The following is a 243,793-nucleotide window of genomic DNA, read 5'->3' as shown; positions in this document are numbered from 1 at the left end:
TTTTTATGGCTGAGTAATATTCCATTGTATATATGTGCCACATCTTCTTTATTCTTATGATTGTTGTCTTGGGAATAATAAACTCTGCTTTACTAGAAAAAAAAAAAAAGAACTGGAGCTGAGACTCCCAGCTCTGGCTCTTAGGAGCCTTTATCCCTCCACCTTTTTCACGGCCCATGTGTAATCTCATCCTCCCAATGGGTCACCTCTGTCCCGAGCACCCAGCATGGGGCCTGGCTGCAGTGAAAGTTTGAGGAACAAATGGGCCTGAGGCTTAAGCCTCACATGGCAGGCCTCAGGCATCTGCTCTGCCTCTCTTGGTGATGGTCGCTGAAGGCAGAGGTGTTGCTGGAGACAGAACATGCCTGAGCGTGTTCAGGGTGGCATTTCCACCCTCCCTACCGGAGGCCTGGCCCAAGACCTCCATCCTGCGTCGTGAGGGGGTGGCACATGCCCTGGTTACTGCAGATACTGGTGCCCCATATGGAGGGCAGAGGTGTCTCCTCTGTTCCAGGAGAGCCAGGGACAAGGTTCTGCAGCCTCAGGGATGAAAGCACAGCTCTGCCTCACCGGTTCCCCTAGGTTTGGAGCCCAACTTTCAGTTCCCAAATGCTGCTGCTTCGCTTTGAAGTTTGTGCCTCTCAGTCCTGAGCGTGGAGAGGAGAGGATGCTGGACCAGTTCTCCGCGCAGCATCTCTCTCTCTCTCTCTCCCTCAGGAATCACCTCCGTCACCATCCATTGCCAAAATGAATGGAGGCCGCTCAGCCGGCTTTATTAAATATGAATGAGTCGCAGCCCATGGCCCCACGCAGTCACTCGCCCACTCCATCTCTGGCAATTACTGCGTCGCACACACTGTGCCAACGGGTGCAGCGGTCCCTGCCTGCCCTTGCAGACTGACACCACCCAGCAGGGGCAGGGCTCGGGCTGCAGCTGCCCTGCCCCCTGATGGAAAGCCACCCCAGGCTCCCGTGCAGCCAAAGCGCTCAGCTCTGAAGGCGTAGGGACAGGGCACCTCCCACAGAAGGATCGTGGATTCTTGGGCTCTGTCTCCTGGCACGAGTGGCTTCCGAGCGCTGCTGCACGTTAGAGGTGTGGGAAGCGCCCAGACTGCTTAGGTTCCAGGCAACTTAAAGATTCACCCTAGATCAAGGTTAAGAGCATGTTTGCATGCACGCACCATTACTGAGCATATACTCGTGCGTGTTAACCTTCACGAGAACCCCCTAGAAAATAAGCTTCACGTTAGCAGGGTCCTTGTTTGCCAAGTTCTCTACTGTGTCCCTAGTGCTGGGGACAGAATAGATGCTCAGCCACTCTTTGTTGAATGAATGAATGAATGAGGTGGGTGTTACTGACGATTCTGGAGCTAATGAAATTGAGGTTACAGAACTTAGCCAAGGATCCCCAGCCAGTGAATCAGAGCCAGAAGTCAAATCCGGCGGGGGGCTTAACCATCACTCCCCACTGCCACGGCTGCTGGCAACTTGCCTAGAACCTCTCGAGGGTGGGGAATCTGCCTCTCCTGCCCCTGCCCAGGCCACAGTCCAAAGCCACAGCACACCATTCTAGCTGCACGGATTTGTTCTGACCCTGATTTTATCAGGAGAGCCAATAAAACTCCCCACAAGCCCAATGGGCTTTGTCAGAGTTGTCAAAGACCATCTCTGAAGTTGTAAAAACAAATGAGACCAAATTCTTTTTCTGAACTTAAAAAATTACTTTTATTTTAGGAACCAATAAAATTATGGCAAATATTTACAAATAATTATCTCACATAAAGGTTACATAAAATCAATTCTTCACAAGTAACAGTCACTCATGAAAAGTCACACAGATAGTGAAACTACGCCAATCTTATTGCAGGTTTCTCCAACTAACCTAAAATAAATGTGTTGCAGTCAACCATTTAACTTAGAATAAAACCACAAATTCCAGGTTTGACAAGAAAAAAAGTTAAAAATGAAACCAAAATCCCATCCCTCTTTTCTCCCAAGTCCCACCCCCAGCCCCTGCCCTCCTCCCAACAAAAGAAAAATATGTCCAACATCTTTGGCAAATTGGCACTGCTGTAATTACATTCAAATATTATTACACACAAAAGCAACACACATCACTAAGAAAAAAAAAAACCACCAATATTTCAAGTCAATTATTTTCTACTAGAAAAAAAGAATACAAAACATACACATTTTTTAAGAAGCATTTTTTTGTCAATCTGTTGGAGACAGATCATCTCCTACTTTGAAAGGCAATTCAATTGTGGGTTTTTTTTTTTGTACTTTTTTTTTTTTTTTTTTTTTTTACAAGTAAGCGTCTATGCAGGCATCACAAACTTTGGCGGTAACAGTAGATATGTATTTCTTTGATACTGGAAGGTCAGTCCCTAAGACAAAGTCAGCTGTTGCAAAGAATGAAAAGCAAAATCCACGTGTCTTCCTGGCAAAGAGTTCCATTTGCAATGTAATCAGCATTTCTACAAATACTCCATGTCCAAGGCCACTAGAGACTGAAAAACCAGGGCAGCATCTTCCAGCAAGAGTCAGGGCAAAAACCGAGTCAGATTTCCACTCTTGGCCCAAACTTGGAGGCCCGGAAGCTGGGGCCAAGAAGTGTGGCCTCACTGCCCGCTACCCCACACTGTGCTGGCGGCTTGGGACCAGGGCATGGGCCTGCCTCTTCCTGAGCCCCGGGATAGGCTACTGCCAGGTCTGCTCATCTCCTCTGACCAAAGGTGAGAAGAGCAGGCAAGAATTGGCATGAGGAGACTCAGTGCTTTCTCTGAGTTTCAAGTACGTCTGAGGTGTTGGGGTGCGCATGCCTGTGCATGCGTGTGTACACTCACCTGGGCACGTGTGGAAGGGGAGGCCAGATTCGGAGGCTCTGAGCTTTGCAGGGTGTTTAAAATAGACTCAGGACTTATTTATTTTCTTTTTAGCTTTATAGCAATTAATTGGCTATTGATTGGTTGGAATGTTCAACTCTCCATTTCCTCAAATACAATAAAATAGTTTCATTAAAATGTATTCATGCTTGAAAATAAGGGAGCCATTAAATGGTTTCCTTTCTGTTCCACTCCAAGGGAAATGCACCGTTTGTAAATCAAAAATCCATCATCCAAAATCACTTGTTCTTAATGGTGCTTTTGGAGATGAGGGATGTTGTCATGAGAGTGGCAATTGTGGGGATGAGGGGCCCCTCTGGCTGCAGGAGTGGGTGGGTCCAGGTTGGGATGGGTGAGGCTGCAGCTGGGCCTCCTCCAGCCAGGCCGCAGAGTCAGGGAGGGAGGCACATAACTCCCAAGGGGTCCCTCCGCCTGCTGTTCCACACACTTCTCTCTCCCTGCCAGGCTCAGAGCTGTCCGAAGCTGAAGGGCAGGATTCCTGCCCTCTCCCTCCTGCCCAGAGGCCAAATATACCACCTGAGACTGACCCCCTTTTACAATTCATCAAGATTCCCTCAATAAATAGATAAACTGCTGCATTTTCTCCTCATGTGGCTCAGGGGTCTAAGATGTGGGAAGAAGAATAGACTTACTGACTGGTAGTTATATGTACCCTTAACTTGGAGATGAGCTAAACAGGACCCCTGGGAACACGTGGATTGAAACTCTAGAATGGCAGGGACGTGACCCTGAGGTCCCCTTTGATCCGCGGGGTCCAGGAACGGGACCCCAGTGTTGAGAAATTACAGTGAATGAAAGATAGGCTGGTGCCTGCCTGCTGTCAGCAAGCAGCCCGTGTCAGAGAAGCTGCAGGTCCCTGGTCAGGAGAGCGGGCAGGCAAGGGGCTCGCTCCCAGTCGGCCCCCTGGGACCTGGCCGCCACTCTGGAGGCACAGCCGCGCTGACAGTGGGGAAGGTGGATGGACACCTCGGCTCTGCCATGAATATGCAAGAGGAAATCCTGAGGTATGGGGACAAGGGGCCAAAGGGGCTGCCAGGAGGTGGGGCAGAATGCAGGCTAGGAGTCATGGCCTGACTGTCCAACTTTCCAGTAATGTATTTTGTTACCTTTTAAGAAATGCACTTGCCTTGGACCTCTCCGAGGCCAAAAGAACTAAAGGAATGTATTCTCCAGGAGCACTGGTGTGCGTGCCTGGAAACCGTCAGAGGCGGCTCCTGGATGGGTGAGAGGCCAAGGCCGCAGAGCCGCCTCCTAGCGGGGCCGCTGGGGAGCTGGTCTAGCCCCCGGTGCTGTGGACCCACCAACTCTGGCCTGGGCCTGGCCTATCCAGGGGCCTGGATTTTTTCTCTACCCTTGTGGCAGTTGTGTCTCAGACACATCTTGTTTCCAGGTATTTGTCAGGAGTGCTTGGCTTGTTTTTAAGATTGCCTCTCCGTGGCTTGGAGCTAAATTCTAACTGAAATGTCATCCAGAAAGGGGTAGCTGGAGTCAGAGGCTGCCAAGGCAGGGCAGACGCTCTGGATGTGACTTCTCATAAAGGGATTTCATCCCTCAGTGCCCTGTGGCCACATCTGGGGCTCTTCCCTGGGCATGTGAAAGACACCGGCAGCACTGACCTCCCCTCGAAGCCAACAGTCCCCTATCCCTACCCACTCCGACGGTCTACCCATCCCGCCTGCAAAGCCCAAACAGCCTGCAAGAGCCCAGAGTGTGGGAGGGAGAGAGTTAGGTACTGGGGGTGCCTGTTCCTGACACTGACCTGCTGGACAACTTGAACCTCATCTCTTACCTCTCTGCGCTCCCATCTCCCCCGATGTCCTTCATCTGCAATGAAGGACAAGGAGGTGAAGAAGAAAGGAGGCACTGGACAAAGAATGGGGGTCACAAGCTGGTGACCCGTGGGTCAGATTTTACCCACAGACTTTTTTTTTTTTTTTTGGCTGACAGAGCATTTAAAAAGTTTTCACACTTGAATGCCACTGGGTAGGGCAAGCCCCCACTGCCCAGGCTGCCCGTGCCCTGCAGAAGCAGCAAGGTCACCCCACCTGCATGGCCTGGGAAGCAGCAGGTCCAGGGCCCTTGAGATAGTGATCTGTGCTTCCCAGGGCTCTGGGCACCCCGATGGCCCGAATCTGGGGACTGCTGCATATTGTCACAGCCAGATTTGAAGTCTGTTCCACAGCAAGAAGGACAAAGACAAGAGGAGTGTGGGGACAGCTCATGAGGCTGGAGCCCTGGACCCTGGGAGTCAGAGCTGGGCCCACGTCCAGGCCCTGTCAGGGCTTGTGCTGTGGCCTTGGATAAGCTCCAACTCCCTCTGAGTCTCAGGCACAGCAGGGAATGAGTCGGGATGAAACCTCAGAAGAGTTGGTGTGAATGTGGCAAAGACTCTGCAGTTTTCAGTGTTAATGGGAATCAAGTTGGACCAGCAAAGCCACCAACCCCCTGGCCCCTACGTCAGGCCAGCCTCTGAGTCTCTGTTTTTTCTTTCCTCATTGCAGGTCTGGGGGTTTCTAGGGGACTGAAGGGTGTTTCTAAGCCACACATGCCCATGACAGGAGCATGAATCTGGAAAGAATGAGTCCTGGAAATCTGAGAATTCTCTTTACCTCTATCTTGCCATGTGAGCCTTAAATCTCAGTTTTTCCATCTATAAAATGGGCATTGTGATCTTTGCCCCATGGGATGGTCAAGGATTGCAAAGCACCATACAAACATCAGTTATGAAAGGGCTAACCCTAACTAAGGCGCCTTGGGAAAGGGATGTTGGGTTTGATATGTCATCATATTTTTCTTGGTTTCAGATAGACTAATGGTATGAAAAATCGTCGTAAAATCTACAATGTCCTTTTCAAAAAGAGCTGGAACACAGGGCTGAAGGCCCATGGAGGAATGCCCCAGACCTCCTGCCACAATGCTGGTGAAAGCCCTGGCCTTGTGTTTTCCTTCAGAATTCTCTGGCATCTACTCAACGGCTTGTGTCCTTTGGAACCTTCCTCTCCAAGCTCCCAGGAAGCTCCTTGGGCAGCGTGGGGAACTCAGCTGGTGAGAGCAGGTACGTGTGTGGCAACATGCACGTGCGTCCGTGTGCGCTTGTGCTTCTGCCTGGAAGCCCAGGAATCAAGTGGTAGTAATCAATATAAATGCAATCTGAGGACCTGCAGAGCCTCAGGGGAGAGAGAAAAAGCATGGAGGGAGCTCATCACAGGTCAGGAGGAGGAACAGGATGGGGAGAGTGGTGCACTTGGGGCCAGGTGGGCTTTGCCGAGGAAGGACGGCGTGTGCCTTAGGTAGCCGGTTCAGGGAAGGCTGACCTCCTCCCAACAGCCTGAGACCATAGGAGCATCAGGATCCAAGGATCTGGGTGCCAGAGGCCAAGAGGCCGATGCTGCAGACCCCAGACTCCACCACTTTCTCTGGAAGGGAGGGAAGGTGGGAGGGTCCAGGTAACATATCTGCTCCTACCTTGCCCGGCAGGTGGAGGCTGGAGCTGGTTCATCTGGGCTCCTGGAGGCGAGCTCTGGCCCCAGCTGCCTCCTTTCTTGGCACAGCAGGTTCCAGGGCGGTGAGTGTGCCTGCGGTGAGCTCACTGGCTCCACTGCTGCCCTGAGTGACTGGGCTTCCTCGGCAGTTCTAGCAGCTCCAGGACACCTCATCTGAAGTGGTGGCCCAGAACCATCTCCTGCTGCCCTCACTGTTGACTTCCTGCCCCAGGGATGAGAGCATCGCTACATGCCAGGGGTCAGGGGGCCGAGTCCCAGCCTCACCTCCACCAGTCACTGCCTGGGGACTCCACCTTGCTAAGCCTCGGTTTCTTCTTCTGTCCCACCACCTTGTAAGGGCATTGTGGGGCCGGGGGATACTTGGTGGTGGCCAGAGGGGGTCCGCTCTGTCTCCCTGCACGGTCCTGGGCTTCCCCAAGCTGGGCCTCAGTTTCCCCTAAGGGGAGCTGACTTAGGTCTTCCTCAAAGCTGAGTTTCACCCCCCCTAGGTGCTCTTTGTTTTTCACTTGGCCCAAACATTAGCAGGACTCCAGTGCCCCACGATGCCTGCTCGGACGTGGAGGGCTTGCCCAGAGGCCCGTGTCACAGCCTCAGCGCCCCGGGAGAAGGGAAGGGAAGGAGAGAGCTGTCGGGTAGTTCTGCAGGGGACCCTGCTCTACCAAGGCAGCTGAGGCTCAGAGAGGTGAACGGTCTTGCCTGAGGACACACAGCAAGGCAGGCAGAGGTGCGGCCAGGACAAGACCTCTTAGACCTGATAACCTCAAGTGCGGGCTCCCTCTGCCCCAGCTCTCTGCCAGCTTAGTGACATGCAGACATCAGGCACACTGTCACAGGAGAGGGCAAAGTCCACTGTCATTGTGGTAATTCAGTCCATGTTTGGATGGGGCCTCTACCTGTCTCTTCTGAGTTGGCAAGAGATACTTTGCAAGGAGTTGAGGCCCCAGGCAAAGAGATGGTGGCCCTGGTACCTCCATTTCAAAACCATTCCCAGTTCACACACCAATTCCTCACTGCCTGTCCTGTTCCTCTCATCTGTCCCCCAGATCCTCCCAGGTGGCTTTTTCTGACCACTCCAGCCGACAGTGAATTATCCCAGCTCCCACTCCAGGCTCCCAAGGCCCTTGGCCATGGCCCTGACCATCACAGCCCCTTGCATCAACAGGTAGGTACCCACTATGCAAGTCATGCAGCCGCCCCCACAGAGCACCTCTGTTCCTAGACGCACACTAGGTGCCATGAGGCCGGGGAGGGGCTGGTCGGGAAGTTGTGGCTGACTGCTGTAGGTGTTTGTGGTCCTTGGTCCAGGCAAAGTCTTTTTTGTTAATCATTGTCTATGTGGCAGGGACAGGCTTGCCCAGAATCCACTCACTGGCATCCTGGAGGGTGGGAGAAGTGTCCGTGGTAGGTGTCCAATGTGATTTGAGCCTGGGCACACCTCAGGAAACACATCCCAGTTCAGTTCAGTGGTTCCAGGGGCTGGGGGTCTGGAGAGCCTCAGGCCTGCCTTGGACCATCATCTCCTGGGTCCCGTCCAGCCCTAACATTCCAAGTCCACAATGCAATCAGCACCTTGGACGACATCTTACTTTAAAACAGTAGCTGAGGAATCTCCTAGACAGTTCTTTTTGAGTCCTTTGATACGGAAAAGAGCTGCTCGCACTGCACTGGGCCCAGGGAAATGGGGGCAGGAAGCCAGGGAGGGGTCTTGGGGGGGGTTGCTTAGAGCAAAGCCAACCCAATGAGACTCTTAGTCCAGATATTAAAGAAGTAGCAATGAGCAGGGAGCTGGGGCCTGGGGGTGGGCATCCTTAGTCTCAAGGGCATCTCCAAACACACCTTCAGGGGGCACCCAGAGCAGAGGGGATGCTCTGTGCACAGGTCTAAGTCATCCTGTGACACGGTGGGAGTGCTGGATGCATAATGGCTGGGCAGTCTGCTCAGTTGGACCCTCGGGCCCACAAAAAAGCAGTAAGGTATTTACACGGGTGCTGTTGAAGCAACAAAAGCAAAAACTCTCCTTCCCAGGCCTGGGGCAGGAAGACGGGCAGGTGGTCAGACAGCTAGGGGGCTGGCAGGCTGGGCTGGGGCTGCAGTTGTCTGCAGATCAGTCTGTTGGTTTGTGGAGACCCAGTCACATCGGGAGAAGCTCATCAACTGACTCTTAGAAATGGACGGGTGTCTAGAAGTCCAACAGCGCTACCATAGAAGCCCAGAGTCCCTGGCAGGAAAAGGGGAAGGGAGTTTCAGGCGAGTGGGGGGTTGCTGGGGGTTCGGTCTCATTGGGCCCCTCTGGCTGTGTTCGGAGGGGGCTGGGAGGCTATGGCCTTCAGTGATATGTGTCATAAGTGCTTGGCGCCTGCCTGGCTCCTGGGGTCAGTGACGGTCGTAGGCCGTGGCAGCTGCGGGCGGGGCAGCTCCTCGGGCAGCAGCGCTGTAATAGTACGGGGAGCCTGGAAGAGACAGAAGAGGCCACGGAGGTTGGAGGGAGACCTTGTGCCCCCAGCTCCGTACCAGGGGTCCCCTTTCCACCAGTGTCCCCTGCCTCTGTCTCTTCCTCCCCCTCCCCCAGTCCAGGCCACTGTCCTCTCTCACTAAGATCTCAGTCCCTGATCAGGGCCGCTGCCTGGTCATAGGTTTCAGGCCCTCCTCACCAGCTACAGCTGGGGTGGGCAGACCGAGGCCAAATCCACCCGCCCCCTGCCCCCCCTCCTGCCCCCACGCTGCTGCCTGTTTCAGTAATTAACGCTTGACTGGGACCGAACCTTGCCCGTTCATTTCTGTATGGTCTGTGACTGCTTTCATGCTGCTACTGCAGAGCTGAGTACTACAATAGCGACCACATGGCCTGCAAAGCCTAAAATATGTACTATCAGACGCTTTACAGAAAAAGTTTGCCAGTTTCTGAGCAAGATGATGAAAAGTCATCACTTCGTAGTCTGGCCTGTGGAAGCTTTGTGACCTAGCCCTGCCGACCTCTGGATTTCCCTCTAGGACCACCACCCCTCCGGCTCACTCCCAGGCACCCCGCTCCTGCAAAATCACACTCTGCAGCCATCTCAAGTATACCAGAGGCCTAATGGCAGCTACCACAGGCTGAGCACCTCCTGCCCCTTTACACACGTTGTCTGATTGAATCCTACGGGGCAGGTAGAGCTAGCCCATTATATCCACTTGCACGCCTCCGCGCCTTTTCCACGCTCTGCCTCCTGCGTGGAGCACGTTGGCTGCACCTTCACCCCCTTTCCTGTCTGCTGAATAGTGCCACCTCCTTCAAGTCCGAGAGCCCCTGTCTCCTCCTCTGGGGTGCCCCCTGTCCTGAGCCCACACCGTGCTGCAGGCTGGACCACGCGCTCTGATCATCTCTTTCTGTGCTTCTTCCCCCTCGCCTGCACGGAGAGCCCCACACAGGCAGGGGCTGGGTTCTGCTCTGCTCGGTGTCTATCGCCAGCCCCCAGCCTGGAGCCTGGCACATGGCACGTGCCCGGCTAGGTTTGCTGAGAAAATGAGCAACAGCACTGAGTGAACCAACAATAGTAAAGACCCTGCCCATTCATTCATTTATTTTCCAACCCTATTGGGTGCAGCGCTGGGCAGTAATGAACAAATGCAGGCCAGTGTTCAGAGTCAAGAAGGGGGTCAGAGCTCTGAGAAAAGAGCTCTGGGAATGCAAGATTATTCTGGCAGGGTCAGGCTTCCTGGAGGAAGCGGGTTGGGTTGAACTTGGAGGACATGAAGATTTGGATATGTGAGTACGTGGGCAAAGGGCAGGGGGCAGCCCTGCTTCCTGTGACCTCCAGACAAAGCCAGCGTGGGGCATTTTTTACTGATGCTGGGTTCTTCCCACTGTCTCGGGGCTGCTCTCTTTAACTGCCTGCTTTGGATGAGGCCTGCAGGAGCCCTGCTCTGTGTTCAAACTCCTCTCCAGGGACAAAAGGGTCTGGGGGGCTCAAGGGGACGAGCAGATTCTCAGAACCACAGAAGTTAGAGACACTAGGCTGTCTCTTCCTTTTACAGGTGGGGCTGAGGGTAGTAGAACTGAGGCTCAACCACTCATGTGCCCAAAGCCACAGAGCCTCTCAGGGCCAGAGCCTGGTGTGGAATTCTGGTTGTCGGCCCCTAGTTCAGGACTCTTTCTTCCATGACACAGTTCACAGCCTGTACAGCTATGTCGGAGGGCCGTGTTTATCCAAGTGGATAGCAGCTGGGGTCCTGTCAGCCACTGTAGACCACGTGTCTGCTGGGGCAGGAATAGTAAGCGTCTTAATTCCCCAGGGGAGGTGCCTCATACTTATTCTGAAATCTCACCCAAATCCAAACCAATCCCGGCAGTTCTCCCAGATGCCGTAACTGGGCACCAAGGCCTGAAGATTGCCAGTCAGGCTCTGTCACTCCTGGCTGAGTGAACCTGGACAAGTGGCTTCACTCCCCTGAGCCTCAGTTTTCTCATCTCTAAAAGGGGGGTCACAGTGGGGCTATACGAGGGCACCACGAAGTAAGGATGTGAAGGTGCTCTGGAAATGGACACTTTTCTAAGCCCTTTATATGCTTTAACTCTTTTAATTTCCACAACAATTCTATCAGGTAGGCACTAGTATTGCCCCCATTTAGCAGATGAGGAAACTGATGCACAGAGAGAATAAGTAGCTTGCCCAGGGTCACGCTGCTAGGAGGTAATCAAGAGGGCAGGGTTAGCATGTGCCACCGCCCCTCCAATCCCAGCCCCATTTAGTGGGTAAAATTCTCCCTCCCCAGCCCCCAGGAAGGCAGTAATGGCTCAAGCAGCAGTGACGATGGGGGCGCAGGCAGTGCCTTGCTGTGCTGTTCCGGAAGGTATGGACACCAGTGCCGTGCTGAAGTATTCCCAGAGATGGATTTTTCTGCTGCCTTCTGTCACCTCCCTGGTTGGAGCCCTGACTCAGACACCTGGCAGCCTCCTCTGCTCTCTCTCCTGAGGGAGGGGACCAGTCACCCACAGAGTATCTGCGGTGCCAACCCAGCATCCCAGGTGAGAGGGGTGTGTGTGTGTGTGTGTGTGTGTGTGTGTGTGTGTGTGTGTGTGTGTGTGTGTGTGTGTGTGTGTGTGTGTGTGTGTGTGTGTGTGTGTGTGTGTGTGTGTGTGTGTGTGTGTGTGTGTGTGTGTGTGTGTGTGTGTGTGATGTGAGGGCCAGCCCCATGGGCCCGAGCATGGCACAGGAGCAGGAAAACCACAGGGGCTGCCCCCGCAAATGAGGGACAGGAAATCCTGGCTCAGGCCTCAGAGCTTCCCAGGGGCCAGCTCTCACCCTGGGCTCTGACTCGCTTCCCTCTCAAAGCCTAATCTCATGGCCAGGCTGTCCAGTGACCCCAGTGCGAGGGCTCCATGGCAAAAATCAAAAACGCTTGCATTTACCGTGAGAAATGAAAACATCACCTCACAAAGCGCTCTGTCTTCCTGGTGCCCATTAGACCTCCAACTAGAATAAACTTGTCCTTTCTTCTGTCATTTTTCCTCTTTAATTCACATTATCATCAATTTACTTCTTGACACAGTCATTCCGGGCTCCTACTCGTTCTCTAATCCCTTTACAGTGGCCACAGGCGCTCCGGTTCTAATCCTAATTGACCGCAGCGGCCTTTCTTCCTGCCGCCAGCCTGCCGCCCCGCCTGCCCGGGGCCCCAGTGGGATGCTGGATCCCGGCCACCCTGGCTGGGCTGGGCGTGGGCAGACCGCAGGCAGCTCCTGGGGAGGAGGCTTGGCGGGAAGGGAGGCTCTCCTGCAGCTTCGTTAGGTGGCATTGCTCATCCAGGTGTGGGCAGGGTGTGTGAGGGTCCCACCTGTTTCCACAGCTCCCACTGATCTAGCAGAGCACAGAGGCACCTCAGAGCAGGTTTCCCCACTGGCACCCTCCCCAAGTAGCAGAAATACTCTGCTTCTCCAGCCCAGTGGGATTCTTTCAGCTAAAGCCCTGAAGACATTGGGGAAAGGGCAGGCTGGTAGATGGGAGCGGGCCTGAAACTTATTTGCAAGACTGGCAGAGCAAGCCTGGCATCTCACTCATCTTCAGGAAAGTGGGATCACTGCATTCCGGGCCTCAAGAGAGCATCGTGTTCAGCTCCCGCTTGAATGAAGCTGCCAGTGGCCACTATCCTCATTTTACACCTGAGGCAACTGAGGCCCAGATTGGTTGATGACCTGACCGTGATTCCCCAGGTTACAGACTTGGGCAGAGCAGGGGCCATTGCTCATGTTTGTAACAGCCCAACATTGTTTAAACTTTTCTTGCGTTTGCAGAGTTTTCTGTGGTATGAGGCCTGCCTCTTTGAGTTAGAAGTCAGAACTCATTCTCCCAGTTGCCTTTGCTGCTAGAGCACAGGGGCGTCACCTGGGTCCTGCCAATTAGAATCTCTTGAGTTTGACCTCAGTTGGGAGGGGAGCAGCTTGAGGAAGTGGGCTGACAGACTCTACCTGCTGGAGGTGGGTACAGAGGCAGGGCAGAGCTCTCAAGCACCCCAGCTGAAGCAGTAGCACAGAGCGGGCTGCTTGCGGGTACCAACAGTGGAGGCATATACGCTAGAGCAGCCCTGGAGTTGTTCCTGGCTGTGTGTCCCATGCCTGTCTCTTTGGTCCTCCTGGAGATTCTGGGAGCCCCCAATATTCCTTAATAAATTAACTTTCTGCTTAAACCAGCCAGAGTGGAATCTGTTGTTTGCAACTGAAAGCCTGACAGATAAATACAATAACCTGGCTTTCAAAAATAGATCAGCGCTGTTCTCATGGCATACAAGGTCTGAGTATTTGGGATTCCCAGGCTTGTTACTATGGAGAAATGAGCCTCTTTTCCTGGCTGTAGTACTGTTCAGACTGAATTGGTCAGGAAGAGTAAGAGTACCACATCACACACTGATTATGAATACAGGCTCTAAAGTCAGGGTGATGGGAGTTTGAGTTCTCATTCTGCTGCCTGCATGCTGTGTGACCTCAAGTATGTTAATTAACCTTTCTGAGCCTCACTCTTCATCTGTAAAGATAATATTGATACCTTGTGCCCCCTAGAACTGTTAAAAGGATAAAATGAGGTAACCCACATGAGGGGTTTTTCCCAGTGCCTGTATAATTAGCAAGTGCTCATTTAGATGAACAGAGTTTTGATTCTTTCTCCTCTTCTCCACACTGGTTCTGGACCCCCTCAAGTCACTGAGCACATCCCAGCACAGATACACTTGCCTGAGGCTCTCTCACCCCCAGCCTGTGAGCTCCCTGGGACATTGTCCACAACTTTTCCACACCAGACACATAGTCCATGCATATAATTGGGGATATGAACTGGATTTCACTCCAGCCTGAGTGGCAAAGGCCTCGGATGTGGTCTAGTCCCACCTTCCCCTTGACATCCCCTTGGGGTCCTAGCTGCCCACACAATCAGGTGCAGACTTCTTAGTGTGGCATTCAAGGTCCCCCACCTGTGGCCCTACCTTCTACTCCATCCCTTTGCTATGCTTGCCTGAGCAGCTCCCTCCTCACTTCTCTGATTCTTGAACTCCCAGGCAAATCAGCCTATCAGATACCTCATAAAAATTAGAAAAAGCAGCCATACTTCTGTGCCAGGGCTTGGGGCTTTGTGCCATGCATGGGCTCGATTTCAGCCCCCACTTGTCCCCTTGGGCAGTACACGACCATATGTGGAGGTCCTAGGTCAACATGGCTTCCTTGGGGTCATATCCCCATCACAAGGAACCCCTCCTGCAGCCTGGCCCAGGCTTCCTTTGTGCCACATCCCCTGTGGGTCTCACAGCAGCGCTGGGACCAGGGCTCTCTATGAGGCTGATTTGCAGGGAGTGGCTCCCAGGCTCAGGCCTCCTGACCCATCCCTCCACCCCAACCCCTGCTGAAAGACTCGGTTCAGGGTCAGCGTTTGCCTCCTGAAACTGACAACTGGGCCAACTCAGAACCCAGGGCCTCTCAGGGGGGTTGTTTAAGGAAAAGCATTAAGTAAGCGGAGACCTTACCTCATACTTAGAAGTAATTTTTACCAAAACCAAAAAAGAAGTCTGAGCAATCAGTCCCCAGATTCAGCCCCTCCAGGAGTCCACAGATGGCAAGAACCCAGTCTGCTATAAAATGAAATATTCAGGCACAGGGCCTGGAGTGCTAGTTGGCATTGTTCCTTATTTCACCTGAAGTTCTGCAAGCTACACCAAAATGCTTTGGGCGGCCCAAGGCTCAAACTCATGGGAGGATTGCAGCCAGGAAGGGATGGTGTCTACGTCATTGTCTGTCCTAATCACCAAAGCAGGTTGGGGAAGGGGCCAAGGCTGTGACTTCATGGCCTCCTTCACAGACCCATGCCTAGCAACTTGAGTTTGAAGACACCAGGTTCTTGCTTTTTTGATAAAGTCTATGTTTCTCAGTCCTGAAATAATTCAGGATCCAGGGAAGTAACAGGTTCTTAATTAAGCAGGCCTTATTAAGCTGTACAGATAAACCTGGATGGTCTCAGAGGCCCTTCCATGCCTGACCTTAGTGGAAATTCCTCAGCTGACTGCTGGGGAGAGATCGGTGTTGCTGCCTACAGGCTGATTCACTGGCTCTGCCCCCAGGGTGTGTGACATCTGTGAGCACTGAGCCCCTGCTTCATGCTCCAGAATCTTCAGCTCCAGCTGGCACTCACCAGCTGGTCTCATGTAAGTTCACTGCAACAAAACAAAGGGCTCTCCTTGGCCTTTTGAGGGCTGAGTTAGCCCTGCTTGGTCTTTGGGGTGGCCCAAATATCTTTGATGATGTACACAGATAAGGCTGGCCGCAGCCATGGACTATCTGCAGTCTGAGGCCTGGGCAGAGTCTGGGCACCAGCTGAGCTCAGAACGGCATGACTTGGCAGGCCTTCAGCCACAGGGCAACCCATTTCTAATGGAGCTGGCTCTAGTGGTGTCCATGGCAGACATCACTAATCAATATCCATGCCTCAGAGTCCTTACCAAGACAGATAGCCACTACCAATCAATCCAAGTTGGTCTCCTGGCTGCTCTTGTTTAGAGATTTCTCACCAAAATATTCAATGATTCTTAAGAAATATGTTACTCTTGGGCAGGCACTTTTCCTACCTTTCTCCTTCTCCCTCAATGGCCTTTTTAAATCTGTTCCCCCTCTGTGCCATTTTCCCTTATCTGCTAAAACATCGGGGGGAGCACTGAGGGCATAAGCAGGGCTGGAGTGGTGTTTACTGTCCTGAAGCCCCATCACAACTCCCACGTTGCAAGCATCTGGGGAGAGCTACCCACCCCACCTCAGTGACCGGACCTGAGGATATTGAGGGACCCTCGCCCAATGAGGGAGCCCAATGGGGCAGTTGATGGCCCAGGGGCCCCGCAGGGCCTCTGCCAGTACTCACCGAGCAGGCCTGGGTTGGGGAACCTCCAGGAGTCGTTGTACGAGGGGTACTGAGGGTGGCTGTAGGGGCTCCCGGAAAACTCACTCCCTGCATGTGGTGGGTGGAGAGAGAAACAGGAACCAAATGTCAAGTCAGGTTCGGAAAATGCCAATGGTATTTGTCTCTTTCATAAACTGCGGGTACTTTGTGTAACCAAGAAAGGCAAGTCCGGTCCACCCCCTTATCAAGTGGACAGCTGTCATTGGCATGGTCTACATTTTCCCCTATAACCTTTTTCTTATTAGTGGGATTGAATACCAACCTCTCACATGTGTACCATTGGATTACCATGTGCCAGGTGTTCCCTGGGGTTATTGACCCATTTTACAGATGGGAAGACTGATGCCCAGGGTCTCTCACAAAACAGCCTGGATTCACTCAACCCAAGTCCAAAGGCCCAGACTGCTTGGTTCTCAGCAGTAGCCTAAAAAGCCACTCAACAGCCAGCTACCTATACAACTGCTGAGAACCAAGCAGTCTGGGGCTTGGGACTTGGTTCTCAGCGCTGACAGAGGCCACTCCAGGACCCCAGTGTGGGTGCAGTGCCACTTCCATGTGTTTCCTGAGTGGCTCTGGACTGGGAAGCCAAAGATGACCCCAACTCTAGTCTAGACCTCTGTGCCGTGAATCCAGAGAGGACTGCTCCCCAGGCCTCAGTCCAATGGGGAAGAGGAGACAAACTCAGGCCCCCGGCACTTTGCTGAGATGAAGGGACAAGCTGAAGGGCTGGGGGAGCACGGAAGAGCGACTGGGGGGGCCTCCTGGGCGTGGGGAAAGGACCGAGAGCTGCAAGCTGCGCCAGGTGGAGAGAGCAGTGGGTGTGGGCGGGCAGAGCCGTAACTGAGGATGGCTCACTCTTGCCCAGCTGTTCGTGGAGCCATGACGCTTGCGTCTGGCACTTCCTTGTGCCCTCACTTCCAGCCACAGGAGAGCCTCTTTACCACTAGCCAGTGTCAGGAGAGGAGCTCAAGATCCCTGCCCTCAAACCTTGCTGCCCTGGCTCTGTAGCAGGACAGGCCCCTCCTGTCTCCTCCCTGTGGCTGCAGCTCCTGGGGTGTGGCAGCCCCAGTGCCTGGCAGCAGTTGTATAGGTAGCTGGCTGTTGAGTGGCTTTTTAGGCTACTGGTTACAGAGCATGTGGGCCCCACCCTGGCAGTGGTGACAGGAGTCACACAGCCCCATGAGACCACCCTTGCACCATCCATGCTTCCATGGATTCTTGTTAGGGATGCCAAAGGGCCGAAGGGCAGGAGCCTCTAGAAGGACAGCCAGCCAGAAGTCAGGACCTGGAGCACTGCTTTCTCTCTGGGGGCCTCGGCCCAAGTGTAGGGGCCCCAGGGCTCCACCAGGTACAGCAAGAACAATAAAGCAGGCCCGAGGGCCCGCCGCTCCCACCCCCCGGGCCCAGCCAGCCTCCTCCCCACTTCCACAGGCAACTGCAGACAAGGCATGCGCGTGCACACGCGCGCGCACACACACGCACGCGCGCACACGCACACATGCATTCCTCCTCTGGCCTCTCTGGGGGCCACTCCCAGCCTGACAGGCTGAGCCTTCCAATTCTCTGTTTTTTATGCCTCAGTGGTCAGGGTGTCAGGTTCCAGCGTGCAAGGGAGAGCATGGTGACAGTGCTGGGCCACAGCAGCCCAGCCTCTGCATTTCCATCAGCGCCACGGCACCTCCTCCTCCTCCTGGGGGGTCGGGTGGGGGAGCAGAGCCACAAGCCGCCTGAAGAAGGGGGAAAGCCACCCTCTCCCCAGGGTTCTGGACACCCACAGAGCTGCCCCATCAGAGGCGCTTCCTGACAGCACTGCGCCTGGCCCGGAGCACTGGACTACACCAGCAAAGGCCGTCTCTGCATCTCCATCTAGCAGCATCGCGCCTGTCTGCCAGGCCCAGCTCCAAGGCCACCTCTTTCAGGAAGCCTTGATCTCCAGCCCCCAAAAGTGCAAGTCTCGGGCCTGTTCAGCTGGAGTTAATTAATTAATTGTATCCTTGTTGTCCATCCCACACCCTCCCCTCAACTCTGTCCCCAAATTGGCAAAGGGCCATAAACAGCTCCAACTCCTCGAGAGGATGTACCTGTCAGTGTTGCCCACCATCCTCGACCCTGTCCCCACCTGCCTGACTTTCTAGAATCCCACTCAGATACCTCTTCCTCTGGGAAGCCCCTCTCCTGCCCCTCCTGGGGCACACCCTGTCTCCCGCTGTGCCCCACAGCGCCAGATTTGCCCTGACCTGCACGGGACTCTCCTGTGACATGGAAGCGTCTGTCTGCAGGTCAGTGTCTGATTCCTCTCAGCACCCACATGCCACCCACCCCCAGTGTAACACCCCGTCCACAGCAGACAGTCGGTGCTCCATGAACCGCCGGTAGCTCGCTGCCTCTACCTGTAACACGACGCTCTTGTCCACATGGCTCTCTCCCTCACCTCCTTCCAGGCTTTGCTCCAATGTCACCTCTGAACCATTGCATTTCCAATGGAAACTCCTTCCACTTTCCCTGCTTAACTTTTCTCCATTGAACTGATCACAATCTAACATATCTAACTTATTGTGCTTATCTTTCTTGTTAATTCTGCTTCCTCCACTAGGATGTAAGCTCCATGGGGGCAGGAAGTTCATGCCTCTATCTCAATGTCTAGCAGGCCCTGAAAACTATTTGTTAAATGAATGAAAGAATGGGAACTCCTCCCATTCGTTCACAGATGACGGCTTTCACTGCTTCCATTATTAGTACTGATAGCCAGGGGTGTATTGTGCACCTGCTGTGTGCCAGGATTCAAACCAGTTTATCCGATCCATTGCCCAGGTTCCATCCACCACGCCATCCTGTTCCTGGTGGAAGAAATGAACCCCCAGGGACCCACCCTGCCTGCTGTGTTTAGAGCACTGGCATGGTGGTACCTTCGGCGGGGCCCCTGTCCTATGAAATGCCCTGTGAGAGTGTGCCCTCTGGGTAAGGGGAGCTTGACGGTCTCTGGGGCATGAGGCAGACCTCAGGGCTGGTCCAGCCACATGCTGGGGACTCCAGGATGGTGTCATTATCTGAAGTGCCACACAGGCAGCTGGCTGGGTTTAGGGAGTCCTCACCCATGAGCTGTGGGGAGACCAGGTCCTCAATTGCCAAGAAAGCTGCCTGTCTGTGGACCCGGACTAGCTCGGCCACAAAGATGGCTGGGAAGCAGCAGACCACCCAGATTCAAGCCCACATGCTGCCACTGAACCCTTCAGCCAGACTGCCTGGGTCCAAGTCCTGCGTCTGCCTCTTCCTAGCTCTGTGACCATCAGCAGGTTACTCAACCTCTCTGCGCCTGTTTCCTCCTCAGTAGAGTCAGGACAATTAATAGATCCCACTGCACGTGGTCACTGTAAAGACTGAATGAATGATACACAGTGTCTGGCACGCAGTGACTGCTCAGCAAATGTCAGTCACATGACAATGACCTGACATCGGTCACCAAGGCCTCCTTGGCATCTAGAATCTCATTTAACCCTCCTGACAGTCCTGTGAAGCTCACGAGATGGGTGCAACTGTCTGCATTTTACATGTGAGGAAATGGAGGCTCAGGAAGGTGTGGGGGGACTTGCCCAGGCCAGGAGGCAACTCCAAGTCCAGCCTCCTGTCTCCCAGCCCAGGGCCCTCTGCCCATGTGACACTGCCTTCCCACCCTGGGCCTCTGTCTTCCATTTGTAAATGGGCAGATCAGACCAAGTGATGTCTAAAGGCCATTCCTATCTGCTGAGCCTGAATTTCACTTCTCAGGGGCCACAGTGCTCCCAGCAGGGAGGGAGGCCTCTCCTTGAGGCTCTGTGGGCCCCACCTGATGATGAGTTTCTTTCGGTCTGTAGGCTCCAATCTCCTACTGCGTCTCCCCTGCTTGAATTCGCCATCATCACGACACCTGAGGCACATTCACCTTCTTTCCTTCAAATCTTAGGACCGCAGCTTAGAAAAGAGAGCCTGGTCCAGCCAAGACAAGGTCTGGGGAAAGCACTGGGGATGCCTTCTGGGTGGAGGGGAGCATGTGAGCCAGGATGGGTAGGAGTTTGATATGCAGAGGCAGACAGGGCATTCCGGGCACAAGCAAAAGTCTGGGGTGGGAGGGACAGTGTGACCCCCGCACAGCCAGGTCTTCATGAGGCCCCAGCAGAGGCAAGCTATGGAGCAGAGTGGGGAGGAGCAGAAACGTTATGCATTTCTCCCTTCAGGGCTGGGACCCGGGAAGCCTTCAGACTCAGGAGGACCAGGACCTGGAGGATGGGCTGCAGGAGGTGAGCCCGTGGTCAGGGAGACCAGCTGGGAGGCTGTGGTCACAATCCAAGCGAGAGGGAACGGGAGCCCGAGGGACAACACAGCTGCAACATCCACAGGCACGAAGCAATGCTCCTCCAGCACAGGAATGAGATTCTCAGGCATCATATGAAAGCCCCACTTCTGGATCATCATTGGGGCACCCAGAGGTGAGGCCAGAGGGCCCAAGACAGAGCTTGCACAATAGACGCTTCTCTTATGATTGCCCAGCACCAAGGACACCACGGGACACTTGCCTCATTCCACTAACTGATCCGTGCTTTGGGCATCTCTCAAAAATGCCAACCCTTTAAACTGGGAAACCTTTTCTTTATGCATTAAAAGAAAATCTTCCGTGAGGCCTGACTGCGGTGCCAGCTCATGCCCAGCAGCTCATGCCCAGTAGGCAGTGAGACCTCCATTTGGGAAGCACACAGCACATGGACCCTCCTCAGAGACCGTGTCTGGAGGTGCTCCGACAGAAGCCCCAAGAACTCTCAACAACGAAACATGGGTCATGATCTTCTCCATCTTCAGTCCCCCAGGAGCGAGCAGTCCTGAGGAGAAAGCAAGACTGGACCTTCTGAGACCAGGCCTGGAACTGGCACCATGAGCTAGGCCCCCGCACTGTGCTGGGCCACCAGAAAGTGGGGAGGGGGCAGGGAGGAGCCTGCCCACAGGGTGGGTGTGGGCTTCCCGTGGCAGTGCTGAGAGGGAGCCTGCCCCCATGGTCTGTAGTCAGCCTGCCACTTATTGGCTGCGTGGCCTTGGGAAAGTAATGGAACCTCTCTGGGCAGAGTCTTGTCATCTTGAATATGGGCCTAATAAAACACCTACATCATAGGATTGGTGACAGGTAAACAAGATAATATTATTGGAAGAACAAAACTACCTGCTCCTGTGCCAAGGAGACTGGGGAAGCTGGGGAGTGAGGGAAGACTGAATCAGTCCCTAAAAGGAATTTTAGAGCTTTATTTATTTTCATTGCTGAGTTCTTGGATATGCAAAAGGAGGCCCAGAGCTGGGTTCAGGGGTGGGGATGGTGACAGCTCACGTGTGGTGCGTGGAGGACTGAACGACCTGAACCGAGGGAGGTTCTGCTATCAAGAAGGAGAAAGCGGGAGACAAAAGGAGACGTCCGTGCCCCGTGGGGTGCGAGGAGCGAAGAACATTCAAGAAGTGGGCGTCTAATTCCCGTTTTAAGTCACCCACATTGGGACGTAAAGCCTGCTACACGCTCAAATGCCAATACGACTGGGCTGGTGCTTTCTCCCCGCGTGGAAACCGAAGGAAGCAGCTGCGTGCCACGTTTGGGCAGCCAGTGGGGTTGAGGTGAAAGACTGTGGTCCAAGAACAGTGTGGATCACAGGGCCCGAGAACTCCGTGATGTCAGGAAGCCTGAGCCACAGGCGTGAGCGCGCGGAAGTTAACCGTCCCCCCTCCAACGCCCCGTCTGAGTGCAGTTAGGAAGCATCTAGAGGGCGTGGCACTCCATCTCATGATAACCCCATCCAAGATTTTAGAGCAGAGAACTCAGGGGCTCGGGGCCGAGGGACTTGGCTTCTCACTAGGTATCCGAGGGACTAGCGATCACTCCCCTCATTCCTACCCAACTCCAAGCAACTCACTTCTTCCCAGAATTAATGGGAAGTAAGATATGCCCGTTCCCCCCACCACAAACTTATCTTAGATTAAACCTCACCAACCTCTGCTGAGACTCATAGTTCCAGATTATTTGAACTGGACAAACTTGAGAGATAAGTTCCTTCAACCTCCCCTCCCCCAAGCCACACACCAGGCAGGGCCAGGGCAGGACCAGGGCAGGACCAGAACACCGGCCTATTTCCAAGTCCCCGGGCTTCCACCATCCCAAGGAAGACATCACTGGGCTGGGCCAGCGGGGGAGAGAAAATACTCCCCTCACCACCCTCCCCACCTCTGGTATGTCTGAGAATTTTCAAACACACAGCAAAGTTGAAAGAATTTTACAGTGAACACTGTATACCCACTACCTAATTCCGCCATCAATATTTTCTTACACTTGCTTATCATCTATCTCTCCCTCCAGCCTTTCATTCATCTTATCTTTTATGTATTTCCAAGTAAACTGGAAACATCAATACATTTTCCCCTAAGTATTTCAGCCTGTGTATCATTAACTGAAATTCATTATTTGTTTAAAAGTGTTTTCTTTTGATGTAAAGTGTACACATAATGAAATGCACAGATCTTAAATGTACTATTGCTGTGTTTTGACAAATGTATACACCTGTGTAGCGGAAACCTCTATGAAGATATAGAACATTATCTTCACCCCAGAGAAGGAAAGTTCTCTTTTGCCGGAGAAGGGGGCCTTTTGACCATGAGAACCCAGTTATCTGGGGATCCGACCAAGTCATTCCCCATGAACACGGAGCTCTAAGATTAGCCCTGACATCTCTCCTTCTGTTAACTAGAAGAGGGCAGTGAGTACTTTCATCTGCATTGTCTGTTAGAGCAGGGAACAGTTAAGTCCTTTGTGCTTGGCTGACGTATCAAGCACATTAAGGAAGTTATCAAGCGTGATGACTTGGAGGGTATAACCCCGAACACTGAGGACTGGGTAACTGTGACTAAAACAAAACAAGGCGGGCTGACTAAATCTGTTGATGCCAGCTACACTGTCTTTTATCTCCTCACTAAGCAGCATCCGGAGGCTCACTGGGCATGGACTAACATTCCAGCCTTTTCTCCAGCCACCCTCCATACGGAGAGCCGCCCAGCTTTGATCGCTCAGTGGAAGAAAGATCTGCAGCCAGAGCCCTGTGGCCCTAGTAACAAGGTACCGGTTATTCTTTTTTTTTTTTTTTTTGCGGTACACGGTCCTCCCACTGCCGCGGCCTCTCCCGTTGCGGAGCACAGGCTCCAGACGTGCAGGCTCAGCGGCCATGGCTCACGGGCCCAGCCGCTCCGCGGCATGTGGGATCCTCCCGGACCGGGGCACGAACCCGTGTCCCCTGCATCGGCAGGCGGACTCTCAACCACTGCGCCACCAGGGAAGCCCGGTACCTGTTATTCTTAACAGGACCACTCACAAAGACAGCGAGGGTGTGGACTGGCTAGTCGAAAACGGAATAACTTCTGAGAGACAATGGCTGCTGGAAGACAAAGAATCCTTTCGCAGCAGCTTTCAACCGAGCTCAACAGAGCAGCACTGGAGAACGCGCGAGCCGAAATGCTCCTGACAAAGTCGGCCGAAGGCTACCTGCTAGGCAAGCTTCCAGTCGGGGACATCACAAGGAACAAGGTGTTTCAACTTTTCCAGGTGAATCGGTACGACCCCGTCTTGGCAGCGAACATCCTACTTCGCTGGGCCCGGCGGGAGTTCAACAAGTGCAACCGCCATCTGGTTCTACAGACCTGCGACCACCAGCAAGACAAGCATCGTGGAGGCTATTGCCCGTGCTGTGCCATTTTATGGCTGTGGAAACTGGACTAATGGGAACTTTCCTTTCAATGACTGGGTAGATAAGATGGTGATTTGGTGGGAGGAAGGAAAGATGACCAGTAAAATTGTAGAGTCTGCTAAAGCCATTTTGGGTGGGTCGGCCATGCGGGGTTGATCAAAAATGTAAAGGTTCTGTGCAAATTGAACCAACGCCTGTACTTATTACCAGTAATATATATAAGTGTACTGTGGTTGATGGGAACAGCACTACCCTGGAACATAAGGAACCTTTGGAGGAAAGAATGTTCCTTTTTAGGTTCACAGTAAAACTCAGGCATGATTTGGGGAAATAAGTAAATGGGAGATAAGAGAATTTTTCCAGTGGGGCCATGGCAATGCTATACCAGTTGAACCGGTGTTCGAGGTTCCTACAGGCGCTAACAAACCCCACTTACCTGAGAGTGCTATGAATAGACCAGTTGTAGTTTCGGTAGCGAGGGGATTTCCATGGCCTTGGTGAGCAGCTCAAAGTTCCCCATGTCAGCTGGAAAGTGCCGAAGTTCCCCCAGCTCCTCCCTCGTCCCCTGCCGCATCTGCTGAATCAGCAGCTGACACAGGGATATAGGGGCCCCCCCAGGAGGCAAGGGAAAACACACAAGAGGAGTCTCTTGACCTGTTCACAGTGCCTTGACACCACTGGTCTGGCTGAAATAAAGGTGAGGTGTCCAGAGCGCAAGTTTAGCCGTGACAGAGCTGTTGTCCTGTCGTGCGAGGAACGTAAGGGGTTGGCGAAGCTGGTGGTTTTGGATCAATCTAATAAGCATACGCGGGAATATCGCACGTGCGTGGCTCATCACAGTTTTGACTGTTATGAATGTTATCCGGGCAGCGGCTACTTGGTGCAACTCAAAACCTGGATGCGCTGTCCCTAAACCAAACCAACAGCAGCCGTGGCTTCCAGTGGCTTCCAGCTTTGTCTGGATCTGGAGGATGACCTAAACACTCTGCAATGAGTCTTGTCCTCCCTGGCTATAAGTACCTTGGCCCTATTAACGGCCTTGCTAAGGGCTGTCAGGTCAACAAGGTGGATGCAGCCATGCGAGTCCATGACCTACGACAAAATAATCGAGGAGGGAAAGAACTCTTATCTCACTTTTAATTCAGCAGACCAAGAGCTGATAGACTCTTTCCTAGGAGATACCTCCTTTGGTGGAAACCTTACTCGAGGTGTCTTCCAGGCCAAGAAGCACCTGCTGACACCTATGGGCCTCACAGACATGCCCCACCCCACCCCCGTAGCCGCTAAAGACACCAGCCCTGGAGAGCCCAGTCTCCCCGCGGGAGGACGAGGAGGAGAATGTACCCCTTTGGCCCCCCGCGGATCCTCTGGAGTGGCTACCGTGAGAAGCGCAGGAAGCAGTAATTTGGAGATGGCTACGCAAGACGCAGAAGTTTCAGATGCAGGCCGCGGCAACAGAGGCATTGGAGAGTCCTCAGGAAATTGGCATGTGATTCTCAATGGCAAGGGAATCTCGTCACCACTCGTTCCACGAGAACTTGGGTATTCCCCTTCTATGACAACAATCTCTACAAGCAGATTAAAGGCCATGCCTCTGACATGTCCGCCTACTTGGGTTACAGCGCCCCTCGGCCTACCTCGACTTCAACAGATTCCAGTGCCACTGGAGTCCCCAAGACTGTCACCGACTCATCAACAACTACTGGGGCATCCGACCAAAGGCTCGTAGAATCAAAATTTTCAACATACAAGTTAAGGAGGTCATGGAGGCAGCAGGCACAAAGACAATTGCCAATAACCTAACGTCAACCATCCAGATTTTTGCAGATGACACATACCAGCTGCCATACGTGGTTGGAAATGCCACCGAGGGGTGCTTGCCCGCTTTTCCCGGTGATGTTTTTATGTGGCCTCAGTACTGGTACTGCACTGTGCATATGAAGAGCAGAGGGAACACATCCCCTACTCCACGCTCAGCTTTTTATTGCCTAGAATACTTTTCCAGTCAGATGCTTCGCATTGGCAATAATTTCGGTTTTCAATATGCCTTTGAAGACCTCCCTTTTCACTCTTGCCTTGTGCATAATCAAAGAGTGACTCATCTCTCCAACCCCCTTGTCGACTGGTACCTATATGGGTTCTACCAAACTTCAGCAGATGGCACAATTCAAACCACAAAAATTAAGAAGAGTAACTATGGGCAAAAATACACTAACTATGAGCTGGGCCCGTGGCAATGCATACAGGGCTTCTCAACCAATAAAGAAAACAATCAACCTAACATGTCTGCAGAGGACCAAGCAGTGGAGAATTGGTTGGCAAATGCAAAGAGCTTTTTTTTTTTTTTTTTTTTTTTTTTTGCGGTACACGGGCCTCTCACTGTTGTGGCCTCTCCTGTTGCGGAGCACAGGCTCCGGATGCGCAGGCTCAGCGGCCATGGCTCACGGGCCCAGCCGCTCCGCGGCACGTGGGATCTTCCCGCACCAGGGCACGAACCCGTGTCCCCTGCATCGGCAGGCGGACTCTCAACCACTGCGCCACCAGGGAAGCCCGCAAAGAGCTTTTGAAGGCCCAGACCAAATGGCATAAGCAACTGGAACAATGCAGGGAAGGTGGTGTACATAACAGCTTGATAATGCAGACCACCGACAAAGCACCTACCCCACATTTCACCAAAGAAGATGAGACTGAAACAACAAATATCTATGCAGCTACTTCTGGCAGAAAAATTCCATCGAGTCAAAACACCCCCAGCAATAAACCACAAAAGTAAGTGCCCTTATATATGGGTGTACAGCCTGGTCGGGTATGTATGGATAAAGACATCTATCTCCAGGGCCCTATTTGGGCGAAAATTCCTGACACTGATGGCAATTTTCAGCCTCATCCTAACATGGGAGGCTCTGGGTGCAAACATCCACCTCCGATGATTCTGCAGAAAAATACTCCAGTCCCTGCAGAACCTCCTGCGGCCTTCACTGAAACGCCTATTAAGTCTTTTATTAGTCAGTATTCCACTGGTCAGGTAACAGTGGAAATTGATTGGGAGCAAAAATCAGAATCCAGCAAACGCTGGAATCCAGAGATCCGATTCACAAATAATTACACCCCAACTGATTGGGCAGAGTTTACTCCTAATGTTATTTTCCTCGCTTTATTGGGTCAAGATACCTTACTAAGAACCTGTAACCCTGATCCCTCTATAAACCGTGTAATTCCTGAACCAAATATAAGTGTGTGTGTATTATTTTCGTCTTTTGATGTTTCCCTCTTATCTGGTTCATTCATTCATGGTCACGGCGGTGGCGGGGGGGGGGGGGGGCGTGGAATGGTGGCTGGTGTAACCGGAAATCAAGATTGCATCAGACAGAAGTGAGGTAACTGGCAGCACATCACTGGACCGGAAACACGTCATCAGAAGGCAACAGGGCTGGGCTAGGATTAGGGTAAACCTTACCAATGGGATGTGCCAGGGCCGCCCGATTGCTGAAAGGCCCCTGAGTGGCAAATGGAAAGCCCTTCCAAAGCTACTAAACAGAATCAAGCTGAGGAATAGCTGTTCTCTCCTCAAAGGCCCAAAAAGAAAGCAGAGACTTAAGAAATTTAGGATAAATGGTGGATTTTCCCAAAACAGCACCATCTTTCAAACATAGAAGAGCTGGCTGTAAAATAACAATAACTATTGTAAAAACCAATAACTAGGTAACTAGAAAGGAGTGATTGAAATTAAAAGTTTAAAGGGGGCCACAAGAAAAGGCACTGGGGCTTCCCTGGTGGCGCAGTGGTTAAGAATCCGCCTGCCAATGCAGGTGAGACGGGTTCCAGCCCCGGTCCGGGAAGATCCCACATGCCGCGGAGCGGCTAGGCCTGTGCACCACAACTGCTGAGCCTGCGTGTCTGGAGCCTGTGCTCCACAACGGGAGAGGCCGTGACAGTGAGAGGCCCGCACACCGCGATGAAGAGTGGCCCCCGCTCGCCGCAACTGGAGAAAGCCCTCGCACAGAAACGAAGACCCAACACAGCCAAAAATAAATAAATATATATTAAAGAAAAAAAAGAAAAGGCACTGAATGCAGCTGTCCTGGAGATTCCAGGGCCAGGAAAGTCGGCAGAATCAGAGATATTTTCAGTTTCCCCTTTGCTAAAAGCTCAGAGATGGCAAGAAAGTCAAAAATTCTCACTCTCACTAAAATTCTCAGAAGTGACAGGTAAAGGGCTCAGTGTAGCTCTTAATTAACCCAAAACGACACCTGCCAGATGATGGGGATTTGCAGAGCGCGCTGGGGGCCGACCCCATCTGCAGATGGTGGGCTCCCACCTCTGCTCAAGACCTTGGCCAGCTGTAATTAACATACAGAAAGTCTTTCAAAGTGACTTCGCAGCCAAGTTCTATTTCTGAAGGATTCAAACTGGGCTTTGAGAGAAAATCTCTGCAGAGGAAGAGGAGGAAGAAGGAATGATTTGAAAAGGACCATGAGACTTCTACAGTCCTTCCCTGTGGTTTGGTAGAACTGCATGGTGCACCGTGGCTCAGGGGTCAGCGGGTACCTGGGCATATACAACACTGTCTATGGCCAGAGTGATCCTGACTAGAGCACCCAACACAGGCACAGCCAGCCTTTCAAATATATTACATATTATTTATATAATATACCACCTACGTTATTATAAAATACACACATATATACACTGGATAGATACATATACATATACGTGTGTACATACAATATATATAACACACGTATTCACAGATATCCATGTGCACATGCACACACATGCAGGATTCTGGGGCTCCGTCAAGCCTCTCTGAGTGACCTTGATCAAGTCTTTTCTTCTCACCAAGACTCAGTTTTCTCATCTGCAAAGGCGGTGTGTATGGGAGAGATTGAAATAACTGACCTCAAAGGGCTTTCATGGCTCAGATCCCCCCTTTCCTATCTTCCCTGCACTCACCCCCAATCTGGTCCCCTTGAAGGCCAAGGTTTCTCAACTGTCTTCTCTCCAGAGCAAGACCTTCCTGGGCTCCCAACGGAGAAAGGAAAACCCAAGCAAACTCGGTAAAGGTCAGCCCTGTCAGCCCGGACAGCCCAGCACACAGAGCATCGATCTGTTCCTGGGAAAAACCTCTTCTCCCACCAGCTAGGCCAGCCATGAAGCCCTTCAGAAAAACAGAGAGAGGAGAAAAACCAAGGGAGAGGGTGAGAGTGAGGGGGAGAATGCAGAATGTCTCATTTCTGCTTCTCTGGAGAGCCGTGGACTTTGCAGTTAGATGGTGGTGCTGGCAGGGGCACAGCGAGACGGAGCTGAAGACCGGGGTTGAGTCCCCGCTCTTCCACCATGAGGCAGTGGAGTGACCATTCTGAGCCTTGACTTGGTCCCCAGTAGAGAGGAGGCTGTTGTGCCTGCAGCCCACTTCCTGTTGTCTGCAACTACAAAGTCCCGAATGCAGGGACCCTTCAGGGAACTTAGGGGAAACAAGGCCACAGTCACATTACAGTGCCTCCAACACAGACCACAGGACGTGCACAGACCCCACCTGCTGGCCACCCATCAGAGGCAACACTGGGGCCCTCGAACCACGCGGGGCCAACAGAAACATATTGCTGGTCTGCTCAGTGTTGTTTGGTTTTTGTTTGTTTATTCGCCACACTGTGCATTTCTTCCCTGGCTGCCTAGTGTTTTAAAGGGGCAAATGTGTCATCAGCTACAGAACAAGCAATATACAATTGTCTTGTTCCCGATGCTGATTTCCCCTCTTTCTGTGACGTGCCTGGCCCCGTAGGTATTTCAGTGTGAGACCCATGGCTATGCTCTGACTCACATTGAGCACTTCTGGTTCAATTTTAATCTGTTCTCTTGGTGTGGTATTATTCCAAAATTCTGTCTCAATGCTCTCATTTAAGCAAACAATGCACAAGACAACGTAATGTCTCACTAGGGTGCAAGACAACACCTGATTTGTGAGTATGTGTGCAGAACTGGGGAGTTCCTGGTTTCTAGTGTGCCCTTACCTGGGAGTGCCCACAGGCAACACACGTGTGAGGACCAAGCCTGCAAGGTAATGCCCAGAAGGCTCACAGTGGCATTCAAGGCCCTGCAGGGTCTGTCCCAATGAGCTTCCCAGCCATACCTCCCACTGCCCCATTGCTCTTCATCTGAAATGCCACCTTCCTCTCCCTCCTCATGTCCGATCCCTCACCTTGTCAAAACCCAGCTCAAATACCACCTCCTCCAGGAGGCCTTTCTGGATTGATTGTCCTCACTTTCCTGTGAGCCCCCAACCCTGGGTGGATCCCTGGCTATGGCCCAGAGCACTTCCTGCGCAGACTCAGGGTGGTTGTGACCCTATCTTGCTTCCCCTGTTGGTGAGTCTGTGGCTCCTCCTTGAGGGCAGGAGCCAGGACTGATCATGTGTGACTGACAGATCCCAGTGGCCCCGGCTGGCCCCCAGCGCCTGGCTCCACCCATAGTACAAATGCTGGCTGAGTGAGCACTGCGTGTGTCCGACAGCTGTTCCTTGAGCCAGGTGCTTTCAACAGAAACAGATTGTGAAATTATGCTACAAAGCATTAGTGAAACACTGGTCCTTGCTCTTTGATAGAGGCATGAAGCATGAGACAGAAAGACAGACGAAGGCAACAAAACACACCGAAAAGAGAGGTGAGCTATGTCTGCTGCAGGGGCCAGGGTGCAGGTCCCACAGGTGGAAAGGGACACTGGATGAGTGCCATCCTGAAGGGCTAGGACCCCCATCAGGCCTCTGCCTCTCTTGGCCTCACTGCCACATAATGACAGCACCAAGGTTGGCTCACTCCAAAAGAACAAAGAAGTTTAAAAAAAACAAAAGAGCAAAAACCACTGATAGTTACAGCTCAGAAACCAGGACCAGACTGCATTCCAGGGGGCCGAAGCTGGGTTGGAAAACTGGGCAGGTTTTTTCCTGAGTACTCATTTGGCCATCAGAAGATGCTGGGTCTGGAAACCTGAAGACTTTCTTTGAGTGACCAAGAGGTGGCCAAAAGCCCCCATTCCAAGCCTAAACGTCCAGACTCCAGGTTCTACAGAATTCTGCGGGGAAGACACTAAATTGCATTCCAGAGAAAATCAGCTCACAAATTTGTGATGGATGTCTAATAGAGTCACAAGAATTCTGTTTATCCGTTCAATTCAGCATCCACAGTGGCTCTATTCAGAGCTCTCTGCTAGGCCCCCTTCCCCCCACTCGGGATGGTGCACAGGCCCCGTATTCAGGGCACACCCTGCATCTAAGAGGCTTCCTTAGATCCAGAACTAGGCATTTAGGCACCAGCAAATGGTGAGGAGGACTTAGAAGCAGAGCAGAAGTTATCATTTATTCTGGCTGGGGTATCCAGGAAGGCTTCTTGTAAGAAGTGACTGTGATCTGGGCTTTGAAGGACATTGAAGCAGCATCATTTAGTGGGTTACTGAAATCTGTTCGTATGCACCTCCCACCAGCCCCGGCTGCATTCTGAAGATCAAAGTGCACTGCCACTGTTCCCATGGAAGGGAGCCTGGGGGCGAGGAGGCAGTTCCGCAGGACACAATGTGTCCTGGTGTGGAATGGGCCACAGAGGCCTGACTCTTATCTCTTTCAGCTCCGTCAAGGCAACTGCCAATGAGGCACATTGACAGATAAACCCTGAAACCCTTGGACAGCTCTGAACCACATTATGACTTTTGTAAATTATGGTAAAAAGGTGGGCACTGATATTCTGCACAGGTAGTGAGAGCAGCCATGGCTGCCATTCTGTGTTGATAACTGAGGCTCAGGGGAAGACCATGGGCTTGGAGCCGGTCAGTCCCTGTCAAAACCCCTCGGCCACTCAGCTGAGTGGCCTTGGAGAAGTCACTTTACTTCTCTGAACCTGAGGTCATTTGCAGTGTGGCACTGCAGCATTCACAGGACTAAACTGTATCAACACATTTCAAAGTCTTCTGTGAATCAAAACGTGTTCTACAGACGTGAGGGGCTATTTGATGCTTAACCCAGGTCTTGGCACATAACACACGCTCTGTGTGACAGCTGAAAAAATGGATGCACTGGGACTTGTTTTTAATGAAAATTATATTTCCAGATGATTTTCTCATATTTCAACAAATGCTCCAAATTCTTGACTGTAGGGGAAGCCTTGAACTAGGAGTCAGGGTCCCAATCTTGTTCTGCCTCTACCACTGTGCGACCTTGGATATACGCCTTGGAGGTTCACTTAGCCTCAGTTTCCCCAAGTGAACCATGGCAGGTGGGAAGTAGACAAGATTGGTTTCCAATCTCTCTGCACTAAGGAACACTTTTTCTCCCAGACTCATGCTCAATCGCCCCTCTGCTTGCTGAAATGATGAGTCCAACCCCATGCCCTTTGAAAGGGTTCTTCGAGGTCTTTTTGTGGGCAAATAGACAGTTTCCACCAGGCCGCGTATAAAGCTGAACAAGTCCCCAGCCCCTGTTACCAGCTCCCAGACTCAAAAAATGGCCCCAGCCCCCTGCAACTCAGAGCCCCGCTCACCTCCCAGCACATTCCCGGAGCCTCCTGGTATGCCTTCTCTCAGCTCACATCAGCCCAAGGCTGAGTTACTTTCCTGTGGCCAAGACCTTGGCCTGTCCCTCAGAGCAGCCAGGGGTCCTCCTCTGAAGAATTGCCTCCCCCCAGGGCCGCGCCTGACTCGGCACGGAGGCCTGAGCGTCCTGCCGCTGACTAATGAGAGGGAGGTGACGGTGTCATACCTTGCTGGGAAGTCGCAGTGCCAGAGCTGACCCGCGCCGCCTGCCATCAAATTTTAATGTTGCTGCTGACAGATTTATGGAATGCCTCACCAAGTGTTTGCGAGGAGACCAGCCAAGATTTACCTCCACAATTACTACCACGACGTGCAGGCTTTGCTGTGTGCCGGGAACTTGCAGCAGAGCGGCTCAGAGCCACAGTGCACCCCAAGGATCGCACTCAGTTCTGCACACCCTTCCCGCCCCCAGAGCCAAGGGTCCGGGGCTGGAGGCAGAGATGACTCAGACACGGTCCCTGCCCACCAAGAGAGCTCGCGGTCCGCGGGAGGGGGCAGCATACACATCAATTACTCAGGTCCTGGGTGGCTGGGGGCCAGTGCACAGATACAGGGAGAGAGGCAGCCTGGGCTGAGGAGGGGAAGGGGGTTATTTCTCTATCAGAGTCAGGGTCAAGCACGGAGCCAAAGATGGGGCTCTGCGGGGCCATCCAGCTGCTTCAGCTCTCCTGGTCACTCCTCTGCCTGGAAGGGCTCCGGGGCTCTCCATCCCTCCCCACTGCTGGGCTCAGGGTGTCGGCGCCCCTGTCCATCAGCAGCTGTGCCCGCCATTCAATCCTTGGGGTCCCCTCTCCCGAGGCTGATGGAGTGGATGTAGCCTCCCAGCTCCTCACCCTTCCTCACCGGGTCAACGAATCCCTTGCTCTTTAAGTTGTAGGGCTCTCCCTGAGCAGAGATGCGCCAGAGGGCAGGAGTAACGTACAGTGATCCAGGCCCGGGTCCTCAAACCTTGCTACCTGTTAGAATCATCTGGGGAGCTTTAGGAAATCCAGACGGCCAGGCCACACCCCAAACTAGTTAAATCAGAATCTCTGGGGTGGGGCCAGGTGTCAGTATTGGTCTGAACTTCTGAGGTGATTCCACGCGCAGTGAGTTTGAGAAGTCGTGGACAGGCACTTGCTACTCAGAGTGTAGCAGCATCAGTGGGGAGTTTGTTAGAACTGCAGCGTCCTGGGCCCCAGTCTAGTTTCACTGAACCAAATCTGCTCTGGAAGATGATCCCTAGGTGGTTTGTGTGCAGTAAAGTTTGAGAAGCACTGACCCACGTTAAAGAGTTTCCCAGCATCCTCAGAGGCACACTGTGTCTAGTCCCCCAGCCCTCTGAATCCAGCCCCCTAAGAAGGCCGGCCTCTAAGAAGGTTATCCTCAAACAGCTGACCGCTAAGAGGGGCCGGCTGGTGTGGGTGGACTGGCAGGTGGTTGGGCACCTGCCACAGGTACTCAGCAAGTTTGATGAGGCACTTGTTCTGTGGAGGGAGCTGAATCAGGACACCCCTCAGGCTAATTCTCACAACTGTCAAGGTTGGACCGGAGGCAGGAGCCCCAGTGAGGTCTCGTCTCTACCACAAACTCACTGGAGCAAGGGTCTTCCCCAGTCCAGGCCTCAGTTTCCCCATGGGTGAGAAACTCAGCCCTGAAGTTTGCTGTGCCAGTGGAGTCCTCTTCTTTCTTAAGTTCAACTGACACTTTCATCGTGTTCTCTGTGCCCCGCCCACAGACCTGGCTGGGAGGAAGCTTTGTGGGGAGGGACCTGGGAGAGGGGAGGGGAGATGTCTTTGGGGGCCAAGGAAGGAAGAGTGAAGAAGCTTCCTAAGGGGATAAATGCAGGCGAGGTGGGGGAGCCCCCAGGTGTGCCGGGGAGACCTGGTGTGTGTCTACCTTGATGCCAGGCACACAGCAGACGGTCAATGCTTCATCCGCCTATTCATTCAGCAGATGTTGGCTGAGTGCCTACTGGATACCAGGCACTGCTCTGGACACTGAGAATACAGCCATGAACAAAACACATGTCCCTGTCTTCGGAGAGCTTATATTCTAGCAGTACAAACAGATAATAAATAGGAAAAAATAAAGCATAGAGTGTGTGTTAAGGAGAAAACATAAGGAGGTGATAGAGTGGCTGGGGATGGCTTCACCAAAAAGGTGACCTTCGAATAAAGAGGCAAAGGAAGTGAGAGCCACCATGTGAATATCTATGGGAAGAGCACTCTGAGAAGAAGGAACGGCAAGTGCAAAGGCCCTGAGGCAGAAGAGTGGGTGGTGTGTTGGAGGATCAGTGAGGAGATCTGTGAGGCTGGAGGGGAAAAGTGAGGGGGGGCAGGTAGAAGATGAGGTCAAGGAAGGAAGTGGGAAGGGGAAGATCAGGTAAGGTCTTTGGCCTCTGCTGTGAGTGAGCAAAAGAGGGACATGACCCAACTCAGATTGTAACAGGCTCACTCTGGCTGCTATGGTGAGAATGGACTCAAGGGGGCAAGGGTGGCACTGGGGAGACCAGTAAGGAGGATTCTGCGTATATTTACTGAAAGACTGACCTACCCACGGAGTGGGCACCTCCGGCCATTTGGAGCTTAATGCTATGGGGCTGGGAAGGGCCAGGCTGTGTGGCCATGCAAGCAGGTGGTCAGCTGGCCAAAGCCAAGGACACTCATAGTGTGAGGCCAGACAGGGACTGCTGGGTAGAGAGGAGCACCTTGGATTCCAGTCCTGGCTCGGCATGGCCCTGGGCCAGTCCCCTCCTCTCACTGAGCCTATAACAAAAGTGATAACCAAGGGCACCCACGGGTTTGTGGTGAGGATTCTGTGAGAGTGTGGATGTACCAACTGCGGGTAAACTGAGGAAGGGTGTGGTGGCGGGGCGGTCCTGCTTGTCCTGCCCACACCAGAAACGCCACACGCAGGAGGGCGATGTGTCCCGATTCTCCACTAGGGGGAGCCTGGGCAATTCCTCCTCCAGCAGAAATGAAGTTTTCAAGCATTCATCCTGTCTCATCCCGGGAATTGCGGAAGTGCCCAGGTCCCGGGATGAGAATAGCCTGGGATTCTGTGTCTGGGGGGCTAGTCCTTTCCAAGACATGTGCTGAACAGCCCAGCAGCAGCTACTGAGAGGTCGCTACCTGGAGACCTAAAGTTCCATCAGGCTCACACCATAGCCCCCAAATAACAAACCAAAGAGTAGGTGGAAAGGAAAAGCCACCCATGGCTGAAGGCATTTATTTGGTCTGAGGTAAGCAGGATGGATGGCTTTTAGTTCACCCCTGCACGTTTTTGTGTGTTCACTTCCTCTCTTGGTCCACACATTATTAAATGTGGCTTCTCAAACCCTCACTGAGCGTCTGCCCTGTGCCAGGCTCCGTGCTGGGTCGTGCTGTGATGCAGCAGACACTCAGGCTCATGAGCCTCCTTTGCCCCCCAGACAGCCAGCAGCTAGCTGGGGTTTTGAGTTTCTCAGGGTCTCTCTCACCTCTCCATTTATCTGAGGGCTAAAGAGTTCCAATAAGATTCCCTTAAAACAGACAAAGGGGCAGGACAGCCCTGTAGGGATGAGTAGGTTGTTCACTGCACAAGAGCAACCAGCTAATTGGGCATGCGGGGACTGAAATCCAGCCCCCTCTCCACTTGCCATACCCTGAATCTTGGAGTGGGGCCGCATCCACCCTCCGGGAGGAAGGAGCAAGGTCCTGAGAAACAGCCTGGGGGAAACTTCAAGATAAGCTCTGTGGCTTCGCCTCTCTCTCCTGCTGTAGCTTCTTCACTCTGCTGTCACAGATCAGGAGGAGAACACAAAGATGGATACAGTGGATCCCAAAGACTGTCAAACCTGGGCCACCTGGGTTCTCTTCATTCAGCCCACATTTATTTAGTACTAAGAATGTGCCAAGCACCGTTAAGAGGCACAGGTTGCCTGCAAGGCGGTGTCATCACACTTTCACTGTGGAGACAGAAGCATGATCTGGCTTTCAGGGTCCTGCCTTTTCTCTTGTTAAAAGGGCTCTGAGCAATCAAGACTGGACTCTATCCTGGCCCTGCCACTTGGGCAAGTTACTCTGTGTGAGCCGAGGCCTCGGCCTCCTCCTCTGGCAGGGAAATGGGGTACCATCAACACCAACCTGGTGAGGTTATTGTGAAGGGCAAGCAGGCTGGGAAACGACCAGCCACAGACGTTCTCCCTAGATGTCAGCCACTTCTAGAAAGCAGGGACTTCTCGTCTCTTTTATGCTCACGACAGCCCTTGGAGGAAGACCATTAACATGTCTCCACCATAAAGATGCCAAGTGGGGAAGGTGACTGGAGGCAGGACTGAGGCCACGGGTGCCAAGTCCTGGTCCAGGGCGTCCAAGACACCCCACACACCTTCTCAGCCTCCCCCAGATCTCCCTCCCAGCTGGAGGAATTCCACGCATAGATTTGGACGGAGATGTTCCAGGTACTCGAAGGCTGAGAGGGATGTGTTAAGTCAGGCCTGGGAGACAAAGATGGGAGAGCGAGGCAGGACTTGGACTTGCTCCTTACAGGTGTGCAGGTGGGAGAAAGTGCCCCAGGGTCCCCACGGGGCCACTCGCGGATCCCACACACTGAGAGGCTCCCTGGGCCCTGGGTCAGGGGGCCCCACTCCACCCTCGCGCTGCCCCGCGGCTCCATCCAGTCAAGGCTGGTGGAGCTGAGCACCGGCCGGCCTCCCCCAGCAGCCCGCCCGCTTCCTCGCTTCCTCTGGCTGGCCGGCATGGTGGCAGGCCCTGCCTGCTCCCCGGGGAGCCTGCCGCCAGGCCTGATGGCGCTGACGGAGGGAGGGAGGCCGTCAAGCTGTCAGTCTGGAGGTGCCCCTCGGAGCCCCTCCTGGCTGGAGTGAGGAGGGCGGCCTGCGCCGGAGCCGGGCTGTCAGGGCCTTCACGGAGACGAGGCCGGAGAGGCGCTGCCTGACAGCTCGCCCACCGAATTAGGACCATTTGCATGCTAATTTCCAGCACTCTAACGGGCTGGCAGGCTGGCTGGGGTGTGGAGAGTGTGCAGAGAGAGGCACCGCGGCCTCCCTGCCCGCGCTGGAACAATGCTTGACTGATCTAGCTGCGTTAACGAGCAAATTATGGTAATTTTGTTATTACAAATGCATAGAAATTTCCAAAGCGGGCAGCCATTCAGGGCAGCTCCCTGCTCCTCCCCGCTCTTAAATACTGAACCCCTGTTTGTACACATGGGCCTGGCACCCGCTTCAGGGATGGAGGTTCCGAGGGGCCAGGCTTCCATGGGAGCCTCTCAGGGAGTCCCAGGGTGAAACAGCCTTAGGCCAGGGGATCCCTTCCTGTCTGTAGTCCAGCCTTGCATCCCCCAAACCCCACCCTCCTGTCCCCCAGGAGTCCCTGCCTGGGCCCTGGGCCTAGCAGTCCCACAAACCTGCCACACTCAAGCTGGTTTCTTTCCATTCTGAGCAGGTAACATGGGTGATTCTCCTCACAGATGCTCTGAGGTCTTGAGAAATTCAATGATTTCTGTATCCACTCTGTGAACTGGGCTCAGCACCCATGAGGAGGAGCTCAGGGATTGTCTGATGAATGAATGACTGAATGGGAGAGTAAGTGAAGGAAGGAGGAAGGGAGGAAGGAAAGAGAGGCGGGGATAAGGGAAGGGGGGAAGGTGAGGGAGGGAGGTAGTGAAGGAAGGAAGGAAGGAAGGAACGGAGGAAGGCCAGAACTTATCCCATAAATAAGGACAATTAAGAAAGACCCCGGGGCTTCCCTGGTGGCGCAGTGGTTGAGAGTCCGCCTGCCGATGCAGGGGACGCGGGTTCATGCCCCGGTCCGGGAGGATCCCACATGCCGCGGAGCGGCTGGGCCCGTGAGCCATGCCCGCTGAGCCTGCGCGTCTGGAGCCTGTGCTCCGCAACAGGCCACAACAGTGAGAGGCCCGCGTACCGCAAAAAAAAAAAAAAAAAAGACCCCGGTCAGCTCATTGGTGATGTAATTAATCCAAGACCTCACCAGAGGATTTATTTGCCAACTGGCAACCCCTCCTGGCATTTATAATTGTCCACTGCTGGACAATCACAATTTGCCCCAGTTTTTCAGGTGATCTTCTTTTTGATTAAGAGTATGTTTTTGGAAGCATGCTCTGGAATGTATCCAGATAGAAGCCTTTTCCAAGAAAGTGAGCTCCCTGCTCCCAGCAGCTCGGAGTGGGTAGCTCCGGCTGCAGGGCGGGGCGGGCACAAAGCTGGATGGTGGGACCCTATTAAAAACCAGTGCACTTGTGGGCGGGGCCCACTGCTTCCCTCCGGGCCCTCTGCCTGTGACCTACTGGCAGTCCTCTGATTTCATGACGGGGATTTCAGGTTCGGGCTGATGTTACTGAAAGGTCACGAGGCTGCCTCAACTCCATTTTGGAAGTCACTGGGGAAAAAAATCATCAGTTACGGAGGAGCGCAGCACTGAGGAAGGTCTGCTCCAGGTGGCCGAGGAAGCCCGAGCCGGCCCTGCTCTCGGCTCTCCGAGGGGCGTATGGGAGGCAGGGACCTAAATGTGAGCCGAGACTTTAGAACCGCAGCTGGGGTCATGGCCAGATTTTTCTATTTGTCTGATTATCTAATTGGGTCACACCTTCCAGAGGGAAACTGAACCCAGGAAAGAAAACAATCATTTCTTTTCGTCCAGCCGCCTGACTGTGGGGAAAGCCGAGAGCAGGGGGAGTCGGGGCCTCAGCATGGCCCCAGGCTGAAGCTCTGACTGGCCTGGGGACGGGCACAGCCTGCATCCCAGGAGATGCTCTTGCAGCTGACCAGGTAGGGCCTGGGGAAGATCTGGGCTCAGGAAGAACGTGAGAACGTTGGGGTGGGTGGAGCGGGAGTCGTGCTTTGAGTTGTTCTAGAAGCCAGGTCACCCAGGGACCACCCCAGGAATGCCAGGCCTGCGTGAAGTCAGGAGACACAAAGCTTCCTTTTTGTTGCTTCGGTGAAGAACTAGAGGGTGTGGTATTTCCCACCAGCCCGGGGTGGGGGGTGGGGGGGGGTGGAGGACAAAAGGACAGACTGCTGCCACAGAAAGCAAGCCAGCCTGGCTCTTCCTCTGACTTGCTGTGTGACCTCGAACAAGTCCTTTCCTAGACCTCATCTGCACACTCCCCTGCTGATTTCTAAGGTCAGTCCAGCCCTGTCCATCCCTGGCAAAGGGAGAAGTAGCTATAGAGTGTACAAGGGCCATCTCCAGCCCTCTTCGAGGCATGTGTTAGAACAGATGCGCACCCAACACCCCACAGATGCACCCCAACCTAGACCTGTACTAGCTGCCTGCAGTGCTTTGCCCACGGGCAGATTCCCCCAACGCCATGGGCAGGGCCTCTGCTGAACCAGTACCTTTGTTGCTGCCCCCAGGTACCTGCTCTACGCTCCCCTCCTAGGGTCCTGGGTGGTGGTAGGTGATACACGGCTGCTGTCCAGATTCCAATTCTCCTGCAGCCATTTCTGCAAATGGCTCCGACTCCTTCCTGGGGAGTTCTCTTTCCAGGAACCCCCCACCAAAAGTACTCTCAGAAAGTCTGCATATTCACAAAGTTCTGGGGCTGTGGGGATCTGCTTCAATCCAACACTCCTCAGTGCAGACCCAGGACCTCCCCTTATCTCAGAGCTGCCCGTGCAGCACCCTTCTCTTGGGTCCCGCCAGAGAAAGCACCGTGTTTCTAAGAGTCAAACTCCAAATTGACAAAGTCCTTCCCTTATCATCTGGACCCGACCGCTCGCTAGCTGTGTGACCTTAGCCTCGGTTTTCATCTCTGTGAAATGGGGCTAAAAACCATGCCCTCCTGATGCTATGGTGGGGACCTGCTGAGATCACACAAGAAAAAGGCTTGTACTTTGTAAAGATCTGTCCAGATGGTGGTTCATGTTCTTCTCATTGCTGTGAACAAGACCTCAAAATGGCCACAACTGTCATGCATCCTGCTCTGGCAGGACAATGCCCAAGGCATGTGTGACCTGGGATTGCGCTTCACACACAAGGACATGATAACACAGTTGTCATCTTAAAATTTCCTTTCCCCCCTCTTTTATGTCTTGCTCTCATTCCCACTCCTTCCCTCTCTCTTTCTCTCTTTCTTTCAGCCCTGGATCTAAGTCTCCCTGATTCGGGTCCTTTATCTGTGCCGTTGCACATAGACTCCTTATAAAGAAAATTCATTTGTTCAGGGTCACCGCGTGGTTTTTCATTAAAAACAAATTACCCGCATTCAGGGAGGACATCTGGGCTTCTCGGGTCCCATTAATGACTATATTTCCAGCCTCCCCGGCCCGGTTGGGCTCCCCTTGCCTGTCACCCTGCGCTCCCGGCCCCGGGAGGACAATGAGAGTGACAGTCAAGTGAAAGGGAAAACATGAGGGATGAGGGCGAGAGGCGAGTCCCCCGAGAGGGGAAGGAGGCAAAAGTGAAAAAAATAAATAACTCAAACAGAGGGTAACAAGGGCCATTGTCTCAGCATCTTCCAGTGAGGAGCCAGAGCAAACATGGGAAGAGCGAGCCAGTGTGGAAGTCGAGCTGAAGCCCCTTTAATTATACAGTCGGGCCCCAAGCCCCCGACTCTGGACCAGACAAGGTCGGGAGGGCATGTGCCCGATTCAGATACATCCCGCCCATATCCATGGAGCGCCTGCTGTGTGCAGGGACTGGGCAGGTGGAGGATTCCTAGAGGAGCAACCAGGAGCTGGGAGAGCCCGGTCACTCCAGCTCTGAGCGAGGCAGGCCATGGACAGTGCCCTGGCGGTGCTCAGGGGAGAGATGAGCCCCAGGGTGGGGGGCGTAGGCCTCCTGTGAGAGACAGCACTTGACCGGGGCCTAGGAGGATGGCTGAGACGCGGACAGGTGAAGGTGGGCAGTAGAAGGGAATGTACTGGGACCTGAAGTGTGGTTCCCTGGTGTCCCAGCTGGGAAGGACTTCTCCCGAGCCATAAAAGATCTCTGGGTCAGGAAGGCCATCCACAGCCCTGAGGGAGCACCAAGGAAACCAAGGCCTTTTCCTGGGCCCACAGCCCATTCCCTCTCACTCTCTATGGGCACCAGGGGCTGGGTGAACTCGGAACCAGAGTTCCAGGCACCAGGCCTAGCTGCTCCCCTGACTGTCTGTGCACCGTGGCGAGGCACGGCACCTCTCTGAACTCAGCTCGCTTGCCTCTGAAATGGGGATAAACATTCCAACCTCAAAGGTGCTTTCAGGACTTCCCTGGTGGTGCAGTGGTTGAGAATCCGCCTGCCTGCCAGTGCAAGGGACACGGGTTCGAGCCCTGGTCTGGGAAGATCCCACATGCCACAGAGCAACTAAGCCCGTGCACCACAACTACTGGCTTGTGCTCTAGAGCCGGCGAGCCACAACTACTGAGCCTGTGTGCCACAACTACTGAAGCCCGTGTACCCTAGAGCCCGTGCTCCGCAACAAGAGAAGCCACTGCAATGAGAAGCCCCTTGCCGCAACTAGAGAAAGCCCGCGTGCAGCAACGAAGACCCAACACAGCCAAAAATAAATAAATAAATATTTTTTTTAAAAGTGCTTTCAAATTGCCACTGGGGGTGACAGGCATGCCTCCCTTATAGACTGTAAAGCACCATGTGGGTTGAGGCCAGGTTGTTGGTGGAATTAACTTATGGACGGAGGCAATTTGGCTTTATTCCAAAGCATTTTCCTTTTGGAGGGCAGGAGTCAAGCCCCACTGCTCTCTCTGCCCCCGAAAGCTCTGGGGGCTGCCAGAAGTTCTCAGGAGAGAAGTGTCCCAGGTGGAGTGACCCACAGGCTTAGTGGTGGTAGTCCATTCAGCTGAGGGCTGACAGCTGACGAAGTTTTAGAGACAAGGGCTGCAGATTCCAGTGGATCAAAGGTAGGAGAACAAAGATGACCCCCGTAGGTTCGATTTGGTTTCTGGAAGGACTCCAGTATGTACAGAAGCTAAGCATGCCTCAGAACCTTTATATTCACTATCCCTGCCCCAGATTGAAGCATTCATTTCCCCTCCTCACTCCACCTCCCACCAGCTAACATGCTGCTCCAACAGCATCAAGCCTGAGAACCGCCTCTTCCCAGATTCCTCCCCTGACCCAGGGCGGCACCACTGGGAGGCTTTAGCTCTGCCCCTGGTCTCCCCATTCTTTGATGTGGACAATGGTGTCTGCTTAATTTTAGCAAAACTCTATGCAAAAGCTGCTTCAGACATGCCCACTGCCCCCCAACAAACCCCTCTATGGGGAAATTCTGGAGCCTTCTATGCCTGACATCCCCATTCTAGGCTGGATCCCCCTTCTCTGTGCTCTGTGCTCCCAGAGTCCCTGGGGTCACCTGTTGCCACCCCTGTCCCCATAGGCCCTACTGACTCGCCTGTATGCACTATAGACTGAGAACTTTTCGTGTCCATGTCCCATGGACAAGGGCATGGCTCTCCCCCTCATATCCCTAGGCTATACCCGGCACATGTAGATGGTCAATAAATGTTGGAAGGAAGGAAGGGAGGGAGGGAAGAGGAAAGGAAGGATGTGGTGGGGGGTGGGTTAGATGGATGGATGGATGGATGGATGGATGGACGGATGGATGGATGGAGCAGACATGGGGAAACTAACAAGAGGGTGGGACCCAGAGTAGCCTAGAGGAGGTGAAGGTGTCCTCAGTGCCTGCTCCGAGCTCCCCCAGTTGTGGCCACTTCCTGGGCAGCCTGTCCTTGCCATGGGCCTGACGTGTGTGAGAAAAGGCTGAGGTGCCCTGCCTCCCACCTCCGTGCTCCCCAAAGGGACACTCTGCTGAGATGAGGGAACAAATCATGGTCATCTTTGCTGCCTCTCCTGCCCTGAGGTTCTAGACTCCAAAGTCTGTAAGAACCCATCCCATGTGGCATGCCCAGAAGGCCGTCCTCGCCTGTCACAGCAGTGTTAGGGGACACAGCTATGGGTGTATGGGATTAGCATATTCTGAGGCACCCTTCCTTCAGCTCCACTCCTTGGAAGTGATTACCCAATTACATATGATAGCCCAGGGCCATTGCGTTAGCAGGTCCCAGCCCCAGAGCTGAATGGAAACTGGAAGGGAAATTGCTGCTCACGTCAAACAGAGGTGGCGAGGCTCGGGAGCCTCCAGTTCAGCTGAGGGGTGACACCAGCAGGCAGGGACATCGCAGATTTAGAAGCCCTTGTGTGGCAAGACCAGAAAGCCCCCTACGGAGCATCTAATTCAATCTTCTCACCCCCTGCCTCCTGTTTTAAGAGAAAGCAAGAAGTCCCAAGACCACATCCCAAGGTCACACTGTGAGTGTCTGGCAGCTGGAATCAAAACACAAGCCTCCTAAGTTCCAGTAGGACCTTCATGCCCCAGCGTGCTTTCCATCTCTGAGCCTTTGCTCTTGCAATTCTTTTCTTCCCCAATGCGGCAAAGCACTCATAAAGCCCACGTGGAGTTTCTCCCCAGTCCCAGCGTCACTTCAATGCAGGGTTCACGTGGGGCTTTAGTCACGTGCACTGTCCATATGAGGCCACTCCAAACCCCTCGTTCTCCATTCTACGAAGGCACAGCAGCCTTGCCTCTGACTCACGTCCAGATCTTCCTGGGCCAAGCCTGCCATCTGTCAAGGCTGCTGTTTGCAGCACTTCGTGCCACAGAGTTTTCCAGGGGTTAAGGCTCTGGGTCTTCTTACACATAGTCCCTCACCCAGCAATGCCCCTCCAACTTCTCAGACTGACAAACTCACCCTTCAATGTGCAGCTCAAATGACCTTCTCAGGGAAGCCTTCCCTGATTTCCCCCACTCCGCCCCATTGTCCCTAGCAGTCTCTCTCCTTCATTTCCTCAGCACATTCCTAGATTTTAGCTCTAAACACAGCATGCAGGGATGATTTTTTTTATATCTGTCTCCCCAACTGGACTGTGAGCTCCCTGAGGGCAGGGGCTGTGTCTGTAACACCACACCTAGCCCAGAACGGGCACCCAGTGTCTCTCAGGAACTGTCTGAGAATGAATGAATGGACAAATGAATGGCCACCTGTCATTTCATCCTAGCTGTGCCTGTCATTCCTTGGGGTCTACGTTCCTGGTGTGGCAGAGTGACTGGAGGCCACTAGAGGGCAGCAAAGAGTCAGGAACGAGCAACAGGTGTGCACCCCGAGCCCAGGGCAGGCGTGGAAAGGTGTGGAGGGAGCTTGGAAAGTGCCCAGGCCACAGGACCAGCAGGAGCCCTGATCAGGGGGAAGTAAGACCTAAAAACAAAGGCCACTCATCCCCTAAGCTAACACTCTGATGCTGGGGCCGGGGGAGGCACTTGGGGACAAAGCACTGATCCAGTCTCCTACCTGACGCTCCAGCCCCTCCGCCAAGTCCTCACTGGCTTCTGCTGGCCCCTCCCAAGCCTGCCCATCCCCATACCTTCAGTTCTAATTTTGGAGAAGGGTCTCTATACAAAGGCTGAAGAAGGTGTCCCTCTGACTCCCATCCATGGGTCCCGGCCATGCCTATGGAACTGTGCAGAGTGTACTGTACCCCTGCCCTACAGGCTGAGCGAGGCCCAGAGAGTGGAAACGGCGTGTCAGACCACACGGTGAGGCCCTGGTTGAGCTCGGCCAACATCCAAGCTTCTGCCTCCCCGCCTGGTGCTGGTCCCCCGACGCCTCAAGCCTGCAGGCCTTTCACAGAGCGAGCAATGCTCCGTCAGGGAGGGGCTTGCTACAGACAAAAGAAGCCCTCCTCTCCTCCCCTCCAGACCTCAATACCCTTCCTACCTCACACAGCTGGTGCCTCAGTAACTGCAAACCTTCATTTCAAATGATCCTCAAAAACAGCAGGCAGGGCAGCTCAGAGAGGTCACAGAGCTCATGCAGAGCCCCACAGCTAATCAGTGCTGAAGCCACACTCCTTCCACAGGGCCCCTACTTCTCTTGGGACAATTCTGCGTCTCTCTCTGGGCAGACTTGCCCCTGTGCTCCTGATCTGCTTCGCCACCTGTCTGCAGAGCACCTCACCGGGATGTCTGCTTGGTCTCCAAAGTTGACGAGCTCAGACCCTAACCTTGTTGTCCCCCGGCCTCCTCCTCAACCATCTCCCCTTCCTGTCAACCCCACTTACCCAGCTGGGCTGGCTGGGCCATGCTCCCGCCCACGTGAACCCCCTCCCGTCGCCAGCGGGACCCACTCTCAGCCCCCTGCCCCACCCTCTTCTTCAGACGGCCAAGGATACTCCGGTTACAGCCCAGCTCATGGCCCTCTTTACCAGGACACCTTTCTCAACTGGACCAGCCCCAGGTGCCTCTCCGTTTTCTCCAGGCCTGGCACTCAGAGTCTGCCCTACTCCTGCTTGGCAATGCTCTTGTTTGTGACCGGACTCTCCTCTAACTGGATTTCCCATTGATCCATGGGCCCCATGGGCTGTGGGCGCTGCTGGAGCGCTCTTCACCTGACGCCGGATTTAGGCCTGCCTGCTAGGCTTCTCCCCTCACCACCGCACCCAGCTCAGACCCCTGAATAAATGACAGCAATCATGCATAATAATAATAATTAATGCTTACACTGCACTTAATATGTGCCAGGCAAAGTTCTAAGAGTTTTTACATTTATTACAGCCGTCCCTCAGTATCTGCCAGGGATTGGTTCCAGGACCCCCTCGGATACCAAAATCCACAGATGCTCAAGTTTGTTCTATAACATGATGTAATATATGCATATAACCTACACACATCCTCCTGTATACTTTAAATCACCTCTTGATTACTTGTAACACCTAATCCAATATAAGTGCTATGTAAGTAGTTGCTGACACTATTCAAGTTTTGCTTTGTGGAACTTTCTGGAATTTTTTTCCAAGTGTTTTCTATCCATGGTTGGTTGAACCCATGGATGCAGAACCCACAGATACAGAGAGCCAACTGTACATCATTTACATGTACATCTCACTCTTATTATCATCATCATTCCCATTTTATAGATGAGGAGGAAACTAGGGTCTAGAGAAGTTACGTAACTTGCCCCAAGTCACACAGCTAGTAAGAAGCAGGACGGTGGCTCAAAACCAGGCAGTCTGGCTCCAGAGCCCATGCTCTTAACCACTCGGTCTCCCCGCTTCACCACGTGGCTGCCAGTGTGGGCCCTCGGGCAGCCCAGCCTCCTTGGCTACAGTGTTCCAGCACTGGGCTGAGCTCTCCCCGGCAGCCCAGCTCTCATCACCACCACCACCCCTCTCCACCACCTTTTGTATCTCATCAACTGTTGCCTGAGTGCTACTATGGGCCAGGCACTCTGCCAGGAACCAGGGACACAGCGGCGAGCAAAACAGACAGAACTTTGTGTGCTGTATAACCCTTCTGTACTGTATAGACCTGAGAGGAAACTGCATGAGGAAGGAGTAAACCGCTAATTAAATCCCTTCCATTGTGCTTAGTATCACAAATGAAAAGAACAGGATGCTTTGAGAGGGGTGTGATGGGGTTCTGGTTCAGATGGTGTGGTGGGCAGAGTAACACCGCCATCCCCCAAAGAGGTCTACGTCCTAATCCCTGGAACCCAGGATCGTGTCAGGTTATATGGCAAAGGGGGAATTCAGGTTGCTAAGTAGCTGACCTGAAGATATGGAGATTAGCCTGGATTAAGCAGGTGAGTCCAATAAAACAACAAGGGTCTTTCTAACGGGAAGAGGGGGCTAGGAGAGAGCAAACCTGGAATATGGAGGCACGATCAAGACTCAGCCCAACGTGGGGCCCCAAAGCAAGGGATGCAGAGTATCTACAGGCTGGGAAAGGCAAGGACACAATTCTCTGCTGGGGCCTCCAGAAGGACACCCGGACTTCAGCCCAGGGAGACCCATTTTGGATTCCCGACCTCCAGAACCGTAAGATGAGAAATTATCATTGTTTTAAGTCACTAGTTTGTGGTAACTCATCACAGAAGCAAGAGGAAACTAACACATTTGGTGATGGGGAAGGCCCCTCAGAGGAGGTGAAACCGCAGGAGTGAGAGGGAGCCAGGCAGGCTGGGCCAGTCGGCAGCGGCAGCAGCAGAGGGGGCTGAGCGCGCTAAGCAGAGGAAACTGCCCGTGTGAGGGAAGCAGGCGCCGTCATTCCTCCCGCTGGAATCTGGGGCCCTGTGCCTGCCCAGACGGCCTCACTGGCCTCAGGGGTCTGCTCCACCCTCACCCTCACCTCCCACTTCTTCAAGAAAGCCATCAGTGGATTGAGCAATTTAACTGAATGGCATCTAGAAGTGATGTACACCAATCCATGGCAAGTAGGGCGCCCAGGGCAGAGGAGCCTGCCAGCCTCCTTCTAGGGCCTCCCATCAAACAGCTGCTTGTCTGCTGCAGCCCAGGGAAGGCAAACACGGCAGGATTTCCCAGCACTCTGGCCTGAAGCCCCCAAGAGGAGTCCAGTAAAGGATACACGGGGGCGCCCAGGTTCATCTCAAAGACAGTTGGTTCCTTTGCTTCTTAGACTCACTGAAGCCAAAGGGCAGTGAACGCCCCTTTCTTTCCCCCAGCCTAGAATTTTTAAGAGTTTCAAATGCCATGTCAATATCCGTTAGGTTGTGCAAATATCTTCAGGCGGGAATCAACTAGTTATACTGCTCAAGACACTATGGAATCTTTGGTGCAAAACTTTTGGCATTTGATGAAGATAAAACCTGAAAACTGTCTCCACTCTGAGCTGACGTGACGTGCCGCACTTGCTTTAATCGACGAAGCAAAGGGCTACGTGGGGTTGGCAGAGCCACAGGAACTGAATCTACCAACGCTAGAGAAAGCCAAGTAGCCCTGTTTTGCGGGTGTGAAAACACCCTGGAACCAGAAAGGGCAGACAACCCCTGATGGCGGAGTCAAATTCGAAATAAACAAGAGTTGAAGCCACCAAGCTGGCAGTACGGGAAAATGTACTATTTTTCCAGGCCCCAGAGTTCAACTGCCCAAGTGTTCCCTGGACATGATCCCTCCACAACTTGTCCTAAAAGCAGACCTTATCCATGGAAGCCTCCTTTATAAATGGAAGAGGGGGCAGCCAAATGTTTCCGAAAACCTAGGGTAGGAAAAACAGCTCAGAAGATTTCAGTTTCCCTCGGGATTCACTGCCAGGCCAGGAGGGAGGACTGTTCCATATAGCGAAACAGACCATCGCTGTGTAACAGCCTCAGCGATACAAAAACAGGATAAATGATTCACCTAAAACCTTGCTCAGCTTGTTTCTCCAAACGCTGCCAAAATGCCCTTGCGGGTCTAGAAATGGTATCGCCTGCGGTCACAATTGAATGAATACCTCCCAGATCCAGAAGCCCCAGGGGTTATGAATCAGAAGTCTGAACAACTACAAAGTTGAAACCCTGACACAGGTTGTGGTATATCCACATTCTAATCCCTAGAACCAGGGCTCATTACGTATATGACCAAAAAAAGTGGGGGGAAGGGTCCTTGTAGATGTGATTAAGTCAAGGATCTTGAAATGGGAAGATTACCCCACATTATCTGGGTGGGCCCTAAATACAGTCACATGTATCCTTACAAGAGAGAGCTTGAGGGAGACTTGATACACACACACACACACACACACACACACACACACACACAGAAGTGATGTGAAGATGGGGCAGAGAGTTGCAGATTGGAATGATGTGGCCACAAGCCAAGGAACGCCAGGAGCCCCAAGAAGGTAGCAGAGGAGAGGAACGGGTCTTTCCCTGGGGCCTCCAGAGCGAGGACAGCCCTGCCCACACCTTGATTTTGGCCCAGTGATACCGATTTCAGCCTTCTGGGCTCCAGGACTGTGAGAGAAATTTCTCTATTGTTTTAAGCCACCGCGTTTGTGCTGATTTGTTAAAGCCGCCACAGGAAACTCACATGCGGGTCAATGTGAATTTTCCCTCCCTTCCGCCCTCAGCCAACACTCACAAAAAAGTACCTATTCCGTGTTATGGGCTATGAGGGGTGCAGAGGACGACTAAAGCAGAGGCCTGGCCTCAGCGAGCTCACCTCCTGGTGGCAAAGCTAATTGGTCCACGTGGCATAACAAACAAATGTAAAGCATTGTCCCCAGAGCAGGGCCTCACCAGAGGCACAGGGGTGGTGATGTTTATGCTCAGCCCTGGAGGGTGAAGCTGGATCCCAACAGGCTGAGGCAGAAGGTGCTCTAAGCCAGAGACACAGAATAAGGAGGGACACTGACCGTCTGAGAGGCCTGCTGGGGACCAGCGAGCGGTCAGGGAGGGGGACGGGCTGGGAGAGTTGGCCAGAAAGGCAAGTTGAGGCCAGACTATGGTGATGCCTGAGTGACAGGCCCGGGACCTGCTCTGCTGAAAGGTGGGCCGTCTCTGCCTTGGGCCAACTCTGGGCAGTTCCAGCAAAGACCATGCATGCGGGCCAGCACTGCCCCACGAAGCCTTCCAAGAATGAGTTTGGAAATCATTTTGGAGACAGAGTCCCAGAGATGTGATGCTGGTTTGGACACTGAGGAACAGGAACTGAGGACCTGCATGCTGAGCGTGGAGTCCCAGCCCTGATGCCGGCTCTGGCACTGAAGGAGTGCTGAGCTGCACGAGAAGAGAAAGCAGAAAGAGAAGGAAAAAGGGGAGGAGGGAGACGTGGGGCTCCCCTGCCAAAATGCTTGTCTTCCTTCCTCCTCACTGTGCGCCCTCCCTCTCTGCAGAGTCCCAGGGGACCACACCACCCGGCTGGCCCTGTGGCTGCCCCTGTCCAGCTGCTGCCGGCAGGTTTGGTTAGACTGTACCCTTGTGCAGGCCTGTGATTCCTGCTGCCACTATTAATGGGCATCGGTTCCCGCTGGGGGCTCTGCCAGGCCCCCAGCCGTTTGTATCCTGAGCCTGGTAATTAGAGCTGGGAGAATCCCAGGGGCTGGAGGCCAGGCTCTGTCTGGATAATCTCGGGAAAGTTCAGCTGCTCCTCTGAACTCGGCCTCTTTGGGGTTGGCAGCAGGGAGCCAGCAGGGCCAGCCGGGTGGCGTCTGCTTCACCTGCCAATGTGCTCTCGGGACAGGGCCCGGGGCTGCCGCCTCCCCCTCTGCTATCACTGAAAGCGTGCATTGACAGACTGAATGTACACGATGGCAGAGGACAGGAGTGCTGAACTGGAGGGCAGAAGACCCAGATTCAAGATCTCCTACCACCAAGCTCTGCAGCCTTGGCCAGTTCCCTAACTTCTCTGAGTCTCAGTCTCCTTCTGAAACCTCGGGACCCTGCCCACCTCACAAGGTTGTAACACCAAAGAGCTCCTGGGCAAGCACTCTGCACTTGACAAAGGGCCCCACAGACGGGAGGGGCCGTTACTGGATAGGCAGGATCCTCCTAAGGCTGCCCTAACTCGCTGAGGGCTGAGAGATGAGTGGGGGTGGAGTGGGGGGCAGGAGGGCGTGTGTCCCACTGCCTCCGCTTGCCCGGAGCATGGTGTCTCCCTGTGCTCTGCCACGGCCCATCCTGGCGGCAGAAAAGGCAAAGGCTTTGCAGGCGCGAACCCGGCAGGCCTCCCCTGCGTTGGCAAGGCCCAGGGCAAGAGTACACACGGAGGCCATTTTCCATATGTCTCATATTTAAAAGTCATAAATCAAGCTAACAAGCCATTAAATGAAATATGCTCTGTCCTCCTACCTTGTTAAATACATCTTTGTAATAACCTGGAAGGCCAGGAGCGAGTTCAGAATTCTGGGACTCCTGGGCGCCTGCGCCGGGCTCTGGCTACGTGGGGAAAGCCCACCCAAGCTCTGGTCTGCCTAGCTTCCTTTCCCATGCCCAGCCCACTCATCCTCACCCCGGCCTCAAACACAGGTGTGGACGCCCAGCCTTCACGTCCAAGCTCTGTCCACACCGTCCACGAAGAGTCGGTCCTCAGGCCCTGGGGTGCACGCATCTGGGACGTGGGCTGGGAGGAGGCTGGAAGAGGCTTAGGGCTGTTTGGGCAGGACCCCTGGGTGGGCTAGAAGGAGGGGTATGGGCACCAGATGGGCACATCCCCTTGGCCTGCAGACTCCCCAGTCCATGGGTGGGGGGACACTGCCCCTGCAGTGTGGAGGAGGCTCCAGAGCAGGGGCCCTCCTGCCTGGTCTAAGGGTGGTTCACGCTGGGTCATGGCTTCTAGTCGTGGCTCTGCCTCCTACTTGATGGGTGACTTAGGCACGTCCCAGCCCCTCTCTGACCTTGGGCCAGATCCCGGCCCCCTCCGTGTTCAGGCTTCCTGTGTAGCCAGTGAGGGGTGTGTGAGCGACAGTCAAGGGCCCCCCTCTCTCTGATGTCCTCAGACGTGCTGCCGCTGGCTGGTCCAGCCCCACTGCCAACCCAGCTGCAGAGAAAGAGGCCGACAGTGCAGACCTCTGCCTCATTTATTCAGGTCCACTTCTCAGAAGCAGAGAGGTCATCTGTGCTGTTTGCGGGGATGCCCCCCGGAACCCCGAACGTCGCCTGCTACAGAGACGCAGACAGTGCAAACTCACCAGGCACCATCCCTGTCAGTGTCGGCGCTGAGTAGCTGCCCTGTCCGGCGGGGGGGACATGCGGAGGGTACCCGGGGAGGGTCGTGCTCGCCAAGTCGCGGCCTGAGGAATCAAAGCAACAAATCACAGGGTGAGCATCTCCACGGCCAGCTGCTCATGTCCACAGCTCCCTGGACATCTGCACATTTGTCACGTCTGGATGCTTAACACCAATGTGCCCCCAGTCCACGTGCATGTGCACGCGCGCGCGCGCGCGCGCGCGCACACACACACACACACACACACACACACTTACCCACCCCTCCAGCCGCCCAGGCTCCACTCAGCAGGAAGCAGGGATGGCTCTGCCACACCCCTGGGAAACTGGAGCTCTGACCAGCTCCCCTTGCCCTCTACTCCCCAAGCAGGGCTTGGACTTCTCCATCCCACACCTTTTCTTCTGCTGTGCCCTCTGCACACGGCCCAACACTACCCGCCTTCAAAGACCAGCTCAACTGCCTCCCTCCTCCTCTTCCTCGACAGTGGGTGGGGCTCTTCCTGCCTCAGACCTGTATCTGGTCCTCACTGAACTTTTCCTCTTTGGGCCTAGAGCTTGTCATTCATTCAGTGATGGTGCAGGACGCACCTCCTGACACCAGACACTGCTGTTCTGGACTGTGGGACATGGAGGTTACGGCCTCAGCCCTCGGGGGCAGACATCCAGTGGGCACATGTCCACCTCACTGCAGGCTGTCAGCTCCTGAGGGCAGGGGCGACACCTTGTTCAGCACCCAGAACACCTGCCTCCACCATGGGGCTTGGCACCTATAGTAGGTCTTCATGAAAAAATGTGTGAATGAATGCAGCAGCCAAGTGGTCTGCGTTCCAGGCCGTGTGGAAGAAAACCCCAAAGTGGTAGAACTGTGTAAGGGAAGTGCCACTGAGGTCTGCCGCTCAGGGAAAGAGCAGGGCTACAGCTCTTCAAACATTGCCAGTCACACGTATGTACCCAGGTGCTCACGCACAAGACCAACAATCCAGACCCTGGGAGATGGGACTGCGCAGTGATTACCTGCTGAGCTCTGAGGACGAGACCCTCCCCTGGTGGGCGGAATCGGCAGTTGCCCCTAAAAGAAAGGGATGCCCCTGCTGTCAGCCATCCTGGGAAATGGGTGGGAAATCAGGTGGCCTTGGGAGGGAGAGAAGGCGGCCTTGGGATGAGGGAGGGAGAGAAGGCAGAACCTTGCCCTCTTCTGGATGTGGACACTGAAGGCCAGAAGAGGTCCAGCGGTGTGGGGGACCAGCCCCTGACCCCGCAGAGCCAGGCTGGGGCCCAGGGGCCTCCCCTAGGGCCCAGTGGGGTGCTGCCAGCAGGACACAAGTACACGACTTTGAGCTCCAGCACCGCTAGCAGGTGGCCAAAGAGGAGGGACCATCTCTGACCAATGCCCCCCAGAGACTCCAAGGCAGCGACCATTTATGAGCCTATAAATGGTCCCCATATGAAAGAACAGCCCTTCTAGTGCCAGTCCCTCAAAGACTGTCCAGCCAGCGCCCAGAGGCTGCCTCATTTCACAGGTTCTGCTTGTCTTCCAGACCCTTACAGAGCACAAGGCAGCTGCTCGACAGCAGGCCCCCTGCCCCCGTCCTCTGCTCAGCACCTCCCTGGCTTTGGACTGGGCATCTGGCTTGTGACAAGCATGGCTCGTGTCTCTTCACATGCGGCATTGCTGCAGCACAGCAGGTGCCCCAAGGTTTACCTCCTGGAGTCCTGATTGCCCCCCGAACTGCACGTGACTCCCCATGAGAGCTGAGATCAGACAGAAAAGTGGGGTTGACAGAACTGACCACACTTACATGGTGATTTCAAGAGGCTTTCCCCCGCCCCGCCCCCCCGCATCCCCTCCCTCTTCTGACCCAGCAACCACAGCCCTCCACGGCAGCTCCTTTCCGCACAGAGTCTAAGCTCCAGGATCAAGTCTTTGCACCCCACAGCTGGAATGGCGGAGGCCTACAAACGTTTAAGTGGATGAAAGGCCCTGCTAGAGAAGCAGGAACTCTCTGGAGGCCATAATACTCCCCTCCATCTGGGGTCAAGGGCTCGCAGAGCTCTTCTTGACCAACCCCTGTGCCATTTTGCAGACGAAAACGCTGAGACCCACGGCAGGGAGAGGGGAGCAACTGGCCCATGTTTCCTAACATCAGCCCAGGAGCCACCTCTATCTTAAGCAGCATCCTGTTGGGGGTTGGGGGAGCACCCAGGCCCAACACAGTCTTCTCCACACTTGCTACAGAGATTTGGTGACCCAAGGGCCACTGAAAAGATGTCTCAGGAAGCAGAGTGAGCACAAGTGTCAGAATGCTCGGTGCAAGATCGTGGTGCCAGGGGCCAGACTGTGAAACGAGTAGAGAGAGCGCAGGCTGGGGCTGTTCTAATGCGTCGGCTTCCCTACCAACCCGTGCAGCAACCACTCGGCCCCGGCCCCAGACTCAAACCACAAACACTTACATAGAAATTGTAAACACCAGGCTCTGTTCTCAGCCTTTTAAATCATCAACTCATTTAACCCTCAACAACCCCATGAGGTAAGGTACCGATACTTTCCCCACTTTATAGGATAATGAGACGGAGAAAGGTCAAGTAATTTGTCCAAGGTTGCACAGTAAGGGCCAGGGTCTGAACCCAAGCAATCCAGTGGCAAAGACCATGTGTTTAGCCAGTCCACTCCACTGCCTTGCACAGGTACCTGGCTGTGCTTCTGTCCACCCGACTCTCAGCTGGGACAGCAGGCTGAGCCCTGCCTTCAGGCCACAGTGTCACCATGGCTTACTGGCTCCCTCGTGCAGAAGGAAATTCAACTACACGGTTTTTGTGATATATGTGTTGAGGTGGGAGCCAGGACCACACCAGCAGGAGGCCAGATCTGCCTCCTGAAAGATGCAGGCATTATCCTGATAGGAGGCTGCCTGGTGCAGGGGGGCTCCTGGGGCCAAGCCCCACGAGGTCCACATCCCACCTGTCTGCCTGAAATGGATAAGAGGCTCCTGAGAAGGGAAGGGACTTGCCCACGACACTCTACTGATTTGAGGCAAGGCTGGGACTGGAATCCAGCTCTCCTGTCTCCTGGGATTTGGTTCTTTCTTCAACAGGGGCTGTCCTTTTGGTCACATCTGAACCTCAACGGTTTCTGCCACTGTTATATATGCTTTAAAACCCTGATCCCAAAAGCAGAAATGCAGTGCCTCACCAAAGCACTCAACTCAGGAAGCTAGATAAAAAAGCAATAAAATGAACCTAAGGAAAGGAGGAGGAAGGAATCGATAAAGAAAAGCAGAAAATAATGAATTTGGAACCAGAAAAGCAGACACAATAATAAATATACACAATAATAAATAATAAATACAACCAAGAGTTGTTCTTTGAAAAGACCAATGAGACACAAACCTAGGGCAAGATTCAAAAAAGACACAAATATCAAGGTCAGGAATGAGGAGAAGATACAAGCAGAGATATGGAAGAGATGATATTTTAAAAACATAAGAAAACGCGTGGACGCTCTAGCTATTAAATGTGGAAATCTCGTCAAAAGGGACAACGGTCTAGGAAAACATGAATTAGCAAAACTAACTCAAGAAGAGGTAGAAAATATGAACAGCCCAATCGTCTTAGAAAAAACAGAAAAAGTTATTTAAAATTATTTTTTAAAATAAGGTGCCTCACCCATTTAGCTTCTTGGGCAAGTTTGTTTTTGTTTTTGGCAAGTTCTTTTAAACCTTCAAGGAACACATACTTCTATTATTAAGCTGATCCGGGATACATAAAACTAAGAAAATCTTCATTTTGCCAAGCTAGCAAAATGATCCTGATTTAAAGACTGAACAAAGGTGCACAGAAATGAAAATTAATGGCCAGTCTCACAATTTATTAATATGCATGCAAAAAAACCCTACTATCTCACTGATGAAGCAACATATAGAGAGAAGAGTACACATGACCAAATAAGGTTTATGCCAGGTATGCCAGGGCGCTTCAATATTAAAGCATTCATTGGGAATTCATATTAATATATCAAAAGAGGAAAACCATAAGATTATATCAAAGCTGTGGAAAAGGCATTGGCTAAAATTAAAGAACACTTACAGCTCGATAATAAAAAGACAAGCAACTCAGTGTAAAAATGGGCAAAGGATCTGAATACACATTCATCTAAAGAAGATATACAAAAATGGCCAATTCGCTATCAGGGAAATGCAAATCAAAACCACAATGAAACACCACTTTGTACCCATTAGAATGGCTATAATCAAAAAGACAGATTTTTGACAGCATTGGGAAAGATGTGGAAAATTGGAACCCTTATACACTGCTGGTGGGAATATAAAATGGTGCAGCCACTTCAGAAAAGTCTGGAAGTTCCGCAAAAAGTTAAACATAGAGTTACCATGTGACCCAGTAATTCACTCCAAGAGAAACAAAAACATATGTCCACACAAAACATGTACACGTATGCTTAAAGCAGCATTATTCATAGTAGCCAAAAAGTGGAAACTATTCGAATATCCATCAATTGATGAATGGATAAAGAAAATATGGTGTATCCATACAATGGAATATTTGGCAATAAAAAGGAATGAAGTACTGATACATGCTACAACATGGATGACCTTGAAATCATTATGCTAAGTGAAAGAAGCCAGCCACAAAAGACTACATATTGCATGATTCTATTAATATAAAATGTCCAGAATAGGCAAATCTATGGAGACAAAAAGTAGATTAGTGGTTGCCTTAGTCTGGGGGTGGGAAATAGGGGGAAGGGAGGAACTGCTAATGGATAGGAGGTCTTTTTTTTGGGGGGGGTGCAATGTTCTAAAATTGGTCATGGTGATGGTTGCATGACTTTGTGAGTGCACTAAAAATCATTGAGTTGTACACCTCATATGGGTGCATTGTGTGAAGTATATCTCAATAGCACTGTTATTTTTTATTCTTGCCATCTATCATCAGCATAATCTTTAAAAAGAAAAAGTCATTTGACACCAAAAATGTAGGAAGGACATAGTATTAAACTGTTTCTGAAACCAAATAAAATTATCTTTAAGGAAAAAATATTCAATAAAAGAAAAAATTGATAAATTGGATTACTTAATAAAACAGACCAAAAACCTCTTGCCTGGTAAAAACAAAATAAGCAAGGTCAAATGATAAATGACAGACTGGAAGAAACTATTTGCAGCATATACCGTAGATAAACGGCTACTATCCTGATATATCAAGAGCACATAAGAATCAAAGGGAAAAGAACAAAAGTCCCGTAGAAAAATGGCCAAAATTCGTGAACATAAAACTCACCAAAAATATTTATATATATATATATGTAAAATGACAAACAAATTGAAAAGACGTTCAGTTTACTCATAATACTAGAAATGCAAATTAAATGCAAAATTGTACAACCCCATGTGGAGGGGGATTTGGCAACACCTAACAAAACTGCACAAGCGTTTACCCTTCTAACAGGCAATCTCACTTCTAGGGATTTACCCTGAACATACATACGCCTTCAGCAATACGCAAATGCATACACACGGGTTAGTCACTGCAGCACTATTTCTAACTACAAATTACTGGAAACGATCTAAAGGCCCAAGCCTAGAGAACTGGGTGAATAAACTGTGGTGCGCACACACACTGGGGTGCCGTGCAGCTGTGCAGAAGATCGAGGAGCCGGAGGGCTGCACCTGGCACGGGTGATGGAAGCCAGGAACTGAACCCTGGTTGCCCCGCGCCTTTGCAGCAGGTTGCTGTCCTCCACACAATCCCAGGTCAGAACCCTTAGGGAACTTCAAGTTCAGGTTCCAAATGACTAACTTTGGAAAACCACAGAGGGATGATGGTAGGGAAGGGACAAAAGTAGACTCTTGGCCCTGGAGGTGTGTGAGTTTGGAATGCTCAAAATACAAACGAGTGAAGGGGAGAGGGCGCAGGGCTGGCTTAGCTGACACTGGTGGAGGAAGTGGCCTCTGGAGGCCAGACCCATCCCGAGGGAGGAGATGCTCAAGCCAGCGCAGAGGGTGTCAGGCTCCAGGGGGCAGGAAGCCACCTTCACCTGCTCAACTTTCCTACAGGCCCCCAGTTGCCTCCAGAGTCAAATCTGGACTCCTGGGACGGGCAGGGGGTGTGGAATTTGGAATCACACAGGTCTGGGTGCAAACTTAGCACCACCACTTCCCAGCTGTGTGACCTTTGGAAAGTAATACAATCATCTGAGCTTCAGTCTTCCTTTTGTAATCGGAAACAGAGCGTATTTATTGGAAGCAAAACAATGCGGTGCTTGCTGTGACAGTATTAAAACGTGTCTGCAAAACATGTCTTCTTTGCTAGCCTTCTCGTAGAGGGAAGGGGTCTATGTCCCCTTGCCTTGAATCTGGGCCACTTTGGTGACTAGTCAACCAACAGAGCAACAACTTCCTTAGAGGTTCCCATGAGCCAGGCCCTGGGCCAGTACTTCACATGCCTTATCTCAGTCAACACTCACAACAACCCCAGAATGTGGGTACTATTATTTTCCCCACTCTACAGATGAGGAAATGAAGGCCTCAAGCAGTTGATGTGCCCAAGGTCGTACAGCTGATAATCATGATCGTTAACTTTTTTGCAGCACTTACTATATGCCAGGCACTGTTCTAACACTAGGCAGCATTCCAAACACTGTTCACTGTGTTTTGTAGATTTAATTTAATCCTCAGAAACTCTGTTAGGTAAGTCCTACTATTATCCCCATTTTACAGATGTGGAACTAAAACACAAAGAGGTTAGGTACCTGCACAAGGTCTCACAGCTAGTAAGAAATGGAGCCATATCCAAACTTAGGCATTCTGGCACCAGAATGCCTCACACTCCCCCAGTGCACTGGGCACTTGTCCTTTTCCTGCCCGTAAACTGGAGGTCCCCAGACAGCAAGAGCTGCTCACATCCCTCCCTTCCCTGCACTGGCCGGGCACACAGTAGGTGCTCAGAAAACGTCTGCCAAGGTGAAATTAATCAAAAGACATTGGTTCTCCCGTCTGAAAGAAACTTCGGTTCCCACCTCATCAACATCTCAGAAAGCCCTTCATCATGGACTCCACAAGATAACTAGCCCTGATTTATCTGTTTTTTTGTTTGGATGCAACTTTTTCTTTTTCATACAGGCCATTTCTAGGTAGGCTCTCCCTATGTACACTAATGGGGGGAAATCTGAATCCAATTAACTTCAAATTTAGCTCATAATGAACTTATCTCATTTTGCTACCAGCTCCATTCTCATCGTGTGGCAGTAATTAACCACTGGGGGTTGTCACTCCCAGACACATGACATGGAGATCCTCCCATCCCCTCACTTCAAACCCTTACAGAATTCATTACCCTGACAGTGTGCAAACCCTTCATTTTGAATACCGCAGGGCACCAACCAAACTCCCCCTCTATCTGCCTGACTGTGTGTGTGAGCGAAAGAAGAAAGCAAGCCACTGAGAAGGCATGAATTATTGTGAACAAGATGGGAGCAGGATGCTGGTGATGGTTCAATGGTCAGAGAGGGTCTGCCAGCCTTGACATCCCTGGGTTGGAGGTTCTGCCCAGAGGAGGGGAGTCTCCACCCACAAAGCCCAAGCTCTAAGGGAATATGGCGGAGCTGGTTGGGGAAGGCAAAGTCCCTTCCAAACTGGCGATCATATCCACTGGGGACTCTTCATGCCCAGGAAGTCTGCACACCCCAGGCCGGGGCAATGGTGACTTGCTGTGTGACCTCAGGTAAGTTCTGCCACCTCTCTGGGCCTTAGTTTTCCCATCAGAACACTCAAGCAGTGGGAACAGATGGCCTCTGAGGGATTTTTCTGCTCCAACATCCTATAGGTCAGAGGCCTCATTTTACCCCTGTGTTGTTGGAAATGGAGGCCGGGCCAGCTGCTATAGAGATGGCAGTTCCTGCCCGCCTAGCCTCAGCACTCCTGCCTAAAGCATCAGGTACCCTGGGGCCCCTGGATTAAATCCTAGTGAAAGGAGGGTAAGCATCAGTCTTGTTTCTGTCTTCAGGAAAGGAACTTACGGCAGGAGATGGGGGCCGTCGACCTGCACTTTATTGCCACGGCCCCCTCACCAAATGTCCACAAGGGCGACCAGGCACCTGGCCCGGAAAGCAGCTCCTACTCGGCTGTGGCTAGTTTTCAGAAGAAGCTGGTTTCATTTCATTTGGGAATCGCCTGTCTACATGAATGTTGACTCAAATCCAGTTTCTAATATGTACACTGAGGGCCAAAGAAAACTTATCTGAAGCCCATGTTTAGCCCTCAGATGGCCAATCTCAGCCCTTTCTATCCTCAAAGCTCTCGAATCCTGTCTGAACCTCCCCACACCAACACCCCCACCAGCTTCACCAGCTGCCAGGCCTTTTAAGGACATGAGCCCTGCCTGGGTGTAGGTAACTACGAAAGAGTAACCACCGTGCTGGGCAGAACAGGCCAGGGGATGGAGGAAAAGCACTGCAGGAGGCGACTGCTGAGAAACTGGGGCACAACCACAGCCAGCTCCCTGGGGCCATCCTAACCTCCTGGCATCTTCCTTGTTTCTGGGGGCGGCGGGGACAGCCCCAGCCTCCCAGCCATGCCAGCTTCCAAGACACCCGTTCTCCCTCAAGCCCAGTCAGTCCCCAAGCCCCTCCTGACTCTCCATTGCCTCGGTGCCCTCTCCTCCCTGGCCCGACCTGCCAGGTCAGACTGTTCTTCCCTTCACTCTGTTTCCTGGCAACCTCCCCTCAGCCCCTGCCCTGTCCCTGCCCTACCGTCTGTCTGGATGGCCTGTCAAGGCTGCTCTTCCAGAGTCCCGGCATCCAGCCACCAAACCGCTCAGCTCACCCTGAAGGACAGCTTGGAATCGCGCAGGAACTCAGTGAGGGCTCCGAAGCCAACACTTCTGATTCTATCTTGGTTCAATAATTTAACCAGAACTGCAGACACTTCTACTTCTACAACATTTTCTCAGAAAACACTTCCTCAGAGTCACAGAACCATGAGAAAGCCTTTTGCATGTTAAGAAACATTATGAAAACTTAAAAAGAAAAGGTCATAAAGGTGGGGAGCATAGCCTTTCAATGTCACGGGGCACTATTTAACAGGCACACCCAAGGATCATACTTCTAAGAGAATATACCTGTGTTTGATGATTCTTTACTGTTTGATTAGAACCTAGAAATAGGGAAGTTACACATTAATGTGTAGATTTCTATCAAGTAGAAAAGATAACCCCAAAGGTTTGGGTTTATTGCCCTGTAGGGCATTAACCAATTTTGTATCTAATCTAGCAATTTTATTCCAACATTTAAAAAAAATGCCTTTCTCCATGGACAATATAAACCCTGTTCCTCAAATGTTCTTGGAACCACTTTTTTTTTTTTTTTTTTTTTTTTTTTTGCGGTACGTGGGCCTCTTACTCTTGTGGCATCTCCCGTTGCGGAGCACAGGCTCCGGACGCTCAGGCTCCGGACGCTCAGGCTCAGCGGCCATGGCTCACGGGCCCAGCCACTCTGCGGCATGTGGGATCTTCCCGGACCGGGGCATGAACCTGTGTCCCCTGCACCGGCAGGCGGACTCTCAACCACTGCACCACCAGGGAAGCCCTCTTGGAACCACTTTTATCTCTTTATAGGTTCGCTCATTAATACGAGTTGAGTAAAATCTTCATGTGTTCATTCTCTATTTGTACATGAGCTATGTTCTTAATTTTTAAAAAATTATACATTGACACTCGTTATAGGAAAAAGCCAACAAACCGTGAGTGAGATGAGTTGAAGATTTTCAACCAACACCAAAGCAGGTGACAGTAAACAATTGCCACCGTAGGAGAGGGAGAGACGAACAACCCAACACCCAGGATCTGGGAAGGGGATTAATCCTGCTGCACAAACCCCCGGCGTGTGTGTACACGAAGTGCGTATGCCACCAGGCTCATTCTTTCCAGCTGGCGTTTGAAATGTGTGACAGTTTGAACAGGGGCTGCTCCGGAGTCTCCCTTTGTTCAGAACTGCCACAAGCAAAGGGTGTGTGAGCTGGGGAGTGCAGGGGGAGTGTTTCACCTAGAGGGGAAAGGCTGGCAATGAGGGAGTAGTCCAATTGCCTGCACACGATGACGTGCTAATTGCAGAGGGGCCTATCCAGTCATTAAAGCAGACCTGGCCCCAGCTCCTAATGACAGGTTTATCAGCCATTAGTTTAGGCGGTGTTATTTACTTAGAAAGAATAACCCTCAATTTCTTTCCCCCAAATTACTTAATCCCCACTTTCAACTAATTCTGATTAGCCCTCCTCTAATTGCCCTGGCTAAAGATCTAATCTGGATGTGTCCAGCAGGGAAGACAACTCTGAGAATTCCTCAGGGCTCTGTTTACTTTGCAGCCTCAAGCCTCCCCATTCCTTCATTCCAACCGACCTCATCTGCTCCCCGGGAATCACTGGGAACTTCCGGACTCCAACAACTGTGTTTCAATTTCAAGAAAATGTTTGAATTTCATCTGCCTGGAATTTTAGAGCAGATACTGGGGCTCAGTCAATATTTCCATGTACATTTATGACATGATCTGCCTCAACTAGCAACTGTTGATCCAACGTAATAAACCAACAAAGGCAGGGTTCTAGTGAATAAGACTGCAAAGTGGCTCTGCCGCGCTCATGGTTCCGGGCATCCCTGCCAGGACAGGTGCTGCTGCAGGGAGAGGCAGAAGCCAGTATTTACAGCAAGAGGACAGCAAGGGCCACTGTGGGCTAGCTCAGGTCTTCACTCATTCATTTGTTCACTCATTCATTCATGCATTATCTGATCCCTACTGAGTTCTAGCACCAGAGGACCTGGAGATGATAATAACAGTAATAATAATAATATCCACAACAATAACAATGATTGTTTATTCAGCTCTTACCATGCACCAGGCACCATTCGAAGTGCTTGTATGTATGATCTCATTTAAGCGTCACAGCCACCCTGGGAGATATAAACCTTTATAATCCCTAATTTGCAGATAAGATGGTGGCACTTGGAGGCAAACTGAGGCCAACTGATGCCAGAGTCCCTACCTTTACCACCCCCCTCCCCTCATGATTCTTCTTCAAAAGGTGAATTGCAAAAAACAAAACACACCTCCTTTTGACCTGCAATTCTACTTCTAGGACTTTACCTACGGAAACACACAGAAAAGTACACCAAGGTTTACATTTAATGGGAAGGAACGAGGGAAGGTGGGGAGGGAGGGAGACAATCCAAGTGTCTATCATAATGGCTGGATTAAATAAATTATGATACTTCCCTGTGATGGAATACTGCACACTTCTGAAAAACAATGAGGCAGATTTGAGTGTGCGGACTGTGAAAAGAGCTCCAATATACATTATTGAGTGAATAAAGCAAAGTGCAGAAGAGCACTGTGCACAGTGTGATTTTATTTGTGCCAGTAAAAAGTGGATAAATCTATCTGCTGATAGATGCATAAACATGTTACTGAAAGTATACACAAGACACGGTTAACTTTGGGGTGAGCGATTACGGATGGGAGGGCTGAGGTTGGGGAAAGGAGAACTATTTTTCATTTTATATTTTTCTGTATGGTTTAAATATTTAACCACATGCATGTATTACTTTTTATTCAAAATGAACTTTCTGATTTAAAATTAACTTTTTCTTAAGAATCAGACACTGTCTGTGCCCCAAGGGGCTCACTGACGGTCTTGAAGGGGAGGTAATAATGAATCTAGGATGCACAAAGGGCACACTACCCCCCCCCCCCCCCCCCCGCTGCTCCCACCTCAGCAGCTCTGGGCCAGAGCTGTCATGGTGGGAACTCCTTGCTTTCAAGGACAGCATCACGATGCCAGAAGCATCTTGGCCAAGTCAAAGATCCACAGCTTATGGTCCCACCAGGCCTCCCCCACGCCAGCAACCAGCCCTGCACGGACAGAAAATGCAGTGATGTCCCGCCCATCCAAAATATGCCATCAGGGAACCTCAGTCCTGACAATCTGGCTGTGAGTAGCCAAAAGGTGGGCACAAAGCCTGTCCCTAGAGCCCCCCTGGGTACCAGCTCTGGCAGGCCGGGTCCTCATCTGCACACAGTTCCAACGAGCTCAGTGGCTTGGTTTCCCAGCTGCCAGCAGATTGAAAACAGCAAAATAAGAAGAGGGAGAGAGACTTATAGAGCCAGGCAAACTGATGTTAGGAGAAGTGACAGGTGAGCAGCAAGGATGGAGACGGGAAAACAATATAATCCGACATAAGAAGCCCAAACCTCAACAGTCTGGGGTGCTTGGTGGAGGGCAAACTGCCTGCTTGCAGACCTCCAGAGCCTTCGCCACTGCAGCGGTCGAGGTTCAGGGATGCTGGTTCACGGGGATGAACCCGGGTGCTGTCATTGGAGGAGGGTGAACTTCTGTCTCTCCAGCATGATTATGTGCATCTCTTATCTGAGAAACTGATATGACAAACCAGTGTTTTGAAAGCTGGCTTGGGACCTATATAATCATAAGTAGCAGATGGATGGGCTTCCCTGGTGGCGCAGTGGTTGAGAGTCCGCCTGCCGATGCAGGGGACACGGGTTCGTTTCCCGGTCCGGGAGGATCCCACATGCCGCGGAGCGGCTGCGCCTGTGAGCTATGGCTGCTGAGCCTGCGCATCCGGAGGCTGTGCTCCGCAGCGGGAGAGGCCACAACAGTGAGAGGCCCGCGTACCGCAAAAAAAAAAAAAAGTAGCAGATGGAGAAAAGCCCAATTGTCCATCTCAGTCCAGGATGGGTCCTTGGAGAACCCTTGTACGGTGCATGGCAATGGAAAAGACCACCAGGAGATACGACTGCTGATGGAAACCCTCCTCACCTCCACTCCTGGTTATGGTATGCACCCACCCAAGCTGGCTGGAGGATATTGAAAATGTATTCTTGCCTCCCAATGTCTCGGAACCATGGAGTCCCATGGCTGGACTGAAACTTGGAGGTGTCCCAGTCCCCCCGCCACCCTGACTCAGGGCTGACAACATTCTCATCACGTTTACCCACCCCAGGCTGCTAACGCAGAACACACTTCCCAAATCTAATGGTTGGGAGTCTCTTCCTTCCCAAGAATTGGTTTATACATAAACTAGACGATTACTAAATGGAAAGTGGAATGAATAAGTGAATACACAGAAATCAACGAGTTCCCCTGAGGTGACCTTCTAGATTGGGGGACTTTAAATCTTTGTAAAAGGGCACAGTGTGGCATGGTAGTTAGGGACAGAGGCCACAGCCTGGCAGTCTCAATTCTGACCCTGGGTCCACCCTCGTTGGCTGTGTGATCTTGAGCAAGTTGCTTAGCCTCTCTGTGTCCGTTTTCTCATCTGTACATGAAGATCTGCCTCATTGTGTTGCTGCGTGGATTAAGTTAACAAATGCATGTAAAGCCCCCAGCACAGAGCAAACACTCAGTGGTGCCACCATAGCTCCATAGCTCACCCAAAAGCACAGCCAGATCAGTGTTTGAAAGTGTGGCTCTGCTCTCCTCAAGCCATTGTCAGAACATGCAATGGCTCCCCACTGCCAACCCAGCAAAGACCACACCGTTAGCTAAAAACACAAGCCCATCCGGAGCCCAAATCCCAGTCCTGACTCCTACCCGCCGTGTGACCTTGGGCAAGTGATCCAGCCTCCCTTTCCTCACATGTGTAAGGAAGCAGGAAGGCTCCGCAACAGTTCCTCCCTGGTGGGGTGATTGTGCATGAGGCGAGTGCCTGGCTTGAGCCCCTCACTGCCCACTCCCTACGCAAGCGCACTGCCCTTTCGGGCCGCCTGTCTTCCTTTGTGCCCCATAAATCATTTGAAGAACGAAGTGTGAAAGACGGTAAGTGGAGAAGGAAGCCATACTCTACACGAAGGTGGAAAGTCTCAGAAAGCTCACCCACCCACCGCTGGGTGTCCCCGCCGTGCAGCTGAATTCACGTACGATGGCTGGAGCTCTGCTGAGCTCTATTTGCCAGGTACTCTTCTACGTGCTTTATGCGCCTTGTCTCATTTAATCATCAAAACAATCCTGCAAGGTAGAAGTATTATTATTGCTGTTGCTGATACTGAGAGGATGAGCCTAGCGGTTACACGCACCGGCTCTGGGAGCAGACTACTGGATTCAAATCCCAGCTCTGCTCCTGACTAGTTGTTTTGTAATCTTCGGCAAGATTTCACCTCAGTTTCCTCATCTATAAAATGGGGCTAATAATAACACCACCTCCTTAGAGTGTTTAAAAGGATGAAAGAGGGGCTTCCCTGGTGGCGCAGTGGTTAAGAATCTGTCTGCCAATGCAGCGGACACGGGTTCGAGCCCTGGTCCAGGAAGATCCCACATGCCGTGGAGCAACTAAGCCCATGCACCACAACTACTGAGCCTGCACTCTAGAGCAGGCGAGCCACAACTACTGAGCCCGTGCGCCACAACTACTGAAGCCCTCACACTTAGAGCCCATGTTCCACAACAAGAGAAGTCACTGCAATGAGAAGCCCGTGCACCGCAATGAAGAGCAGCTCCTGCTCACCGCAACTAGAGAAAGCCCGCGTGCAGCAACGAAGACCCGACGCAGCCAAAAGTAGTAAAAAAAAAAAAAAAAAAAAAAGGGATGAAAGAGTTACTACAGGTGAGGCCCTTAGAAAGGTGCCTGGCCCATGTAAGTGCTCCCAGCTACGCTTCTAATTCCCTCCAGTATTTAGAGGAGGCCACTGAAGCTGAGAGGGGTTAAGTAACTTGCCTGAGGTTGCACAGGCAGGGCTGTGGGGCAGGATTAGAAACCAGGCAGCCTGTGCTCTTAACCACCAAGCTCCAAATCTAGGGTGGGTTTGAAATGAAGTCAAGCATGGTGGGAAGCACCTACTGGACCTTTCCAGCTAAAGGGTGAGGTCAGGGCTTGAGGACCGAGTGTAAAAGCCCTGGACTGGGAGTCAGAACGCCCTCCACGTCCTACTGGGCCTTCAGGCAGATCCTCCCCTCTCTGAACATTCTCATCTGTGAACCCAGAGTCCCGATCCCAGGCCACCCACCTGGGAGGAGATCAGACAATGGTAGAGGCCTGAGGAATGTGTATTATCAGGTTCTCAGCCTCCTTCCACGTCGGGCTGACAGCCCATTTATTTTAAGAAATAGTCAATAGGTACATGTTGAAGTCAGAAAAGCCTCAGATAGGCTTCTGATCTCTTGAAAAGGGACCAAGGCCTGTCACAAATCCTAAATCAGTGCCTTGGCCCATCCACTTCTGGTCTAGAGGGTAACAGGCCGGGGGATGTCACGAGATATGGGCCCAGAACCAACAGAGCCGAACCAGATGACACCCTCTCCCTCCAATTGTTTCCCCAAACAACACAGTAAGATTGGAATCCACCACCGAGGGGGCCCACACGAGACACAGGCTGGGCAGGTGTGCTGCTTGCCGAGGAAAACCAAGCCCACCCCGCAGAGGCACCTCCCAGGGTACACGGCAAGTTAATGTGCTGCAGAGAACACGCATTAAATTGTGCCGCTGGCCTGCGTCGCAGGCTGCTGAAACACCAGCCCAGCCCTCCCCAGCACTCCCCTCCCAGAGAGGCCGAGTCAGCTGCCGGGGCTTCTGAGAAGCCCAGCGTAGCTTGGGCTCTTCTTTGCAAGCCATTGCCAGTTCTGGGATTGCCCGTGCCCTGCCCCTCTCCTGGGCCATCAGGAGACCCAAATGGGATCACAGAAGTGAGAGTGCTTCGTGCAACACGGAACGGGCCCTACTGAGCAGGGGCATCACGTGGGGACAAGTGCACGAGTCCATCCAGCCTGGGTTCAATTTGCCAGTTATTCACCATCTCAGTGACCACAGCTGGGGAAACCGAGGCTTAGAGAGGCTCAGAGTAGCAAAGATCCCACATGCAGCAAAGAGCAGCCCTGAGATTCAGTTCCTGTAATCGGACTGCAGGCTTCCTGGAGGCGGCAGGACTGGAACTGGGTCTCAGGGGGTAAGGTTCCTCCAGGGGGATCGGGAACAGGGCTCGGGCTGTCAGGGCCGGTGGGCAGTACTGGTGGGTCCCGTCATGCCAGTGAATGAGCCTCGAGGGGCAGCGTGCTTGGGACTGGTCTGAGTCTCCTCAGGCACAGGCAGAAGTTGGGGTGAGGTGGGTGGGCATCTGGGGTGTAAGGTAGGAGGATCAGATCCCAGATGTGGCACTGAGAGCGAGGCTGAGAAGAGAACACACACGCTGTGTGAGTAGCCTTCACACTGTCTTGAAAGCCACTTTGGAACTGGAGAGCACCAGAGCCCAAAGGACACGAAAGGTCAACCAGGCAGGGGTTCCAGCTGTGTTCACTGGGGCTTCCTGGGGCACCTCGGGGGGCCTCTGGGATGGCCACCCTCTCAGCCACTGAACCTCAATTCTGACTGTTTACATAAAGGCTTCCCAGGAAGATTTCATCTGAACAAAAGTTTTCTTGACAAAAACGAAAACAAAACAAAACAGAAATAAAAAACTTAATTGTTGGAAAATCACTAATTGCCTATATACTGCAGGTGAATGAAGAAGCCCCTTTGAGGGCGAGGCCTTTCCCAGACTGCCTCACACAGTAGGCCCAGGCCCTCCGGCTCCCACAGCCCCCGATCCAAACAGGTGTGGGCACTGGTGAACAAGCCAGGTTCCTGCCCATTTGTATCTAAACCTGCCGTGCGATTTGTGTGTGTGCACGTGTGTGCGTGTGTGCGATTTTTGTCACATCTCTATGTTTATTGAACCTGCCGGACAGGACCAGGTAGGGGAACACACACAAGAATCAGACTTCCCAGAATGTGCCACTGGCTTCTTCCCTCTGTGCTACCAACAAATGACTGCACTTCCGTGAGCCTCGCTTTCCAAATCCACAGAATGGGGATATACCCTTTGCCCTGCCTCCCAGGGTTCCTGGGCTTTGGACATGGAGGAAGGAGAGATGGAGGAAATGAGAATGACAGGGAGGAAGAAGCCAGAGCCCCTTCTGGTGAAAAAATGGAAACATTCAAACATACAACCCAATGTGGCACCAGCCTGAGTTTTAAAGTCCGGAGGGCCGGTGTTTGCTACCCCCGGCAACCAAGCACTATTTCTGTGGTCTCAGCAGGTTCCCTAATTTCTGCCACTCAGTTTCCTTGTCTACAAAATGGGATATAATACCCATTTCACAGGTTTATTTGAGGTCTAAACCAGGTCATCGTGGAGCTTGGACTCATGGCCAGCACGTGGTCGAAGGTCTCTCCCATCCCCTCCTGCCCAGGCCCCAGGGCCCAGGTTCCCCTCCCATCACGAGCTCCTTCTGCTTCGGCCGTCCCCACCAAAATGAACCTCACCGTGCAGGAGGGCTGGGAGAATTAAAACGCGCAATCACACAGCTTCTTGACGGGAAATGCTTTAGAAATTTTCGGCCCCATTTACTTCTCAATCTAATTTTGTCCTCGGGTGCACATTAGGAGCGAGATGGGATCTCATGTGGTTTGCCTGCGCTCCACACACCAGCAGGAGGCAGCCCGCGTGACTCCACTGTCTGGAGTGGCATCATGAGGGCGCCCCTGACCAAGAAGTCCCGTCCTGGACACCCTGGCACCCACGGCCCAGCCTCTCCCACCGGTGCCCCTGGGTGGGCGTTGGGGGAGGTATCACCAAGTCACAGCCCCTGCGCATCCACGGCCAGCTCAGGCCCCAGCGCAGACGCCTGTCACCACCCACCCCTCAACTGTCTCCCTGCCTGGCTCCAGCCTCCTCCAGGACCCCAGCCCCTCTGCAGACGGACCCTGCACTCCTCACCCCCACCACCCCAGCATCAAGTCCAGACTCCTCGCTGTCCTCCATTCCTGCTGGAGGAGTGGAGCCTCCAGCTCCCCAGCCCCGGCTCCAGTCCCAAATGGCTTGCTTTCCCCCAGCCGCCTCCAAACCTCAGCAATGTTGCTGCTCTGCCTTGGCGGCTCTGGGCAAACACCACTCACGCCACCTCCTGCAGAAAACCTTCTCAGATGCCCCGCCCCGCCCTGCCCTGCCCACCCATTAGTCCTCTCGGAACCCCTGTGCGCGCTCCACGTCACAGCGCTCATCAGGCTGCCCAGGATGGCTGTCCGTAGAAGACACAAGACTGAACCCTTCCAGGGCAGGGACGGTGTCCCACTCATTCATCTGTCTTCCCGTGGAGGCGGCGTGGTGCTCAGCTGGGGCCAAAGAAATGCTTACTGGTTCATTCATTCATTCAGAAAACCTTTCCAAGCCTTTCTTCTAGGCCAAGCCCTATGTCAGGTACTGGGAGTCTGTGTCCTTAAGAACAGGAAGCTTTCTCTTTGAGACCAATGGGTGATAACTTTCCATCACACCCACTGGAGAAAAGCCGCCAGCCAAAGCTCAGTTCTAGCAAAGGGAAGTGCCTCTAGTCACCCCCAGAACTCCCTGGGGCTGGGACTGGGCCACTGGGTCCTTGCTTCTTCCCTCTCCCTTACTCTTTAGTCCAGTTACTCAGCAAGAGTCATCAAATCCTGGAGAAACAGCCCAACCCCACCTCCAGGCTCCAGGGCCCACTGCAGCTTCTCTCTAGCGCTTTCCTGGTGACCAGTACAGTCACTTCCCCCACTCTTTGGGTGCTTTCTGACCTGTGTGCAGACGTCCTTGGGTCTGAATTTAACGATGCCTCAAATCCTATGGGAGGGGTTAACTGTAGTCAATAAATGACTCAAAGAACAAGACCCTCCTAACCGCCAAAGCCATGGTGCTTCTCAGTCCTGCTAGCTTGGATCTCTTTGCTCGCTCCCTAATTCTTCAAACATCTTTGGCCAACTCACACCATTGAACACCCTTCTTTTGTTTTTTGGGGTTTTTTTAATACATTTTATCACAGTCTTTTTTTTCTATTAAATTTATTTATTTTATTTTTGGCTGTGTTGGGTCTTCCTTGCTGTGTGCGGGCTTTTCTCTAGCTGGGTCAACGGGGGGCTACTCTTCGTTGCGGTGCGCGGGCTTCTCATTGCAGTGGCTTCTCTTGTTGCAGAGCACGGGCTCTAGGCGCGCGGGCTTCAGTAGTTGTGGCACTTGGGCTCAGTAGTTGTGGCTCACGGGCTCTAGAGCACAGGCTCAGTAGCTGTGGCACACGGGGTTAGTTGCTCCGTGGCATGTGGCATCTTCCCGGACCACGGCTTGAACCCGTGTCCCCTGCATTGGCAGGCGGATTCGTAACCACTGCACCACCAGGGAAGCCCCCTTCTTTTGTTTTGGGAATTTTCCACCTTAAGAGTTTAGGCTCCTCACAGCAGAAGTCAGGAGCTTGACCTCCCAGCCTCCCTTGCAGCTGGAGCACAGGCGCCATCCTGGCTCAGTCCAGTAGACACACGTGTGTGAGTCGTTAGTCTAGAGGCAAGTGACGCAGAGACGTAGGTGCCTGTGGGATAGAGGTTCTACTGGTGACATCTGGTATCCAGTGACAGCGACGTGAGCTGAGGGCTCTGTGTCCACAGGCCAAGGTGTGGCGTTTCCACAAGACCAGTTCTGTGCTGTTTCAGGTGTGGTTCAGGTGTGGTTCCTGGCTGTGAAGCCTCCAAGCCTGGTCCTGTGGGCCTCTTGAGAGTCTTAAGTTCTACTTAAGCAGCCAGAGAGAATTCTGTTGTTCCCACCTCAGGGCTGTGATGGCTCTAGGCTCCCAGATGGAGCGCATTCATGGTCTGCTTTGTTCTTCACCAATCACCTCTTCCCAGACTTCTCCATGGCCTCTTCTCTCTAGCCATCCTTGTTCTCCGGTTTCTTCCTAGAGCTCTGCTGCTCTCAGGCCTTTCTATCTATGCATCTTCACTAGGTGACCCATCTCCTCCATGCCCATGACTTCCAAATTGGTATCACCAGCCCTAACCCTTCCTCCATCACCCTCTGGACGTTTCCACCTGGGCGTCCCTGGGCCACCAGAAAATATCCAAACCAGCTCTTCTTCCTGTCATCTTTGTCTCAGCTGGTGGCTCCATCATCCACCCAGTCCCCCAAACTCCAACCAGGGGAGCCATCCTTGACTTCCGTGTCTCACCTATCCCCTACATCTGACGATCGCCAATTCTACCCCTCAGAATTTTTCCTCCATACTCGTATCCACGGCCTCGGTGCAGGTCCTCCTCCTTTCTCTCCTGGACTTTTACACCCATCTTCGATGAGTTCAGCCTTCTTGCTGGTCTCGTCCACACTACATTCACCCTCTGTCAAGTCCCCAGAGAGAGTTCTTGGAAGATGCCGCCCCCTACTTAAAACCCCTCAAGGAGCCCCAGGATCCAGAGGTTACGATCCCAGGTCCTCGGAAGCCTCTGTGGTCTGACCTTTTCTCATCTTCAGCTGCACAACTCGCCACTCCTGGGGCTGCTGGCTCTTCCTCACCCACCTGGTGCTGTTTCTGCCTCTCTCACTTGTTCCCTCTGCCTGGTATGTTCTTCCTCATCCGCCCTCCCGAGCCTGGCTAATTCCTACTCATTCCAATCAACTCCAGTGTCACCTCCTGCAGGAAGCCTTCCTTGGCCACCTCCCCACACAAGCTCAGGAAGGCATAGGTGGCCCTCCTCTGCTCCTGTGACATCTACCACGTGCTTCTCTCATGGTAGTTCCATCTTTTAAAAACATTTACTGGGCACTTTTGATGGGGGCAGAACCTTGCTAAGACTCTTCCATGCATTATCTCATTGAATCCTCATAACAGGCTTATGAGAAGAGTGTTATTCTCATTTCCAGGTGAGGAAACTGAGGGTTATAAAGTTGAAGTGACCATCCCATGACCGGCAGCTAGACAGTAGAGTCTAGGATGGGAACCCAGGGCTGCCTGATACCATGCCTTGTCTGACACCACCATCCCTAACAGTGATGCTCTGTCGCTTCATCCAGGGAGTTGCCCTCTGCATTTGCCTGGTGTGGCATAACCTTGGCCAAGTCGCTTCACCTTGCCGAGCCTCAGTTTCCTCTTCTGCAAAATGGGGCTCAAGTCTCTCCCTGCCACACCCCCACCCCCAAAGGATGGAAGGAAGCTCTGAAAAATAACAGCTGTTAAAATCAATCCGTCAACTGTAAAGGGTGGTGCACAGGCAAGAAGTTATTAGCATACTTTTAGGAATTGGTTTCACTGAACAATTTCTTTGCTCACCTTAGAATCAAAGGCCTGCCATTTCCCCTTACTTTAGAGTGGGGAGGCCTCCCACTTTCTCCCCTGGACCAGATTGCCCCTGAGATTTTTAAAGTCACCATCCAGCTGTTCCCATCCCCCCTCCCAAAACACAACTGTGACAGTCAAGCAAAGAAAGTCGAGAGGGAAAAAAATCCATAAAGGCTCAGCAAAGCGGCGGCTGGTGGAATTCTCCAGCTCCTGACCACCAGTTAGTGACGTCAGGATTTATAACTGTATTAAATGGTGTGACAGGCAGCCTTGATATATCAGTTCCCCCTTCTTCCCAAATCACAGACAATAAAAGCTTTGGCAGTGAAAGTCATTCATCATCATAAAGACCTGAGACATCCCAGTCATCAATTTCACTCACATCCTTAATACACTGGAGGGAGCGCAGGAGTTGAGCACCTTGAAAAGGGGAAGGAAAAAACATGAAGGAAGATTGAACAGGAATAATTACAAAGGTCAAAGAAGGGATTCCTCTGGGGGCGGGGACATGGGCAGGGCCAGTCCCTGCCGGAGGTGTGCTCAGCCCACAGAGAAGCCGCGCAGTCTCTGGGCGAGCTCCAGGCAGCCCAGAGGCCGGGCCCTTAAGACCAGACCCTGGGAGCCTTGGGGTAGGAGCCGGCTGACCCGGGCTGCAGAACCAGAGGAGGCAGGCCAGGGAGCCCTACTCTGGGCTCCGTGGCTCCAGGCTGAGCTCTGTGGGAATCTTTTACTCCATCAGCCTCATTATACAAAAGAGATTTAAAGATAATAATAAAACCACAGGTACCTTTTGTAATCTACCCCCATATTGGCACAGATGGCTATTCGTGACAGCTAGGGTCTTCCTTTTGGCAACACCTTTTGAATAATTATCCAGGGCTGACACTACTTGTTGTGAAAGACACCGAAACACTGCCGGGCCAGCTGGGAAAGAGACACTGCTCAGAGCCCCTCGGGGCACCCTCTGCCACCCCTGCCCCTCCCCAAACCCAGCCACCTTGACCATGATGCTTCCATCCCAGGAATCCAAGAGAGGACATACACCCCAAGGCCCCGGTCAATCAGGCGAGCCCTCCCACCCCAGCCCGCTCTCAGCGTGAGGACCAGGACAGCCCAGCGGGGCCTGATCACCCACCCCAGTGTCCTCCCTGCCACCCTGTGGTGGATCCCTGCCGGGCTGCCCAAGCACCTGGGCCAAGGCTTCCCACCCCTGACCACCTGGACTGTTGCTTAATGTCTTTTTTGCTCTCAGGCAGGCAGGGCAATAGAGGATGAGAAAGCAGGAAGCTGTGCTGGGTGTTGTGTGAAGAGCTGTTGCTTTAGCTGACTTCTTCCTGAAGAGAACCAGGGCTGAACTGGCTTGACCCTCCCCACGGGCACTTGTCCAGGGGAAGAGGAAGAAAGTCTGTTTAAGGAAAGCAGTGACCATTATTTTTCTTTTGCTTTCTTTCCTGAAAACAAAACAACAAAAGAGCAACTGGGTCTAGGTGGGGAGTTGCTGGAAGTGCCACTGTCATCTGCCCATCCACTCAACGGACCTTCCCTGAGGGCCTACTGTGCTGCTGAGGTCTGCCTGGGTGCAGGCTGACCTACACGGTGCTGGGTATTGGAGGGAGAGTCAGCCCGATGCTCTTCAACCAGATAGCACCCGGGATCAAGACAAGCCATGTCACACGTGCCCCCCATGCATGGCCCTGATCTACTCAACAGCCTTGTTTGTGGTCTGTTCTCTAACTTGGGCTCTGCCCGACTCGGACCTCCTCTGGCCAGATTGCCTGACTGCCCCTGACACAGCAGGTTGGCGAGGAGCAGTGTGGCACAATGGTCAGGTGTGTGGCCTCTGGAATCTGACAGTATGCGTTTGAAACCTGGCTCCACTACTTAGGAGGTGTGTGACCTTGAGCAAGTTGCTGTGCTCTGCTGTGCCTCAGTTTTGGCATCAGTAAAATGGGGATAATAAAACTAACTTTCTCACAGTGTTGTTTTGCAGATTAGACAAGTTAACACATGGAACGTGCTTAGAACAATGTCTGTTGCCTGGTGAGTGGGAGGCAAGTAGTAGTTATCACGCCTGCTGGTGACTCTTGCCTTACTAGATCTTATTCAGGATTGAGACCAGCTCTGGGGAAAGAGCCCTTACCTTAGTCCCCACTCCAGAGGTCAACCCTCCAAACAGGCTATTTGGCCACCCTATCCTTGAGGTGGGCATGTGACACCATCCTGGACCTGGGTTAACAGAGGGTTACAAAAGGAGCTCGTGGCTCCAGAAAGGCAAACACTCCTCTGGATGGGAAAGTGTGGACAGGCAGCAGGTGCCCCCTAAGGACTCATGCCAAAACCAGCCTTACCAAACATTTATAGAAGATCTAGGGGTGGGAGTAGACATTCTATAGCCTCTTGGGTAATGAAAATAAAAGCTAATAGAGATAAATTAGAGAGAGATTTTTTTTCTGGGCTGTGAACATTGGTGGGGAAAAAAAAAGGCTGCAAACCAGTAGAAGCGAATGCATTTGGAGAGAAATAATAATTGTCATAATACCTTGCATTCAAATGTCCCTTTTGCTCATCAAAGATGTGTGTGTGAGTGTGTGAATCATGTCAATAACCTTGATAATAACCTAGATGGGTACGGTTTGGGGTGATTAGTAGCAACCCAACATATTAGACAGCTCACTTGTTCATCCATCCATCCATCCATTCAACAAACACTTCCCGAGTACCTACAATGTTCCATGGCCCATGGTAGGCAGAAGACAATTCAGAACCTCATAGTCTAAGGATAAAGTCAGGCTGCACACAAAGAATCATAAGTCAAGGCACAATGGGATAACAAGTAGGCTGATGCAGGGCCCAGAGAGGGGGATATCACTCTGACTGTGGGGTAATTGGGGAGGGCTTCCTGAAGGAGGCGGCGCTTGAGGACTGCTCCCTGGAGACATGCCCTGAAGTCACATGGACAGAGACTGGCAGCCCTGCTGGTTCCTCAGCCCTCAGCAGGTGTCATGAGAGCCTTTCACAGGCAAAGCCCTGCACCAGGTCACACTCACCCCCCTGCTGGGGACACAGGACCTGAGCACCTGGCACAGTCAGGTCAAAAGAAAGGCTATAGCTTCTTACAGCTCACGTACACTTCACTGAAGTCCTGCAAGGAAAGGATGAGCCAGGATGATAAATTCCCATTGGGCAGATGTGAAAACGGAGACTCAGAGAGAGAAAGCATGTCCCAAACTCCTCTGCCAGGGAGTTATGGCAGAGCTGGAATGAAGATCTGTGATCCTGATCCAAGTCAGCCCATTGTTCCTCCTTTCTCAGCAGACTACCGTCACCTCTGGGCAAATGACAGGAGCATCCTAAGCAGAGGAACCAGCAGAAGCAAAGGCTTGGAGTCTTTGGAACTGGGTGTCATTGAGTTGGAAGGTGATAAAAAGGCCTGAATAAAGGATTCCATCAGGCATAGAACCAGTGCATGGCAGTGGACCAGTCAGGCTGAAAAATGAGGACAGGAGAGGGGGAAAGTTCTGTTCTGGAAGGCTGAGTCTGGCAAGGAGGGGGAGCCAAGAGACGTGGGTTCTGGAGCTGTCTCATGTGGGGAGAACTTGAGTTCTCAGTCCTCCGTGTCTCCCATCTGCTCAATGAGGGAGTGATGCGAATGATCTCCAAGGAGCACCAATATTCCAGTCTCTTGACCCTAGGTAGCTGGGGAGGGCACGACTGTCACAATACTGGGGCAGATGGAGGAGACACAGTGAGGACCAGCCAGTGCTCACAAAGGTGGTGGGGAGAAATCAGGCAGATACAGCAAAAAAGGTGCCGATCCCCTCCCAGATCATGGTTCTCCCGGGATACAAGGGGATGCAGAGTCCTCAAGGAGACCTTTATAGTGGGCACCGGGGAGGTGTGGTAGACAGAATCATGGCCCCCAAAGCCTGTGAATATGTCACCTTACAAAGCAAAGGGGACTTCGCAGATGTAATTAAATCTAGGATTTCTGAGACGTGGAGACAATCCTGGATTATCCGGGTGAGCTCAATATAATCACCAGGAGTCCCTATAGGGGACAGGCAGGAAGGTCAGAGTCCCAGAGAGATGTGACAACAGAAGCAGAGGTCAAAGAGGACAAAAGATGATACCCTGCTGTCTTTGAAGACAAAGGAAAGGGCCACAAGCCAGGGAACATGGGCAACCTCAAGAACCTGGAAAAGGACTTCCCTGGTGGCGCAGTGGTTAAGAATGTGCCTGCCAATGCAGGGGACACAGGTTCGAGCCCTGGTCCGGGAAGATCCCACATACCGTGGAGCAACTAAGCCCGTGCGCCACAACTACTGAAGCCCGTATGCCTAGAGCCCGTGCTCCGCAACAAAGAGAAACCACCATAATGAGAAGTCCGTGCACAGCAACAAAGACCCAACACAGCCAAAAATAAATAAATAAATATTTTTTAAAAAAAGCTGAAAAAGGCAAGAAAATGGACTCTCCCCTAGAGCCTTCAGAAGGAATACAGCCTTGATTTTAGGACTTCTGACCTCTAGAACTGTAAGATAATAAATTTGTGTTGTTTTAAGCCGTGACGTTCATCGTAATTTGTTACAGCAGCAACTGGAAACGAATACAGGAGGCCAGTGGAACATCCAGAACAGGGAGCCATCAGGCCCGCTCCCCGCTGGACAGATCCCAACCCTGGCAAGCTCCTTCTCCATCCCCTTGCTGTGGAGGACCCCAAAACCTGGCTCTCTGGCTTAGGCTGCTTTCCTGAGCTCCAGATGTTTAAAACAACACTTATTCAGCACTTACCATGTTCCAGACAGAGTTTTGAGTGCTTCTGAAATATTAACTCATTTAATCCATGTAACAAGTTTCTATTCCCATTTTATAGGTGGGCAAACTGAGGCACATACACACAGTTGCAACTGAGGTCACCCATTCATAAGTGGGATAAGAGTTGAGACCCAAAGATAGGCAGTCTGGCTCCAGAGACTGTACAAGAGATTCTACAGTTTGATCAGCTTCCACAGACCCCAGGGGCCGCCAGTCTAACTGTGCTGCAGGTGAATGTGAAAGAGCTCTGCTTGGATACCTCTGATGATGTGGAGCTTATTACCACCAGAGGCAGTACAGTACAGGGGTTAGGAGAAAACCAGCTCTGCTACTTACTGCTGTGTGAACTCAGGCAATTTCTTTTTAACTGTTAGTTGGGACAAAAATAGTACCTAGTTTCATAGAGTAAGGGGTGAAATGAACCAAAGCACATAACACATGCTCAATAAACATTAGCTATCACTGTTATTATCTCCAGAGCAGCCTATTCCAGCTTCAGAGAGATGAAACTGTTAAAAAACAATTCTTCTTTGCACTCAGCTACAGCTTGCCTCCCTGTGGCTTCCCCTGATGAGCTCAGAGCAGCCACATCTCCTCCTCCCATACCCCTGAGCACGTGGGAGGCAGCAGCCAGGCCCCCAGTCTGCTGTCTCTAAGCTGACAGTCCTGGGCTGCCCGTGGATGCCAAGGTTCCCATCCCGCTTCCCTTCCTGGACCCTGTCCTTCTCTGTCTGCAGCCCAGGTATCAAATACTGAGAGGGATTCACCCCTTAGCTCTGAGGTAGGAATTCCTTAGCCCATACTACTAGAGAAGAGTTCATTATGGTTCATCCAGAACATTAGAAAGGATGGAAGTTCTGGACCTACCAACATGTTGGGTGTCCATAAAGCATGAAACAAAATTTTTAAAAAACTGACCAACAGTATGAAGAGCAAAAACCCCTTTGTAGGAAATGAACTACATGTGTGTAATCTGATACCGTTTTATATGCATAGAAAAGGTTCTGGAAGGATATTTACCAAACCATCAACTCTGCTGACAATAGAAAAGGCTAGGAACGGGGTGAAGGGATACAGTCACATGTTTACATATACTTCCGTACCATTCGAATTTATTTTACAATGAGCACGTATTCCTTCGTGATTTAAAAGGGATTAGTAAAGCTGGGGGTATTGCAACAGACTAGACCAAGCTTCAGAGCAGAGAAACCAAGAGTTCGTGGCTCCCCAAGAGCAGCTTCCATGTGGTCTCCCACAAAATGTTCTCAAACCCCACAGTCAAAGAGAAGCAATAGTTCCCTCCTCCACGCCTTCAAAAGCACTTGGCTTCTCCCTGGTATTTCTCTTTCTTATTTGTTTTGTTTTGCCCTGTACATGTATCCACATTTACCTCCCTCATCAAATTATGGGTATGTTGAGGGCAGAGACCCAATAGCCACAAGACCCAGCCTAGGCTAAGGTCTGATGTGAAGGAGGAGCTGGGTTTTGATGGAGAGGTGAGTGAGTGAATGAGAGAATGAAGGAATGATGAATGGCAACCGCTCTGCTAATTGCCAGGAGCTACAGTTTGGTGTGTCTTCTCCTGCAGATAATGGCAAGGCAGTGGAGATCTCTGACCAGGAGGACGAGCTAATGAAATCGCTATTTTATGAAGATGGATCACAGCAGGGTCAGCTGGGAAGCTGGAGGCCCAGAGACCTGCTCGAAGGCTATTTGGAAAGGTCGGCTTCCAAGCTGCCCGCAAGTGTAAAAATCTATGAGTGCATTACCAGGATGGCCATCCACCTTTGTTAATTTTTATCCTACAAAATGCAAGGTCAGAAATAACTGGAGTACTTTCCCCTGAAATTATTTTTTTTAATTGACACTGCTCCTTACACAAACAATAATTCATTTATTCAACAAAAAGTTCTTAGGAACACTGTGCTAACCTGAAAGCAAATCATATTTTCCTTTGATGTCCATTTTAATTACAGAGATGCTTGAATTTCATTTGGGTTTTAAAATGATCAGACCTCTGGCTTCTCTGAACCTCTGAGTATCCTTCCAAACATTTAGATTCCAAAATTCTAGATTTCTCTAGAATCTATAACTGTGAGTCTATTTAATACTTTAATCTCCAATTGGATTCACCTTGAATCTTTCTGGAATGCAAATAGCCTTGTTTTTCTGGGGAAAGTTCCAATCTTGGGTGCTGAGTTTTCTCTCTGTTTGTGGTCCCCTGAAGCAGGTTCACAACATTTAGTTTGGACAGAGTGTGACATCACTGCACCGGGCTGAAATGCCTGATTGTCACACATTCTGGAAAACCTCACACTCGGCACTCCAGGCCCTCCCCACTGGATGGCTTATAACACTGAGCTGATATCTGAGGAAAGCCGTTCCAGGCAGACAGAACAGCGTGAGCAAAGGCCTGGAATCAGGGACAGGCAAGGCCAGTTGGACAGCCTGTGGTCAGCCTTTCCTGGCCTGGGTTTCTATTGGGCAGGAATAGGTGTCAGAGGAGACAGGAAGGAGGGGCTGGGGCAGGTTGAAGACTCACAGGGAGCAGCAGGCAAGGACAGTGAGTGAAGCTGGCCAGGTGGAGTCTGGGACAAACAGGAGAGTACGGCTGATGTAAAGGGATGGCCCCTTCTCAACGCTCCCTTCGTGTGGCCACGTGGGAACGTGGACCCTGGTGGACAGTCTTCCAATCTTTCAAAACAAGTTAGACATTTTAGCCTTTATGTAAAATCTCTTAGTTTTAAAGGAACTTTTAAATTTAAATTTTTGATAGTGATATATTAATATATATATAACGTTCAAAAAATTTAAAATGTAGATGATATTCAGTAAGAAGTCCTCTTCCTACACCCACTTCATCATCTATGCCCAAACGTGGTTACTGAGTATCCTTCCAGAACTTCTGTATGCTTGTGTGAACAAATACACATTCCCATTGCCCCTCCCTTCTTTACACAAAAGGTAGCATTCTGTATACATTATTCTTGCTTCTTTTCATGAATAATATATCTCCAAGATCTTCCCAATCAAGACATAAAGCACCTCCTCGTTCTTTCCTGCAGCTGCACAGTACTCCATCTTACGGGTGAGCTCTTCTTTATTGAACAGTCCCCTTCTCATGGACATTTGGGTTGTCTTCCTCTGATCTGTAAAATGTGGGCTCTGATTTTTTTTTTTAGTTTAAAAAGCACTATTTGGGCTGGACCCTGAGGACCCAGAATGCCAGTGCCTGGGTCTGAGTTCATAGCATGGATGCCGGCTCAGACATTGCTGACAGTTCAGCTCTGCCTTGCCAGTGGGAAAGGAAATCACTTCAATGGAGAGCAGCTTCAGGTAAGTCCTGTTTCAAGATTCTTTGCCTTTGAGCTAGTGAAATCCCCATCACTAGAGGTAACCAAGTCCTGATATAGAATAGATCCCAGGGTTGGGTGACGGGTCGGGCTACCCAACCTCGAAGTTTCCACTAACTTCCAGAGTCCCTGAGGCCTGATTATGGGCTGGGCCCAACTGGCAGCAGAGAAAGAACTGAGAAATGGCCCCATCCTCTCAGCACCTCATTCACTCATTCATTTATACAGTTAAAAGGCATTTCCCGGGCTTCCCTGGTGGCGCAGTGGTTGAGAGTCCGCCTGCCAATGCAGGGGACATGGGTTCGTGCCCCGGTCCGGGAAGATCCCACATGCCGCGGAGCGGCTGGGCCCATGAGCCATGGCCGCTGAGCCTGCGCGTCCAGAGCCTGTGCTCCGCAACGGGAGAGGCCACAACAGTGAGAGGCCCGCATAACCAAAAAAAAAAAAAAAAAAAGTCTCATAAAAAACAGGTCAAAGGAGGTGCTCCCCACAGAGAGATAAGCAAACGGTCGTTCAGAAAGGCCTGGAACATACTAATAGATACCATTCGTTAAGTGTTTACCATGTGCCAAGCACCAGGCCAAGACTGCGTGGACCATGCATGAAATCCTTACAGGGAACCTGTGAGGGAGTGCTATCTTGGGGCCCATTTTACAGATGGGGACCTTGCGCATGGAGGCTAGTAATGTGCCCAAGGTCACGCAGCTAGAATACGGAGAAGCTGGGCTTCAAGGCCAGGCAGTCTGGCTTTGCTGCTGACATTCTCAGTCATATGCTAAAAGAAATGCCTTCTGGAAATTTAAACTGGGATTTTTTTTTTAGTCCATCCAACCACATATTGGCAGCAGGCTGTGGAAGCCAGGGCCCTGGATAAGCCCCAGATCCAGCTCTAACTCACTGGATGTTGCCTTGAGTAGGTCACCTCCCACCTCTGAACCAGGGTCTCTCAGACTGTGATGTGAGCAGTTGCTCTGCAGGACCCTCCCACCCTGCCTGTCTGTGGTCGGATATTTGCCCCAAAGGAGGCTGGAAAGAGCCAACCCTGGATCCCAGACATTCCAGATCTCCTTTCTGGCCCACACACACTTAGATGCCCCCTTAGTGGCTCTCAAACTCTTCCCCGTCACTGTCTCATTATAGCCTCGAAACAGCCAAAGGAGGCAGGCAGGGCAGGAATTGTCATCCCCATTTCATAGAGAGGAAAACTGAGGCTCAGAGAAGACAAGCTATTTGCTGAATGATAGGACAGTTAGGTGGCAAAGTCCAGGCTTAAACCTGTTCCTCTGACTCCTGGGTCTAGTGCTCTTTCCTTCAGCCCTCAGCTATTGCTCAGATGAGAAAGGTGGAAGAGGATGGACTTACTTGCTTTCAGGTACCAAGTCTGGGATACAGAGACTCCAAACATTGAGCCTGGGGGATACCAGCAAATCAGAGCTGGTGGTCTTGTGGACTCGGCAGCCATCTGTCTGTCTTCGTGGGTGCTCATCCACTGGCCCATGTATGTTCCCTGTTGCTTAGAGGGGACAGTGCCCAGGGGATGCCTCAGACCCCAGGACCTGGGTCATGCACCAGGCAGGTGTTTCCCAAAGTTGTTTAACCAGAAGAAGCCTCCCTCAGTCTCCACCTGCCATTCCAACTGGTGATGCAAAGAGACGGTCCTCAGGGGAAGGGGCCAGAAAGGACACAGGCTAGCCCCGTTACTTTGTTTTCCCAGGCAAAGGGTCAGGTGGGCACAGCCAGGGGCAAGACTGCCAGGTCCTTTGCTGGTATCCACCTGCTGTCCTCCCTGGCAGGTAGGCACAGTGGCTGCCCCATCAGCAGGCCTGTGGCCCAAGGATACACCTGCAGATAATTAGTCCCAATCAGGACAGGCCCAAACTGCTGAAGATGTAGGAATGGGCGGACCATGTCACTGCTTTGCAAATGGTGAGCAGTTTCTAGACCGTGGCCCTGGCTGGTAGAGCAGGAGTTTAACTTAAAATTTAACATGGCATATAAATGATGGAGAGACATGGACTCATTCTCTAATGAGATCTCCCTGGGCAGCGGGAGTGTGAGGGCTAGGGTGGAGCAGTACACAGACCAGCCGCTTCCTAGACCCCAGGCTGGCAGTCTAGCTGAGCACCCTGTGAGGAGGGGAGAAGGAAAACGGGTGGGGCTGGAAGACTCAGCCCTTCCCTGAAGAGTTCAGGACTGTGTCAACACATCCACGAGCACAGGTGGAATTAAATTAATGCCACGTGGTGACACGAAGGCCCATCCTAACAGCTCTCAGGGGCATTCCTTCAAGGTGTTCTACTAGCTCTCATTGGGATCATCAACTGCCCCCAGAGGGTGTTTTGAAATTTTCTGGGGGCTTTTATATGATTGACAGGTGTTATTGGCTTGTGGTGGAACAGTCCCACACAACAAAGAATCTGCCTTTATCCTGCACTATTTTCATGTCCTGCCCAACATTCATGTAGGTGGTAGGAGAGAAATCTGCTTATAATTCTTTAAATCTAGAACGGAACTTCATTCTCATATTAATGTGAACTTGCAGTTTCCATGGTCTTAATAAACACTGAATTTTCTAGGAATGCAACTACTGTGTAAACTGAGCAAAGCTTGTACTTTGTTTTATTTGGAGCTTTGCCAAGAGTTCCTCACCTATTCGTAAAATCCCACTCACAGTATGTGACACACAGTTAAGTCTGTGTTCGGGATGGTTGCATTCGTGATGATCCTGTGCATGGAGCGAGCCATGGGCTACTCCATTATGTCTGGCAGTTTAGACATGCCAAACATTTACTTATCAAAGTACATAGCAGTTAATTATAAACAATTTCACTTTCACTTCTCCTTTATCTTATAATTAGGGTATTATTTTGATTTTATTTGAAATTACTTGTGAAGATAGACTATATTTTTTATGAACTTAAATTCAGGAGAGTAAAGGGGCAATGTAAATATTTGTTATTCCCTAGGGGACACTGGGTGGGACTGAGCAGAGAACCCCGGTGTCAGCACAGCACTACAGGGTCCCATTAAGCAGGGGAAGAGGCTGGGGATCTTCTCCTCCCGAATCCTCGTATGCATACATCTGATCTACACATGTGTGTCCATGCCTCTGTGTGTATGTCCTTTATATTTTTTCACCCTAATGGAATCATACTGAACATATTACTCTACAAATTGTTTATTTGCTTAAAAATATATCTTGAACATTTATTCATGTCAGCACAGATAGCTCTACTTAATTCTTTTTAATGGTTGCAGAGTAGTTTATTGTGGGAAGGAGCCATAATTTATTTAACCTACTCCTATTGATAAACACTGAGTTTTTTCCATTTGTTTTTCATTATAAATAATTCTGTCATTATTATATGGATTTAGGTATCACTGTGCATCTGTGTGAATATATCTTGAGATAAAGTCCTTAAAGTGCATATAAAAGTTCTGAGTTAGATAGTAGGTATGTCCATTTAAAATATTGACAGATACTGACAAATTTCTTTCCAAAATGGTTCCACTGATTTATACACCTGTGACTGTGTATGGAAATATCTGTTTCTCATATCCTCTCTAACACTGGACCTCAAGAAACATTTCAATCTTTGATAAGCTAATGGGTTTTATTAAAGTATCTCCTGGGAATTCCCTGCTGGTCCAGTGGTTATGATGTGGGCTTTCACTGTTGTGTGCCCGGGTTTAATCCCTGGTCGGGGAACCACGATCCCACAAGCTGCGTGGTGTGGCCAAAAAAAAAGAGTATCTCATGATTATTTCAATTTGTAGTTTTAAAACTATGAGTCAAGTGCATGTCTTTTCCTATACCATTGGACATCTGTATTTTTTCCTGTTCATTTGGTTTACCTGTTTTTTCTACTGATTTTTTCCTTCTTATTTGTTTTTCAAAATCTCTTTATATATTAAGGAAATTAGCTTTTTGTCATCTGTGCTCCACTTTAAAAAAGTATTTTATTCTTTGTTTTTTTGGGTGTTTTTACATACATATATAAAACATTTCTGTTTTAAGCAGTCGTTTATATCATTTTTCTTTGCCTTTTGTATTTGGAACAGATTTTTTTTTTTGGCCACATGACACGACTTGTGGGATCTTAGTTCCCCAACCAGGGATAGAACCCAGGTCCTCAGCAGTGAGAGCGCAAAGTCCTAACCACTGGACTGCCAGGGAATTCCCTGGAACAGATTTATAAATTTATTTATTTATTTATTTATTTTTGGCTGCATTGGGTCTTCGTTGCCGCATGCAGGCTTTCTCTAGTTGTAGTGAGCAGGGGCTACTCTTTGTTGTGGTGTGTGGGCTTCTCATTGCAGTAGCTTCTCTTGTTGTGGAGCACTGGCTCTAGGCGCGTGGGTTTCAGTAGTTGCAGCATACAGGCTCAGTAGCCGTGGTGCACAGGCTCAGTTGCTCCACGGCATGTGGGATCTTCCAAGACCAGAGCTCAAACCCGTGTCCCCTGCATTGGCAGGCGGATTCTTAATCACTGTGCCACCAGGGAAGTCCTCCCTGGAACAGACTGTAAAAGGCCTTCCCCACTCGAAGTTTATTAAAAAATTTCCCTTATTTTTTTTCTAGTTTTATTATGATTTCATTCTTTAAATTTAAAGTTTTGATCAACCTGGAATTTCTTTTGATGTAGAGAATGAGGTATGGATCCAACAGGCTTAACTGTCCCTACACCATTAACTGAATGATTTACCTTTTCTCCACTGATTTGCAATGTTGTATCTGTAAACACCCACATATATTTGGATCTATTTCTGGATGCTCCATGCTGTTTCATTTGCCTATTTACTTCACTTTCAGTAACAGTTTTAATTGTTGTAACTTTATCATAACATTTTAAAATATGCTATGTTTTACTCATTTCTTTATTTCAGAATTTTTCTAGCTACCTTGAGTGTTTATTTATCCAGTATTTGTGTCATTTTGACAAGTTTTAAAAAGTTGGCATTTTGATTGAAAATGCTTTGAATTAATATATTACTTTGGGGGAACTGACATCTTCATGATACTGAGTCTTCCTACCTAAGAACAAGCTATATCTCTCCATTTATTCTTTTATGTTCCTTAGTGGAGTTTTAAAGTTAAGTTTATTCCTCAGCATTCTACCTTTTTTATTTTGATGCTATTGTTAATGTTTTCCCCTATTATTTTTCTAGCTAGCTATTATTTACTTACAAGAAAGCTAATGGTTATATTTATAATTTTATACTATTATATAAGTATTATATATTTAGAATTAGAGTAATTTTAGTATTTCAACATTAGGCATAATTCTGACTTTGAGATATTTATATTCTTTTTCTGCTCTGTGATGTGACTTTAAAATAGATTGATCATAATACAAACAAGTCTTTGGTCAAGGGTTTACCTGAAAACCCAGCCCACATCCACACTTACCTTCTGCAGATCCTGGACAGCTAAACCACCCAGCTGGCTTTTAGCACCAACTTTCTAAATCAGGAGTATTCAACTCAAATTCCTTTCCAGGTTAGGCTTGTAAGATAATGAGAAAGCAGGTGGGTGGGGGCCATGTCTCCAGGGGCTGCTGCCACTAAGGCCCCGCCTACCACGACCATGTGGGAATACGGCCCAGTCTGGCCAGATCCTCTGATTTTTCAAGGGAAGCCAGAGATCCAGATTTATAAATTTTCAATGTTGACTCAAATTTATAAGAAGTCCTACATGGGGCCAACTAACCATATCTGTGGGCTAGATTAGCCCTTTGGGCAGCTGGCCACCAGTTTGCCACGTCAGTAGACAAGAGTCTCGGAAATGCAACTATAGTCTCAGCGTTTACTGGATTATTTTCCATCTAAATAGGCTTGTGCAGATGGTAGAATATGTCTTCCTGTGATCTGTCTAAACCCATGAACCCCAACCCTAATAACAAACCCTCCCTCTGCAGAGCAGTCCCCTCGGGGATCTCATGTGATCCTCACAAGGGCCCTGAGAGATCAGAGACACATCCAAAGTCACAGCAAGGAAGTGATGGTGCCAGGATTAGCCCCCAGATTATCTGTGTGGTAGAGTGGCAGACTGTACTGGCCTGCTGTTCAATTTTACCTCTGCTGCTCACTAGCTGTGATCTCTGGCAAGCTACTTAAGTGCCCCGGGCTTCCATTTCCTTGTTTACAAAGTGGATGTGACATAACAGTACGCACCTCCCAGGGCTCCTCCAAGGGTAGAACAAGTTCACCTACCAGAATGTTTGGTACTCCGTAACTACTCAGTAAAGTGACTTATTATTATTATTAACTAGTCCAGGCTTCTTTCTACCCTACCGCACCCCCCTACCCAATTATTTGTGCTTCTTTGGAAAGAATAAGGACCCAGGAGACTGAAGGCCGGCTCCAGCTCTCCCCTTTACCCCTTATATTGGGCAAGTCACTGCCCCTCCCTGAGACTCGGTTTCTGCATCTGTAAAATGGGGATGCTGTCAGAGGTCTTGTCACGGGCTCTCATGACCCCAGGGGAGAGGATTCATGGGACACTTGTGATGTTAGGAAAAGTTCATTCTGACTGAGGTTCCTCTCCCGCATCCCTGCACCGTTACTGACACCCCCCCACCTGCAGGCTCAGCAGCCCTCCAGGCTCTTGCCCCATCTCAGGTAGACAGGGGACCAAGTCACTCTTGCCTCTTAACTGATCTCCATGCGGTGCCCAGAGTCCTGGCTGCTCCTGCCTGAGCCCCACGAGCCCCAGTCTCAGAGCCGGGCCCTTCCTGCCTTGGGACCTACATGAGGCTATGAGAGAGCCTGTCTCGTCCGGCCCCTACCCCTGCCTAAAGTTCTAACCCGAATCCAGCCCTGATGCAACTACAGCCCACTCACATTTCTCAGAACCCCTTGTCTCTGGCACTACTTCCTGTGTCTTGCCTACCAACCTACAGGGACATCCCGCTACCTTAGGCTGGACCTCAAGGCTCTGGCCAAAGTGTGATCCCTAGCCCCTCACTGTCTGTTAATGTGAAGTGTCCAAGACTGCCTTCTACCTGCGTGGTCGGACAGCCTCCTGGAGCTGGTGGCTGAGTCTGTCCGTCCAAACTATCCCAGTGCTGCTGGAGCAGGGAGGGGTGTCTGCCTGTCTCGCCCTCCTGGCCCAGCCCCTTCACAGCAGTGAGCCTGACGTGACCAGCCACCATGAGAGGAGTCATAATCGCAACATGTATTGGGTGCTTGTGTGTGCTAGACCAGAGTCTAAGCACCTCATATGTTTACAGCATTAATCCTCACAGCAACACTGTGGGCTGGGTGCTATCACCATATTACAGATTTTAAAACCACAGCCCAGAATTCTTATATAACTTACATAGCTAGTCAATGGCAAGTTCAAACCCAGCAGTGTGCCTCCAGGGCCCAAACTCTTCATCTTTACACTGACAGCTAAAGCAGCTGGTCCCGAGCCTTCCAGAAAGGAAGCCTAAACCTCCTGCCCTTCTTAACTCCACCTCTGCCTGGAAATCTACAATCTGCCAGGAATCCCACTCATCCTCCAGGCTGATGCCAAACAGGGCTGCCTTTCTCCTGAGAGGGCTAAATCCCAGCGCTCTGAACACTCAGCCCCACCTCCAGGGGCCCCGAAATCACCCAGCCCCTCTGACACGAGGCTTCCCTGGCCCCCCTCCCAGCCCATCGTCCGTTTGCCATTTGCTCTCCTCTGGCTTTATCAGAGCGTCTACAGCCATGTCTCATCGAAGCCACAACTCCTGGCCCCAGCAGTCCCCTGCCTGACCTGTTCCAGGACCTCATAACCTCATTAAGACAAAGATGGCCAATCAAGTCCAAAAGCACCAAGAAGCCGCTTTCCTCGTCACACACACGTCCTTTCTCTCTCTCTCTGCCACTCACCCCCCATGCCCCAGGGGCCCTCACCTGTCACAATGGGGTAGGACTGTGGCCCCGGCACGCTGCTCCCGATGTCGGCAGGGGTAGGGCTGGTCAGGTTGGCCTTCATGTCGTCCAGCCCTCCAGCCAGCGAGGCCATGGTAGAATAATCGGCGGTCTGAAAGAGGAAACAAGACAGACACCTCAGCACTGAGACTGCAAAGCACCCCAGCCAAATGCCACCACCACATTCTGGGCTCAGCCAGCTAACCCGTGCCAGTGCCAAGGCCCCCAGGGGGCTCACGGACCCCCGGTATTGAGAGGGCAGATTCAGCTCGACAGAACAAGGCAGGTATCCAGAATCAGCAAGTCTCCCCAAGTGAAGAGGTGGACAAGATTCAGTGCAGCTGCACAAGAGTTCAAACCTAGCTTCCTTATGGCCTGCAGGCTTCCCTTACTCAGCCCCAGCTAGCCAGAGACAACCATCCTCCTCAATGCAAGGAGGAGGACAGAGACATCCATAAGCAAAAGCAAGGCAGAAATAAGAGTCTTGTAGACAAGAGGACGGAAAGAAAGGTTTCTGATTTCTGTGCTCTTAAACCACAGATGCAGAATCACAGAAACAAGGGTTAAAGGGAATTTGGGCCATCACTCAATCCAAATCCTCATTTCACAGATGAGTAAACTGAGGCACAAGGGGAAGAAAGCTTTGTTCAGGGTCAACAGGGGATGGTTCACCATAAACTCCCACCCAAAAGCCAATATATCAAAGCATATGAGTCACAGCTGGCAAGTGTTTTTGAATTCCAGAAGCCTGTAAACACCTGTATGCTGAAAACTGTAGGGTGCGCACATCTGATTTACCAAGTCCACACTAACCACGTGCATTTGGCCCATGAGTCATGCTCCTTTCTTTAAGCCATTTCATGAAATCAGAGCTTGCAATGAGTCATTTCCCTGGCATCCAAACCACTGTCAGAATGGTCTCCAGGCAAGGTTGTGAAGATGCCAACCTGTCTTCCCACTCAAGGACAGACTACGGTATAGGCATGAGTGACAGATCTCTTCCAACCCCCACTCCCCCGGCCTATCTTCAGTAAAAGAAATATCTGCAAACACCCAAACCAAAGAGTCTAGCTGTGCCAAGCATTGGCACAGGGAGTTTCCTCTACCACCCTGGCACTGCCAGTGGAGGACACATTCCTGTCTGTCCAGGGTTATGTCCTTGGCAGAGAGGGACAGGGAAGCGAGCAGTCTTCTGAAAGAAGTTTGCAGGCACCCTGGGAAGGATGATGAGGACTGAGCCACTGGGAGGGAAACCAGAGGAGCCACCAGGCAAGTGGCAGGCAGAGGGGACCCAGGCTCAGGCATGTTCCTGGCACTTTTCTCTGCAAATGAATTAGAAAGTACTGCCAGGGCAGCTCAGATGCCAAGCGGGGTGCATGGCAGCCGTGAGTCCAGGAGGTACTGCAGGCCCAGGCACCCTGAGATAGATTCTTGTCCAGAGCTCCCGGGGCTCTCCACCCGTCTCCAGCAGAGGCTGATTCTGAAACACGCAGAGACGAACACAGGCCTGAAGCCAGCCCGGGTAGGACAAGATGGGGGACAGGCCTCCCCGACATCAGGAATCACTATAAAGCTGCAGTAATTAAGACAGTATGGGACTGGCACAGGCACAGAAAAATAGGCCAATGAAACAGAATCAAGTCCAGAAACGGATCCATGCATATATGGAATCTTGATATATGAGAGAGGTGATGTACAAATCAGCAGGGAAGGATAAAACTCTAATAAAAAATGCAGGGTAACCAGTAATCCATTCAGAAACAAGGGGGAAAAAAGAAACTGGATCTTTACGCCAGACACAAAAATCAATTCCAGGTGGATTAGAGACCTAAATGTGAAAGGCAAAGGTATCTAACTAACATGGTCAGCTCTAGGTCCAGCCAAAAATCCTTGGGAGCAAGTCTGTCCTTCATGGAAAAGGAAACAAGTGGTCCTGGGATGCTCACACAGAGTTCCTGGTTGCTGTGAGGACAGCAGTGGGTCCTGGTCAACCTGCTGCCTTGCTTCAATGCCTCCTCCTCCAGAAAGTCCTTCATGACTACCACTCGCCAGGAAGCAGGAATCCCAGTGGTACCAGGACAATAAAAACCATAATCTTCACGACCTTGTCAAAGCTCACATTTACCGATCACTTACTCTGTGGCAGGAGCTTTACCTATATTATCCCATTTAATCCTCACAATTACCCCATGTAGTAGGTTCTGTGTTATTCCTATTTTACAGATGAAGAAACTGAGGCTTCTATTATAGAGGGAAAGTGCTTGCCTAATATCACACGGCTTCCAGGTGCCAGAGCTAGGATACAAACCTGGGTACATCTGACTCCAAAATCTCCACAATTACCCTAATGATTTTCCTATTGTGTTCTAACCCTTTAACAGGTATGAAATCACTTTGCTAGTACCAACCTTTTAAAACAGAAAATAGAGTAGTCTAGAAGAGAAATTTTCTAAGAGTCTCACACATAGAAAGAGTAAGTCTTGTTTCCTTAATCTTTGTTTCCATGTAAGTGGATATGCGTGTACTAGGTGGAGATGACAATATATGTCTTGCTACAGGTCACACCCAGCAGACTCTTCATTCCATAAAGCAGGGAGCTGTTGGGAAAAGGTCACTGTCCAGACTTTACCCTACGCGGAATGGGACGTGGTCATGACATTAGCCCCCTAATTTGCTTAAAAAATTAGAAAGTAAAGCTCAATGAAAGCTCCTCCTTCAGTGCATTGTCGTGTGCAGAGACAGGAGGTCAAGATGCCTCCTGTGACCCTAGGGTCCCTAGGTCCCTCCTGTGAGGGTCTCTGGGGTTTCTGGGACCCCGGGGTGAGGACCGCACCTCCCATTTCCCTATGTTCCTGTGTCCTACTGGAGGCCTGAGCATGGTGGATGCTTAGCATTTATTGAGCTTTTCTTGTGTGCAAGATGGCACGTGAAGACCAGACATGCTCTCTGACCTTTATCCACAAACCTCAAGGGAAAAGACACGTGGCCCTGAAGCTCCATCCAACAGGGACAAGGGCACAGAGCCATTCATTTACACGGCGCAGGAAGTGGTGAGGAAAGGTTTCTTGGGCAGGCTGTATTTATCCTGGACCCAAGCAATCCCTGACCACCCCCCTCAGGCTGAGAAGAGCTGAAGAAACGCTTAGGGGTGAGACAGGAGTGATCCAAGAACAAGGCACCTCCTGCAGGAGAAAGAGGTGGAGATGAAAAAGTAGACAAGCTGGGATTCGACTCTGAAGAGCTTGTGCAATGAACCCTTGGATGAGCAAATGAATGAATGACCCCTTATCCTCAGGAGAGCCAGGCAGCATCCTAGCCAAGAGTAGCATCCCTGCAGCTCTCCCCACCTCACTATCAGGCCTGGCCCCTTCCTAGACTCCAGGCTAGGCAGCTGGGTCCACAAGGGAAAGCCTCTAATTCCCAAGAAAACATAGCCGACCTGGGTTTAAGAAAATGGGGAGAGGGTGGCCAATCCTGCCTCTTATTTTAATGTCCAGATGGAGGGGCCTTTTTGTTATTTGATTTTGTTTTAGCCAATAAATTCAGTATCAAGGTTTGTCCAGTCACTTCGAAAGTTGGCTTTGAATCATCTTTTCAAGACATGAAAATCTTCAACTTGTGTAACACGTGCAGTGGGAGGTCCAAAAACCCAGTTTCCCAACCACCGATGGTTGCCAGAAGGTAAAGTGAACTTTCTTAAAGAGCTGGGGCTCAGGGGGACAGCTGGATTCATGAACCAGCTCTCACTGGCCTTTGCCATTTGTGCCTCCCACCACCCCACCTAACAGGGCTGGCCTTGAGCCCAATCTCTTTCTTTGCTGGGATTCCACAGCTCTTGCTCTGCTCCTGCATGAATCAGGGGATGCTGTCATTTCATTTGCTGTGTAATTATTCCCTAATTTCTCACCACTGTCTGTCCCCCTGAGCTGCCTAGATTTTTAAAGGCAACTGCATTCTCCCCAGTCTCCTGGGATCCCTGGAACCTCGTTCCACTGGCTGCTCCTCAGCCACTCCAGGCACTGTCCTACCTCTGCCTGGGAGGCCCATCTCATCAGCCACTTAAACTCCTACATTGTCCACAAGACCCAGCTCAAATGTCACCTCCTTGGTGCAGCCATTCCTGGGCCCCACGTTCCTACCAATAAATCATGATTTCCTTGTCTATGTTTCCATAATTGGTGTCATTTTGCACAGACCTCTATTTTCATACTTGCCACCACATGTAATGGCTGTTCGTCTGTCTCCCTCCGGGTCTCCTTGAGAGCATAGAGCATGGAACAGCACCAGAGCCCCCTAAGTGCTTGTTGAATGAATGAATGCATGGTCCAGCAGCATGACATTTTCCACAACATCCAAAACTTAGCTGGGGAGTGTTCAAACAAGAGCTCCAAATAACATGCTAACCTCTCACCTCTACCTTTCATCAAGTCAGGTGATCAGAAAACAGCATCCTTGTCCACCATGAGATGAAGTCCCTGAGGAAGTGACTTCACTGGTCTGTGACAGAATATCAGGCATTTAGCACTGATTAGAGGCAATAAAAGAAAACAGCCATACAAAGAACTTCAAAAAAAACCAAACAAACTCTGGAGACGTGTCCATTAGAATATTCAAATTCCATGTGAATCTCTCCTATAATTCATTACCAGAAAAAAAGTTTTTTCTCCTGACAAATGGTTAATTTGCCTCTGACTGAACAATAGGAACACTGGAAACCACTACATATCCCTCTTTGTCTTGGTTGCCAGGAAGACCAGTCAAATTCAGTGCTCAATCACCACAACTACATCAATGCTGGCGCCTCCTGCAATGATCTTACTCTCTCCTCTGCACAATTTCTGAACTTTTTTCAGCCTTAACTAACTTAGATATATGTAATTGTTTATTTTGCAGGACAAGTCCTTTTTGAAAATGGAGGCTGGGAGAGGTAGAAAGAGTGACAGAAAAAGAAAACGGGAGGGAAGACCAGGAAAGGGAAAGAGAAGAGAAGAGAATACATTATTGGGGTCTCTTTTCTTGGTAACAGTGGTATCTCTTTCCATATCGCATAGCTACTTGGGAAGCCAAGGGCTGAACAGTGGGGTTGTGTTGGTGCACCTATGTCCTTGGGAACATAGCCCCCCATCCTCCCTCCATCAGCCCCCAGCCTCCGACAGCCACAGGCAACAGCTGTGTTCCACACTGCTACTTCTCCAGGCTTTTGGAGTTCTTTCTTTGGATGTCATTTTGGGCTTCTGCTCCCTTCCCATCAGGGCTCCCTGGTGCTGTCCTTGACTATGACCCAGGAAGGGAAATGAACGAGGTCAGCAATTCACAGAGCATCCACTCCAATGCAACCAATTGGGATAAAACTTCTCTACCTACTCACATGAAAAGATGTTCAACATCACTAACTATTAGAGAAATGCAAATCAAAACTACAATTAGATATCACCTCACACCAGTCAGAATGGCCATCATCAAAAAATCTACAAACAGTAAATGCTGGAGAGGGTGTGGAGAAAAGGGAACCCTCTTGCACTGTTGGTGGGAACATAAATTGGTACAGTCACTATGGGGAACAGTAGGGAGGTTACTTAAAAAACTAAAAATAGATCTACCATATGACCCTGCAATTCCACTCCTGGGCATATAACCAGAGAAAAACATGGTCCAAAAGGATACATGCACCCCAATGTTCATTGCAGCACTGTTTACAATAGCCAGGACATGGAAGAAACCTAAATGTCCATCTATAGATGAATGGATAAAGAAGATGCGGTACATATATACAATGGAATATACTCAGCCATTAAAAAGAATGAAATAATGCCATTTGCAGCAACATGGATGGACCTAGAGATTGTCACACTCAGTATAGTAAGTCAGACAGAGAAAGACAAATATCAGTATATCACGGAATCTAAAAAAAACCTACACAAATGAACTTATTTACAAAACAGAAGAAGACTCACAGACTTAGAGAATGAATTTATGGTTACCAGGAGAGAAGGGTGGGGCAGAGGGATAGATTGGGAGTTTGGGATTGACATGTACACACTGCTATATTTAATATGGATAACCAACAAGGACCTACTGTATAGCATAGGGAAGTGTGCTCAATATTATGTAACAACCTAAATGGGAAAAGAATTTGAAAAAGAGTAGATACATGTATATGAATAACTGAATCACTTTGCTGTACACCTGAAACTAACACAACGTTGTTAATCAACTATACTCCAATAGAAAACAAAAAGGTTTTTTTTAAAAAAAGATAGGCAATCATCCGTCAAGCATAGTTTAGATGGGTGGGCTCCACATTTTGTTTGCATCAATTAAAAAAAACAACAAAACTTCTCTGCCTACTGCCACAAACTCCTGGGAGGCCTCAAGTTCAAGCACTGCCAAGGATGCACACCCTCCTCTCAGACACCATGCTCCAGATAACACACAGTCTTGCACTCTCAAATGTCTGAGCTAGAAGGATGCTCAGGGTCATCTTTCCCAACCTGGAAAAACTGATTCAGGGAGGGGAATGGACTTCCTTAGCTAATTTTTATCTGCATCATTTATAGCGGTTGATCCCGTGGTAGAAAGAACAGTGAACTAGGAGCAACGGCACGGGGTTCCTGCCCCAGCTCTGCCTCTTTCTCACCTGCGTGACCTCAGGCAAGCTGGGCCAGCTCTCTGAGCCTCATTTTCCTTATTAATAAAATGAGATTTAAGTCTAAGCCCTTGCTGCCTGCCTGCCGGGGCGATTGTGAAAATCTGAAAGATAAGGAGAGGGATCACATTTCGGAAACTACACAGCACGAAGGGTCAAGGAATCCTAGCAGGGACTCAAGGAGGCGCGTGCCCCAGGAAAGTGTGTGCTGGGTGTCATTTGGGTCCCTAGGAAATTACCTGGAAAAGGACTGCCTGGGGCTGCACCAAGTATTGTCTCATCAGCACGGGGCACCACTGCCATAGCATGGAGGAGAAAAGAAACACAGACACGTGAGAAGGAGGGCAGCACGAAGCAGGGCAGTGCAGGGGGACAGGATGCAGGGCTGGCTGCCTCAGCTGGCCACTTGGGGCCACAAGGCTTCCCCATCACCTGCTGAGCTCCTCCAGGCTCACCGTTGGGCCAGAGGTAGCCCTCGAGAGCTGGGCCAGAGGCCAACCACTCCCATCCTGAGGGACCAGACACCTGCCCACCTACACACCTACCCAGAGGAGGACAGAGGCTGGAGTAGGGCAGCTGTGTCCCCAGGGCCTGGACTGATGACAGGCAGGAGTGTAGCTGAGGAAGCCCACCAGCCCTAGGGACAGGAGGACAGGGTTCAAGTCTGACAGCCAAGTTTGTGCTGTGTGGGACCAGGCCAGGCACCTCAGTTCTTGGCTCCTTTTCTCATTTGTAATGTGGGGATATATGACCTGCCTCACAGGGTCGTGAGAAGGCACACAGGGAGTGATAAGAAAGTCAAGTGCTGAGGGCAAGCCTTTTTTTTCTCATATTTTTAGTCCTCAGGGCCAATATACCAGTGAGTTTATCAACACCAGTATCCCAGTGTGATTTTGCAAGATGTTGTCATTGGGGGAAACTAGATAAGGGTATATGGAATCCCTCTGTATTATTGCTTAGCACTGCATGTGGTGAATCTACAATTATCTCAAAATAAAAAGTTTAATTTTAAAAAGAGTTAGAAAACAAAAAACAATTAGGTTTTAGCATTGCATCTCCACTAAACCAAATAAAGATGAATCAAACTTGAAAAAAATGTTTGCTGAAAGGAGGGACTACGAATAACGCCTGCAAAAAAGTACCCCATAATCTACAAAGTGCTACTGTCAGCATTGTCTGAGGGGAAGAACTGCCAAGAATTCTGAATGGCCTCCCTCTTCCAGGAAGCCATCCTGGATTTCCCCTCCGCTGTGTTCCTAGAACCCCAAAGTGGGCACATCCCTACCACTGCACTTAACACTCTGCATTGTATACTTAATTGCTCAGGGTTCTCATTCCCCAACTACAGTGTGAACTTCATGAGGATAGGGCTGTGTCTCCCTCATCTTTGTGACAGCAGCTCCTGGCCCAGTGCCCAGCTCTGAACAGATGTGACATAAATGCCTGTGGAACCAAATGAACAGGGACAGGTACTGTGGCCTGGCTCTGCCAACAGCATCACAGGTGCTTCCTAGGGTCACTGAGAGGGTAAGTGATGGCAAAGTGCTTTTATTCATCAGAAAGTACCCTAGGCATGAATGAGACATGCTTGTTATTCATTTGGTTCTCCAGAACTGTGCCCATGCCTGGGTCAACATGGTCTGCAGTGGAATCAAGGGGCTTCCAAGAAGAGATTTGCAAGGTTTAACTGACTCATCTCTCCCTATTCTGTTTACAGCCTGGCAGGCGCCCCTCCAGCCCGCCCCCAGACACCCTTCCAGGTGGTGTGGGACAGCAGGGAAGCCCCAGAGAGGAGACTGAAATCAGGTGTTGTGGTTTCTGTCCGGGAGAAACTTTTCCAGAAATGACTAATCCGGAGGCCCCCTTCTCCCGCCCTAGCCACTTAGAGAATCTTAGTGAGCCCCAAATCTCAGGGCCCAAAGGAGCTCAGGGGTTATGGAAGCTGATCTTCAGCTGATGCTCGAAACTCACTGGTGACAGGAAACTCACTACTTCCTGAGGCAGCCGCTTGGTGGCCACACAGCTCTGGCTACAACAAAGTGCTAAGGCCTCCCCACGTTGGTCTTGAGTGTGCTCTCTGGGGCCCCAGTTCCAAAGAATGTCCTCTCGGGGCCTAAGAAGCCTGCTTCTGCTTTTTTTTGTCGCCTCATCACCTGGTTAACTCATGCTCTTCTCACAGTCAATGCAGAGTTCACCACAAGCGCTTTTGAAATGGAAAGTGATTTTGTAGATGAGTTTTTTAAGTATTCATTCTCCCCCACCCCTAAGCAGCATGCTAGTTGTAAGCGAATGTTCTGTGCTGGTAAACCCTCCCTGGCTCCTCACTGCCTCCACGTAATGTTGACCCAAACCATACAGGCCCCAATCCAAATCCCAACCTACTTTTCCAGTTTCAACTCAGATCTACCTACTTCCCAAACGGCACCCTCTACTCCAGCCACACCACACACATGAACTCCTGAGCGCCCCAGTCCCTCCACTCAATGCCTTTGCTCACGTTGTTTCCATCCTCACCCCAGTCCAAATCTTGTCCTCTAAGGCCCACTTCCAATGCCATCTCCTCCTGGATGGTTCCATAAATCTCTCTGGTTGAAACAAATCATTCCCTTCTCTGAATTCCCGCGGCATTTTCCCCGCACCTCATCTGGGACATTTGTCCCCTGCTACTCGGTCCCAGTCATTTGGCAGCATGTCTGCTCTCCCTCTGAGATAAGGAGGCTCCTTTGGGCAGCCTTATCTGAACCTGGGTCCCACCAATAGGCCTGGGCAGGACATATCCTGAGTGAAGCTGAGAAGGGAGAGAGGGAAGGAGCAAAGGAATCTGGGGCCCACCCTGAACCTCAAGAAATCTGTAAGAAAAGCAGGGAGAGAAGGCCCTGGGCTCGGAGCATTCCGACTCTTGTCCTCCCCAAATGCAAGAGAAGAAATGACAAAGCTTGGAGCACAGAGTTCCACTTCCGGAGGACAAGAGCTGGGACCCAGCAGCCAAGGCCCCCTGAATGATAAGAAGATGCAGTGGGGTGGGGGGATGCGGGGGGGAGACTCGTGTGGAGGAGGGAGGGGAGGACTCCCTGTTTGGGAAGCCCCAGGGTCTGCTCAGACTCTGCCATCCAGATCCTGATGTAGAGAAGAAGAGGGAGATTTCCAAAAACAAAGCTCTATCTTGGAGCAGCCAAATTCCACCAGCTTCTTCCAGGCAGTTCATGGTGGGGTCTGGCTGTTCAACCCTGCTACAGGGAAGGGAGAAGGGCAGGGAGACCCACTACCCACAAAGGAATGCAGGCCTCTTGGCTACCTAGGGGCCTGAAAGGGGGCATGCAAAGGGAGGTCCCCCATCCTAAAGTACCTGGTACAGGAGTGGGGGACATCCCAGGATGCTCATAGCTCATTTTCTTTCGGACTTATTTCCCCACTGCGGGAAGACAGAAAGGCTATCCTGGGTCCATAAAGAAATGAAAAGACTTCCCTCTGTACTGCAAGATCAATAGGATGGGGGCATGGAGGTAAGCCTGGATGCCCCTCTCCACCACCTCTGCCCTGCTACCTCTGAGTGGTGACACGCACGTGCGCACACACACACACGTACACTCCCACATATACACACTCCTCAGGCCAAAGGCCATCTCTCTGCCCCTTCTGCTCCCCGTCAGAAAGAACTTTGTAACAGGCAACATTCTGAAAAGGCAAACAGGCAGCCTCGGGAGGGTGTGTCCTCTTTGTCACCAAAGTTTGCTAGAGCCAAACAGACATCGTGCGAGAGAAATACCAGAACAAGAAGGCTGAGAGGACCAGGCCTGTCACGGCTATTTCAGGCTCCAATTCAGACGTCTTTACCAGTTCTCATCTAAACCCTCAGACACAGAATAAGTCAGGAGTACTCGCATTTCCTGGACGCTTACTACACACCAGCTACGTGTTCTAGGTGTTAAAACCTATTAATTTATTTAATCTTACAACGACCATATGGGGTAAGTATTATTACTCCCGCTTTACAGAGGATGCAAATGAGGCACAAGGGGCCAAAATAATGTGTCTGAATCACCCCCCAGCAGCGCAACTCCAAGTCTGAGATCCTGAACGCCACCAGACACCACCGTCATCAACTCTATCCTGGTACGAATGAGAAAACTGAGAATAGGGAGTGGAATGAGCCGCTCAGGGGCTGTTAAGACTCAGGTCCTTTCTGATGCCAAAGTCTGTGTTCTTCACCACGACTGCACAGTGCCTCACGCTGGGCCCAGGAGAGGGAGACTGACTGCTAGGCCAGGAGCATCTTCATAGGCTTCACAACCTCCTCAGACACCTACCTGCTCCCGACTCTCTACCTGTGACAAGGCCAGTCCTTCTCCCTGTGACAAGGCCAGTCCTTCTCCCTGACTGCCCTTTCCTTTCCTCTCCTTCAATCTTGTCCCTCCACTCCTTCACGTCCCTGCTCTAGAATGACCTCCAGTATGAAATGTTTCCAGGTGGGTTCGGCCAGTGATGGTATGAACCTCATCATTTTTCTCCCCACTTAGTCGCAGAGGGCAGCCTAAATGATAAACTCAGAGGACAGCTGTGCTCAGACTGATGTCAGTGTTAGCAAGTAATCTTAATATTAGTGGGAAACAACAGAGAAATAAAGGAAAACGTGACATTGTTAGCATTGTTAAGAGAAAAATCAGGCATCGGACTGTTTGCTCGGTTCAAGCGCTGTGTTCTCTATTGAAGGCAACATTCTGGTTTTAGAAAGATGAGAAACTAAAGGAAGGAGACACTAGGCTTAGGTTTGAGCTATTATGTGTAAGCCCAAATTTTAGCTAATGTAAATAATAGAGACAAAACTAGCACAATAACAATGGTGTTTCTGTTTATATGCCTCTTTATCAAGATTAACTTCTTTAATAGCCTTTGCTTTTAATTACTGAAAATATGTTTGCATTTTGCAGTCGTGTTAATTTCATGAATCTTGCATTTCATACCTGGAAAGAAAGCATAATAACCATTCTTTGTGCTAATACCTATAATTTATTTAAACAAGCAAGCCATTGGCCTTGAGACTGGACATGTAAAGAAATACACTTCGGAAGGCTTGGTTCGAGCTTGATTTTTAACAGTTCCTTTCCCTCTCTCTCTCTCTCTCTCACACACACACACACACACACACACACATACACATACACACACGTTAACTTTAGCCTCCTGCTTTTATTTCCTTCACCTCTCAACCACAAATCAAACCTCAAATAATACTAAAACTGCTGGCTAGAAAGAGGCTTCCCACAAATAAACAAAAGCTTTCAAGCCAAAGGCAGAGACGTTCACATCTCCCCATCCAACCATCTCCACCTCCTCTGCATGCTCCAACATAACAGCCTCTCTCTGCCCAGCTGCCCAGGAAAACCCTGAAATCTCTCATTTTCATTTCCAGCAGAGGAAGAGGTTTGATCCCTCACATAAAAAGAAAAGTTCAGTAATAACAGTAAGCTGGGAACCCCCCAAGCAGACTTTTCCCTGCCACCCATGTCAAGCTCACAAAGAGAAAAAAAAAATCGCATCACCCGACATGGTTGGGAGACTTTAATCCAAAGCACTGCTAATTAATATCCCCGGCTTTCCAGAAGCCAGTGCCACCTACAGCTGCGAGGGCAACAAGGCTGTTCTCCCTTCAATTTTATGGGAAGAATATTTTCATTACAAAGCCTCCTCCCAGACCCTCCTCTCTCACCAGATTAGCCGAGAAGGAAGCGGATGATCCATGCATCAGAACTCCTTCTCTCCCCATTAATTTTATTATTTATAACCCATTTTACAGGTTTATTGGTGCAACTCACTGTGCATCTGGCCAGAGCCCTCTGACAAAAAGTGGTATCTTCCTGCATCTTCTACTCAGGGGGAGTTTATGAATTGGTCCCCAGAATGTGCCAACTTTTTGAAATCTGCCTTGGAGAGGGAGCTGACTCTAGTGGCATTGCCTGCTACCCCGCACAAACATACCATTTTTAAAGACGAATGTTGAAGGTTCTAAGCTCACTCATTTGTGAAATGTACGTGTACTTGATGGCTTAGCATGAGCTCTGGGTGCTCCCCCAAGGACTCCCTAAGACCCTGGGGGAAGTCCTACGTGGCCCAACCAAACCAAGCATCCCCAGCTGTTCCAGCAGAGTTGACCCAGTTTTTAACCCAAACTGCCAGGCTACGAACAGGCCTGGAGAGGCCACGTGTCTGACCATTTTATTCTGAAACCCCACGTGCTCAAAGCTGTCTCTTTCCAGACTCCTAAAGGGACTCCAAATCCAATCTAAATGTCTTGAATTTACCTGTTTGTCTTTTATACATATAAATAGCTGCATTTCCATTCTCTCTTTGTTTCTCATTTTCATTTGGTTCTAATATCTGCATGTAAATGTCAGAAAATAGCATCTGTAATTGGGGATTATGAAGTATGGCCAGCTCCTGACAGGCTGCTAAGGAAGATGGATTATCCTCATTTTTCTGTAAATTTTGTCAATTTTGGAATTCATAAGCTATCAACACTGATCAAAATGGGACTTCACAGCTGTGTCAAAAAAAAAAGAGAGAGAACAAGAGAGTGAGGGCGAGCTCTGGAAGGCAGGCGGGTGTGCTCAGGGGCCAGATGGCAGGCAGCCGTGGTGTTGGCGCATCAGATTGGATGCCTGGTATCATCGGTGACCACCCTCCTCCCTGTGCCCTCCCCTCCACGGTGGCAGCTCACTGCGCAAGGGCCACCCTGGAAATCGGAGTGGGGCTACCTAGTCCCCTGGCTAAATCAAATAGCTCAATCACACTACTGGAAGGCCACAAATCCTCCAAGGCACCCACTCAAACCCGAGGCTTAATTTATTGCCCGGCGCAGCCTTCCTTATTTATCCGAGGAGTCTGCAGGCTCCCTCAGCACGGGCCTCCGAGATGTTCTACTCCTTCCAGACCATCACGGCCCACTTGAGGCAATTGTGTTGGCTTCTCTCTCTCAATTTTCCCATTACTGGGAGTAAGTACTGTTGGGACTCTGTAATAGCCCGACTGCAGCCCATATCAATAACAGATGAGGTTTAATCGTCCAACACAAAAATTATTTAGGCGCAGTAAGGACATTCAATGTCATTTGCATAATGGCATTTCTATCGCACGCACCTAACCCGTCTTGCATAAACAAGGCCTTGGGACCATAAATAATAATAAATCATGACGTCTGCAAGCCTCTTGCGGTAATAGGAGCCACTCTTTGTGGAAATTATTTCAGCAGGAAATGGGCACTGTAATTTTAAAGACATGTGGCAAGGGCAGGTGCAGTAAATCACGCCTGCGCACGAGCCTCCGGAGCAGCCGGGGACCTGCCCCAAGCCCACAGCGACATCCCTGGGCAACTGGAAGAGCAGGTAGGTCTTGAGGGGGAAACATCCGGGGCCTCTAGAACGGACAGATGAACGTGCCACTGCTCCAGGAAACTGCGAGAAGGCAGGATGCTCAGAGCCCAGCACAGAGAGAATGGGTTTCAGACCTGAAGAAGCACCCAGGCCTCAGGTCAGAAACTGTCTTTGTTCCAGGAGAATGGAAACGCCATGAGAGCAGCGATTTTCGATTTTTGTCGGTTCTGTTCCCTGCTGTACCTAGAGTAATGCCTGGCTCCCATCAGGTGCTTGGGAAATATCCTAAAGACATGCAATGAGAGGAGAAGATCCTGGGCTCAGGTAGTGAGTGGATGAGAAGAGCCCTGAAAATAGGTTAAGGTGAGATAGACGGAGGCACAGCCCAGTGGAATTAAGGCAGGATGAGGCACAGAAGCACAGGTACTGCTGATCTGTGAATTACAGAGTGAAAATGTCCAATAAACTCTAAGTCGTATTGCAAGGCAGCTGTGGGGTAAGAGAAGGGCACAGATGGGGGATGGCTAGCACAGCGGCAAAGCCTGCAGGTTCAGGAGGCAGACACAGCTGAGTGAGAATCCCAGCTCAATGCATCTCGACTGACTGCCCCTCCCCTCCGCACCCCAGCTTTCTCATCTGTCGAGCGAGCCTAATAACTACAGGCGGTACTGTACAGTACTCGGTATCTGCGAGTTCTGCATCCGCGGATACGGAGGGCCGACTGCAAGGGGCTTGAGCATCCCGGAATTTGGGTATCTGCAGGCAACCTGGAACTAGTCTCCCGAGGATACCGAGCGATGACTGTACTCAGCTCACAGAGTTGTTCTGAGGGTTAAATGAGATAATGTGTGCAAAGTAACCAGCGCTTGATCAAGCTTTGCCGTCATCATTATTGGTACGACTGCTGTTATCTATCCTTCAGGAAGCAACAGCAGAGAGTTCAAGTACAACTCTGCCTCTTACTGGCTGTGGGCCTCAGCTACCTCTGGTCTGTCCAAGAAGAGCATGTTAAGACCGTCCCTACCTCCCTCCCAGAGCTGCTATGACAGTCAAATGAGGTGGTGCCATGAAGCTCCTCGTTAGTATAACATGCTGTCTGCACGGGAAGGATGAACATTAACATTCCTCATGAGTGCGTGCAAAGAACGTGGGGGAGAGTTCCCTACACCTGCCCCCTGTCATCTCCAGCCACCCCCGGCAGCACCCTCAAAAGTTTGTTCTTTCCAGAAAAGTCCTGACAGGATACACATGAAGGCAACCACAGTGTTGCCTCTGGGAGGGAGAAGAGGGACTGAGATTGGAGCTGTTAGTTTAAGCCTTATCTGTAATGTGTTAATTTTACTGGAAGAGAAGTAGTACTTGCGTCATTGGGATTTTTAAAGCTGATGGACTTTCATATCTCTATGCCCTGGCACACCCTATCCCCTCTACTGGAATACCAAAAGCAACGAACATGCTGATGGAACGGCAAAAAGGTGCCAACCCAATGATTTAACAACAATACCCAAGTTTCTCATGCAAAGGAACTGAGAGAAACAGCATGACATCATTTCTCCATCAAGTCTGGCTTTCCAGCTCAGGAGGCCTGGTCTGTGGGCTGTGCTGGCCCACAGAATGATGTAAATCACAGGCACCCACAATCTCTTGGGAGGTAGATGGCTCTGGCACCTGCAGTGCCACCTTCAGCTTACACATTGACCTCACCCTTGCCAAAATAAGAAAACTGCTCAGAGCCAAATAAGGTCTGGAGTTTAGTTATTAGTATTGTACTAATGTTAGTTTCTTAGTTTTGACAAATGGACTGTGGTTATATGACATTAACAATAGGGGAAACTGGGGGTGAGAAGTATGTGAGAACTTCCTGTACTACCTTTGCAACTTTTCTGTAAATTTAAAATTGCTCCAAAATAAAAAGTATACGTAAAAAAAGAAAAAAAAAAAAAGCAGCCAGACTTCACTCATAATAAGAGAAAAGCCCAGTAAAACCACAGTGTATCCTTTTTGATCTGTCAGATTAGCAATGATTCAAGGGGTTGACCCTACACTGGGTGGGCAGATGGGGAAAACAGGTCTTCTCACTTCAGGGAGGAACCTCATTGGAGAGCAAGGGCTCTATCTTTCAAAATTCACAATGCACACACACTGATCCAGCCATTCCACTTCTGGGAGTTTATCCCGCAGGTATAGTCTCATAGAGACAAGGATGCTCACTGCAGCCTTGTTTTTTGTTTTTTTTTTAATTTACTTATTTTTATGTGGCTGCATCATGAGGCTTATGGGATCTTAGTTCCCCAACCAGGGATTGAACCTGTGCCCCCTGCAGTGGAAGTGCTGAGTCCTAACCACTGGACCACCAGGGAATTCCCACTGCAGACTTTTTTGAAAAAGAAAAAGGTTGGAAGCAACCAACAAGAGCCTTGTTAAATAAGTTATGATACCCCCCCATATAATGGAATACTATGTAGCTGTTAAAAAGAATGAAGCAGCACTCTATCCATGTGGAACAATTGCCAATAAATATTTGTTATGGAAAAGAACAAAAATAGAACAATGGGAGGGGAGTTTTATGTATGTGTGTGTGTATGTGTATATATATATATACACATATATATGTGTGCACATATATATATATACACACACATAAATACACACATATACCTTACCCTCACCAAAGTATTGTATGTAAATTTCTAAAGAGTACAGAAGAAACTGCCAAGAGTGGTTGCCTCCCAGGAGGGGAACTGGGTAGCAGGTAGAGGAGTCAGGAGGAGACTTACTTTTCACTGTATACATTTGATATTGTCTGAAATTTTTACCATTTGCATGTACTACCTGTTAACATTTTTTTGAATAAAAAAATAAAGAGTGTTGGTCAGGTAAGTGGCAATGAGCACGGGCTGCCTGGACTTGACCAGGGCCATGGCTGTGCCCATGGGCCCCTCAGGACCCCATCTGTCTTAAAGGGTGCCCCGCACACCTCTGCATCACCCAGCCTGTCTAGCACGAGTCTCCGGGCAGCGAACTCAGCAGCTGGTGGCCAGATGCATGAATTCCTGTGCCCACCTGTGTGTCTAGACCCCTGCCCCACTCCTCAGCTCAGGGAAGGACTGAGGCCCTCCTGCATCAGACCCGCAGCTGCAGACAGTGTCTGAGCTGGAGGAGATGTGGGGTATCCCCATTCATCATTTTCAGATGGAGATTTGAAGCCTGGTGTGGGAAAAAAAAACTTGCTCACTGCAGAGAAGTAAGTTGGCCCAAATCAGAGCTCAGGTTTCAGGAAAAGCAACACTTGCCATTGGGAGCAGGAAAGAAACAGGAGCCATTTCTCTGGCTCTCAATTGCTTCATTGGCAAGATGGAAATAAGAATGTCTGTCTGCCCTTTGTATCCCAAAAGTGTGAACAGGGATCAAATAAGGTCACTGGTAGGAAAGCAGTCAGGAAACTTCTGAGCACCTTACATGGACAGAATCCCCCGCTGATGTGCCGGGTGGGCCCTGAAGAAGATCTAGGATGGGGACATTTACAAACCCCTGCTAGGTTACAAGTGTTGTGCTTAGATGCTGACACAGCTTTTTAAAAAATTTATTTATTTTATTTATTTATTTTTATAAGTAAAAAATATATTTGTATTTTTTAAAAATATATAAAATTTGGCTGCGTTAGGTCTTCATTACTGCGCGTGGGCTTTCTCTAGTTGCGGCGAGTGGGAGCTACTCTTCATTGTGGTGCCAGGGCTTCTCACTGCAGTGGCTTCTCTTATTGCGGAGCACGGGCTCTAGGTGCGCGGGCTTTAGTAGTTGTGGCACGTGGGCTCAGTGGTTGTGGCTCGCGGGCTCCAGAGCGCAGGCTCAGTAGTTGTGGCGCACGGGCTTAGTTGTTCCACGGCATGTGGGATCTTCTCGGACCAGGGCTCGGACTTGTGTCCCCTGCATTGGCAGGTGGATTCTTAATCACTGCACCACCAGGCAAGCCCAGCACAGCTTTTATGTTGAGCTTTGCTCCAACTCAATCAGAGACGTACTGTCATTTTTACTCTTCCTTTGTGCAGATGCAGAAACTGAGGCACAGGGAAATGAAGTGAATTTCCCATGGTCACACAATTAATAGAACTGTAACCTAGATCATGCAGCCACAAATGCTGATGCTGGAGGCTGAGCTTTTCTCAGAGATGCTGCTAGTGGTAGCGCAAACAGGCTTTGTTCCCAAGGTGCATGGGCACCGTAGCACCAGTTACCGTGAAAGGCTATGGCCAACGGGCAGGGTCTCATGGCCGGTCAGCTACCTTCAGCACAACCGATTCTACCCCAGGAAGGCTGCAAAATGTGGACCACCCACTGACCCTCCTCTCCCAGCCGTCTCCTCTGCGCCCAGCCCTCAGTTCCCCCTACCCAGAGCCTCCTCTGTCTTAGCTTACTCTCCCCCGGTGCTCACCCCATCTCAGCCAAATCCACGTATTCTTTTCCAGCTCAGACCCACCATCCCCACCTCAACCGCTTCACACCCCTGTCTCCCCATTTCCTGTGACATGAACAGGATCATCTTGCCTGGTGGCTCTCTGGTCTGTCTGCAGGACGACTGAATGAATATATCTCCCAGGGACATTACCTGATGTGGGTGCAGTCCGAGGGGGGAGCTGCGGCGGAGAGGGGGGCTCTGAGGTGCCCAGATCCTCCCCAGTCTGCTGGCTGGCTCCTAGCATCCCACAGGCATTAGCTCCAATTCATTTCCCATCCTTTCCTCTCTCTCATTTTAAATGGCTATGCCCAGCCTCCAGAACATGAGCCTGGAGTTTTACCACCCAAACTTTCTTTTGAAAAGCAGAACTTCGTGGTGAGATAAAGCTGATCTTAACTCGCTTAGTTCAACTCGACTGAAGACAATGCTGAGGATTTGTGGGTTGGTTTGACATTCACACAAGCACACAAGAGCCACATCTTTGCAAGCTATTTAATACCCAAAAAGAAGGCCTAGGGATCTCTGTGTCAGGATTCAGAGTAAAATAATACGGCAAGAGAATTTTCATATTAAAATCAGAAAAGATACATGAAAGACTTTGAGAAGAATAGACGAGAGTCCAAACAAGTGTGCCTATTAGCAATTGTTGTATTAACTTTATTTATTCGTTCACTCATTCTTTCATACCTCATCACTTTCCAGAAAAGATTTACGGCAGCTCACAATGGGACAAAAAAAAAAAAAATAATACGAGGAGGCGGGGAAAGGCAGAAAGGAAAGCAAGAGGAGAGCATAGAATGGAACCAACGATAGTCAACTGGAGCCACCAGTGAGCACGTAAGACCTGCCCAGGTGGGCCCTGCACTGCACAGGGACCCTCACATAAACCATCACACAGTCCTCGGAGGCAAGCCCTCGTTACTCGCATTTTGTAGATGAAGGAAATGAGGCTTAGCAAGGCCAAGGAAGCTGCCTGAGACCACGCAGCTGACAGACGACAGAGTTGGGAATGAACCCAGGCAGTGTGGCTCCAGAGCCCACACGCTCAAACACCACACCATCCACACCATCAACACCAAGACTGGGGCTGGAGGCTTATGAGCTTGCTACAAGGAGGGACCACAGCCAGCCCTCCTTGCTGCCACCTGGAGAAGAGGAACCTGGTGTGTTACTTCACAGAGTCCGTGAGATGCAAACTGTCCATTGCTCACAGGTTCTCACTGCTTTCAGGCTAGGAAGGGGTTCTCCCCAGGCCCTCCCTAAAGAGCAGGCTGAGAAATTGTGAATTCCTCCAGACCCAGGGATGATGAACGCAGGTTGTTTCTTAGGGTGTCCCTCACGCAGGTTCAGGCATCACCCTCGACTCACTAAAAGTAACTCTAAGGGGATCACACAGGTAGTTCAGTTACTCAATTGAATGGCCCGATCTGGGAATCATTTTAGAATAAATGGAAGACTCATCGATTATATGTTCTCCAAGTAATCATTCCTATATATTTTTTCTCTGAACCAAACTGATAATAATGAGAAGCTTTTGATTCTAACAAGTGGCAGGAGGGAAGCTCCTCTGTGCGCACAGTTCAAAGTTGACCCAGCTGGCAGCTGACACCCTCTTATGAACACTGAAGGGCCTGGTAGGAACCTGGGGCTGAAGTCTCAGAGGTACGCAGAGAAGCTACCTGCCGCAGGGACAGGAATCTCCTTAGAAAATTGTTTTGGATCCACTCCAACACAGAGATATCTCGATGATGGAGACCCCACAGTTCTCCTCCACTTAGCACTGTCACAAGGGTTATGTCCCAGAAGATATCTGGGGCAGGTGTAGCCACTCCCATCTCTGTCATTAAAAAATAAAGGAAATAAAACTCCCTTTGGACAACTAGCTTTGATCAATGCCACTTCTATTACCTTCTAGGATGAAATCGATTCCAAGATAACCAAAACAAGTAGCTTGTTAAAAGGGATTGCTATTTATAAATCTGTTCAAACATGGGAAACAGGTCCTAAAAACAGTAACTTTTATTTTAGAATACTTGGCCTACAGCCGTTCTTTCAGGCAGGTTGGATCAGCTGGTCCAATTGTTTGGGCAACTCTTGAAGACAGAAGAGCCTGTTTTCAAATCCCAGTACCACCACCCAACGGCCGCGTGACCTTGCGAAAGTTACTTAGTCATTTTGTTCCTCAGTTTCCTCATCTGTAAAATTAAGATAATAGAAGTTCCCGTCTCACAGGGCTGCTGAAGGGATTAAATGTGTTAACTGGATAACAGAAGGGGAAACCAGGTGTTGGTGATAGGTCACAGCCTCACCAGGCTCTTTGGGGTGAGAGTCCATTTTACGATATTAGGAAGTCACTGGTGAGCTATGAGGCATCCCCAGGAGACACTTGAGACAACTTATTACCAATAGGCAAGTCCCCAACAGAATCTGAAAGCCCCACAGCCCACTTTCTGTTTCTCAGCTCCTAACCTCCCAAACCACAAAGAATAAATGATGTCAGCCATGCCCAGAGCCAAAACAGGAGGGAAATGGTTACCTAAATGTCCCTTCCAAAGAGGATCAGAAGCCCAGAAAAAGATAGTAGCAAGAGAATCTATAGTGCTGTCCACAGGGCAGAGACGGCACAGGATTTCTCCAGATTTATTCCATGTGCTATAATTTAACAGCCAGATGCTGTTCATAAATGAATTCGTTGAGAACAATCTGTATAAATTAATACACCTATTCCTAAAAGAGTGTCCCACAGGGGAGCAATAATCCCCTTCCCAGCAGCTCCAGACACAGCCCTATCCACCCCCCCCACCAATCCTCATACCACAACATCCGAAAGTGATGAGCGCTTAAGTTGAAAAGACAAAAATCACACTGTGTAACCAAACCTACTGCATGTGTCTTGCCAATCAAATGTAATGTAAAAATTTTAAACCTTGCTGTATATCAAGTAGCATCCCTTCAGTTTCCTTATATTTTAAATGAAAATAAACACCAAGCTAGAAGGGTTTGTTATGAGAATTAAATGAGATAATACGAAGTATTGAACCATATGCACTGTCCAGATATTATAGTATTATTTACATGCCATATTATATTGTACTCTGTGTGTGTGTGCACGCATGTGTGTGTGTGTGTGTGCGTGTGTGTTTTAAAACAGGCTTTTCAAAGTCATCAAATGTAGCCCTCATTTTCTAGCCACCTGAAACTACTGCCCCTTCCCCAGACTATACATGCACAGGACTCTGTGCTTTCACTCTTCCTCTTCTCCTTCCAGCACCCTCTTACTCAAACTCCTCCCCACCCGCTTCCTGTGCAGCCCCCTGACTATAGCTCTGTAGGGATAGGAGCCTTGTCTGTATCATTCAGGCATTCTCTGAGCATGTAAATAATAAGGATAAATAACACCTATTGAGTGTTCCTATGTGCCAAGAGCCATCCAAGACGTTGCACACATGAGCCTCCCGTTCTATCCTCACACCAACTCTGGCACACTAACATCCCCATCTTCCTCTTGTGGATGGGGAAACTGAGGCTCAGTGAGGTTGGGCAACGTGATCAAGATCACACAGCCAGTAGGTACAGGCACCAGGTCCCAGAACCAGGCGAACTCCAGAGCCCTCACTCTGAACCACCTTGCCTGTGGCCAGCCTGGGTGACCAGTGCAGTGCTGCCTGAGTTCCCAGACAAGCTGAGCATGACAGGGAGGGGCAGGCGTCCCCGAGATCCCGATCACAGGTGCTGGCGGTCCCAGCTCCTCCTGCCAGAAGGGACATTCACAAGCTCAGAAGTACCAGAGTCTGGGTTGGAATACCCTGTTCTCCCTTCAAGACAGATCTAGGGGACTGGAGAATTCCTCTGTTGTACCAAAAGGAAAATATTAATTTGCTTGTTTGTAGGGGAAGATTCTTATAACACAACCCAGAATTAATAATTTATTACGGAGGTTTCTTAGCTCCTCAGGCAGAAGTTCTAAAAGTGATACAAATTGTTTTGATTACTTTAATAATATTTTCCCCTCAAAGCTTAAACTCATTTGCTGTGTAATCTGTAGCCAGGCAAACAGTGAAAACAGGGAACGCCTGGGAAGGAGAAAGTTCCCAGCAACTCCTGCAAATGTTCTACCACTGCGTCTGGTCCGTCTCTCATCCCTCCCACCCGGCATCCCCGTCTCTCTGCCTCCTCTCAAACTCCCCTCCTGTCCATCCAGCCCTGGTCCCTTTCCCACCATGACCCTGTCTCTCTGCCCTGTGGAACCTCAGCTGTGACAAATGCTCCTTGATGATAATGATAATAACAACAACAACAATAGAAGTAACATTGACCCAGTGTCTATTATGAGCTGGACCCTCTGCTAAGCCCTTTTGACATTCACCTCATTTAATGTGTACAACCAAAATGACACAAGAACTGTTATTATCCCATGATATGAGAAAACTGAGGTAAAAGCAGTGGTAAAGCCAAATAGGTTTAAAATAGTAACTTTGCACACAAAGGAAGAAAAGCTAATGTTTGTCTAAGTGATAGTGCCCAGCGTGCTCAAGTCCAGGAATAAAGAAATAATCACACAGACTCTAGAGGTAAACCTCCATCACTTATTACCAGAATCTCCCCAGGCTCAAAAAAAAAAAAAAAAAAAACGTAACTTAACAGGTTGTGAAGTCACGAGCAGCTGCTTCAGAAGCCTGTGCTCTTAACCACAACACTGTACCTCCCCCAGCGGTCCCGCAGATGTGGGTCCCTGACTTCCGCCCCAGTGGAAAGCACGCCTCCCTCCTCTTGCAGCGACTTCCTAGGAGAGGCAGAGGGGTCTGCACACTCACTGTTCCCCAGCGCCAATCCCAGGCCACTGCTCCCCGACACCATCCTGCCACACCATCTCCTCCTCAGAACCCCACCAGTGGGCCCAAGCCAGTCCCTCCACACTGTTAGTGGACTGCCTGCATCCCTCCTGACAGATGACCCCTTCCTGGGGCCCTCCCACCGTCATCTTCACCTGCCCTTGACCTCACTGAGCACACCTCTTTGACTCCATTGGTCTTGATCTCCAACCCCCTGCCCAGCCCCATGGATGGCCACAGGTAAGACCTTATCCTGTCATCTGGAGGTCCACCTCCAAGCCCTCACCCGCTAAGCTCCTTCCAAGTACAGCCTCTCATCATCTTCCTTTCACACCCTCCTCCTGATGAGCTGGCTCTTGCCAGGAACCCGCAGAAATTACAACAGGTGGATAAAGTTATCTGCCCTTTTGGTGGACTGAAATGGTAATAACATCACCAATTCCCTTACCTCGACCCTGGAATGGCCATATCCTCTTAAAAAAGCACTGACACTGAGTTGTTCTATGTGATGGTCTTCAATAAATTCATTCTGTTGTGCTTAACAGCCAAGACATCAGGAAAAGGTCAATAAATCCATCTTTTCTCCAAAATAGAAGAGAGGAAAGACAACCCCATCTGTCACAGAATGCCAAAGCTCTGAACTGGAGAGGAAACTACTGGTCATCTCTTCCAAGCCCCTCTCCAATGCTTGAAGACTTTCTTCAGCCTTCCTTCCAAGAGGCCACACTGCCCAGGCCAGGCACTCCCAGTGACAGGAAACCCACAACCAATCCACATGTGTGCAGTTCTGCCTGTTTGAAAAGTTTCCTTCGACTGGGTTGAAAGCTGCCCGTCTCTAATTTCCTCTAGGTCCTAGGTCTGCCCCCTGGAGCCACAAATAAGTCTTCTCCTCCATGGGAACCCCTCTGAGATAAGATTACACTCTTGTATATCCAGTGAGTTTTCCCTTCTCCAGGCAAGTTCCACTTCCTCCACAAGTACCTCACAAGACAGGTTTAAGGGATGGGGAAGCAGGGTGGTGTAAGTGGGGGCAGGATAAATAGTGGTTCAAAGCACAGGCCCTGGACTCTGACTGCCTGGCTTCAGGATCTGGCTCCAAATGTTTCTACCTATGGGTCTTGGGACAAGTTGTCCTCTCTCCACTCAGTTTTCTTACCTGTAAAATGGGAATAATTCCACACCACCCACTTCATAAAGCATAGAGTAAGGAGCTACATAAAGATTTCAGCACAGTTTCCTGGCACATACTAAGTGCTTAGTAAATGTTAGAGGTGTAGTCACTTCCCCAACCTGGTCACCTCCTCTGGTCATCTTCCAATTAGTCAACATCGTTCTTAAGGGGAGGCACTCACCTGGAATCCCACATCACAGGTGTGGCCTGACCAACACAGAAGAGTTCACATTCACTGGCAGCTATGTCTAAGTTCACAGACAGCTAAAACCCCTAGATTTTTCTCACCAGTGCTTCTGTTAATCTTCACGTCCACTTGCCATGGTTTTCTGAAATTTTACTTTTATAACTAGGAGGTTATTATTTATGAAACCACTGAACCATTCCTACGCCGAGGTCTACTCACTCTTACTATAGCTAGAACTATTCACCCATAGCCATACATACAAGTCTAGAAACTCTTCTATCATTAGTTAACGCTGGCTCCCTGAGACACAGATTAGGCAAGAAGTAGGAAGAGGGTCTTTCACCTCTACTTAGCATGATTCTGTATTGTTCGAATTTTTTTGCAACTCATATGTGTTACTTCTGCTTTACCAAATTGGAATTTAATCTTCTGCTCTTTTTCTAACTTCTTGAGTTGAATGCTAACTCATTACTCTTTTATCCTCTTTTTTAAATTAATGCATTTAAAGCTATGCATTTCCCTCTAAGTACCACTTTAGCTTTATTGCACAAGTTTTTATAGGTAGTGCTGTTTTTTGGTTTTGGTTGTTCAGTTCTAATATTTTGTAATTTCAATTAGGATTTCTTTTTTGACCTACGGATTTTTTCAGAAAATTAATTTTGTTTTTTAACTTTCAAACATAGAGAAGATTGGAAGCCGTAATTTGCTTTAGACTATTAATTTGTAATTTTAATGCACTGCGATCAAGAACATGGTCTATCATGTGGATTTGGTGTATTGCTGAGATTCGCTTTCACAACCAACACACAGTCCATCTCTGTAAGTGTTCTTCCATGTGTTTGAAAAGCACCTGTACTCTCGAATTGTTGGCTTTCGTTTGTCTATTTGATCAAGCTTGTTAATTTTGTTGTGCAAAACTTACAAATGTCCTTGCCAATTTTTTGTCAGCTTGATATATCCATTAATAAGAGGGGTATGTTAAAGTCTCCAAAAAATATTATGGGATTTTTTTCCCTTTGTTCATTGACAATTTTTGCTTTAAATATTTTGAGATTCTGTTGCTTAGTATATACAGGTTCAAGATTGCTATATCATTTTCTTCTTATCATTGAGTAATTATCCTTTTTGTCTTTGAGGATACATTGGGCCTTAATTTCATCTGAGAGTGATATTACTCTATCATATTTTATTTAGTTTTCCTATCTCCTTACTCGCAACCTTTCAGTACCATTTTGTTTTAGGTCAATTCCTATAAACAGCATATTTCTGAGTTTTGGTTATTTTTTATAACCTCTGTATTATCTAACAAATTCAGTCTTATATTTATTGGGACTACTCAAATATTTTTATTTCTACCATCTACTATCTAATTTTGTATTTTTAACTGACCATGCTTTTTCTTTGTTTCTTTCTTCCTCTCCCCTGTCTTCTCTTGGGCTTACTGAGTACTCTATATATCTCTTTGCCTCTTATGGTTCCGAAGTTATACATTCCACTACTATGCCTTTAATGATGACCCTTAATTTGCTCACCTGCATCCCTGACATACCCAAATTCACAGTTGATCAATATATCTATCCTCCACCTGAGTAATACAAGGATCTTAGAATTTTTAACTCAGAGCAGCCTACCCCCAATCTTATATATTATTATTGTCTTTTTTTAGTTTGTTTTTAAATCCCCCAAACTAGTCATTATGTTTATAATCAACAGTTATTTAAATTATCCTTTGTTTATCAGTTATTTGGTTACCATTGCTTCTTAAATTCCATTCTTTCCTTCTGTATTTCATATCCTTCTCATAGGCAACATACAGTTGGATCTTGTGGTTTGTTTTTTTTAATGCACTCTTTTAATGGGTACACTTAGACCATTAACATTGAAAGCAATTATTAATATAGTTGGATTAATATCTAGTATGTTTGTAAATGTTTTCTATTTATTGAACTTGTTCTTTATTTCTTTTTTCCCTGTTTTTTTTTTCTTTCTCTGGATTTAATTAAATATGCCATATGATTCCATTTTATCTACTTAGCACTATTGAACCATACACTTAAATATGGTTAAGAGGGTAATTTTTACATTATGTGTTTTTTATCACAATTTTAAAAAGATTTTTAAGTCAAAAAAAATAGTTTTAGTGGTTGCCCTAGAGTTTTCAGTGTACATTTATAATTAATCTAAATTCACCTTCAAATAACATTGTACTTCTTAAATTGTAGGACAGTTACCTTCTAACAGAGTATTCCCAAGTCCCCCTTCCTGTCCCTTGTGACATTACTGTCATTCATTTCACTTATCCATATGTAATAACCATATGGATACATTGTTACATTTTTACTTTAAACAGTTTCCTTTTAGATCAATTAAAAATAAGAAAAATCAAAGAATTTTTATCTTCATTTATTCCTTCTCTGACTCCCCTCCTTTTTATTTTTTGTAGATCTGAATTTCTGACCTATATCATTTTCCTTCTCCCTAAAAAAAATTTTTTTTAACATTTCTTGTAAGATAGGTCTGCTAGTCATGAATTCACTCCATTTCTGTTTGACAGAAAGTCTTCATTTTTCCTTCATTTTGGGGGTACAATTTTCCAAGATATCGAGTTCTAGGTTGGTGGGGTTTTCCTTTCAGTGCTTTAAATATTTCACTCCACTCTCTTCCTGTTTACATGGTTTCTGACATGAAATCCACTGTGACTCTTATCCTTGTTCTTCTTTACGTGAGGTGTTTTTCCCCCTCCAGCTTCTTTCAAGGTTTTTCTCTGTCTTAGGTTTTCTGATGTTTGAAAACAATATGTGTAGGTTTAAATATTTTGATATTTACACCTACTGCTTGGCATTTTCTGAATTTCCCACATCTGTGGTTTGATTATCTGACTGAATTTTGGAAAGTTCTTGGCCATTACTACTTGAAATATTTCTTCTTCATTCTCTTTTCTCCCTCTGATATTCCAATTATGCACATGTTACTCCTCTCAAAATTATCCCATAATTCTTGGATTGTGTTCTGTTCTGGTTTTTGGTTTGTGCCTTTGCTTTTTCTTTTTCTTTTTTTATTTTTATTGGGGTATAGTTGTTTTACAATGTTGTGTTAGTTTCTACTGTACAGTGAAGTGAATCAGCCATATGTATACATATATCTCCTCTTTTTTGGATTTCCTTCCCATTTAGGTCACCACAGAGCACTACATAGATTCCCTGTGCTATACAGCAGGTTCTAATTAGTCATCTATTTTATACATATTAGTGTATATGTGTCAATTCCAATCTCCTGACTCATCCCACCCCTGCCTTTGCTTTTTCACTCTTTTTTTTTTTTCTTTTGTATTTCATTTTGGGAAGTTTCTTTTGAAATGTCTTCAAGTTTACTGACTCCTTACTTGACTGTGTCCAATCTATGGATGAACCCATCAAAGGGCTTCTTTATTTTTGTCACTGTATTTTTTTAAATTTCTAGCATCTTTTTAATTCTTTCTTAGCGTTTCCATCTCTCTGTTTACAGTGTCAATCTGTTCTTCCATGCTGTCTACTTTTTCCAGTAGAGCCCTAAACATATCAATCATAGTTATTTTAAATTCCCTGTCTAATAATTCTCAAATCTCTGTCATAGCTGAGTCCGGTTCTGATGCTTACTTTGTCTCTTCAGACTGTGTTTTTTTCTTGCCTAACTTTTTTTGAAAGCTGGACACCATGTACAGACAGGGTACAGAAACTGAGGTAAATAGGCCTTTAGTATGAGGTTTTATGTTAATCTGGCAGATCTTAGCTGTAACTCTCTGTATTCTCCTGTCTTTCCAGATTTTGCTGTAGCTGTTTGCCCTGCAACCTTAATTCTCTGATGGGTCGAGAATAGTTGTTGTTCAGTTTGCTCAGCTTTATTTCTTGTTGCAAATATGGGAATGATGACTCCCAAGTTCTTTATACATCAGAGCCAAAACTGGAAGTCTCTCATATCCTTCTTACTGAAGTACATTGTTTAGCAGCTCAGCAAGAGTGTGTAAGTGGTAAACTCTCCTTTGTCTTAAAATGTTTTTATTTTCCTTTGTTATTAAATGATCATTTATCTGAGGATATATCAATTGTTATTATCTCTTAACATTTGAAGACATTTTCTATTGTCTTCTGACTTCTATTGATGCTTTAAAAAGTATCTTGTCAATCTAAAAGTTATACTTTCTCTCTGGTTGCTTTTAATTTTCTCTTTGTCTTTGATGTTCTTCAATTTTACTATAGCTTTGCCTAGATGTGCATTTATTGTTATTCAACTTGTGTGGGATTTAGTATGCTTCCTCAATCTAATGACGTGTCTTGCAACAGTTCTATAAGTTCCTTAACTGTTATTTTTTCGAATGTTGCCTCATCTCTGTTTTTTCTATTTACTTTTCCAGAGCAACTATTAGATGTATATTGGACCTTCTCATGAAATAGTGTTTTATCTCTTACCCTCTCTTTCATATTTCCCAACTCTTTAGATTTCTATACTGCATTCCTGACAAATTCCTCAGTTCTGTCTCCCAAATCACTAATTTTCTATTCAGCTGTGTCTTACCCTGTTATTTAACCCATCAATTGAATTTTTAACTTTGATGACAAAATTTTTTATTTTTAGAGAATTTATTTGGTTCTTTTCCTAATCTGCTTATTCTTTTTTCATGTTGTTTTGTTCTTTTTTAATGTTTCTAGTCCTTTTTTCATCTCTTTAGTCATTTTATTGTCTCTTTCAGATTGCCTGGTATTTTAGGTTCTTGGAGTACTAATTTTCCTGGTTATGTCTCCTGACTTGCCCTTCTGTGGTTTGCAATTTTTTAATTGTGAGCTCATCTTCAGTAATTAACATTAACTCTGTAGGCACATCATACGTAATGGACTGTGAAAGTATCCAGATGAGAACTTTTCATGTGCTTCTGCTCGGCATCTCAAGAATTTCACTGACATGAGCCCAGTTTTTATATTAATTTCTCTTCTTTGGTTTCTTGCGAGTAATATAAAGTGAGATGCAACACCTGTATGTGCCATAGTTGGATTTCAACTTGTCATAGGAAACTTTGGTTCTCCCCTGAGTCTCATACAGAATCAAGTTTCCTTGCTGCTTCCCTCAGCCTACTGTTCATTTCATGGAAAGTATGGTCCTTCCAGGTTTCAAGTTTTTAGCAAGAGTTTCAGTTTCAACTCCCATATTACATAGGTCTAAGAGTGTATCTTCTGTCTTAACACCAGCATCAAAACTCCAGCCCCTGTTCACTAGGAACAATATCCTGGGCCGCTGGGACATTAGCTCATGCATGTAGAATTCTGGCTCTGAGTTCCTTCTAAATTTCCAGCGCCAGAGGATTTCGCTCTCTTTATTTAAACCTCAAAGACATATATATATATGTATTTAGGTATTTAGATATATATTTTTTTCATTGTTATACTTGATCCAGTATTTCTATTGTTTAAGATGGGATAGGTCAGACCTTGTTATCGGAACGAAAAATTCTATGGAGGTTTTTTTGGTTTTTGTAATTTACAAAATAATGTTTGCTCTTTTTTTTTTTTTTTTTTTTTGCTGTATACGGGCCTCTCACTGTTGTGGCCTCTCCCTTTGCGGAGCACAGGCTCCAGATGCACAGGCTCAGCGGCCATGGCTCACGGGCCCAGTCGCTCCGCGGCATGTGGGATCTTCCTGGACTGGGGCACAAACCCGTGTCCCCTAGCATTGGCAGGCGGACTCTCAACCACTGCACCACCAGGGAAGCCCAATGTTTGCATTTTTTTAAAGAGCTTTGTGAATAGCCAAATTCCTTAAGCCAAACTTGTGGTGCACTCTCAAGACAAATAAGCTGTAGGACTGGAATTACCTATTCTGCTAGCGTTTTTGTCTTTCTTTATTGCAAGTATTGGTTAGCATTGTTTAGGGGGAAATATCTCTACCCAAAAATCAGTTTTCACATAGCATCTTTGGCTACATCTATTGCTGTTACTTAATGCCACACAGCACAGTACAGGTGGTCAATGTCACTGACATGGCACATCTGTAAAAGTTTCTTGGATGAATGAATGAATAAATGAATGAAAGAACAACCCAGCAAGGTGCCGGCAGCTCTTTGACAATTCACTTGTAATCTTTAAACCCCACATATACAGAATTTGCCTGTCATCTAAAAGAGTGGAACAGACAGGAAAAAAAAAATGTAAACAAGTCAAAATAAAAATAAGAGATGAGGGAACATACATATATGTATAACTGATTCACTTTGTTACAAAGCAGAAACTAACACACCATTGTAAAGCAATTATACCCCATAAAGATGTTAAAAAAAAACTTTAATGAAAACCATAAAAAAAAAATAAGAGATGAATTCCCAATTTGTTTTAGCTCTCACAGAATGTTAGAGCTAGAATGCGTCTCAAGGATGACACAGGCTAATCCCCCACCCCAAGTGCAGAAACCATGACCCAGAGAGAAGTGACTAGCCCAAGAGCCATTATGAAAGCCCAGCGGTCCATCCCATGCTTTTACACTATGGCAACTTCCTCAGTGTTCCCTCAAACATTCCCCAGTCTTGCAAAACAGGCATGATTTTTCTTGGGCAGAAAATTGGGCCTCTTCAGGCAAGATCCTCAGAGCAAAGCTGAGATCCCACATAGTCCATGTAATTTTCACCCTTGGGTCACTTTGAGATGATGACAGTAGAAGGATAAGGGACAGTATGGCTGGTATAGAGGCACCCAGTACCTCTAGAGATCTAGGAAGCAAGAATTCCAGCATAAGACTTGTCATTATCTCATTTCAAAGGCAAGATGATATCCAAGTTAAATCTCGCTTAAGCATCTCAGTGTTCAGGATTCTAGCCCCTCTCATCCTGGGAAGAACTGGGTAGAGAATTCTTGCCCTTCTCCTGCCACTACCACTCTCTCCACCCTCCTCTAGCTCTTCTCATGGGCGCTGCCATGGACTGGAGAGAAGGTCAGCCCCAGACAGGGCAGGCAACGATTTCCAGGGATGCAGTGACATTGTCTGCACCTTGGCAATAGCCTACCAACACTCCAAGTCTCCTCACAGCAGCCAGAATAATCTTCTAATTCATATTGGATTAGATCCTGCTAGTCCCTGGATTAAAATCTTGCAGAGGCTTCTCCTTACTTTCACGATAAAACCCAAGCCCCTGGCCCTGGTCCGCAAGTCCCCTCACAGCCGTCCCCCACCACCTCCCTGACTGTACCACATACCACATACCATGCTTACCCACGGGACATCTTTTGGTTACTTTCCAGCCTCAGGTCTTCATTCAGGCTGTTCCTTCTGCCTGGGACACTGTTCTCACCACCCTTCCCTATCTTGAGCTCAAAGGCGCCATCCTCAGATAGACATTCCTGACCTCCCATCTAAATGAGGTCCCACTCTTTACTCTCAGCACACCCTGCTCTGTCTCTTCACAGCACCCATCATGTTCTGTAATTACTGGTAATGATAAACTGTACCAATGCAGGGACATGGGTTCGAGCCCTGGTCCAGGAAGATCCCCCATGCCGCGGAGCAACTAAGCCCGTGCACCACAACTACTGAGCCTGCGCTCTAGAGCCCGCGAGCCACAACTACTGAGCCCACGTACCACAACTACTGAAGCCTGTGTGCCTAGAGCCCGTGCTTCGCAACAAGAGAAGCCACTGCAATGAGAAGCCCACGCACTGCAAGGAAGAGTAGCCCCCGCTCACCGCAACTGGAGAAAGCCTGCACGCAGCAACGAGGACCCAATGCAGCCAATAAATAAGTTTATTAAAAAAAAGAATCTGTCTCCATTGCTATTGGGTAAATTCTAGGAACCACATCTTTGTTGCTGCTGTGTCCTCAGCACTTAGCGCAGTACTTGGCACAGAGCAGGTACTCCATAAATATTTGCTGAATGAAATCAGTCACTCAGATGTCTGCACCTGCAGGGGTCAGGGAGCTGACTCCAGAGAACTGTCTACACCCACAAAAGGCAGGAAGCAGGGAATGTGGCAGTCTTACTAGGTACATCATTTGGGGCATGTTACTTTAATCTGTCTCTGCCTCAGTTTCCTCATCTGCCACATGAAGATTATACTGCATACACTCTACCTCTTAGGGTCGCTGGGAGCAAGAAGGCTATGTGAAAGTTTATCGGGGGGGGGGTTTGTTTTTTTTTTCGCCGTACGCGGGCCTCTCACTATTGTGGCCTCTCCCTTTGCGGAGCACAGGCTACGGACGCACAGGCTCAGCAGCCATGGCTCACGGGCCCAGCCGCTCCGCGGCATGTGGGATCTTCCCGGACCGGGGCACGAACCCGTGTCCCCTGCATCAGCAGGCGGACTCTCAACCACTGCGCCACCAGGGAAGCCCTCGGGGTTTTTAAATTAGTAATTCCTCTACCTTCAATTATGCCTCACACTCTGCCAGCCCCCCTGCAGGCAGTGGCACCTGCTGGCAGGACACTGTTTAATCCTCCGCTCCACTCCCTACTCCCGGGACGTCTGGCCGTGAACTCCTGGGCAGAGGATGCTGGTACTGTGTGTGGGCCCTGAGGCTGGCACCAGCCACTGGTATCCAGACTTCTGGCCCTGGTGTCTTCACCAGAAACCCCAGCCCTGCTCTGTACACTGGAGGAGCTGGACTCATCATTGGCCTCCCAAGACCTTGCAGCCTCCAGCCCTTCACTGCTCAGAGCCATGGCCCCTGTGACCCAGGCCTCTCTGCCTACCCTAGTGAGGATTCCTGAGGGGAAGCCGCCCTTCAGTGTCCCTGCCATGCTGCAGCATAAAAGATCTTCTCCTTTTGTTGCCTCTCCTACTGCTTCCCCTCTTCCCAGTGGACCTTCTCACTCTTCTTACCTTAGAATCATTCTTTCAGGTTGGAAGGACCTTGACTTTTAGCTAATCAAGCCCTCCGTGGATTCTTTTTTTTTTAATTGGGGTATAGTTGATTTACAATGTTGCTTTAGTTTCATGTGTACAGCACAGTGATTCAGTTATACATATACTTATATCCACTCTTTTTTTAGATTCTTTCCCATATAGGTCATTACATAGTATTGAGTAGAGTTCCCTGTGCTATACAGTAGGTCCTTATTAGTTATCTATTTTATATATAGTAGTGTGTATATATCCATCCCAATCTCCCATCTCTGTGGATTCTTAAACTTTTAATACAGCATATATGAAAAAGGATAGATTCTCCTTATATTCCTCCAGTGACGGGAAGCTCACTACTTCCCAAGGAAGCCCACTCCACTGTGAGAAAGCTTGGGCTATTAGAAAGTTCTCTTAGCTTGTTTCCTTCCCTGCTCACACCCCCAAGTCTTCCCTTCTTCATACCAAACAGCCCTAATTTCTCCAGTCATCCCTCCAAGATTTTTTTTTTTTTTTTTGTGGTATGCGGGCCTCTCACTGTTGTGGCCTCTCCTGTTGTGGAGCACAGGCTCCGGACGCACAGGCTCAGCGGCCATGGCTCACGGGCCCAGCCATTCCGCGGCACGTGGGATCCTCCCGGACTGCGGCACGAACCCGTGTCCCCTACATCGGCAGGCGGACTCTCAACCACTGCGCCACCAGGGAAGCCCCTAGGTAAGATTTTTAATCACCTCTTCTGAGCAAACTCTATTTTGTCTGCAGTGGAGGAGCCTGGCCCTGAGCACAGCCCTACGAGGGGAAGGGCAGGGAGAGAGGAGCACAGCTAGCACAGAGTAGAAGGGGACAGTCACTGCCCCGACTTTGGTTCATACCTCCAGAGACCACCTTGGTTTGCGGGCAGACCCAGCACTTCCTAATTCATGCACAGCTCCCAGGGTGAGCCGACTGGACCCTCAGGGTGTATCTGTAGGACACTGCCCACCCAGAAGAATCAGTGGACAGCCTGATTGTGCTACAACTGGGGGTAACCCAGTGGCTACCAGCCTGGACTCTGGACCTGGCTTCCGACTTGGCTCCACACTCACTGTGCCCTGTGGCTGAGTCATTGCACTGATCTCACCAAGCCTCAGCTGTCCTGTCTGCACAGTGGGGATAATAGGAGCTCTGTGACTTTGGAATGAGATGGGGCTAGAAGTGTTCTCCTCAGAACAGAGCCAGGCCCATGGTAAGAAATGAATACACAGTCGCTACAACAATTACTACAGTAATGATTAGAACACAGTGCGTTTATGAACTCAGACAAGAGGTAAGTCAGTGCAGGCTAAGTGGGTCAATGAGGGCCTCCCAGGGCAGGCAGGACTCCTGCTGGGGCTGGACTGCATAGATTTAGAAACAGACTGAAAGAATGTTCCATTTGGAGAAACTGTGAGCAGGAGTTTGGAGTGAGAACAACAACATCAAGAAAGTAATAATAACCGCAGTCCCTGCCACCCTGCATGCTCAGAGCCATCCCTGGGGTTCCCGTGCCCACGCATACACACAGGCACGCACGCACACACATGCACACGCCAGCCCATCGTCTGTGGCCCCCTCGGACAGGAGGAGCCCAGCCCATGTGGAGTAGTGAGGGGTTAGGCCCGGCTTCAGACAGAGCATCTTGTAGGCAAGCAGAGGGCTGTGGGAGTGGTGAAGGGTCATGCGGGAGATGAAGAGCTGGGATTGAGGTTTTGAGCAGTGGGAAACCACGAGGGGCTAGTATGTGAGGATGAGCTTCAGGAAGAGAAAGCCAACAGTGCAGCAGGGACAGGACAAGAGGCAGGAGCCCCACTGAAGGCTGCTTCCAGGAGAGCAGACTAGTCCAGGCTACAGACTCGGGGCCCTTCAGGGCAACTGCCCCCAAAGCAAAGCCAAACCTCCTCACCTCCACATTCCAGCCCTCTGGGGTTTAGGGTCCTCCTGCTTCTCCAGCCCCTCTGTCTCTGACTTTCTTTCACCCAGCCCATATTCCAACCACCTAGACCAGCCTGCAGTTCCCTGCTGTACTTGCACTCCTCCACGCCTTCATCCGTGCCGCTCCTTCTGCCTAGAATGCCCTCTCCAACCAACTCTACCTTCTCCACAGAGCTGGATTCTGCCCATCCCTCAAGGCACAGCACGAATGACACCTCCTCCAGGAAGCCTTCCCCCATTCTTAGCCTGGCACACCTGTCTCCTCACTCCCTTCTCTCCCTAGCCTCTCTCCTGGAGCTCCCTGAAGAAGGAAAGCATGTCTACCACCTCATCTTTTTCCCCACAGTCCCCAGCCCTTTTTCTGACTCAGGGAGGGTTCAAGCCGTCTCTGATGACCAAGCTCAATCATGCTCAGAAACACAAACCAGCCCCTTCCCAGGAGGAGGACACCCACAAGAGTAGGCAATGCTCAGCCCCAGGCCCACCAGCCTGGAGAAATGCCACCGTTCAGAGGGCAAAGCAGCTTATGAGAGCAGGAGGCATTTCTGGTGACTTCTCTGTTAGACAAGGGACAGGACTTCTCCCAGTTTAACCTTCCATGACCTTTGAACTTCCTGGGAGGTCAGCAGCACGTCCCCCTTCCCCAGCTGTCTTTCTGTCTCTGGCCCGATGGGAGGGAGGGCCCTGGGCCTGTTCCATTTTGCGTCCGTATTGATCTGTTGGCAGCAATGGGCTGGATAATTAGCCAGGAATTAGGGTTTCTATTACAGCCAGGAGGCTGCTCCAGCTGATTTATCACCTGAATAATTTACTGTGATTGAAAGGAAATTAAAATGAACTCCATTTGACAACTGTGAGCTTTTATGGGCTTTAGTGAAGGCTCAAAAGCCAGATTAATAGCCTAGTGTTGGTTAATAGTCTGCCGAGAGTAAATACGGCAGGCTGTGCTTGGTGGCGGCCTTCCTGGTGGCCAGAGGAGGGACCAGCTCCTGCCAGGAGCTCAGCACCCACCACAGCGTCAATGCGACTTTTACTGAAACAGATGCCACTGTTCGAAACACACGCACACATACCACCCACCGTTGTTTCCTTTTTTTTTTTTTTTTTCTTCTCCTCCAAGGTGATTTTTACTCACTCCACATGTAGGGAAAACAGAATTGCTTTTTCAATAACCATTTTGAAAAGGAAGTGTTTCATTGCCCCAGGAGTGTGTATATATTAACCCCTTCCACCCAGGGACAAGGGTTTACTAAGTTCCCACATGAAAGGGAGAAGCCTGGGACTTCCCCGGTGGCACAGTGGTTAAGAATCCGCCTGCCAATGCAGGGGACACGGGTTCAAGCCCTGGTCCGGGAAGATCTCACATGCCGCAAAGCAACTAAGCCCGTGCGCCACAACTACTGAGCCTGCACTCTAGAACCTGCAAGCCACAACTACTGAGCCTGCGTGTCACAACTACTGAAGCCCATGAGCCTAGAGCCCATGCTCCGCAACAAGAGAAGCCACCGCAGTAAGAAGCCCGCACACAGCAACGAAGAGTAGCCCCCACTCGCCACAACTAGAAAAAGCCTGAGCACAGCAATGAAGACCCAACGTAGCCAATAAATAAATAAATTTATTTAAAAAAGGGAGAAGCCTGGGCCCACCCACCCAGGGCAGATCTCGGCAGGAAAAGCAGCCAGGTGAGGGTGGGCTCTGAGCTCGTGGAAGTGACAGGTGGGACTCCAGCCTGGCCCTGAAGAGGAATGTTCTTCCCTTGGGCAGTTAGGGGTGGGTGATTAAGGAGGACTTGACCACCCAAGCCTATGGCAAGAATCTGAGGGTTCTACAATGACCAGCGGACTCTAGCTGCAAAAGTCCAGTTCTGAAAGCTGGCCAGTCAGAAAACTGGCCCCTAGAATTGTTTGGGGACATGGAGGCCCATGTAACCATCTTGCACAAGATGGACAAAAGATCTTGAGGTCAGATTCCAGCTCTGCATCCTCGACGAGTCCCCTTTGGGCCTGAAAATGGGGTGAACAGTCTGGGAAAAAATGTCCCAATCTGTAAAATGGAGCTCACAAATCTTGCTTAACCTGTGTAGCAGGCATTTACATGGAGAGTCCGATGAGAGGATGGATGTGAAAGACCTTAGAAAACTGTACAGGATCACTGCCGCTATTGTTAGGCTATTGCTGTGCTGCTGTTGTCACCACCACAATTACTACTGTCCCAGATATGGCAACGGAGGTCCAGAGAAAAAGTGACTTGCCCCGCCGGGCAGAAGCCGGTCTCAAGTCAAACTCCCCCACCTCCAAGGCCGGCACACGATCTTTCTTCCCCACAAACTGCCACTAGACCTTGGAGACCAGATGTTCACAAGTGGAAGAGAGGTCAGTATCAGCAGACAGAGCTCTGGGCCCCTTCCTGGCACCGCCGCCATGCACTCTGGGCTCACAAAGCAAGGCCGCCAGCGGGCACGAGGGGCTCAAGGAACCCGTACCCTTGACGCATCCCTTACCAGCCTGTGGCCCCTTGCTCGGCCGACATTCGTCCAAAGTGACTGGGAGTGGGGAGCAAGGGTATGTCATTCATAGTCCAGTGCCTGCGTGTGTACCCGGCAGCCCCGTGGCCTCACCTCCCATCTCTCCTCATTACACCCCATTACGGGGAGGTGAAGCTGATTAACCAGAAAGCACTGAGTCAGTCATTATCCTATCGGCAGGCCCTGCCTCAGAACCCACACGGTCAGACAGGCCCTCGGCGTGTCCGCGTCATTCTGAAGGACACTGCATGGCCACACTGCTAGAAACAGAGTTTGTGATTCAGGTCTCCTCCCCTGAGGCTCATCTCTACATGGGCCTAATGACCTGTCCCCTAGTGTCGCCTCCTGCATGACTTCTGCCTGTGCTCCCAGCAGAGGCAACATCTCCATTCATCAGGGTCCATAGAACCTTCTCCCTCACCTTGCAGCTTCTGAATCCATGTCACACTGCACCTGTGTGGCTGGAGGCTGAGCTGATGCCTGATTCATACTGCCCTCCCTGCCCTGGGTGCCGGCACCGTGCCAGGCTCACAGCCAGCATGTAAGAAATACGCGGGATAAATGAGCATCTGAGCATCTGAGCAAGTGAGTGAATGGATACCTGGATGGACTCCTGTCACATACGAAGCCCTATAGTCTGCCCAGGCTTCCAGGGCCTTCCACGCTGGATGAACTATGATTAGACTCTGAGTTTCCTTGAGAATCACATGAAACACACGGAAACCCAATCCCTAACACCTGATGTCTGAATTAAGTAAATAAGGGCTTAATAGAAATGCCAGAGGTTTTGTGCAGAGGTATGGCCCTCGCTTGCTGGGTGACCTGAGACAAACCCTATCCTTTCTCTGGACCTCTAGAAAATGAGGGGGTTGATAGCTTGCTTCTTTAGTCCCTGCTGGCTCTAAAATTCTGTAATATTGTCAAAGGTTTGCAGGTAACTTTTCTCCCAGATTCTGGAGGGAAATGTAGGCCTCATCCAAGGAAGGTTCCGGGTTGAGTTTCTTTTCTTTCTCCTCCTGGGTCAGATGGAATGTGGCTTCGGCCATCTCTCCGAAGGGCTCTGAGTGGGAGAGGCTGCCTGTGATGGAAACAGACTCCCTGAAGCCCAGGAACTAGAGCGTGTGAGATCAGCTCTTACCAGCACATATGACTATGTCATTCCCAGAGGAGGTGTCACTCAACTTGCAGGAGAAAGACTGAAATCCTGAGCACAGTCTACGAGACCAGGCCCAGCTCCCCAAAATCTCCTCCCACCCTCCCCAGCCCATTCCCTGAAGCCCAGCCGCACTTTCTTTCCATTCCTCACTCCTGCCACACTCCCCCTGACCTCAGGATCTTTGCACTCGCTATTCCCTCTGCCAGGCACGTTCTCCCCACCGCATCCCTTCGGGGCTCAGCATAAGCCATTGTGGCCTCCAGGCTGGCTCAGCATCTGCTTTATACCTTTAGAGCACCTCAGACATCCCCTCCTCAGCGCCTAGTACATCTGTAATCCGTGATCCTTTGAGTAATCCTTCTTTATTGTGATTCTTCTACACGTCTGTAGGCTCCCTGAGGGCAGGTCCAAGCCTGTCTTGTTCACTCATGTACCTAGTGACTGGCTCCGTGCCTTGCACATAATAAACACTCATCAGTGTTTGTTAAGTGAATACATGACTTGCTGGGTGGCCTTAGACAAGTCTCTTTACCTCTCTGGGCCTCAGTTTCCCCATCTGAAAACAAAGTAGCTAGATGGTCTGTGAGAGCCCTCATAGGAACTGCACAGAGACAGCCAGACTATCATAGGATGGTGGTCCCTGAGGCCTTGCTCACTCCTCCCCGTCCAAGGTCCCCTCCAGTACCTATTCTCTCCACAGGAGCCTGTGCTGCAGCCTATACTGTTTTGAGTGGCTCTTTGGGAAAACTTCAGAAGCATCATCTAATTAGCCTGTAGAGGAAGCTCAGCAGGCCAGTCCTCCCCACCAGGACCAGCCAGCAAGTGCTGGGGAAAGTTACTACTCACAGGCCTCTGTGACCCACCCACCAGGTGGGAGCTCTCGGCAGGCAGGAGCCAAGTCTGAGCCGCCCGTGCCTGCGAGGTATACAGCCCAAAGCCTGTCACAGACGGGGCATCAGGAAACAGTCTCCTGAATCGAATCTGGTACTGGGGGGACCTTATCCAGGCCCCAAGAGCCTCTCACTGGGCAGAGCCTTTCTGATGTCATCTCTGCAGCCACAGGCAGTGACTGCTTCTCGGCCCAGGTTAGAGCAGGGAGCAGCTCAGCAAGGGATCATCCTGCTTCCTTCCCTCTCTTGCAAATGACCCAGCTGCGAGTTTGTCCAATGAGACACTTCCTTATTTCCAGACTCTTGGATTCAGTTCTAAAAGCATGACAGGACAACGTGACGAGAAGGCTGACAGTAGGGGACACACCAGTGTCATCATAACCTGGTTTATGGCCAGACGGTGCTTACATATTTCCACCTGCACCCTGACTGACAGGATAATGACCCAAGACCACCTCAAGTGGCCCAGAAGATCATTACACCACCCTGTGCAAAGAGCCCTGGGAAAAGACACCACCCCACAGCAGTTGGCAGAGCAGCCAGACACGGCACAACCCCCCGCCGGCCAGAGAGAGGAGGCACCAGGGCAAGCAATTGAAGAAGCCCCAGACACACGCTCCAGACCTCGTGGGATGCTGCCACTGGCCAGGTGTGGCGGAGAACGAGAAACCCGGCTCTGAGTAGAAGCTGGCACTCTCACCCACTCCCCACTGAATGCCTTTGGGTGGGTCACCCAGGCCTGCGTGAGGGTGGCAGGTGTGGAGGCAGCGAGTCGGGGGCATACCTGCTCGGGCTTGATGGGCTCTGCAGTGGTGAAGATGTCCGAGTAGTGCTGCCTCTCAAACACGCGGTCCAGCACCTCCAGCTGCTGCTGCGTGAACAGGTCTCCCCGCATCTGCTTCCGGAGGAAATCTCTGCCCGTCAGTGAGTGACCGTTCGGCACAGGAGACTCCTGAATACCTTTGATGAGCATGAGAGAGGAGGGGTGAGTGCAGGTCACGCAAGCTGCTGGGGAAGACATGTCAGACCCTGGATTGGGAAGAGGGCCTGAGAGACCCACGAGCCCAGCTCCTCCCCTGATGAGAGAGGAAACAAACAGGGGCTCAGACGCGGGGGTCTTTGGCCAAGGTTGCCCTGCTGGTTAGGCCAGAGCCAGCTTCCCACGGTCACAGGCCGGGCCCTGCATGAAGCATGTGTCATTGTATCTAATTCTCACAATGAACCCTATGTAGATGGCATTATTTCCCCCATTTTTCAGATAAGAAAGTTGAGGCCTAGAGAGATTAACTGATTTGCCTGAGGACTGGAGCCTGGGTTGACTCAGAGGCTTACCCACCAGGTGCTACTGCCTCTCCTGCTCTGAAGATCCCCTTGGAGGTATAGTTTGGTCCCAGAGCTGACGCCCTTCCCCAGGACAACTGCCACCACATCATGTGACCAGCCAACAAAACACTGTGTTAGGAAGGCTGCAAGGAAACAGATGCTCTCACACAATTCTGATGGGAGTCTACCGGTCACACACCCGTGATGGACCATTTGATAAAATCTATCAAGATCACAAATGCAAGTTCCCTTTGACAGAGCAATTGTACCTCTGGGAAATTGTTTTACAGTTAGACTTACACATATGGGAAGTAATATATATGCAAGGTTCTAGTAGCAAAAGACTGGAAACAACCCAAGAGTTTATTTGTAGGAGCTGGTTAAATAAGTTATGGTATGCTCACACAGTAGAATACTGTATGGCAACAAAAAGGAAAGAGGATTCCATCTGTGAATTGATATGGAAAGATCTTCAAGATTCATCGTTAAATGAAAAATAAACAAACAAGATGCAGCACAGCATGTATAATATACAACGTTTTGGGCTTCCCTGGTGGTGCAGTGGTTAAGAATCCGCCTGCCAATGCAGGGGACATGGGTTCGAGCCCTGGTCCCGGAAGATCCCACATGCCGCGGAGCAACTAAGCTCATGTGCCACAACTACTGAGCCTGTGCTCTAGAGTCTGCGAGCCACAACTACTGAGCCTGTGTGCTGCCACTACGGAAGCCCGTGCGCCCTAGAGCCCGTGCTCCGCAACAAGAGAAGCCATGGCAATGAGAAGGCCATGCACCGCAACAAAGAGTAGCCCGCGCGCAGCAATGAAGACCCAACACAGCCAAAAATAAGTAAATAAAATAAATAAATATATCAAAAAATATATATACAACGTTTTGTGTAAAAAAGGAAGAAAATAAGACTTTACACACATTGTGTGTGTGTGTGTGTGTGTATACACACACACACACACACACATATATGGCTCTGGAAGGCAGCACGAGAAACATTTAGAGTGGTTACCCATTCAGGGAGGTGGGAGCTAAATGGATGGAGGCAAAGGGGAGGGAGACTTTTCAAAGCATGCTTGTTTTGTTTTGTTTCGTTACAGAACTTTAAATGTATTGCCTATTCAACAAAATGTAAATTACTAAGAAAGCACAGGATTAAGTTCTCTATGGGTTCTGTATTGTTAGCTCTTCACTGTGATGATGCCTACATTTCAAAGAAAATACTACGAATTATCAATTAAAAATTAAACGGTTGAAATATCTTTCGTGAGCTTTGGGCTTGAACCATTCAAAATGAGAGAAAACAAGGAGGATGAAAGAGTCCAGTGAGGAAATGGCCTGCAGGGCCATCATTCCCCAGGGCCCTCTGGGACCGAGTTGCTCGTGCAGGGCTGCCCAGAGACACTGCTGGAAGCCAGGCCCGGAGGTGAGGCCTGCCTTTGCCATTGGGAAGCCCCCGTGGGAAACCAGCGTGTGTCAGATCTCTCCCCGGCAGGTGCCCTTACCCAAGGCCTTGCCCAATCCCCCTTCCACCCCCCACCCTGCCAGTCCACTGCCACCCTAGGCTTAATCCATCATGTCAAAACCCCACCCATGTGAGGAAGGAAGTTGAACCAAGGAGCTTGAAGCAGCGGGATATTGTGTCCCTGAGACACTGCCCCAGGTTGGTGTTTCCCCAACTGTCCTACCCAGGACAACTGCAATACAGGCTCTGACATTTGAACAAAGACACCAGCTTTGGGTATTCACATGAGTGCTGGCCTTTCAGAGTCCCCTGTGGCGGCTGAAAGCTCAGAGCACCTCAGCATCCTCGACAGGAAGGGCCTTTAGAGGTGGCTTGGGACGCCCCTGAGAAAATGGATCCCAGATCAATTTTGACCCAAGAGGATACCTAAGCTTGGCTGTAGACTGAATGACCAGACACCCCAATGTGTGGGCCAAGGAGGGAGCAGGTCTCTCTGATTGATGTCCCCCGGTCTAAAGCCTGAGGCCCTCCCCTGGAAGCCTGTGACACTGGCCTTCCACGAGACAGGTCCCTGCTCCTGCCCACGGGACATCATCCTCAGAGACCCCTCTTTCGTCACGGCCTATATCCATGGGGATCATTCCCACAAGGGCACCAAGACTAGCAGGATGTGGGAGCTCATGGCCCAGCCTGTGTCTGCCCAGCAGTGTTCTCCCATTGGCTGGCATCCACCAAGTAGCCCATGCGTGCGCGCGCACACACACACACACACACACACACACACACACACACACACACACACACACACACACACACACGGGAAGGAGGCTCAGCTGGCTCCTCCTCGGCTATTGCTCTGGCCACTTATCCTGGCCCCAGTCACTCTTGCCAAAGCTTGACCTTGGCCTGGGTCCCCAGTGCTCCCACTGAGTCTCTCCCTGTCAGAGAGACCACGTCCACTTTAGGAGACTTTTCCCTGGTCACCAACTTCACTTATAGTCCCCAGCCGCCATCCTACCAGCCAGACCCTATTAAAGGCTCCTTCCTATCTGCCAGCTCTTGACGTCTCCTGCCAAGGCTTCTCCCTGCTGAGCCCCCTTGGGCAGTGCCCACCTCTTCCCTCCCACTCAGGCTGCCCCCTCAGACACTCCACATCTCTGCCCCTGGAGGAGGCCTCTCCCTGGCAGCCAGCCGGTCCTCACGCTGATATCCTCTCCCATGGGCTTCACAGGATGGGCTCTGTGCACAGCTCAGAGCTCTGGAAAGGCAGAGCTGTACCTCCACTGAGGAAGCTCTGAGGAGATGGCTTGGCTGAGGGCTCCTGTGGGCAAGGTCACCGTCCGGTCACCAGGGAGACCCTGGCACAGAGTTAAGGCTCAGGGCACATGCTGACTCAAGTGCATGCACTGGGGGTCCTTGGAGGACCAGCGCCCCCCCAGGACACCGCGCATTCTTCAGCACAGGCAGCCGCGCTGGGGCCTGCTCTGAGTCTCCCAGAAGGAAGGCTCACCGCGTCCCACTCTGGCCTTCCGACAGTCAGCCACAGGACCATGGGCGGAGCCCGGGAGAGTGTCCAGGCTGTCTTGGTGACCCAGAGACTCGGAATGGAGGACTGTGAGCTGGGAAGAGGCACCTCTCCAGGCATTCGGCCCAATCCTGACCCCTCTGACTGCTCCCGCCTGCCAGCACCTGCACCTGCTTTCTCTCCTCAGGAAGGAGGTGAAGTCTACCGGCCACTTTGCACAGAAAGTCTGTCATTTCCTTAAGAAGGCCTGGGGCACTCCTAAATATACGATCATTTATTCATTCATTTAACAGATATTGATAAAGAGTTTACTCTGCACCAGGTAGTATTTTTAAAAAACCAAACACAAAACAGAGGATACACCGATGACCAAGACAGGCCCCTCTTTGCAAACTAGAAAGGGCAGCCCACTTTAGTCAAGTGCTCACACAAACAGATATGATTACAAACTGTGATAAGTAGGAAAAGTGCCTAGAAATATATTCAAATGGCCATGTGTAATGACCTCACGGGGAGGAGTCAGGGAAGTCGCCCAAAGCGGAGTCATGCTCGAACTGAGAGCAGAGGACAAGATGTCAGCAGGGCAAAGTGGGGGATGGGATGGAGGGGGTGTGCCAGGCAGAGGAGATGAAAGGGACAGAGGGAGTGGGAAGAAGAGACCCCAGGAGACTCTGGAGAGGCAGGCGGGGGTCCTGTCAGGCAGCCACAGAGGCCACAATAGCCATGGAGGTCATCTGAGCCTCGCTGGGGGGAGGGGGGCCACGGAAGGGGGCTGGGGAGGCAATCGCCCTCCACATTTCTCAGTCCCAGGGCCTGAAATGCTAGTTCCTGTAGATCAGGCTGTGCTTTCTAAGCCCTGCTCCCCAGGTCTGGAAAGACTAGGAACTGGCAAGATGAATTTTACATGTGTGCACATTTGGAGGTGATGCCCAGAGTCAGCCTGTCGGCCACAGGTGATCCACAGAGCCCATATGGAAGGTAAATCACTCCTCATTGGCGTGGGCCCTGTTGCCAGGACGAACACTAATCATGCGCACACATGCCGCCTCCTCCAGGGTGTCTTCCTTCATGCCTCAGTCACTGCTCCATCTGACCACTTTCTCCCTCATCTTAGGAGTCAAGCCCCTGGGCCCTTCACTCTCACATAGCACTATCAGCTACCTTGGGGAGAAACACCACAATTAATTCATCTCTGTCTCCTCCACAGAGAACATCTGTGGAATAAACAAATTAGTAATACCACCTTCACTCCGCAGGTCTGGCCTGTAAAAGTCACAGTCCTTCCATTTGACCCATTCATTCATTCATTGGTTCATTCTTCTCTCAACCAACCTTAGAGAGCAGGCGCTGGGCTAACACTGGGCACAGAGTGATGAGCTGGCCCAGCCCTGTCCTCGTGGAGTTACATCCAGTGGAAGAGGCAAATGTTAACTGAAAAATAATCAGACTAGTAAAGGTGCAAGTGTCAACCAAGACAAATATTCTGACAAAAAGGCTCATGGTTCTCAAAGGCCAGGGACATGGCTGACCCATCTCTGGGTACGGCAGACAGTGGGTGAGCATGAGTGAAACAGATTACATGCAAAGAGATGGCTACAAAAGTGAACACCAGAAAATCACACCCTGCACAAGGACAGGTCTGAAGCTCCAGGCCTCCAATGGATGCTTCCATAGCGTTTCTCATCCACAAAGGTGCTGCCTCACTTCAATGGAGAATGTGATCTTGGAGACAGGCTCCAGAAGCATTCGGACCCATTGTATTCCAGGGAGAAAAATCTGAACTCACAATGTGAATGGTATGTTTAAATATATGGACAGACATGGGCAAAAGTACAAAGGTATACAGGGGGCATGGTATCTTTAAATCTTTTTTTCTACTCCAAATCAAATAATATGTAATAGACCCAGTGCTGGGCTTAGTCAACCATGGCTCGTAGAATTAACATTCTGGAAGCTAGCTTCAGGGGAGCAAGGGGCAGGAAGCTCCATCTCGGGGAGCAGAGAAATGCTGGCTTTAAATTTCAGGTTAAACCAATGTTATTCACAACCTGGCTTTGAAGCTAAAGGCTTTACACAATCGGGTCTGGTCACGCAAAGAGGGAGGAAGCAAAATAGCCTCAGATTCCCATCTGTCAAGAGAAAGCTGTCTCCTGTGTGTCTTAAAAGATCATAAACCCATTGCGTTTTCTTCAGAGCACAGCAGATTCAGGGGCTTTGCATTTTTCTTGGAGGGTTCTGGTTTGTTTCTTTAAAAATCGTCATGTACCTTATGTCTGCAGATGCTCCCTGGGAAGAAAGAAAATAAAAACAAACAGGAATCTCCATAATTCCTTCTGGCATCATGGCCTTTGGGATGCAGCCCCAACTGGTGGCTCCAGAGCCCAGGAAAGGAGGCTGGAGCTACTGGGTCAGTCTCTGGCCTTTCTCAGAGTCCCATTTCCCTGCAGAGCCCAGCCCAAGCCAGAGCCCTGACACAGCCTCCTTTATCCTCACAGTTGCTCCTCAGCATGGCAGGGCAGTGGCAGGGCCCAGTGGGAAAAGGGTTGGGAGCCAGCAGACCTGGGTTCTAGCCCCAGCTCTGCCCTTACTTGCTGTGTGAGCCCCGACAGGTTCCTCTCCCTCTCTGGGCCTCACATGCCCCATCAATAAACTAAGGAGGCTGCGTCAGTTGTTTCTAACCATTTTCTCCTCCAAAAGCCACCGAGATTTTGTCAACTAAATAGTATTAAATGAGCATTAACCTATTTTTCCATTTTGGTTGTTTGTGCAGTCTTTGTAGGGGACACCCCCCCAATATTCATTCTACCCCTAAATGATGGCCAAACCTACCCAGGAGATCCCATTCTCTTTGCTAATACTTACTTTAAGAATGGACATGTGAGGAGAGGGGGTCCTTGGGGGGGCTTCTAGGAGAAAGTCAAAGACAGGAGAAATCTTTTTTTCTTCACTGGGCTGCATTCACCCTTAATCTTTTTGAAATCGTGAAAATAACTCCCGTGCCCCACCCTTACCCCAGGCTCTGAGGTCTTCTCCCGGTCTGGCTGGCAGTGCTCCACGGAGGCTGACTTCCAGCCAGTTTGCTGCTTCTGGACTCTGGCACCCACCATGCTCATAGACCTGCCTCCCCCAATGAAGACAGGGACAGAGCCAGGTCTTGGTGGGTCATCTGCCACAGGAGTCTAGAGCCAGGGAGGTTGGGAACATTGAACTGGTGTGACCTGGGGCATTCCCAGCTAGGGTCAGGTGAGTCCAGGGAGCTTGGGGTTGGTCTTCTCAGATGGCTGCCATGGCTAATTCTTAAAGCAATCCATAAAGCAGAGACCAACCAAATTCAGACCATGCTAACTTGCAGCTTTAAGAAATTGTTTCTGATGCAATGGAAGCTTGCTGAGGGCAGTAGTGGTGCCAGAATTTTCTCCATAGGAGGTGATAGGCATGACTATGGGTTACAAAAGGGAGGGGGGTGAGGGTGGACAGGGTACTTGTTCTGGGGCTACATCAGCAAAATGCCCTGCATACCACTGAAAGTGAGAGAGCATCATCTGTCCCTAGCTAAGAATATAGGGGTAGTGACAGAGATAATGGGGAACACAGGCTCTCCAAGCCCCAGGATCTCCCACTGGATAGAACACTGCTCCGTGCCAGGGCTGAGCCAAGTTATTTTCGCATCCTTAAATTTCATTGATCCTCAGAACATCTGGGTGAGATGTGTATTCTTACCCCATTTTACAGATGAGAAAACTGAGGCTCAGAGAGGATGAGTAACTGAGATCACTCAGGTGGGACTTGGACCTCAGTCTCTTGTCTGCAGATCCAATGCTCTCTCCACTTCCCTTTACTCCTCAGGTCAGCTACTAAGACTAAAGCCCTCTGTTTCCTCATCTGTAAACTGGGAACAATGGTAAGCAGGACCATCTCTAGGGCTTTTATAAGGATTAAATGAGATAATTCCTGTGACACACTTAGCACAAAGTTAGTGTCCAAACACCGTAAGCTATTGTCATCATCATTTACATCAGGAAAACCCTTCCAAGGCTGTCCCATGACAAAGCCCAATCCTCCGAGGCCTCCATGACCTGCCCCTCCAGTCAAGGTCACCCCTCTAATCATCCCCCAACACCATCCCAGTAAGCTACTCCTCATTCCCCAAGTGTCCCTGATGCCACTCCCTGACACCACTGCTCTTTCCATTCCCTCTGCTGACTCATCTTTTACCCCTGCCCATCAAAGCCTCAGCCTCTCTGAAGCACAAGGCTCAATTAATCACCCTGTCTTCTAGGTCTCCTCAGCAAGTTGCATGGGCCACCACTATTATCCTGGATTTCACTCCTCACAACCCACCCTGTGAGGTCCATCCTCTTGGAATCCCCATTTTATTGCTAAAGAAAGTGGAAGAGATAATAAGTAACTTGTTCAAGGTCACAGCAAGGTCACATGGTAGAGCACTTGCACACCTTTTAACACATCTTAAGAGTCAAGCTGAGCACCGTGATGGATGTGATACAGCATACTAGGGAGGTTCAAATCCTCACTCTGTCTCTTACAAGCCTATGATATTTGAGAAACTTCTTTAACTTCTCTAATCCTCAGTTTTCTCATCCATAAAATGGAACAATACATAATGATACATGGGATCAATGAAAGAACTGAATGAGGATATATGTAAAATGCTTAGCATAGTACCTGGCACGTAGTTAGTACTCAATAAACCTGAGCTTTTTCTAGGATTATCCCAGTCATACCTCGTTTTATTGAGCTTTGCAGATAATTGCATTTTTTACAAATTGAAGGTTTGTGGCAACCCTGCATCAACAAGTCTATTGGTGCCATTTTCCAACAGGATTTGTTCGCTTCGTGTCTCTGTGTCACATTTTGGTCATTCTCATGATAGTTCAAACCCTCTACCAGCAAAAAGATTATGACTCACTGAAGGCTTAGATGACGGTGAGCATTTTTAGCAATAAAGTATTTTTTAATTAAGGTACATACATCATCTTTAGAAATAGTGCTATTGCAGAATTAATAGACTACAGTATAGGGTAAACATAACTTTTATATGCACTGGGAAGCCAAAAAATGTGTATGACTCCATTTATTGCGATAGTTGATTTACTGGGGTGGTGTGGAACCAAATCCGAAATTTCTCCAAGGTATGCCTGTATTTCCTCCCCTCCCTGCTAAGAGTATAAGCTCTCTGAGGACAAAGCCCATGTCTGGCTCACCTCAAGCAAGGGAGATGCTAATCAATGTTTGTTGACTGAATGAGTGACCTGGGAAGACTTGAGGGGTTGCAGGTCCGAATGGTTCAAGGGAACTCAGTAATAGGATAGTGTCTGGCGTCATCAGAGAACTCCGGAGAAAACCTTTGGAAGTGACCTCCATTATATCAGTGATCCCGGAGGAGAAAGAGTGAAGCAACTAAGAGTTTATGTTCTACATTCTAAGAAAGTGCTGAGGCAATTCACAAAATTTTAAACAAGAGGATGATAAACTACCAAAATTCAGTTGAGCGCTAAGCTTCCTGGTGACACACACCAAAAGGAAAACACAGCAAGTCTCATAGTGCTCAGAGTCCAACAACAACAACAAAATGCCATTAATTCTTCTACACAAAATAATTCACAGAGCTTCTCTTCTCTGCATGGTGTTTTGAATGATTAGGGTAACTCAGAGATGACTAACAACACAGAGATGGGTCCTGGAGGAGGAAATATCAGAGCCAGACCTCAGATAAGGGGAAGGGACAAGGTGCTGGGATAAGAGGAAAGGATTCCAGGCCCGGACAACTAACTTCAGTTGGCAACATTTCTAGAGCGTCTACGTGAGCCAGGCCCTGTGCTGGGGATCAGGGTGGCAGGGCTGGAAAGGTCCCACGGCAGCCCAGAACCAAACTCGATGTTCCAGGTGATTTTATAAATGTCATCCTAAACCGGGGCAGCACGCTGAGAAAAATCAGAACGGCATGGAGGAAAATTCCATTGGAACGACCATTATTCAGCCATTAGTTTCACTCAATCTTTCTTCTCGGGAAGGAAAACGCAAAATTGTAAAATTGCCGAATACGTTCAGGTTCGACCAGAGTGAATCTGATTGTGCCGTGTGTTACCCGATGAGTCATAGGCTGTCAGTGAGGGAAAGACCCCAAAGGACTGATGATTCTACACTCAGAAACGGCAAAGGGATTTGTTTGGGGCCAGAAGGTAGGTCCAAGGTGAGCTGAGCCTAGGAACACATGAGGCCCCTGATTCCTGTTCCAAGCCTCACGGATCCATTCATTCCTGAGCGGCATGCACCAAACTCCTGCTGAGTGTCTGGCCCAGCACTTGGCACCTGAGCTAAAGAGGTAAGTTCTAACCCCTGTCCTCAAGTGGGGGACACAGACAAGTGAAAAGTTCCAGTGCAGTACGGTAAGCCGCCCCGAGAGCCAAAGGCAGAAGCAAACCTGAGAAGCAGAGGCAGCCGTGGGAACAAAACGGTAGTAGCCACTCCTTATACAGAGCTTACTCTGTGCCAGGCACTATTCTAAGCAACTTATCTGTTTAATCCTCACAACAACCCAGTGATGTCGAGTCTGTTATTGCCCCCTCCCATTTTACAGATGAGGAAACTGAGGCACAGGGAGGCACAGGGAGCACCTTGCCCAAGGTCACACAGCTAAGAGATGGACAAGCTGGGATCCAAACCCAAGCAATCTGGCTCCAGAGACCGCTCCCACCCCTACACTAAACCACTCCACCTAATCCAGACTGGGAGCAGGGGTGATCCAGAAAAGCCCCCTGGAAAAGATGAAGCCCAAGTCTTAGGGATGAGTAGGAAGGAGTTAGCCAAAGAAAGGGGCAGGCAAGAAGTGCACTCCAACCAGAGGGCACAGCACATGCAAAGGTCTGGAGGCACAAAAAAGCCTGGTGCACCAGGGAATGGCTATAAGTCAGTAGGTTTAGAGGGCAGGAACTGGGGGAAGGGGAGGGAGTAAAGTGTGCAAGGCTCTTTCCTCCCCATTTAGCAGCCTGGTACTATTATCTGTTATCCAGAGCCTAACATATACTCTGATGTACAAACAGTACAAATACAGTATTGAAGCTCCCATGGTGTTGGTATGAAGAGACGGGATTTCTTTGTGCTTAAATGAATCAAGATGACCTCAAAGAACAGGCAGGAAGGAAGTAATACCTTATGCATTTCCACAGGACAAGTCTGTTCTCTCTAATCCGTACTGTCCAAGTCCATTACCTCGTACAGTAGTACCTAATCACTCCACCTTACAGAGAGATATGCACACTAATTAGGAAGGATGTTAACCACCATAGTGAAAATATTCCAAAGCAAATGAAATATTACTAAGAGCAAAAGGGTGATTTGTTTCTGTGAATTGTGCTTTCAAATGAGATCAAAGAATGCTAAAGGCTTCGTTTTAATTATACCTAGAAGGACTTCTCAGGCATGCATCCCTTTTTCGGCTTTCACGCACACAGCAGTCTCTCCCCATCCCCCACTGTGCAGAAATAAATAAATAAAAGGGTTTAAAATCATATTTACTCTGATATCTTTGCATTACCCCCATTTGAGTTTTTAAATTACTGTCTTTATTTTTTTCTGAGGACAATATAACTACAAAGAAGGTTCATATTTTGAAGTGTATCTATCTGATCATTGCACAAATGTTTTCGGGAGAAATCACTATATTTCTCCAAGATGGGTATGGGTTTTGTCATAGATCAAAGTGAGAGGGAGGAAAAAAAGATAAATCATCAGAGATCCAAAAATACTTTTCATTTGGAGAAGATATCAGGCCATTTCGATGGGGCTGATGGAGTCCCTGTTCTGTCTCCATTACCCAAGGCAGGCAGCCCCAGCCAGGAGCCAACTACCAAGATTATATTGCCCATAAAGATGGTCCCCTATATATATATATATATATGATCTTCAACCTCTATTGATTGACCAATTTCACAAGCAAAGACTGGTGAAATGAAGCTGAAATGAACATCATGCTTTAACACATTGAACCTATCAGGCCTGAGTTAATCTCACTGTCCACTGTCTCTGATAGAATTCAATTGATCAATCATGTTTCGGTGATAGTACCATTTCACTGGCTTATTGCTTCTTCATTTCAGAGCTTGACCTGTTAGATATACTTGGACTGGCTTGACTCCTCTTGGATACACAGAGATCAGCCTCTGTCTGCCAACGTGTGTCATCTCCTGTCCCAGCTGAAAAGAACTCAAGAGGCTTTTGTGTAAATCTGTGATGTGTTTTTCCACCAGACATACACACGAGTGGTGGATTTATGATGGCATGGAATTGAAAAAGCACAAATTATAAGAGAGGCTCTTTATTCTGCACGGAAGCACCATCATTCCCTTTTACATAGCTAAATTGATGTGCTTGGGCTCTGTACTCAGCGGTGGCATGTTCTTATAATTGGCAGCTGTATGCGCCCAGACAGAGTAAGGCACATGTGGAAATGGTAACAACAACGACAATAACAATTGCCACTCCTCAAGTATACATTCACGCTGACCTTTCACATTCATCAGCTTCTCTGATTCTCACCATAACCTCAGGAGATAGGCAAGAGATTATCATTCCCATTTACAGACAAGAAAATGGGCTCAGAGAAGGGGAAGCGGCTTGTCCAAGGTCACATAGCAGAGCTATCAGGCCAGTTGGGCCTGAGAGCACTGGTATCTCAGCTCCTGAGTGCCTCTTACCCGGCTGAGGCCGACCTCCAGGCAATTTCAGAACTGTGGAGTCATTTTGGGTATACCACTCTGTCCCTGACTACCTGGACGAAGGAAACGTCCTCAAAATTCGGTTCACAGAATTTTAGAGCTTACGATGGATTCTAAGATCAGCTGCAGCATCTTCTATAGCTTAGAAACTGAGACCCAGAGGGCAGTAAACAGTTTTCCAAAGTCACCAAGACACTCAGCATCCCAGTCAGGACTCAAACCTGGATCCCAGGCCCTCAGCCCAGGATTCTTCATGTTTTCTCTCAACACCTCCCTTGATTCACGCCAAGCCAATGAGCTCCTATCAACAGAGAACCTCATTCTCCACTCTCAACGTGGCCCAATGTGCTGCTTTGGTTCCTTCATGGCAGTTAATTTAATTTTCCTAACTGCAAGCTAAGATGTTGTGCTTTGGGAAATCAGGGCACAGGGGCTCCACCCGGCTGTCTGCCTGGGAGAGGAGGCTCTTGGAACCACAAAGCTGAGCCCAGCATGCAGGTCTCTGGAAGAGGCCAGGGCAATGACAGTTTGCAAATAAGCCTTGCATCTGCTTAGAGCTGGCAGAGTCTGCAAACACACTAATGGACTTTCCTCTGCCCACAGGGAGCTGGGGAGAAGCAATAAATAAAGTAGGCGCCTCTGGGGGGAGCCATTGCTGAGGCCAGATATGGGGCTTAGATGAAGGGCTTGTTGAGGGTGGGGGAAGGGCTTCTGGGACTCACACTGCATCACGCTGCCCCCCCTCCCCGTACACCTTCCAGTAGCCCTAGACGCTACCTCCCAGATCCTTCAGTCTATATTCCAAATAGTCGGGCCCTTGTCAATACACTTACAATTCAGTCCAGACACAGAACAGTTGTAGAGGTTGTAGAGGGTTGTAGAGGGTAGAGGCGCTCATGTGGCTGCTGTGGCCACAGAGTAGAGACCCTCTTGGAGGGGGATAAGAAAAGGCCCAGCGGCCAGATGGAGGCCCTCACCCAGGAAAGAGCGCACGGCGGGAATGGCTACCCAGGTTCAGGGGCAGGTCCAGGAGATGATGAAGAGGGGAAGTCTGCCAGGGTTAAGAGACTCACTGGTGGTGGAGGACAGACACACCTCTGAACTTCCCTGTTAGACTCTCTGGGCTGCCACCCACTGATGCCCCATCTCACTGAGAGCAAAATCCACAGTGGGTCATGGCTTACAAGACCCTACTGTATCTGGGTCCCCTGGCCTGCAGTCCCACCTTCCTGACCTCCCCTCCTCCCACTTACTCTGCTCTGGCCACATCGGCTTCCTTGCTGTCCCTCAATCATGCCAAGCACACCCCTGCTTCACTCACACCTTGCCATGTGCTGTTCCCTCTCTCTGGAACATTCCTCCCCCAGTATCTGTTTGGCTCCCTCCTCCTTCCCCTAGAGTCTCTGCTCAAATGGCATCTCATCATTATGACCACCCTCCACAAACCAGCATGTACCCTACCCCCGGCCCTGCTTCATTCTCTATCTCCTTACCCAGCTTTGTTTTCCTCCAGAGCACTTAACGACATGCTGTTTATTTTCCTTATTTATTTATTCTCCCTCATTAGAATATCATTCATGAGGGCAGAGGTTTTGTCTGTCTCGTTCATTGCTGTGTCCCTAGCACCAAGAATAACGTCCGGCACATAGTAGGCACAAAATAAACACGTGTAGAATAAACAGGTAAAAGTGGATATTTCATTGAAAGTGAAAAAAAAAGCAAAAACAAAAACAGGTACAAAGGAGACAGCCACTCCTTGGCAGCCTCCCATTGTGAAGGAGTGCTCACTCCCTCCCTGGGGGCATCTGATGAAGAGCCTTTCCATGCTTGGCCTAGGGCTTGGGAGACAGAACTCCCTCAGGGAAAACAAAGGGGGCCGCCAGGCCTTGACCATCACTGAGGCTCCAGTGCCCAGCTCTCAGTCAGGAGCCAGTGAATGGATGAATGACTCCCCAGGGAGGAGGCCCAGCCTTAGAAGAGTTTAAATTGCAAAGATGGTAGTATACCAGGTGCCAGCTCTGGCTCTGCCACTTGCCAGCTGTGTGACCTTACACAGCACATCTCAACTCATCTGTGCAATGGGGTCAATAAATCCTGCCAAGCCTGCAGCACTGGGTCAGAGCAAGCAAGCCAGGGGGACTGCAAATTGAGACAGTATCATCTGCAGGGCAAACATCTCGGGTCAGCCGATGAGGACAGGGAGTGAGAACATGAAAAGGGAAGCCATTTGCCTAATTAAAAAGGACAAGGTGGGGCTTCCCTGGTGGCGCAGTGATTGAGAGTCCGCCTGCCGATGCAGGGGACACGGGTTCGTGCCCCGGTCCGGGAAGATCCCACATGCCGCGGAGCGGCTGGGCCCATGAGCCATGGCCGCTGAGCCTGCGCGTCCGGAGCCTGTGCTCCGCAGCGGGAGAGGCCACAACAGTGAGAGGCCCGCGTACCAGAAAAAAAAAAAAAAAAGGACAAGGTGTGTTCAGAGAGGAGCACCTGGCTAAGCTGTATCCCTTGGTTCAAGCATTCATTCGTCTTTTGCTGGTGCTCCGACCCCAAGCATAGCCCTGTAAGGGGAGCCCATTTCCTAGCAGGGGGAAGAAGCCTAGAGATGGAGTTAGGATTCAAGCATCGAAAAGTACCCTACGAGAGCACCAAAGAGCAGACAGTGGGCGCCAAGAGACAGAGTCTGTCTGGTGTTAGGGGTCAGGGAGAGGGTCAGGAAACGCTTCCTGGAGGAAAGAGTTGCCATTTGAGCCAGGATTTGGACTTGGAGGCATGAGAGAGGAGGCAGAGGGTATCCCAGACAGAGATAAGATGTAGGTGGGGCTCTCACCAACTGTGCTTCCCTGGGAGCTTGGTACCCATGCAGGAGCCCCAGGTGCACATCAGGCCACGCATCTCTGCCTTCCCAGCACAGGGTCCTCCACACAAAATGCACGATATATGCAGATTTTGCTTTTTCACAGAGTCACAGAACTTCCCAAAGGAAGAGACCCCAAAGAGAAACTCATTTGTTGCAGTGGATCTCAACAAGGGTGATCAAATCAGAGATTTCGGAAATCTGTGACTTACTGTTATTTGGGGAGGAGTTATGGCATTTAGTGGGCAGAGCCAGGGTGCTCCCCAGTCCAGACCAGTGAAGGATCGCCCTGCATCCCACACATCTTTGGAATGATTCATCATACATTCAAGTTGGTGAAAACTCTCTTTATAAATATTTGAGCCATGAACCTAACACTATTTTACTTACATACACAAACTTGGTGTTTTAATTTACACTGAATTTTCCAGGAATACAACCATCCCATAAATTGAGGGAAGATTATGCTTCGCTTTGGTTGCAATTTTATCAAGACATGTTCACAATTTCAGAAAATCAGTTTGCTGATGGCAACACCACCATAGGTATTTGTATTGCCAGAAAACACAGCTGTCCACATTTGTAGCTGCCACATTCATGGTGATTCTACGCATAAGTGCAAGCAACTGACTACTTTATTATGTCTTCTGGTGTAATCAGGCCTGAGCATTTACATAATGAAATACATCATTTAATTATGATTTTATTCTTCTTTCCCCTTTTTGTTACAATTGGGGCATTATATTGATTTTTAAATTATGTGTATAGGTAGGTTATATTTTCTCTAAATTTCATTTTAGGATAGCAAAGGAAGCACTACAAAATAGTTGTTTTAAACAGGGGAGGATTTAACAATTTTTAATCTGACAGGATTTAAACTCACTGTATACGATTTCCAAGGCCCCTTCAGCTCTGCCAATTAGGACTATCTCATATTGAGACTATCACCCTAATCTGTCTTTCTGAAAAAGGGTATTTTTGGGGAGAGAAAGAGTTCTCCAGACCCCTTCTGAGGAACAGGAAGACAGGTGCCAAAATTAGCTATAAAATAAATGTACTTCCTCAGGCATGAATAGTAAGAGCTTGTTCCTAAAAGACAACACTGGATTCCCCCTCTTCTTTTTAGCAACCCAATTCCAGATACAATAATCCAGCTAGGACAGAGCCAAGAAGGGACCCAGGTTCCACAACAGCTTCCCCCTCCTGCTGGGTCTTCTCTCAGCCATCTGCACCAAGGAAAAGAGCAAAAAGCCAGGGGTAGAAAAGACACCTTGACAAATCAGTGCTCCTGCTGCCCTGCAAACATGCAGAATGAGCTTTGGAGCTCGGAGAGCAAGGGAGGTGGGACTAAGACCAGGTGAGGTGTAAGCGCAGGGGAGGGATTGCAGGGGTGGGGGGGTTACGTGCTACCTCTGCCATTAACAGAGTGATTAAGTGCACAGGCTCTGAAACCAGTCTGCTTGGGTTTGAATCCCAGCCCTGCAACTTACTAGCTGCATGACCCTAGACTGATAATTTAACCTCTCATCTTTTCCATCTGCCAAAGGGAAACAGTAATAGTACCTACATTTCTTAAGGCTGGCGTTGTACACGGTGCCTGTCACACAGTGAGTGTTTCAGTCTCAACGTCAGCTGCACTGGTCACATTGCAAGACTGGGCTGGGAGCAGAGACCTGGGTCCTGCCTCCATCTCCCCTGTGGATGACTCACACTCGACTGGTCCTCAGAGACCATCAATTCCAATTCCCCCATTTTACAGACAAGGACACTGAGGCCCAGAGAGGGGGAAAAAAATGGACAGAGCTCACACAGCAAACTAGCGTTAGATTCCCAATTTAGACTCCTTCCACAACATCGTGCTGCTTCTTAAACACACTAAGCATCAGTTTGTACATTTCTGAATAAGAGTGGCTGTCACAGGGTGGCACCAAGGATCACTGAATGCAATGACGGGGCAAAGTCCTCAGCGAGCCCTTATTAAGCCTGTGCCAACTCAAGGAATTCAGGCCGTTACTCAGCACACAGTAGGCGCCTGACACATATTTATCACGTGCATTGCACTATCTTCTCTCACTGGTCAGTAAGTTCCCCAAAGTCAAGGGCCTTTCATATCAGAGTATCTGACACATGGCTACTTCTCAGTAAATACTGGTTGAGTGAATGAATGAATGATAGTGTGCCTGAAAACAGAACTAGAAAGGGGGGTGGGAGGGGGAAAGGAACGCCTTGGTTCTCTAACTAGAGGGAAAGCAAGAGATTGAAAAGAAGAAAAAACTGCATCTCCTTATCCACCCCTTCCACACCCGTGCTCTGTGCCAGTCCCCAAGCTGGGCGCTAAGGGAGCAACTGGGAGGAATCAGAGGTGGCCCCTGCCCTTGGAAGTCACCAACTGATGGGGGAGGCAGAAGAAGGCCGCAGGGACTCAGAGGGGGCCATGTGGCTGGCAGCCTTCTCTGCGGGGACAAGGAGGGCTTCCTGTGGGAGGTGCCACGCCACAAAGAATGGGGATACAGACAGGGGACAGAGATGGAAGGAAGGCCCTCTCTCCAGAGCAGAGGGCTCAGAGACAGCATCACCACATGTGATGGGCTGATATGCAGACCTGAATTTGTCAAGCCATGCCCCAGGGGGCAGGGATGACTTTCTGTCTTTTTCTACTTTTCCACTGGAACAAAAGACAAAAAACTGATGTCAGGGCATCACTCAGCAAGACCAGAAGAACCTTTACACTCAGAAGCAGATGGAAGAAGAGGCCGCAGGAACGCCAGGAGGACGGGCCAGTCCAACAAGAGAGCAAGGAATTTATGAACCCCCCCCCCCCCCCCCGCCAGCCCAATTCTGCACTGCGGACCAAGGCGAGAGTGGTGTGCGTCATCCACCCCAGCACCTCCGTCCAAGGAGGCCCAGCAATCCGGCCTCTCCTCCGCCGGCTCCGGGGCGCACAGTGTCCCTCGGGCTCCTGACATTCGGTGGGCCGGTCCCCCGCCGCCGGCACCCCTCGCCTCGGCGCGCTTCATCTGCTCCTCTGCCCAGCTCCCGGCTGCCGCCGCGCCCGCGCTCCCCGGGGCCCGGAAAGCTGGCATCCGTTGTTACCATAACAAACTCAATTGTTCTCAGCAGGGCCCCGGCAAATAAAGTCATTCATTACGGACCTATCCCGGCCACCGTGGGCTGCGCGGCAGGCAGAGGGCCGCCCGCCGCCCCCTCGCGGGCCGAGACACGCGCCAACTCCGGTACCTGCCGGGGCCGGGCCCGCGGCACCACGGCCGCCACGCTGTGCCCGCGGCCCCGCCGCGGCCGTGCCGGCGGGGTGAGCGCCGGCCGCCGATTAGTTTTATCTCGGCACGTCAATTGACTTATACTGATTGGCTTCCTGCCGCCAAATGTCAATTAAATTGCAAATGCTTGGCGGAGGCAGGGCAGGCGGGCCGCCTCCTTGCCGAGGGCGCCGCGCTCTCCCTTTTTTTTTGCGCCACGTTCTGACGCGGTTGGATTTCTTTCTCCTGCCACCCCGCGCAGCAAACCCCCATGCCCTCCTGGAAGACAGTTGCCCTCCGTTCCCAGCCGATGGGGCGCCCCGAGAGCGAGGCGGAGGAGCGGGGTCTGGCCTCTGGCCTCTCCCCAGGGCCCTCGGCCTCTTGGAAGGGCTTTCTTTATTCGCTGGGTGGCACGGCGGAATCCCTGAAAATTCCCCAGAGATCCTAGCAGGGGACTCCTGGTACGACCTTGAGCATACCCCTTCCGCTCCACTCCCGGCTTTCTTCGCCGGCCAAGGGGGCTTGAAGGAGATGGCGGCTGGGGGCCTCTTTCTGGGTGCGCGGAGGGAGCAAGGTCAGCAGAATCACAAACATTCACTGGGCGCCGACTCTGTGCCGGGTCATGCGTGGGCACAGGCTAATCTGCTCAACAGCCCTCTGCAGTAGGTATTATTATCCTTCTTTTACAGGCAAGAGAACTGAGGCACAGGTTAGGGAAGCGGCCGATTGGGTTTCGGAATGGGCAGCCAGGCTTCAGAAGCCCGTGGCTTCATTATTGTGCGCGGTACTCTCAGGGGAGGCACCGTGAAGAAATAAGAAAGGGAAAGGGACAGGGCACTAACCTAGACCTGGGCACCTGCCACTGTTACCGATCAGGGCTCTTGGCCTTCCCCCGATCAATAGAAATTGACTAGAGGCCAGACAAGAAATTCAGGCAAGGCTTTACTGGGGCCCTTGCTGCAGCGGGGGGCCGCGAGAACAAACCACAGGTTCTCTTGCTCGCTCCCCGAGAGGGGGCAAGCTTGTTTCTCACATGGGGTGACGGGAGGGTTGTGTCCAGGGGTCGGGCCAGAGGGGTGGATTAGGTGTTTTGCCCACCCCTTAGGTGGTGGTGTGGGCAGGGGGCATCCGCATTACCCTACTTTTGCTCCCGACACCCTGTTTTTGCTCCAGGCTCTTCAAAAGTGGCAGTTGGGTTTTTTTGGTTTCTATCTTTTGGGTCCAGAATTTGCCCCAACTGGGCATGCATACAGTTATTTTTAGTCCCAGGCAGTTTCTTTGTATTTTGTTGCTCGAGGTGTGTCCAGGTGCAAGCACTGCAGCGCTGCAGCAAAGGGTCCCAGGTCCCAGCCTGTCTCACCACTGCCAAGAACAGTTGTTCTTGCCAGTTGTTTTACATCCATATGAAATTCTCACATTAACTGTATGATCTAAGGATTAGAGTCCCCATTTTACAGATGGGTAAATGGACCCTTGGAGAAGTTAGTTCTCCGAGGGTAAATGGACCCTCGGAATTTGTCCAAGGTCACAGAGCAGGCACTTGAAATGAACTACGACACCCATACCTACATAGAGCTTGACAGTTTATAAAGCACTTTCTCACACATTGCTCCTCCTGAGTTGGCACAAGACTTTGAGGAAGGAATTCTGCTCTCTCTGTGCCAGTAAGAAAACCCAGGCCCAGCGAGGCTGGCCCAAGATCACCAGCACTCAAACCCAAGGCCCTGTGATTCCTGATCCTGTGCCCCAAGCCCTACCTCAAAGAGACCTTGAGAAAAATGACTCAGGCACAGGTCCCACTCGTCCCCTCTCCCCATTCTGTGGGGAGCTATAGAGTAGTACGCAAGTCATAACTGGAGTCAAGCTGGAAAATGCTTAGGGTCACAGGGAGAGCAGGAAAGGGGGCACCCAGGAAAGATGGCATTTTCGGGAAGGACCATACATTAGGCCCCCAAAGAGACTGGGTGGATTTTCCTCCACTGTCTGCCATAAACCTCCCCCTTTGCTGCTTCTGTCTGCCTCCTTAAAGCTCTGTCTTGAGAGAGAGAGGTATGCAGGTTCTTAACTGATGAAATGTGCCAGCATTTAAAAGATACAAACCTGACCAATCGTTCTTTTCAGAAAAGAGATGTTAGCAGAACAAAAGTCCCATTCAAAAGTGCTGGATGGCGTTTGTGTCTCACACAGAAAGGAAACGAAGACAGAGAAGATGGAGGAGGGAGGGGGAACAGCAGGGAGGAGGGACGGGGCAGAATCTGGGGATGGAAGGGTGATCCGGGCTCATTGCATCCAAATCAAAGACCCAGAGGGTAGGGACCTGACTGAGACCACACAGCAAGATAGTGGTGAACTGGAGCCAGGAACCCAGCCTCTCCACCCTGTGACAGGCTCATCCTGCCTCTGCAAGCTGCCCTCAGCTACAACTTGAATTGTTGGTTTCTGAAAAAAAGCGGAGCTAAAATTCTGCCAGTGTAAATTCTGGTGTGTACATCTTTTTCTTCTGACCCTAGCCCGAATAATCCTATCATTAGACTTAGCAATATAAATAAAATAATCATTTAAAAAAGAGAGAAAGATGGGAATTCCCTGGCGGTCCAGTGGTTAGGACTCGGCACTTTCACTGCCGTGGCCCAGGTTCGATCCCTGGTCGGGGAACTAAGATCCTGCAAGAGAAAGAGAAAACAAAAGAGCTGGGAATTTAGAAAGTTCTTAAGAAGGTCTTCTTGAGGAATTTGGATTCAGGGTAGAAACTCTGCTCTGATGAGTTAAATATTCTTAAAATGTGCCATGTGCCAGAGCTGATCAAAATACTATAGATAACGTTTTTTAATTACCAGGAATTGCAGGAATTATTATCCCCTTTTGACAGATGAGGAAACTGAAGCTCAGAGAAGTTCAGGCCCTTGTCAAAGCTCGCACAGGTAGTAAGTGGCAGGGCTGGGCTCGAACTCCAGTCCACCCACTGTGCTACCCTGCTGTGGTGTAAAGTCCATATGTGATCAGCCAACTGCACTTGAAGGTGACCAACTGGAGGATGTGACAGGGAAGCATGCATAGCAGTGTCAGGGGAAGCCTCAGAAATGGCTGAGTACCTGAGTGAGGAAGCGGGCTCTGCACCAAGGTCGCCCTGAGCTCAGCCTGGCAGGGTGACGGGGATGGTAGAACTGAAATAAAAGGTGGGCTCAAAGCCCCCTTTTGGAGAGAGCTGAGGACATTCCCACTGATGCCATCCTGTGCAACACTCTGTGAGAGGCAGACCAGGGTGGCAGGTAAGGCTACTCTGGAAGCCAGCTGCCCAGGGGCTGGTCCCAATTGTGCCACGGTGGAGCTGTGTGACCTTGGGCAATTTCCTGGATCTCTCTCTGAAACTCTATAAAATGGGGATGATAAGAGCTTCACCTGGTACAGTGGCGGTATTAAATGCATTAATAGTTTAAAATACATATGGCAAACACTCAGTAAATGCTAACCATTAGAGTCACAGTTCCCATTTGAGGCTGTGATCTATATACACCTGGAGCATATGCTTAGGTAAGGCAGGCAGAACAAGGGCCCTAGGCACCAGCATGCAGAGCTATGCACGTGTGTGTGTGTGTGTGCGTGCGCGTGTGTGTGTTTAGACCACGGGAGAGCTCCCTCCCCCTCTAGAATGGTTGCCATGAAATCCCTTCTAGGGAGCCAGACAGCAGCACTGGAGGATGGAGACGATGGAGTCAGGGAGGAGTGAAAGGAAGAAGCCTTTGACGTGTAAGGCTCTGGGTTCTACTCAGCAGCCTGCACCTACGGACCAGATGGGCTCCCGGCTTCTGTGACATCCAGTCCCTATTCAGTACATATTTGTTACCAAGAACCAGCCCTGTGCTGGGCACTAGGGCCACAATGGTGACCACTACAGACACTAGTCCCGCCCACACAGGGCTCCCAGTCTCACAGGGAAGAGAGATGAGTGACAAATGTGATACTTTTGTCAACAGGCAGGCTCTGTGTGCTGCAGGTGGGCCCAGGGGAGCTGACAGTTAGGAGGGACCCTCGGGGAAGCCTCCACTTTTAGGAAGTGGCATGAGCTGGATCCTGAAGTTGTAGAACGTCAGCTGGGTAAATGGTAGGGTGGAGAAGGGGGGCAGTTTCCAGGCGGTGGGAACACATTACCATAAAAGGCATCCTTTATAGAGCACATATCATGCATCGGGGTCCTCCAGGGCACTGCGCATGCATTACCTCATTCAACCCACGTAACAACCCAATCATAGGCACAATGGGTGTCCTTGTTTTACAAAGAGGGAAACTGAGGTCAAATAACTTGCCCAAAGTTACACGAGTAGGCATTGGTGGAGTCAGCACCAGAACCCTGGTTGCCTGACTACAACCCGTGCATATAACCCTTAGGCTGCCAGCAGGAAAGAACAAGTGGTGCTCAAGGGATGGAATGAGGTTTGGTATGACTGGGGTGAGCATGAAAAGAGGAGGGTGGGGAGGGACGAGGCTCATGAGATGGGCACGGGTCTGACCACAGAAGGCCTAGCAACCTTGTTAAGAAGTTTAGATGCTTTCTGAGAACAATGGGCAGATTTGAAGGGTGAAAACCCTTCAGGTGAGTCACCGATCCAAACTGTATTTCCGAAGTGCCCCTAGGGCTGCTATACGGAAGGTGGACTGTTTGGAGAAGTCAGTGACATTGGAGGTGGGGACACACTAGGAGGCTACAGCAATAGTCCAAAGGAGAAGAGAGGGTGCTTGGACTAAGGCAGTAGCAGTGGGGACCAAAAAAAGGGAGCAGATTCATGAAATAGTTAGGACAGAGATGCAGTGACCTTGAGAAAACACCTACCATAGGCTTTGATTTGTGGTCACAGGCAGAGGCACAAACTTTCTGAGCTGTGAGGATGATAGAAGACCTGCTTCTGGCTAACTTAAGTTGCCTGGAAAAATAAATAAATAGCAACCCCTCCCTCTCCTAAGCACCAAAAGAGATTTCAAAGCATTTTCCAACCTGCTACTTCATATAACAGACTGTGAGGGAGATGTTACTGCAATCCCCACAGATGGGAAGTGAGCTGCCCAAGGTCACACAGCCAATGGAGAAAGATCCTGAATTTAACTCCAACTCCAGTGCTCTCTCTGGCACATCAGACCACAGAATGTCAGAGCCCAAAAGATCCCTTAAGTCATCTGTTCAAATATCCACATTTTAACACAAGGAAAACAAGACTCAGAGAGAAGTGACTTGCCCAAGGTCACACAGCCAGCAAGTAAAGGCTTAGACTAGAACCGAGAACTTGACTCCCAAAAAGGTTTGTATTAAGACGTCTGCACCATGGAGGTGAGGAAGGACGGGAGTGATCCCCAACAGCAATGGCCCAGTCTCCCACTGCTGTGACTAAATGCTGGCAGAGAAGTGAAACTCAGGCAAATGGGCAGCCTACCTGGGCACTGCTGCCGCCCACCGAGTTACAAGCATACCAAGCTCGGAAATGGTCAGTACACACTGTCCTGTCACCCCTCTTGTCCCTAACCCTGGACAGCAACTAAGCTGTCTTGGGTCGATGGTGCCACCTGGTGGCTGGTGCTGGGAAGAGTCTGACCCCTTTGTCGCTTTTTACCGTCCGCTTTTCTAGTCTCTCTAGGGGCCATGCCTTTCTCTGTTTCCTCTCATAGCTCAGTTCATCTCACTACAAGCATATCTCCTCTAGCATCTTTCAAGTCCTCTAAATGACCTTAGGAAATTCTCTTTTTCTTCCTCTCCTCCATTTCAGTCCATCAGTCCAAGGAAGGACTAATGCAAATGATAAACTTGTACCAATGAAAATGAAAACTGGAAATTTCAAAATGAAATTACACAAACACACACGCACACACACACACACGTGACCAACCACTGGCATTCTGGAAAAACTCAGAAGCCCCAGTGGAATCAGAACAAAAATCTCCCTTTTTTTCAATTGCCTTTCACACCTGCTTTTCCTCAAAGGCCAGGAGTCAAGATAAACACCAAACCTACTTCTTTATTTCATTTTATTTTGTTTCATTCCAAATCAACATTATTTGCTGGGGTTTTCCCCACCAAAACTATGCCCTGGGTGGGGGTCTCACGGGCCTGCCCTGAACAGCTGCAGAGCTGAGCTGGGATGGGGAGAGGTGGCTGGGTCCCCAAACGCCCACTCCCTGGGCTCTTAGGGAGCACTAGGAAGCTGTTGTTGGCCCCAAAGGAAGCCTGCTGGACGGAGATCAGACCTCAAACCCTACGATATTCCACTGGAAGTAAAAGGAGCCTCCGTAGCTGTGCCTTTCTGTGGAAGTTCAAGCTTGGGAGAGGACCCAGAAGCCCTGCACACCCTAATCTGCTAAAGGACGATTTCCAAAGCCCAGCGTGTCTTGTCACTCCCTCCCCAGCTCAGAAGCCTGCCATGGTTCCCACTGCCTTCAGGTAAAAAGAACAGGAGAAACTGATGGCACCTTTCTTTTAATGAAAACCACTTAACTGCTCTCCCTCTCTGTATGAGTGATAAGTAAGCTCAGAGTCTGCAGCAGCCTGAAGCAGAGATCCTCAAAGTCTAGTCCAGGGACCCCCTGAGTGATCCCCAAGACCTTTCCAAGGGGTCTGTGAGGTCAAATCTATTTTCATAATAATACAAAATTATTCTTGGCCTTCTCCACTCTGATGCTTTTCCAAGTATACACTGGCGTTTTCCAGAGGTTCTAAGATGTGTGATATCACAACAGATTGGATACAGAAGCAGATATGAGAACCCAGCTGTCTTCTATTAAGCCAGACACTAAAGAGATTTGCAAACTCATAAAGCAATGTCACTCTAAATGTTTTGGCTTGGAAAATATTGTCCTTTCTTATTTCAAACAGCACATTATTTATGTTATTACTGCTATTTTTAATACATTAATAAATATTTTAAAATTTTGTCCATTTTAATTAACCCACATAAATTCAAAAGCTCCTTGGGGTCCTTGATCATTTTTAAGAGCTTAAAAGGGTTGCAAGACTGAAAGTCTGAGAACCACTTGTTTAAAATAATGCCAAGAGGACTTGAGATGGGACCAGGAGCAGATCAGAATCTTGGTACCAAAGAGAACCTTGATCCCATGTTTTAGATGAGGAAACTGAGGCCCAGAGAGAGAAAGGGATTTCCCCAAGGTCACCAGCAAGTCAGCCACAGACTGAGGACTGGAACCCAGAGCCCCAGGCTCCCTCCTCTGGGCTCCCTCCCCACCTCATGAGCCTCTAGTACTCGGAGTGTTGCAAAGTCCTGAACTGCAGATTCTGCAGCCAAGGATTAACCATATTCCAAAGACAGAGAAAGGACCATGGGATTCTCTGCCCCACAGGGCACCAGGGCATGCGGAGTGGGGGAGAAAGCCAAGTCCACTCCACCTTGAGCTCCAGACAGCCCTGGCAGGGGGCCTGTCTGCCAGGGATGAGACCGCACAGCTCTCCTTCTGGTTGACCCCAGAGCCGACTCACACTGTGGCCCCTGCTCTTTACGTCCCCCAGGGCTCTCTGGGACACCAGTGCACAGTCCCGTGGGAAAAGCTGGTGGGGGAGGGGTGGAGGAAGCCTGGGTGAAGCAGGTGTGCAAACAACAGGGGTGGGGGCGGGGTGTTGGCTCTCACCTCAGTCACTGAATCAAAGTGAAACTCAGGGACCTAGGGGCCAGGAGGAACCGAAACCTGACCCCCCACCCAAGGGACAGACCCTAGGCACCAGGGAAAGGCCCAAGGAGCCCCTCTGATTGACCACCTGGCCTCAAGTCCCCTGCTTTACCAAGGAAGCCTCGGACACTTGTCTGCCTGGCTGAGGTGCCAATGACTGCAAAACCGGAAGGACGGGAGAGTGGCCAGCCAGGCTGGGAGATGGGTCCCTAGCATCACTGCCACTAAGCGCCCCCGTGCCTGGACTACCCATCTGGCAGGTGTGAACTGAATGACCCCCGTCTCACTGTTCTTCTGGGCTGCCAAGGGGTGGGGCTGCTTGGCCCTGCCCTACTGCCTTCCCTCCCTCACCTACCTCCGGCCTGAGAGCCTGACTGCCCAGTTCCCTGACCGCATGCACGCGCACGCGCGCACATGCACACACACATACACACACAAACACAGCCCCACCCAGCTCGATCAGGGCCCTGCCTCCCATAGGCTTTAGCTGCCACAGGCTGGACTCAACCAGACGTGTTCTTCAGAGTCCATACTAGGATTCCAGAAGCTCAAAGGCATTCAGGTAGAGAAAATTAGAGCACAAACGCCGTGAACAAGGTGAGTACAGAGCACCCGGAGGATCACAGGCCCAGCAGCCCCGGACGATTGCTGCCGTGTAGGAAAGCCTGCCCAGTGTCACAAGATCTGATTTTTTTTTTCCAAGAAAGGCTAGACATCCAGATAGGAAATCTTATTTTTAAATGTTGGTAACTAACTCAAAATCATTTTAAATACAGGACAAGCCAAGTAAAGCATGACGAGAAGGCTGGCAATCAGATTCAAAGTGATGCCCTCTGAGCAAGCATGCTGGTCCGGGCCCCTGCCCCGACAAAAAAAAACACTCAGGGAAGGGCCCCCTACATGTCCAGCCTGAGGGTACATTCAGGGGACACCTTGTGGAGGGCAGGGAGGGGACCTGCCCTGCTGAAGCCCCAGGAGAGACCAAGACAAAGTGGTGGTCATTTCCTTCTCTCTGCAGAGTCTGTCTGGTCTCCAAAGCTCCATGCTGGCCCGGGATGAAGCCAAGGGCCCCAGCCAGTCAGGAGGGACCAATGGCTCAACACTGAAAATCCCCCAGGGAGTGGACTGGCTCTGGAAACCAGGCCAGGTCAACAGACCAGCCTCAAGGACAGCATTCCAGGTGGAGGGCTTTGCCTGGATAATGGCCCAGAGACAGGAGAGCTCAGAGACTATGCGGGGGCCGGAAGCACAGAAGGGATGGGGAAGAGGAACGGGAGGCCAGGGAGGGAAGGTCAGGGCTCATTGTCAAGAGTTGAGGCCCAGGGGTGATAGGCTGATGGGGTCAGGTCAGGGTTGCTCATAGCTTTCAACAGTGGGGGCAGCAGATGGGCCGAGGAGAATGGAGGAAAGGAGGGGAGGTAAGAAACTAAGATTTGGCCTGTCAAATGGCAGTAGGATATCAAGGATGTTCTGAGGAGTCTGTCTGTCCCTCTAGGTTTTCTGGGTTTTTACCATGTGAAATGTCATTTTTACTGGTCAGACCCCTTCTTTTCTCCAAGCCTGTTTTCCCATCTGAATAATGACTAGGTGACACATCCCAGATGCTCTGCAAGGCCCTTCCAGCTCTGACAAGGGCTGGTGAAAACCAAGTTGGTGACCCCAAACCCCTAGAGGCCCAGCCCTCCCAGGTCCAAGTATTCTGCCTTCTGTCCTCCATCCTGGAGGTCTCCACCACCTTGTGTACCCAAGATGTCACTTCACGGAAAAGTGAGGCTTAACCCTTTTATCCTTCCATCAAGGGGTTGAAGTGAAGGTCCTGAAGGAAAAGGAAGCAAAGGAAAGCCAGGGGCCCTTCCCTTTGAAGCTGCCACCTGGGGGCGCTGTTGTTCAGCCTTGGCGCCCAGAGAGGCTGACTGTTACAAACAGGAAGTCAGGGAGGGGGGCAGGGGAGGATCAGCCAGTTTCAGCTGCCAAACAGAGCTGCAGCGGGAGCCTGCTAGCCCTCAGCCTGGACCGGCCTCACACGCTCAAGCCCCGGTCTCCTTCAGGGGCCATTTATTAAATACTTAGGACCACCAGGCCCTGGAGCTAAACTCTTTGCCAAAACGACTTCATTTTATCCTCACAATAATGCACAAAACTTGTGCCCCCTCTACTTTCCGATGGCAAAATGCAGACTCCGAGAGACTGAGTAACTTGCCAAAGATTTCACCACTCAGAGTCCTCAAACCAGCTGGTCCCTGGCCTGTGAGCCTGGGTCCTTGCCTCAACACCTCACCTTATTTGGGGGTCTCCAGAGATCACTGATCTCTGGAATGGTGGTGCCGCAAGGGTGCCTACAACTCCCCCCTGACTCAGGAATCCTGAGCTTTTCCACACACCCCAGTCCCTGCTGGGAAATCTGAGAGCAGTCTCTGCATCTCCTGCTCCAGTGCCTTCGGTCCTGAGTCCGGGAGCAACAGACAGAGTCTGAGTGTCAGTAAAAGAAGAGGGTCCTAGGAGAGGAAGGCCAGGGCCTGCCCAAGGTCAGAGGGTCCCTGGGGCCCTGCATGGTCTGTGAACTTCTGAAACCCCTTCCCTCCCCAAAATGCCTCCCATGGAGGTCCGCAGGGCTGAGCTGAGGCTCCCAGCCTGGGAGAAGGGGAGGGCGGAGCTAGTAAGAGAGAGAGCAAGAGCCAATACAAGAAAAGAGAGAGAGTGGGGCAGTGCACATGAGAGAGAGAGAAAGAGAAGAGAGTGAATATGAGAAAAAGAAAGAGTGAAAGCTGGAACAGCAGACAGAAGCAGACACAGAGGAAGTCTCGATAAACAGGACATAAACAGAGGCAGAGGGCGCTGGATGAGATGTACCCCCAAACAAAAGACACAGGGAGAGACACAAAGACAGAGAGGAGACAGGCACCTCCAGAAAGAGGGATAGACATAGTCATGACAGGAGCCCCCGCTAAATGCCCCCCAAACTTCCCCATGAGGGTCTTGTTGGACTTGGCATCTTTTGAAAAGGACAGGCCCCTTCCTGTGCCCTCTGCAGGCAGAGGGCAGTCCAGTGCCCAGAAATTCCACCTGCAATGTACCCTCCACTGCCCCCAAAGAAGCTTCCACACTGGTGCTGGATTGGCCAGCCTTCTGAGCTAGTGAAAGGCATTCGCACTCGGCTGACCTCGGTGTGTTGAGGGCCTTTCAAACTGGGGGGATGAAGGGAGGGGGAGGTCAAGGGGACCTGAATGGGGGCCCTGGAGACGGCGGAAGGAGGCCCCACCAGAGATCAAAGGCCCAAAAAGGAACAGAGGGCCTGGGGCTGCCCTTTCACCCATGGTCGCTATTCACAGTTCTGCCTGCTCCGCCAAGTCCAGCCCCGCCACGACCTCCTCTGGGCCTTCCGGGGAGGGAGGCACTGCCCGGGCTCTGTCCCCCTAGCCCCGCAGGATACTGTAGGCCCATGCCACAGCTTTCTCCACAGACCCTCACAGGACAGTCCAATCAAGAGACGAAGCTGCCTCTCATGCCTGGGCAGCACCCCAGCCTGACTCTCACCATCCACAAGCCTCCTGAGCCCTCTGGGCACCAGGCCCTGTGCCAAGGGGCCAGGCTGAGGGTAGAAACACAGGCGATGCGGCCCCGCCCAGTCAAGCCCACGTGATGGCGGACTCAGAGTCAAGCAGCAGGAGGGAAAACAACTAGGCAGAACCACTTCCAGATGCCAAGCAGTCACAGAAGCACTTGTCCCCCAGATTGTAACAGGCCTAAAAAGCATGGAGTCCAGGTGGTGCACTGGTTAAGAATCCACCTGCCAATGCAGGGGACACGGCTTCGAGCCCTGGTCTGGGATCCCACATGCCGTGGAGCAACTAAGCCCATGCAACACGACTACTGAGCCTGTGCTCTAGAGCCCGCGAGCCACAACTACTGAGCCCGCGTGCTGCAACTACTGAAGCCCACGTGCCTAGAGCCTGTGCTCCACAACAGAAGCTACCGCAGTGAGAAACCAGCGCACCGCAAGGAAGAGTAGCCCCCACTCACCGCAACTAGAGAAAGCCCGCGCGCCGCAATGAAAACCCAACACAGCCAAAAATAAATAAATAAATAAATAAATAAATAAATTTACTTTTAAAAAAGTCGTGGAGTCTAAACCAAAATGCCTTCTTTGACTCTTGTGCCCCTCACCCCTGCTCATACCTCCAATGACAGGGAGCTCACTACCTTTCTAAGCTAATGCTTCTAACCTTGGCCCAGCCTGGGTGTTGTCTGAAAGCTGTTCCTTGCACTGAGCCATGATCTTCCTCCCTGTAGCTTCCTTTAACCAGCCCCAGCTCTGCCCTCAGAGGCCGCACGGACCTTATCTGCTGCCTCAGCCGCAGAACCGTTCATCTGAGATTTGGACACAGTGGCCACATCCCCAAGGCTGGTATTGGAGGCACATGTCCCAAGGAGAATCCTAGAATTTCTAGATTACAAGGGCCCTTGGCAATCCACTGGTCTAACAGTGTTCTAACTTGTTTGTTTTTGCTACAGAACTCTTTACTCAAATAGAGCTTTCCACGGAAGCCAAAATTACCAAGAGGAACACTTCTAGTTGAGGAGACTAGAGACTCTCCCCACCACCATTATCCTCACTAATTGTGAACCCTCTACAGGCACGTGACCGACCCATTCTACGGAGAAGCATTTATTGAGCACCCACTATGTGCCAAGCATTTGTATTCAAGCCATGTTATCCAATACAGTAGCCACTGGGCACATGTGGCTACTGAGCCCTTGAAATGTGCCTAGTGCAACTGAGGAACTAAAATTTTCATTTTAATAGATTTTAATTCATTTAAGTTTAAAAACAAGCCGTGTAAAATATTTTTCCCTTTATAAAGTGCCACTTCCTATAAGAGCCCTTACCAGATCCTTTTGGTCAATGTCGGCCCTTCCCTGGCCCGCCCTGCCCTCCCTCTCTGGTGTCATCCTCCCAGCACAGCATCACCCCACACACTGCCCATCAGAGGGACTTCGGGTTGCCCATCTTGCCCACCGGCCTGCAAGGTCTAGAGGGCAGGTCCTCTGTGACGGAACTCTCCCACCACCCACCCCTGCCCTGAGCCCATGCCCACAGGGTAAAACCCAAGTCCAAGTGGAAGATGACTGTGAACCAGAGCTGAGCAAGCAACTCCACCCTGCTGAACGTCAGTCACCTCATCTGAAAAATGGGGATGGGGACCCTCAGCCATCTTCCTCTTGGCCCTCTACTGCCTCTCTTGCCCCATGGCCCTTGCCTCAGGCTGCTGACGGTTCCTGAGGAAAATGGTGCCATGGTCTGCAGCCTCAACGGGCCGGAATCCAGCGCACCAGCATTTCCCCTGTGTTTCCCCAGTGGCTGGTTCTTACTTTCTCACCACACTCTTGGCAGCATCCAGCCTGCTGACCACGCCCTTCTGCTTGAAACCCTCCAGGCTCTGCCCAGCCCCAGGCTGCTCCACCTCCAAAGCATCTCTCTGGAGGGGCTGAGGAGCAGCAGGTGGCTGGACAATGCCAGGGAGCTGAGGCCTCAGGGGCTCTCTCCACTCCTTCCCACCCCACTCCACCACCTGGCCATACCGGCCCTGTGGCTTTGCCAACATCAGGGAACTCCCTGGGGCCTTGGTTTCCTCCCCTATAAAAAGGGGGTGGCAATCTCTGCCTCTTCAACTCCTCCTGAAGCCAATGCAAGGATGCAGGGAGCTATAGAGGGAGGATGGGAAAGGGCAGTAGGGAGCACCAGACTGTACTGCTCCCAGGTAGTTTGCTGATGTGAGCAAGGGCACTTCTGCCCACCTCTCTGCCCAGCCATATTCACTCTCAGTGATGCAGGGCGGGGGGCAGGCAGGGGCTCTGCTTTTTGCTTGAGTCTCTCAATCTTCCCAATCCTGTAAGCTTTCAGGACCATCAAATCCAGACCACAGACTGGATCACCTCCCAAGTCTTTCTGGGGATCAGGGCTCAATCGTAAATTCCAAAACTGAAAGGATCTCAAAGATCATCCAATTCTGCATCTGATTCTTGATAGTCTTATACAGCAGCCCAGCAAATGGCCACCTAGGCTCTACTAACATACCTCTAGTGACAAGGCACTCACTACCTCCTGAGGCAGCCCCCTTTGGCCGTAGACCACTTGCATATTTACGAAGTTATTTTTTACTCTGAGCTGAAATCTATTCTGCATCTGCCACACTGGCCTTTGAGGCCACACAGCAAAGTCTCATTCCTCTTGCCTTCCATGTCAGCCTTCCAAATATTTGAAGGCAACAATCCAGTCCTTCTCATTCTCCTCTTCTTGGTACCAAAACATCCCTAGAGCCTTGAGGTATTCTCCAAATACCTCTCCATCCGGGTTATACCCACCTGGACACATCCTAATTTGTCACTGTCCCTCTTAAAGATCAATACCACAAATAAGCCACAGCCTCCAGGAAGGATCTGCCCAGCACAGAGCAGTCTAGATGAACAACACTCACATCCTGACCACTCTTACACCTTCTCAAGCAGCTTGAGAGGCTAAATAGTGACCACTGATCAGAGGCCGAAAGCCAACAGAGCACTCAACAAACACAGTGACACAGTCCCCCCAGTTCAGGACCTGTGTGTTTCACGGTAAACATCAAAGTCAATGTTTTTCTCTCTTCAAAACTCTCTGCCTGTATCCCTCAACCTCTGAGGGAGCCTCACATACCCGCCCCTCCACATGATCAAACACAGTGGGCCCCAGCTTGGGCACATCTGCTGGGAGTCCAGGTGACAAGGGGAGAAAAGATGACACCATCAACCCCATAAACCAACAGAGATGGTAGGCCCACTGTCTCCTGCAGTACCCAGTACAGCAACCCTGAGTCAAAGACTTCCCACATCTGCTCCGAGTGTTGGGGGGTGAGGGGGCGGAGAGGTGAGGCAGGTTCCAGAAGCCGTGACTCATCCCCCGTGTACTCCACAGCTCCAAACATAGGCCACGGGCCCAGCTCCTGCATGGCCTGGAGCCCACACACCACAGGCCAATCCACCGCTGGGCCGACTCAATTTTCTAGTTACAGGTCTTAAGTACTTAGGCATGTGCTCGTGAGAACATACATCCTTTACAGGGAGCTGAGAAAGGGAATTGTGCTGAGGAACAGAATAATTGAATCAAGATTTCTGTCACCCTGCTCTCAGCCCCTAGACTATAGCCCGTTTTTTTTTGTTTGTTTGTTTTTTCCTTTCCTGACAAAGGTTTTACAGACTCCCAGGGGTCATTTCTCCTCTCAAACCCATTAATGTCAGCCCGCTGGCAGCCTATCCAGGGAAAGGAGACCCAGGTTAAGGTGGGCCCATGTCCAGGACAGAGGCGGCCAGCTCCCGAGGCCCAGGCGGCACACCAAGGGTTGAGAAAAACCAACAGGGAAGATTGTCATCTATTTAATCCCAGGGAGGCCCCCTGCACTCCCTCCTTCCAGGCCCAAGGACAGAGAGGAGAAGATTATTCACTTCCTCAACGGCCCCCCCATCACCGCACTGAAGGCCTTCTGAAAGAGGTGTGCTCAGACCCTCGGAGAGCCCACCCGCTGACCCTGCCACCTCATGTGTGCCCCTCTCACTTTGCCCAGCCCCTCCCTCTCCCCTAGGCCTCCCCCCAAAAGGGGGACACTGCTGCTGTGCTCATACCCTCCACACCCTGCCCTCTGGGCATCACATCTGCAAACGCAAGGGCTTCTAAGAGGCCGCAAAGCACAGGCCCCAAGGACTCTGCCAGGCCCGGCTTTCCCACCAAAGGGGTGAAGATGGGAGGAGGCCAGCGAGAAGTCCAGTCCCAGCCGGGGCCCTCTTCCTCTCCCGGAGGGCTCAGCCCCTTCCCCGTGGTCAAGACGGGACTGAGCTGGGCCAGACGCCGCCAGCGCTCTGCAGGTAAAGGGTGCTCGGAGGGCGTCTGTGCTTCCGCCCCTGACTGAAGGCCTGGAAACAGATCCCACAGATCCGACCAGGCCCATCCCCGACGGGCAGCGCCGGCGTCTCCTACCTTCGTCTCTCTTGCGCTTGTTGGTGTCGGCGCTGGGGGACGTGATGCCCAGGATGCCGCTGATAGAGTAGGAGGAGCCGGCTGAGTCCGTGCTCACCGAGGACACCTGCGTCACGGAGCCGGTGGACACTGCACAGAGGGAGAAGGCGGTCAGGGCCCGGCGGGAGGCTGGGGGGCGGTGCCGCGGAGGAGGAAGGTCGGCCCCCGCCTTCGGGCCAATACGAAGACACGCCCCCTACAGGGGGCTGGTGAGACTGAGAGAGAGCGGGGCAGGGCAGGTGTGTGCTGAGGACACTCGCCACAGGGCAGCGGCCAAACCTGGGCCATTAGAGCAGCCCCGAAGAGAACTGACACTACAGAAGGGACCACGGGCACCAGTTCAAACCCCAGCCTGTCCAAGGATGCAGGAAGCAGGCGGATGGAGCAGAGAAACGGGGGAGCTGGGGCCCACCACCAGCCAGTGCTAGAAACGACCTACTCGTCAGTCAGGCTCACTCCCTACTTACAAATCCATCCATCCACGCAGACATAAATATCTGCACACTCATACACAGAGCCAGCAAAGCACCAAATGCAGACTATCTGTCTTTTTATAGTTCCTCGCTGTCTTTTCTCCTTCCACTTTACCTGGATTTTAATATTTTATATTAATTATATAATATTAATATACTATATGTTATATATATATTGATTTATAATAATGATAATTTTTTCTGAGAACTTACTCTGTGCCAGGCATTCAGGCATCATCTCATTTAATTCTGAGAACAAACTTATAAGTTAGGTCACTGGAGAGGTAAGGGAACCAAGGCTCAGAGAAGGTAAGTGACTTGCCCAAAGTCACACAGCTAATAAGATGCAGAGTGGTGACTGGAACCCAAGAACTAAAGTCAACCCCTATAGTAATCTGCTCCTCACTAATGAATAATGAAAAACAATAATATGCTTCACATTCATAAAGTGCTTTTCATTTGATGTTTGCAATAACCAAGAGTGCTATTATTCATCCGCATTCATCAGGTGAGGAAACTGAGCCTCCACACAGCAAAGTGATTGGCTCAAAGTCATCTAGCTAACAAGCCATAGCACCAGGGCTCAGCCTTGGTTCTACTGACTTAAAGTCTAGATTTCTTCTGCCCAGAAATGTGGGTTGGTGACTTATTGTGACTGAGACCAGGTATCTAAGTTCCTAAAAATAAGAATGGGGGAGGGGAGGTTTGTGCAAGTTTCACATTAACTCCTGGCCCCAGAATCCAAGGGGGAGACCTGTCGGTCATCAGGGTCCTCTCAAGCTGTGCAGCTGAATTTCCATTTCTGGGCTGTGGGAATTCTTCCTTGGTTCATTAAAACCTACAGACCAATCTCAGACACATTTCCTTCGGCTATAACTAGCTGGAGGCAGGTGGAGCTGCTTTTGACTCTAAAGTGTAGGAAATTACTAGAAATGGTGGTGATTGGTTGAGAAGCTGTTTGTTGCTTTCCTTGGAGCACATCCAGCTCTTGCTCCTACAGACCTAAAGGGAGCAGTGCCTTTCTTCTCATATTTGAGTTTGATTTTAGATCTTCCTTAGGAGACACAGAAGTAGAAATCGTTAACTTCTCTTTTCCTTCACCAGATGAAGCTCCTCAAAATAGATTTATGCAAATCTCACAACCTTTTCTGTGTTAAGGTGCAAAGAACAGAGGAAGAAAGAATCTCACCAGTCATTCGGTACTTTAAACAACCACCACATATAACCACGGCTCACCACGTTGCTGACAGAGCCGATGACACGTGTTTCAACATTTTGTAATCACCCGGCTCAAAAGACTCAGGTTTCAATTCTGGCTCCGCCTCTTACTGGCCATGTGACCTTGGGCTAGTTATTTCATCTCTCTAGAGCTTCCATTTCCTTACTCCTCAGTAAGTTAATAAATTATAAGGGGCTGTACACAAATAAGATATGGATTTTATACACATTTCTGAGATAAGGCATTCTGCTGACTGTCAAATGTAGTTATTCCTCTTACCCAATTGAAAGAATATTATCAGTTACCCTAAGTTTGATATTCCTTTGCTATGTGACCTGAAATAAAGCTGCAAATGAAATCCCAGCCACAAACACTTCCCCAGAAAGCTCTCCTTAACCCTCTCCACTCCAGCTCAACAAAGCTGATCTTTCCCTCCCTTCTGCTCCCACAGCACCCTGTACTTTCTTCTTGAGCCTAATCTCAGTGTTTTGCAGACTTCTCCTTGTTATTTTCCCCCATTAGACCGAGAAGCCCTTGAGAAGGGGGATTTTGTCCTACCTTCCTTATAACATTAGTCTCCACCACCACGGGCTGCATAGCAGGGGCTTAGCAAACGCTTTTTGGATGGATTACTAAATGAAGAATTATTTTATGGAAGGGAAGAATTCTGTCTTACCTTTATTCAAAGAAGCAACCATGAAGAATCAGAGACCTCAGAGAGCACTGGGTTTGTGCCCCTTGCTCCACAAATGGGGAAACTGAGGCTCACAGAGGTGAAGGGGCTTAACACAGTTCACTGGTTGACTTAATGACAAAGCTGGAACTATAAGCCAGGCCTCTGCCTGTCCCCCATCACCATGGGGAGTTCAAGTTTTCAGTCAAAGAAGGAGCAACAAAGGGTACACAATCTTTGTGTAATTAAGGTGTGATTAAGTGGAATTGACAGGGCCTGTGGCAGCCAGAACCGTCAGAGGCTTGCTGAATGGTGGCCCGCTTTCTTATAGTAAAATAAGCTTTCCCCCAACTAACCAGAGGTGTTTCCTTTATCCAAAGTGGAGAAATCATACACCTTGTGTAGACACACGTCACTTTCATCTCACGATCTTTGCAGGGAAGGGAAGGCAAGGGAAACTTCTGAACTCCTGGGTAGTAGGAAATATGACTCTTCTCCTTACGAGTCATGGTCACTCTCAGACTTCACCCATGAGTGTCAGAAACCCCACTGGCAGCCCTTGACAGTTCACGGAGCACATGAGATCGAAGCAAGAGAGAGAGAGAAAGAAAGTTTGGGAAGTTTTGCCACATCTTCACTCAAGACTGCAAGTGCACAAAGAATTGTAGAAGGGCTGGTTGATAGAAGAAAAAAACACATTCAAAACTACTTACTGACTGATGATGCAGAAAATGTTATGAATAAGTATCCCTTTCTTGATTTATTACTTTAATTATCTGACATTCTATAGACCCCCATTAGTGGATTTTTTTTTTTTTTGGCTTAGATTTCAATTTTCTGTCTCATGGTGAAAGCTATTTATCATAATAATCAGTAAAATTCAAAACCTTTTAGCAGTATTTATAAAATTCATTTACCAGGTTCAGCCCTTGGAGAATGACAAAGAAGGCGCATTAGTACGTGTGCCGAAGTGTTTTATGCAGAATTATCTGTCCATAAGAATGATTAAAAGTTCTTTAGAGTATTTGGAGCCCATTAGATTTTTAAATTTTTTTTAAAAGTTCTTCTTACCTATGCTGTGACTGGAAGCTGGGACCGGCTGGTTGGGCGGCTGCTGTACTTTTGTCCGGATGATCCTGTGAACAGTTGGGAAAAAAAATAAATGGCTATTTACCATGATGGAGGAGAAGAGATCTCAACTAGCGATGCCAGAAACCCATATCCAGCTGGGTCGTGGGCCAAGCTGGGGCAGAAGTGGGGGCGGATTATGAACCCAGGTCCCGAGTTGGGGGTTTGGAAGAATTATAGATTAGTTCCAACTCAGCCCCTACCTCCCTGGGTGTCTTTGGGTAACTTGCACCCCTCTCTGGCCCTCAAGTGCCTCTTCTGTAGGAAGAGATTGATGCGTTAATATTACAAAGAGGCATCCCATTCTTGGAGCAGCTTCAGCTCCATAAGGAACTCACTGAGTGGGTTAGAAAGTTCCATCCCTTTCCTGGACCTCAACCTCCCATCTGTGGAGTGAAGGCACTGAACCAGGTGACCTCCCTGTCCCCTGGCAGCTCTCACACTCTGGTTTCTCTGCCTTAGAGAGCCACAGGAAAAATAACATCCCTGCCCATCAGAAATTATCAAGGGGGCAGGGGAGGGATGTGAATGTTGCTACAAAACTAGAAAGGGTTAAAGTGCTGCCAGGAGAGGCCTGGCCTGGCTTGGCTTTGCTAAGAGGAAGCCTGAATTATACAAAACAGTGGAAGGCTCTATGGGGCTGGGACCCAGGGCTGTCCTGGACTGTCTTTCCAGAGACCTTGCTTCAGTTCTAATATGAACTGGATTGTGACCCTGGGCAAGTCCATTCCATTGAAGGCCTTGGTACAATGAGGGAGTTGGAACAGACCAATCTTTGCTTACTTTAAGTAATCAAATCCTTTTTGGAAAAAAAAAAAATCTTATGGAAAAGTCCATTGTATATAAAGGATAATAGCAGCAGTGCCTTCCCCTTGCTACCTGGCAGCTCTGATGTCCTTCTGCAGAAACTTGGGCTCTGAGAAGCTTAGTTTGTAACTTTCCAGCTGGGACAACATGTGAGGCCTCCATGAGACCTCAAGCCCGATGCATCGTACAGCAGCTGACCAGGGCCAGACCAAAAGTCCCTTTTGGGCCTGCAAGAAAGTTCCTTCCCTGGCACTTGGGAGAAGGATAGGTGGTAATAAAATGTGCAATTTCTTTGGAAAAGTTCTATTCCAGTCTCCAACTATGACCTTCTCCGGACGCGCAGGCCCAGCAGCCATGGCTCACGGGCCCAGCCACTTCGCGGCATGTGGGATCTTCCCGGACTGGGGCACGATCCCACATCCCCTGCATCGGTAGGCTGACTCTCAACCACTGCGCCACCAGGGAAGCCCCAACTATGACCTTTTAAAATAACATTTATTAGAGTTTTTTCCTAATTATGAAAGTACTTTGTGTTCATTGTAGACTATTTGGACAACAGGTATAAAGAAGACATCTAAAAACACATTTTGGTATATTTCCTTTATGGTAGCATTCCTGTGCATATTTGGAAATATCCATTTCTTCTTAACAAAATCAGGATTAAACCATGTACACAGTTTTCTGTCCTGCTCTTTTCCCTCAGCATTATATAAGGAGCTTTTTCACATTTCAGACCATTCTTTCTGGAAGCTCTTTTCAAGCTGCACTGCTTGTGCACAGGGAAACGGAGAACAGAAGTGTCTCCTGAACTTCATTGGGCCGGGGCCCCTGACCTCTGTGATCTCACAGCTCAGTGCTGGGCACCGAGGGTGCTCAGTATCCTCAGCTGATAGCCTGGAATGGATGTTTCTGTTCACACCACAGCCTAGCCACAGGCCCTCTGGAGCCATGGCCACTTGAGCTCAGCATAGGGCCTTTTGCCATTTTCTGATGAGTCAGCATATGTGCTGCCCCAAATATACTGAGCATTTATTTGTTTTCTCCAATATTCAAATAATTTATTTTGACTAAGAAAACATGGAGCGTATTAAAAAAGACCTGGGATTGAGGCAGTCTTTTTGACTACCTGGAATTAAGCTAGCATCTGACCTAATTTTGGATTTTTGTGTGGGTCACCTTCTCTGTATACATGTATGTGTGTCTACAGAGATATAGCTAGATGTGTGAATATACGGATATGCCAGATTTAAATATAGTTTGTCTATATTATGGTTTATGTACATACAAACATATGGTAAAATATTAATAGATTGTAACTATTTCCTGTTGAAGTCCCGTATAAAGTCCTAACTTTTCAAAGCATTGTCTTGCCATTAACTTTCTACGTAAGCAAAGAAAATTATGTTTTCCTTATTTTTCTTTAAAAATATTTATAAGTCAAAAAAAAAAAAAATATATTTATAAGTCATTGGTAAAACATTATCAATTTTTATAAAGCATTGACAGGCAGCTGCAGCCGCGTGAACAGGCTCCGGATCCGGACTTCTAGCGTTTGAATCCCAGTTTTGCAATTTGCCAGCTGTATAATGTTGGGTGAATTACTTACCCCTCTGTACCTCAATTTCTTCATCTGCAAAATGAAGCTAAGAATCATTCCCGCCTCATAGGGTTATTACAAGGATTAAATTAATTAAGTACGTAGAACAGTGGCTGCTGCATAGTAAATTCTCGATAAATGTTAGCTGTTGTTATTTTCACTGTTATCTTCATAAAGATTAATGACTAGCTTCAACCTTTAAAGATTCATATTTTCCACAAACGCCTTAAAAACACATGGGATCCCCCTGGGAGCTGGGGAGGGGAAGGTAGCCAACCCCATACCCTATTTTAAGGCTGTAGTGGGGCTTTCCTTTATAAGGAAGACTTGAATCTTAGGGAACCCTCCAAACCCATCCCCAGAGATAGAAATTTTGCCCATCTGCTTGTAGCAGCTGCCAAGCAAAGAACAAAGAGCATCATTTTCCATTGAGAAGAAATGGGAGTGGGAAGAACAAGACTATAATTGAATCATAACAATTCTAAAAAAATTAAAAATTAAAAAATTAACATCAGGACTCATCACAATAAGAGCCATGCTCTGGACCAGTTCTAAACCAGAGACATTCAGAGCTAATTGACAGTCAGCGCTAAGAGGTGCAACCTTTACTTTGCTGAGCATTAGCACGACCTTGGATGCCATAGGATCATCCTAGATGGTCCAATGGAGAAGGAAGCTCAGCAGTCAAAGAATTCCTATAAATGAGGAAACTAAAGCCCAGAGTGCTCAGATGACCTGCCCAAGGTCCCACAGCAAGTCAGCTCCCATGCCCGAGCACTTTTCTTTGAGCCACATTCAAAGGAAGCAGTCCCTCTGCTAAATACTGCCTGTATGAGGCATAAAGCCCATTTGGATTCAAAATCCATCTAGAGTCCGAAGATTCAAAGTCCGAGGAACGTTAGACATTACAGGTATTTGTAAGGATCCCTTTTCAACATCACCCCCGCTGCTTTGAAAGGCTAGGTCTTCTCACCCGCACCCCAGCCACCACCTCCCCTACACCATATACAAAATTCCACTGAAAGAGAAAATCGTGGGGCCTTAGGAAAAGAAATGGGGCTATAAGACTGAAAGAACTACCCACGTCTACCTCACTGATCAAACTGCCATAATACAGTAAGAATCCTGGGCCATCAGCTGTGTTAAGAATCCAGAAACCAAGAGACCAACTAGGCCAAGCTGGGAGAGAATCCACAGGTGACACTCACACCTGCGCTGATGCAGAGAACAAAGAGGGAAGGGATGAACGAGCCCAGAAGGCTTGTTGCCCAAGTCAGGATGAAGAGCAGGGTTTACAAATGGTCATCCCCAGGCCACATCCATCCCTGGACAAGTTTTGTTTGGCCTGCACAGTATATTTATTTTCATTTGAATTAGTTGCCAGTATTGGTAAGTTGGTAGCGTTTACATAAATACGTGGATTTCTAGCTTCTCTTGAAAAATCAGAACACCCAGAATACTGGCCCCGCATCCTCACAGGACAACCACTGGTTGGTACTAAATAGAGCTGCCACTCTAAGCTGGGAATGTCACTCGGCCCCTGGTGTAGAGCCTCGGGACTGGAACAGACGAAGAAGGAAGACTCCGTTCCACCCGGTGTTGGGGTCAGCTCTAAGACAGTCACCTCCAACTGTCTCAGGCTGGCTGGATTCCAAGAACCTTCATGCAGGTTGTGCAACACCCCAGCATGTATTTGTCCTTAAGAAGCCACATAAACATGATGCTTTGTGTCCCAGGGAATCTCCCACAAGCCTAGCAGAACTGGTTCAGTGTTGCTTCACCCCATGTCAGTCATGGTTTCCCAGGCAGGATCCCCAGAAGGCAGCAGGAAGGCACACACTTCTGGGGGGGAAGGTGGAGAGGGCCCTGTGGCCACCAGAGTAGCTATAGATCCAGACACCCTTCCCTCCCTAGATGTCTGAAGTATTGGAATAGTGAGACGTTGCCTCCCGGGGAAGCAGGGGCTGGGAGAGGGAGCTATGGACCCTCTTACGCAACATTTGCAAGACAGTCATTTAGAAGCTGCATCTGTTTGAATGCAGTGGGATCTTTATATGGAAAATAAAACTGTGCGCTGGGATGGCTCAGGCTTTGTGGGTGCGGGGTTGGGGGGTGGATGCAGCAACTCAAGACTGTTCCACACTTAGTTTATTTGCACTGCGCAGTCTGTTGCTAAAGACACCAAAGAGCTCTCACTGAAGAATGTGGTGAGGAACCAGAGACTGCTCCCGGGAGGAGCCCCAGAGAGGAGCACAGGAAAGGGCTATAGATCACAGAGGAAGCCTGCAGACAGGCAGCAAAACGTACAGGCTGTGAGGCTCAGGAATGGAATGGGGATGCAGTAGGGATGGCTGTTTGCCCTTCCTTGTCTCTCCTCACAGATCTTCAGTTCTGTCCTGCCAGAGTCCTACTGGAGAGTGGTGGAAAGAAACATCCCTTCTCTTACCATCGGGGAACCTGGGCTCTACTCCCACCTCTAGCTCAAAATCATTGTTCCTGTGCACTCCCCATCTGGGCCTTAGTTTCTATACCTGTCACAGGAGAGAGTTAAGCTTTGAGGGCTGTAGGAGACCACAGATGTGGCAGCACCTTAGAGGTACAGCCGGTGGAGCCACCGGGCCACCGTTATGGCCTGGGACACCCAGGAGGCCCCTGAGGCTAGCCATGGCCCCAGCAACTAGCAGTCTGACGCTCCACACAGCACAACTCTGGGCACAAAGCATCAGTTGAGCCATGATTTCCCTGGACACTCTTTCAAGTACCCCCTTCATAGCCTTCACCACATCTGTAATCACTGTGCTATATTTGCTTCATATGTTTCTTTCAAATCACTTACTTTTTGACTTAGACTTATTTTATAAAGCAATATTAGTTCTTTACCATAAATGAGGGGGATAGTTCATAAAGTTCACACTCACTGGTTTCAAGTGCTAGTTCTATTTTTCTAAAGTACATTAAAATAACTTCATCACAAAACAGTTTTTCTCCTTGTATGACAGAAGATAGAAGTTGGGGCCCTGAAAGTGATTTATGCTTGTCCCGCAAAGGCATTTTCTCACTGACATTAGTTGTCACTGTTTAAAGATATAGAGATTTCATATACACAAACGTACAAATACATGCACACACAAGTCCTAGTTTCTGGCTCCTCTGTAAGAATGGAAAAAATATCTGGCTGCCACCAGGCCCACGTTCCTGGCAGCTTTCAGCTACAGCCGAGAGGCAACTGCCCCTTGAGTAGAGCTTGTGTTCCTAGTTTGCCACAGACCGACCTTCCCCTGTTGCCTTATGCCTGGGCCACTTCCCTTGTTGCATCATCTGTCTGACCCCATATTGGCATTAAGGTTTGTGACCCCCACGGGCAAGCTGAGGTATCTTTCAAACCACACGTGTAACCTAGATTGAAAAATCTCGGGGCCTCCAGAGCCTGACCACCAGTTTGCTAGAGGCTCCTCTGCAGAGCAGGCTGGCTACTCCTTCACCGATCTCAGCAGAGCAGTCCTCACTCCATGTTAGGGCTTTTGGAGACACAGGTAGGCAGAAAAGTCACGTTGCTTTGTGTCATGGAAATCTTTCAAAGAGCTGGAAGTAGGGGACTCGGAAAGCACATGAAGCCATCCATAAGCAAGAAAAGAACAGGAGTGATGCCCCTCAAACCCACCACAATAATTGCTACCTCTCCAGCAATTCTGTACCTATGGTGGGCTGTCCAGACTTCTCAGTGAAGGCCAGAGTCCCTCCCTGGACAAGAAGCCCCTCTAGAACAGAGACTAAGAGACCATATGCCTGATTCCCCTCTCTCTTCGTAGCACCTTGAAGGATGTCAGAGCCGAAGTAAAGGTTTGCTGAGAGAAGAAACAAAAAACAGGCTAATGTTTTATGAAATAGCAGGACTCCAAACACCAACACGGAAAATCACACAGTGATTCTGTGCATTTGAGTCATCACAGAAGGAACAATGTCAGGACCAGAAGGGGAGCTGGTCTGATCACCTCAGTTGCTGGGGGTGAGGGATCCCCTATGCCCAGACAGGCTCTGCACTGACAAGAGCAGGGCGTGGCCTTGGAGAAATGGGAACTGTTCAGGTTTTCAGTCTGCTGGCTTCCTTTTTCTTTGTGGGTTTTAGAGAACAATCAATCATTTCTGTCATCTCACAACTTCATCCTTGACTTTATGGGTTTCAATGGAGTTGAGACAGTACCATCTACGGTAGAAAACTTTCCTTCAGGAATTCAGTTTTGAAGCTCTGAGAGCTCTGTTGGATGCACTCTGGACCAGACTGGAAAAAAGAAGGAGCTCCCAAGAAGATCCCCAGCCTGGTACTCATGGTATTTCTCTGGATCTTTCTCCCCACCGGTGAGATTCGGGGCAACTGGGGAGAGGGCAACCCCCTAACTCCACAGCATCTTAGCATCCTGGATGTCACTCTTGGAAATCACAGACCCATATCAGCACCACCAAAGTCCTGGGCTCTCAGAGAGAGGAATAGCTTTGTCAAGGTCACACTGAGTTTGTGGCAGAGCTGGCACAGGAGCTAAAATCTCTCAAGTGCAAGTCCGGGCTCTGTTCCCCACACTCAATAGCTCAAACTCTGCGCAAACTGGAGGCTGGGATTTTCCTCCTGGGAAGCCCTGAGGTGGGCCAGTGCCAACCTTGAGGATGGGCTCGCAAGGAAGTGACATTTGTGAAGGCCTAACAGGACAATTCACTGTGTGGTGCTTCACATGCGGAGGCAAGTGGTGAAGGGAGTGATGGAAATGACTCTGGGCTCAGAAGAATCTGCAGCAGCCAGAGTGTTGGCATAGCCTCCTCTCCCTGGGCTTAGGACGCCTGCCCACTTTGGAGAGAAGACAGGGTGATAGAGCGATCCATTCAGCCCCGTTAGCATCCCTCCTGTCTGATAACCCCTATGGAGACTTGGTGAAAGGAGAGACCGGATCTTCAGGAAAGGCACATGCAGAGCCCCCAGTATCCCCACCCAACCCAGACCCCTAGCCTCCCACAGGCACCAGCCCCTCACCTGTTGATGGAACTGACGCTGGGCACCGTGTCATTGTCACACACCCGTTCCGCCAGCAGCCGGTCCCTGATCTCCCAGGCAAACATGGTGGGATTTTGGCGTTTATACTCAGCGATTTTTTCCACCACTTTGGGTGTGGCAACCTTTGGTTTGGATCCTCCAATTACCCCAGGCTTGATGCTCCCCGTCTCATAATACCTAGGACCCAAGGAGAGAGGAGCTTAGCCATGAGAGACCTGGAAAATGGGTGTTGGTAACAAAATAATGGATTATTCTGTCCAGGAGACGTCCAGACCTGTGCCGTCCAGTACGTACCCACTAGCCATATGTGGCTTTTGAACATTTAAAATGTGGCTTGTTTGAATTGAGATGTGCTATAAGTATCAGATACACACCAGGTTTTCAAAACTTAGTACAAAAAAAAGTAAAAATCTCATTAATGATTTTTCTATTGGTTACCTATTGAAATGATCATCTTTTTAATATATTGGGTTAAATAAGCTATAGAATTAAAATTAATTGTACCTCTTTCTTTTTCCTTTTCTAATGTACTATACTACTAGAAAATTTTAAATATCATGCATGGCTCACATTACATTTCTATTGGACAGCGCTGGTCGGAATGCTCTGCATTAATTAATTAGTTAATTAATTAATTAATTCTGTCACATTTATCTACCATTGACAGTTTACAGAAATCTTTCAAGTTGGTTTTCCCCTTTGATCCCCACAACACTTCTAAAGCACATAATTTTGAATTTCTAAAGCACAAAATTCAGTTTTGAATGACTGAATGAGTGAACGAATAAACAAATAGGTCTCCATCTACAGATATAAACAGAGATCCATAGAGGTTAAATGGCTTGCCCGGGCTCACCCAAGACCCAGTGGCCAAACTAGGACTGTGGCCCAGCCTCCTGAGCTACAATTTCCCCAGAAAGCTGCCCTGTGCCTTTAATTTGCCAGCTCTCCCATCCCCTAGCAGACTCATTCTGTGAAACTGTCCCCCAAAGTGCAACTTCTTTTTCCATAAGAGATAAACAAGAACCCTGGTGTAAAATTACAAAGAGTGTTGGATTCCAGAATTAGCTAGAAATATGAGTTACGTATAAGTCAAAACCCAAGCAATCAGAAAAACAAACAAACAAAAACACCCAACCACAAGTCACCGCAGCTCTTCCAGGGACCGCCCCTGAGGTAAATCACTGTTTCCAAGGACATTTCCATGCTATCAGCTCTTCCTTGTTAATGCAAATAGGATGTCAGAGTTTTACAGTAAAACCGAGACCAGGGAAAAGAATGCCATGAAAGAATATTTCAGGGGAAAAAAATTACTTGATTCCTTTTCTGAATCTGAGCCTTCACTGGACGTCTCTCTCAACATTGACAGAGGAATTCTTGACTTCCTCTTGCAAAGATTATCTTGCAGGTGAAAAAATTTTTTAATGAAAAAGACATTTTAGAAATTGCTGGAAAATTTTAAACCTAACAAAAGTTTATAATAGGTAAGGGAAAGCGGTGATTCTCCCATGTGATGGGTGGGAAAGGTAACCCAGAACAATGACTGGTTACATTTAAAGAGATGCTTCTCAGCTTGGGTAAGACTGGTTACGGCCAAGTTAGTGAACATTCTAGAAACAGATGAAATAATTTGGGACCAGTGATGTGGATGCACAAATTCTGTTTTTCACTAAGAAGAGTGAGTCATGTACAAATTTGGACCATAAAGCAAAACTCAATCTGTGCTCTTTCATTCTCTAATTGCTAAAAATTTGTTATTAGTCACAAATAGGTTTTAGAAATATCCAAGAAAATACTCTTTTGCCAAAAGTCTAAAAAAAGTGTCTAAATCAAAGCACACAGCAATCTCTGCAGATGTGGCAGATCCTTTCAACTTTACAATAGAGAAATATCTGTTACTATCAACAACACAACTCACTGTTTAGTCAGAGTGCCTTAAAGTTTACAGAGTCTTCCTTGAATTATCTTCATCCTCACACCAATCCTGAGAGGCCAGCATGGTTTTATAGAAGGGAAAACCGATGATGAGAAGATCAAGTACCTTGCCCAACTCCCTTCTGGAACTTAGAAGCAGTCCTGGGCTTTCAAACCTGTTTCTGAATCCAGTGCTCTTTGCACTAGAACAAACTGCTGCTTTAGTTGTAAAAATTAAAATAATACTAATACTACTAATAATGATCCCATGCAATTGTAGAGAGCTTTACTGTTTACCAGGCATTTCCATATGCATCTTGTCATTCACTCACTTAATCGACAGTCACAGAGGGTCTGTTAGGACAAAGCACTATCTTGGGGCAGGGGTTCAGACACACAGACAACCCTGCGCTCAAATATATTAGCTGAATGGGACTGCAGTATTCATGCAGAAACTCTGAGAGGGTTGCAGGATGAAATCTCACCCCCCAGCACTTGTCCTGCTTGTATGGCTGTGGATGGCAGTGCCCATGGCTCTCCATCCATCCCACCTTAACACGGCCAACCATAGGAGGCTATAGTCTTGATACAAGAGGTCTCTGTCTTCCTTTTGACTGACACATGGGCCAGGCACTTAGAAGGTAGCCCTGTCACTCCAGAAAACCCCAACTGGCAACTGTGTCAGACTAAACAACCACCCTTTCATCTCAGCAAAACAGGCACGCAGCACTTTGGCTTATACACAATAAGACGAACAATAGCCACTAACACACAGTGCAGTTCGGCGCAAAGAACATTAATTTGAGAGTGAAGAGGTGTAGGTACCAGTCAGTGGCTCTAATACTAACTCGCTGTGTGACCTTGACCAGCTCAACCTCTCTGGGCCTCAGTTATCCCATTTATATAATAAGGGGAGGATGTTCGCCCTGCCTACCTTGCAGGGCTGTTGTGAAGACAGAAATGCAGAATGGTTAAGAAAAAGCTTTGTAAAACATAAAGAGCACGTGTTGCGGATTAAAATCCTCTGAGTGTTTACTACTGTGTAACATACGACCCAATTCCAAATGGCCTGAACCTCCCAGCCAGGCTCCAGTGAAAGAAGACAACAGCCCAGCTTTCTGGGTGGATTTAAATGCCACCGGGCTGTGCCCCTCGAGCCCCTCCAGAGCCTTGAGCTCTGTGGACTGAATGCCCATACTCCTGGCAGACCGCCACCTTTCCGAGATGACTCTGCCTGCCCCAGGGACCCTGCCTGCCTTGCCATACAGCCTCTGAAAGCCACAGCCACCACACACCACACGCTCTCGACAATCTGTCACCCTGTGTGTGCCCATCAAATTCTTCGGTGACCAAAAAAAAAAATCAGTGGATGGAACAACCCCAGTTCAGAAATTCCCAGTCACACTGTTTTAGGGCTGAACTTGTTTCTTAAAAGGCAGTTCTAATTAGAGTGACATTTTGTCCACTGTGGTTCTTAGTTATGAAAATAATGAGCTATGAAATTCCAATTTATTGTTGACAACTTAAACGGCCAGGCACCCGAGCGGCGCGTAACTTCCGAGTGCCAGTCTACCTAGTGACAAATCTATTCCGGGCCGCGGGAGGCTGCCGGCTGGGCTTGGGAGGGTCACTGTCTCTCTCCTTCAGTCCCCCAGGGAAGATGTGGAGGGCTCCCGAGCACCAGAACGTGAGGACCCGGCATCTGGATGTCCCCTCTGAGAAGGGCTCAGCATCTTGCCCTGAGAAGATTTCAAATAGCAAGCAAAATGTCGGCTCAGCAAAGACATCTCAGCAAAAACAAAGGAAGGGCCTCTTTTTTCTCTTTCTCTCTACCTCCGTACAATGAGAAGGCTTCCCAAGAAGATATCTAAGATTCACTCAGAGATGGTCTAAAATATTTTTCTTTTCTCTCTCTATCTTGTCTTCATTTCTCTTTCTGTTTCTCTCTCTTTATAAATCAGTCCATTTCTTTTCTGTTTTGTTTTTTCTTTCTCTTTATCTCCCTCTCCTCTAGTTTTTTTTCTTTTTCCTTCGACTTTCACTCTCATCCTCCTGCCTAAAATCACCATCTAACAAAAACACCACGCTGATGTCCTGACCTTCTCCTTGAACTCGGGCTGGGGCTCGTTTGCTGCTGAGTACTAAACAGGAGTGGAGTGCACAGCCTCCATGGCTAGAGTGACCTGGGACGGGCAGGGGCATAAGGAATAAACAGGGGGATATGGTCTCTAAAGGGGCTGCCATACCCCTGGCCCTGAAACCTCTTCTCTCGGCCTCCAGCAAGTCTCCTCAAGGTTAAATACTGTTGTTCCCTCCATCTGAGAGGATGTCTTAAATTCCAGCCGATGGAAGGGAAAGAGTAAGCAGAAAATCACAATGGCACTGACATACTTCAAAATATTTATTTTCTATTCAGGCGCCTGTTCTCAAACCGTAACGCAAGCTACAGGCCAAAGGTTGTTTTCTGACCTGGCAAGAGAAATCCTGAGAGAGCATTGACAGCTAAACCCGAGAATGTTCCTGGCTGCCAGGGCAGACCTATAACAACTTCACATGCCTGGAAACACACTTGCGGCTTTGGTTTGGGAGTACCGTGAGATGCAGATGGTCTTGGAGTTCTTAAGGCCTCTTCCCAGCCCGAGTGCTGGCTGACTGGCTAGATGGACCTGAATCAGTCACTTCGCCCTGTAGATTTGTCTCCTCATCTCAAAACAAGCTTCCCTGGACCATCTCACCCGAGAAAAAAAAACAGGCGCATTAAGAGGCTGCAGAGCCCTCTGGGAGAATTGGCATTGTTAGTATTTTGCTTGCAGCAAATCGCCGGGTCAAGTGGCACCTTTCAAATGTCAGATTTGAGAGTTAGTGTTTGTTTGGGGTTTTTTTTTTCCCCTTCTCTAATTTCATATATATTTAGGATGCCTGTCACTATGAAGGAAACAAAACATACAGAAGGAAAACACTACAGCCCAAAATAATAAGGTAGATGATAACCCAAAACTGAAAATGACAGCTGACTTTTAAAAATGGAATGTGCTTTTTGAAAACATTAAAATGAAACATTGAAGTCTGGTTATGTGATTTTATAACTTGTAGATTTTCCACCCAGCCCTGCTAAGGCCCTGAGCTCACCAAAGATGTGAAGGGAAATTCCCAAGAACCTCTTACTTCTGGGTTCTTTGGAATAATTCACCAGGTTTTCAGAAAACATGTCACCCTCTTATCTGAGTCACCCCGTTCCACAACAGGAGTTTCCTGGGGCTACTTTGAATTGAATGGCCTCAAAAGGGCTTTGCAAACTCCAAAGTGCTATGCATGTGAGAGAAGCGCCACCATGATTCTCACTATGACACTGCCACATTGGACAGCTTCTGGGTCATGTTTTAGGTCATTATTTGAAAAATCAAGGGAAGCCTGAAGCGTCTGCCTTTACCTGCCAAGGATTTTGCTGACACAACCATGGCTGACTCGAAGCTGCCTGGAGATGTCGCAGGGCCTGACACCTTGATGAGCAAGTTCCACTATCCTTTGGCGGACTACATCTGGGAGTGGCCGTCCATTCACAAAAACCCCCCCAAGCTGATTCACTCCTCCATGTCCTGAAACAGATCAGAAACAAAAGGCAAGAGAAAGGGTGGTTAGAACCAGTCACACAGGAGCAGAAACACTGCCTTGAGTACCCAGAGTCCCTCTGATCAGAAATGGCTGCGGGCTGGCTATCTTGAGCCTGGGGTCTGATCATGCAGGCTACATGAACACCTCAGATTGCTTTTTAAAATTAACCTTAGCCTTTGTCCATCTTCAGCCAGTCATTTGGGCTATTGATAGCAAGCATCTCCATACTATGTTTCCTTTAGTTACTAGCATTTTCTTTATAATTTTTTTTAACAATGGAATATATGAAGACCTCAAACTATACCAGGGACAGAACTTATTATATACATGATGCTGAGGTCTAAGATAGATACTAGGGAGAAAATACATTTCCAAATGCATAAAATTTAAAGAGATTTTTTAAAATGAAACTCTTTCCTTTTAACAAATATCTTTAAAAGTGAAAAGGACTGCTCTAATAAAGCTAGATCTCAGGGGGGGAAAATACTTTTTAAATCAGCAATCTGATTCAAGGGCTAAGAACTTTAAAAAACATTTTTTTTTAATAGTATCTGCAGATTACTGAGACAAAACCCAACCATTGCCATGATAAAAACCCTTTCTTTAAGAAGGTGCAACTCATACCTCAATAAAGATGGGGAAAAAAATACACAAAAAAGGTGAGGCTGACATGCAGACTTGACCACTGTACCCTCTTAGAGCACACGAAAGAAATGGGTCAAAGGATCACATTTCACTCTAGTGTGTCAGGATTTGTTATAAAGGAGTTTCCCTGGAATTTTTGGATTGTTTTGCAATCAACAAGCAGCTTTAAGTTGGTTCAGGGGAAATAAAGAAGCTGGAGAAGGCTTCTGAGTCCCAGGTTTTACAAGGGCTCTGGGATGGATTTTAAGTAAAAAGAGCTCGGGAAAGTATCTCCTGCACCCAAAAAGCTCCCTTCTCTTACATTAAGGTCCATCTGGAGGGAAACAGGGATCTAAGTAAATGAAGAGCCAAACCAGTAAACACAGAGTGATCCAGTGTAGCAACACCATTGACCTCGTAGCTGTTAATCAGCCACTAACTGACATCACTGAGGACTGTCAAAAGCCAGAAGCCAAGTCCAAGCATTCACCAATGCTGCTGGCAGCTCAGAGGTCAAGGAGGGGGAAATCTCCTCCTAAACTGGGACTTGACAGGGACTTGACTGTACCAGGGAAGCCAGGGCATCTCAGAGGTCACACACACACACACACTCCAACTCTAAAACATAAGGTAGCCACCTCATCTCAGCTATTCCCCCCCCAGCACTCAACTACTATCCGTGTTCATGAACAGTATCTGAAATAGAGGGGGAAACACTACCCATAACATAACCTATTTCCTAAAAACTGCCAAAGCTATTCACTGAAGTTTATCATGAGAGTCCAAATTGAATATTTCCCCAAATTTTCAAGTTCAGGTTGATTTCAAGGGGGAAAAAAACCCATTTTATAGGTGACGACAGTACTTAATTCTAGTTCTAAGCTGAATTTCTTTTTTGATTTTTAAAATGAGCTTTAAACAGTTTTAATTGTTCTAAAACACTCCAGACATAAGAAAAAGGAAAACCATCTCGAATAGAATTTTACAGTTAAGAACACAACTACATAGTTCATCTAAAACAAAAAGACTGCAGCCACCCCTAGTCAAGGGGCTTAAGAAAGCTTTGTTCTGGGGTTGGGAGCACCTAATAAAAAAGAGTTATATGGATCTTTCAATAATAGGCTGGATTTAAGAGGCAAGTAAATTGAAAATTGGTACAAGCTTATCTGAGGGGACAAAAAGGAAGCTAAAAGCACCTAGCACACTTTTGAGATAACCTACTAGTCCAGGCATTGGAGCCATCTGTAACGGCCTGTTCCCTATACTACTGGCAATTTAAATTTTCTGCCCAAAACACAGTGGCAAACTTCAGAGGACTTAAATTCCAAAAGCAGTCCTGCAGGACATTTGTGAGCTTTGAGGACTGTTTGTATCATGGAAAAAAACCTAAGGGTCAGACACTCTAGGTGACAGCAGGTCCCCACACCCTCTAGTCTTGGCCTCAAAGGCCAGGCTACCAATGCTCTTGCAGAGTCTGATCCACATATCCACAGCTGACACCAGACCCAGGATGACCTGGGGGTCCCCTATGTCCCTCAACTTCCTGGAAAGGCCCCCAAACCCACTTGGCCCTCTGCCTCTCTCCCAGTCCTATCTATTAGAGCATGTCAAGGGTGGTGGGTTGGTGATTTAAAACTGGAGTCTGAGAAGGCAAGGTCTCTCACTTACCCCAAGACTGGAAAGAAGTGAAACCAGAAACCCGAGAGAAGTGAGACAAGAGGACAGGGAAAGAAATCAGGAAAAGAAATGTGAGGGCAAGTGTACAAAGAGCGGGAACTCAATGAAATGAGACACACAGCAAGGAGAGAGAGCCTGGAAGGGAAGCCTCAGGTTAGAAATGAAGAGGAGGAGAAAAAGGAATGGATTGGCCAGAACGGGGAGAAGAGAAAGGAAAGAAAGGTAAATGTGGTGTACAGTGGGAGGCAATAAGAGAGAAGAGAAAAACGGAGGAAGCCTAGCATGGGGGCATTTGGAAGACAGGGGACATCTGTGGAGGGGACCTTTGTTTTCTGGGGCCCCCCAGCTCCAGCCCTTCACTTCTTCAGAGAAGCCAAGTCCCATCCTCTACTTCCTATGGACTCCAGCTGAGTGAGGGTTCATCATGTGGGAGGTGCTGGAGGGGAAGACATGGACTCAGCTACACTTTTCAGGGCCAAGTAGAATTTACAGAGAGACTGACAGAGAGACAGATGCAAACAAATCAAGGCAAAGACCAGGAAACAGACAGGCAGATACAAAAGAAACACAACCCCGCCTCCATAGGGCAAACAGAGCAGGGTTTGGAGGAGGGGAGGGCAGGGGAGAAGGGTTGAATTGCAGATGCCCCTGGGGCCTTCGTGGCTCTGGTCTGGAAGGGGCTGGACTCCACAGATGATCCTCAGGCCCTGATAAGGACATGCTGCCCACCAGGGTCCCCCTGTCCACAGCCCCAAAGACCACACCTGGGCATAGCATCTTGGGGAGAAGGTCTGTGCTGACTCAGTGGTAGATTCAACTCCAGGATCCACAGGGTCATTGAAATTCCCCCTATTGACATCAGAGAGGATGAATGAAGGGACACACAAACATGCAAACAGGAACACAGGAAAGGCAGGGATGAAATCTCCTTAATGGACTCTCTGACAGACAGGTGCTGGCACACATGGACAGTGGGGCCATGGATACAGACATAGTTAAACCAGACGGATAGTGCCTTGCACTTGTGTGCAGCCACCCAGATGTCCGCTGCCCACTCTCTGGAATCTGAGTCCCTCTCTCTCCCCTTCTGTGAATCCTCAAAAGACTGCCTCCAGCTTTGTCCATGTGAACTTCCTGTCAGTCCTTTTGTCTGTCTGACCTCAAGATCACACTCTGTAAAATGGGTGTAGCTGAAAGTTTAGAAGACACTCGGGGAGGAGACTGGATATAAAAGTGCTTTATAACTGGTAACTAGCTGGGTGTGGAGGCAACAGAACTCAGAAGCCCAAATCCTGGCGATGCCTGCCCCTCCCCCTACACCACCTCCCCACAGAAGCCACCCTCTAGTGGGGGGAGAGGGGAAAGGAGTTGGAGGAAGAAACTGACCAGGGCCAAGAAGGAATATGAGAAGGTGGGACATGGTCTGAGCCCCTACTAACCAGGCAACTTCTCAGGATCTACTGTGCACCCCTCCACTCAATCTCCAACAAATTGGGGCCTACATTGTGCAAGCAAATAGCTTTGGGCGTCAGAACCAACGGCACTTCCAGAGAAGGCAGCTCTGGAAGCTAGGCAGGCTGGGGCCAAGCCCCCACCATGCTGCAGGGGAAATTGAAAACGGAAGGAGGGAGCACTTCTCAAGGAGGGGGCAGATGACAGCTGGGACAAGGAGGGACAGAGACAGGCATTAGCGGTTGGCTAACCTGCACCTGGAAGGAGCTGCCTTCTTCACCCTCATGCACAGTCATGGGACCACCAGTTCTGATGTGATTTCCCCAAGGGCTGGGGCACAACCTCTGGGCCGCCAGGCTCTGTGCAGAAGAAGGCAGTAAGCGGATCCCTGCAGGCGAGGATAGAAGCGCAAGGGCAGCCCTCCTCATTTTGTCCTCAAATCGCTCCTTGACTAAGCTAAGGGCTTGGTCACCTCTGAGTACTGACCCCAACTCCTTTGCTTTCTGGCTCACTCTGAGAGATCAGAGCCTCCCCTGAGCCGGGCTAAGTCTGCACAGGAGACGGCTGCTGGGGGCGCTGGGGTCACCACGAACCGGAAACCGTTTTGGCATAGGCCCCAAACGGTGAGGAATCGTTTGGGCTGGAATCCGAGAAATCCGCTTCTCTCCACAAATCTCTCCGCTGCTTTGGTGGATGATCTCGGACTCGGGAAACTGACACAAAGAGAAACTGACTTGCCCGCAGCCGGCCCCGCAGCCTAGATCAGCATTTCCCAGCCTACCAGGCCATTCGGCCCTCCCGGGCAGAAACGGACACATTCGCCCGGGAAGCTCGCCTTCTCTCCAGCCGGGTCTCTGCTGCCTTTGTTAAATAGGGGATCCAAGGCTAAGTAAGCAGGATCCTGGGCTGTCTGAAGCCTTGGGGAGGGCTCCCAGCGCAGAAGCAATTCCCTGACCGGAGGCCCGTGGGGGCCCGAGCTGGGCACCCAGCTGGATGCCGCCGAAGCCTGGCGCCTTGCTCCAGCCCAGCTGTGCAGCGCTCAGAAAGAAAATACGATTCGTTCCACTTGGAATTTCCTCGAAATCTCCGAATCTAATCCGGCGTTAACTCACCGTGAGAGGTGCGCTCATCTCACAGGAGGGTGTGCTAATGGGTGAACTGGCAGATCCCGACGGGTCAGGCAGCCGGCCAGTCTCGCCTGCGCCCAAAATGACCCTTCCCGTCTCCTACACACCTGATGTCTTTCAGAAGGCGAGGGTGCCTGTATGGTGACTAATTGGCTTCTTCGTCTTGATTTTTTTTTTTTTTTTTAAGGGGAGAAGCCATCATGAGGCAAGTGTCCTGAAGAGGACTTGATTGTGTCTTTAAGGGTCTCTGTATGAACTGGAGGCTTCTAAGCAGAAGCTCAGCTCAGGGACGGTTACTTCGTTGATTTTTCAAATCCCACTCCTCAACTCCAGGATGCCTTTGGAGCTCTGAACCTGGTGTCCTCGCTTAGCTCTCAACCTCTTCCTCCACACATACAAGCACACAGGCACTTTTGGGGCCCCACTTTCCCTCCAAGCCCCAGTTTTGATCAGCCCCACCGCTGAAAAAGGCGCCATCGGGATCGGGGTGTGGGGCGCAGTCTAAGACTCAGACTGACCTCTCCCTGCAACTTCGTACCCTCCAACTGGCCCGGCCCAAAGCCCTCTCCGGGTCCGAGTCAGGAATCTCCCGGCACGCTGAGATGTTGCTGCCGGAGCCCCGGAAAGACTGCAGCTCGCTGCCTACACTACCGGTTGCTGGAGGCGGGATTCCCGGTGCCAGGTGCTCCGGCCGGGTCGACCAGGCGTTTTGCTCCACATCCCCTGCCTGGAAGCCCTGCACTTTGCAAACTTGACTGCGCGGCCACAAAAGTCCTGGGTCCTCCCGTCCTTAGTACCTGCCCGCGGTCCGGCACCCCCAACCCCGTCCCGGCGGGAGAGTGAGAGAAGCGAGCTCGCCGCCTACTTACTATGCATGGATGCAAACGGGTCGTGCTTACAGTGTATTTCCATCGGGGCGCTCCAGACTGCAGGCCGGCCCACGCTGCCGCCTCCCGGCGCCAAGGGGCTGCCCAGCGAGGCTACGGAGCCGCGCCGCCAGGCCGGGAACTGTGCGAGCTGGGCTCAGAAAGCACTGCTGGAGCTTCTGTTCCTCTCTCAGAGCCGCTCTGCCGGAGATCGCCGAGAGCTGCGCCTTGAGGCGGGAACGGCGCTAGTACAGTCCGGCTGGGAGCGGTGCGCCCAACTCCTGGTGGCTTCCCTCCCGGGCTGGCTCAGGCGTCGGCTCCGCACCCGGCCCAGGGTAGCTGCGGCCAAGGCGCCCGCAGCTTCGGGGGCATAGTTTAGGGGCCCGCCTCCGGGACGGCCTGGAGCCCCCCCGCCTCCTGTAGGAGCGGCTCTAAGGAGGCCTGTGGGACACACAGCCCTTGGATTCACTCGGGGGGCAGCGAGGCCCGCGGGTTGCCAGGCTGGTTCCGCGGCCTCGCTGCCTCTGGAGTCTCTCCTCGATCCCTCAGTCTCCACCGGATCCTTTCCCTTTCTGCTTCTTTGAGTCTCTGGGGCTCGGACTTGCCGCTGCAGCTTCTCTCCACCCGGCTCTCCGACGTCTCGGACGAAGTTGCAAAGAACTTCCTCTCTGGCGGCGCTGGGGTCCTGGCGGGTTCTGAGACGCTTATGCCACTGAGGTTGGAGCCAAGACTCTGGAGTCCCCGGGATCCCGCAGCCCTCACACCCTGGGACCCACTGCCTTCAAAGTTCCCTCGGCCCCCGCTGCTCCTTCATCGCCGAGACCAGGAATGGGGACAACAGCGACGATCTCCTCCTCGCCTGAGTATCTGTCTCGCACCCACCAACTCTTCGAGCTTCCGCTGCCTTCTCTCGGGGGTCTGGTTCGACTGTCTTTCAGTTGCCTCTTCCGGGACGGCCGCCGCGCCTGCCCCAGGCGTAGAGCGAGGGACACAGAAGAGAGCGAAAGGTCCCCTAGACCAAGGCCGCCGGGACTGCCGGTGCAGAGATGCAGCCTCTATCTGCTTTGACTTCCAGCGTTACCGCCGCAGCCGCAGCCGCCGCCGCCGGCGCTAGCCCTTCGCCTGTTCGGCGCGCACAGTGCGCCACCGCGCCGCCCCGGAGCCGCTTTCAGGACCCGCTGCGTGTGGACAGCGCCGCCCGGGGCTCAGCCTCCCTCCGGGCGGGGGCGGGGGCGGGGCGGGGGCTAACCTGCCAATCACGCTTCATCAAGCCAGTCAGAGCGGTGGCAGCCGGCTCTGACCCGAGACACCGCCCCATTGGCTGAGCAACCGGCGGGCTCCGCCTGATTAGCCGATACCTGGGCAATGGGAGAGAATGGGAGGCGGGGCCCAGGCGGCGGCGCCACGTTCATTGACAAACGCGCGGGGCGAAGGCCTAGTGGAGCGCGGACTGGGGGAGGGGGAAGGGGGTCAACACAGTGCCTGGAGAGTCGAGCTGCAGGTCCAGCAGGAACCTGGCCTCCTCTCCGCGGCATTGGGACCCAGGGATGCCCTGAGGGATTAAGGGCAGCCGAGGCGGGGATGGGGGGTGGGAAGTGAGGGTGGGGAAATAGTCTCCAGAAAACGCGCGCGCGCGCGCGCGCGCGCACACACACACACACACACACACACACACACACACACACACACACCGGATGTTGGAGGAAAACAAGGAGCTCAATAGAGATCAGGCTTTCAATCTAAGCACTATCAGACTCGCGATGGAAACGTAGTGTGTGCACATCTGCTCCGTTCTGACCTCAGTTTCCTCATCTGTAAAATGGGCAGAGTTGGCTTACCTAGTTTTTAATGAAGGCTCCTTCCAGCGGAAATATTTCATAGTTTTATCAAGCGCCAACTAAGCTGACGCTGCCGCCTCCTTGTCCACCGTCCTCCCCTGCTCTAACTCAAGGGCCCCCAATTCTAAGCTAACTGTAGGCAGAGACATAGAAGGGGAAAATCTCATAGTCCTTTAAAGTTAGTAACCAGGGTGCTCCTGGGGGAGAGGTCTATCTGAGGCTTTGGACCAGGTTGCCCAAGCACTGAGCCGTGAGCCCCTCTTTCCAGCCTCAGACCAGGAGCTGTCAGACACTTTGGGGCTAGTGATATGCACAGCTGAAGGCTTCTGTGTGCAGGGGTAATTCTGCATCCGGAGCAAGGCCTCTTGGGAACTGAATGAATCCAGTCCCGGCCAGTGCTAATGAGAGTCCCTGAAGCGGGAGGGCGCATTCAATCTGCAAGGGCCACGCAGAGCTGCACTAAGGGTGCTACTGTGCTGCAGCTCTGTCGTCGAGAAAACCCAACTTTTCCTCTCCTGGGTAAGTTCTTGTCGCTTTTAAGACAAAATGAGTGGATGTCTAGCCGGACTCTTTTGGTCCAGAAGGGCAGGGTCTTTGGCCAAAGAGACTCAGTTTCTCAGGCGTGTCAGGCTCTGGGACCACAATCAAAGGAACTGGACAACAGACATTCTACACCCAGGAGGCAATAGTTCTGTGAGAGCCTATGTGCGCCTGAGCCCTGCCCTGGAATAGTAACTGAAGATTCCCCTGTCCCAGCAGCTCACGGGAGTTGTCCAAGACCCACCGTTTCGAATTCATAAGTGATGATCTTCTAATATTAAACATAAATCCACCAAAGCAAGGGCTCTGAGATGCCTGCTCTGGGCTTGTAAGGAGGACAGAGCACGGGTTGATCCTGGGAGGACTCCCAGGTTGTTTTCTACTTCAGTCTCCCTTCTCTCTACCTCCGTCCAATTTCTCACACTCCTACATGGGATCAGCCCTTGGACCCGTCTTCTGTTCCTGCCCCAGATCCAGCTGCCCCTGAATGGTAGATAAGTTTCCGGCGGTGACACCGTCCCCACCCCCTCCAGGGCACAGCTGCGGAAAACAGACCCAGGAAGTCATCTGCAGGCCCAGGAGGCTGCGTATGCACAGGGGTGGGGTGGCAGTGGGTGTTATCTCTCCTTTGTCTGGAACCCCGCCTGTCCTGATCTTCGACCACACTCCCCTCGCCTTGGACCAGGAGGATCGCAATGTCGCAGAGGGACCAGGATGGTTGGGGTTCCTGCGTTCATTCCAGCCGGTGGCGCTCGATGGATCAAAAGTGGACTAAGAATTCGACGTGGCGGCTCTGTGTTCCCACCGGAGAGGCGGGAGTATGGGGATGCTCAAAGGGTCGCAGCCAGTGACACCTCTACCTCCAGCCCCGCTCTAGTTCAGGCCTAGAAACTCAGATTCTAAAGTCTTAGAGCTAAAAGGGCCCTGAGGCTAGGCCTTCTCCATTTTACAGATATGAAACCTGAGGCCAAGACAGGAGGCTACCTGTCCAAGGTCACATAACAAGTCCCAGGTAGAGGAAACGCTGTGAACTGGAAATCTCTTTCTCAGACGGGTTTCTCCAGAGCCACTCTTGGGATGATGGGGCGGGGTTTTTTTTGGGGGGGTGGAGGGGAAACCCAGCCAGGATATGTCCATACACACCGATTTTCCTTCCGATACCAGTGCGGCTTGGACCGAATCCCCCCAAAGCGCTGCCAGGGTTGAATGGAACCACATATATTAATTACTTGAACTGGAATAGGTCGGCTTCCCATTTCACACAGAAGACTTTCGCCTTCAGGACGGTGTTGGGCAGCCTAACCTGGGCGGCGAGAGCAGCCCCCTTTCTCACGTTGTGGTGCACAGGGCAGAGGGTGTTTCCTTTTGGATATGGGATTATTCACAGCTGCCTGAGCGTGCCGGCCTCCCGGAACTTCTAACTCCAAGAGGCGCCATCAGATATCCTGGCCACCTAACCCAGCCTTATAGGCCAGCAAATGGTGGCCCAGAGAAGTTACTTGACTATCCGGGATAACACAGCGATTCCTTGACCAAGCCGGGCACCGCGCCTCAGTCCTGCCTCCGAAAGCTCACCAGCCCACGAGTCTGCGTCCAGGAGAGAGAGGCTATCGGGGGTTGGTCTCCACGCTGCGCTGAATGCGGTAGGGTGTCGCTGTGCCCAACGGTCGCGTGCTTTCTTTCCTCCTCTGCATGACTTTGGGCCGGGCCTTGTCTTAAGTGGCGGAGGCAGGAGACGGGGAAAGGAAACCCCCCCGGAAAGAAATTTAACTTGTGTAAATGGAATTGCCTTTGAAAGTTTTGTTATTGAAAGAAAGCCCATTGAGAATAATGTTTGAGAAGCCACTTTCAGAGGAATGCCCACCTCCACCTCGGTCTCCATACACAAACTTGGCTTTACTCGGAACACACGCCCTCCCCGCCTCCCCCTCCCTCCCCCTGGGCCAGCCCCTCCTGCACCCAGCGGCATCTGGGGGTTGGGGCTGCTACAGTGCTCCCTGGGCCTGAAATCGACTCCCGAAGCCCAAGTCCAGCTCATCTTCCTTCTGGTGCTTTGGATAAAGCGAGGCCTACAGGGCTCAGATTGGTTGCTCAGTTCGAGAAAGCCAGAGAGGCCCTAGCAGTGCTGTCCTAACTTGGTGGGTCCTCTCTCACCCTCATTTTAAAAGCATCACAGAGAGAAAGCAACTGACCCTAAGTTACACAAGCTAGTCGGGTCAGAGCCAATTCCTGCATGATTCCTGCGCCTGGATCAGTGGTCTGCTCTGCCTGGCCCAAGTCTGTTTGTAGGAATGGTCGAAGTGGGAGAAAAAAGGGGAAAATTTAACCAGATTTTTCAAGAACTGTGCAAAGTGCCTTTGTCAGGGTTTGTTATCATTACCAGCGCACCTCAAAGGCCAGGGACTCTGGGACTATGTTTACTTCTCCCAAAGGCGAGTCCTGCTTCTCCTAGGGCTCAGCTTCCCCATGTGTCTGAAAAGAATCCCTGAGATGAGACCTCCCAAGGTTCTTAAAGATGAAGATCCATGGTAGAGGGTATTATTCCACCGGGCTCATTCCAGAGCTAGGGGAATGGATGCCAGCACGCAGGCTGTGTTCAGCCTATCCTGGTCTCCCTGGCCTTGGGACTCCTTAACCCTCACCTCAGCTAATTTGCCTAATTGTCATTTTCCTCCAAGGGAGGCTGTGGGGGGAGGGGGATGCATGGAGCTCTATCGCCTTTTCCAGCAAGAATGAGAGGTTTAAGGGCAGAAAAATTACCTTTCAGTCCTACGCCCTCCATACTTCCTTCTGTATGATCTCAAATAAGTCCCTGCCCCTCTCTGGACCTCAGTTTTTCCTTTTTTGGCACCACAAGGAAGAGGCTAGACAAGAATACCCTTAAGTGGCTTCTTGCTCAGGTAGAACCTCACCGACCTTGGGCTTACATTTAGAATGGCATATATGCCTTCCCCATTATACAGATGGGGAAACTGAGGTCAAACGAAGGAATGGAATACAGTTCTAAAGGAGGGAAAGGGCCATTAAGCGACCCATACAAGGTCCTGAAGTTGGGAGAAGGGAGAGGCCTGAGCAAAAACCCCAAAACCAGACCTAGACGCCCCCATCCTGGCCAGTTTCTCAGCTCTCTTTTCTTTCCCGGCCCAGGCTGGTGCAGACAGGCGGAAGTATAGTATTACCTGAGATACTGCCCTTTCCCAGGCAGGGCCCTCACCCAACCCGTCGGTGAAGAGGGGGCATGGCTCTCCAGATTTTTAAACTCTGGCCAGCCTAGGGGTCCTCAGCCCCACCCAGGCCTGTCTCGCAGAGGAATGAAATGCTTTATTGATTAAACGATTATTCAGGCGATTGAACTAATCAAAGAGCCCATCGACCGCCATGAATTACAGTCTTCGTAGGCAGCTTGTCTGGAGAGGCAGCTGGGCCAGCCATACAGACCCTCTAGTGGACCCTCACAGGCCTCTGACCCGTTCCCAACACACACACCACACACACACACACCCTAGTCCCCAGTGCAGACACCTATGGAGTCTCACCTACTAAGTGACCCACTGCGGAGTAGTGGGGAGAGTAGGGATGGAGCAGAAGGGGATTCCAGGTTCCCTTTCCTGTGCCTTTACCCTGGGGAATCCTCTTCAATTCCCTGCCTCTTAGATTTCTGCCCTCACTTCTCTTCAGTAATGATTTTGGAAACACGTATATGCCTAGGTCCTGGGTTTCAGATACAAGTTCACCCCCCACCTCTCTCTCTGCTTTTTGACCTGTATTTAGGGCTGGGGTAGAGGTGGGTGCTCACAGAACCATATGGATAGGGGGAGGGGAGTTCTGTCAGGGCCAGAAGTGTGTTTGGATGGGGGTTTAGCACATTTGACCTAATGAGTAAAAGAGGTGCCCATAACTGGCTTTTACCTCAGGGCAGACACAAGCTTCCTGCTGCCTTCCACCTCCTCTCAGACATAAACACACCCTGCCACCCACTGCCTGGGCCTGTGGGAGGAACACCAGGCTCTGTGCCAGGGAGGCCTCTGTGCATATAGGTTCAGAGCTGGATGCCCCAGTTAGGCACACATGTCCACCTACTTGTGCTCTCCTCCAGGCACCCACAAGATAAAACCTGAGCGCACACGCGCGTGCACACACAAACACACCAGTGACAGAGGCTTGTCTAAGTAAGAGCTAAGGCAGGCTGGGGGTCCCTAGAAATGTCACAACTAGCCTGCAGGTAGGCTGCCTCCTCTTACCTGCCAAGGTTGTGTCTGCAACGTGAGACCCTTTTGTACAAATAGTAGGCTCAACAGTACCCACAGGCGGAAGCAGTGTGTACCACACAACGAAGGGCTGCACACCTTCACTCCTGTTCTCTCAACAGAATGGAACCTGAGCCTGACTGATGGCAGACTTAGTACAACAGATCCCCACAGGTCCCAGACCCATCTTTATGCCTAGAGGCAGGCACTTTTGTGTACATTGGCATGTGCACAGTGAACAGCTGTTGACATCCAAAAATGGAGGGGTCGGTGTAACCATCTTATTCTCACTTCCAGAATCACTTGGGATGTGACGGGGAAACACGATCCCTTAAAGGAGTAGATGTACACTCAAACACTCATCCAAATTATGTATACGCCACTCACAGACACACATTTTGGTTACTCAAAAGAACGGTACCCAGGAACAGCAACTCATAAACACATACTAACAGACTCATGAATATAAAGCTACATATACACAGGCACATAGATTGTTCAACACACACTCAAAATTTTTGATTTTATATATATATATATATATATAATCATCACAAGCTCATTGTCACTCATGCACACCCTGAGCCCCTATGTAAACACACAGACCCAAACAAACTTTCAGACTCCCAGATAAACATCCACATAAACATTCAGAAATAGAGAAAAACACACGCAAACTCGCAAACACTTGGACTGATGCAGAAGTGTGTGAACAGATTGGAGAAAAGAAACGTGCCGCAGACAGTCGCGCAGTCAATCCCTGCGAAAATGAGACGCGCCCCCTCCCCCAGGGTCGAAGTGTTTGAGGGCCAGTGCCCGGCTGGGTCTCTGAGTTAGCACGCCTAGAGCCCGTATCGCGGTCCTACCTGTCCTGCCGGTCCGAGGAGTCGGGTAATTTTTCTCTAAATCCATTTTGATTTTTCAGAACTTGATGTAATGGACAGGGAAAAAAAGTTTCCACTTTTTGGTGCTTTTTTTTTTTTTTTTTTTTGGGTCTCAGGGGCCGCTCGCAGGTCGGAATAATTCAAGCCTTCCGCTCCCCCGCCGAGCTGGGGTAGCTGATCACTGAGCTGAAACTAAACGTTTTAGGTGGAAAAAAAGCGTCCGAAGGCACCGTGAAATGATTAAGGAACTAAAGAGCTTCTCGCCATGTGAGATCATGTCCTGTTCTCGCCAACATCACAAGATGTCCCCAGACACGCCGCGCCCCCAGCGTGCCTCCCCGCACTGCAGGCCCCGAGCTGGGAAAGGGTGTCCGCGCTCTGCGGCCCGGCCTGCTCAGCTGGCCAGACGGGGCGGGCCGGGCCGGGCCGGCAGCAGTGCGGGAGGCCGGGAGAGCAGCAATGCTGCCGCCGCGCCGCCCTGAACTTTTATAGGGGGTTGCGGGGGAGGGACGGACGGCTTCAGATGGAGCCGAGCTCTAGCCTGCGTTCTAACGGCAAGGAGCCGACCGCAGGCGAGCCGGGACCCCTGGCGTCGCGACCGCACCTTTTACAAATCCCTGAGTCTGGGTGTCGCGGCCCTCTGCTCTGTGCGCGAGGCCGGTGACCCCTTTAGGTGCAAACCCCGCCACGTAAGAGGGTGCAGGCCGTGTTTTTGTTTTTTAAGAAATTAACCACTCTGCCAAGCAGGTGCAGTTGAAAGGAGTGTAGAGGGAAGCCGTGTTGCCAGGCATAGAGGGGGGCGTTCCAGTTTCCTCAGATTCACCCCTAGGGCGGCGTCCGCCCTCCAGAGCTCTCAGCCACTCCACCCCACCGCAGTTTGCAGCTCTATTATTACTATTGCTGTGTCCCTGACTCCAGGGCAGTGCCAGAACTCTAGTGCGCCCAGGTACCATTCCTGGCCCCAGAGCCTTTCCACACACCATGTCCCATCCTGGCCCCGAGCACAGAGGTTAAGCTGTGAAATGCTGGAGATAAAATCCCGGCCTCCGCTTTGGAACACCCGGGCTGAGCAGAACCTTCTCAGGAGGTCCTGGAGGTTGACATGAGTCCCGGACACCTTACCCCGGCCCATAAGTGGAATCCCCTTGCCCTCCAGCCCCGAGACGTTAAGGCGTCCCCGAGCCCCAAGACTTGACTTCAGAGGGGAAATCAGAGAGACCGCGCAGAAGTTTGGCATGTCCAGCCCGCTCTCTTCGGCCCAGGCTCAAGACTTCCCTCCCCTTTCTCCTCCCAAGTCCCGAGTCCAGCTGCTGGGCTTGTCCACTGGAAGCCCGTGGGGCCCCGCTGCGGGGTGGTCGCAGGGGCAAGGTTCTCCAGGGCGGGGGAGAGATCCGCAGGAGGACTCTTGGCCCGCCGGACAATGGCAGTTTCGAAAAGTGAATCGTCCTCAGCGAGAGTGTTGTTTGTTTTTTGGAGGGGGTGGTCACGAGGATGGGCCGCAACCTTGGGGGAAGAGCCCAGGGCTCGAGAAAAGGGGGCGGGGGGCTCGGGAACCGGACATCGCTTATCCACTGAGCCGATTTCGCCACAATCGGAAACTTGGCTGTGGATTCCCCGGCGGCTCCCTCCCCCACCCCCCCACAAGTAGTCTGCGCAGTCCCGCTGCGCCGCCTCTTCCTGCAGCCTATGCGCCCGGGTCCCTGCCCCGGCGACTTGATTTTTGGCCATCTCCAAGCGCTCGACTCTTCCTCCGCAACCGGGCCCCAGCCCTTGCTTCCCGCCCTCCCGCCTAGCCCGCGCGGGGAGGCTGCGCAGAGGAGGAGCGGCCTGTCCGCGCCTAGAGATCAAAAAGCCCTCCCGGAATTGACATTTCATCCCGGGCTGGGGACGGGAATTGTTTGGGGGTTTTGTTTTGTTTTGTTTTGTCTATTTAGAGGGTTTGTTTTGTTTTTGTTTGTTTTCTTTTCATTATCCATGTGAGCGTTTTGTTTCGGGTGTTTTGCGTGTTGGTTGTTCGTGGATTTCATTTTAGCGGGTTTTGCTCTGTGAGTCTTGGTCTTTTCTGTCTTCTGTTTTGATTTTGTGTGCGTGTTGTACTTTGTCCTTGTAGGCTTTTTGTGTGTCGTTTGGAAGGCTGTTCTTTCTACGTGGTGTTTTGATGTGTTTTTATTTTGTACTAGTGGGTGTCGTTTGTGTGTTTTGAGTTAGGTGAATTTTGTGTTTGTATGGGTTTTGTTTTCTTCGATTTTGATTTTGTTTTTATGAGCAGTGCGTTTGGTGGGGGTTTTGGTTTATGTTTTCGTGTATTGGCTTTAGTTTTTGTGTTTGTGGGATGCTTTGGTGAGTTTTGCGTGTGTGTTTGGCTTTGTGAGGCTTTTGGATTAGGGAGGGGACACCGGCCACTTCTTCATTCTTGTCCGCACCCAGGAAGGGCAGAGGATTAGGCCAAGCACCAGGACCCGTGGACTCGCGGTGCTCGGAAATACCTGACCCCCGCGTGGCCGGGTCGTACTCTAGGCGCTCCAGACCAACGCGAAACAAATACGTGTTCCCGAGGGGGCGCCCGCCCTTACTCATAACCCCGCCGGTCGTGTGGCGCCAGTGCCCAGAATTCACAGAGCGCCCCCCCCCCGCGGGGTATCCAGGCCCAACCGTCATCCCCTTGCCCACCCTGCCCGCTGTGGGTTGACCTCCCCTTGCGCCTGGCCAGCGTGCTTCGGATCTCCTGGATTCCCGCAGCGTTGGACCAAGGGGCTGCTCCCTGATGCAGAGAAGGTGGCGAACCTCTTCGGGGGACCCGGAATTGATGCTGCGACCTTAGAGATACTGGGCAAGGGGCTATGAATGCATAGAGTCTTAGGCGCAGATCGGCATTGGAACCCCCGAAAAATCCCCCATCTCACTTGGCCGCAGCCCTAGAATCCTAGAAACCCAACTCTGCTCAGCTTTCGGTTTGGAGAACTTGCCCTAGTTTGCAACCATCGACATACAAATCCACCCTCGAACATACGCCTACACAGCTAGAAGGGGAGAGCCAGCGAGCCGGCGCCTTGATAGCAGCGGCCTGCGTGGCTGAACCAGCGCTGGCACCACTTCAAGGGGAAGACGAAGTGTAGTGACCGGAAATGTCCCAAGGATAGAATAAGGCTTTTTGTTTTTTCCTGTCCACGTTGCCGGAACTTCTCCAACCTCGATACACGTGGATTTGTTTAATGCTACACCGGGGAGAAAAAGAGAGACAAATTCAGAGAGGCAGAGAGACATACTGGCTAAAAAGGCGAGGAAGTGCGGGGAGAATCTATAGAGAAAGAAATATGGAGAGAGAGAGAAAAGACTGTGAGGAAAGTCAGACTGAAGACCGAAGAAAGTCAGACTGAAGACCCAGGAAAGGGGCTGGTGAGGAGGCTCCTCCAAGGCCCCTGCGCGCTCTGGCCTTCTGTGAGAGGGAGAAAGCAGAAACCGAGAACAGAGAGTGACAGGAAAAGAAAAGAGTCGCAGAAGGGGTTGGCCTAGGCACGCTGCGAGCTTCTCTCCAGCTAAGACGCTGCAGTCCAGGATTGGGGAGGCCGACGTCGGGAGGCGAGGCGCCTAGGTCGGGCTCTGCTATTCAGCCAGGAAACACCCGAAGACTCCAGGGTTTGTGGAGCCAAGACTGCGGCTCGATTTCGGCCCGGCGCCACCCGAGACCCCCAGCCCGGAATCCAGTAAAGATTGGACCACCGCGGTCCGCCGCTGGGCCTCCCTCTGTGCGAGCCCTGGGAGAGGCAGCGGGGAACGACTCCGGCCCTGTGGCTCTGGGATGGAGCCTGCTCTGCGGGCGGGTGGGAACCGACGTCCAGGCAAGTAGCTAGGAAGAGGCCCCGCCCTAAAGCTGGGGGCCCAGTTCTGGGAGCGGCTGAGGCCGCAGCTGGACTCGCAGGATTTGGGGTCCGCGCAGCGCACACGTGGCACCGCACCTTCCTCTGGAGGCGCCGCTAAAGCCCAGCCCCGCCCCGCTGCGTTTGCTGGGTCTGGATGTGTCAGGATTGAGGGTGGACGCCGAGTCCCGGCGAGTAGGTTCCTCACGGCCTAAGCTTGGGGCTTGCCGGGGGGCGGCGCCCGTGTGGATGGGGGCACCTCTCCACTGGCAGCTCCCGGGGAGCAGAGCGCAAAACGCGCACAACGCAGGCCAGCCGCCGCCGCCGCCGGTTTTCGAGCGGCGCCCGCGGTGAAAAGGGGCTGAGGAATGGTTTGGATAGAAGCACCCATTTCTGCTGGCATTGGGGTCCTCTGCACATAAAGGGCTTCGAGCTTCTGGCTGCTGGCTTGCTGGGACACCATGTGCTAGCGGCTCGCCACCCAGCAACACAGGGGTAGTGCTAGAAAACACGATGGGGCTGTGTTCGGGGAATCTGATGCTCATGGTGGGTTATTGCTACTGTTGTTTACTGCCTTTCTTGCTTTAATTAAAAGTATTATTGAGAGACGCCTCAAACAGCGCAGAGACTCGGGTCATTTGGATGGGTTCATTTCAACTCAAATCCAGTAATTCGATTCAGTTCCACGACTGGTTTCCAGCGCACAGGTACACACGGCAGACGTCAAGTGTCTGCCGTATACAGGGACGCGATTTGAAGGCAACTCGTGGAGAATTTTGAGATAAAATTCACTATTCTGTAGTTACATTCGCAATATATGAATATGGAAAACAGGGAGTCAGTTGTATTTAAAAATGGCCAACATATCCCAGCAATCCACTATTACCTAAGAATCCAAAACGGGGCATTGAAAAGATTTACCGGCACTCTGATTATTTAACATTGAAAACAGTGTAAATCAGTTTATTTCTTCTTCTATTTCCTTTTAAATTTAACAATACCATGATTTGTAAGTAATAAAATCATATTTTGCCAAAGAAGACATATGAAGGATGTTTTATTTCTACCAATATTTATACGATGAACTGTTAGCTCTCCCCACCCCCTTTTTCTTCTATTTCTCCGTGTAATGTAATGTGAGCTTTAAATATTCATGCGCCAACCCAGACTTGCATTTATTTAATATGTTTTAAACTAATAACATTTTAATGTGATATAATTTGATGCCATGAAACACTGGAACATAAAGGAGCCCACTTCACAAGCGATTTTGACTGCGTCCACAGGTTAAACGATTCTTATAGTTTTTGGACGCAGATCAGAATGTTAAACGGAAGTGAAGCACCTGTAAGTAGGCCCTTTAATGTTCTCGCTTACTTCATTCTCCATTTTTCTGTAATAACTTCAGAGCTGTGGCAGAGGATCACAGCAGGATTGGGGTGTTTTTCCTGGAGCCTGTAGTGTGACCTTGCAATTCGCCAAGTGAGTACTTCAGTCTTATGGCAGGTTTTGGGCTGATTATTATTACCTCTTTTGAGGGGATGTCTTATGGAAAGAAAAGCAGACTGCAGGATAAAAAGTCTGGACTTGAGGGCATGCCTGAAATAAAACTGTATGCTGTAAAATTCTTTCAGATTTGCTGCCGATTCCATATTTTTAACAAATCGACCTGCTATTTGCTGGTAGCTTCTTCCAGGACTCAGCCCAGAATAAGATGGGGGAAAGGACCTGGGCTTGGGTCCAAAGGGCCTTTGAAGTGAGCCCTATAACCAGCCCAGGGTCTAGCAATCACCAGAGACACTTCTCAAAGTGCTTATATTCTCCTTTACTTTGTATTTGAGGTGGGGACCAGACCTTCAGACACTGAATGCCAGTCAACTAAAAAATTGTCAACAATAAGAAAAATTAAAGATGTCCCCTAATTTATTTTCAGTCAGATAAAAGCCATTTGGCATACCAAGTTGGTATGAGAAGCTTATGAACATAGAAGTAGAATGTTGTTTTCCCCCAATCATGAAAATATTTCTAATGGGAAATCATGACACTGTATTCTCCTGTATTCACAAAAGTGTCTACTCATCACATAAGGAAACTAACAATCCACTATTACTTAAGAATCCAAAATGGAGCATCGAAAAGATTGGAGGTCTAGGACAAAATATTCATACTAAAAGAATCATACTAAATTATTCAACTAAAATGCTGCTAAAATTTCAATGAAAGCAATTTTAAGGACAAGTGTTGGTAATTTTCTGGAGACATCTTAATGAATTCTCCTAGAAAAAAACAATTAAGGAATATCTATTCATATTTTGTATTTACAGCATATGTTTATATATATTATAGTTATATATATAATATATGTAGTATATACTTCTGTTCATAGGCAAGCGGAGAGCTGGAAGATGGGCTTCTTGGTAGGTACAAATTCTGACAAGGTATGAGATGGAAACGGTTTGGTGAACTGAAAGGGGGCAATTTTTTCCTAGTGTGGTATAGCAGTTGGTATCTCATTTCTCATGCAATTTGCACGTAGACTCATATACCCCATGAAGTGACAAAAGAGAATTAGGCAGGAATGGAAACCTGCCGGTGTCTGCAGGCGGTGCCTCAAAGCACTCCTTTGGACACACGTTCCTGGTGGTGGGGAGTTTGCTGCCTTTAAACCAGGCCTGACCTTTTGTCTTTTGACCTCTGATGCATGAAATTAGGTAGCAAAAGAAAATGTGAGGAAAAGGATACAAAAACATGGAAAAACAGCCCTCCTTGACAATAGTCATTGTATCAGATCATAGTGGAGCTGCCCTGCTCAGACCGAAGTGCTTGTTTGTAAGGCTTTGGGTCTTCCTGGCCACTGGTGTTCCTGTTCTCCTTTGTGGGCGATCTACATTTCTTGGGGGAGGGATTAAGCGCTCTTTTTAATTAAGCTTGGAGCTGGGTTTTGTCCCGGCTCCAAGCTAGCAAGTGCTTGGTTCTTCCATTTCCCCTGAGGCCCTCAGTGCAGGCCCAGTGCCCAGGTTGCACCAGTCACCAGGACAGCTTTGGAGACCCAGAGGAGAGCTCTGCCCCTCAAGCCCTTTTGGCCACCCTGACAGAAGCTGTTTCCCAGCTAGCACCGGGAAGGAGGAGCGGCATGCTTCCAGGTCCAGAAGGGCCACATATTCCAAGTGGATATCCTTCCACTCTCTCCAGACCGAGGTGGGGGAATCTGTTGCCTGAGGTACTGGGGTTCCCTGCCCCCTCAGCCTAAGGGATCAGTACAGTCCCCTCTACTGTCATGAATACCAGAGAAGAGGGCAAGAACGTGTGCAGAGGAGCCCTCAGGGAGTCTCCAGGCAGCAGTCATTTGATCCTCACAGCGACCCGGGAAGAGATGCCCAGCCGTGTGCCAAGAGCCCTGGCGTAATGTCACTTGAGCCCCAGGCCCTGTCCAGAGGGGAGACAGACCTATACTTAGACCATAAGAGTGTGAGGATGGGAGGCACCAAAAGGGGCTGAGGGAGAACCAAGCAAGGGGGGTCAAGCCAGACTCTGGAAAGGGGGTGGCCAGAGGAGACCTCACTGGGGGAGTGACCTATATGAGTGTTGAAGGGTGAGTAGGACTTTGCTAGATAAATAATGACACAGGGAGCACAATTAATGTCCCCATTTTGCAGGTAAGGCTGCTGGATATCAACATAAATATAAAATGTTATGAGAAGAGCTGACTAAAGGCTCAGGGTTGATAGGAATGGCAAATGTTTCTGAGGGGAGGAATTCACAGTGGTTTGGGGAGTGGGGCAAAGGAAGGAGGCTCAATAAGGTGGGCAAGCCCCTGCCACACCTCCCTGGAGATTATCAGATTCTCCCCTTCCCAGATGGAGTGGCCCCAAGGGTCAAAGGGACAGATAGGGCAAAGGCCCTATGACCAAGGAGAGAAACACAGGAAAGCCTAATTTCTAGCAGTTTTCCACTTCCTGCCCTGGGAAAGTTTGTAGCATTCATGAAAAAAATAAAAAAAGCCTGGAAAAAAAGAAAACAAAAAAATATATATATATTTTTTGGAATGTTCCTCATACACCTTAGGAAATCCTCCAGCTGTGGGACACCCTCCCGGAACTACAGGTGGTGGCCACCGCTCACTGCTCAGGCTGCACAGCCCTGAGCTCTCCCTTGTCTATGTCCCTGTGTGTCTGAGATGGAATATTCTGTCCAGTCCTCATGGTCAGGGCTCCACCTCTGGGACCCCAGCTCTTCGGGCAGTAAGTCACTCAGTTCCCTGATAACAGTAGCTTCTAAACTTCAGTGTGAAAGGAGTCACATGCAGATCCTTGGGCCCCAACTCCAGAGAGCTTGATTTAGTGGTATAGGACAGAGCCTCAGACAAGCTGAGGAAACAGAGTCCCCAAGGAGATATGGTAAGTATTACATTAGAGCAATCTTAAGGTTTGCAGGTGGCACCCATGGGAACAGCTGAACTTCCTTCTGATCTTTGCAAGAACCTCTTTCTTGCTGAGTCCTTCTGACTAAGAAGAGGTCACTGCCACCTGCTTCTATGGGCTTTTTTTTTTTTAAGATTTTTTTTGATGTGGACCATTTTTAAAGCCTTTATTGAATTTGTTACACTATTGCGTCTGTTTTATGTTTTGGTTTTTTGGCTGCAAGGCATGTGGAATCTTAGCTCCCCGACCAGGGATCGAACCTGCAGCCCCTGCACTAGAAGGCAAAGTCTTAACCACTGGACTGCCAGGGAAGTCCTTCTATGGGCTTCTGTGTCTGAATCTCTATGGGTCCACACTGCTGCTAATGCCTTTGTCACACTATTGTAGCAATTTGTCTTCTTGCTTTCTCTCGTGAGAACAGGGACAGTGTCAAATTCTCATTTGTGAGTCTGACGAATGAACAAATGTGGTGAAGGGGAAATCCTCTGTGGACTGGGCCTCTGCGGTCCATGAGTCTAGCTCCGCTTTACCACATCCTAACAGTATGACTTCACCTCCCTGTCCCTCAGTTTGCTAACCTGTATAATGGGGAGATTAATTGCCATTCACTCAACCTACCTCTCAGGGCTGTTGTGAGGACCAAATGATATAGTAGCTGGGCACTTGCTTCATGAAGTATTGTTACAATGGGTTTAGATTCCCCAAGGCTCTTAAAAGAAAATGTTTTTTGGTTGACTAGATATATTTCTCCTTTGGTAGAGGAGCAGATGGCCCAGCATTTGACAGGAGCAATGACTGAAGGTTTGTATAGGAAGAGGCCGACAGTATTCATGTGTTGAAAAATTGTGTGGTTCTTTTTGAAGTATCCTTTACCAGCACTTCAAGAGAGAAAGCAATGAACAAAAAATTCAACTCAAGCACATCTGAGAGCCATAGGTTAACAGCTGTCATGATACTGCTGCGAAATTTCTGAAAAGACAAGGTTGGATCTAGAATTTCTGGGGGAAAAAACACAGCTGGGTAGAGCAGAAAGGGAAAGAAAACCTCAGATCCTAGAGGGAAAATGAAAAGGCATAATTGCAGTCAATAATACATTAACAAGGGGAAATCTACTGTACACTCACACACACACACAAACACACACACAGACCCCCTATACTTTGGAGAAAGAATTTCATACTGTAGGAAAGAAGGCTCAGAAAGATGAGTCAGAAGTCATGCATTCTGTCTGATTCTCCACCAACCCCTAACCCCAGGAGTCCTCGAGTGAGCATTCTCTTCAGAGAGAAGCCAAAATAAGCCAGAGCCTCTAAGATGGTACAGATAGTAGTTCATCAATTAATGTATTGCTAATTAAGTAATAAATCAGTAAATAGTTCATTAATAGCACAGGGAATTGGGGTAGTGAGCCTCATTAAATTGTATGAGTTGTATCTAGGCTGGCCTCTCTACAGCACCCCAGTAAATAATCTTTTAGCCTGAGCTTGAATACGTCCAGGGACAGTGAGCTCACTAGCCCTTTCGGAATTGGTATTAATGGAATGGCTGCCAGGAAGTCCTTTCCCTCATTGAACATGCACTGGTCTCCATGTAGCATCTGTCCACTAGTCCTAGTTCCGCCCTTTTGTCCATTGGTCCTAGTCATTGTCCTCAGGAAACAAACAAGGTGGCATAGTAAAGTTTCCTGTGAAAATATCTGCTTAGACAGTGCAGGGGGTTGGGGAGAGGGTTTCAACATCTCTTCTATGTGATTGGACAAGTAATCCCAGCTAGAAGGGGTGGTCTTGGAATGTCAACTAGGAGAAGTACATTCAACAGTAAAGCAGAAACAGGATTATGAGCCTGAGAGTCTAATCTGCAGAACATTTCTGGAATCCCATTCCCATAGCTGTGTCCGCATGGGCTATAGATTCCCACACAAATCTATCTTTAAAAGGACAGGGCGTCCCTGGTGGCACAGTGGTTGAGAGTCCGCCTGCCGATGCAAGGGACACGGGTTCGTGCCCCTGTCCAGGAAGATCCCACATGCCGCGGAGCTGCTGGGCCCGTGAGCCATGGCCGCTGAGTCTGTGCGTCCGAAGCCTGTGCTCCGCAACAGGAGAGGCCATCACAGTGAGAGGCCGGTGTACCGCAAAAAAAAAAAAAAAGACAATGTTACAACAACCACTGTGAAACCATTGTCCCTGAGATAGCCCTGGAAGGCCACTGAATCCAGCACCTTGCCCCACTTGACAGGTGAAGGCACTAAGGCCCAGAGAAGGAAACAGAATTGCCAAAGGTTCCACACTGAGTTAGTGGGAGGGGCAGGACTAATAAGTGTAACTGACATTTCTTTAGTGTTCACTGTTTACAGGGCACTGTGTTTCACATATCACCATGAGTTGAGTCTAGTTTGAACTCTGAGGCTCAGAGGCACAGAGACTTGCCCAGGATCACGCAGTTAGGAGATGGCAGAGCTGGAATTTGAAAGCCAGTTCTGAATTCACAGTCAAATTTCTTAACTGCTAACACTATACTGCTTCCCTAAAACCCAGTCCTCCTTCCTCCCCCACCCTCACCCTCACCCAGATTCTACCCCTGTTTTCCTCCATTATGCCATACTGACTCCTAAAGAAAAAAATATCCAACTGGACACAGTTCTGGAGCATTTGCAAAGCACTTTGGTGTCTTCCTACACATTATCTCAGGGGATCCTGACAATGGACTTAGGGGGCAGCCTGGGTAGAAATTAACATGATCATTTCACAAGACAGGACCAGTTGGGGTCCCCGGTCGGTTGAGAAATGCATAAGGTAAGAATGGGGACCCAGGCCCCACCGACAAGACAGGGAAGAACAGACGTCTGAAACTTGGCTAGGGAAACTTTTAATCCAAAAGAAAAAAAGAGTGCACTTTCTTTCTTTATGTGTTTTAAATAGAATAATGAGATAATCCTGGATTAAAAAAAATTAACTCTGGTGTTTATATTTTAATTTATTCTTAGAAGGGTAGGAGGGTCTAGAGGAAATGCAATATGTGGGTCTTATTTTATGATTTGCTATGGTAAGCCACATTTAATCCCTTTCTTCAGTGAAAGGATTTATGAAGGCTACAACAAAATCTACCTATCTGTTGCTTTCATTGTGTTTTTTTTCCAGATTTTTATTTAGTTCACAATGTTACAACAATAAAGAAAATTAAAAGGAAAGAAAATTATCCATAATCCTACCATCCTAACAGATGAACTGTTCAATGTTCATTTTCTGTCCTGACTTATATGCTGGCTAAATTTACAGAGGTAATTTATTAGTGTAGTTACAGCTTTGTATTCAGCTTTCTCACTTAACAGTTTATCATTATAATTCCATACTGTCTTCATAATTATCATTTAAAAATAAGTGTTTTAATAATATTTAATAAAATTATTACTTTAATGGCTGCTTAATACCCTTTTAAATGGATATGTCATTCCCTAGTATTGTATATTTAGAAGGACTCAAATTTTCACTATCACAGTTAACCCCAAAGTGCACTTCTTCATATCTCTCATTGTCTCTTTTTTTTTTTTTTATCTCCTAAAATCCCCAGATCTAGATTTGCTGGGTCAGAGGGTCTTTGCATGGTTCTTGATATCTATGGGAAAATCAATTTGCAAAAGGCTTTTACAAATTTATTTTGCCTCCAGTAATGGATGAGTATACTAATTTCATACTAACCCCTTGCCCTAACCAAGGGACATTTATTAATGAATGAAAGATAATGTGATAAGGAACATTTTTTACTCATTAAGTAAATGGTTTGACAAACCTGTCATCAGTTCTCTGTTATCTGTGTTGCTGTCACAAATTAAATGCCTTTACCAAGAATGCGAGGAAAGTAGCAAAGCAATTGCTATACCCACTTTATAGCTGAGGAAACTGAGTCTCAACTTAGGGTTTTGCCCACAGATGCCCAGTGAATAAGTGGAGGTGCTGAGATTTTTGTGATACTATTATTTGTAGTGAACCAAAGACGATTGCATTGGTCTCTTATAACCTCCTGGCATATCCTGGGGTGTTTGTTTGTTAATCCCTTGAGTTTCTGGAGAAGCTGGAAAAGTACATCCACATCATGTATATCTGTTTTTTTTTTTCTTCTCATTTGGCTGCACTGAGTGGCTTGCAGGAATCTTAGTTCCCCGACCAGGGATTGAACCCAGGGCTATGGCAGTGAAAGCACTGAGTCCAAATCACTTGACCACCAGGGAAGTCCCATATTTGTAACTTCTTTTAACAAGCATCACAGACCTCCTTGCCTCCAATTGCTACTCAAAGCATGGGCTCACTTTGGAGGAGATCTTTGATATATTCTTGCCAGAGAATCTCTGAAGTTCAGAGCTGGAAGGAACGTCAGAGATAATCTCAACCAGCTGGCTTATTTTAGAGATGACAAAGCTGAGGCCCAGAGAAGAGAAAGGACTTGCCCAGGTTTATTCACAGAGTTGGCAGCCCAATCAGTATCCACCTCCTTTTGCACCCTCTGGTTTAAAATGTTGCCTCAGCTCATTAGTGGGTCATTGTGTTTATGAGACAGTAATAAAGTGAATATTTTTAGAAAGGATTTCAGGGTCATAACCATTTGGGAGGGACTTCCCTGGTGGTCCAGTGGTAAAGAATCCACCTTCCAATGCAGGGGATGTGGGTTCAGATCCCTGGTCTTGGAACTAAGATCCTACATGCCGTGGGACAACTAAGCCCACGTACCACAACTACTGAGCTTGTGCGCCTCAACTAGAGAGCCCACGTGCCACAAACTACAGAGCCCAGGCGCTCTGGAGCCTGCACACCTCAACTAGAGAGAAGCCCTTGCAGCATCGAAGGAGCTGCACGCCACAATGAAAGATCCCGCGTGTCGCAACTAAGATCCGACACAGCCAAAAACAAGTAAATAAATTTAAAAAAACAAAAACATTTGGGAAACGCTGGATATCTTATGTTTCTTTTGGAACTCTCTGGTGAAATAAATCTGGTAACACCGAGTTAAAATAAAACAGGTTTATTAATTAAAGGACTTCCCAAGTCTTTAGTACTCCAAATGACATTTGTTTTTATTTTTTTTTGTGTGGAATTTTTTGGGGGATTGGGGTTTTTATTGAGCAAATATTTTTTACTAGATTTTATATTTAAATTTAATATTTGCTATATATTTTTTGACTCAGTAGTACATACGTATGGCTCAAGTTCAAAAGGCACAAAAGGAATCTGAGGAAGAGCCTCTTCCTACCTCTCTCCCTCAACCACTCGGGTCCCCTCCCAATCTGGTAATCAGTGTTCCCAGAATACTTCCAGAGGTAGTTCATAGGTGTACAGTTAACAATATAACTTGGTGTCACATGCTGGTACATAAAGAGGTTTCTCATTGTTTCTGTAGCATGGTGTTCTGATCAATATTTCAATCTCCAATTGGAATATAGTCTCCACCCTCAAGGAGCACAAAGATCCCTGGAAAAATGAGGAGTCTTCATTATGACCACTAAAAAAGGTAGAAATTGCTCCGGGAGGAGCATACACAGTGTGGTGGGTATGTGGAGGAAAGAAAAGATCCCACTCTCAGGTAGGTTTGGTTTTGGGCAGGAGATAGAACCTGGAAAGGTACCTGCAGCAGATGAGTCTCAGCTGAGGGATAGCCCCAAGCTATTATTCATCACATTGACCTTTGTTTTAAAACAAAGAAGGCCTGAATATCTGTATCTGGCCAATCCCAATATTTAGATGCTAAGCACAAAGGCTTGATATTTATTAGCTCTATTTGTTGCCCACATATTGGAACCAGTCTTAAAGTGGAATCAGACATGTATATCAGATATCATTTGGAGTAATGAGTGTATTTTCCTAATCTTTCCAACACCGACCTTACAATTCATCTCCAATAGCATGCATACTAATTAATTTGTTTTCCATATAGTAATAAGATTAACAACCTCACGTTTACATGGGGTACTGAGTCATGTTCAAATAAAACAAGCTCTAATGAGAAAAATTGGATGCGGCAGCAAATCATGTCCCACTTGGCAATCCAGGTTTATGTGTGTTTGTCTGTCTCTGCTACACGTATTTGTGTCAGGATCTCACTGTAAACAAGATGATTTCTTTCATGTTGGGTTAATCTGGGTAAATTTGTTTAATGAACAACAAAGTCATTGTAAACATTGCACAAATCTGAGTGCCTTGCAGTGTGGCTAGGAATCTTTTAAGCTGCTGCAAAAAATAAAAGGTGTTAACCATGAAAACAATAGTGGGGGAAAAACACTATTAATGTACCAACACTCTTAGACATGCAGTCTGGACCAGTTGTCTCTGGCTAACTGAAGAGTTTGTGGTGAAATGGGATGTGACCTTGTGCAATCACTCTGCCTCCCCTAATATGAGTCTCAGTTTCTCCCTCTGTCAACTGGATGGAGTTTTCTAGGCATGTGAATGTCCCATCAGAATCAACTGGAGGGGGGGCGTCTTTAAAAAATACAGATGGCCAACCTGGCCTACTAAATCCCAGTTCTTCTAAACTCCAATTTCTGGGGGTCACTGTCCCAGAATCTGTATTTTTCAAAATAAGTTCCTCAGGTGATTTGACGACTAGGCTGGTTTGGGCCCCACTGGATTAGACAGATGACCAAGATCTTTTCCAGCTCTTATGTTCTTTCTTCCTGATTTCATGACCATAACACCCCACGATTCTAAAAACTCATCTTGAAAAATACTGTTCCTTTCATCTGGGCCAAGAATGAGAACTGTTTAGGGTGGTGGGAACCTGGATTCTATTGGATTGGCCAAAAAGTTTGTTTGGGTTTTTCTGTAAGATTACGGAAAACAAGGGCATCGGACCTGGCAATGTTGGAAGGTCCTTTCTCTCTGACATTCCGGACCCCAATTTCTGACCCCATTGGGATTCATCCATCTGCACATAAACTGCCGTCTAGTTGACTTTTGAGACCAGAGTTGGCATGAAGGCTGGATGCGGTCATCTGCAGTAATCTACTCATTCTCTCTGAGGCCAAGGGAATCTCTTCCGGCCCCTCCCTCACGGTGGGTCCTGCTCCATCTGGCACTTTTCTGAAAAAGGACCACGAGGGTGTGTCCTGGCTGACAGCCTGGCACTTCCAAGACCCTCATTGTTTCCCCTCACTTCAGACTCAACTCATTCCAGCTTTTCTTACTCCTCTGGGGCAGGATCTATACCTCCATGCTAGACCTCCCACCATTCCTAGCTCAGAGGCTCCTATGTAGTAAGACCCGCAAAGTATCTGAGGAATGATGGAATAAATGAGTGAATGAAAGTCACCTGAGGTGGCCTCCAGCCCTAACATTCAGGGCCTCTTGGTCCTCAGTGGGGTCCGTGCTCAGTGAGGTGGAGGGAGAAGGCTTTTGCCAGATCTACACACTGCGTAGGAATGAGCTAAGAGCGTGGTCACTTCATCTAAACATAGAGCTCTTTGTCAGTTTTCTAACTTTATATGAATGGGATCATACCGGATGTATTCTCTGAGTTTTGCTTCTTTTTTTTTTTTTTTTTTTTTTTTGCGGTATGCGGGCCTCTCACTGTTGTGGCCTCTCCCGTTGCGGAGCACAGGCTCTGGCCCAGCCACTCCGCGGCGTGTGGGATCCTCCCGGACCGGGGCACGAACCCGTGTCCCCTGCAACAGCAAGCGGACTCTCAACCACTGCGCCACCAGGGAAGCCCGTGAGTTTTGCCTCTTATATGCCAACGTTATACTCTGTTTCCTGACTGGAGTGGGAGTTACCAGTACTCACTTTTAATTATTCATTGAACTATACACATGTGCTTTATGTATTTTTCAGCATCTATACTATATTTCACAATAAAAGAAGGAAAACTGAGGGAGCCTAAGACAATTACTGTTCAATTTTGTCCTCAAGAGATAATCTAGAATGTCTTAGAAAAAGACTCTTTTAGTCTTAGGAAAAAGTGACTTGGGACTCAGCAAGAATTTTTTGTTTGTTTTTTGGAGTGTTACCCTGACAGTGGCGTCTTGATTTTACCAGGAGATCAGCTCTTTGGCAGAGGGATGATTTTTCTTTTTTTAAAAACATCTTTATTGGAGTATAATTGCTTTACAATGGTGTGTTAGTTTCTGCTTTATAACAAAGTGAATCAGCTATACATATACATATGTCCCCATATCTCCTTCCTCTTGTGTCTCCCTCCCACCCTCCCTATCCCACCCCCCTAGGTGGTCACAAAACACCGAGCTGATCTCCTTGTGCTATCCAGCTGCTTCCCACTAGCTATTTTACATTTGGTAGTGTATATATATCCATGCCACTCTCTTACTTCATCCCAGCTTCCCCTTGCCCGTCCCTGTATCCTCAAGTCCATTCTCTACGTCTGGGACTCAGCAAGAATTTTTACAAAATGTAAGGGAGCTTGGGGAAATCTTTCCACTTGGCGACATTGCCTCAGAGCTTCCCAGTTACCTTCTCTTTTCCTCCACCCAATAGCGAGCATTCGCTCAACAAACAGCAGCACTGCCCTCCCTGCCTACATCAGACACCAGCCCCTGTGCCTCCCCCAGCAAGTCCCCTAGCCTGTCTGAACTTGGTTTCTTCACATGTAAAATGATGGTGTTGCCTGCAGCTGGTGGCGGTGGCGGTGGGTGGCGTGTATGCATGTGAATGAGGTTTCAGGACCCAACTTGCCATACTTCTGATTGGGTCTGAATCTACACGTGTGGCAAAGTAACAGTGTGGAAAATGGGGGTTATAGGCTCTGTGTTGATAAACCTGAGGAAGAGTGGGGGAAAATCATTTTCCATTAGGAGACCCAGTTCAGCAACACTTCAGTATTACCTGCCTGGGCTGCCTTGTGCATTGCTCTGTGGGGAGTCCGGGTTTAATGAAGTAGGATAAACCACACAGGCACATTAGTTAGCTTCAGCACAGGCAGGATTAACTTTACACTCCATTTGCAAGAGCAAAGCTCCTCTCCTAGAGTTTGTTATAAAGGGATTTAGAATCACAGAATGATAGAGCTGGAAGAGAGCCCCTAAGACATCATCATAATCCTCCTCCATCATTTTACAGAGGGTCAAACTGAAGCCCAGAGAGCAGAAGGGTGCCCAAGGTCACCTACTGAATTAGCTGTGGAGCTCAGGTTGGAACCTGTGTCTCCTGATCCCCAGGCCTGTGTCCTCAACATTTTCTAATGGATTACTGCCCAGTTGTAACAAGGGTGGGTAACGTAGTTTTCTTGATGGCTTTGCTCCACACCCCTTCACGGGTGTGTGAACAAGCCAGGTGATGCCGGGGAGGAAGAATCCGTGTTGCACGGGTTGCATTAGGAACATTGTGAGACCTTGGATCTTTCTAGGAACTGTACTCTAGGGGCTGAAGGCAGAGAGCCCTCATAATGCCACGAGCAGCAGCAGCAGCTAACACTTGATATAACATTCACCATGTGCCAGGTTCTGTTCTATATTCTATATAAGCACCTCCTGTATTTACATTCATTCAATCTTTACAACAATCCTGCAAGATATTTATTATGTACATAGTAGCATCATCCTCATTTTACAGAGGAGGAAACTGAAGCAGAGGTTAAGTAACACACTCAGGGTCACAGATTGTGAATTGCTGAGCTGGGATCCGAAGCAAGCAATCTGGCTCCAGAGTTGGGGCTCTCCTAATCTAGCTCCATCTACCTTTCTTCCTAGTCCACCTATCTTCTGGATGCCACCCTCCAGTACACATATACTCCTCCTCTTCTCTTGTGTATTGTCCTCTGCTCTGGCCACACTGCACTTAGAGATTATGGTTCCTGAGCTTTTGCTCATATTCCCGCTTTTTTCTGGAAGGCCCTTTTCCTATCTGCACCTGTCAAGGATCTTCAAGGCCCAGTTCAAATGCTCTAGATAGAACTTCATATCTAGAATCTCTCTCTTTTCTATGTTTGTGATTCTTAACCTTTTTCAAAAGGTGCTGAATGTTTTCAAGAGAAATAGATGCTCTTCCAGACCCACTCTCTATCCTTCTCCCCTCTGTTTGGTGCCCTCACAGGCCGACCTCTATAGACTCCATCAACCAGACCTTCTTGCCTTTTTACTTTCTTTTTGGTTCAGCCAATGGGAGGCATCAGATAGAAAGGAGAGGACAGGAGAAGAGAGAATTCAGAATATTTATTCCTCTGATGCTGTAAAAAGGACATAGCTAGGGATGTGGGCTTAAAATGATGAAAAGTGGGCTTCCCTGGTGGCGCAGTGGTTGAGAGTCCGCCTGCCGATACAGGGGACACAGGTTCGTGCCCCGGTCCGGGAAGATCCCACATGCCGCGGAGCAGCTGGGCCCGTGAGCCATGGCCACTGAGCCTGCGCGTCCGGAGCCTGTGCTCCTCAACAGGAGAGGCCACAACAGTGAGAGGCCCGTGTACCGCAAAAAAAAAAAAAAAAAAAAAATGATGAAAAGTAAGATGCTGTTTAAAACTTTTCTATGGTTCTCTGGTCCATAAGAGTAAGGTGCAAATTCCTTAGCATGACATTCAGGGCCCTTTGTGGCCTGGTCCCTGCTCAGCTGTCAGTTCCATCTCTCCCCGTGGACCTCTCTGTGACATATCATAACAAAGGGGTCTGAGGTCCTGAGAGGAGGAAGGGGAGGGGAACACAAAGGCTGCCTTCAGTACCTGAAGGGTCACTAAAAGAGTCATCAAATGCCCCTCTTTGACAGGGAGGGTCAGAGAGCTTCTAACCAGTTCCTGGGGCCAGAGGCTTTTGCCAACAGCACATCTTGGAGAGAGGCACGGATGAGTCAGCAACATGTCTGAAGATTGCCTGTGAGAAGCAGTGGGAGCCAGTAGAGACATCAGACACTGGGAAGGGAGAAGGAGTTGTAGCAGGGCCTTGGTGGGGAGGGCGGGGAATGGTGTGGCCTGGATCCATGCTGGAGGTCAGAAGAGTTGCATAGATGGGAAGAGGCCAAGAATGTTGTGCTCCCCAGAGCTGAGAACCAGGCTAATGATGGAGAGGTTATGGAGAAGCAGAGTTGGGCTTCCTGAAGGGAATATTTTTCTACCAACTAAGTCTGTCTCTGTTAGTCAGGCTTATTTTGGGGCTATGAGCCCCAAATCAAGGAAAACAAGGGACAGAAGCCCAAATCAAGGAAACTTAAGGGAAAAAGAGACTATTTTGATTCATTAAATGGGTAGTTCAGGGTAGAGCTTCAGGGACTTTAGGAACTTGAAGGATGTCATTGGATGTCTCCCCATTCCTTGCTGGTTCTTTCTTTGTGCTAGCTTCATTCTCTCACTCTGCAGATGGGTGTTGTAGACATAGCTGCAGACTCCAATCCTACCCTACCCAAGCTCAGTCACCCTCATTGAAAAGCATATATACAGCCTTAGAGTAGGACTTTGATAGGTCCAGCTTGCATCACGTGCCCAGAACAGAGCCAATCACTTGGTTGGAAGTAGGCACTATGATTGTCAGGCCTGGTCACAAGTGGAATCATATCAGATGGGATCCAAAAGGAAATATAAATCACTCTGAACAGAGGGAGTTTACTGGTTATACACAAGTGATGGAAGGGCTTCAGGAGCCTTCCTGAGAACAGTGAACCAACTGTTCTCAGGTATTACCAGGCCACTGCTAATCCTAAATTGAAGGGATAAAGGGAGGTGGTGGTGCTGCAGGAATCATCCAGTGGAAGTTGGAATCATGGTGGATCTGTGCAGTGGGAGCTGACTCTAAGACATGGAGGAAACGCAGCTGCAGTATAGGAATCTGATACCATTTCCCTCTCTATAAAGGGGGACAAATACCTTGACTTCTCCCCCTCCAATCTCTTGCCAATGCCTCCCATTGGTTGGACCAGCCAAAACCCAGCTGACATGGGAGTCTGGGACGGAGGGCCTATGTGGTCAGCGCCCTCCCTTGTGCAATACAGAGAGGGGCAGGGGAAAGGCAAGGTGGGATGTGAGGGCAAACAGGCCACGGAGCAGCACACCACCCGTGTCCTGTCAGAACCACACAGTACGAAGAAGTAGCAGTTCATCCAAGGAAGCTGGTACTGTTACCGGAAGGGGGAAAGTATGTTAGACAGCATTTGCCAGCTGTCCAAGTATGAAGTGGGTTGCTTTGTGAGGCAGTGAGATGTCCATCAGTGAAGGTGTTAACAGAGACTGGATGCCCATTGTCAGGGACCCTATAGGGGCATTGCTGAACACAAGGGAAGATGGTCAGGACTGTCCCTAAGTATCTTCCATTCTTACTTTGTGTATTTCCTATTTTTAGACATGTTGTTTCTTCCACAAGCCTAGACCATTCATTTCTGTGATTAACACAGACTAACAAACTTGTAAACTGCAACACACTGAGGAATCTGGCACCATCAAGTGGGCCACCGATTGTACTTCCCCTTTGCATCTATCTGGTCCTTCTTGTTACATCTCTGCTCCTGTGCCAGAAGTATCGTTGCCAAAAATGAGACTTAAACGTTTACTTTTACCTTTTGGCAGAATCAATAAGCTGGATTATTAAAGTTTTGTCTTCCCTCTTTGAAACTCCCAAAAGAAAAGAAATCCCAAGAACAGACCTTGGCATAGAAAGAAAATGAGACAAAGAATGTAATCATAATACTAGTGAATGGTTTTCAGACTGACATCTGTACATTAAGAATATGTAAAAATACCAATTTCATGCTCTGACAACTTATTCTGCATCAGGGGTGGGGTAATGCCTTGGGAATGCCAAATGTCAAAGCATTACATAATGTCAGCTATTCATGTGCTCCTTTGATGAGCTATCACTGGGAATGGGAATTCCTTAAGGGAGAGATGTCTCAAAAAGAGGGAGGGGAGAGGGGCATAAGGAAAGGAAAGGAAAGAAAAGAAAGGAAGGAAAGAAGAGACAAAAGAAGAAAGAAGCTTTCAAGTCAGAATAAAAGAATGACTGCACCAAGAAAAATTAATATATACATATATATTTAAACCATACATACAAACCCAATCTAAGCTACCACGTGTAGGAATTACTCACCTCTGTTTTGATTTGCTACAGTTAGAATATCCATGTTTGATTTCTTTTCTTTCATATGTGTAACAGTGTTACTTTTCACCTGAATTTTTATAACATTGGCAGATATCTAAATGTAAAAATTCATCTATGATCCTATTGCTCCAACATATCAAACTTGCTTTTTCTATTCCATTCTGGTTCTTGCCCAAATGCATAATTTCACACAGTGGCTATCATATAGGTAAAAATTCACATGCTTTCTAAGTTTTTATCATAGGAATTTCCCCATATTATCATATGGACTTCAAAAGACAGATTAAATTACTTAAGAATATTCCAAAGTATACTTGTGCTAAAATTTACTTATCCAGTCTTGTGTCATTCGACTATTAGGGTTCCTCCTCATTTTTCCATAGTTATAGACGATGGCAAATGCACATCTTCATATATTCAATGCTTTCAACAAACTTTTATATGACAGGTACTGTGTTAGGCAATAGGGTTTATATGGAAGGATTCTGCTTCAGGGTCTGGAGGGAAACAGGCAAATGAACACACAATTCACAACTCTACTCCTCTGCTACCCGAAGTGTAGTTCACTGACCAGCAGCATCAAGTTCACCTGAGAGCTTGTTAGAAATGGAAAATCTCAGGCCCCACCCCAGACCTACTGAGTCAGAATCTGAATTTTAATAAGATCCCCAGGTGATTCATGGGCACATTAGAGTTTGAGAAACTGCCAATCCCAATCCCCTCCTGTCTACCTTGGTAGGTCACTTGATTGATCATTCCCAAGTCTTTCCTGCCTTTTCAACCTCTTCTCTACTTTCCCACAGCCACAAACATGCTCACGTCTCTCTTAAAAACACACTAAACCCCCTCAAACCGTGATGTTGCTCCCTTCCTGTTAGGGCCCTCCAAAGACTCGTCACGTGTTTCTCTGTAACCTCACATTATTGATGATGTGCTTTGAGATTTTTTGTATGGAATCTAATGATTCTTAAATAAATTAGAGTCTCAAAAGTCTTGCTACTCAATGTTTGTTATATAGTCACTTAGACCTAAGCCTTGAGAAACACAATTCCAACTAGGAATAATAACGAATGAGAATACAGTTCTTGAAATACTAGCTCCTTATCCCTAGGATTTTATTAGAATGAGAATATTACCATTTATATAGTTTAATTTATGGTGTATATTTTTTAAATTTCATGATTTTATAAGGAAAAGCAGTCTCTAAGAAAAATTAAAAGCCATCTATATGAATGTCTAAATTTTCAAGAATGATTTCATGGATGAAAATTGTGTGCTCTATCACCTTGCAATGTGAAGAACTGCAAAATCATGAATAATAAAAAAGGATGTTAAACTTTTCAACAAATCCAGATGGGTACCAATGTCATTGAGAATTCCCGAGAATCACCTTGACTGCTGCCTCAGACTAGGAGCCTGAATTGAATATTGCTTACCAGCTGCAACATATGGGCTTTAAGTGAACAAGGTTCTATAATTACATTTTAAAACTGTACTGACATTAAGTCTGTATTTGTGGCAAATGAAAAACATCCAAACTTTAAAGGGTAACATTCACTTCACTTGTCAGTCTCTATTTCTGCCTCAACCTTTCAGAATTTTGCACAACAGAAAGAGTAATGGACTGTGAACTGGAAGCCAGTGTTAACACTTGCTGGGAACTTGCAAATCCTGCCTTCATTGTGGGTCTTCGTTTTCCCTTCTGCAAAATGATGGAGTTGTCCTAGACGTCCCTTTCAGCCACTGTCCTAGGGTTTCTTATTCTATAGTCACTGGATGAAGAGAAATTGTCAATGAAATGACAGGGCAGCCATAAGAACTCGAGTTATTTTTTGCAGGGCTTGAGGCTGGGCATAAAGAAGGCTTAATGTTCATTTCCGATATTAGGTAGCAGGGAACTGGGTCCATTTGTGGGTTGTGTTGCTCATGATTCTTACTCTCTCCCCTCCCGCCCTCCCCACACCATGCCATGTTCTGAACACTCAGAGCCACTGATTGTTTCTCAATGCAAGACTCATGCTTGTCAGTTTCCTTTGCTTATCTTGTTCCTTTGCCAGAAGATTCCCCTTGCCTTCTCCACCTGGCAAACTCTTATTCTTTTTAGTTTTCCTTTTAATTTTATATTTTGGCATAATTTCAGAGTTAGATATAAATTGCAAAATTAGTACCAAGAACTCTTGAATACCTTTTACCCAGATTCCCAAAATGTTAACTTTTTACTACATTTGTGTTATCCTTCTCCTTTCTCTCTCCCTTTCCCTTGCCCCCAAAACAATTGTTTTCTGAACCACTTGAGAATCAGTTTCAGACGTGATGTCCTTTTACTGCAAGTACTTCAGATTATACAGCCTAAAAAAGACAAGGACATTCTCTTACATAACCGTAATACAAATATAAAAATCAGGAGAAAAACAGCAATACAGCACTGTCATCAAATCTAGATTTATTTGGATTTTGCTAATTGTCCCAATAATATCCTTTCTGGCAAAAGAAAATCCCAGATCATGAATTGAATTTATTATGTATCATGTCTCTTTCACTGTCCTTGAGTGTGGAACAATTCCTCAGTCATTGTTTTTTATGACTGACATTTTTGAAGTGTTTTAAGAGTCAGGTATATTGTAGAATGTTCCCTAATTTGTTTTTGTCTCATAGTTTCCTCATGATTATATTCAGGTTATGTGCTTTGGTAGGAGTACCCCAGAAGTGATGTGTGTTCTTCTCACTGAATTACGTCTCTTTTTTTTTTTAAGTGAAAAGTCCCTCTTTATTCCCTTCCACTCCCACTTCCTTCCTCAGAAGTCAGTAACCACTGTTACTGACATCCATCCAGTATTTTGTCTATGCATTCTATACACACATATCTATATACAGCCACACAAACTCTTTAAACTATAACAAAAATGAGTACATAATACACCTATTGCTCTGCAATTTGCCTGTTGTTTTCACTTAACTGTATGTCTTGGAGATCTATGTCAGTACATACAGATTTATCTCATTCTTTTAAAAGCAGCACACTTAAAAAAATAGTATAGCTGTATCCTTGTTTATTTCATTCCCTATTGATGAATATTTGTTTCCTTTTTTTTTCTATCACAATCTTTCTACATACATTTAAAAACATAGCTCACTTACAATTTTGATGGATACGGTCAACTAACTCCCCTAAAAGGCTTTTCCAATTTGTATTTCCATCCACAGTGTATGAGGTCATTCATATTTTTCTTATTATTAGTGATGTTGAACACTTATCATAGTTCATGGCCTTTCGGATTTCTTCTGTGAATTGCCTGTTTGTGCTCTTTACGATTAGAATGCTGGACTGCTGTTGTTGTTTTACTAACCACTTACTTGGCCTCCTCCTCTGCAGGAGGCTTCTCCACTGCTCCTAAGCAGCCAGCAGCTCCCTCCTTTGCTGTTCCACAACACTGTTCATACAGCACCCAGGCTTTCATTTGGCAAACATTCCATGCTGAATCCACTCATTCCACCAGTGACCTCTGGGAGCCTGAAACATACTCTGCCTTGGGTTAAGTACTGGAGAGACAGAGCAGGACATCATAGTCTCCACCCTCGAGGAGTTTAGTTTTGAAAGGCAGTTTGGGCATAGAAAAGAGCATAGGTTTTGGATTCAGACAAGACTTGAGTTTGAATACCAGCTCTGTCATTTAGAGGAAGTCACATGACCTCGCCAAGTCACAATTTCCACACCAGTGAAATGGGCTAACACTCCCTTACAATATATCTGGCAGACAATATACCTGAAGTGGCTCACAAGGGGTTATTACATAGTAGGCTGCCAGTGAATGGATAGTAATGGAAAGGCAACTGATAAAAGGTCAAAATGATTAGTTTTTCAGAGGTTCTAGGTACCACTAAACCAGAATAAAATAAAGGAGGTAGCTCCTCCCTCTGCAACAGAAGGGTAAGGGTAAGTCACTTGCCCAGATCCTGCTACACTACATCCCCCACCTGGCCTGCCCTCTGCAGCAGGTTTCTGCTTTCTCCTGGCCCCTCACCCTAATTCAGCTGCTCACTGTTGATGTAGTACTGCCACTGCCCTGGCGAAAGCAGGTGCTTCCTCTCTCAAATAAATGGACTCCTTAGGACATTCTAAGAGAGGCTCCAGGATGTTTGTGCATGCTACCATTTGTGATCTCAAGAGGTGTGGGGCAGAGACAGTGTGAGGTGGTTTGGGGAGAGACTCAGAGACCTGGATTACACACACAGTTCTGCCTCTGCCACGTGACTCTTGGCAAAACTTCAGTTTCCCCATCACAATAGGAGACTGAATTTCGTGATTTCTAAAAACCGTCTGAACATGTAAAGGCAAGGTGCGTGTATATATACACTACTCTTCTTGGTCAGAAATCTCTGTATCCTTGGGGTCCCTGCAGCTCTTTACACCATGTTAGTATCATGGAACACTACACTGCATTCCAGTTATTTGGAGTCATGACATGTTTCCCACTGAACTGATAGCTGGTGGATCCATATCTGGTTCTTGGTTTCCTAGAACCTCAGGTAGTTAGAAGAGGTCCTTCATTCCTTTAACACCATTACTGAGTGCTTGCTGTCTGTCAAGCACTATATTAGCTGGTGAAGATACAAAGATAAAATGTCAAAGCTTCACCCTTCTGGGAGCCCACAATCCAGTTAGGAGACAATTTTAAGACAATATAACTGTCTTGATGGAGGGAAGGAATGCCTGTTCTGTCTGCTTAAGTTGGAAAATTTCCCTGAAGACTCAGTCTTGAGCAGAGTAGGGTGAATGACAGGGAGGACTTTACAGGCAGTAGGAATGCTCTCTGTAAAGGCACAGATGTGATAGAGCATAGTGTGTTCTGGCAACGGCCCAGTATTCAGCATGGTGGTAAAGAGGTAGGCAGATGTCAGCTCATGAAGTGTTCTTTACGACATCCAAAGAATTCTAGGTTTTATGACATAACCTTTTGGGGGTGCCTAAGCATTTTGAGCATGGGAACATAGCAAATCTTTGTTGAATGCAGGAGTAATAGTGAGAGAACTGGGCATAGTAATTGGGAGCATTTCCTGGCCTTGTGGCCTTGGGCAAGTTACTTAACCTCTGAATCTATTTCCTTTTTTAAAAACTCTCAACCTCAAAGGGTTGTTAAAATTTTAAAGTTTATACATAGTAAATTTATAGGAGTAAGCCTGGCACTTGATAAATGTTCAGTATATTATTTTTAAGATAACATTTGTTCTACACAATACACATTACCTAATAAACAATCTAGTAATTTCTGTGGCCCATTTCTTAGCCTGTTTCCTCCTCTGCAAAACGGGTCCTCCAATTTTACCTTTTCATTGTATCTTGTCCTCCTTCCTAGCACTTACCATAATGCTAACTAAAATTTCTGATTATTTTTCCGGTCAAACTCTTAGATATAAGCAAACTATCTGTATTCTGCTTTCTCAGGTAGACTCTAGCTCTATGAGACCAGAGACTTTAAAACATTTACCACTATATTCGCAATTGCTAGCACTGCCTGGCTCTTAAACACATGTTCGATAAATGTTGGCAAAAATAATCAATGTCAAACATCTTTCAAGACTGTTGCCAAGGGCCGACGAATTGATAAAGATGTACAGTTGGGTTTAGTATTACTGTTAAAATAAGGTGTGAGACGAGGAACCGAAGCCAGGGGCTTCCAACACAATCTGTAGCCTCCGGAGGCTTCCAAAGGACCAGTATTGACTTCAATCTTTCGCAAGAGTTCAGCTCTTCCAGGTTCACAAAGAGTTAAATCTGTTGTCTTGTATTCTAGGGGAAAAAAGGAGCCGGAAGCGCCCCAGTGTAAACTAAGTTTACCTTCAACTTAGAGGTGGGAAGGACCTGCCTAAGGTCACCTAGCTCGAGAGAAGGATCTAAACCAGGCGCTCTCAAAGAGTCTTCTCCCTTGCTGGGATTCCCCGAGTACACCAGCCAAGCCGTCTGCCGCACCGGTCCTCGTCCCCTTGCTTGGTCTCGGCTCCGCTCCCGCGCCACGTGGCACATGGAGGATGTCCTCCGAGGTCAGGGGGAAAGGAGGCGGAGCGCGGGCTAAACTTCGCCCCGGAGCATCATGGTAGATGTAGTTTTTCTCGCCAGCACAGAAAGGCGCTAACTCTCCCCGGTTTTGCTCGGTAAGTAGCATATCTTCTGTGCAAGTCATTCAAACATGGTGTCCTCTGTCACAGATGCAGCTTAAATATCTGTGAAAGGACCAGAGCAAGACAGGCACATCAAGGGGAAAGGAAAGGGTTAATAGTTGTTACGCATGCGTACAGAAGGCCTGGTGGGTGGGCGGGACGGAAGACGACTCCCGGGAGCTGTGTTTTCCCCGGAAGTGCCTTCCCTTCTCCCGGGTTCGCGCGGACGCGGTTTTCTTACCTCATTTGTCCTCGCCCCTCCCCGTCCCTCTACGCGTTTTGGTTCCTGGTTGGTGCTTCCTGGTCGCAGCCGCGGCAGTGAGTATGTGTGTGACGGACCCCGAGCCGACTGCGGCCGGGGGACCCCTGCCCGCCCTCCGCCTCGCCCGCTGGGCTGTGGAGCTAGCGCGTGTCCCCTCGCCGGCCTCCGCGTCCCCCCTGTGTCCCTTATTCGTGGCGGGGCTCGGCTCGTGGTCTCTCAGTCGAGCTCTTTTCCACGCGACTCCGCGGACCGGCTGGGCTTCTCCCTGCCCCTCCAAGGCCTGAGGCCGTGGTTCAAAAATGGCTGGGCGCCCATGGCCTCGGTGAGGAGTGGCGTTTCTGCCTATTTTACCTCCAACCCCCACCCCCGAGGTTCCCCTGTCTATTAGGAAAGCCGGTCAGTCATTTAAACGCGAAGAGGGCTCGGCCTTTGAGGACCGAACAGTCCTGGGCCTAATCCAGCGTCAGCAGTCAGAAGCAGCAGCTGCAGCTGTGGGGACAGAAAAATTTCGGGAGATGGGCCCCTTTCCCCACGTAAAACAAGGAGACTTGGACTGTGTTCGCTGATTCCCTTTATCCTTCACATCGTAGCCGGCAGTTAACTTCAACTTTAAGAGTTGCAGATGTAGTGGGAAAACTGGCTGAGTGGAGAGTCAGCAGGCCTGCGTTCTAGCCGGGGCTCCACCACCAACTCCCGTTGGTGACTCCAGAAATCTTCTCTTCAGGCTGTATTTACCTTGATTTCAGATTACGGGGTTGAATTAGGAGATCTTTTATGCGCAATGAATAAGTAAGCTTCTCAGAGCCCATTTCTCAGTGTATAAAATGAGTGTTTAATTTAATGACTTTCAGGTTCCTTCCAAAACTCTGTTGTGTTTTGAATTTTTCGACTGTGTGTATATTTCAGACGGTATTGTGCTTTGGGGATAATTCAGTATTGATGTTTTCAAGAGAGTCTGAGGGTGGGGAATAAACCGAGGAAGAAGTGGAAGTGAGGATTGTACAATAGCTTCAAGGATAAGATACTGTGTAATAACAGGAAAAGCGCTGAGGGAAAGGTGAAGGAAGTGTCTTGAGATAGGATTAGTTACTCTATAAAGACTTTATGTCAGGAACAGCTGGACTTGTCTGAATAAATTTAGCATTATTTTCTCCCACCAGCATCTTGTATTCTGTCTGAATTTTTTTGTGACCATTGTTTCCCACATTTGAATTCTCTGTCCCAGTTTGATTTACTTCAAATTGAAAGCCCCATTCGAAGAGTGGGCAGAAATTTTAACACTAGAGTCAGTAGTGTTTCAAATCTGTCACTATCAGGATGGCTCACTAAGTCAGAAATTTTAATTTGAAATTAAACTGTTAATCATGTTCTAAAGAAAACTAGGCTTGATATCAAGCTGTGAATTTGATTTAAATTTCCTTGAGATGGATAGCTATCTCATCAAAAAGAAATATCTAGGCTAAAAGTTCTTTGAAGAGAAATAAGAGCACAAGGACTGAAATGACCAGTTGGTAGACTGTTAGAGCAGAAATGTTGTCTTTAAAGATTGTATAATAAAATCTGAAAGCTTAAATAAGCCTTAAGTTGTCTAGTTTAAAAAAAATCAGTGAATGAATTCTGCTCTCACTTTTCAACAGCGAGCGCCTTTGCAGTTATTCTCTATAGCTGTTTTATATTTGTTAAGCCATTTAAATTCTTCAGAGAAGTTTTATTCCCAAACTGATATTTTAAGTTCTTATATAAGAGCCATCTTTTTTGGTCATGGCATTGCTATAGCCTTTGTGTACCAACTTGGGAAGCTCTTGGATGGTAAACTGACAAATTCAAATGTATGCTTTTCTTTCCAATTAAAATGCCTCTTTTATAGTTTTTAAACTCCACGGAAATAAAATGGATATTTGTTAGGTAAATTTAGGTGTTAGAGCCACTGCAAATTTAGTTTTGAAGGAAGGTTTTTGTTTTTTCTTTAATCTTTATTCGAAATGATGATTGTTATTTTTTTAATCAGGGAAATGTGAATCAGTTTTAGCTGTGTTCTTAACCAGCTAAATAACTTTGGATAGGCTTCCTTATCTCTTTGGACCTCAGTTTCCTTATATGTAGATTGAGGAGGTTGATGAGATAATCTGAAAGGTCTCTTCCAGATTTAAAATTTTGTGACTCTCATAGAGACTTTATGTTATCTAATTAAGTATGCTTGAGAATTGTGTACAATGTTCAAAAAGCTGAGAAGTCCTTCTGAATCAAGACAGTTATATACATATATATTTTTTTCATATTCCTCCTTGGAGTATGAATTTAAAAAGTTAACTAAATGCGTTTGAATGTGATTAAAGTAGTAACATAAACCAAAACAGCCTCAGGCAGACCGTAGCTCTGGCATACATAAACTACATAAATAGAAGAGCCGGTTATGCTGAGCACAATTTTCAGTACAGAAGGGACAAAATCCTCTTAAAGGCCATAGGGGCTAAATTGTTAAATTCATTTTTCTACATTTCAGGGGAAGAGATAAACCCTTAGACCCAAGGAAGTCTGTTTTTATTTTATTTCTGTAGTTTATTTTTGGCATACATTCACAGGTGTGCCTATGGCTCTTTTCTTAATCCCTTTCCTTTGGGATGGCTCCAAGAGTAGTACAAATTTGTAACTCTGTAATTTAGCTCTTTAATTTTTTCTGTGCTGCACCGGAATTATGTTTTATCTTAAGTCCACACTGGATCCTCAAGATGGATCCAGTGAGGATTTTGAAGGAAGCATAATTCCTTTGACTTCTTTTAGAATTAATTTACCTATTAAATAAAAAGGAAAGGATTCATCTTTTATTTGTATTCCTCTGAAGCTAACATTTCAATATAAACTGATAAATGCTATGAGCATTACTTTTCAGACAGCCACATTCAACTTGTATGACAACAGCATAGCAACCTGAAGGACAGTGCAAAAAGGGAACAGGTATATTGTACCTTTTAGAAGGAAAAAAAGGCATTAAAAGTTGGGTCTCCCCCCCAGCTTTATTGAGATATAATTGACAAATAACATTGTTTAAGGTGTACAACATGATGATTTGATATATGTATATATTGTGAAATGATTACCACATTAAGGTTAGTTAACACATCCATCACCTCACATCTTAACCTTTTTTGTGTGTGGTTAGAACATTTAAGATTTACTCTCTTAGCAGATTTCATATATACAATATTGTTAACTCAGAACTTTTAATCATCTTTTTCCCCCCAGCTTTATTGAGATATAATTGACATATAACATTGTGTAAGTTTAAGGTGTACAACAAAAGTTGGTTTCTTTATTTCTGTAAAACAAGAAACTCCAGCATGAGTGTAGTACATTTTTGGCTCTTGTTCATTTGATTTTTGGAGTCAGCAGGTTGTATCACCAAAAGTACCCCGACATTTTGGGCAGAGAATTGATAAACTAAGAAAACAACTAGTCTTTCTAAATTGTATCTGTATAGCTAAAAGTAGAGTAGAAAGAATAAATTGTCATTTTTAATTGTTCTCTATACTGTGCCTGATTTTTTTTTAAACAAAAATGAGTTTTTTTCCAGCACTCTCATTTTGATCAGTGTTCCATTAGTACCTAATTGAAACATCTGTGTAGATTTTTGGTTGATGATATGAGAATCTTTGAAATAGTTGGAGACAACTACGAAATTCATCTCATCATAATTTTCATATTTTAGACACATAATTAGATTTATTAGGGCTTTAGAACAAATACCTGATGATATTATTAATTTATTTATTCATTTGTTAGTTCAGCAGACCTTTATAGAGGTCTTACTAAATGCCAGTTACTCTGCTTGGTTTTGGTGATCCATTGTTTAACAAAGTGCATATAGTTCCTGCCCCACTGGGGTATGTGATTTGTGCTTGTGGGAAATTTACATTGCACTAGTAATTAGAAATGTGAATGTCTTGAAATGTAAAGTGCTATGGAAACCTATAAAGGGTCGACAGTTTGGTGGGTCAAGGAAAGCTTCCCCGAGGAAGTGATATTTAAACAGAGTTGAAGGATGAGCAGGATTTACTGTGCTCACAGTAGGAGTAAAGTGCTCCTAAAGCTGAGTTTTACCTCTATTTTAGGTCTTCAGTTAGTTTGTATTTCATACATATCTTTATAGGTACAGAAATAAACTAAGTTTGTCAGCTATTTTTATGTATTCTTTTGGTCAAAGATCAGAAGGCCTGGAGATTAATTTTTTAATTGAGAAGACAAATATACACCAAAACAGTAAATATGATAATTATGTCCTTTTGTGGATTTTAGTCATAATTGAAGTAATATTCCTGTGTGAGAATGTATACCAGAAAAGATGAGATACAGAACCAGAGCCAGGGAAAAGATGAAGAATGGATGGAATAGTAGTGAGAATGACCTAAAATATTTTTGTGATTTTTAACATTGTGGAGAAAAAGTGATCGGTGTCTGAAACAGTGGACCTCAACCTGTTTTTCCTTTCTAACATACTTGTGAAATATAACATTTCCATTAATAACTGTAACTCAGTTTGTTGGCAGTAATTTTCATTTGGGAGGGGCTGGGCATTATTAGAGTGTGTCATAACAATTTAGAAAATCTTGAAAAATGGTACTACTCTAAGAGAAAAAGGTATTTTAATATGTCATTGAGAAAAATGATGGCCTTCACAGAAGTTAGCTCTAAGAGGTGATATCATTATGCACTAAACAGGCATGATCTGAGCTGTTAAAATATATTCTTTCTATGACTTTCTGTTTTACAGCATCAAGGTTACTGACTTTCCATGATGTTTGGTGGTTATGAGACCATAGAAGCATATGAAGATGACCTTTATCGTGAAGAGTCATCTAGTGAACTGAGTGTTGATAGTGAGGTGGAATTTCAGCTCTACAGCCAAGTTCATTATGCCCAAGATCTTGATAATGTCATCAAAGAGGAAGAACATGAAGAGAAGAACTCTGGGAATTCTGAATCATTCAATAGTAAACCAAATCAGAAGAACTTAATTATCCTTTCAGATAGTGAGGTCATCCAGCTATCAGATGGGTCAGAGGTCATCACACTGTCTGATGAAGATAGTATTTATAAATGTAAAAGAAAGAATTTTAGAGTCCATGCAGAAGAAAGGACCCAAGGTCCTCCTGCTTTTCGTCATTCTAATGAGTTGGCAGATAAGAAATGCAAGAGGGATATTGAGAAGACTAAACCTGGAGAGAGATCAGGTACAATCCAAGAGGTCATGATTATAGAGGTCAGTTCAAGTGAAGAGGAAGAGAGCACCATTTCAGAAAGCGATAATGTGGAAAGCTGGATGCTGCTGGGATGTGAAGTTGATGATAAAGATGACGATATCCTTCTCAATCTTGTGGGGTGTGAAAATTCTCTTAATGAAGGTTAGTATCATATTGGCCATTATGAAAAGTAGTATCATCTTTAATAAGGAAGACTGCTTTTCCTAAACAAAAGACCATTAGGGTCTGCTCCATTTAATTCCTCACCTTTTGGTCTTGTTTTTTGGCTTGTTTTTCATGAGACTCTTTTACCAATGGCCACTTTAATGGTGGTCTGTCTGAACATCAGAAAAGTATGTCAGGATATCAAAGACACTCTGCTTCTGCTATAAGCAAATTCATAACTGCTTCTTCCTGTTTGGCTAGAGCCAGTTCTGGACCTGAAATCTTAGTTCCCCTCTCTCTCTGCTTGGTACCACAGGTGAGTACTCCATCCAACTCTGACATTGGCCCTATGCTCTTATTTGGCCAACTCTGTTGGTTCTGCCTCTTCCTAAGTGATTTGCTTACCCAGGAGGTAGCCATATAGCAAGCATGGGGAATGCCTGGTATACAGAAGATATGGAATTAGTATTAAGATTTTTAGGAACTCCATAATCAGTAATGTAGGAAACTATGAAGAGCTGTAAGTCTACAGTAGACTGTAGGAGAGAATGCAAATTCTTGAGAGCCACATAATCAAGAATTGAAATTTTGGTGTTAGTTTTGTCTCTGTCACATGTAGTCATCTAGTATTGATGCTTATCCTTTTAAAAAGTCCCTTTTATTTTTCTCCCTTTATGCTTAATGTGTAGTCTCTTGCAATATTTTCCTAAATGATCTTTTATATCTTCCCTGTATGCTGTTGTTAAGTTGGTAGTCTTGAAATGCCCTTTACTCAGTACTTTACTGCTGATCCAAAACCTTTAATGGCACCCACTTGTCCTCAAAAGAAAATGCTGATATTGAATATAGATCATGCTTTGGAGCCCCAGAGATTGACAAACTTTTTAAAGAGCCAGGTAGGAAATATTTTAGGTTTCCAAGCCATAGGATCGCCTAACTACTTAACTTTGCCCTTGTTGTAGGAAAGCAGCCATGATATCTGAAAAAATGAGATGGCTATTTCAACAGAATCTTATTTACAAAGCCAGGTGTCTGGCTCAGGCTGTAGTAGGCTAGCTCTGAGAATTTGACACCAAAAGGAAGAAAAGAAATAGGATAGTAGCTAGAACATAGAGCAGAATCAAGTAAAGTTTTGTCAGAATAAGAGAGAGTTGATAATGTTTTTAGGTGGAAGGGGAAAATCTCTTGAAGGAGAGATTAAACCTGTTTGGTGGATTGGGGTAAGGGAGGCAAATAAGAGATGGGCTCAGGTATATTGTCTGAATTAGTCTTAAAAGGGAAGAGACATTTAATTGCTAAATTACCAAATATTTATAGAGGTGGAGGAGAAAGAATAAATTCAGATGGATTGAGGTAGATGAGGGAATGTATAAGGATGTGTTTGATTTTCTTGGGAAAATGAAAGTGGAAGTGGGTCTGGAATTGGGCAGGGGATACTTAGAGGCTTAGAGTGTGGGAAAGATGTTTAGGTGCTATGGGGAATACTGTTAGGCAGTGGATCCCAATATGTTGAAGATGACAACTTCTTTAACTTCAAAAAAATTTGTGGACCCCCTGCCCCACATAACTATAGTTACATTTTTAGTATTTGTTAATTGAGAAAATGCATATTAGCAAAAAGCTATTCAGTACACTCATACATGACTTTGTATTTTATTAACCACAACATTGTCTACACATTTGAAAAATATTGTATAAGGCCTGTCTGCAGCATATATGGCCTTATATAAAGCATGCCTCTGGCCACCCATTGTGATAACTAATTCTCCAGCTCCCAGGAGTCTGAAGCTCATAGGTTGGAAATCGTTATGCTAACAAATCAACAATAAGAGAATAAAAGCCTTGCTTAAAAGTAGTATTCAATCAAAATTGAAACAATGTGAACTTGTAATGAACTCACTCTGAAGGGTTTCATAACTTTTTCCAGTAATACCTGGGGCAGGGTGACAGAAACCAAAAGATCCAGGGTTAGGCAAAACATTACAGAATGTCAAAACAATCATTTAGCCTATTCCTTCTCTAAATTGCCTTCCCGTAACATGACACCTAGTTTCATCAAATACTAATGTGTTCATGATGATCAGCGACTTTTCTTGAATTCAAGTTCTCTATGTCCACCGTGCCAAATATTTCCATTTGGATATCTTATTGTTATTTCACATATACATACTGAAAAGCTTGATAAATTGAAAAGAAAGCTTATCTTTCCACAGAAAGAGGAGCAGGTTAACTGGATGGTGGCTCATAATGTAAGTAGGATTTCTCAAGGCAAAATGAAAGGGATTGATGAGGGGTAGTGAGGACGGGGTTAAGGGTAGCTGAGCCATATGGAGATGAGGATTCTAGAGGAAAGAGAATGATGGACTTAGGTATGGCTTTTAGGAATGAAGAAAAAGTTGGTAATCAGGTATATAGAGAAATCTCTGGAAAACAATTTTAGTATTTTATGTTATAGACAATAAGAAGCATGGCTGTTCTTGAACTGTGTTTTGGGGGGATTATTTGTTTATTTTTTATTGAGGTGAAATTGACACAGAATTAACCGTTTTAAAGGTTCAATTTGGAGGCATTTAATACATTCACAATGTTGTAGAACCATTACCTATATCTAGTTCCAAAACATTTTCATCACATCCAAGGGAAACGCCAAAATGTTTTCACCACATCCAAAAGAAACCCTGCACCGATTGAACAGTCACTCCTCATAACCTCCTGCCCCAGACTCTGACAAGCACAAGTCTGCTTTCTGTCTTTGGATTTACCTATTCTGGATATTTCGTGTAAATAGAATCATCCAGTATGTGACCTTCTGTGTCTAGCTTCTTTCACTTAGCATAATGTTTTGGAGGCTTATGCATATTGTAGCATGTATCAGTACTTCATTCCTCTTTTAAGGCTGAATAATATTCTATTGTATACCTGCATTTTGTTTATCCATTTATCTGTTGATGGACATTTGTGTTTCTACCTTTTGGCTGTCATGAATAGTGCTACTCTGGACATTCATGTACAGGTATTTACTTGAATACTTGTTTTGGGTATAAACTAGGAATATGATTACTGGCATTTCTCTGTTTCACTTTTTGAGGAACTGCCAAACTTTTCCACAGTGGCCGCACCATTATACATCCCCATCAGTAATGTATGAGGGTTCCAATTAACTGCAGTGGTTTTTATGATTACTTGTCATGTTGCACATTTCTATTTGATTTACTGGTAGACTCTTTGTTATTTCTTAGCAATATTGGTAAAAATATATATTTAAGACCTAAGTAATTCTAAGTAATTCTTGATTCCAAACAGTCAGTGTATGTTCCTACTATCCATATTGAAATTTATCCCTACTCTGTGCTCCTTGATCTACTAATGCCATAATCCTATTTTTTTTCTAGTTAATAGGCAATATATTCAGTACTGATGCCTATTTGAGTGTGTTGTTACTTTCTAATCATTATTATCCCATTCATAAATAGACCTGGGGGTAGATCTGGTTCAGTTTGTGTAATAGTCTTTAGAGAAAAGATTTTTTCATGTCAGTGGAAGTTTGTGGAAATTCTGGCATACTTCTGAAATGATGATTGTTAAACAGCAAAAATTATGATTTTGTGTACTGCTCCCCCTCCTCCGCAAACCCCTCAAACTGTGGCATATTTGAAATATCAATATAAGAGAAGAGATTAGCAACTCCTTGAGGACAGGTCTTTTCCTCAGAAGCCTTTTTAATACTATTTAGAGTAATTCTTTGCCATATATATTACTTTGTTTTTCATTAACTGCTAAATGATCAAACACTTATTGAGCATCTACTCTATGTAGAATACATAGAGGGGATTTAAAGTGGTAAAAGACATAGTTTTAGCCTTAAGTGGCTTGGTGTTTCATTGAAGAGACAAAATATAATAAGAAGCTTAAGTAATTTATGGAAGTCTCTTCTTAACCATTGGAGTTAAGTCTCTCAAAATTCTGGGGATAGTTGTGGTTGAAAACTTAAAACTTTTTAAAAAATAGGATTAGTGAATTTGAGGTAGTACGTGAAGATCTGAAGGACTATGTAAGTACATCCATATTTTCCATTGTTAAATTTGTAGTAATGAGTGCAGCACCACTCTTGTTCTGTGGAAATGTGAGGTTCTTTCGCACTACTTCAGTTTCAGTGAGATGCGTAAATGTTTGTTTTGCTTTAATACACAATTAGAATACACGATCAGGTAGATAATATACAACCAGGAGACATTTTTTCCCTCTTTTTTACTTCCTCTAAATGTTTGATACTTTTCTGATTTTATGATCTGAAGCTGTCGATTAGCTTCCTTGGGTTCCATGGGGGCCTTGGTGATGTAGCACTTAGGTAGTGTGCTCAGCCTAGCTTTCCTCAGTATATACAGCTTTATGATGAGGGCTCTGCTTATAACAAATCCATGCCAAAACACAGGGCTTCAGTACCTGTTACATATGACTCAGCCCTTGCTGCTGATGGGTGTAGGAGTTTATTTCTAAAGTCTAGAAACAAACTTCATTTGCTTCACTTTCTTTACTCTTTCCTGACGCTTCTTTATGTAAATGATACCTGCTCTGTCATTTGTCTTCCTTTTAAAATTCTTACCCTTTACTTTCTTTAGTTTATTATCCGCAGTAAGAGTGTCTTACAATTCTCATTTATTAGAAAGACAGATTTCTTGGTTGAAGAAAAGATGCACCAAAGGAAATGAACATGTTTTTTAATTTGTGACGGTGATCTCTAGTTTGGGAAGGATTATTGTATATGACAGCCAAATGATGGGAATAAGTGCTATAGGAGTTATACATGAATAATCACCAACTTATTTTCCTGCAGAGGGAAGGGATATCATTAGCTCTCGGAGTAATTGTTAAATCTTTGTTAATTTTTAACTATGGAAATTTTTTTTTTTTTTTTTTTTGTGGTACGCGGGCCTCTCACTGTGGCCTCTCCCGTTGCGGAGCACAGGCTCCGGACGCGCAGGCTCAGCGGCCATGGCTCACGGGCCCAGCCACTCCGCGGCATGTGGGATCTTCCCGGTCTGGGGCACGAACCCGTGTCCCCTGCATCGGCAGGCGGACTCTCAACCACTGCGCCACCAGGGAAGCCCATATGGAAATTTTAAAGTATACAAAACTGGAATGTCGTAATGGTCTCACTGTTCCATAAACCAGCTTCAACAATTATCAACTTATGACCAATCTTTTCTCATATGTAATTCCATGTCCCTGTATTATTTTGAAGCAAATCACAGTCATCATGTCATTTCATTCATTTATTTATATACATATACATTCATTTCAATATGTATTTCTAAAACATAAGTTTTCTTTTTAAGAAACAATCATATTATTATCACACCTAAACAAATTACCAATAATTCTTCTATCATTAAATAACCAGCCTTCAGATTTCAGCCTTCAGATTTCCCTAATGGGCTCTTAATTTTTTTTTCCTACAGTTTATTTGAATCAGATCTATTTATTGCAGTTGGGTGGTAACTTATGTCCTTTAATCTTAGGTTCCTCCTTTATCTTTCTTCTATGTGTTTTCTTTCTTCTTTATAACTTAATTGTTATACTAACTGGATTGTTTATCCTCTAGAATTCCCTGAGTTTGAATTTTGTGATACTGTTTAACATACTCCACTGTCCCCTGTATTTCCTATGAATTGGTAGTTAGAGCTAGAAGCTTAATTAAATTCAGGTTTCTCTCCCTGTGATTGTGCTATCAGCTAGACACATAGATGGTTCATTTTGCTTTTCATATGTTAATATTTAGTTTTACCTTTTAAAAATTCAGTTTGTTTCATAATTATGTAAAATATTTAGAATGTTCCAAATTCAAATCAATAAGACAAGGTAAAAAATATTCAGAGACGTCTACCTTCTGTCCAGTCTTCATCCTGTTCCCACCCTTCCTCTTAGGGGTAACTGTTAAGAGAAAATTGATAGTTTGTCCTTACATTAAAAAATATATAAGCAAATATGTATATATCTTCATATCCTCCCTCCCCCTTCTTGAAGTAAACAGTAGCATGTGATCTACACTTTGCTCTACCTTGTTTTTTATCTCTTAACAGTATATCCTGGAGATCAGTCCATAATAGTATCTAAAGATATTTCTCATTTCTACGACTATAGACTATTTTTGTGTCTTCTACACTAATCTGAGCTGGACACATTAGGCATGTAACAAATACTTTTTGGAAGTGAATGAATAGTAATTTTAAATAGTTGATGAATAATATAATTGTTACAGTTTTAAAATGTATTTTAAATAAATGTATTATAGTCTAAGTCCACTTTCAGAAGCATGCTTTATACCTATGCTTATACTCCTGGTCTTACCGTTTCTTTCTCATTTAGTAATTTTGAAAGATTTAGATTTAGCAAAAAATTAAATAGGTTCAGATTTTAAAAGGAAAATACTTTTTAAAGAATGAAGAGTTCAGCATTTTTAAAAGTGGAAGAAACCTGTTAGTTCCTAGTGTATGTGACTGTTATAGTGTAGAACTTTACATTAATGTAGAACTCCTTCAGTATGTACAGTTGGGTACATCGTTCTTTTATAATAGTTTGTCAGCATTTGGCACATAGTGGGTACCTAGCAAATCTTGGGTGAATTTAATTGAAATTCTACCTTTTCGTATAGAATAGTGCTCTTTACATAGTACTACATGAGGTTGAAGTGAAATTATGGCTTTAGTAAAGTAAAATCATGAAGTAATTGATTGAAATTGAAGTATAATTATGGCTTTTATCGACTTAGTGCAGTAAGTCTTTTAACTGTTTTTGTGTCATGTCCCTTTCACCCCTAAAAAATATGCACATAAAAGTTTTGGATACATTTTCAGAAGTTGAAGAACTCATCTAGAGGCAATTGCTGAATCCCTGGTATTTATAAGGCACTCAACCAAGACTTGATAAGTAATTAAAATTTGAGTAGAGTGGGTTACCTACTTGAATTTCAGTTTTCCAAATACCTCATATTTTATTTGATCTGGGTCTTTATATATGCCTGGATCAGTTTCTACCTTGCCTGGCTGATACCTACTCATCCCTCAAATCTTAGTTTAAAGTTTATTTCTGAAATGAGGTAATGGACATAGGTTCTCAGTGGTGGCTACTAGGTCTTTTACAGCTCCATAGTTGACTACCTGTGACTTTGGGTAACTTAATTCCTTTATTGGGAAAATAATAAATTTTATTTCATTAAGGTTATAAGCTAAAATGAGACAGTGGATAGACTAAATTAATGTAATAGGAAAATATTTTGACAGAACTCCTAACTACAGGATGAGTTCACTATCACTGTGGCAAGCATGGGCATATAACTTCCACTTGGTGTTTTTAAATGAGAAGTTCTCAGATTTTTTGGTGAACCCAAGTTGCTTTTGAACAACATGTCTCTAGTATGGCACTTTATTTGAATAAATTTTATTTTATTTGGTGACATTTTATGATCTACTAGTTAAAACCTAAATCTGAAGTCTTAAAATCAATCCAACAATTACTTCCTGGATGCTTACAGTGTACAGGCACTATACCGTTAAGGTGTTGGGTTTCAAGAAGTGCTATGTAGTCCCTGCCTTTAGAAACCTTAAAGTGCATGACAATATGGAAAGTCCACTCTATTACCAGAGTTAAATACATTTCTACAAATACAAGAGATGTCCCAGCACATACATAATCATTTCCAGATGAATGTAATAGACTTTTTAAAAAAGATTATTACAGATAGGCAAAGTACAAGAGTGAATTGAAAAGTAACTCTTTGAACTCAGTCTTGAAGAATGGATAGGATTTAACGTTCAGGTTAAATGCAGGGAGGAAGAATAAAAGCTGAAAACCCTAAAACTATATGATACCGTTAATGTTTAATTAATGGCTTAATATGTGGCTGGGTATGATTAAACATTTTAATAGCATATCCTTTCAGAAACCGCCTCAGCCTAAATGAGAAAGGGTATTTATGTTCTGCATATGCTGTTGGAAGATTTCTTGGTTATTATTTTATTGCAATATTTTCTGCCTATTTCTTGCTCATATGTCTCCTTTTTTTTCCTTTAAAAAATTGGATATTTCATGCAACTTTATGGAAGATAGAAAAATTTTCTCAGACGGACCAGATGTTGTATGTTAGTCAAAGGACATGACCGGCTGCTTAAAATGTGTGTTTTATGCAAGGCTGTTGAAAGTAGAGCATGTCTTGAAATATAACTTCGGCTCGTCATAGCTTGTGTTCTTTACCACCTTTTAACATAGAAAAGGAACACATTCTGTTAGTTTGGAAATATAAATAAATTAAACTTTCCTTTTAATGCTCTTCAAATCTTCAAGGTGGTATTTTCCCCCCCTTTCTGCATTCATCAGATAACCAGTCAGTCATAGGTTCTTTTTTTTTTTTTTTAAATAAATTTATTTATTTATATATATTTGGCTGCGTTGGGTCTTCGTTGCTGAGCTCGGGCTTTCTCTAGTTGCGGTGAGCAGGGGCTACTCTTTGTTGTGGTGCGCAGGCTTCGCCTTGTGGTGGATTCTCTTGTCGCAGAGCACGGGCTCTAGGCACGTGGGCTCTAGAGTGCAGGCTCAGTAGTTGTGGCGCATGGGCTTAGTTGCTCCACGGCATGTGGGATCTTCCCGGACCAGGGCTCGAACCCGTGTCCCCTGCATTGGCAGGCGGATTCTTAACCACTGCGCCATGAAGGAAGTCCAAGTCATAATTTGTTGAGAAATCTTACGGCCTAATAGGTCGTAAGAGTGAGTTGCTGTTTGACATACTTCTTATGGATGTATAGTTTAATTTCTGCCTTATAATTGAAAAGTGGCCACATGCTAGAGTTCTGGTAACCGCGAGGACCAAAGAGCTCCCTCCCTGATGTTTTCAGCTTTTGTAAGCGTGCACTACACAATCCCTAAAGCTGCTTTTGAACTGTGTCTGTAGTTGTAGCATGTCACCTTACACTTAACTATTGTGAGGGCATCTTTTTATTTAATTTCTAATTAGCATAATGACTTGAGCTGTGTTATTCACTGTTCCATGGTGAAGTTGTCATAGGGAGAGAAGAAATAAAAATGTTCAATTTCAACTTTACTTGTGAATGGAGTGAAGTTTGAAAGCCTTTTATGGCCATTGTTCAGCAGACTGAAAATCTCATTAGAAATCCCAGAAATGCGAAGGCAGCTTTGGGTTGGATTTTAATAACATTTTGGAATGTTGGTATTGTATGTCGCTAATTTTTGTGATTTCATTGTTGATCAGCAACTTAGCTATGCATTCTTCCAAAGTCAACTTATGACTTTTAGCCTAAATTCATTTACAGTAGTTTTTCTTTTCAACAGTAATAAGTACCTAGGGAGAGAATTAAATTTTACTTTTTTTTTTTTTGACGTTTCTCTTAGAAACTGATTTGATTTTCATATAAGATATACTAAATTTGTTGGAAATTGCATGTAAGATAATAGCATGCTATAAGAAAATAGCACGTTTATTGAACTAATGACTTAGTTTTGTTGCCATTAAAATATTAGACATCTTCAGGTCTGCCTTTTTTTTGGTTTGTTTTTGAAATGGAGAAGCATAAAATAAGATGGCAAGATTTTCATTCTTATCTAATGGTCATAGGAAGTTGAATCCTGATGTCTGGGTAAAGAGTGTTTGAATATAAAATTCTTATAGCTGTTTGCTATAAAAATAATCTATTATGTATAGAGACCACTTGTCTAAGAAGATAAGTATAATTTATAGATAGTATGGTCAGAAGGTAGAATTTGATATGAACTATATACGATTAGACTGTCAAACATTTTTCAAAAGAAGTACAGAAATGAGAACATTTACTTTTTTTCCCCTTATAAGAGTAAAGGCTACTCAGAAAATTCATGACTCTTAAGTTGATCCTGTTTTTAAGACTTTGCTAAATTTGTATTTAATTTCAGGGTAATTTACTAATTTCTTGCTAATTTCCTCTTGGTTATTAACACTTAAGTAAGTGTTGACTTATTGGAAGTTTTTTAGCCAAAAGTTTTTAATCTCTTAAGCATTGTTTTGTTATAAATTAAAGTTATTGTCATGGTTAAGTTTTTGGCATTTTGAGTTACTTGCCAGATTGTTGTTGATTCTGCTAATAATAAGGAAATGCATATTTTAATTGAGCATCCACCATGTGTAAGTTTCTTTTTAAATTATACAGATACACTTAAAATAATCTACAAGAATAGATATGACTTGTTTTTTAGTTTTTGAATCTTGATCTAACAGCATTAGCTCTGGATAGAGATGTAATTCTGGGGATAAAAATTATTTTTGTAATACATGTTTGGATTGAAGTATAAAGGCAGTCTAATAATGGGTTATTTAAAAGTGGATCTTGTCTGATGTGTGTACCTTTTATTTCTATGACATTTTTACATTAGAATTTCATAATTATAGTTTTGAAAATTAGTTAACGGTGGACTTGAGAGCATCTGCTCTCTCCATCTTCTGCAAATACATTTTAAGGGAAGACAGCATAATTCTATAATGGGAAAAAAATTTTTACTCTTCCCTTCTGCTTTTGCCTAAATATATAGTCAACTTATAATTACCTCAAGATGAAAGAATGCTGTTTACAGCTACTCATTGAGAGAAACTGTTTTGTTGGGAATCCCTTGAAGTGCGTAGGTCACTTCTGATTTTGCTTTGTAACTAGCGCCTGTTACAGAATTATCTACTCTAGGGAGGGAAAGCCCCAATTTCTAGAAGACTTTTCAATACTCTTTCTATATTTTTAGCTAATGAGAAACTCTAAAGATGTAGGAAACAGACTGGTTATGGCTGATAAATAAAATTTTTAAAGTAAGTCAAAAATTAGGCTTTGAAAAGTCAGGTGAGAGGAATTCAGAATATAAATTTGCAAATTTAACTGAAGAAAGGTTTTATTTAAAGAAAAGGTGTGCAACCATATCAATCTTGTAACTCCTTGTATCGCACTAGCCATTTTTTATTGTTAGATGGTCTGATTTAAACAAAAATGAACTTTGTCAGTGGTTTTATTTAGAAATAGCATTACTTTCTACTTTTAAGGAGGATTTTAATTGTCAATAAAATTTCATTGTTGAAAAATCACCTCACTCCCATATAATTAGTATTTTGTTCTTTATTCAATACCCTGTATCGAGCCCACCCCTTTTGGGTTTGCTTTAAAAACTATATAAATTTTGTGGGAGAATAAATACAACTTATGTATTGCTATAAAGGTATTATTTGAATCTAGTATGATTGTTTTTTACGTATATGAAATACTTCCCTAAAAACATAATATTCAACCTAAATGTTCTAGATAGGTGAGTTACTGGTAAAAAAATCCATCAGGTCTTAAGTTGTGGATTATTTGTATTGGTACTTAATACCGTGACTGCTTTGGTTGTTGTGTAAGTCCCTTTATTCTTCTGTTTGAGATGTTCTAGTTTGGGAAATTTCTTTTATTATCAGATTTAACACAGGAAATGTAATGGTTGTACCACAGATCATCTAATTGTCAACTTTTGGTTAGTTAAACTAACTTTGGTATATAGTTCTTTATAGTTAGTCAAAGAGGAGTTGTGTTCAGCTGTGTGATTTTGCCACCACTTAAGTTAACATCAGCAGTGTTAGCATCTTCCTTTCATTAAATTTTTCAATTGCTTTTAACATTATTTAAGTATAGAAGGAGATAGAGTTGTAAAACAAATTTCTGATTTGCTGATTCTCAGTATTTAGCAGTGGGGATCCTTTTTCTTCCTTTAGCTATATCACATACATATGTATATTTTGATTTAAGGGGAAAAAACTTAATTTTTTTAATGTATGATGTGGATACAGTTATTGTTTATTATTTTTTAAAGTTAATAAAACTAATCTCAAAAGATCTTTAGTAGTATACCTGCAACCTCAGCAGTCCCTTTTTATCTATACAGATTTCCCTGCCTATTGTGGCTGTTTGCTCTAATTTAAATTTCCCATGGCTTTGGGTTGCAGACTTGGTTTTCTGCAAGAGTGCCCATGCTTACATGGTCATATATTCTGGGTGACTTTTCCACTTTTTCTTTTTTGTTATTTTGTTGATTGCTAAAGGGAAAGAGGATTTTTTTTTTTTTTTTACTTGTTTCTTTGTTTTGATCTTTCTTCCTTAGCCTATCTATTTGTGTGTTGTTTTGTTTTGTTTTGCAGATTGGGAAGAATTATTGTGTGGACTTAGATCCATGGGGAGTAGCAGGGAAAAACTAATTTTGTTCGTGGTTTTGTTTTCTTAATAAGAGTAGCAATTTAATTTTTGAGCCATTGAGAAGCTCAAAAGATATGTTAGCTTTATGCATGAAATTGATAGAAAATTATTAATCCCGAAATTTTCTGTTCATGGTCGCTCTACTGTTGGAATAAAAATGTTATGTTATAGTTGAACTAAGTAAATCCAGAAATACTAAGTAGCAGTATATAGTACTGTTAAAAATTCTTAATTTAAATATTATTGTATATTCAAAAGTTATTCATAGGAAATCAGTTGTAATCTGGTATGTGATTTCTTTTTTCATTCAGTTTTTGTTGTCGATGGTGTGTATATATTCAAATAGACATATGAATATACATTTGATTGGAAACATACAATTTTAACTTGACCAGATTTAAAAGTTTGCTTATTCCTGCAAAACATGCTTATTTTTCAAATATGAAGAATTTTGTTTTATGAAACAACTTTATGCTGCTGAATGTTAAGTCCTTGGAGAAGTGCTGTGGCAATTTAAATATTGGGTAATTCAGTACTAATGTAAGGGAAAAGTAGAGGCCTCTAGTCCTAAAATCTCCTCCAAATATTTTTTCATTAATATCTGAAGACTTTAAAATATCAAATTAATGTGGTCAAAGCTACTTCTGTTTTACATTTGTGAGGGTGCCATCACACAGTAGCATTATTTAACTGGATTTTGTATTTATTAAATTAAGATCCTTTTTAGCATTTAAGAAATTGTAATAATTTCCCAATATACCATAAAAATGTTGTTATGATATACTGTTAGCTAATTGGCTAGGAGAACTAATTTGATAAAAAGGATGAAAAAGGATTAATTTTGATATGCATAATTTTAGGGGTTTTTGTTTTTTTAATTGATTATATACCATGGCAGTGAAATATCTAAAATTCTCTTTCTGGTTGTCTGTTAAGTACTTTGGGAATTGGGGTAAGGGCAAGTTTTCTTTCTGTGTCTGCTAATTATTTTTTCTTGTGAATTTTAGTGCTCCTAGCATATGAAACTGATTTATAGAATTTGCTATTACCGAGAAAAAAAGAGCATTATTGAAATTTTGTTTAACTGTTATTTTCTAGTTACTGTATTTCACATTTTGATTTCTACCAAATGACTTCTGAAGAAGCAATTTTTTTTGAAAAACAGTGAGAGTTTCAAACTAAGAAGAAAATGTATACTGATAGTCTATTTATTGTTTGTTCATGGCAATTAAGATAATCTTTTGAATTTCTGCTCTTTAACCATAGTTAGAGCCTTCATAAGTTTGTAAAATTATTCTCCCTAGTTCTGATTAGTATTTTAAAAGATATTTTGTAAGTTTGTACTTGATATTCATATGTGATTACTGAGAAAAACAAATAGCTTGTAAAATGTATTTGTTTCTAGTATTCCCATCAAATCAGGGTATAATCTGTGAGATGAAAAGTGATCCAATTGTGAAACTATGCAGCTTTTAAAATAACACAAAATTCTTCTGTTAGCACGTTTTACCAGCAAATGTTTGTGTAAAATGTTATTAGTTCTTAAAGCTCGTGCATAGACTTTCTTGTGTGTGGCTTTTCATAGGAGAGCACTATAGAGCCGAACTTGAAATTTATTAAGGAAAGCACAAACTGGTGAAATGCTTTCATGCTATTAAAAAACTTCACAGACAATTGTCAGACAACTTTTTTTTTTAAAAGGTCATGATTGCCTGGTGCCTTTTCCAGTCTTTATTTGAAACTCTTGTAGGATTTCTTTTTTGTTCTCCGTCTCCTTTTTCTTTTGGCAGTGGGTGGAAGATTCTTTTAAAACTGAATGGCTAAACATGTATAGTAACTATTAAAGTATAATGGAAATACTTTTATTCTTGATATTTTTTAGGCCAGAAAATGCTGTGAAGGTAAGCCAGTTAGGGTAAAATTACATTGTGCAGTATGGAAACTGTTCAGAGTTTTCTGTTTAGAAAAGTGGGCTCTTGAGTTTGGGCTTAAAGTAGGGGTTGTTTGTGAAATATTTTGCAGTTCTCTTATAGGTGGGTGAGTTTGAGATTGTTTTTAATATTTTATTGTTTTAGTTGATTGTTGGTATTTCCTGAAAAATAATATTATGTATATGGGAGAAGATAGGAGGTGAGAACAGAATAAGAACTGGGGGGAAAGAAAACCTCCTTCCCAAAATGTTGCCACCTGACAGGTGGAGATTATCTGCCATTACAGATTTTCAAAACAGAGTGCTTAACTCTTTTTCTAAGAGTTCACATAAACTTTGACATATTTCACAAAATTTGATTGTGATAAGTATTACAATTTTAACTCTGGTCTTTATCCTAAATTGAAGGCTTACAAAATTAATCAAAAATGCCTTGAGGCTAATTGCTAATGTTCAATTAAGTTATTGTGTTCAGTTAAGTAACAGTTCTTTGACTATAGAATTTGTTTGATTTTATTAATATGATAAGCTAAGATTATAAAAGGTCTATAAGAGTACAGAAACTGAACTTTGTGAAATTAATTTTTATATTTTGCCATAGAGACAAAATATGTCTTGGTGTGTAGTAATTTTTTTCTTAGTATTATATGGACATCTATTGGCTTTCAGCATATAGGAAATTTAAACCTTTTAATATTAAATATTGGCAGTCATATATTTTTTTAAATTGCAAAAACTTCAGGCAAATATGTAAAATATGCTAGTGGTTGGTTTATTTAGATTTTAAGTGACTAGACTTTGTGAAATAGGAATAAAGCCTGGGATCTTATTTAATCTAAGAAAATATACTTAATTTAAAAGTATTACTATTAGAACTAGAGAAATCTTTTCAAATGTAGTAAATCCATATCCATAATTATTTTAAATCACTAGTTAGAGAGGAAGGTATGAGATGCTAATATCTTTGTTGGAAGTCATAAAGTGTTTTGAAAAGTATGAAAGGGGAAAAGTAAACTGCTTTCAGGCAGATTCATATCATTTTGACATTGGATGTTATTCGTGGGTTCATGTTACAAAAACCTACAAAACAGGTGTATTTTAATTCAGTAGGCTCGCTGAAAACTGTTTTGTGATAAAGCTAGAAAATTTATAAATGTTTTTTTCTTGTTTAAAGCTTAGTGATTCATCTTGGTGCTTGTCTCAGTCTTCTTAATTTAGACATATTGTGATTATTTGTTTTAAAACTTTATTTCCAGTAAAATGTTATTGCTTGGATACATTTTCACTGTTTCTATTACATTTTATCCATCTATGACATCTTATCAGCCAGCTATTACTATTTTATTGTTCTTTTTGTGGTGGTGTTGTAAGGTACAGACTTCACATCTAAAGTAAGAGCTAGTGTATATTACAGTGTATATGACCATTTCTAATTTGACCTGTTACTGTAAAGAAGGCTAACAAGTGTGTATGACTAGCCCTCCCCTTCTGGAGCAGTTGAAAACAGGCCTCAGAAGACTCAAAGGAATTCTTTTAACTCCTAGCAGGGCCACGGGGTCAATGTCAGATTTAGTCATGCTGTTATTTTAGCCCAGTGGTCCAGAGAGATGACTGAAAAGTGAGTCTTTTATTTCTTTTTTTGTGTGGTTATTAACAGGATTAAATGTAAGCCATTGTGTACTTAGTACCAATTAGTTTCTCATCTGAGAGGTTCATTATGATTTTTTGTCAGCCTTCGTCTTGTAATATTTGTTTCATTGTTTGATTAGTTAAGGGGCTGAATGGAATAAAGAAAAGTTTTATAGCAGTGCTTTTAAATTCATTGAGCATTTTAGCAAGTAGTCAACTTTTCAGATACGTAGGCCTTGATTAAAAAATGGACCACGTTGAAAATTGGCATGGAAGATGGTGAAGTTAAGTAAATTGCTAAAAATTTTTCTTTTCCTGTTGTACTTTTCTTTAGTTTTAAAAATAGACTCTCTTTGTTACATCAAATAATACTTTTATATTTTTAGAAGTTTGCTTTGGTTCTTATACATATGTCTTAAAATAAGTTCAGCTTGCTGTGAGTACGTAATTGTTGTTTGGGAGGCACACACGCCAAAAAAACCCTTCCAAATTAAAAAACCCTTATAATTTCTAGATTGGAAACATAGATTGAGCTATTAAAAACAACATAAGAATTCTAGAATAAAGATAATTGTCAGGTGTAAACAGGCCTTAATTTAAAGGGAAGCAGCCTGGAAGTTGATTCTTTATGCTATTATAAATAAGTAAAAATGCCAAGTTGTATGAGTTCAGAGAAGAGGAGCATACCTAACTTTTTAAACTGCTTATTAATTGGTGGTTTTTAAAAAACCTTTGACTTAAAGAAATTATATTAAAATGAATCTTTCATTGAGTAACATTCCTCATTTAAAATATTAAGATATTTCAGTAAAATTTTGGACAAAAATTATTCTTATCAATTGGATTGGAGATGCTGATTTCAGTTAGAAGCAAGGAATATAACCCAGAATTAAAATAGAAGTATTATTTTGTTAGTAAGTAATTATCTGGGACAGTAGGTCTTGTACCCCGTTGTTGAAGTGTATAACACACTTTTTCACATGCATTCATCTTTGAATGGAAATGCTTGTAGGCTGGTTCAGTTCTTTTTTTTACACATTAAAAATGATCAATATTACTGTAAATAAGAGCAATTACTATTTTAACTTATTCTTTGAGATGAGTTGCTTGATTTTTCTCACATTGTTTGATATACCATATTGAGTATTATACCCTTGTACTAAGTCCTTTGCTTATTGCCAAAGTTTTTTGGTACCTAAATTACTTTATTATGGAGTTGGTTATTCAAGATTTGATGATGCACATAATTATGAAGTATATAAATCCTGACATATAGGGTTTTTTGCTCAAATTGATTTCAGGCATAGTGAATTTACAGCCCTTGCTTTTTTGTATTTGTGTATCCAGTTTTCTCAGAAACGAACACATTTCTATTAAGTCTATATATGGATGTTATTTTTCTTTTCTCTTTAATTGTAATTTGGAAAGGATTTAGATCCTCCTAATGAAAAACCTTATTTCTGACCATATGACTATATGACCGTATTACCAAATTACACCTGCTT

At 48.1% G+C, this 243,793-nt stretch overlaps 2 protein-coding genes across 6 annotated transcripts in view; one reads left to right on the top strand and one right to left on the bottom strand.

The window, feature by feature from the left end:
- Positions 1 to 8,782: 8,782 nt before the first annotated feature.
- On the bottom strand, positions 8,783 to 174,661 carry PAX5 (paired box 5). The gene is made up of 8 exons (XM_067742410.1): positions 174,576 to 174,661; positions 167,095 to 167,159; positions 163,620 to 163,748; positions 129,572 to 129,747; positions 88,739 to 88,868; positions 51,540 to 51,641; positions 15,778 to 15,864; positions 8,783 to 8,859 (listed from the first exon to the last, which is right to left on the bottom strand). Exons 1-8 carry the CDS (start codon positions 174,659 to 174,661, stop codon positions 8,783 to 8,785), a joined length of 852 nt encoding a protein of 283 aa, XP_067598511.1.
- A 46,343-nt stretch (positions 174,662 to 221,004) lies between these two features.
- Positions 221,005 to 243,793, top strand: part of ZCCHC7 (zinc finger CCHC-type containing 7) — a 305,804-nt gene continuing 283,015 nt past the window's right edge. For 2 of the 5 annotated variants that reach the window (XR_010944958.1, XM_067743928.1), the window contains exons 1-2: positions 221,005 to 221,138; positions 225,851 to 226,481. Coding sequence is in view for 4 of the 5 variants with exons in the window: in XM_067743928.1 (XP_067600029.1) it covers positions 225,872 to 226,481 (610 nt within the window). In the remaining variant the exon portion in view is untranslated. The other 3 variants (XM_067743930.1, XM_067743929.1, XM_067743931.1) reach the window with 3 other exon arrangements.

The sequence above is a fragment of the Pseudorca crassidens genome, chromosome 7 (assembly GCF_039906515.1).
Source record: "Pseudorca crassidens isolate mPseCra1 chromosome 7, mPseCra1.hap1, whole genome shotgun sequence".
NCBI lineage: Eukaryota > Metazoa > Chordata > Mammalia > Artiodactyla > Delphinidae > Pseudorca > Pseudorca crassidens.
Note: the sequence above shows the minus strand (reverse complement) of the source record. Positions and strands in the feature narration are given on the sequence as shown.

What these genes read in the sequence shown, in the direction of transcription:
- PAX5 (XM_067742410.1), bottom strand. Translation starts at nt 174,661, where the DNA reads ATGTTTGCCTGGGAGATCAGGGACCGGCTGCTGGCGGAACGGGTGTGT. An exon ending in AGCTTCCAGTCACAGCATAG is followed by an intron (nt 163,749 to 167,094) that starts GTAAGAAGAACT and finishes CCCTCTGTGCAG; the next exon opens with TGTCCACCGGCTCCGTGACG. An exon ending in CAAGCGCAAGAGAGACGAAG is followed by an intron (nt 129,748 to 163,619) that starts GTAGGAGACGCC and finishes TGCTCATCAAAG; the next exon opens with GTATTCAGGAGTCTCCTGTG.